General features: G+C 39.9%; 2 protein-coding genes, 1 long non-coding RNA gene and 1 other non-coding gene across 14 annotated transcripts; 2 read left to right on the top strand and 2 right to left on the bottom strand.

Moving 5' to 3' along the window:
- Window positions 1-6975: 6975 nt before the first annotated feature.
- LOC144254132 (uncharacterized) lies at window positions 6976-18074 on the bottom strand. 2 transcript variants are annotated; one of them, XR_013343420.1, is made up of 3 exons: window positions 17984-18074; window positions 11099-11167; window positions 6976-7156 (listed from the first exon to the last, which is right to left on the bottom strand). It is a non-coding gene; the product is annotated as an uncharacterized LOC144254132 (long non-coding RNA). The 2 variants fall into 2 exon arrangements; XR_013343421.1 differs by lacking the exon at window positions 6976-7156 and adding an exon at window positions 10236-10613.
- A 68-nt stretch (window positions 18075-18142) lies between these two features.
- Window positions 18143-26339, top strand: Arl14ep (ARF like GTPase 14 effector protein). Of its 3 annotated transcripts, none has more exons than XM_026404297.2 (4): window positions 18143-18246; window positions 20090-20589; window positions 21856-21983; window positions 23037-26339. In XM_026404297.2, exons 2-4 carry the CDS (start codon window positions 20164-20166, stop codon window positions 23263-23265), a joined length of 783 nt encoding a protein of 260 aa, XP_026260082.1. In that variant the 5' UTR covers window positions 18143-18246; window positions 20090-20163; the 3' UTR covers window positions 23266-26339. The 3 variants fall into 3 exon arrangements, with proteins under 3 accessions (XP_026260082.1, XP_026260093.1, XP_026260103.1); XM_026404308.2 differs by having other exon boundaries at window positions 18172-18275; XM_026404318.2 differs by having other exon boundaries at window positions 18185-18204.
- Window positions 26340-97493: 71154 nt separating this feature from the next.
- Window positions 97494-269048, bottom strand: Mpped2 (metallophosphoesterase domain containing 2). Of its 8 annotated transcripts, XM_026404366.2 has the most exons (8): window positions 262821-262903; window positions 251467-251525; window positions 250267-250289; window positions 221241-221422; window positions 182319-182544; window positions 104416-104531; window positions 101576-101689; window positions 97494-98908 (listed from the first exon to the last, which is right to left on the bottom strand). In XM_026404366.2, the coding sequence occupies exons 4-8, from the start codon at window positions 221326-221328 to the stop codon at window positions 98790-98792; spliced, it is 663 nt and encodes a 220-aa protein (XP_026260151.1). In that variant the 5' UTR covers window positions 221329-221422; window positions 250267-250289; window positions 251467-251525; window positions 262821-262903; the 3' UTR covers window positions 97494-98789. The 8 variants fall into 8 exon arrangements, with proteins under 8 accessions (XP_026260151.1, XP_026260117.1, XP_026260143.1 ...); XM_026404332.2 differs by lacking the exons at window positions 250267-250289; window positions 251467-251525 and adding an exon at window positions 268585-269048 and having other exon boundaries at window positions 262821-263069; XM_026404358.2 differs by lacking the exons at window positions 250267-250289; window positions 251467-251525 and adding an exon at window positions 267720-267748 and having other exon boundaries at window positions 262821-263069.
- Window positions 196177-196249, top strand: Trnaa-ugc (transfer RNA alanine (anticodon UGC)). The gene has a single exon. It is a non-coding gene; the product is annotated as a tRNA-Ala (tRNA).
- Window positions 269049-288358: the final 19310 nt, after the last annotated feature.

Genomic DNA, 288358 nt, shown 5'->3' with positions numbered 1-288358 from the left:
CTTGGGCTTTTGGGCAGTGCTGGAACTGTTAAGACTATGGTGACTCTTGAAAATAGACTAACCATATTTTGCATTGTGAGATGGACATGAGTTTTGAGAGGAAAGGGACAGAATATTATTAGGTTATGATAATCATAACCTAATCAGTGGATTAATCCACTAATATGGATTAACTAGGTGGTAACTATAGGCAGGTAGAGTGTGGCTGGAGGAAGTAGATCACTGGGGGTGTGCTTAAGTTTTCTATTTTGTACCTGATGAGCAGAGCTCATTCATGTTTTCTCTCCCCCTTCACCATCCCCTCAACTTCCTGGTTGCCATGTCCTGAGCTGCTTTTCTCTACCACACACCCTTCTGACACAGATCTTGGGCCCAGAGTTATGAAATCAGTCGACCATGAACTGAATCTCTGAAACCATGAACCTTCTTATTTATGTTAGGTATTTCAGTCACTGTGACCAAAAAAAAAAAACAGACTAAAACATTCATTACCCTGGTGATGACCATCTAGATTGCCTCTGAATTCTAACAGTGATGGACATCCTTATAGTTGCTTGTGTAGAAAATTTATTGTGTGATGCATCCCCAGAAATGGGATTGTTGCTTCATAGAGTATAGTCATACTTTGGCTTTGAGCTTAATTTTCTAGAAATCTTACACCAGGTTCTGTTGCCACAAGCAATGCATTGTGTATCTTAAACTTAAGCTTATTTAAAATGTACTCTAGCACTGTTGAAATATTAACTTCATTTTGTTTCTGCTTACTCCACACTCATAAGTAATATAGGGAAGACATTGTTCATCCCCACCACCTAGGAGGTCTGGAGGGCTTTGATTTCTAAGGCCTGGATTTTTCTTAAGGTCTAAGGAAGAGTATATTAAAAAAAAAAAAAAGAAATAAAGAAAAAAGAAACAAGCAATTGTAGTTCAGAATCTACAATTAAGCAAGTAGCTGAGGAAGAAGAGAAATTTCTAGGTCTTTTCTGCTTTTCATCAGTGGGGTCATGAAACTTTCTTCCAAGTCAGAAAGCAAAAGAAAAGATTCTACCTAATATCTTCTAGTTGGTTCAACATAGGATTCTGAGTTCAAAAGCTACTATCCAGAATAAATGTCATGGCATTGCTAATTTATTTAAGTGAAGAATCCTCATCTGTGATTTCCCATCCTTGCTTAGCCAGCTAAACTTTGCCTGAAGCAGAGAGCATGCTGGTAGTCACTAGACTATTACTAATAGTAGGGGGTTTAGCTCATTAAAATGATTTTAGAGCTTTTCAGTACAATAAACAGGGCATGATGTTGCTATTTCTACGTTTATTTCTTTGGGATATCAACTAAGAAGGCTAGATTAGATTATATAGTAAGTGACTGCAGCTAAGCTAATGGCAATGCGAAGAACCGTGCCCTCCTAAGCTTCTGCTACATTCTAAATAGGTGGGAAATGATGGAATTCTTTAGTCAGTCAGATTGCATTCTCCAAAGGAAAGATACTTATCCACTCTGAGTCTTGACTTTCTTGTCAGTAAAGTTAGAACAGTAATGCATATGCTATAGAATTATTGTTAATAATTAGAGGCAACGTATATCTAACATACAACGCATTTGAGAAGTGATTGATAAATGATATGTTAATATAGCTCTCAGAAGATTGAAATAAATAAAATCTCTAAGTAAAACACAAAATAGGGCTGGGGATGTGGCTCAGTGGTTGAGTGCCCCTGCCCCTGGGTTCAATCCTCCAAAAAAGTTAATAAGATAAAAATAAAACCTAGACGTAAACAGACACTCAATTTATCTTAAATCAGTGTTGTCAAATAGAACTTTTTATAACACTGGCAATGTTCTATATCTACAGTAGTTATTGCACATCTAGCTATTGACATTTAACTACTTGACATAGGAAATGAATTTCTATTATTTTATTTTAAATTTAAATTAAGTTCAAATTGAAATTTAAACAGCTACATATACCTAATGGCTACTGGAATAAATAGCAGTTCTAACCACTAATAGAATGCATAATTATTATGTTGATAAATATTTAACATATTAAATATAAATATATTACATATGAATATTTTATTACATTATTTGATTCATCCACCAAAGGAGGAGAAAAGCAACACAGAACAAATGAGAAAAAAAAAAAAAACAGATATCATAGTGGTCAGTCTATACTCAAATATATCAGAATGATGTTAATTACAAAAAAGAATTTAGAAAAATAAGGATTATCAGACTGAAAAAGGAAACAAGAACTCTATGCTGCTTAGAATCACTACACATTTAACTCTGGAAATTCTTTAAATACTGCCTCTCCTCTGCACTCTCTTTTATCATCCTCTAGAATACTCAAATATTAGATATATGTTCAACTCATTCAGCCCACCTCTATGTCTCAACCTTTTTGCTCTATTTTTCCATTTCTTTATATTTTTGCTGAATTTTAGATTTCCAACTTTGCTTTCCAGTTCAACAATGCTTATTTTAGATATGGCCTACTTACTGTTTGACCTACCCAATGAGGTTTTGATTTCAATGATTTCATTTCTAGGAGTTTTTTTTTTCAAATACTTTTCAAATTCATGTATCCTTATATCATAATATCCTATTTCTCTATAATTTTTATTTCTATTTTTTCACTTTAACTGTGCTAAGCACAGTAACTCTATAGTACTTTTGAGATTGTCACAGGTCCACAAACTCTTGAAGTTCTAATAGTCCTGTTTGCCATGTTTAATTGTGCTCTGTCATAGTCAATTATTTTCTTTTATGATTTACAAATTTCGATCATAAGCTCTACTTGAGAGTCCCCTATTGGATGGATTGCTGCAAGGGCAGTCACAGAAGGGTTTGCTTGTGATGAACACGTTAGTATTTCATTGATGTGAAAGATTAGTGTCCATGTTCAGATTCTAGGGAGATCATCAAATGGGACCTCACACTGGAATATGGAAAAGATTTGGAGCTTTGATTTTTCAGAAAAGATTTTCTTTCTTTTATTTTTTTTTAATTTTTTTTAGTTTTCTAGTTCCCCTGTCACTGAGAGACAGCAAGTCTTAAGATCCTGCCTTGATGCAAGAATATCAGCTCTGACTTCCTCACACAACTCAAAGCCTTGTCTTCTCCCCGGTGGGCTTTAAAAATACAGACCCTAATTCTTAGTGGCTATATCTGATCTAAAGCTCCCTCTAGGCCATGGCAGTATTGTTCATTTTGTTGTTCTGGCTTTAATTAGACTAGATACAGCCACACTACAATGAGATTCTCTTACTGCCATGGCAGTAACTCATTTTATTGTTCATTTTGTTGTTCTGGCTTTATTTTTCTCTTTCTTGCTACTAGTGACATCTCCCTTATAATAAATAATTTTTGTTAGTTATTTATCCATATTTTCTATGTGGCTGTAGGGTATGAGAAGCTTTGATTCTGCCCAGCAAGCTCCCAGAACTACCCTATGATCTCTACACCATGCTTCCTCCTTTTTCTGCCTCCACTCCTATTTGTTCAGGTCTGTTTGCCCATGCTGCCTTGGATCTAAAGGCCTCATTAGCATACACAAAATTTCCAATAATATGTATTATTTTTAATAGGCTTTCTAAAGTTCTTTGAAGCCACGGAGGTAAGAGTGATAGACCCAACCTTTCTTAAAATTGGGCATCTCGCCATAAAACCATGAAAAGATAATTTCGGCTTTACTACAAATTACTGCAAATTCTGAACCTACTTGGAATGCCTGCCCATGCCCTGAACTCACCCAGGTCAGGTTTTCCCTGACCAGATAACAACCCTTTCCTAAACCTTAGTGACGCCTCATAAATTCTGGCCTTCCCTGGCCGGACAATGACCCTCTCTGAGTCTCTAAGATCTCCATAAATTCTGATGCCGGGGCCAGCAAAAATGTAAACTTGTGTTATGCTCCTCAGAGTGTTGTTATCTGTAACCCCCCCTTTGTGTAACTTTTTGGGCTATAAAACTGGGCCACAAAGAAGCCTCGGGGCTGTCTTGTTCCCGCCGTTTTGGGAGGGAAAGGCAGCCCGGCCGGTCGAAATAATAAGCTTGCTTTAATTTGATTTTAATTGGAGTCAGTGGTCTTTTCTTGCGTCCTGATCTAACAAGAGAATCTCATTGTAGTATGTATTGCCATATGCATCTTGTTTGCACCAACCATCATCTTCATTCTTCTCAACAAGACTCCTTCATTCTCTGATTTTTCCAAAAGCCCATGTGCTCAGATGTCTCCTTCCTGAGCATGCACAGGAAGGCTGGTTCTCTTCGTTGAAAGATGACCTCACTAGCCCAAAGCAGATCTATTTTCCTACTCCATGGAAATTCTACGGGAATGATATTTTCTTGTCTCTCATCAATCATGCAGAAGAGGACAGAGGCAAGACTAAACAAAACCACATTACCAAAGTTTTTTTTTTTATTTAGAAAATTGCAATTAATCCATAAAAAAACAACTAAGAATCAACAGATTTAAGAATTGTTTTGACATTCATACACACAGACACACACACACACACTACATAATGTGTCTATTAGGTCAACAAATATTTATTAAGCACTTAATAAGCAATATTCTAGCTTATAGGAGTATAATTAGAAACAAAATACTTAACTTCATTTAATTGCCTCCCTTTCCTCCTAAACTATAAATTTTAGGAGGACAGAGCTGTATTTTGTTTATTCACTATTGGGCTCAAACACTTAGCTCTGTGCTGGCACTTAATATTTGTTGACTGAAATGACAGATCATATTAATACACATAGGAATGATGTTACAAGATAACAGCCTAAAGAGAGGCTGGGTATGTAGCTCAGCAGTAGACTACATACTTTGCATGTATGGGACCCTGAGTTCAATCTCTAGTACCAGAAATTTAAAACAAAACAAAATAACACCTAAAGGGTAAATCATAGGAAATTGTTCCTTCATACAGCACCTATTAAAAAATAATAAGACACAAATCCCTCTCCTGCTAGTTTACTCATGTGGACAACTTTTTCTATGGGCAAGATCTTAATAACCCCTATACACTTGTTTCTTTTACTTTCTCCCCATCACTCTCTTCTCCTGTGTTTCCTTGCCTGCTATGATGGTTTAGATATGAGGTGTCCCCAAAAGCTCATGTGAGACAAGGCAAGGATGTTCAGAGGTGAAATGGTTATATTATGAAAGATATAACCTAATTAGTGGATTAATCCACTGATGTGGATTAATGAAGTTAATAATTGTAGGTAGGGTGGGTGTGCATAGAGGAGATAGGCCACTGGGGGTATGCTTTGGGGATTTAAATTTTGTCCCTGGTGAGAGAATTCTGTCTGTCTCTAATTCCTGGTTTCCATGTCTTGAACTGCCTTCCTCTGCCACGGCCTTCTGCATGATGTTCTGCCTCAACTCAGGCCCAGGGCAATGGAGTCTGCTGACTGTGGACTGAAGCTCTGAAACCATGAGCCAAAATAAACTTTTCTTCCTTTATATTGCTGTTGTCAGGTCTTTTTAGTCACAGTGACTAAAGCTGATTAAAATACCTGCTCATCCTGGACCTTATGGCTACCTTTCTGAAATACTCTCTTGGTAATATAACCAGGACATTAGACAATCATGATAAAAGTCATGGCTTAGTTTTTCATATCTGGTTATTTAACTATTTCAGTATCACTCTGAGTTTGTTCACTCAGCTATAACAAAATAACATAAACTGGTGGTTTATGAACAATTCATATTATTTTCTTACAGATCTGAAGACAGAAGATCCAAGATCAAGGTGCTGGCAGATTCTGTTTAGTGAGCGCATACTTCCTGGTTCACAGACAGCATCTTCTCACTGTGTCCTCACATGTTGGAACAACTCCTGCCTCTTCAGTTTCTTAGAAGAGCATTAATCCCATTCATGAAGGTTTCCCCCTTCATGACCTAACCTCCTTCCAAAGGCTTCTCACTTCATAATATCACCACATTGGGGTCTAAAGAGTCAACATATGAATTTTGGGAGATGCTACATTCAATCTATAGCATCTCAACTCATTACTATATTGTGCAAATTATTAGATGATTGTTTCATATGGTTCAACCTAGTAGTCTTTTTAAGCTTCTTTTTCCCCATCTGTAATTTATGATCACATAAAAGATTGTTGTGAAGATGAAATAAAGTGATACATGCAAAGCACTCAGTCCTGTTTAACACATAAGTGCTCAATAAATGCAGGTATTTTATAAAACTCACCAAATTCTACTTACTTACAAAATACATATGGAATTTATGTCTTTATTTCATCACTATTTACTTATTCACTCTCTTAGCATAATAACTACATGTTCCAGGTACTAAGATAGATGTTGGAAATGCAATGATGAAGTATATGTGACTTCTGCTCCAATGGTACTTTCAGGACAGAGGAAAAGGAAGACTGCTGAATAGCTATTTAAATGGAAGTAGTAAAAGGTAATGACTCTAAGGCTTTGCTCTGGTTAGTGAGAGAATATATTTTCCATGTCCCATCTCTTTTCTCCAGGGTCCTGGGTAAGGAAACAAATGATAAATTCAGAGATAACAGCGAATTTCTGGAGAAATTCTTGCCACACTGATTTATCTAAACTACCTATGTGCCTTTGTCACTTGCTATCTAAACCACTCTACAGCTCTTAGTTGCCTTCAGGGTAAACACCTTAAATGACAGATTTCCCACCTCTCTCTTAGTACTCTTTTTCTCTCTCATTTTATGTTTCAACAAAACTGCACTATTTGTATTTCTCTAAACATGTCATGCTTCTTTATGTCTCTATGTTTTCTCATGCAGCCCATGAAATGTCCTTCACCCTCTGCCTTGGCAACTCCTCACACAACTGCAATTCTGTGGCTGCAAAGGAAAGAAAACTCAGACTAGTTGGAAAGAAAAGAAAATTTTATTATAAGGATACTGGGAAGTCTCACAAAAATAGAACAACAAAATGGCTGCACAACCACTACAGGTAAAAGCAGAACGTAATTTCTGGGAGATGCAGGGAGGATGCATTCCCTTCACAGTCATCTCTGCTTCTCTCCAGTTTCAGTATAACTCACATGGTTGTTGTTATTGATTTTCCTCTATCAAATGGCAAAAACAAAGCAGTTGTTAGTTTTCAAGCTTCTCTGAGTCCCATGTTGCAAAATCCTAGGGAGGGATAATGATTAGATAATGATTTATCCTCTTACAAGGAAAATCAAGCGACTGAAATCATTCCAAGCCTTCTTGTTACATTGCTACTTTCTCTTAGAAGTAATTATTAAAGGTAAGATAATCTATATAATTGGTTTGAATGTACATAACATTTACAATCAATTCATACAACATTACAGAGAAAAGATGTGAAAGCACATAAATAAGTTTCCACTATGCTTACAAACTTTTCAACCCAGCTCAGTTGATGGACAGTGGGTTTACTAAAACTCTAATTCAATAATGAAAACATTCCCTGACTTCCCTAAAAGTACAGGATAGGGTAGTGGTTTTCTCACAATTACCAAGAAATGTATTAAATAAGTGGGGAAAATAATCAAAATACACAACAGAATGAGGAAAAAGTCAGTGAAAATGAGTAAAACAATGTTTTGTTCTCCCTCTGCTGGCACCTAGGCAGCATAGCTCTTCAACGTTTTTCCCAAAGAATCAAAGGACTTTTTTTCATGAAATTCCGGAAACATTGGGAATTATTCACAGTATTCATCTGAATAAGACCCACCAAAGCCAAAGTTTCCCCACTAAGGCCATCAGTACTTTCTCTCCCTGTCACTAATTATGACTGATATAGAAAATAGAAAAGATAGATCACATAGAAACTAATGGCCTAACTGATTTTCCAAGGCAGCAGTTCAAAAGAAGATATAACACTATATATTACACATGTACTATATTATATTTTCTGATTTTCTAAGAATATAATCCCCACAAGTTGAGATGAAGTCTGACAGAACAGCAGAACACTATCTCTTGAGTTAGAAGCCCTGAGTGTGAGCCTGGACTCCTCCTTTTTCTTACTGTTTGTATAACCCTTATATATATGGTTGTCACTTACACATATTGGTTGTATAATTTTGCCATTTCTGGAATCGAGTTTCATCAACCTCTAAATGAAGATGCTGTGGAACAGAACTGTTGGCTCCATTTCTAGTTCTAATATTTTATAATTCTAAGTGCTGTTGAATTACAAATTTTAATGTTTTATTTATGCTTTTTCTTTATGCCATTTGGGTCATTCTAAGACATAAGCAAAATGGTTGAAACCTTTCCTGTAGACATCCACTTCCTTCCTTGATAGAATGCCAAACATACTGTGGACACCCAGATGAATCTTAATTGATACAATAATGATTATTATGGCAATGAAGGGCCCTGGGATTTTAATTTGAGCCAAATTCTCTCCTGGTTATATGGCTAGTATTTTGAGTAGCAGATGTGAGCAGATCTGTATTTCCTTCCCCACGCCACCCCCACAACAGTCTGAAATCTTCACTTTAAATGAGAAAAATCAGAAGCTTAAAATGCAGTTTCAATCTGTCCTACTATCCAATCATCAGTTAAGTTCCCTATGTCATATTTCTTTAAATCAACTGACTATTAAATATTGTTGTCAGGAAAGAGGGGACAAGATGGGTGAGAGGAAAGTCAGGAGTTAACAGGCTCAAAGAACAACTCTACTTTTTAGCTCAATATGATCTTTTAAGATTTAAACAGCATGTCATGAATGAGAGACATGTGTGAGCTGATCACCCAGTGTTACATAATTGGACATAATTGGAGGTCCATAAATGGTAGCAAGAATAATTATAGCTACAAGTTATCAACTGCTTGCTATGTGCCAAGCACTATGCTAAACCTTTTATACCTATCTTCATGTATGTTACTTTTACACCCATATACAAAAGCACACACTAATCTATTCCACACAAAAATCCTACAGGGTAGACGTGATTACCTTTATTTTACAAAGGAGAATTTGAAGCCTATAGAATTACAGTAATTTCCCTAGGTTATACCACTAACTAGTAGCAAAACAGATTTGAATCAGGCAGTCTGATTCTAGAGCTCACTTAGAGTCTTGTTTGTGTCACCAAATTGGAAAATGAAGCAACTTGGCTTTAGAAAACAATTAATTCTGTACTCTCTAGAATAACTAAAATGAAAACCAACAATAGCAACTGATGATCCCAAGGGTTTGTGAACATGCTTAGGAATGTAAACTAGTGCTGGAAAGTGTATGAATTTGGAAAACTCTTGGAAAAAATATAACTTTGGAAAATTCTTTGTCAGTATCTAATCAAACAGAACATCCATATTTCCTATGATTCAAGAGTTCTACAGCCACTATATACCGGATCAGAAGTATGAATTTATGTGCACCAAAAAACAGAATGTTCATAGAAACATTGTTTGCAAAAGCTTCAAAAGAACCCAATGTCTATCAACAGTAAAATGAACAGAATAAAATTTTAGCATCTTCATGTAAAAGAAATGCAATTGGCAACACCAAAGGACTATTACTATATACAACATGGATGAATGTCACATTGTATTGAGCACAAGTAGACACAGTAGACTACACATGGCACAATTCCAAATTCAAAGTTCAAAAAACTCCCAAAACTAATCTATGGTGAAAGAAGTGAGAATAGTAGTTTACCTTTGACAACATGTGTTAAAAACTGAGGTGCAGTGCAATTGAGGATTCTAGAATATTAGTAATTCTTTTCTGGGGGGAAGGGGGATATTAGGGATTAAACTCAGGGGCACTTGACCACTTGGCCACATTCCCAGCCCTATATTGTATTTTATTTAGAGACAAGGTCTCACTGAGTTGCTTAGCACCTCGTTTTTGCTGAGGCTGGCTTTGAACTCAGAATTCTCCTGCCTCAGCCTCCAGAGCTTCTGGGATTACAGGTGTGTACCAATGCACCCAGATAGAACATTAGTAATTTTTGACCTAGGAAATACATATATGAAAATTCATTAAGTAGACTTAAATACTTCTCTGTGGTGTATTAAAATTTAATATGAAAGTTTACAAAAAGAAAATAATTACTAAAAATTCATCCTCCTTCATTTCTCACATCACCCTTCAAAGTATCACACCATCACAACCCAAAGTTGGGCCCCTCTGCATGTTAATATTTCAAGTCTCCTATTTCTTGGTTCATTTCCACATCTATAAGCATCTTTCATGAGAAACTAAAACTTGTCACAGCTGATATCCTAAACTCCAGTTCTATTCTCTAACCACAACTATTTACTCCTCCAATTTAATCAATTTTTTTCACCTCTTTACCTTCTGTTTTGAGAGTTCCAGATCTTTTCATTCTCATAGTCATCAGAATTCTGTCTTGTTTGTTTGCAAAGATTTATCACTTCAACCATTCCATTCACTTAACTAATAATGCTAGGCTCTGGCAATGCTATAGTAAACTAAACAGACATTATCTTCTCTTGAAGAATTCTTGTCATGGAGTGACTTCCATGGTAAACCCTAAAACTCTTTGTTCGCTTGTTCTTCTTATGCATTTGACTGATAGTTCCTCTACCTTGAATTAATCCAGTTGTCTGCCTTCACTGGTAGCACCCAAAAAACACCCACATGCTAGAAGAGAAATTGAAATTTGCATATGTATTTGCATATTTATGGTCTCTAACTTCATATAGTCTCCAAATTCTGTTCTTATAATATGCCCATAGTTGCCTATCTATTTTTCCTTTTAGCTAAAATCTCTCATTTTATTTACTTGCAAATGTAAACAAATTACTTCTATCAGCAGTGCCCATTAGTACTGCTGCAGTACTGGTAACTTGGTCCATAGTGCCAACAACTTTGCCACCAATAGAAATCACAAATTCTTTATAATATATTAGAGTTGTTACAAATATTTTGGTACTCCTCAAAATATTTACAGTCATTGCTACTTTGAAATTTGGATAATTATTAGACTTACTAGATCAAGCTATTTTTGGCATTAATATAAGCACAGCAGCATTTTAAAAACATATCTATGAATTTTTTTTAACACTTCTCCCATCAAGAGAATAGAGGCTGGGCTGGGGCTGTGGCTCAAGCGGTAGCGCACTCACCTGGCATGCATGCGGCTGGGTTCAATCCTCAGCACCACATACAAACAAAGATGTTGGGTCCGCCGGAAACTAAAAAAAAAAAATAAATGAAAAGAGAGAGACAGAGAGAGACAGAGAGAGAGAGAGAGAGAGAGAGAGAGAGAGAGAGAGAGAGAGAGAATAGAGGCTATGCCCCTTCCCCCTATGAATCTGGGCCAAGCTAAATGAATCTCATATTAACCAATAGAATGTAGAGAAAGTGACACTACATGACTCCAGATGTTATCTTACAGGCTAAAGCAAATTTCACCCTGACTGCCAGCACTGGAAGCACTGAGCCATCCTGTAAGAATCCAACCACCCTGTGTATGTGAGAAACTGATGTGACTCCATTTTTGAAAACCCAGCTTTTACCTCAAGGTCTGTCCAAAGGGAGGGGGCGTGGCCCTTTTCCTTGGAAAAACCCACAGAGCACTCCTAGGCACATAGCCACCCTGCTGAGTTGTTTGTCTGCAAATAACAGGAGAGATCTATAGCACCAGGTGTCCCTGATTCAGTTAGGCTAGGTGAGGATCCATTGCAACCCCTTAGCAACCACCAATCAGCATGAGACAGAAAAAATACCTGGGATGCCGGATGACACCCCAGTAGTTTGGGTGGTTGATAACATGTTAGGAAACCATGTAGTTTAGCACATACACCCCTCACAGATTAAACCAATCAGTTCAAAGGAATCCTCCTCTTGTACTAACCAATCACCCCTACCCAACTTGTTCTGGCCAGTGAATGTGCTAATCAAATGTTAAGAGTTGTTGTTTGATTTCCCCATGGTGTGAAATGATTTGCTGTGTGATATTGTGATGCATAGAGTATCCCCCAAAAACCTATAAATCCTCACTGAACTAAGTTAGGTCAGGACTCACTCCTTGGGACAGCTGCGTCGGAAACAGTTGTGAGTCCAGGCTCGAGCTTGCAATGAAAACTTTTATATGACTGCATTGGATTCAGCTCCTGGAGGTCTATTGGGGTCCCAAGAATCTGGCATTACAGACGCCAGGTGGTAAAGAAGACCAATCTAGCAGAAGCAGCAAGACCACATGGAGAATGGGGGTTGGGATTAGGGACAGAGACAGGCACACCAACCAGGCCAGGCTCTGGCTGTTATTTTTATTGTAGAAACTAACAAATACTTATTACAAGGTCTCTCTTCTCCAGTTGATGGGAACACAAACTGTTTCCATCCCTGTTATAAGTACCAGAAATTGTTTGGTCTATTGCTTTGGGGGCTTTTTACTTCAGCCACATGGAATTTCACCCTTTTATTATGTAAATCAGTACTCAGCCAAAGATAGGAGGGAACACTTCTGCAGATGTCCAAGTCTCTGTGACACCTCTTCTTCCCTGCTACTCTGCTCCTTGGTCTCCCTGAATTCCTATTTGTCTCTTTCATTCAGCTAAACCACTGGCCTCTATATGAATCCCGTCCCTTCTCTAATCACTCCCTGGACATTGCCTCCTTCTCTAATCACTCCCTGGACATTGCCTCCATGTGGTAAGCTAGGATGACTATAAAACTCAACATTTGTTTCCCTTTGCTCAGGGATCACAATCCTACATAGCCTGGTGTCCAAGGTCTGAAAGCAATTATTTCTCATATTTTGTCCATGTTTCTAGTTGTTTCTAGTAAAAGAGCAATTTTATTGAAGCAAAAGTCCAAATGTAATTCTTAAATCTTAAAATTAAAAAAACTTGAATTGTGTTGTTTGATCTTAAAATTCATATACAAAGATACAAAAAATAAAGTTCTTTATACTTAATATAGTAAAACTTCTTGAAAATGTTCTCTAACTTCTCATTCTTTAACTGGGTATATGCTGGCTTCTACCCTCATCTTCACTTCCTTGAAAAAACTGCTTTCACACCCTTTATGGCCACCATATTATTATAGGTGAAAAATACATTTTATTATTTTTTTATTTCATTTCTTTGCAGTTCTTTTCAATTCTTTTTGATATAACTTTCTTCAGTTGTACTATCCAATATGGCAGCCACCAGCCACATGTGACTAATCCATACTGAGACATGCTGACGGTTTAAAACATATCAGATTTCCAAGACTTAATATGAAAAAATATATAACATACATGATTAATTTCTATGTTAATCACATGTTAAAATGTTAATGTTTTAGACATTTGGGTTAAATAATGTTTCTATAATTAATTTCATCTGCTCCTTTTTTTAACCTTTTTAATATTGCTTTCAGTAAATTTGCAATTCCACTTGTGATTTACATTATACTTCTAATGACCAGTACAGCCCTACAGCAACCTTGTCTACTGCCAGAACTCCGAAATCCTCTCCTTTATTAGTTTGTGGGATTCTGCTCTTCCCTAGTTTTCCTGCTACCTTATTGCTCCTTCTCCAACTTCTTCTCTTAAGAGTAAATCCATTGCTGTGAAATTTAATTGTGCTTCAAAATAACTCAGGGTTACCTGCAAACAGGACTGATTCTTGGACCTTATATGCAGAAATTCTGATCTGACAGACTGGCCTGGGGGACTGTTATAGTTTAGACATGAAATGTGCTCCAAAAGCTTATGTGTGAGACAATGTGAGAAAGTTCAAAGGTAAAATGATTCAGTTATAAAAGCCTTCACCTAATCAGTGCATTAATCCACTTGAATGGATTAACAGGGTGAGAACTATAGATAGGATGTGGTCACTGAAGGCATGCCTTTGGGGTATATATTTTGTCCCTGGTGAGTGGAGCTCTCTCAGCTTCCTGATTGCTAGGTCTTGCTGCTTTTCTCCTTCAAACCCATCCAACTTAATGTTCTGACCCACTTCAGGCCTAGAGCTATGAAGTTGATATTTATAGACTAGACCTACAAAACTGTGAGCGTCAAATAAACTTTTCCCCCTGTAAAACTGTTGTCAGGTCTTTTGGTCACAGTGTTGAAAAAGCTGACTAAAATAAGGACAGAGATTCTGATTCAGTAAAATGGAATGAAGGTGCAAAAACTTGGATTAATCTTCAGTCCTATTCTTTCTCATTTTACCCTATATATTCCTTGGTTAATTCATCTTCTTTACCCTATCTCATCCCCCAAAACAGAACTACTATTACTCATAGACCAATATTTGCCAGATTCCTCTTATCTCCCAATGCTTCCTTCTAACTGCCAACTGCACATCTTCACTTGGATGTCTTAAATTTAGTATATCCAACAGTTAAGTCTTTATCTCTATTCTCCCTAACTCATTTCTCTTTTTGTCCTCCCAGTTACCCAAACCAGAATCCTAAAATCATCCTCTCCTTCCTAATATTGATATCTAATCAGTTACAAAATCCTACTAATTCTTTTTGCTTAACTTCTATCTACTTCATGCCTGCTTAATTCCTTTAGTTTAGGGTTTCTCAACCTCAGAACTAAAGTATTGTTGTAGGGAGTTTATGTGGCATTGTGTGATGTCCAGCAGTTTCCCTGCTCTTACCCTCCTACATACTAGTAGCATCTCCCTGGTTAGTACAACCCAAAATGTCTCCAAATGTTACCAACTGTTGGGGGCAGGGAGTGGAGTGAAGGAAATCCCCTCTCGTCCTTAGAGCCACTACCTTAGTTAATTTAGTTCGCTGAAGCTCTCATTATCAGTCATGTACATTAGGATGAAAGGATTCTATGCCTTGTCCAGGACTGCATCTCTCCCCCATTCTCCATACTCCTTATGGTTTTATAATGCCCATCAGGATAAAATCCAGTATCTATAATAAAGCATAAAAAGGGCATTGCCTTCTACTTGTCTCTCCAGCCATACTGAATTCTTCTGCAGTTTAATTAGGAATGTATGAAATTCATAAAAAGTGTTAACTGTAGACAGTAAGTAAGCTACTAGCTTATGAGATAAATGCAAAACTCCCAGGGTGTTTTAAATATAGAATATGAGTAAGCATGTACTTTATGAAACATAGGCAGAGTTGTGTTAAATATGCATAGTAAGTTAGTAAACTATAAGGCATGCCAGAGTTAAAATACATAGAAAATATGATGGAACAGAGGGTCACTTATAGTCAAAGGGATGAAAAAAATAAGTTATGAATAATCATGACATCTCTAGACTGACAACTGTGTCACTCCTACATTGGCCACACATTGGTGAAACCCACAACAGTCTCATATGTTCTCTACCAAAGAAATGCAAACAAATGTTCAGCAGCCTAACTTGTAAGTTCTGGTTGTGGCCAGGCATACTTTCTACCCAAACAGCACATGCATGCCATCGGCCCAAAGCATTTTCCACCTGTGGGCCTCCTTGCTTATTTTAGTCAGCTTTCTTGCTGCTGTGACTTAAGACCCGGCCAGCAAAATTGTAGAGGAGACAAGGTTTATTTGGAGACTTACAGTTTTAGAGGTCTTAGTCCATAGAAGACCAGCTCCATTTCTCAGGGCTCAAGGTGAGACTGAACATTATGGTGGAAAAGTGTGGTAGAAGGAAGCAGTTCACATGATGATCAGAAAGCAGAGAAAGGAACTCCACTCTCCAGATACAAAATATATACTCCATAGCCATTCTCCTAATGAACCACTTCCTCCAGCCACACCCCACCTGCCTCCAGTTACTACTCAGTTAATCCATTTAGGGCTTTTTTCCCACTGATTAGGTTAAGGCTATAACCCAATCATTTCTTCTCCAAAACCTTCTTGCATTGTCTCACATGGTAAGCTTTTCGGGGACACCACATCTAAACGATAACATTGCTGAAACCTCACTTCTGGCTCTTATAAGCATAGCTTCAATGGAAAAGGCAAAGATGGCAGACCGGTCATATGAACATTGCTTAACCAGTGATGTAGATGGCTTCCATTCGCTTGTACCCTATCCTAACCATGTTAACTTACTACAATTCCTTCCTACTGTTTTCATTGGATACCTAAATTGATTCATTAAGCCATATCATTCACAAATCTTAATTTGGTCTCATGAGCCTGCTGTTTTACACCACTGGGTTAGCTATCCTAGTGTTCACCTAGAGGCCACCATTGCATCAAGTTCATTTCCCATATGACAATTCAATTCAAGCATTAATCCCTTCCCCCCACAGAATGTCCTTGCATATTAGTATCTCCTATTTTATCCTGTTCATATCCCTATGCTTTTATTATAGCACTTATCAAATCACACTGTAATTAACAATTTATTCCTCACTAATCTTTGAACTCCTTGGGAGCAGGAATACATTCTATTCATTTATAGTATTACTTACCAAAGTGCCAACCACAAAGTAACTAGCAAAAGAACTATCCAAATCAGTTAAGAGGATTAGCCATGGTTTTTGCCTTTCTCCCATCCCCTAATTCTAAGATTGGTATAATACAGTCAGTGTCAAAATCCTGCTTAGCTGAGGAGGAGTATGAAAGATGAAAATGTTGGAAAGAACTTTAAACTCACTTTAGAAAACAATTTACAGTAGATATATGAAATTACAAGCAAGCATGGGCTTTGGTGGACCTTATTTGCCTGTCCCATGTCATTCACTTGCAGATTAAAATACAATAGTTTTTGTTTTCTGTTGACCTCTTATGCCCACATCATTATGGTTAAAAGATCACAAACCTTCAGTGGAAAAGACATTAAGCCTTATGCATGGGTGTCTGATAACTATGAAAAGAGACTCTGCTAAAGTAAGTTTGCCCTAAGTTAATTTGTCTGATTTGACAGACATGCTTTTTTTTTGGGGGGGGGGGATCCAGATCCTGAGATGTATACAGGCAAATAAAAACTATTAAAGATTACCTGCATAGCCTCACCTGACCATAACTGCTATTAGAACCTCTGGTAACTATACTTCTGCTCCTATTGCTCAGCCCTTGCCTTTTTAATCTTCTAATAGAGTTTGTATCTTCCAGAATTACAAGAATACTATGTTAGGACGATGGCAACACAAGAATTCCAACTCATCCCACACTGAGACCAGTGTCTTTTTCTTTCAGATTAGTCAGGATGAGATCTTTGATCTCTAAGGAGGCAGGTTCATTACACATGCCCCCCCCCCCAAGCAATCACAGAAGATGGATCTTTCTCGCTCACCAACCCTTCAGATTAAGGGATCAATGTCTGGGGCTGCAGCGAATTAGGAATTTGGGATAGAGAGATATACTGAGTCTAGAAGCACCCAATGTTCAAGTGCAGAGAAAACTGGAGTGAAATTATGCCGCTCCACCCTGCCTCTACCTCTAGCCCAGCCCCTAACAACCAGCCCTCTATAGATGTTAGTACCCCCACACCACTGGGTTGCTGTCTGTCCCTCTAGAGAGAGCCAGCATGCTCTGCTTTCTTGAATGTGGATACTTCATTTTACCCCAAAGGCATCTCTCTTGAGATTGCCCCCATTCTCCCTTGAATATGTACCTACTTTCCTAAATAAACCTCCGTCTATGCCTTTGAAAAAGAAAGTGGGGGGGTGAGAGAGGAAGAAGAGAAGGGAGCATGGAGCACTAGATGAATGCAGGTGAATAAAGTCCGATTTAAAAACTAATGAGCGCCTACTTGTGGCAGACAATAGAGATACACGGAGACCATTTCTTCCCTCAGAAAATTTTATGGAGGCTAAATTTTACTCAAAATAATAGCTATTTCGTAGTTCATTATTTAAAAAAAAATAGAATATTTCGTTTGCCTGAAAGAAGCAAAATAAAATGTGTGACCTTAAATCAAAGGCTCGTCCTTGAGGTGCTTTTAACGCATTCACTCCCATCAGGGGTTAGGGGTATCTGGGAGCAAAAGTTTGGTATCGTGCACAGGCGGAGAGATTTGAAGGCAATTAAAATTAGCAGAACCTGTGTCTCGTAACAGTTGAACCCTAGAGATAGCCCAATTCCCTAACCGAGAGGAGACGGTAAATACCAGTCAGCGTCTGAAGCAACTATTGCCTCGCGTTGAGTCATTTACCAATTCCGGCCACAGAGTCCCTTTCACTCCCGGAGGCGACCAGGCGGGGTTCCACTCTAGGCTTCTCTCGGGCCTCTCTTGATGGTGGCGCTGGGCCTCTCTAGCCGGCGCGCACCGTCTTCTCTGTGGTAGCTCGAGGACGACCTGGAAGGCGGGCTACCGAGTGAGGCCTTCCTGTATGTGGTGCTGCCGGTACCCCGCGGAAAACTCCAGCTAAGGTGGACGGGAGCTGGGGGTGGCTCTGGAGGTGCGCGAACGTGGAGACCGGTCCCTAAGTGGGGAAGGAGCCCGAGGGCCTCCAGGTGTCTAAGGAGTTGGTAGCGGAGGCCCGCGCTGGTGAGGGGGTTTCCAGCTGCCGGCTGGGGTCTGCCCCAGCCTCCCATCCTGTGGTTCCCCCGAGCTCTACAGCAGCCTCTCGTCCTGTGGGTCCCCCCAGCTCTTCCCCGGGTTCATCTGCGACCCTTTGGGTAAAAGCCCAGCGCAGTTTCTGCCACTTGTGTCTCCTTTGCGACTGTCGCCTCTCTGGGGGAGGCCCGCAGCCCTCTAAGCTCTTAATTTAGGATCGAGCTACTTAGAATTTTTGTGGCCTCGAACCCTGTATGCAGTTTATGTCTTTCCTTGCTTGTATTTATTTTTAAATCAGAAATCTCTCACCCTTAACAGTTTGCTTGAAGCCAGAAACCAAGTAAAAATTTTTTTCTTTCCTCCTGGCACCATGAACGTAGTAGGTGGTCATTGGACGTATCTGCTTATTTGAATCATTTTGATATAACCATTAACGAGGGGCGTTTTGTATGGGACCGTTATAGGTTTAAGATGAGAATAATTGTAGGATCCTTGGACCTAGTATCATTGATTTAAGGGAGATTCAGCCTTCCTGATTTGAGATTCTGGGAGTTTCTGAACTCATTCTAAAGAGGTTGTTAAGTGTCTGTTAAGTCCCAGTGTTGTGCTAATTAGAGAAGCCACAACTCTGAAAAGGCCTCAGGGGATTTCTCGCCCTCACAGACCCAAATGTATAAAAGATTAACAAGTGACCAAAAAAAAAAAAAAAAGCATATGATATTGCTATGAAAAATGAAGTTCTTAAAGTTAATTTTTGATATTGGTTGATAGAGAAAATGACATCATCATGTTCTTGTCTGCCATCTGCAAGGTAGTAGAGAAAAAGTTTCAGTACAATGAAAGTGTTATGCAAACACAGGAAGGAAGCCTTTAACAATAGTATTTGAGTAAGGCTGCATGAGATAGAAGAGGCTGGTGATGTCTTGAAGGATAAATAATTATTGCATTGCGCAGAAAGTGCCAAAGATTTATAGTACCGCATGTTATACACCAAGCCCTCATCTATAACAGCTTTATAGTAAATCAATATCTTGTTTTATTTCCCTTTTGAACTTTTGGTCTTTCATATAGGTCAGCTAGCTTGCATCAGGTTATGGGTAGAAGAATATCTGATGGGATTTTGATTGGAAGAGCATTGAATTTATATATGGATTCTCAGAGAATTGGCATATTTTACTATAGTCAAGCTTCCCATGATTCATAGCTTTATTTAGTTATATTGTCTTTTTTGTCTTTCAGTTTGGATAATTTTCTCCATAAAGATCTTGCGTATCTTTTGCAAGATTTATATATTTTGGAAGGTATTTTGTAAGTGGTTTTGGTTTCCATCATCTCTACTAAATTCTCTTACTGGTTCTAATTGTTTGTCTGTTGAACCTCTTATATTTCCCATGTAGATATTTGTGTCATCTTCAAATAATACTTCTTGTATCTTTCATTTTAATCCTTATACCTTTTAATATTGTCTTACATAGAAGCTGTGATAGCAGATATTATGTGTAGTTTTGATCTTACAAGGAATGCTTCTGACATCTGATGATTAAAGATAGTACTGTTTATTGTAGGATTCTGGTAGAATACCTCCCAATTCTTAATTTGCTGAGAGATTTTCTTTTTTTGAAACAAATACTGAATTTTATCAAAAAATTTTTTTTTTTTTTGGTTTTCCAGGTAAAATAGTTTACAAAACAAATCTGTCTTTAATGTTTTTTCTAGGGTAATCAGCATATGACCTACTAAAGAAAGATATCTAGACAAAATAAAACAGAGAAAGTTTGCAAGAGTCAAGAATGATGGATCCATGTTCAGTTGGAGTACAGCTTCGTACCACAAATGAGTGCCATAAAACATACTATACTCGTCACACAGGTTTCAAGACTCTACAAGAATTATCATCAAATGATATGCTTTTACTTCAACTTAGAACTGGAATGACACTTTCTGGAAACAATACAATTTGCTTCCATCATGTAAAAATTTACATTGACAGATTTGAAGATTTGCAGAAGTCATGTTGTGATCCATTTAACATACACAAAAAGCTAGCCAAAAAAAATTTGCATGTAATTGACTTAGATGATGCCACTTTTCTGAGTGCAAAATTTGGAAGACAGCTTGTACCTGGTTGGAAACTTTGTCCAAAATGTACACAGATAATCAACGGAAGTGTGGATGTTGATTCTGAAGACCGCCAGAGAAGAAAACCTGAATCAGATGTATGTATAGTAATACTTTTTCTATCATGTGATGTGTTAGTCAGCTGTTTTGTCACTGTGACCAAAATACCTGACAAGGATACCGCAGAGGAGGAAAAGTTAATTTTGGATTCATATTTTTAGAAGTTTAATCCATAGGAAGTTGAGTCCGTTGCTATGGACCCAAGATGAGGCAGAATGTCATGGTGGAAGGAGATGGCAGAAGAAAGCTACTCCCCTCATGGCAGCCAGGAAGCAGAGAACAGGGTGGGACTGCAGGAAAGATTGACCCTTCCAAGGCAAGCCCCTGTGACCTAACTTCTCCAGCTACTTCCCACTGTCTAAAGTCGTCACTAGGATGAATTAATCATGTTATAGCTCTCATAATCTAATTATTTCACTTCTGGGCATTCCTGCATTAACACAGGAACTTTACAAGGGACATCTTATAGCCAAACCATAGCATGTGACAAGTATATTAAGAGTATGTCTCAAAATTTTTATTTACAGCCATTTTATAATTCTTGCTGCTGGAATTTTTGAATTTCCTCTTTTTCATTATGTTAATAAGACAAAAGATAACTAAATTTTTTAATTATATGAATTATGTATTATTTTCCTTTTGTTCTAAGGCATATCTCTACAACCCATTTTTATCTGCAGTTCATTATAGATACTTGTTGATAACTGTAACAGATGTCTTCATCTTATGTGTACATTGCTCTTGTGTTATTGTGTTATTCTTTTCCTAAATCCACTATCTTTATCACCCAAGGGTGATTCAGGGTAAATGCAAACGTTTTGAAAGACCATTTTCTTTCACCTCCTCAAATAACAAACATAAGCCCTTAGGCACCAAAATTTTGTTTTATCAAAACTATTTAAAAATATCATACTATTTCAGAACTTGAAACCATATTGCTTCTCATTTCTTAGTACTAGAAACTTTCCTAAGGACCCAAAGTTGTTATCAGGAAGCTCAGTTTTGTGCCATTGGGTTATAGCAGTTTTTCTGCCTTTGTTCCCATATACCAGCAGCCATTGCAGTTGTCACTATGCCAGCCCACCTCTACACCTAATTGCTGGAGACTAAAATCACATAATGGAAATGTTATTAATAAAAAAGTTTTAATATACTCAAGGACTAAGTAAGTTTTCTTGCACTTGGGTCCTAATCTTTTTTCTGTGTTCCAGGTTAAGAAATAAATCTGGGTCAATACTAAGGGAAGTATTTATTTATTTTCTAATGACAAAATTTTAATGGATAATTTGCTTGTCTTTATTCAGGGAAGAACTGCTAAAGCTTTGAGGTCACTACAGTTTACAAACCCAGGAAAGCAAACTGAATTTGCTCCAGAAACTGGTAAAAGAGAAAAAAGAAGGCTTACCAAAAATGCACCTGCTGGTTCAGACAGGTATTCTATGCATTTACTCATATTCTAACTTACTGCTTCACATCTGCATTGTTCCTTTATTTTCTATTAAATTTTGAGTTTTCTGAGTAGACATTTTAAGTTGAATAATGTGGAATTGGTAAAAAACCTCCAAGGACCTTGGGGTTTATTCATAGAAAATTAAAGCATCCCTTTCAACTCTAAAAGTTTGTTTCCAAGAAAGTAACAATGATGTGAAAAGGTAACATTTTGACATGAGGGTTAAGATATTGAAGCAGAATTAAAGTAATTCACTTTGTGAAAAGCCCTAATGATATTATCTTATTGGTATATCTCTCTCTATGAGTGACAGCTAAAAGGTAATTAAATTTTATGAGAATGCAAGATTGCTTTTTATTTTTTACCTGTTTTTCATGGGGCTGAAATAGAAACAGTTCTGATACAATGAACAGAAAGAATGGGAGAACTAAATTATTTAAAATATTATTTCACTATTTCTAAAATATAATCATTCAGAAATTTCACTATTTCTAAATATTCAGAATTAAATGCAATTAACATTTTTGTGTATTCCATTTATTCCATTTGTTAAAGTTTTACATTGACTAATTACAATATAAAAACTTATAGGGTGGTATACTGTAATAAAAACTATGTTCACAAAGTAGTGAAGAGATTGATAACCAATAAAGTAAACCACTATTAACTAGCCATTATTTTTTCTTTAAAGGAAAATAATTTTAGCAGAAATTTACATATGATCTGGACAAAGTTCTTGTCTGTTCCTTTGTTGAACTGACTTTTAAATGGACTTCAGGGAAATGGAGATATAGCTGAGTGGAAGAATGCTTGCCTAGTACACACAAGGTTCTAGATTCAATTCTTAGCACGTCCTCTCATTTACTGTTTGTAGAATTGGCTGTAAGCCTGATAAATTACATACTACTTTAGCAGGACCTTATCCCTAATTCAAAATACTTAATGTCCTTAAATTTTTTTCATTATCCTATTTTCAGTTAAATATTCAAAAGTAATATATTCATGAGGTATAATTCATTACATTTTATTTTACAGACAAGTGATACCAGCGAAGAGTAAGGTCTATGATAGCCAAGGGCTCTTGATTTTCAGTGGGATGGACCTCTGTGACTGCCTGGATGAAGATTGCTTAGGATGTTTCTATGCTTGTCCTGCCTGTGGTTCTACCAAGTGTGGAGCTGAATGTCGCTGTGATCGCAAGTGGCTATATGAGCAAATAGAAATTGAAGGAGGAGAAATAATTCATAATAAACATGCAGGATAATTTGCAATATCAAACCACTAGAGTCTGTAAAGTTCCTCGATTTCTAAAATTCTGTTACTCTTAAGATACATTTTAAGCATGATGGTCAAATAACAAAAATTTGAAAACTACCAAAGTGTATGTATGCTAATGTTTCATTTGGGTTTCTTTAAGTTCATTATTTGATGTAAATTTATATGAGTTGTTTCTCAGTAGTCACTTTTAAGCCTGTCTGGGTCAATGTTAAGAAGGGTGTGGGCAGTCCTCAGTTTGCGTGGTTCCCATAGGCACAAATTTCAGTGACCATAATTTAGTTAAATAACACCAGCCTCCTAAGAGCATGGTTCACATTCAGTTAGGGTAGCATATCAGCTGTTCATCTTGTGAAGTATTAGCACCTCTGTCCAGAAATTATTAAGTAACAAGTGTGACCAATTATGTTATCTTTTTTCAAATTCTGCTTGTGATTGGTCCTTGAATGTATGCATTTAGTTCATCTACAGCAAAGCTTATAGTTACATTGTCATCACCCAGTGTGATATTTTATAAAAGTGGATAATCAAAAAAATTGGCCATCTAAGATTGAAAATGAAGCAAAGAAGTGAACAATAATAGTGCTGAAAGTAATAATTTGAACATAAGTGGAGTTTTAAAAAAATGTCACTGATTCTGGGTGTTTAGATACAGTTGCTATACAGTGACTGAGTGTTGCTAAACAGACTTACCAACATAAGTGAGGAAAGCAGTTGTGATGGAGAAGTAATGGCAAAACTTTCACATTAAAGAATATTAATTGTTAACACAGGAGTAGGTCACAACAAACAATAATAAATGGTGGAAGCTGATCCCAACTGAAAAGGTACATAAGTTGCTGTAGTATAGGAGATGCTGACTCAGCATTATAAGTTAGAGAAGGCAAGCTGTGTTCAAACTACTCCTGATTAGTATTTTACAATAAAATAAAACTCTCACTCTGAATGTTTAAACTTTCATTTTTATCTACATTTATAACTGACAGTTGAGAGTGTTTAATACTCCTACAGGTTTTTAAAGATCATAGAATAATCGTAATTTTCTTTATTGATCATTGGGATTGCTTTGCTTGGACATCGTTATAGTCCCATACCACCATGTAAATGAGGACTGCCTATAGCTGGAAACAATGCCTCCTTCAGAGAAAACTGATTTTGATATACTGACACTATGAGCTATTTTGAAAATAATCTATATATCTAAGTACTAAAATATATTTATTTTCTCCCAACTTAAATAAAAATACATATTAGTACCATAAAACTTTCATTATTTATATGGAGTATTCTCTGTGGGAGAAAAATATTCTTTTTATGTATAAAACATGAATATACATAAACATACATTATATCTATTATTGAAATTGTATAAGATGACTGATGAGGATTAAGAGATCAAAAACTATTTCTTAAGGGAATGATAATGACAAAAAGGAGAAATAGTGGTTAGAACAGGATATAAATAAGATTTTTTGGAAATAGATTGAACTGTGGTATGGAATTTGTGCGGGTGCTGCTCAGAGGATGGGACAATGATACTTCTGCACTTTGTTTTTTTAAGACATTTACCCACCATTTTGTCTAAAGGCTCCTACCACCTAGAAAATTATAAGCTGAGTTTTTGTTTTCTCCAAATATGATACCTCAGTTAATTGAATGAACTTTTGGCAATTTGAAATATTTTGTAGCTGTTGAAACTAAATTTCTATAGCCAGTTTAAATTGTCCACTGGAGTGTTGTTTTTTTTTTTTTTTTTTTAAATGCTCTCTTAAATCACTGGTTTTACTTTGATGCAGTGTCATTTTCTACTTTGAAATTAAATGTCATTTTGAAGTTATAATTTTTCTTTGACCTAATTAAAAGTCAATTCCTTATCTATGTTTGAACTGAGCACTGGCAAAAGGAATAGTTTAACTTTATATATTTAAATCAGGTGTTAGATTGTTAACTTTTTCTGAATGAAGAAAATATTTTGTTATAGAGGATACAAACAGACTCCAATTAGGATCATTAGAACTTAGTTTTTTGTTTTGTTTTTTGGAGGGATTTCTAAGTATAAGTTAGATTGTACATTGCTTAGACTCTTCAGAGAGATAATCTTACACTTTCTCTTTGCTTCAAACAGGATATAGGGCTGGGATTGTTGCTCAGAGGTAGAGCTCTCACCTAGCACGCGTGAGACACTGAGTTCTATCCTCAGCACCACGTAAAATATAAAGATATTGTGTCCACCTATAACTAAAAAAAATGTTTAAAAAAATTATAAGGACTGGGGCTGTCATTCAGTGGTAGAACACCTGCCTCGAACATATCTGTGAGGCACTAGGTTCAATCCTCAGCACAACATAAAAATAAAGATATTGGGAAAAAAATTATAAACAGAATATATCTCTGGAATAAATGACTAAGTTTTAAATGGCTATATTTCAGCATTCATTCAAATAGATCTATTACTTTTCAAAGACAGTAATGATTAAGTTTTTCAAAAGCAAGTTACTTGGAACAATTTTGCTAGTATTCTGCATTCCTACTTAGGGGCCCAGATAAGAGTTGTATTTTTTTTTTAATAACATCACAGGTTCACTTACTATTTTTAATCCAGATTACAAATATAGAATACAATGAAATCTTCTAGATCCCTTTTATACTACAAAATGTTAAGCATTAAATTAGTATATATTCATCTAAAAAGCAAATAAAAGTTATATAAACTCTTATGCTTTATAAAGATTCTGTAGAGAATTTAATGTAAAGCCACTCAAACATTGGTCTTATAAAATGCTGGTCACAAATATTAAAGTAAAAGTGCTTGTATATATTTGAATAAAATGAATGTCATCCCTTGTGACCTTATTCCAACTTTTTACAATTACATGTAAGAATATAGCTATTAACCTTTGGGATATAATACATAGAATTTTTCTGTTTTTAAAATATGTCTAATTCTACATAACAACCTGTTCTACAACTTGACACTCTATTCTAAAAATGCTTTCTTGACCTAGAGTCCAGCAAGTAATTTTGAACAAGTGAATTTTGACACATACATAATGATTTGTTAATAAAAATATATCTATACATTTAATAAGTTTTAGCATCATTCTTTACAGAAGTCAGAGACCCATGGGGGAAGCTGATGAAATGTATGGACTATCTCCGCAGGAAAAAATAAATATTCATGTACTCACAAATTCTGTGTTCAGAATACCTGAACATGGAGTGTCTGGGTAGTATGAGATCTGATTTATTTGATTATATTTTAAGTGAAGTTGCCTGTCTAAAGTGTGGTTTGTTTTATTATATGGTGGTGATGTTTTAAATACAGTTCAGTCCTTAAAAAAGCTATTGCAGTCCTGAAAAATTAGATCCCACTATGGCCTCTCACACCACCACCTGCCCCACCTCCAGAAAGGTAATTACAAGTTGAGTTACAATGTAAAAAAAAAAGTGTCTTATCTGGACTGAACTTGGTTATTAGAGATTTCTACTTTCTTTATGGTTACCCTACTACAAATAGGTTAATGTTTTTGTGTAAAACTCATGTAACACCTTAGTTTTTGCTGACATCTGCTGGTATCTTCATGAAAATGAACTCTCCACTGCCGCTACATCTGCTTTATCTCTTCACTTCTAAATTAAACTATGAACACATAATTATATAATCCTCTGCCGACATGAGTATCAAAACAAAATCCTAAAAATAGTTTGTAGCATTCTTAAGTCTTGCTTAGCAGCAGTCAACTATATTAGATTTTATTTTTATAAGAATATAAGGATACACAAATACACATGGGCAATTCTGGGTTTCTTTTTATAAAGAGGGGGTACTTGGAGAAATAATGCTTTTACCTTTTTTAGAAATCACCCAACACCATTGAACACTTAGCTTGAAAGGTGAAATAAACTTCTGCACAGCATATGTCCCAACTTACAGATATTTTGTAATGATGTTGTATTGAAGCCAGATTTAAAGTTAGGTAATCAGTGTAGTTAGGTAAATCGGGTCTAATATCGAGTAAGATCCAAAATGGAGGCCACGTTGAGAATGAACTCTGGGAAAAGCAGAACAACTCTTGGAATGTTAATGAAGTCCCAGAAAAGCCCAAGGCCCAGAGCCCATCCCAAAGAAATGTTAATGAAGATTACTTCTTTGGCCCACCTGTGCCTCACCCTTCAGGCCTTCCCACCTACATTCCATCACTGAAAGAACTATAAAAAGGGGAAACAATTGCACTTTCACGGATTCCATCTCTTGGGTCCCCTTCCTCTGGAAGAAGCCTTTTCTGCTGTCCTTTAATAAACTTCTATTTTCCACTCTGACCTTACCTTGGGTTGCTTCTCTGGTGTTATACTTCAACATTGGGGAAGCAAGGACTAGTCACCGGTCAACAGCGGTAAATAAGTAACCAATCACCCCTACCCAACTTGTTCCCGCCAGTGAATGTGCTAATCATGTTTTAGAGTTGTTATTTGATTTCCCGCAGTGTGTGATGATTTGCTAAGAGATGCTGTGATATATGTGGGGGTCCCTGCCTTCTCCAAAGAATATATAAAACTGCAAACCCTGGGCTCGGGGCCTCTCAGCATCACCAGAACAGAGGACGGAGCTAGCTCGCAATAAACACCTCTTTGCTGCTTACATCGATCTTGGTCTCTGGTGGTCTTTTGGGGGTCCCGAATAAGATTGATCACTTTTTTCTAGAATAATTTGTATTGTAGCATTCTTAAGACTATCCTATAGAAAACGTTGAAATACTTCCTTAATTTTTCAGTAATAGCTTCCAGTTCATCCCTAAGAGGTATAATTGAACAAATGTTCTTCCCGATGTCTTTTTGGGTCAAAGAATTAAACATAGATTTAGGGGTCAGCGAATAGCTACACATCCCTATCAGACCTAGCTTCACACATATCCACACCCACATTAGGAGGTTCCTCAAACCTTTAAGGAAAATGGCGCTAGGAGAATCTTAACATTGTCCATTTTGTGTTTCCCTGGACCCAGCTGAAGGAGCTTGGTGCTCCCTGAGTCAAGGAAAGTCCATCTTTACTTTGGTCAGAAGTTTGGAAGTCAACCAAATGTTACAGAAACATGACCAGAATGATGAAAGTGATAAACTGAGCCAACCAGGTTCTGTCAGGAATTTATACAAAGGAGAAAGGAGAAAGAATTCAGCATCTAATGTAAGGAGAGATAAAATTGTAAAAGTGGTCCACTCCATGATCTGCCACTGCAACTTATTTTTAAAACAGATATGTTTCTTTCTCTTCCTCTCTCCCTGTTCCTCTCTAATTTCCTCCTCTCTAATCTCAGGGGAAACAGGATTACCTTTCTTCCCCATTTTAGGCAGATTTATCTGTCCTTGAGACACCACCTTAGGAAGGAAATAATACTTTGGGGATGGTAGCAGAAGATCTCAGAAATGACTAATCTCCCAAATTAACAAGTGAATTTACACTCCAGCAGAGACACCTAGTATGTAGCCTTTGAATCACCTCTTGGAAAAGCTCAAATTCCCCCCCTGGGGAGAATCACAGCCTCTGGGACAGGAGTCCCCGGTGCTTCTTTTTTGCTAGCAAAGGAATAAAACGTCTTTTTCCTTTTTCTCAAAACTTTCCTTGTTATTAGATTGGCATTGGGGACAAGAGCCAAGATTTCGATAACAACCAGAGCTGCTATTAGAAAATACCCAAACTCAAGGAAGCCTGGCCATGAAGTCGAAGTCCTTCTTGCTTTCATATTATCCTGGAAACAAATACATCAGCTCCCTTAAGGAAAGCTGAGGGAAGAGTGGCTCTTACACCCAAATGCACTTGTCCATCTATCTAGTCTAGAGAAACAGACTGGAGGTAAAAAAAAAAAAAAAAAAAAAAAGTCATACTCCTGCATATTTTAGTATTGTATTCTTAAATAACTTTAAACCAGTGGTTCTCCAACTTGATCATGCATTAGAATCACCTGGAGGTCTTAAACCACTGGCAGCTAAGCCCCACTCCTGGAATTTCTAATTTAGTAGGCCTGGAATGGAGACAGGGAATTTATACTTCTAGAAAGTGCATGAGTGAGGTTGAGGTTTGGCTAGTCTAAGAACCATCCATGAAAATCAGGGTTTAACATCGGCCATCTCAGCCTTGGATGCATATTGGAATCATCTGTGCAACACCAAAAAAAAAAAAAAAAAAAAAAAACACTTTAAACTGGGCCTCATGCCCAGATATTTAATTTAATTGGTCTGAAGTTTGGTCTGAGCATTGGGAAGCCATCTCCATTCTGGCTTTAGTGTGGGGATCACTCACAATTCAAGTTGGTTACTGTGATGGTTAATTTCATGTGTCAACTTGGTTAGGCCATGATAACCATTTTTGACCAAATATTATTCTAGATGTTGCTTTTTGAGAAAATATTTTTTATTGAAGCTGTTATTAACACTTATGCCAGCAGACTTCAAGTAGAGCAGATCATAAACACACGTGCACAAACACCAAGACACACAGATACACACATCCAATTTAATCTGCTTCTCTGAAGAACCTTGACTAATACAGTAACCTAATTAACTTGTACTCCAAATTAGCTCCCAGAATCTAAAAGAGTTGAAACTCTACTAGATTTTTATGCTCTATATGATCTCAGATGAGTCAAGCAGTCATTTTGACCTCTTTTTTGTTTCATATTATAAATCCATTTGGTCCCTTTGGAAGATTCTTGAGTCTGTTTGGGGGTTTTTGTTTTGCTTTTTGTTTTGTTTTTGTTTGTTTTTTATTTTGTTTCTGTAACATCCAAGTTTAGTGGTGTTTTGTATGCCCCGTGTCAATTCCCTTTTTTGGTATTAATACTGCGATTTGCCTCTGAGAAACCACCCTTCTATTCTCCGCCCATGTAATTCAGATAAGGTTGGCCTCACTTTGTGCTTCCTGGTATGGGTGTATGACCAAGGCCTGGTCTTTGGGAGTGCAGCAGCTCCCTAGCCTTTGTGAATGCTCTAAGGGTGGACATTGTCCGGCCAAGCCAATCATGGCCAATAAACATTAATTTGATGATACTACAGAAAGAGTAATGCTCTTTTTTCTAGAGGGTTGCTAAGCTTACAAAAATAAGACTGGACCTCTCACTGTATAATCTTGGCACTACTTAAAGCAAATCTGCCTTAGAATAAAAACAATATAGATGAAAGCAGGAGCCAAAGTCCAGACAAACGTAGGACTTGAGTGTCTGGATTGAACTATGTCTAAAGTCAAACCTGGGTTTTTCAATTATATGAGTCAATCATTTTTTCCTTTTGTATATGATTGACCATGAAGTGTTTGAATACAAGGTGACCAGATGGAGAATTGAGGATTCCAACAAAGCTCTAGGGTAGAGTGGCCTGTTTAAAACTCATACCCTTGGGAACTTTTATATATTTTAAGAAAGGAGAGCAAACAGCTGTGACCCACAGCCACATCTTCAATCCTGCTCTAAATTCTTGCGGAATCTTCTCATAATAGTTCTCATGGACCTTAGCTGTACCTCCTTTACACAAATTACATGGCCTCAGTCATTTGCTAAGATGGTCTGAAATTCTATAAGCAAAATAAGATATTCACAATTAAGTTATCAATGTTTGGTATTTTTATTGGAGTTACTTGCTTTTTAAAGCATTTAGCATAGTTGAAATTGTTTGAATATTTGTAGCATGCTCTCTGTAATCCTATGCTTCAGAGCTAGAATTCAGCCCCAAGTCAAATGAATAGAATTTTATAATAGCTGAGTCTCCTGAGAATTAACTTCTCCGGCAATTAGAGGTATATCACTGACTCAAATTTGTGATTTATAATGTAACATAGCATAGTTAGCTGTAAGTATCAAAAGCTCTTCTTCCCTCTGTCCTTACAAGATGCCCTAGTCAGTGATGCTTAAGAGTGGAATGTGGTTCCTTTTGTGTGGTTCTCACCAAACAAAAGGGAATTCAGTGCAGCTCAATATTTTCTACAAGTCATTTCCATTAAAAATGGTGAAAAAAATCAAATGCATAATGACATTCTGTTTCTTGATAATAGTTTAGAAAGTTGGATAGTCTCAATAATTTGTGATAGGGATACTTAGGTGATTGTTTTGTTTTTTATATTCTAGTATATTGATGTATTTTTAAAACTTTTCTCAGTTTTAAAAATAGATAAAACAGAGCACAGATTATCTTTGGCATGGATTTCATAGGTTCACATATTTCCAAGGTTTCTCTTCCAAAATGTCTTTATAGGGATATCATTAATTTCCTTGGCAAGTATATAGCTCTAAAATTTGGATAAATTTAGAGAAGGAGTTGGTTTATTATCCTTGTGCTATAAGCCAAAACTTAGGTAAAAAAAATCAAATAGGACAATTCAGACAAAGAAACTACATTGGATATTTTAGTCCATTTCGGTTGCTATAAGAAAAAACCATAGACTGGGTGCTCATAAACAACAGAAATGTATTTTCCAAAGTTCAGGAGGCTAGTAAATCCAAGATCAAGGTGCTAGCAGATTCAGTGTAGGCCCCCAGATGCGTGGACCCATGTCTTTTTGCTATAGCTTCATGTAGTAGAAGGATTGGAGATCTCTGGGAAGCCTTTTTTACAAGGGCACTGATCCCGTGCATGAGGTTCCTACCCTCCTGACTAGCCACTTCCTGAAGGCCAACCTCCTAACACCATCACAACGAGGATGGGGTCTCAAATATAAATTTGTGGTGGATAAAAACTTCAGTTTATGGGACTTCTGCATTGTTGACTACTGTGCTTCAAAACTTAGTTGATTTTACAGTTAATAATTGTGAAGGACATCATTTTTAAATACCATTGAGTCTAACCCTTAGCAACATGCTTCGATAGGTAATGTCTTGGTTCATTTTTGGTCTTCTATGACAAAATGCCTTAAATACCTCAGGCTGGGTGGCTTAAAAACAGCAGAAGTTTATTTCTCACTGTTCTGGAGGTTGGGCAGTCTGTACCAGCAGATTCTATGTCTGGTAAGGGCCTGCTTTCTCACAGACAATCCTCTCTCACCTCATGTAGTGAGCTGAAGGGGTGAGGAATCTTTCTGAGACCTCTTGTATGATGGCGCTAACCCCACTTATATGTGCTCTACCCCCATGACCTAGTCACTTCCCATAGGTCCTGCCTCCTAAGGTCACCTGTGTAGAGTAAGGCTTTCAATACGGATTTTGGAGATATGCAAACATAAAGACCACAGCAGGCACTATGGTATTTCACTTTTCCACTGTCCTACTCAGTGACTGCTTTTATAATCACCACTTTACAGAAAACTAAGGCTTAAGGAATGTAGAGAACTCCAATGCCATCTATTTGACTCCAGAGTGCCGATGTGACCCATGTTCAAGATGTTCTTTTTTTCTCCATGCATCTCATCTGTGTGGAGCTCTTCCTATTCGGGGTTCATTGGAGCTATTTGATTCTGATGACTTAGGTATTATCACAGTGTGATCGATCACTCAGGGTTATGTCCTGCAGCTAAAGACTTCCATCCCCTCCACTGAGCCACCTCCACAAAAAATGGATGAGAAGTTATTGCTTGCTCCATTCTAAATGTGTTTCTGTTTCCATTCTGAGAACTCACACGGAAGACAAAGTGATTACTGCCGCTGTTCATCCTGTGAATGGACACATAATTGAATTGTACTTTTGTTCTTACTTGTAAAAATCCTTTGTATCCATCTCTGGTGTATGATTCTCATCTTTCCAGAAGAGGGCGATGTTTCACTACAAACTCCTAGTGCAATGGCTGCCCTGCTTTGGAGAAGCCTTGACAGAGAAAATGAGGTCTCCTAAGGTTAGTAGAGTATCATTTGCATAAGGGCTTTTGGGGGAAAGATGTTTCTTCTAAACATGTGGAGAAAAGAAAAATCTCCTATTTCTCATCCCCTCTCTTTTATATAAGTTGTTCTTTCAACTGGAAAATCAAATATGCTACTGAAGTAGAGTTGAAGTGGAATATTCCAGAACCAGTCCATAGTGCAATTAAAAGTATTTATGATCCAGAGGAAAAAAACATGGGCCTGGATGTCAGAATATTGATTTTGTGACTTTAGACAAGTTTTTGTTTTAGAAAGGCTTCAAATTCCTTGCATGTAATAGCAACACCTAGCCTGTAGAGATATTATTAGGATTCAGTGTGTTAGGCTAATAGAGATGCTCAATAAATGGCAGTTTTTCTTGTTCAATAGAAATAGTGTTACCAGGTTAAAACACAGGATTCTGGAATTTGAATTTTCAATAAACAATAAATAAATTTTTGGCATGTCTCATGAAATATTTGGGACACACATAAAACTATTACATGGAATATGATAAAGGGTATTTGTTTATCTGAAATTCAAATTTAACAGAATGTCCTGTGTTTGGGGTTAAGTTTGAAAATCTTAAACAGAAAATAAAATAAAAATGGCTAGAGACTTTTGCCTGGGATGTTTAGAATGCTATTAGTGTAGGCCTTAATGTTTCTAGTATCTAGGAAAATTAATGTCAGCAATATTCTAAAGTTTTGACTGAGCAACCAACCTAAGCAGAGTTGGATGAAATTTTCCTTTAAATTAAGCTTAGGTCATTTGCATTACCTATTGCACTAAATATAACGATTGCTTCCTAGTACATATCTAATATATTTTGTTGAGCAAAATATTTAAAATTGTGAAAAAAAAAGCATGAAACCAAAGATCAAACTCAGAGGTACAGTCTAATCACTGTATCTATACATTTTCCCCTTTTCTTTCGACTCCCTGTGCCCCCCAAAAGAAAGCAATCCTCTCCCTTAGGGAAAGTGAGTTTGACCAAGAATAAATAAGGTTTTGGGAATCAAAGAAGAGCATTTGGGTCAGCTTTTTCACTGCTGTGACTAAAAGACCTGAGAAGAACAACTTCAGGGGAAGAAAAGTTTCAGATATCCCAGTCCATAGACAGCTGGCCCCACTCCTCATGGCTGGAGATGAGTCCAAACGTCATGGTGGAAGAGAGTGGCGGAGGGAAGTGGATCACATGATGATGAGACAGCAGAGAGAGCCCCACTGGCCAGGTACATAATATATACCCCCAAAACACGTCCCCAGGGACCCACTCCTCCAGCCGTGCCCTACCTGCCTTCAATTTCCATTCAGTTAATCCCGTCAGGGGATTGATTCAATGATTGGGTTAAAGCTTCATAACCCAATCATTTCTCCTCGAGACCTTGCATGGTCTCACACATGTGCTTTTGGGGACACCTCACATCCAAACCTTAATAAAGGCAAAAAGAGATCAAAGGAAGTGTTTTTCTTGCTGTCTTTTGTTTTCTCTTCACTGGGTAGGAAATCTACCACAGAAGGAAGCCAAGCAGTCTGTGTCCCCACTTAGGTCCCACCAGGTGACAGCCAAGGGTGCTCAGGTAGGCACGAAGGTGGCTTGCCCTACGACAGCCAGTAGAGAGTGCTCAGGCCAGAGGTTCAGGGTAGCACCTTAGTGCCCCTCACTGCTTGGTCACCTCTGTATCCTCTGAAAAATTACCACCCAGCACCATATATAAATAAATGAATAAAAATAAAGGTCCATCAACAACTAAAAAAAAAAAAAAGTGATTTGTCTCTCATAGGACATGCCATCATCTACATTTCCTGGTTGTCTGCTCACAGGGACCTCCATGGTACGATGGGTGGGGGAGATTTCCCCCACCAAGGAAATCTGAGGAATCCTCACCCTGCACCAGGTGGGTGGTGGGGGGAATGACTGCCAGCCCTCTCACTTTGCTGGTTTGGTCTTTGGTCTGGATGCTGACATCCAGGCCCAGCTCTGGAACCTCCCAATAAGTATGAAGTATCAGCTCCTCCACCTACCATGCCATGGAGGTCACTGTGAGCAGATGACCAGGAAATGTAGATGGTGGCACGTCCTGTGAAAGACAAATCACTTTTTTTTTTAAATGTTTTTAGTTTTTGATGGACCTTTATTTTTATTCACTTATTTCTATACAGTGCAGAGAATCGAACCCAGTGCGTCACACATGTGAGGTAAGTGCTCTACCACTGAGCCACAACCCTAGCCCCGACAAATCGCTCCTCCATGACAACATGGAGGCCACTGGCATGGTAAGTGGAGATTTATACAATGATGTTCATCATATTTATAAGAGCAAAACTTGAAAACTACCTGAGTTTTCATCAAGAGAAAAAAAATGGTTGAAATAGTAATGGTATATAATATGTATGTATTAATATAATTTATCCAAAGAACGTTTGGAGAATTTTTAGTGACATGGAGCAAGCTTCATGACGATATATTAATTATCTTTTTAGAGTACAAAACAAGTAAAGGGAATAATTTCAAATTTGTTAAAAAGGAAAATAAAACAGAAAAACAGTGAGAACAACTAAAATGTTAATAGAATTCATCTTTGACTTGTGATTTTTTTTTAATTTCTTGCATCCTATATGTTTTTATAGTGTTGCAAAAAAAGTGGTAGCATTGTCAGTGCTAATCATTTGTATTTCTTTCTTCTCATAGAGCAGATGGGGCACGGCTTTTGTGGTTAAATGTTGAACAACCTTCAGCTGTTCTCTTAACTCTTATCCTCAGTTTCGCATCCATAAAATGGGAATAATTTAAGGGGGAAGGAGAATTTCATGTGATTGTGATGGTTAAATGAGATGATGTGTGTAAACTTTGCAAAGTCCAGTGCTTTGTACCTAGGAAGCAAGGACGCATCCAGTAAATTACAATATTATTAAGAAGCAGAATGTATCCATAATTATCTGATTCTAGCTTTCTCAAGAACCTTTTCTCCCTTCCTCCCTCCCTTTCTTTCAATTTTTTTTTTTTGGTGTATACATATGCCAATATGCATACACATATACCATATGTGTGTGGGTAATATTAAGGACTGAACCCAGGGGTGCTCTACCACTGATCTACATCCCCAGCCCTTAGTTTGAGACAGGATCTCACTAAGTTGCTGAGTCCGGCCTTGAAATCCTCCTGCCTCGTGCTTTTGAGTAGTTTCGATTACAGGTGTGCACCACCATGGCCAGTTCTTCCTTTTTTCTTATTTATTTATTTATTTTTGCTTCCTTCCTTCCTTACTGGATTCCTTTCTTTCAGTCAGAGATAGTTAATATGAGCGATTCCATAAGGTTTAACTTTGCTTCTAATTTTACATCCATTTCAAACATTGGGGACAAAGAAATCAATACCAGACCCTATTGGGAAATGGTCTCTCCAGAATACAAAGGAAAAGGAAGAGATAAAGATGGCACACATTATACCCTAGAAGTGGAAGAAGAGGATAGCCTGCTGTCTGCCCATCACATTCTGCTAGCCTGCTGTCTGCCCATCACATTCTGCTGTGTTCCAGGAAGGAGGGCCCGCACACCATCCTGGACTCCAAAGCATTACAGAGGCCGGAGGAGCAGCCCAGGTACCAGGCCTGGGAGAAGTGGGCTTCTCTTATTTAGTTCTTCCAACTCAACCCCCCACCACTGAGACCTGGAGGGCAAGATGAAAGGAAATGAGTTTGAGCCACAACATCAGAGATTTAGGTTAAATGCTTCATTTGACACTCTTTAATAGTGTTCTTGACAGACAGAAACTCCAGAGGGAAAGTAGTACAGGCAGAATCTTTTCAGAGTAATGCTGAAAATGCAGCGTGCCTGTGACTATCTATACAACTATCTATACCGGAGCCGATCCGGACCATGACTCAGTTTACCAAATGTATGTAGATGTTGTGTCTGCCAAGAACTAAAAAATAAATATTAAAAATTCTCTCTCTCTCTCTCTCTCTCTCTCTCTCTCTAAAAAAAATACATTGCAGTAGTAAGTATATGTCAATTACCATAATCCTTATATAGCCCATAAGTTAGGTACTACAATTGTTCTCAATTTTCAAATAGAAGCTCCTTGAAGCAGTTTTTTTTCTGTTCACTGCTTTGTCTTGAGTATTTACAACACCAGCTGGCACTTAGTAGGTGCTCAGGAAATATTTTGAGTCACTAAATGAAGTTAAGTGATGTGCATCGACCACCCCAAGTGTAGTATATATACGTACACCCAGATCCAGACGGGCATATACAGGTCACACCTAGGTCCCCGTAATTCCACAGTCTGAATTCTTAACTTCTGCCTCCACTTACCTCTTTACACAGACTGCATAATTCTGAGAGAGAATACCAGAGTCTGTTGGCAGAGGCACTTTCCTGCGTGAAACCTAGCGGTGGCATATCCTTAAAAATGAATGGGATGTGGAGTGACTTCCCTCAGAAGTCAGTATTTAGATGTCACTCACAGTCCAAGGCATTACTGGTTAGCACCGTGGTTACATATCAACTATGAAAGCTGAATATTTCTTTGTAATATAATTCTCCAGGCTTTCTGTTATACCGAGTGATAAATTATAGGCTATTACCAAAAATCTCTAGATACAGGCAAATGTATTTCTAGTATCACTTTACCAATTGCTGGAGGGTTTTGAAAGACTCTTGAAGACAGGCAGGTGAAGAAGTTTGCCCTAAGAAATTATCAAGATGAGGGCTTCAGAAGTTAAATGCAATTTCTGTCCCTTTCAGGCTCTGTGTTTTCAAAGGTGAACAAATTGAGCATGCATTTCTCTGTGTGATTAACATCAAGCATCCTGTGTTTGCTGAAAAGGTTCATTAGCTTGAGAAGAACTTAAAAGGCAGGATGGACAACTTCAATTCAGGTAATTGTTGGGAGGGATGGAGTGCTACAAAGATGCCCAGGGTGAGGCGGAGGCAGGGAGGAGCACCATCTATGAGCCTGGAGAGGCTCACAGAATCCTCAGGCAGCAAGTCTGGTGTGGAGGCTGCAAGGCATCTGGACCAGAGGCCCCGAGTTCCAGCTCTGGCCCTGTCACTTATAGCCAGGTGCTAGGTGGCCTCAGGCAAAATCAGTCTCTTTCAAGCAGCCCATCAACTTTAAAAGTGGCAAGGGCCATGCAAAACGTCCATGCCATTATAAAGATCAAGGAAGATAGCTGAGCCAGCCGAGTGTACCTTGCTGATGTTCTGGACAAGAGTTGTGAGGATCAGCAGCACCATCATAGTGATCATTATTACTAAACAGGGTTTAAGAGGCTTCAAAAGTGAACAGGAACTTCCAGAACAATTTTATAGGACCTGAAGTTAATACAATTGTTAAGTCCTCTTAAAGAAAAAAGTATACAAAATTATAAGTTACTGCCCTGAAAAGGGCTTTGCTGGCCTCGAAGTATATGCTTCTCTGCCTCCATGGAAAGTAGTGTATTAGTGATGAGGAGCATGGATTTGGGGAGGTAGATCATGTGGTCCAAAGCCTGGCTTAGCTGTGTGACCTTGGGCAAGTTACTGAACCTGTTTCAATGTTCATCTGTAAAAAAGCATTGCTAAGAAGATTAAATAACTTGAAATATGGAGCAGTGCCAGCACAGAGCAAGAAATATGTTTTTACCATCACTTAAAAACATCCTCTTAAGAATCATTTCACCTGAAACAACGGAATAAAACAAGTACAAACCATGCTCAATATAAAACATGGTAAGCATTGTAGGGACGTACAGCTAGGTGGGGGTGGAAGGAAGAAGTGGTATCTACTTGGGGAAATCAGGAAAAGCTTCATAAAGGATGGAAGGAGTAGCTTTCAAAAGGGAGCACATTCCAGGAAGAAAAAAAAAATAGCCCAGGCTCAGGCTTGGAGATGGAACTTGGTTTGGCATATTTGCAGGCAACAGAAGTCTATATAGACTCAAGGGGGGAGTGAGAGATGAACCCAGAAAGGCAGACTGGGGCCATGGCATGCACACTTTTGAGTGCACGGCTGAGGAACTGGACTGGCAAGCAGTGGGCAGGGTCAGGATGCCAGCTGGGGCTGGAGGAGAGAGAACCACAGGCAGTGACCAGGAGGGACGGGGTGGGTTCAGGGCTGCCTGGTCCTCCAGGCAGCAGGTGACAAAGGTGACAGAAGTGCCTCCACATAAGCAACACAAACAATGTGGAATATGCTGCCAACAATATTGAGAAGGGCAATCGCTCTTTTGAATACTGGAGAAGGAACTGTCAGTTCATAGTGCCCCTTTCTTTTGTTTCTGTCAGTGGCTGAGTTGAATTTGCCCGATGCAACCTATCACTACGAAGGGCAGAGGAATCTATGCCCGGGAACCTACTCCTAGAATGATGTGGTTGTTGTTGTTGTTTTGGTTTGGGTTTTTTTTTTTTTTTTTTTTTTGGTACCAGGGATTGAATTCAGGGGCCCTTAACCACTGAGCCACATCCCCAGCCCTATTTTGTATTTTATTTAGAGACAGGGTCTCACTGAGTTGCTGAATACCTTGCTTTTGGCTGAGGCTGGCTTTTGTGATCCTCCTGCCTCAGCCTCCTGAGCTGAGCCGCTAGGATTACAGGTGGGCAGCACTGTGCCCAGCTTAGAATGATGTTTTTACAGGTGCCAGCAGTACACTTTCTTGCACAGACTGAGTAGGGCTTCTCCAACACATCTTTTTCTTCCAGTGGGAACTTCTCCCCACCTGCTCTCACAAGGACTGACATTTTGCAAAACTTCTTTCTCCGCCCTTTTGGGGTGCCTTCCCCAGGAGGACTGAAGGGTTTCTATGTCCCTGCCTGGCATGTCAATCTTCTCTCCAGCCAGGGGAGCCCACTGTCTAAAGCACATCCCACATGTGAAAGCTCTCTGCTGAGTCCCCACTTCTTTGGAAAGGAAGTTGCTGTGTCCCCCTGAGAGTTCTGCCTTTCTGGTCTCAGTTGGTCCAGAAATGGGCCTCTGACCTCAGTCACGGCCATCGGCATCCTTCCCTGGAACACTCAAAATTGAAACTAAAGAGATCAAGGTCCCCTGAGAGGTAGGAGCAACAGAATTTGCAAATTGGGTTCCCACAGCAGCCAGGTCTCAGAGCATGGAAGAAGATGGTCTGCAGAGCAGGAAGCTCTCCTGTGAAAAAAGAAAAGGAAGTCCTATTTGAATTGGAATCCCTTCTCTAATTTTCCCTGAAGACCCACCCGGCCCTTATTCTAGTCCTTCTTTCTCCTAAACATTCAAATTGGATTTTTCTCCCTTTAATGGAAGGGGCCTGATTCATACATGATGCTCTCACCTGTGCCCATCAATCAAAACTTCCTCAATCTGTTTTCCCTCTCTTCAGGGCCCTAGTGTTGGACAGAAAACCTCATCTCTGCTACAATCACTCTTAATAATCAATCATCACAGTAAGCACCTAGGTACTCCTCTTCAAATTCAAAATAGTTTTTCAATTGATAGTCCACCTGACCCACAGAAACATGGAAAAAGGAAGGCACATATAATCTCCCTCATTTGACAAAATAGAAAAGTTAGGTCTAGATAAATTAATTGACTTGCACACATTTCCTCTGTTATTTTCTGCCAGAGCTTGAATTTTAACCCCAGATCTTTTGCTTCCAAAATCCTGTGTGCTTTTTTCCATTGTCTTCTTTCTTGCTCTGGGAAGAGACCCAGTGTTTAGACTTTGGGGTATTGATGAAGGACGGTAAGGGCTAAGGCAGTGTGGTCAAGGGACCTTCATAGGATCCTTGGAACTCCTGGGTTAAGCAGCTGTCCACTCTGCCTGTGAGGAAGGCCAGTCCTGTTGCTTATGCATGATGAGACCAATGGAAATAACATAAAGCCTGGCTAACATGAACAAGGGAGATTCTAAGGGTGAAAGAATCAGAGACTGCTCTTTGGGAATCTGGGCTGTGCAGGGGCTGGCCTGGGCCCTGTCATAGGATTAAGGTGATAGCTGCAACATTTGGACTCCAGGGGTTTGTGAGATACTTCCTGAGTGAAGCCACCTCTTCTAGGCTCAGTGGGAGGTATGTCAGGTAGAAGAATCCGATGACCAGAAATAGGCCCTGTTGGTCAACTCAGTTGTGCCTGGAACCTGGATGTCATGGTTCTCAAACCTTTGCTTTGGTGCCTTCACGTAAAATGGATTCACCTGACTAGCCATGCTCTTAAGAAACATATTCCAGCACTCACTCTGACAGCAAAATGCCCTTAAAAGCAGATTCTTGGGTGAAAGAAAATTACAATCATTCTTTTGGGAAACCTAGTAAAGGCTAAACAAATACAAGAAGAAAAAAAGACAAAGGGAAAAAAAAATCAGCATTTTGAAACCTAAAGGAGATCCTGGAGATAATCTATTTCATGTTGAATTTCTGTCAGTTTTGACCAAAGAGTCCCAATTCCTGTACCCTTACACCCAGGCTGTTCTCATCCATCAGAACTGACCAGTCCTGTTTCCCTTCCTTTCAGTGTCTAAAGGTTCATCAGATCAGAAAATGAAAGCTGATAGAATATTAAGTGTTTTTCAAGGTCATCCAGCTCATTAGTAAGAAAGTGTGGATTAGAACCCAGTCCTTACTGATAGAGAGTGTTCATTCTACCATACTGCAAAATTCCTACACGCCATATTGGACTAAGAGAGTTTTTGTCCCAACTATGAAAAAATTTCAAAACTAATCATTTCGTATATGTGAATGTTTCAGGGTATTTTTGCATCTACTATTTTGTTTTTAATTATACCCATGATTCAGATAAGAAAACTGAGGCACAGAAAGATCCTGTGTCATACCTAAGGAAGCACAGAGGTGACAGCATAGCTGTTGTTTTCCTCCACCATTTCCTCCATGGTTTCTGTTTTTCCTGCCAATCTAATGACAGGTCAGACATACCTAGAACTCTTTGTTTAAAATCCACTCTCTCTTGGGCTGGGGATGTGGCTCAAGTGGTAATGTGCTTGCAGGGCGCTGGGTTCGATCCTCAGTACCACATAAAATAAAGATGTTGTGTCCACCGAAAACTGAAAAAATAAATAAATAAATATTTTAAAATTCTCTCTCTTTAAAAAAAAAAATAAAAAATAAATAAAATCCACTTTCTTTTGTCCTGTATTCATTACCTATTGCTATATAACAGATGACCTCTCAAACTTAGTCGTTTTAAACAAAAGATTATCACCTCATAGTTTCTGTGGGTCAGAAATCCAGGTGTACTTAACTGGTGTCTCTGGCTTACAGTCACTCTGTCAGCTGGGGCTGTGGGCTCATCTGATGACTTAGCTGAGGAATGGTTCCATTCCACAATGTTGGCAGGCTTTGGTTCCTCATGGGATATTGGGCCAGCAGCCTTACTTCTTTGCTAGTTGTGGGTCAGAGAGCTCCCTGTTACCACGTGGCCTCTCCACCCGCCGGCTTACAACATGGCAGCTGGCTTCCCTCTGAGTGAGCCTGTGAGGGAGCCCGGCAGGGAAGCCCATGGCAGAAGCCACAGGACTTTGTGTAACCTAATCTTGGAAGTGACATGCCATTACTTTTGCCATGTTCTATTCATTAGAAGCGAGTCAAAAGGTCCAGTCCACAATCAAAGGGAAGGGATTACAAAAGGGTGTGAGTATCAGAAGGCAGAAATCATTTGAGCTATCCCCAAGGCTGCCTCACACATGCTCCAAATTAAAATCACACCTTCAAGATGCCTAAGGTGAAAGAGAGTTAAGTTTATGATCCTTCCGTTTTTTTTTAAGGGAAAACATTTTTTTTTTATTGTAAGCAAAAAAGGATTATTCATTCCAAAAATTACAGCCGGCAGCCTCTTGGATATTTTGAAGCCATTGTGCAAAGTGGACACGTATCCCAAAGGGATAGATCTGTGATTCTGCCATCCATCTCTCCCTTCCTCAGAGCATGCTAATTTCATAGTTTGATTTTTTTTTTCTGTCTGAACAGAAAGTCTTGCCTTCCAGACAGTACCCGTGAATGACGCTGCCTCCATGTCAGAAATTGCTACTGACATTTCAATTTTGCTTAATTTTTTTCTTTCTTTGATAGTATTACGGAGAAAATTTACATTTGAATAAAAAGCAAATAGTGCATGTCAGAGTAAGCATCAGGGAATGTCAAATTGTTTTTTTCCAATTACAACTCTATTTCAAATAGGGTAATGCAATTAAAGGATAATTACTAGAAGCACAAAGCCAAGGTTACGATCAGAAATGGTTACCCTTTCACTTTAAGTCCTGTCTTGCTAAATAAAATATTCCTGAGGGGCAAGTTACTGTTTGAAAATAGAATACACTCATCCGGGAACAACCAAACACTTGGCAGTGTTGACCAAAACACATATTTGTGCATAAATACAAGTGTTTAAAAGAGATGAAGAGATACTAAAGGTGAGCTGTATTTTCCTTGCCTTTATGACTCTGATTAATAATGTGATAAATTAGCTGTAGGATACAATATTAATTAACAGGATATTAGTTGCATTTTATGGCCAATAACATAACAAGCTCTGAAATAGTAGTCAGACTAAACTGCTGACACGGGCTTTTCTGAAAACTGAGCTGTAGTTTGATTTCTCATTTGTCCAAGTGAAGCATCAGCAACTGAGTAAAACCAATTACCTTCAAACCCACCAAGCCCTCGGCAGCAACTTAGTGCATCTGAGCTTTGCCCAAATGTTATTACTTTCAAATTAGAGGCTGGTCTGAGATGGGGCATCAAAGAATTTCTACTGCTGAAAATAATGCAAGATGGCAGTCCAGTTGTATAACACTTCGAGGGGCCAAATAGAAAGCAAAAGCTCCTTCCAAGTCTGAGACATCTTGAATCCATGGCCATCCACTTCTGGAAAGCAAATCCAGAGGCACAGAAGTGAGACACAAAGAGGGAGGTGTTTTTGAAGTGAAGTCCTTGGTTTGGGGTGGGAAATACTTTAGGAAAAAGGGCACAAAATCAAGCATGGAGGAGACTAAAGAGACTCACCTGATGGAAACTAGCTCACCTCATCATGTCATGAGAAACTCCATAGCACAAGAGTTCCTCAGTTCGAGAGAGAAGAAGGCATTGAGTGAACACGTGATCAGAGGAATTAAAACAAGCAGGGAAGGGGTGTTATAGGTACTGGAAGAAATCTCCATTCATGTATTTATTTATTTATCTCTTTCACAAATCTTCACTTTCTAGCTTCTCTCTCTCTCTCTCTCTCTCTCTCTCTCTCTCTCTCTCTCTCTCTCTTTTTCCCCCCATTCCCTCCACCCACAAGCCCATACGTGTGTGCGCACACACACACACACACACACACCCTGTTATTTTCTATCTTCCTTTTTTGCCTAATTTCTTTCATAGCACTCATTGCTATCCAAATTACATTTCAGATAGTTTAATAGTTTACTCTTTTTTACTTGTTTGTTACCTGTGTCTCTTATAAACTCCTTGAAGTCAGGTATGCGTCTGTTCTGTCTACTGCAAACCAGTTCCTGGAGTATAATAGTCACAAATTCGTCAAATCAAAGAAAGACCCCCTTCAAAGAGCTTCCATGTATCAAATACCTCTTATGTCAATGCAAAGAATTCAATTGTAATGCCAGTCATAACTACCAGTCACCAAGAGGGGGAACACATTGATCTAAAAGTTTTGCATATAGTACTTTATTTAGAGTTCTCAGCAACCCTGTGAAACATGTATTTTTATTTCCTTTTTTTTTTTTTTTCAAAATGAGGGTGTAGAGGCTTAGAGAGACTGACTTGATGCCACGAAGCTGGAAAGAAGTAAAGCCGTGAATGAAATGGGATTTGTCTGACTCTGACTCTAGGCATTGTCACGTTCAAAGATGAATAAGATACACACAGCCTCCCTGAGAACCTCAAGGCCCCATGGTTTGGCTTGGAAGCAGCATGGTCTGTGAAGGTCTCCTTTGTCTTCTGTGGCCAGAAAAAGATTCTGGCAACGAATCTCAGAGAACTGGAGATGCACCATTTGCCATCCTGGGAACTTCAAGAATGTGCTCCCTCATGGCAAGATCTGGTATTTCATGCTGTTTCGCCTTTGGGTGAGGTCGGATTCTGCGGTAGAGGTTTGCCAAGCAACATATATTCTCACATCTCCCGTTCCCTGACTGCGTGTGAGTCCAACAGCTGTCAGGGATCCTATTTACTTTTAATAAATCTAACAAATGAACAATAAATAAGTGATGAGTCTTCGGCCTCAGAGGATCCAGCAAGGGCAGGACCCAGCCAGGTGCATGGGAAACTGAACTCTTTTTCAGCATTCATCACCGGATTCTAAACAGCAAGCACCAAACTCCAAAGTCAGTCAGGCCACCGTTTCTACGTATTTTACAGATCACAAAACTATTCCTTCCTCTGGTCTTCTGGAATAAAAGGAAATTCCTCAGCCTATTCATCCCATGAATTAAAAAAGAAAGAGAGAGAGAGATTTAAGAAAAAAAAATAAAAGGTCTCCCCGGTTACAATGCTGTTCATGTCCTTTGACCAGAAAGAGTTAGAGAAAAACTTCAGGATTGATCTGAGGGACACAGAGCCCAGGTTCCATTAAAGTGCATTAATGCCAAGGTCTGTGTAATTAGTGAAAAGTCAATTCCCATTACTAGTTAACACTATTGAATATCTGCTTTCTTTAATAAAAAGCCATGTCCAGTACAAAGAGAATAAATCAATAGGTTGGCTGCATTTAGATCTATTCGGCCTTCTAAAATGCACAGAGAAACTCCCTGTCAGAGCTGCACTGTCTGTCTGCCAAGCTCCGTCTGTGAGCTGGCAGCTGGCCCTGACTTCTTTGCCTGGAATCTTTCATTAGCACTCTCTCGCCTTCGCTCTCATTTCTCTAATCAGGAAAGTTGAGTTTTGCCCTATGCCTAAAAATCTTCTATTTGAGCTTAATCTTGATCCCCCTCTAATTTGGACTTGTTCAGAAAACAAGCTTCAAAGCCACTCTGTCCATACTTCTGAATCCCAGCATTTGCCGCACACCAGCCCTCCTTCAAGCCAGGACAGTGTGAGGTAGACGCAATCACTTACAAGAGACCAAAGAATCCCCAGGGCCTGAAAGAGTTTTCCCCTCCAGATCTACTCTCTGCACTTTTACAGCTGGCCAGCCTACTTGCTGCCAATTTTGGAGGCAGCTGGAATGTTCCAGATTCTCAATTGTGTAAAGCAAAAAATAAATTAAAGAAAAAATACACCTGTCCTAGTAATGTATATAAGTCCCAATCCTCAGCACCATGTGCAGAAGAACACATTCATCTCCTTACTTTGGGTCTCCCTCTTTGCAGCCAAGCGGGGCTCTTCTTTCTTCAATGGTTAGACATGACCTTCATTATAAGGCTTGGTTGATGAAAGAATACTTTAAACCCCTCTGCCTTTTAAGGATGTGTAAGTTACTCTGAAGTTGGAAAAGTGTATTTCCACTTAAGTGAATTACTTATCTCAAATCATTTCATTTTTATTTACATTTTCATTTACCACCATGCTCAGTCAGTCTTTGACTAAAAGAGAATCAATATAATTTTGCTTCAGGTTAAGTTTACTGTACAGTATTCTTTGACATTCTTTTTGATCCTTGGTCCTTCTTTTTATCTGTTGGTTCTCCTTCTGGACCTCCTTCCTTTCTAAAGTGAGTGTTTTGTGGATTGGGAGGGCTTAGTAGTGATATTGGTCTGGGTCACCGTTTCAGTGGGAGGAAGTATTTGAATTTCATTCCTTTCAGGATTTAGCAAATTGGTAGAGTGTGCTGGGTTTTCCAGTGGGTTCAAGCCTAACATTTCTCCTCTCAAGCAGGAGGACATGTCAGATGAAACAGGAGTTGCTAAAGCCACAGCTACATTTTGTATGCCGCTTTCCATGACCCCCATCCCTGGTCCCAAAACCTGGTCTGCCATTAGAGATGATCAAAACCAAGACCCTACACTGTGAAACCAACCAGTGACCACCCTCCCCCCCCCACACACTCCATAGTTTTGTGAATATTCCTAAAGCCATTTAAATCATCTGCTGGTCAGAGAACTGTGACAATGCAGTAGCAGGGTCACAGTAACCAAGACAGATAATAAAAATGAATGCTGTCCTAACTGAGAGTGGGAAGTGACGGGTTGTGAGGAGACATTCATGTCCTCAAAAATGACCAGTTTTTCCTCTTTCCAGGTTATAGATTTTGAAAAGGTAGGTTTATTAAGTGACCAGAAGAGTCTTAAAAGTCATCAGACAGGTTGGCCAAGGGTACTCGAATAGCTTGGATGACTCTGCCAAAGGGAAACTAACTGGAGAACTCGTGGTGAATGAAGGGATCCCAGATCATTGTTATCCTGAGTCAATGAAACTTTCCACTGGGCCAAGGCAGTGACTGAATTTCCATTCGGAAATGGAGCTCACAAAGCAATGAGCTGGCAGAGCCAAGAAATGAATCCAAGATGAAGTTGGGGTGGGGGGGGGAAATATTGGGGAATAAATGAGTGCAGCCTCGAGCAATCTGCCCAGGTGTCTTTTACACAGAAAAACTGTCTTTGAGGAGGTTGGCAGTTGTCTTTGATCCTTTAGTAAATCCAGCCCTGAAAACTCTGAAATGAATAGCAGGAGGCAGACTCAGATTAAACATTTTCACAAAACATATAGATCTGTTTTAGAACCGTACAATTCAGAAAATCACCTCAAATACTGTAAACCTTATGAAACACCAGACAACCAATTCCTCTTGCCTTCAAGTTCAGGAAGAGATTTTCCCTACCCTGTAAGAGCTCTTGAGAACTTGACCTTGGGAGAAGAGTCAGGTTGCCACACCGGAGCTGGTAGAAGAGTTGCTCTGTGCGATGAGAGCTGATGGAATGCACTCTCTCTTTCAAGTTCAAGTGTATATTGAGATTTTTATCTGAAATTAATTCTGATTAATATCAAGTTGGACTAAAGGAGAAAAACATTTCAAGCATGAGTTTATACTTGTTGACATGCTTATAGGATACACCTTAAATCTGAGTCATAAAACTGGAATAAAAGACTACTGAGAAATGCATACCACTGATCCGGTCTCACCAAGAAAGTCGTCATTCCACATTCCCCAAGGGCAGGAGACATTTGTTTCAAGGTGTTGTCCAATCACTCTCTAGCCATCAGAGCAACCTATGGCTGAAAGCCCTCAAGTCTGTTTACACCACTTTCATTCATTTTAGTTTATTGTCTAAGTTTCTCCCTCTAATGCTTCATTCTTCAATAATTTTAAGTAGAAAGAGAAATGGGCACACCATTCATGGGTGCTTCAAAAGCCTCATTGCTGATACAGAGGAAGAAGAGAGGGTTAAGTTCCTAGTTCTCAGGAGAACATTGCATCCATCACGATGGCTGTCACACAAATAAGAGAACAAAGCAAGCCCACCCACTCAGATGACAATTAGGCACATCCCTGAAGTCAGCTCTCCTCACTGAACCTGAACCTTTGCCTCCAGCTAAATCAGATTGTTCAGTGGAGGTAGAATGGAATTCCCAGATTAGCAAGATTTGGAACAAGGCTGGTAAGCCCTATCTATCCCAAGTAGAAGCAGGTTTATATACCCTAGAGATTAATGCTCTATCTGATGTGGGAGGGATGAAAATTTGTTCTCAAGATGTAGGCTTTCTATTCACCTCACTGATTGTTTCTTTTGCTGAGAAGAAACTTTTTAGTTTGAAGACATCCCATTTATTGATTCTTGCTTTTAATTCTTGTGCTATAGGAGTCTTATTAAGGAAGTTGGGGCCTAATCTCACATGATGAAGATTAGGGCCTACTTTTTCTTCTATTAGACACAGAATCTCAGGTTTAATTCCTAGGTCCTTGATCTACTTTGAGTTGAGTTTTGTGCAGGGTGAGAGATAGGGGTTTAATTTCATTTTGTTGCATATGGATTTCCAGTTTTCCCAGCACCACTTGTTGACGAAACTATCTTTTCTCCAGTGCATGTTTTTTGGCAACTTTGTTTAATATAAGATAATTGTAATTTTGTGGGTTAGTCTCTGTGTCCTCTATTCTGTACCATTGGTCTACCAGTCTATTTTGGTGCCAATACCATGCTGGTTTTGTTACTATTGCTCTGTAGTATAGTTTAAGGTCTGTTATAGTGATGCCACCTGCTTCACTCTTCTTGCTAAGGATTGCTTTAGCTCTTCTGGATCTCTTATTTTTCCAGATGAATTTCATGATTGCTTTTTCTATTTCTATGAGGAATGCCATTGGGATTTTGATCAAAATTGCATTGAAGCTGTATAGGGCTTTTGGTAGTATGGTCATTTGGATAATATTAATTCTGCCTACCCAAGAGCAAGACAAGTAAAAGCAGGTTTAGAGAGTGAAAATATAAACTCTTGGATAGTCAACCCTTACACTCCTTATTCCATCTGCATGATTTCTCAGCAAAAATTGAAGTGTATGAAATAGTTTTATTAAATGCCTGCCCACCTCACACAGAGTAAAAACAAAGTCTTTACCAGGCCTTCATCATCAGGCCACCAGCCAACCACTCACCCACTCCCCAATTCCTTCTCCAGTCTCTTCCAGGCCCACGAACCTACTTATTAGTCCGTAAGTATTCTAGACACATTCTTCTTTTAAGGTCCTTGAACTTGCTCTTCCCTCTGTCTGGATTATTTCTTCCACCATTGCCACATGGAAAAACTGGGTCTTGAATATCACTTTCTCAGTAGAGATTGATGAGCTACCAGCCTACCTAAAGTTCTAACTTCCCCTACCTCCCAAACACCTCCTTTGCTAACAAATCATATGGTTCATGTTTTCGATCATATTTATAATTTATACTCCTCACTCAGATGTAAGCTCCATGAAGACAGTGTTTGCTGTATCCCCAGTGCCTAGAACAATGCCTGATGCATAGTAATGACTTAATAAATACTAGTTGAATGAATGAATGAATGTCAACGATTTACCAAACCCATCCTTTCATTCACAAAAACCCAATCTTTTTTTTTTGTTTGTTTGTTTTGAGAGAGAGAATTTTTTTTTTAATATTTATTTTTTAGTTCTCGGCGGACACAACATCTTTGTTGGTATGTGATGCTGAGGATCGAACCCGGGCCGCACGCATGCCAGGCGAGCGCGCTACCGCTGAGCCACATCTCCAGCCCCCACAAAAACCCAATCTTTATATGGTCACTAGAAGCATTACCACCATGGTCTTCATTACAAATGGCCATGAGCTCTCACCATGTGCTAAGTATTGAATGGAACACCATATGTGCACTATCCTATTTAAGCTTACGATGAATAGATAGATGAGAAGCCAGGAACAGTCAAGTAATCTGTCCATGTTGCCTTACTAGTATGTGGCAGAGTTGAAATACAAGTTGAAGTTCGTCTCACACAGTGGGTCTCAATGAGGGGCAGTTTTGCCCTCCAAGGAACACTTGGCAATGTCTGAAAACACAATTCCCTTGTTACACTGAGGTTTGCTGTTGGACTCTGAGTAGATATTGATGCTGCTAAACGTCCAACGGTGCACAGGACAGCTCTCATAACAAAGAATCACCCAGCCCAGAAGGTCAATTGTGCTGAGGTTGAGAAACCCTGGTCTAACACCATAAATGTTTTGAGTTGCTTTGCAGTTTTGCTCGATTAGTCGCTAGTGGCGGTGCAAACTGCCTCCACCCTTCTGTAAAGGAACATGCAATATTTCTTGAGAGTGTTGCATGTTTTCATACCTTTTTGACCTTCCAATCCTACTTCTGTAAATCTGGCTTAAGGAAATAACCTAAAATGTGGAAAATGTCCCCAAATATTTCTCAGAACATTATTTGTAATAATAAAAAAACTGAAAACTACCTAATGTCTGATAATAAAAGAATCATTAAGTAAACTCTGGAATACCCACTTGTTGGAACATTAAACAGCCATTAAGATGTTATTTATTGAGAGTTTCTAACAACATGGGAAAGTGCTTACATAGAAATGTTAAATTTTAAAAATTAGGTTTCAGGCTTACGTAAGCAGTGTGACTATTAACTGACAGAAATTACACACACTAAAGAGGTCAAGCAGAAATAACATGAAATACTGATAATGTGGCAGAACTATGGCTGGTTAATTTCTTTCTTTTATATTCCAGTACTTCTGAAATGTTCTGTAATAATTGTATTCATTTTCCAATGGGAAAAATATCATTTAAGAAATCAGTTTTTTTTTTTCTTATAAAAAGAAGGAAGAAACTTAAAAAAAAAATAGCAACTGACTGTCTCTCAAGTGAATTTCAGATCTGTGGGGGTAGATTTGACTTTTATTTACATTTATTAGCTAATTTAATTAGAGATTATTATTATTTTCAAGCAACTATCTTTGTTATAGGAAGCAAAGAATGTGTAGTGAGTAGTTGCTGGAACTAGCTCCATCTTTGACAGAAAATATTTTCCTCACTCATCTTCTACCTTTTTTTCTAATGTTTTAGAAACATTTGATTCCATAAGAGAAAAACAGGCATGTACTTGGAACAAGCCCTGCTGTCCGCTCAGTTGCTTAATTGGGGCCCAGAGGGACACAGGGAAGGTGCCCTGGTGAATTGTCACATGGCCCACCCAAACGGGGAGCCATAAATCTAACACCTAGGACCATGGGCTCTGGAATTGAAGAGGCCCTGGTTCACCTCACAGCTCCCACCCACCACTGTGCCCTTGAGTGAGTCCTTAGGCTCTTTGTGCCCTCTCTGAATCCCAAGCCTAATTTTAAAACCACCGTGGAATGCTGTTAATGCCATCAGATGCTGTATGTGTTGGTCTCCATGACTTAGGACTGCCCATTTGAGGTAACCTGCCCACAATTCCCCAATATTCATCCTTCACACCACTTTGAGAGCTCTTTGTCTCAACACAACTTGAGGCCTAGCTATGGAAGTGACGATGCCATCCACAAGAGCTTCATGTGAGGTCCCCTATCGTCTGACTTGGTTTTCAACTGAAACTGAGTGTTGGCTTTCTGGTCAACCTCAGGCTGCAGCCTAGAATGAGGAGCACACAAAGCAGCCAAGAGAGAGAGAGAGAGCCTCCTCACTCACTCAGCCACTACTGGGGAAATGAAAGAACAAGAGAACTTGGTTATTTAATTAACCCTCAGAGTCTCTGGAATGTAAACGTTTTCTTTGTAAAGCTCGGAGACCTCTCTTGTGTCCAACCCACAGGCTTTTATTTCCGCCTCTCCTTCTGTTTCTCTGCTCTTGACCCCCCTGTAATACATTATTACATGACTTGTTTGCACAGAGGGACAAGCTCCCCCCCCCCCTCCCAATTCTTGAGGTGTTAGAAATTTTCTCCCTTATCAATTTTCCAAGGACTGGCCCTTTATTCCCTAATGGCGCTAGATTGGTACACACTGCAGACACTGGCTCAGAAACAAAAGGAAAGGCAAGAAGATAGAGATACACACAGCCAGCCTCCCCGTCTATTCCCAGTGTGTCCGACTGACAATGCTGTGTGGAAGGGAAATTGTTCTATCAGCGACTGTGTTAGATTCATGACCCCACCACAACCTTGAATTGGCCTTTAGTTGTCGCTGATGGGAACTGAAGAACAGCGCCTGTCGACATGATTGCTACTCTCCAATGAATCAGAACATACAGGGCGAGGAGCAGCACATTAAAGTAGCAACAGAAATATATCACTGTACTTTTATATAGATGTATTGCTTTTGCCCAGGCATATAAATGATTGGGCCAGCCACTTATTTTTTTTTCCAAGGACTATAAATTAAAAATAAGCTAAAGGTTTTTAAATTATGTTCTTTTTTAAAAAAAATCAGGGTAGCTATTTTAAGGCAACAGTCAAATATTTAAAGATCATCTTATATGGATATTTCAGCCACTGTCATTGGGAGGAACATCAGCTCTTGCCACCTGCACTCAGGTTACTTAACACATGGATTTATCACGGGTTGGCATCTGCTAATTGATCTTTTTTAAATGTCTGTGTTTCCTTGTTTTTGTTTCTTTGCCTGCTTATCAAAGAAAGTACCATTCAGAAAATTAAGTTGTGATTTAAATGGACGGCATGCATATTCACCAGCCCGAACAAGATGCTGTAATTGTTCAGAGAAAGCTGATCAACAATTCTTAAATTTGGGAGGTCATAGGGCCCCATGGAGAAGGTACTGAAGTGAACCCCTCCTTCAGAACATGCATGCATGCTTGCACTTACAAGCAAAAATTTTCATTTCGCTTCAAGGACTCACAAGTTCTCTGAAGCCCTTCCTTGAAGCCCAGGTTAAGATCCCCTGTTTTTAAGAGTCTCCTATAAAACTATCTAGTTGTGACTCACTGGGATGTGGTATCAACTTTGAAGCATATAGATCAAGTAAATGGTTTCTAGTGATAGGTCAAGTATAGAGGTCTACAAATAATTTATTCTTTATAAATATGCACAGGTGAGAAGATTCACGTTCTTTTATGGCATCACTTCCATTTAATCGCCAGCTGATAAGATCTTATGTGGTCTGGCCCCTGACTACCTCCCTGACATGGCTCTCACTGATTTTCTCCTCACCCTAAAGGCACCAGCCACACAGCCTTCTTTCTGATCTCCAGCCTAGTGAGTTATTTCCTGCCTTGGGCTATTTGCCTCACTGGGTGATGTTCTAGGCACAGTTTGAGCAAGACCACAAGATCTATTTTTTATTTATTTTTTTGTGTGTGGATCATATTATATTCAATGAAGAGAAACAAGCAATAGGGACATAAACAAATCCGTAAGTTTGAGATAAAATTCTATGAAGAGTGATGATGGGATGACGGGCTAGGAGATGTGTGGCCAGGTAAGGCCTCTCTGGGGAAATTTTAACAAAGATTTCAGCTAAGATGGAAAAAAGGTGTCCCTTTGCTGCATTTAAATGTCAGACTGTACTTCATAAGTATATACAATTATTACATGCTGATCAAAAAAATTCTTTTAAAAAATGCTGCAAAACACAGTGGCACAAGCCTGTAATCTCCGCTATTTAGGAGACTGAGGCAGAAGGATCACAAGTTGGAGGATCCCTTGGACAACTTAGGGAGACCCTGTCTAAAAATTTTTTAAAAGATTGGAGATGTAGCTCAGTAATAGAGCACCCCTAGGTTCCATCACAGTACTACACACACACACACACACACACACACACACACACACACAAAATACACACATACACACACATGAAAATAGAAGTACTAACTACTCTGATTTCATCATTACAATTTATATGTGTATAGAATTATGACAGTGTGACCCACAAATATGTACAATTAAAATAATAATTAACTTAAAAAGAAAATAAATAGCTGCAGGTCAAAGGAAACATTTTCAGGCAAATGCAGCAACTAGAGCAAATGCCTTGAGGTTGGAAAGAATTTAATGGATCGGTTAGAAATTTGGAATGTAAGCTCTGTGGCACATGATATCTCCTCTCAGAGAGAAACTTAAATTATCCATTCTGCTGCCCAACTTATTGATAGGCACGTGGTGGAGATAACAAATCAAGTGCTTTATTTAAGTGCTGCAATGATTTTGACTTTTCATCAAAATCTGGGCAAGTGAATCAAGGTAATTTAAGACCTAATTTGAAATGGTAGTCCAGAGAGGTTAAGTAAATTACCCAAGGTCCCATAGCTTGTTAATAAGTTAACTTAGTGGAGAGATCAAAGAAAAGCCCTGGCTTCTGCCTTTGTAGGGTGATATTCTTGCACTACTCTGCCTGCCTGTACTCTTTATGTCATTAGGAAAGGTCAAGTTGCCTTGAAAACTAGTGTCTGGCTTCATATGGAATTATGGTCTAGAGCCTCACCATCTGTGTCAGTCAGCTTTTCACTGACCAGAATACCTGAGGGGGTAAAGTTTATTTTGAGCTCATGATTTTAGAGGTCTCAGTCCATAGTCTGCTAACTCCATTGCTCTGGACAGAACATCATGGCGGAAGGGCATGGCAGAGGAAGGCAGCTCAGCTCACGACAGTCAGAAAGTTGAGAAAGAGAGAAGGGAGACGAGATATAATCCAGGCCATGCACCCAGTGACCTACTCCTTCCAGCTGTGCCCTACCTGCCTCCAGTAAGAGTCCTTTAAAGGATTAACTTATCAAATGGATGAATCCACCAATGATGTCACAGCTCCCATAATCTAATCATTTCACTTCTGAACATTACTACATTAACACATGAGCTGTTCAGGGGACATTAAAGATCCAGATCATAACACCATCATTACATGGTTTTCAACTTTTATGAACTTTTATTGAAACTTCAGCTCAGGGCTGCTGACTTCTTCCAAGATGGATGTAACCATGGGTGAGCTAAAAATCTCTCACCCCTGGAGGAAACAAAACACTGAGCCAAGCATTAAGATTCAGGGGACTACGATAATTTCTGGATCTTCACCTGTACCTAGTGGTTCTGGCATTTGGAATCCAAACAGCAACTGAATGGACAGCAGTTTGGATTCCTAATTTAAGTGTGGGGATTTCTTGATCTAATGGAATCAAGTATTTTTAAAATATCAGGAAAAATATAACACACACACTGTTTTAATGACAGGATTGTGCCATTGATCATCAAATAAGTTTGGGACCCACATAGTATATCCTTCTTTTTCAGAATCAGAAAGCTTATTAACAAGAATCCTGTCAGAAAAAAAAATCTGCAATAAAGAAAAGATTTAGTCACGCTTAACTCAGTGTTTCTCAAATTTATTTGGCCACAGAAACCCTGCATTATAAAATCCTTCCTAATATACTCCAGAACAAGTGATCTGTAAAATATACTTCAGGAAATACTGGGTTAAATAAACTTATATGTCTGTATCCTGGAATGCTTTGCTGCTATTTAAAACAATTTTTTAAAATATTGATTCCCCGGGATAAGTGCTGAGGATATAATGTTAAGTGGGAAAAAAAGCAGGTTATATAACAATGAATATTTTATTAGCCTAATGTTGGAAACAGAATAAATATGTCTGCAATTATACCAAAATGAAAACAGGTTTGATCTCTTGGTTTTGGAATTACTTGATTATTTTTTCTTTGTGCTATTCTGAACTTTACCAATTATTGATATTAGCCAGTCATTGATTTTATGAGGAAAACATTATATTGTTTTTTAAATATTTTTTTAGTTGTAGATGAACACAATACCTTTATTTTATTTGTTTATTTTTATGTGGTACAAACCCAGTGCTTCACCCATGCTAGGCAAATGCTCTGCCACTGAGCCACAACCCTGGCCCAGCACTATGTTTTTAACTTTTTGTTTTGAACTAGGTTTAGAGTTGTAGAAAAGTTGCAAAATGTAGTAAAGTTTTCACACACCATTTACCCACATGCTTCTTGCAAAAACCATACAAGTGTTGAAACCTAGAAATGAACATTGATAGAATATTCATTTGAATTTCACCAGTTTTCCCACTAATGTCTTCTTTCTGGTTCAAGATCCCACACTGTGGTTAGTAGTCATGTCTGCTTAGTTCTTGCAATCTAGGCCAGTTTCTCAGTCTTATCTTCAATGACCTTGACCCTGTTTAAGAGTTATAGTTATCTGTAGTTATAGTTATAGTTATCTGTCCCTCCACTTTAGTTTGTCTGCAGTGTTTTCAACTTAAATTCATGCAGTTTTTAACATTTTGTTCCCTTCCCAGTGTATCCTATCAGGAATTGTTAATTTGAATTGGTAGATTGTAGTAAAGTCTACCCAATAGGGTGCACCCTATGCAATCCCTTGAAGGTCTGACTAGCATAAGACAGCGTAAGGAAGTATGCTGACTGTGCCATCAGTCTTTGGCACTTGGACTTACATCATTGGTTCTCAGGGTTGGGACTCACACTGGCATGATATCATCACTGACTCTCCTGAGTCTTCAGCTTAAAGATGGTATATTATGGAGTTCTTAGCCTCCAGAGTAGCATGATCAAATTCCCCATGACAAACCTCTTTATAAATACAAATAAAGATAAAACAACATATACATACATATATAAAACAATAGAATATACATATACATATATACATGAAGTAATAAGATTCATATTCTTTTGGAGAACACAGATACATAAATAATAGAATGATAGATATATAGTAGACGTAAAAATAAAGATATTTTTATATGAGTAGGTAAGAACTTTGTATATTATCTAATTTTGCACACTAAAGGCTTAGAATGATAACACGCTAATAGCAAAGAGCACACCTAGTGCCTAGATATTGGTGAAGATTAATCAGTGGACAACATATTTTTTTGGCAAGAGTGTAGAAAAACAAGCATTATCCTGCACTGCAGGTAAGAATGTAAACTGCTACACCATTTGTAGGACAATTCGGACATGCCTAACAAAACTATACATACACACTTACTTTTCAACCCAGGAATTTCACTTTTAGAAATATACCCTGAAGACTTATGTCCAACAATATGCAAATAACATATACAAAAGGTTATTGCACCATCAGTTGTAATTGCAAAATATCAGAAAAAACTTAAAGGCTTGCACATAGGGGAGTAGTTGAATAGACTATGGCACATTCACTCAATGCAATACTAAGCAAGTATAAAGAAAAAAGCTGGCCTGGATGTCTAATATATTCTGTTAGATACAAAAAAAACAATGCAAAGTATATTCATCATATGCTAACTTTCATGTAAGAAAAGGAGATCAAAGGAAACAGTGATATATGTTCATTTGCAGGAAAGGTAAATGGTAAGTATAAACTAGAAGCTAAAGGGAATAGTTACTGAAAGGTGGTGGGTAGGAACAGAATATAAAGAATGGGGAATGGAAATGGGATAGAAGGATTAAGGAAGAGTGATACTCTGAGTATAACTTTTTAATGTATAACTCTGGCAAATATTATCATATCCCCAAAATAAATTTTAAGAGTTAATACTGACCAGGATGTGAGGAGATCCTTAATGGAATACAAACAATAAAAATGAAACTAACTACCTGACAAATCAATAATATAAATACACCAAAAGGAGAGGAAAAGCCCAAATAACTTGGGAAGAAAATATTTTGACTGTATGTTATTAAGCTAAAGACAAAAATAAGAATACACGAATATTTTACTCATGTTGGCAGATAAGATTCTTTTCTACAAGGGTATGGCCTAACAAATCTGAAACTCTTTACATGTGTTCTAGGATTGAAGCGATAAGTAAATATATTACATTGTGAATAATAGAAATTCAGGTCTCTCATTGTCAAAGAAAGGTGTTAAAAGTACGAAACGGAGGGGTTGAGTGGACAGGTAACTAGATGGGTGGATGATGGAGTGATGGATATCTGTTACACAAAAATGGTCAATTTTATGTGTCCACTTGCCTGTGCCACAGGGTGCCCAGATATTTGGCTAAACAATATTTAGAGTATGTCTTTAAGGGTTTTTCTGGATGAGGTATGTAACTTAAGTGTTGGTTTAATTTTCATTTTTCTAATAATGATTTATGGGTTTGAACATTAAATCTTTTCTGTGTGCCATTCATAAATTTTTTATTTTTATATCATGTTTTTGATCAATTCTTTATGTGTGGCTTATATTGCAAATATTTCCCCTCAGTTCTGATTACCTCTTGACATTTTTTAAATGGTGTTTCTTATCCTGCAAAATTTTTATTTAATTTTATATAGTCAAAATAAAAATTTCCGTCTAAGTTTTATTTATGTTTTTGAAAATGTGCTTGACCCTAAACCCTAAAAAGATTTAGGCACTGCTTTGGCAAAAAAGGAGGAAGGAATTTGCTTTTAGGATACTTAAACCAGAAGAAGTAGAGAAATGGCTTCTCGAGGATTCTGAAGTGAGTTGGATTCTACTCTCACCAATTTCAGTTTCTTCTTTTTATCTGTGAGAACTTTGGCAGGGCTTTTAACCTCCTGGAACCTAGTTTTTCTCACCTATAAAATGGAATGATAAAATCTATAGTGTGCTATTCCAAGGATTTGAAATGGTTGTTTCAATGCTTGGAATTAAGGAGTTATTATTATTATTATTATTATTATTATCATCATCATCATTATCATCATCATCAACATCATCATCATAATATTCATAATACACAACTTCTAAGTGATTATTTATTTTTCACAGCATGGATTTAAATTTTTTTTTCTAATTAGTTATACATAACAGCAGAATGCATTTTGTTTCTTTGTACACAAATGGAGCCACTTTTCATTTTTCTGGTTGTACACAATACAGAGTCGCACCATTTATGCAATCATACATGTACCCAGGGTAATGATGTCTGTCTCATTCTACCATCTTACCTACCCCAATGCCCCCTCCTCTCCTGCCTCCTCTTTGCCCAATCCAAAATTCCTTCATTCTTCCCGTGCCCTCTCCCCACATTACAGATCAGCATCCACTTATCAGAGAGAACATTTGGCCTTTGGTTTGGGGGGATTGGCTTACTTCAGCTAAGTGATAATTTGATGGATGTACTTGAGCCATGAGATGTACCTGGTCTTTTTTTCTGAACATTGTTTCCTCAAGACACTACTATTTTTTTTGTGTGTGTGTGGTGGTGGGGATTGAACCCAGGGCCTTATGTATTTGAGGCAAGCACTTGACCAACTGAGTTATACCCTTAGCCCCATGACACTACCACTTTTTTAAAAACAAAAAATCTGAGAGATTTAACCCATTCACCTGTATGTTTATCAAAATTGTTCTCTTTACCCTCTGAAATACTTCACCTTTTGAAATACTGTCGTGTCCCTGTTCTATAGTGAATTCAAGAAAAGTCATGAGAATAAAGGTGGTACCGTCCATAGTGTACAAAGTACTGGCTGGTGAGAACACTAATTCCAGAAAGAATTTGAGTGGACCAAATTTATTATCACCCTACCTTTCCTAGGCCCCTTTCTGCCCTCAGCCCCAAGTTCAAAGTTTTGGGGTCATTTCCAAAGGACATACTTCCTTAGAACCAGAACTCTGCAGTTGACACTGGTTCTTGTCACTACCACAAAGGTGCTCTCCAGAGTTCCTGTTGCCAAATGAATTCTTCCCTCCACAGATTTCCCTATGAAAGAAAACAGATGCCCACAGCAAGTCTGATGTCACCTTTGTTTTCAAAATCCTTCAAAGCAAATACAACCAAGACTATTCCTTTAGTCCTTTGGCAGCTGCTTCTAAATTATTTGAACATGATGAAGTTCCCATCTACCACTAAGTTAATTGAGTGTGTGTCCTCATAGAGTACAGATGTCTGCACACCATTAAAAAAAACTCCCATGGATGTGAATAGATTTTCTTTTTCGAGTTAACTGGTGTTTGTTTTTCTCATTGCCTTCTCTCCAAGACAGGCAAATGGAAATACAGGTGCTCTTTGCCTCACAAGGGAGTTATGTTCCCATAAAACCATTGCAAGTTGAAAGTGTAATAAGTTGAAACTGCATTTAATACACTTAAACCACTGAACTTCCAGCTTAGCGACACCGAATATTATGGGGTATCAGTTGTTTACTCTTGTGATTGCATGGCTGACTGGGAGCCAGGACTTGCTGACACTGCCCAGCATCAGGAGAGTATACTATTGCATATTGCTAGCCTAGGAAAAGACCAAATTTCAAAATTCCAAGTACTGTTTCTCCTTAATGCATGACTTTCAAACCATCAGAATTTTTTTTTTTTTAATTATAGGTTGAACCATTTTAAGTTGGGGTCATGTGATCTAACAGTTGTCCTCTTCTCCCTTTTGAAATTCCTCAGAGCTTCAGGTCACATGGTCTTTTAAAAATGTATGGAGCTACGTTTTGGTTGTCAAAAAAAAATTGAACATGGGCTGGGGCTGTAGCTCAGTGGTAGAGTGCTTGCCTAGCATGTGTGGGGTGCTGGATTCAATCCTCAGCACTATATAAAAATAAGTGAAACAGTGGTATTGTGTTCATCTACAACTAAAAACATCTGAAAAAAAATTGAACATAATTGACATTTATGGAGTGGTATTATGTACTAAAAAATAAGCTAGATGCAGTGGCACATATCTGTAACCCCAGCAGCTCAGAAGCCTGAGGCAGGAGGATGGCAAGTTCAAAGCCAGCCTCAGAAACTAAGTGAGGCCTTAAGCAACTAAGAGAGACCCTGTCTCTAGATAATTTATATATATAAAGGCTGGGGATGTGGTTCAGTGGTTAAGTACCCTGGGTTCAATTCCTAGTACCAAATATATATATATAAAATAAAAAATTAATAGTCTTTGTCCCAAATTCCTGGCATAGAGCATCTAAAACTCCCAGAATTTCATGAATGATAAGTAACTTCTGTAAGCTAATGAGATGACTCAAGGGAGTGGGCACTAGAGAGTTTCAGGAGCGGGGCTGATGGCATGAAAGAACAAGCCATGCTTAAAGAGATGGAACTTTCAGCCCATTCCTACCACTACCCCAGGCCTGCCTCGCCTCTGAATGAAACCTCCACCCAAATCCCTATGCTATGGGGTTTGGAGAGCTTCCTGGTGGGTGAACACATCAGTGCCCTAGGAGGGAAGCATGACCTGGCCAGAGAGGGGATGGAAGTTCCACATGACCTACCTCTTTCTTCCATGGAGCTCTTTCTGCATTGTATCTTTTATGGTAAATTTGTAATAATTGCACTTTCTTGACCTCTTGTGAGTTGTTTTAGTCAGTTATCAAATCTTAGGTGTGGGGATGGCAACCTTAAATTTATATTTGGTTGGACAATAGTGTGGGTAGCATGGAAACCCACTTGCCACTGGCATGTAAAGTAGGGGCAATCTCGTGGGGCTAATTCCTGAATGTATGGAGTTACTGTCAGAATTGAATGGATTGTTGTACAATCAGCTGATGTTGTTAAAATCATATAGGTGGGACCCAAGGATGCATGGTACTAGACATCTTTCAACGCTTGGAAAAGTTCTACCTAAGAAAGTATTGTCCTATGTCCTACTTGACTTTTCAAAGGGCCTGTTGGGACCAACAAGGAAGTAAAAAGTTGCTTATAGTTACCTAAGCCTAGAATCTAACTTAATTTTATTTATGAATTATGTTTTGCATAGTTCTTACAGATATGTAACTTTCCATGATTGCAACTATTTTGTAAACCTAGGGAAGATGGTGCTTTGTTTCATGCTCCGTGGTACTTGAGTTGACGATGCAACACAACAGTGTTGGCCTACATTTGTGCCTGTCGCATATGTGGTGAAAAATGTAGGAGCACGCATCAGACCCTTCATTATGGCATCGAGTATACTTGTGCCTGAGTATTTATAAATTATTTTATTGTAAATTGCTTTCCTTTTATATATTCTTTAAATCACACATAGGCATTATATTGATTTTTTTATTAGATGTGATTACAGGTTATGTTATTTATGAATTTTACTTCAGGATAGTAAAGGAGGTATTTGCAATAAAATTGAAGCATTTGTCTCCAAAGGGTTGAGACTCACTGTATTATTTCATCAGCTTCTCAAAACAGTTTTGAAGGGATCTCTTATTAGTCCCATGTTATGAATGCAGGAACTGTAGCTCATCTCTTGCTCAAAATCATATAGTCAGTAAGTAAGAAAGTCAGGCTTCAAACTGTTCCTGTTTCTGAAGCCCAAAACTTCATGGGAAAAAAGAGGATAAAAGATAGAATAGTGGATAAAGGAAGAAGGATAGAGAAAGCACAAAAGAGAAATGGAAGAGAGAAGAAAAGTGTGAGAGAAAGAAAAAATGTAAATCAAAATTTTTTTTCAATTTTTAAGCAGTTGAATAATCTAAATACTATATATGTAAAAGGATCTCAAGAATAATGTTGTTTGATGCATGTTTCAGGGTATACTAAAATGCTAAAGATGCAAAAATAATTTTAAAATATGACACAATCCTATCCTGAGAAATTTGAAGTCTAGATGAAAGATAGAATACTTTTACTTTTTAAAAATAAATAAACAATATTCTTCAGGATACAATAGGTCCAAAGGGAGAGGCAGCATCATTTATTTATCTAAATGTGAAGCCTAGCTTCTAGATGGCCCTTCCTTTCTCATGCCATAGTCAAAGAACAAGAAACTAATGCTGTAGGCTCAATGAAAACTTTTCCTGATTGGAAGACAACATTTTCCTTCCTAAGAAAAGCTAGCTCTTGAAACCAGAGTTAATTCTGGCTTTATAAGATACAACCTCAGCTTCCACTTTTCACAGGCAATACTTTGAGGATAAATGGACTTTTACTGAAAGAAAATACTATAGACCCCACAGTAAGAATCAGTTGGTTTGCTGGTAAATGCACGTCATGTTTTGGGCCATGTTCCAAAGCCACAGCCAATACAGGGAGGAAGAGTGGCTCTCTTCCTGATTCTATCTGATACCACTGGTTTTTCCCACTCCTCACTGGACTCTAGGTCAGATCTTAAGAGGAACCAGAGACTCTGTGTCCCAGGCAAGTTGTTTTTTTGGAGAATTCATGTACCAAGCTGAAAACGCTGGGTGTCTCATTTTCACAGAACCCTTCTGAGACCTGGCACAAGGCTGGTAATATGAGCATCTGGTCATCAGTTTAATAAGACTTGCAACTACAATTGGTTAAGGGGAAAGGGTCTCTTTGCCCTCTGCTCTCCAGCTTTTCCCCCCTCACACATCCTTCTATGTCAGAGGGCAATAGAGAGGCCACATGTGTTTCAACTCCTGCTAAAGGAGTCTGAGTGTAGTGGGGATATATTTTTTGTGGCTTGCACTCACAGTCAAGTCAAGCTGTCCTGGGGTCAACTCAGCTTCCAGGAACATTTTCTTCACTGACTGTCCTGGCCGACCACTCACAGATTATGTCAAGAAGCTACAAGACCAAGAGCTGTGCACACTAAGTGTCAGGTAGCACCTGGCATCAGATGTTCAGGGATAGTAGAGAGAAGCAAGGTACAAAAGGTCTAGAACCAGAAGTTGGCCTATGGAAAATTCTTCTGAATCTTAGAACTCATTTATATATAAAAACACTTAACTTTCCTAAATTTAACAACAATCCTAAAAAAAAATATATTGATATTACCTATCAAAGCTGGTGTAGCTGCAAAATATTTTTTTCTAAATTATTACAAGTAAAAAACAAAGATTATCACCTTTCTATTGTTTCTTTAGAAAATAATACTACAAAGTTAGTGTCAAATAAAAGAGTTGGTCCAAAAAATGAAAAAGTAATAAACAGGTCTGCTGGGCTGTTAATTTTAAAAAATATATATATTTTTTTCTAGGTTTTCTAAGTTTTGTGGTTTGGATTGTTGTCTTTTAAAATGTTTATTATGATTTATTTTGAAATAGTTTATTTTCAAATTTAACTGTGTTATAGTCATTACATGTCATTTTTCTTAAACAGGGCCTCTCAAATTGTAGACTTCATCTCTAACAAAACTTGGTCTCAGCTCAGCTCAGGAGGCCTGGGTTAGCGATGTTCAGGGCACTGTTTTGGCTCCTTTGGTTTCATATTGTATCAGAGGGTTACATCTATAATGGTGGGTAGGAGTTACAGGAGGACAAAATTTCTTCTGTTCAAGAATACTATTTTAATATCCAAAGCCATTCAAAGTAGAAGAGGGAAGTTGGGAGGAGCATGAGAGCTTGCCACTGGAGCTATTTAAGCAGAAGCTGCACAATCATCGGCACCACCATAATCATGTGGGCCCATGCTTGGAGGCTGATTGAGTGTAATGAGCTTTCAAATATATCATGTTGCAGAGTCTCTGCTTCTACCTATTATGCTCTCACACCCCTGCTTTTGCCTCCAACTTGGCTCTTGCAGTTTAATCTCTGGGAGGGGGTTGAAAGGGGCGGGAATAATGAAGACAGAAAACAAGAAACAACCATCCTTTTATGAGGAGACACCGAGGGCTCAGAAGTGAGATTAATAGCATGGCATGCCCTGTACTTGCGAAGGAATCTACAGCAGACAGTGTCTAGAAACACCTCTACATGCTTCCCAAAGACCTAATCACGTCCTGAGGGAAAGGCTTAGCTTCCGCTAACAGCAGAGGCAGTGGCTTTGACATTAACCTTTTCAAGGGGTCACTTCCACACCATGAGCCCAACATGCCACCCAGAAAATGTAACTGAACATCAGTTTTGCTTTTCCTCTTGCTTAACTGTTTTAAATGTCCTTGAACTGCATTTCTCCACCAGGCTTAATTTTATGGATTGTGGATTACATTTACTGCTCAGCACTTCTTGCTTAACCCCGGACAATCGTAGACCTACTGAGTTGTTAACTCACATGGTCAGCATTAATGTCTGAGACTAGTTATACCAAATGACTGCAGCACAGTGCGATTAACACCTGGCCTTATAGCATCCCAATGAAATCAGCACTTTGGTTCTTGTTTTTCACCCAACAAAACCCCAGGAGGAATGTACAAGTAATGACTTGGGTTAACTGTGCTTGTCTTCTGAAGAGTTCAAATTTCTATCCCAATCTTACTATCTCTCTTATCTTGGAAAATTGTGTTTGAGAGCTGTAGGATGGCTTCTTTTCTCCATCTTACAGATAGGTTATAGAAACACAGAAAGACTGACTTCCTTCAAGTTCACACTGAAAGTCAGTAGGTTAACATGGTCCCCCTCCCCCACACTAACTCAAATCACTTGGTAATAAGAACTAAAAAAAAATAAATTTATTGTAGAAAGTATAGAAAACTTGAGAATCATAAGAATCTTGAAGTTGTAAGGACTTTAAAAGTCTTTTACTATTTGCATTTCTATGCTTTGAGTATTTTCTCAAATAAAGTTGGCCACAACCAGTCACGTGCATGACCTCTGACTAAAGTTACCTTCTCTACTGATTGGCATAAAACATCCATGTATGTTAGATGAACAAACTCACAAAAGTGGAGCAAAGGGAGCGTAACTGGTCTCTGAAAGGCATTTATATCATTACAAAAGGGTGTCCAGTCCAGTATTAATAGCTTCATCAACTTTGCTTACTGTGTCAGCCCCATTCAGTGTAGATTGTACTGTGAAAGCCTGACATGGGTTGGAATGCCCAGGTTAAGAATGTCAGCAATTCCATTTTGGAGGAGGACTATCTGTAGCTGCTGAGAGTGGGCAGAAAATTTGCAATGTCCTCACCTGACTCACTCAACCATTCCTCCCACTGCTCCCATCCAGGGGAGGTTGACAAATTCCCTGGTATCAAAACGAGCTGTCAGAACAACATAGGGTAATAGCTGTCCTTGTCAAATACACCAATTAATTCACCTGACTGTCAATGCTGGGATAATTGATAGACTCTACAATCTAGCTGAGTAATGAAATTTGAAGGCATTACTAAGTCCACTTCACCTCCTAACATGTCTTATAGTAGAACTGGGGTTGTCAGCACTGGACAATATCAATAAATCTCTGCAAAAATTAAAGCTGGAGTCTTAAATATATGTGTGTAGACAGGAGGAGGGAACCTCTCTAATTAACTGTATCTTTTCCTGTGTGTCCAGTTCCCAAGAATACTATCAGAAAATGCTCAAAGGAAAATGGTGGATAAACAATCACTCTAGTGGTTTATTCTGAGGTTTGTGTGCATGCAAACCTCCCTGTTTGGGGATGCCACTTAAGATTGCAATATCCTGCTGGGCGCAGTGTAATCCCAGCGACTTGGGAGGCTAACAGGAGGATTGCAAGTTCAAAGCCAGCCTCAGCAAAAGTAAGGGCTAAACAACTGCGTGAGATCCTGTATTTCCTTAGACTCTCTAAAGAAAAATGCAAAATAGGGCTGGAAATGTGCCTCAGTGGTCGAGTGCTCTTAAATAGTTCAATCCCTGGTACCCGACCCCCCCCCAAAAAAAAAAATAGATTGCAATATCTTGGAATTTTCTGCATTACTTCCTTAGCTGGGAGTGGAAACTAGAAGTCTGGTTTGACAGAAATGTAGCCAAAAGATTTAGTGGGAAGTGTTCCTTATTCCCATAACAGGATAACCCAATGACTGCCAGGCAATGAGAATACTTTCATGGCTAGAGTTCTTCACTAGCATCTGGTGATATAATACAAACATTGAAAAGTTCCACAATGAGAATCATAAGTAGAAAGCATTAGCAGGAAGTACCAGGGCAGTTATAGGCCTAGATTCTCTAGGGAAATAAGGGGTCATTTCCAAGGTAAGCTGAGACAGAAGGGGCAAGTAGGTACACTATGTCCAGGCAGACAGGAAGGATGTCAACTATAAAGGTTTGTAAGATTGATATTGATAAGCAAGGTTGGACTCTAGTCTCTGTATTCTAAGTTTGCTGATTACTTCTTCAACTAATTTATTTACTTGGCTGAGCATGGTCCATCATCTTCAGCCCAAAGGTAATAGTAAGAATAATAACACAATTTGTTGAGCACTTAATATGTTCAAGTGCTCTGCTTAAATTTTATACGATGCCATCTCATTTAATTTTCACAATCACCTCATGAGGCATATGTAAGGGAATAAATATTTTTAATGTTCACAGATTTCTAGTCCAACAGAGACACACCTGTAAATAGCCAACTCAGTTGGCAAGAGGAAGGACTCTTCTTGCTGGTAGAGGGGCTGAATACTGATGTAATTAATAAACTACAAATAGACAGGAGAAAGGGGAGAAGGATAGAAGAACACCATGGGGATAGTGGAGTGGAATCAGTTGAGGTTTCCAGGAGCATTTGAGGAGAGAAGCTTTGAAGTTATATGGGGAATAAATGAAGTGAGTGGGGAAAGGGCAAAGATTGAATAAATATTGCTGTGAACCAAGTATTTAAATCCTCTATAATGTCATTTGAGGAATGCCAGCAAAAACTGGGATATCATTTCAGCTACTTTTGGGCTGTTGGAATCCGTGCTTATTATATGTGTCATTATTCTAAGATGGAGCTACGTGATCTCTGAGTTCATTAGGATTAGAGTAGAAATATTATCCATTTAAAGACAAGAATATTGGGACTCAGAGCAATTACATCAATTACCCAAAGCTTTCAGCCCATTTATGGAACTGTGATTTGGCATCAGGGAGGAAACTACCCATTTTTCTATTCCCATGTCATTCTGGAACAGTCCTGTGTTCCAGGATTTTCCTTGGTCAATTACACCAATTTCCCTCAGAATCTAAATTCAACCCACTTCTCTCTCAAAATAATAAGCCAAACACTTGACTTGCAATTTCTCACTTAATTTCCACATAATCACCAGATAGGTATTACAATCTCCAGTATCCATAAGCAAAAACTGAGGTGTCGGAGAGGAAGTAATGTGCCCAAGGTTAGTGTGCATGGATGGTCCATGGGCAGATAGCACAGGGCCAGGTCAGAAATTAAACCCAGCTCTGCTGAGCACTAAGCCTCTGCCTTCCTTCCGCACCCCACCCCCCACCGCCATTAGGGCCACTTTTATGCTCTAGGTAAATGCAAGATCCTACTAGAGGATCTTGAATTTTGCTCGGAGACACTGTAGGCATCCTTTTCTCACTTTGCCTGTTTTCTTTCTGGTTGTTCGGGTTGGCTGTTGGTCTAAAATAGCCAAACGATTTGAATGACTTAGATGTTCAGAGAAGAGAAATATAGAGCGAAAGAGTGAATGGGGCAAGCTGGGGGTGCAGGGGTCTGGTACTAGCATTGGTTTGCTTCCAGCTGCCTGAGTGATAAGCTGGGATTTGTCTAGGCAGACAGTCTTCAATTTGGATTTGTCAGGATCAGGAAGGTTTATTTTCTTCTGTAGTAATGTGAGGCTTGGGGTGAGCTCAGTGTATGGTTTGTTCACCTTTTCATGATCTTAAAATCTGACCATATATCATCAAGCCACCACCTAAGAAACTACAGACATGGATCTGTGAAGTGCCATCCAATGGAATTGTTTTCTCTAAAAGGAGAATCTTTTCCTCCTTTCTACACTTCAGCATGAAGTTATTTTACAATGATGATAATTTTGTTGTTGTTGTTGTACTGGGGATTGAACCCAGGGGCGCTCTACTGAGCTCCATCTTCAGCTTTATTGATTGATTGATTGATTGAGACAGGGACTCTCACTAAGTTGTTCAGGCTGGCCTCAAACTTGGGATCCTTTGGCCTCAGCCTCCCAAGTAGCTGGGATTACAGGTGTGAGCCACCATGCCTGGCACGAGGATGATTTTTTTAAAATATACAAAGAAAGAAGGGAAAAGAAATGAAGAAAAACCAAGAGATCCTACCCTGAATTTTGCCCAGAGAATTATGACTGTGAGATCTCCTAATTGGACCAAGGTCCTGGTGTCAACAAAAAATAGATACATGGTGCCCAGTGAAGTCATCCTTCTTCTTCTCCTCAAACACCTCAATTCAGGAGGCTTTTGTTTCATTTTATTTTATTTCATTTTGTTTTTACGTTGGCTGCCTGAAACTGTCATGTTCAGGAGCTAAATGTGTTGTCCTGCGTGGGCATCATATCCATCAATTAATGCTTCTGCCTTCTGTGCTAAAGGAATTATCTCCAAGTTCATCTTGATGAATTTTTCTCTCTACCTCATTACCCAAGCTGGATGCAGCAGAGATTTGTCGTGTTTAATGGCAACCATCTTACACACATTCTGATTCTTTTGAATGCACACGTGCCTATTTATAGAGTCCCATAACATCCCGATGACTATTTTTGCACTAAAAACACAAATCACTACAGCGATGCAAGCCCCTTGTAAAATAAAATCAAACATTTTCAAAGACAAAAGTCTTTGAATAGATTTTCAATACACCATTCAAGAGTGGAATCACACATAAACAACACAAATGCACACACACACACACACACACACACAGAGTATCTACTGCTGTAATTTGATTTTTTCACTTTTTTTCTAAATCTGTTTACATAGTAATAAGATTTACATTAATAACTAAGTTTTATTTATGTCTCTTACTATTTAGTAAAACCCTTCCAGTTTTAGGGTGCATTTAATCTTAAAAGCACTGTTGTGTTTAATTTCTTAATTGTTTCTCATATGGACTTATGAGGTTGTATTAAAGGAGACTCTCAGTTACTAAGAGCCCAGAGGTATATTCATATGTTTCTTTTGCTTGCATATTTCAGCCTATCCCAAATAAATGCAGACTTTATGAGGCAAGGAGACTCCGTATCATGCCTGTCCACCTGGATAATAGTATGTGGTCAGTAGATATTTATGTACAAATTAGTAATAAATAATTTATTCTAACTGCTTTATTTTCTGGAAAATTGATGGCTTACCACAACTTAGATTTTTTTAAATCTGAACTAATTTATTGCTGAGTTATCTATAAGGCTTTCTTGCTTCTTAAATAGAGCATATTGTCCGTGGTCCAGCTCTTTCTTGAGATATAAAATCATCAGTGTGTCATTGTCTATTAATTTGTTGTGCATTTTGCAACCATAATTTTGGGAATCAAGACAAATCAGGTTCTTTGGTCCAAACCTAACCGCTCCAGACATCCATTTAATTCTCTTTGAATCTTTTGCCTTTAAGGAAAATTAGTGGAAAGGCAGTAGAATAAATCTGACATAACTTTCCTATGTACATATATGAATATACCACATTGAATCTCAACATCATGTACATCCATAAGACTGGGATCCTAATTAGAATAAGATATAGCCATGTTTGTATAAATATGTAAAAATGTATAACTAAAAAGAACAAATTTTTTAAAAAAGAAAAATTAGTGACAATTGAGAACAACTTAAATTTCAGCAAACATCTCTATGGAGTGCTTATTATGTGCTAGATGTCATAATGATACAAACATCAAGGATAGTCCCAGTTTATAGGGACCATGAAAACTTATTTCCTTGACATTGGTACACAGGAATGTTTTTTCACTCTGAATCTTCTTCTATAATATTATGGAAGAGTTTATAAATCAACAATAAAGTTTGTGTGTATGAAGTATAAGAAAGCTTTTCCTATTTGTACTGTTAGGAGGTTTTTTCATGTGGACTGAACAATATTCAACTTGTGTATGGAGAATATTTTTTAAATTGTACTTGATTCTCAAGCACATGTAGGAAGTCTACTGTTAGTCTATAAACAAGTCTGGATGGCACCTGGCATTTTGCCAGAGGGAGTGGTTTGTGAAGTAACACCAGCGAGCCATTAAGTGTGGAGATTTCTTATTGGTTGACTGCTGTATCTGGTTTATGTTAATTAAGATAAGCTGTGTGGAATGTATAAATACCTCTGTTGTCCTACAATAAACTGGCTCCCACTCCTGCTGTATCAATGTACACAAGTTGCTCATCCCCTCCCTGGTTAGTTTGCTGCAGCCGGACTGCGGCAGTCTACATTCTTTTTAGAGGAGTTATTACTCTATGTTAATATGACAAAATGGAATTTAGTCCTGAAAGAATATATATCTCGTCAAGTTTGTATTTCTAGTTGGAAATGGAGCCACAATCAAACTTCACATTTCTTTTTTTAAAACTTTTTAAATTTTATTTATTCTTTTTAGTTATATATGACAGCAGAATTTTTCGCAATTCAATTCATTTTATACAAATAGTGCACAATTTTTCACATCTGTGAAACTTCACATTTCTTGTGAAAGTAGGGGTGCAAGTCCCTTACCTTTTTCCTATTAAGCAGAAGCCCCATGGGAATGTGTTAAAATCAAATCCTAGAACATAAAGAACTAAAGCAAAATTTTATAATTTGTGTGAGAGACAGAGAAAAAACAGCAACTGACATGGTGACCAATTCCAAGGATAATCAGGTGCAATCTCTTGCTATTCTCAAATCCTAAGCTTTTATAGCTGTCCTAGGTATTATTGTAGATGAAACAAAAGCCCCAACCTGGCAGAGAATGCAATATCAAAATAGCTTCTTTAAATGTAAATTCATGATTTTCTTGGGCTTCTTGCTCATATTACAGGGGTTTCTAGAGCCTGGTCTTCTGTGGCTCAGGTCTCTATTTTCTTGGCTTTCTAAATGTTCATTCTGAATCTTCATACAAGTGAGGACTCTTCATACAAGTGCACCATTGCTGAACACAGCAGCTGGTGGAACCTCCCAACATAGAAGTCCAGTTTTGTCTTTTAACTGCTCAAAACCTGCTGTCTCCCTAGTGCAATGGTAATGAAATCCGAAGTCTTACCAGGGCCTGCAAGGACTTTGCCCGCCTCTCCCCTCAGAGGTCATACTCTGTCCACACTGTCCTATCTGCTGTGTATCCTTTACTGGAAGCTCTGCACTAACTGTTCCTTTCACCTGAACACTTTTCTCCAAGGTCTTCCTGTGGACACCTCATCCTACCACGTAGGGTAAGCCTCTTTCTTTAGCCACCCTCCTTACTGTCACCCCACTGACACTCCACCCTTCCAGTCAACTTCTAATCCCTTTACTGGAATTGTTTTCTTAAAGATTGTCAAAGTTTGAAATTGTGCCTTTTTTTGGTCCTCCTCCTCCTCCTCCTCCTCCTCCTCCTCCTCCTCTTCTTCTTCTTCTTCTTCTGTAACTGGGAGTTAAACCTAGGGCTTTTCAAATGTGGGGTAGGTGCTTCACCACTGAGCTATATCCCAGTCTGAAATCATGCTTTTTAAAATTCTATTTATTTGTTTTAATCAGCTATACATGACAGTAGAAAGCTCTTCAATTCATTGTACACAAATGGAGCAGAATTTTTCACTTCTCTGGTTGTCCATGAGATAGAGTCACACCATTCATGCAATCATACATGTATCTAGAGTAATGATGTCCATCTCATTCCATAGTCTTTCCTACCCTTTTGTCCCTTCCCCCCTTGCACCCTTCCCCTTTGCCCCATTCAAATGTCCTCCACTCATCTTACCCCCCCCCTCCCCAATATGGATTAGCATCCACTTCTCAGAGAAAACATTCGGCCCCTGGTTTTAGAGATTAGTTTATTTCGCTTAGCATGATATTCTCCAACTCCATCCTTTTACTTATAAATGCCATAATTTTATTCTCTTAATGTTGAGTAATATTCCATTGTGTATATGTACCACAACATCTTATTCATTCATCTGTTGGAGGGCATCTTGGTTGCTTCCACAGTTTAGCAATCGTGAATTGTGCTGCTATAAACATTGAAGTGGCTGCATCACTGTAGCATGCTATTTTTTTTTCACAATACCTTCATTTTATTTATTTATTTTTATGTGGTGCTGAGGATTAAACCCAGCACCTCGCACATGTTAGGTGAGTACTCTACCCCTGAGCCACAACCCCAGTCCCCCTGTAGTATGTTATTTTTAAGTCTTTAGGGTATAGACCGAGGAGTGGGATAGCTGAGTCAAATGGTGGTTCCATTCCAAGTTTTCCAAGGATTCTCCATGCTGCTTTCCATATTGGCTGCATCAACTTGCAGTCCCACCAGCACTGTGTGAGTGTGCCTTTTCCCTACATCCTCACCAACACTTATGGTTGCTTGTAGTCTTGATAGCTGCCATTCTGACTGGAGTGAAATGAAATCTTAGAGTAGTTTTGATTTGCATTTCTCTAATTACTAGAGATGTTGAACATTTTTTCATATATTTCTTGTTTGGAAATCATGCTTTTTTATTTACTGACTTTCATTTCATTTTTTTCTCCTCTCCAGCAGAATATGAGTTCCAGAGAAACTATGACTTTTAATTTCTCATATGCTGTTGTTTTGATAGCATCTATGTGCTTAGCACATAGTTGAGGTAAGAGTTGGTTTGTTGAATAAAGGACTAGATGGTGCTGAAATCAAATGAACTTCTGATCTTATTAACTGCTAAAGCACTTAGCCCTACCCTCAAGTTCATTTACAATTGTCAAGCTCTTCTGATCGAATGCTAGATTTATGGTCCACAATTCTTGCCCTGCCTCACAGCAGCAGGGTTATTATATAGGCAGTACTAATAAATGTGTATACAGGACACTTATGCTAACAATAGCAAAAGCAATAATAGTAATGGTGATAATAAAAACCAACACTCGTTGAGCACATACCAAATATGCATTCACTTGTCTCATGTTTATTTCTACCCCTCACCACAGTCCTGCAAAGTGATCAAATGCACATATTATTTTGGATTCACGAAACAAGCCCACACAGCTTGTAGTGAAGGAAGCAAACTGGAACCCCAGTATGTCTAACTCCCCTGCTTGCACATATATAAGCACAGTTGGATTTCAAAGTCACCTTCATCTCTGTACAGGTTGAGTATCCCCTTATCCAAAATGCTTGGAGCCAGAAGTTTTTCAGATTTTAGATTTAGTAGTATTTGCATAAACAGGAATATCTGCATCTACATCAAAATATTATCTTGGGGAAAGGGACTCAAGTCTAAACATGAAATTCATTTGTTTCATATACAACTTATACACATAGACTGAAGGGTAATTTTATGCAATATTTTTAATAATTTTGTACATTTTTATAGCCAACACTCACTTGAAGTCAGGTGTGGAATTTTCCACTTGTGGCATATGCTGATGCTCAAAAACTTTTGGATTTTAGAGCATTTCAGATTCCATGTTTTTATACTAGGGAAGCTTAAGCTGTACTATGGTTAATTACTCAGAACACTGAAGCCACACCGTCTACTGAATGGCACAGATACAGACACAAAGACCAACTTGGACAGGGATGACCACTCCCAACAGGTCTCAGACACACCAGGACAGTGGTTGAAATGGAAACTCTGGAGCAAGTCTATGATGAAATTTTCCTAGAATCCATAATCAGGTGCTATGTGCTTGTTAGAGTCCACCAAAGTCCAATGTTCAGAGCATTTCATTGGAAACATTCATTGTGTCTCAAACATATTCACCAATTCCCAGATTCCTCTCAGCCTGCTTATTAATAAACTCCTCCTTCAAAAAGGTCATCTGCCAGGGACTGGGGATAAAACAGGCTCTCAGGGAGGGAGAGGAGATAGAGTGGCCTCTGTGCTGCTGACCACATGTGGCTGGGGAAACACTCACTGCTCAGAAAAGGAACTGGGCTAAGGAATCAGGGAGTGGGTAAGAGTGACCCCATAACACCCAAGTGTTAAGGAAACTCCCTGTCTGGGGAAAAATACACAGGAGCTTGCTAAACATGCCAGCTTCTTTGGGGTTCTGCCGTCCACAATTTTTCCCCCTTTCTTGTTTATAATGAACAGCTTTACCAAAGTCCCAAAGAAATTTCCACAGTGCCCCCACAGCCCAGTGCATTCCGCACAGTGACAGTGACAGCCTTAAGAGCAAGTAAATAAATACTCAGACCTGGCCCTAAAGTTCAGAGGTGGGGACCAGCAGGGGAGGGGCAGCCACATCGTGTCCTTGGCAGATGCCTGACAGTGATGCCGCCTGGCTCTGTGGGAGGAAGGTGGGAGCTGGGGTGTGCCCAGCTGGAAGCCGCCCGTAATATAACACTCGCAGATGGAGACTGAGGGTGATGTGATACCCCCAGCTGTCTACCACGGCCGCCTTCGAGGCCCCCCTTCCACTGCCTGGGACTTGGGATGCTTTGGGAAGGGCCTGGTGCGGGCGGGGGCGGCCTAATAAAGCAGCTGGTCTATTAGAAGATAAGCTTTTGTGGAGAATCACACAATCATCCCGAATCCCCCTAATCCCAAACTTTATTGCCCTAGATAATAAGCTTTGGTGGCAACGCTCCATTGAAATATGGAATTGTCTGCAGGCTGGAAGCACCTGCTGTGTCACTCAGCTCTGGGCCGTCAACTGCGGCATACAATTCAGGGGCAGGTGGACAGCGCCCGGCTCAGCTCCCAGAGGGAAGCCGGACAGCCAAAGGGGCCAGCCGCTCTCCCACGGAAAGTTCCCAACTCAGGGCTGACAAGGTCCAGCTCATGCCTGAACATGTTCTCTGCGGTTGGTGTGTGAACAGAGGGAGCAGGAGAGAAGTCAGTAGGGGATGCTGAGGTTTAGAAAGGGGAAGGGCTCTGTCTGCATATTTTGCCCCAGACAGAGAGTTCCTTAACACTTGGGTGTTTCGGGGTCACCCTTACTCACTCTCTGGCTGATGGGCACAGGCCAGTGTCTTCTTTAAGCAGAGAGTCCTTCTTTGCTTGCTTACCTGCCTGTCTACCTGGGGAGCTTCCACGTCCTCTCCTCTTGATGCCTTCTCTGTCCCCACCAAGGAGAGGTATCTTCCTTCCCTCCTGGGTGCCTCTCTGGTTCTTGATTCACATCAGGATTGTAGTTCACCAGGTACTAATTGATCAAATCATCAGTTGATGGCTTCTATGCCGGTCTTCTCCATTAGAATAGGAGGTCTTCAAGGGCAGGGACCATACCTGATTCATCTTTTTTTGTTTGTTTGTTTGTTTGTTTAATACTTTAGAGATACTCAAGAGATTTACCAAAACTAAAAAAGAAAGAAAGAAAGAAAGAGAAAGAAAGGAAGAAAGAAAAAAAGAAAGAAAGAAACCCCATACCAAATATAATCCTATGTAGCACTGAAAACAATAAGGCAGACCTACACATACTCACAGGGAATGAGTTCCAAAACACATTATTATGTGAAAATAATGCAAGGCATCAAACAATGCCAAGAACCCTGTGTTAAACAATAATGCTGGAAATAAATAATTGCTTTTGGGAAGGACGCTTGGAAAAGGGTTACCCTGGGTGGAAGGGAGACTTATTTTGCAAAACTAAAATTTTTAGTCATGCCAATATTACCTTTATAAAAGGTAGAAACAATCACACTTGCACACATACATATTCGCTGAAACACAAGTAAATGAACTGTTCATGCTGAATTCAATCTTACTCCTCTCATTTATCGCTCAAACATGACCTAGAATATTGAGATGTGTCTGCTCAAAGGCATTTACCATAGATAAAGCAAATGTATAGCATGAGCATTTTAGGCTGGAATAGGAATTTGTTAGTTGCTGCGGTTGAACTGAGAAACTTGAAGGGGCAATGCCTACTCCGTATGAATGGCTGTGAATGGCAAGAAACCTAAATGGCAACTGATGACCCTCTATTTTAAGGAATGGTAAATCTGGAAGGAAACAGCTTTTTTAGAAAATGATCAGTGATCTTTTCCTTATTGGCATGTGTAGGACAAAAATGTTCAAATTCCACTTCCATTATTCTTTATTTTTTGAATTTTTTATTTGCTCTTTTTAGATATACATGACAGTAGAATGTATTTTGACATATTATGCATACATGGAGTAGAACTTATTCAATAGTCTTTCTTTCCTCCCTCCTTCTCTCTGTACTTAGTGCCCTTTCTAGAAGATCTGCCCTCCTTCAGATGAACATGACTTAAATTATTTGGTTCCCTCACTGATAGTGTATTGATTACTTCCCCATTCCCATAAACAACCCCTCGGCACCTCTCTGGAGGACTGACTGCACTAGATTAAATTAAGAGCAATCTTGGCTCTTAACAGGGCCCTTCCACCAAGCAGTAGCCTTGCAGAAATGATTCATGAGTTTAGTTGATGATCCTAGTGGCCTCTAATAAGGAAAGTGGACCGTTTCTCCAAGATAGCCTTGAGGCTACATAGGTGGAATTTGGGGAAACTTAATTAAGGTTGGGTATATTCCTAGATACAAAAGATAGACTCTGAGAACAAACGTACTCTGTGGGCATACACAGAGCCATGCACAGAGCCACACGGAGAGCTCCACTCAAGCAGAAGTGAGCAATCCTCAGATTTGAAAATGGTGCCCTGGGAATTGCCTGTTCTCTGAGGGCTAATGTTGAATAAGATTCTTTGTGGTCCTCTGCTAAGTTAACATGCCAGTTTGACTTTTACGTTTTTTATCAAACGTTTGGCTGTGCTTGCAATTCTAATGGGCAGAAATGAAGGAACTGCCCGTTTTCTTTCCTCAGGTGGGATTTAAGTTTAAAATAATTAGTCAGTAAAGACTTCAGTAAATCTTTAATGTCCTCGTTTACATATCCCATCATGCACTGCTTATGTAGAACATATAACACTGCCTTTCTATGGCTTCTTTGCTGAATTTAGTGTCTTGGACGATGGCTCATGGAGCCTCTGAAAAGTTGAGGCGAATGTTTATCTATTTAGACACTGACTGAGGTAGGGAAGGCTCTTTTAGCTTTAGGAACTTACAATCTTCTTCCCAAAGACAGGATAATAGAATAGTAAGAATTTGAGACATTAGAGTATAACTTAATGGCCAGATAACAGAGTTCCCAAGTCCAACAGCACCCAGAAGGCCCAGAGGTATTCAATATCTCCATGGGGTCCAGATCACCTTCCTTTTTGAGAAAAATCTTCTGTATCATTGATTCAACTATAATGGTCCATATGAAGTATATTTTGTATACAAATGCTGAAATACAGGCAACTAGTTAGCATATTCATTACATTTCATAGATGATCAACTAAATGTTTATTAATTTCAACTTTTAGCCCTCTTTAAATTTTTTCTTAAAAGACCTCGTCAATAGTTTTCCCAGGTGCCAAATACTGTTGACCTAATCTTCTGGATGCCTGCCTATCTATGTTAATCAGAAGAGAGCCCGAAACCATCCTTTGGCCTCTGGAGGAGTTTATGGTAACAGAGGCAGGATTCTGGAGGACATTATTGCCACTGATTGCACTATGGCGGCCTCTGAAGTGTGTCAAGCCTTAAGGGTTCACCATTACACTGCTCTGAACTTCAAAGGAATAGTGTTTTAGTTAGCTTCTACCATGTAGCAATCCTTCCCCCCCAAAAAAATAGTGGCTTAAAACAACAATATATAATGGTTCACAATTCTGTGTTTTGCCTCTGAGGCTGCTCTGCTAGTTTTGCCTGGGTTCATCTGAGCAGCTGCCTTTAGCTGGAAGGTCAGCGGGACTCACAGGTAGAGATGGCCGCCTGCTCACATGTTTGGCAGTGAGGCTGGCTGCTGGCTGGGGTCCCTGAGGTCTCTTCCATGTGGGTTCTCATCTTCTAGAAGAGATTGATTCACTTGTATGGTGGTCTCAGAGCAGCATGCACTGCATAGAATTTGATTGGTCAAAGAAAGTCACACCACCAGCCCAGATTCGGGTGGGTAGCGAAATAGACTCTAGCCCTGGACTGTAAGTTTGCTCCTTACACTACAAAGGGCCTGGACAGTGAAATGGAAGGAATTTGCAGCCATTTAACCGCATACCACAACCAAGCCACAGATAGATTGCAGGACCCAGAAGCAAGGGGAGAAGGGAATGACTACAGCCTTGAAAAAAGCTAGAGGACTGGGCCTGAACCACAGCTCAGCTCAACAGAGGGTATCTTAGCAGCCTTTTGGCTGAGTGGCCTTGGAGACTAAGGCAAGAAGGGAACTGGACCTGGTGTGGTGATCTCACCCTTCATCTTGCCCTGTGCATGCTCAGTGCATTTTGGAAGTGACTGTAGATCAGTAATTAGGTTCTACACGAAGAAAATCTGGGACAGGTGCCTAACTTTGTCAGTCAGCAGTGTGGAGCCATGAGCCCTGAATGAAATGGTGGGCAGGACTGTGGGTTCCCAATCAAAACGTCTGGGTATGAATCCTGGCTCTACCACATACTATGATAAATGAGTGAGAGCTTGCTAAGCCTTAGCATCCTTCTCTTTAAGATGGGATGATTATTGTGTCTGTGAAAACTTTTAATCATGCGTGCATGCGTGTTTAGTGTAGATTCAACAACATTATGCCATTTTGCTCCAATGTCTGGCCTTTCTTAAGTCTTAAAATTAATTTCTCATTATTCTTTAATCAACACAGAGCCAAACCAGAAAGAGATATCTGAAATAAATTTCATAATCTGTATTTAGAAGTGTTTATAGACTTTCATACAGGCATATAGAGACAAACTGAAAAATTCAACTCCCTTGGTTGTCCTGACTTTTAAAGTCCCACGGTTTTGTTTTAAGTGCGTGTGGTCCAGGGACTATATGAAAAGTGTCTGATCTTGTAGTCAGGATGACTTGAGTTGTAATCATGGCTTTACTAGTTATGTGTATAATCTGAGCAAATCATTTACCTCCTTGATTTCAGTTTCTATATCTGCAAAGGACATCCAATCATAGTACCTATAGCAACTTCAAAGACATAAGTGGAAAAGAATTCAGGTAACTTTTGTGAAACTCTTGATGTCTAGCAGGTGTTCAAAGTACACTTACTGGTTCACTTCCCTCCACTTTTGGAATTTCTAATTTCCCACTGGGGTTCAAAAAACAAATTCAACATTTTTTTGAGTGCTGGCATGTAGAAAACAATAATTGATTTCCATCTAAGTTTGTTTGTTTGTTGTTTGATCCTTTGCCAGAAGCCACAGAAGGAATAGGCCTCCTCGGTCTTGAAATGTCAAATGTATTTTTGTCCTTTCTTGACTGTTCTCAACTGGCCTGTCCCTTTAAGGAAAAGACCCTGAACAGGCTGCTCACCCCATTAATACTAAAGGCTGTGAGTTTTTCAGTTCTACTGAACTCTGCGTGACCCTTGCAGACAATAATTGCTTTAACATAGGGTTAGGCAACAGCAACAAACTTGTCTAAAAATAAGCCAGGGCTTAAAATACAACTTAACCTGGGAGATTTAAGTAGGTAAAGAAGATGGCTTCTCTGTGGAATTGCCTCTTGATTAATCACCCCATCTGAGGTCGTTGGAAAAATGACAGTTTTCAAACAGGGCTTTAAATGTCTCCTGCTCTACTTTTCTACACTGGCAGGAAGCCAGTCCCTGCAAGCCATGGGTTCTTAAAGGGGAAACATTCCTTTGGATTTTCTGAGCGGAAACCCAAGCAAGAGCTTGGGATAAGAATGGACAGGCAGATGAGGGGAAGTTTTCATGCACTTAAGATCTGACCACCTTCAAGACAATTCCAGGAGCAGCCATGGAGGCGGAGGAGAGAACAGTGTCTGGGGAGAAGAGTGCATTATCAGTCCGCTCAGGGCTGAAGTCAAACAGACTGCAATGTGTCCACTCGCTTCAGTCGCACTGTCCAGTCTCCTGCCATCTACACGTGGGGTCTAGCATCTCATTGCTCAAGGCCTTGTCTGCCCTTGGCCCCTCCGGCTGCCCTCTGTCAGCCCGATAGTTCTTCCCAGCCACTGTTCTCTCGGTATCTGCTCCTGCTCCTTTAATTTGGGAACCTTCCATCTTCAGCCAATCTAGGAATCATTCCTCTTCTACAGACCTTCCCCCCCCACCTCCTCCACCCCCCCTCCCCAACCCCGCTCAAATAAACTATTGGCTTTATCATCTAGGCCTCCGACTCATGGGATTTTTAGAACAGTTTATTCCTGGCCTTAGGCAAGAGACTTTTCATAGAAAAACCCAGTGACTGTGCAGGATGGTTTTTGGCTGAGTGGTTGTGATGGTTAATTTTGGTTGTCAGTTAACTGGATTGGGGAATGTCTAGAACATTGGTAAACGACACTCCTGGATGTGTCATTGAGGATGTTTCCAGAAAAGATGATGAACTGAGTGGGGAAGACCGACCTTGAATGTGGGTGGCACCATCCATGAGGCTGTGGACCCAATGGAACCAAAAACATTAGGAGGAGGAGGAAGCTCACCCTCACTCACTCTGGAGGTTTCTTGAGTGGGTGTGTCTTCTCAGCTGTCACCTGTGGATATCAGACTCCAGGTTCTTCAGCCTTGGAATGAGGACTTGGGTCAGTCACTCTACAGGGGGGTTTGCCTCATGGACCTTCTCTTGTGCTGAGGCTTCTGACGTGGACTGAGCAACTACAGGCTTCACTGCCTCTCCGGCTTGCAGACAGCTATTGTGGGACTCTGCAGTCTCTTATTGTATGAGCCAATGTAATAAATACCCTCGTATAATTACTTCTCTTCTATTGGTTTGGTTTCTCTAGAGTACTCTAACACAGTGGTTTTCATATTGTCTTCCTAACAAAATCCTGGGGGTCTGAGAGGGTTCTCTGGGATCTAATATCAGGTTTGAGGTGAGGGTGGTTCTACTTAACTCAGTCACAAGACTTTGTGTACTGTACTGGGGTTCTACCTGGACTGGGGTCCCCCTGGTCTGCAATGTCCATCTGCATAGCTTGCCTCTTTTCCTTTGAGTCTATGGTTCAACTGTTCTCCATAAGCACCCTATATAATATAGCCTCCCTCGATTTCCTATCCTGTTTATCACAGTACTTAGAGCATCTGACATACTATATAATTCTCATTTATAATAATGCAACTCCCATGAGTTTTTATTATGTTTTAAGACTTAATCCCCAGACCTAAAACAATGTGGGCACATAGGAAGTACTCAATAAATATTGTCCAATAGATAATAAATGAGTAAATTATACTTAAAGAGTCCTGGAATTCTACCGTGTTCTATCTTTATAGCTCATCACAGTTCTAATAGCTTCTTGGTGGAATCATTTTTAACCCCATTTCTTTTTAATTTTATCCTATATTTGAAACAACCTACAGCCAACTTAACATTTGTGGCAGGTGGTTCTGAGTTTAAAGAACTTTTGTGGATGCATTATGATTATAATTGTGGGATTATATTATAATCCTGGGACTCATTGTCACATATTCATGCATACACACAATAGAACAATATAATTTGGTCAGTTTCACTCCCTTGTACTTTCCCTTTCCCTTGCTTTCTCCATCCCCCTGATCCCTTTCTTCTACTCTACTGGTCTCCCTTCTATACTCATGAATTGTAACACATGCATGGATTTGTGTAACCACTAGAGTAATCAGAGCAAAAAGCAGTCCTATCACCCCCCAAAAACTCTCTAGCTCCTGGGCTGCCCCTTTGTAGTCACATTTTCTCCCATCCCAATCCCTGGCAACCATTGATCACAATAGTTTCGTTCTTCTGAGAATATCGTAGAAGTGGAATCAAACAATATGTAAACAAAAGGTTACATTCTTCTTTCACTCAGAATAATGCCTTTGGTGTTCATTCATGTTATTTGTGTGCTTTTCCTTTTGATTGCCAGGTAGTATTCCATTATATGGATATACCACTGTTTATTCATTCACCTGCTGAAGGATATTTGAGTTATTTATGGATTTGCATGGTTATGAATAAATTTTCTCTAAGTGCTTGTGTATATAGGTTTTTTATTTGAACAAAAATTATCTTTTCTCTTGAGTAGTCTGAGGAGTGAGATTGTTAAGCCATATGGTAATTATGTTTAAACTGTTAAGAAACAGTAAACTGTTTTCCAAGTGGCTGCAACATTTTTTCAATCCCATCAGTAAAGCATAGAATTCTAGTTTCTCTGCATGCTCACCAGCATTTGGTGTTGTCAAGAGTTTCATAATTTGTATCTTGTGTGTTTGTTTTAGCTATTCAAACAGGCATGTGGTAGATTCTCAGTGTGGTTTTACTTTGCATTTCCCTAGTAGCTAATGGTGTTAAAAGTTGTGTTTTCATTTTTTATCTATCTATGCTCTTTGGTAAAGTGTTTAAGTTTTTGACCCATTTTTATTTTATTGAATTTAAGACTTATTTATATATTCTAACTACAATATATTTGTTTGATATTTGATTTGCTAATCTTTTCTCCAAGTTCATAGCTTGTCTTTTCATTTCTTAGATAGTATCTTCGGTATAGCAAGTTTTTAATTTCAATAAAGTCCAATTTACCATTTTTTTTCTTTTATGAATTGTGTTTTGGTGTCATATATAATAACTTTTTCCCTCATTCCTGGTTATGAATATTTTCTCCTACATTTTCTTCTGAATGCTTTCTACATTTTTTGACATTTAATTGATGATCCCTTTCAAGTTAAATTTTGCATAAAGTAGTGGTTTAGTTCTAAATTTATTTTTTTATGAAGTGCAATCATTCTAATACAATTTTCTGAAAATACTAGCCTCTCTTCAGTGAATTGTCTTTGTATTTTTTTTCCCAAAGACCAAAGTCATGCTTGTGTGGCTCTATTTCTGGGCTTTCTGTTCCATTCCATTTTAGTATGTGTCTATCCACCAATTCCACAATAACTTGATCAATGCATCTTTACAGTAACTGCTAAAAACAGGTAGTGTGAATCTTTTAACTTTGTTCTGCGATGATATTGTAACCATTACAATCCTGTGCTACACAAGCAGAAGAAAGTTAAGAGAAAAGAAATTTTATTGAGCACTATGTGGTAGGCAACAGACCATGGGAATTTACATTATTTAATTTGTAAAATAAAGCCTTCTAGGCGGGTATTGTTTTCTTGTTTCTGAAGATAAGAGATCTGAACTTCAGGTCATTTTAATAATATGCCCAAGGCTAACATGGGTCAAATAAGCCAGAGTTAGGACTGTGGGTTCAAGTCAGGCTGACCCTCAAGCTCATTTCTACTACACAATGGCTCCAATCAAGTCTTCTGGGTTCTGGATGCATGAAGAAGGCTGGAGAATACCTTGGATGCTCTGTTGGATTTGATTTTTAAATACCACTTCTATTTTTTTTTTAAAAATATCTTGTGGTTTCTCCAAAGGATATCTTGTTCCCATGGTCGAGATGTATATTGGTAAGGTCTGAAAGGACGATTTAGCTTGGCTTTCTAAAAAAAAAAAAAGCAGTCCTGAGTTAATAATCTAAGAGTAGATTGTCACATTGGCTACAAGAAAGATAAATAATCAAGGATTATAAGTCTTTAATTTAATAGAACTTATTCTCATTAATTAAATGCCAATTACCTGCTTGTCTTTCCTGGGAACTGGCCTTTGCAATCAATCTTTTCAGAGACGTTGTACACACACACTCACAGAGGTATTAATATCTCTCTCAAGATTTACAGGCACTGGACTCTTTAGCTTAAACCATCCTCAAACACACTACACTGTAACCGCAGATAATCGTCATAAATTTTCTGATCTTTGACCTAACTGGTTCTTAAATTTCCATTCCCTAACGTGCTTGAGGAGTTCGTATTTATCATGCTGAGACGCTTACTTCTTAAAGATCCATGCATTCCGGCAAGGCTCTGGATTTCAGATCTCTGGCCCATCCTCCTACCTGGGGCTTTTGCTATTCACAGCAGATGAGAATCCTTGGGGAACTGAGTGAGTAACTCTGTCCTCGACTCCCCCATGCAGGGACATAAAGCAAAATCATTCATTCATGGACAATATAACCTTGCAAAATATCTGGAGCAACTTGACCCCCTCGGAAGGCTTTTGAATGCCCCACCTGCACTGATTTAAACATTCAATGGCAGCAAATATCCACTGCTGAGAATATTCCCATTCCAGCCTTTAGCAGCTGGCCATATGTATCTGTGATTTTTTTTTCTTAAATTTTCTATCCTCTGGACTGCTTATTCCTTATGCTCAGACATAGCTACACATTTTATGATTACTATAAATTTAAGCCTTGCAAATGGCTGGTGGTTTGCTTCACAGGAATGGTCTGGAATATGTGCCCTCTAATTCTGAATTTCAGCTCAAAGACCCAGGAGACAGAGGAGGAAACCAGATGTATTGAAGTAAAGTCCAGGTTTACTTATAAGCTCAGAATCATACCTTTTTACATCTGATGAGCTTACATTTTTTTAATGTCCTAACATTTTGATTTGAGTGCTCGGAATAGAATTATCCCCACTTTAACCATTGACTGAATGCTCTTTTCTGTTTTTAAAATTTAAATAAAAATAGTTAATTCATTAGGCTCTATTTCTTACCGGCTAATCTCTTTTTTATTTTGGATTCTATTACTGGTTTTCTGGAGCATCTGCTCTAGAACATTTCCCAAAATAGTAAGCCTTCAGTAGCTCTGACACAAAGACCTATTTATTTTGCTCTTACATTTTATTGATTTCCAGGTTTGTGGAATTTGTGGTATTAGGTCTCGCTTGCCTTATACTGGATGTAGACAATATTGTCTTAACTGTTCCATCACTGCAGTGTGTTCATCAGATTGTTGTGAGATTCAGGGAGATAAGTCTTTGTAAAAGAACCACTGACATTCACAAAAGGTGTTTATAAATGACTTCATGGTAGCTCACATGTGCCAGGTACCACACTACGCTCTGCATCCATTTTCTTACTGACTTCTTTCAACAGTCCTGTGAGATCAGTACTATTCACTGCTGTTTCAAGGATGAAGGAACCAAGGCTTGGAGAGATTAAGAAATTTGATTTAAAAACCTCACATCGAGTGAGTGGTGGAGTCCTGTCCTGAACCAAGCCTGCCTGCGACACCAAAGCCTATTTCAAACACGAATTTAAAAATGTGAGCTATTCACCACCCTTATCATGATCTCAGGTTCACCTTGTCAATCACATCCCCTGTGACCTGGGTTAACCATGAAATTAAAAATCAGTCTATTATGAGTCTTTAATGTGGGCAGGGCCAAACATCTTGTAAGGGCTGCTTTATAGCTTAGTTTGACCAATTTGTTTCTTGAGTTTGACTAATTCATTTCTCATCTGTATAGGAAACCAGGCTGGGATATTATTAAGTCATTATCCTTGCAGATAAACATGGCTCTAATTCCTGTCAGTGCCTCAATGAATATGAATTAATTGCAGCTGTTTTTAATTGTAGCAGAAATAGCTCTGCCTCAATTTACTCATATTCTTTTAACTAATCCCCATAGTCATGCTGATGAGTTATTAGATAGAAGAGCTGAAACTGGGGTGTGGACAAGAATAATGAATAATATTTGTGAAGTTCACACCCAAGACATTTCCTTTCATCGCATTCTTCCATTGCCTGGAGAATCTTGGCTCTTTCCCTTCCTAATCTGGTTCATTTTCTGCTATTTATTATATTTGGATCCTATTAAAAATTTATTCTTGGTTGAATTAGAGCATTGGTTGCTTGTAGTCAAACATCATCCAACCAAGAGAGATGTTTCAAGCTTTCTCTAATATCAGGAAGAACTCTTTGGAAGAACAGATGTGCAAAGGCACATTCTCTATAGAGCACACACACAAAAAAAGATATATATCAGAATAGAGAGTTAGCTTGCCAGAAAAAGAACTAATAAGGAGTTGACTTCTCTTCAGCAGGGCCCAGATTAATTTTGGTTGGTCCTAAATAATGTTTTCATTCTAGAGGATGGGGCACATGTGATCAATGTGAAGGTTATCATATTTTATGAAGAACTAGTTGTTGCTGAGTGCAATGGAGCAACACCTGTAATCCCAATAGCTTGGGAGGCTGAGGCAGGAGGATGGCGAGTTCAAAGCTAGCCTCAGCAACCATGAGGTGCTAAGCAACTCAATGAGACTCTGTCTCCAAATAAAATACAAAATAGGGCTGGGGATGTGGCTCAGTGGTCAAGTGCCCCTGAGTTCAATCCAGTTACCAAAAAAAAAAAAAGAAAGAAAGGAAAAAAAGAGAGCTAATTGTGAAAGAAACTCCATCAGTGACACACATGGCTGACATACTCCTGTGGCCAAATCTTCTATCATGATTTCATTAAACCATCAACCCTTATATCAAAACATAATATGACAAAGCAGAAATTGTTTTCTTTGACCTTGGCAGAATATAGGAACATTTGAAAAATCAAAATATTTCTTAAAAAAAAAACCAACTTTATGAAGACCTAGTCACCCTGCATATTAAATCCAAGCCCAGTACATAGAAGATGACCAGTTTCTCATTAACACTATTGTTAATTTCTCATGTGGTATCCAATTTTCTTCATGTCTCAGATAAACCACTTTCTCTAATTTATTAGCCTACGAGTTGCGGAATTACAAAGGAAAGAAGAAAATTATGTTTCGCCTTTCCTCCAGAATTAGACTCTCATCGTGAGGAACTGGAATTCCTTATCAAGGAATCATTTCTTCCCATCCTTTAAATTGGTATTTTATCAAATCTCTGGTCTCTGGAATGTTGGCAGGCATTACTCAGAGAAGAATGTAATGTACTCTTTTGAGTCTTTGTGAAAGTAATTTACATTTATCTTCAAAAATATTTTATCATTTTATGAATAGTTTAACATATTTACTCATGTTAAGTGGATAATGAATGAGGATTCAGGAGGTCTCATTTGCAGTGAAGTCTCTATGTAGAGTCTAAATAAATAGACTGGACCACCAGCTAAAGAGTATGAATTGTGGGTACCAACCACAAACATAATTGCTAACCTTTAAGATACTGCTTTTAAACAGGAGAAAAAAATTTATGAAAAAAGTGAGTGTTTATAGATATATTAAAATGTTGTGTATAATTAAAAAGGCACACATGCGTGCGCACACACACACACACAGGCACACACACACACACACACACCCCATTTATACCAATCTGAGAACAAAGACTTACCTGAAATTCTGTATTGTACCGCAGAAATATTTAAAGTCTTGAATTTACAGTTATGTCTTTCACTCTAATTACAGAGAGGTCTGTGAAGAGTTTTTTGACTACTTTATCAGGGGGGAAAAAAAGGGGCCACATCTTTCCAAAACTTTAAGATGGTAAAGGCTCTGACCTGCAGAAAATACATTCCATTCTTCATTATTTGGGCGTCTATTTCAACATTACTTTGCTGATGTCAATGTTAATGTTAGCCAGAGAAGTTCCAAATGTTCAAAGAAGAGACAGTGCACTCCTTAACCTGTGTTTATACATATCATCCAAATGATGAAATTCTAAAAAGGCTAAGATTTTAATTTCTGAGGTTTAGCATTAGCCAGACCTCCTGGCTTATAGATAGATATTCACTCCAAACTACATGATCCCCAAGGTCAAGTACCTCATATTCATTTCTCTTCAATAAAGCATATTTACCATCAGACATTCTTAGAGGAATATACTGATATTTCTTTTCTGTTTATAGCCACATCATGGCTAAAGCAAGAAAACAGTTATAAGGGGGATGTGTTGGGAAACGTCATTGGCCAAATAATATTGTTACAATGTGTGCATGTACAAATATGTAATAACAAATCTCATCATTATGTACAGCTATAATGTACCAATAAAAATGTGGAAAACAACAAAAACAACAACAAAAGAGTTATGAAAATAGAATCCATGGCCTGAAAAAAAAATCACTAGAGAAGACTGGGAATGTGTATTACAAGATAGCAGGGAGAAAAATGGAAAATAGAGGTGCGCTATTGAGTTTCATACTGGTTACTTGGAGGGAAAGAGGCCCATTTGCTCTAGGGCAGGTCATACCTCTGTGATTCAGGGTAGGGGTTAAGGCTTTAGTTGGATCCTTTCTTTGGCCTAACTCTGGGCTGGATCTTATGTTAAGAAGAGTGCTGGCTCAGGATGGACACACAAGAGGTCTTACTTACCTGTTCTGTTGCAGGGCTGTAGAAATACAGATTTGCATTGCCAACCCCAACTTCTCCTCTAGGTACACATCACTGACCATTAACCCCTGGAAAGATGTATGTGCCACCCCTACTTCCAAACTTCTACCCTAGAATGATTACAAAGACAGAATCTTTTTAATTTTATGTTTGTAGAAGCATTTTCGTTCCTTCTTTTTTGGTACCAGGGATTGAACTCAGGGGCACTTAACCATTGAGCAACATCCCTAGACCTTTTTTAGTTTTAGACGGGGACTCACTTAGTTGACTAGGACCTTGCTAAGTTGCAAGACTGGCCTCGAACTTGTAATCTTCCTGCCTCAGCCTCCCAAGTCACTGGGATTATAGGCGTACACTACCACACCCAGCTACAAAAGCATTTTCTAAGAAACTAAAAGAACTGTATACAAATTTAGCTGAATAAAGGCAATCGCACTTTTACAAAGTTTTCAGTTGAAATAGAATCATATAAAATGAAGATTGAACTTACTCCAGAATTGCTTCTAGGTCAGCAAAATAAATATTTATTTACAGGGTTATGAAAGGAGAATGTCTCTGTTGAATTGTTTTTAACATGGGTCCAAAGTAGTAGTGATGAGGGGGTTCTTCAAATAGTTTTGGGAATGCTGAGCTTTAAAAACAGTAGGCGATGTCCTCACCATCCCAGCCAAGTTATTTATTACAAATACCACCAACAAGCACAGCACTATGTCATGGATATAAATATTCATATCAATAAATGGTATACTGCTGAATCCACAAGTATTTCTGGAATAGCCTGCATACTGTCACTTCACTGGAGACATATCATTTATTTCTTGGGAAAAGTGTTTCAGAAGAACATTTTCATAAACCAGTCTCTAGGGCACCATTGTGTTGGAAAAGTCCATCACAGGTTGATTGTGATGAGAGGTCTAATTCTCCTGGTCCCCCGTATAGCCAGTGGAACTCATATTAATGAAACATCCAGGCTACTCACCTGTTCCCTTTGTTCAGGGGTGTCCTGACATCAGAGAAGATTAACTTATCAATTTATAGTTTAGAGAAAGAAAATGATCAAAAGACATGCACAAGTCATACGTCTTAGCCTGAGGAATGAAAAGGTTCATTCTGTTTTGGAACCTGGTTCCCTCACATCCACTCCTTCTTATTCACATCCTCCAACCCCCATTTCATCTTTTTATTGAGAAAATTGCTTTGCATGATCTTTGAACTCAAATACATTTTATTGTTATTCCTGAATGTCGTACCTATTAACACTACCCTCTCCCCTTTTTAAATAAGGATTATCAAGTAGACAAAAATGCAAGAGAGAAATGCAATGCCAATCTACTGTAGTTTCTGAATTTTCTCCGAAACAAAATATGAAACCACATAATTTCCTCACTGCAGCTAGTGGTCTCATGATTAGCTTTGGATTTTTAATTTTGGTTATTCAACTCTTCAGAAAAGAAAGTAAGAAAGTTCTTATCCTCTGTGTACCTTATTTCAGTTTCATTAGTACTCAGAAATACAGCCAAAGAAAAGGTTCATTTGTCACATATTAGACATACTATTCTTTTTTTTTAAGAGAGAGAGAGAGAGAGAGAGAGAGAGAGAGAGAGAGAGAGAGAGAGGAGAGAGACAGAGAGAGAGAATTTTTTTAATATTTATTTTTCAGTTTTTGGCAGACACAACATCTTTATTTTATGTGGTGCTGAGGATGGAACCTAGCACCCTGTGCATGCCAGGCGAGCGCGTTACCACTTGAGCCACATCCCCAGCCCAGACATAGTATTCTTGGAGTAAAAATGTAAACACACTCAACAAAAAATATTTAATGCAGAAATAATCTCTGATGAGTATTGTTATTTTTCTCCTTGCTAATTTCCACAAATTTTCTCAGGTGAAACCTTCCAAGTTATATTTTTCAGTTTTTTTTAAGACAAGAACTAAGAGGAAGGATATTTCAAATCTTTACATAATCTATTAATGCCACACATGGGAGTACTGTGTTTATTGTTCCAGGGTTTCTGTAGCATTGGATGTATCAAACCTTTTGTCCGCATCATCACCATCATCTAATGAGAAAAACTCTTATGGAGTGGTCCCTTCTGGTATTTGATTCAACACCAGGTTCTACTTAGAAATGCCATACTCTGACTTCACTCAAAGCACCTTTGGCAGGTGAGAATTGCCTTGATGTTCCTATTTTTTAGCTTCCATTTTTGATCTATTGATCTCTGTAAAACTCTGAAGGACAAGGAGTTAGATGTCCCAGGCATGGAGAGATGCAGTTCAAGGAAATGAGCTTAAGTTCACAGAGGGAATCTCATTGCTTGTTCAAATGTACACTCACAGCAACAAAGGCCAAGGCCCTGATTTCTATACCCTATAATTCCATGCTACCCTAATGTTTTTTCACACCCACAGGAAAACCGGCTCTCACAACTCGGAAGTTCCAGACCACAGTGGACGCCTGGACCAGCTCTCCAGGAAATGCAAGGGTCATCCAAGCACAGCCCAAGCCAAAGTTGCCCTTCGATGCAAGTTCAGAGCAGCATAAAGACGTAAGTGCTCAGGGCAGTATTTCTCCAGAGAGCTATTTCAGATTCCACATAAGACTAACTGGTGGCCTTGGATAAATCATTCCTCTCATTTATGTGCCGAATGGGAGAAAACAAGTCAACAACTGATGCATGCAAAAGCATTTGGAGGTGATGGATGGCGACATTACAGTGCATTTCGTCAATGGCATGCCATTAGAGAAAACCATTTCATAGAGTAAATTAAGAAAACAAACCAGCTACGTGACACACTTGGAATTGCCAGTGGCCATACAGGTTTTTCTCCTCCTGGAATGACACTATATATGGATTGACATTATCATTTTCGCACAGACTCCCTTTCCTAGATTAGCTGCCTGCGCTTGTCTGGGACTCATACCTTCTCTTTGTACTTCCCCAAAACTACGGTCACTCACATAACGGGAACCAGCTCTTGTTTCGCACACCCCAATGTTTTATCATTGATGTCTTGACCTGTAATTTACATCTCTTCTTGCCATTTACCTTGATGCATCAATATCTTGTTTTCTGCACCTAGTTCAAAGGCCCTTTCATGGCAAAGGAAAGATCTTTTCTTACAAATGAAATTTACTAGCACAGCATGAGGATTATGGGGTCTAGTAAATATTTGCTGATTCCACCTGTGATTAATTTTGCCTATCTCTCCTTCTTATTTTCACTAGTTAAGGGCAAGCATTTGTTTGGACTCAAGATGCTTAGAAGGCATGATCACTGGCCTCAGGGAGCTCACAGGTAGACCAGCAACAATTATGTGACACAGAGAGGAGAATGTGTGGGCAGCTATAGCAGCACCGCAGGCGAGTGTTCTGAGTGGGGATAGTGGATCCAGGAAGGGCTTCTAGAAAATATGAATCCCTGTAAGAATTAAGTGGTTGTCACCTAAGCATCGTAGCTGACTTGTGCAAAGGCAAGTGCTGGTGAACGTAAGCATGGAAGGAGCACTTGGGTTCCAAGTCATTTGCTACTTCAGGAGCTTTTGCTTAGAAGCTCAACCTAATCCCAAGGTCATCCACTAAGGTCAGGGCAGAAATGGGCCATGAAATCACAGGCCCTTTGCCTTGGTAAGCAAGCTCTGAGTGTTCAGACGCACCTCATGGTAACGGTGGCTTCATAAAAATCAAAGCTGATGGATGGGAGGAGGCTCTCTGCCCTCGTGTGTTTAGTCTGCTTGTGCTTTTAGTCCCGCAGTGGCTGGGCTTCCGAATGGAAATGCATCCCACTCCCTCACCATTACCTAGATATAGACGCTCTCAGATGTAAAAGAAGCTTTTTTGCCCTTGGATTTTTGTCTTGTAAGGCATCCCTAATTCAGGAAGGAAATGAGGAGGAGTCAGGGAGAACCCACCACAAATGTTTTGTCAGGTAATTCAGACAGAGAGACAAGAATTTAAAGAGCTCAATTTCTGTACAACTGGGCTTGGCAGCACCATTCCTCTGACTCAGTCCAGCTCAAGCAATTCGCTTTTTCTTCCGAAGGGTTGTGACTCACCAAAAATAAGGTCAATTTTTTTTTTGTCTTTAAAAAAAAAAAAAACGCTTTAAGAAATTATGACTGGCAGAACAATACAATTTTCTTCCCAGGGCTCTGTGGATATTACTGTGTCAAGTCTGACAAATTCATTGTGAGGCAATAGTTATCCCCATTATACAGGGTGGAATGGGAGGCTAACAGATATAAAATAGCACATCTGAGGTCACTCAACATGTCTTCTTCCACGGGTGGGGAAGCTTACCAACTCCTAGTGCCTTCCAGACATGACACATGTATGCATGTCAAAACCCCATGAAGAAGAGCTATGAGGTTCTGAGGTAGGAAAGGCAGAAACTGTGCCCATGTCCCTTGCAGGAGAACAAATGAGGGGCCCATCAGAGTTGTTGCAGGCAGACTCGTTAAAGGGAGAGAGAGCAAACTTGGCAGAAGATTCTGAGGTTTCCTTCACAGATTGGTGGCTCGTTCTCTACTACAAAATCATATGACATCCGGCCCAGACTGAACTTTCCATCTTGATTCTTCCTGAAGGTCAAGCTGAAAAATAGTCATGCTCCCAATTGAGAATCCAAATGACAATGTGGGATTCTGTCTCCTGATGTGCTATGTGACTGTGGTGGTGCCACCGACCCTCTCCGAACCTCTCGTGACCGTCAGAGACTGATCATTGTGTGGGTACCAGGGAAGAGTGGGGCTTCTCCAGGAACCTTTGGAATCTGTTTTTCTCTTCCTGGAAAAGCAGGGTAGGCCAGTTTAGAGGAAGTGGGTATTTAGAAAAGGAAAGAAAGCAGCAGCTTGAACATTCTGGAAGAGCCATGCCAGGGAGATGACAGACATTCAGCAGCCCTGCTACTTCACTACAGGAAGGGGGAGACACATTTTTGTATTAAGAGGAGGTTTCTAGAAGTTTTCAAGGAGGTTTCCTGAAGCTTTCCATGAAACCCATGGTTAAGACTCTCCAATCCTAAAACACTTCCTACATCTGTGTTTTTTTTAAATACCTTTATTTTGTTTATTAATTTTTATGTGGTGCTGAGGATCGAACCCAGTGCCTAACAATTCGAGGCAAGCATTCTACTGCTGAGCCACCACCCCAGCCCCCCTACATCTGTTTTAACCAGCTTTTTCGCTGCTATGACTAAAGGATCTGACCAGCCAAACTGTAGAGGAGGTTAGAGTTTATTTGAGGACTCGTGGTTTCAGAGGTCTTAGTCCATAGAAGGATAACTCCATTCCTCAGAGCTCAAGGTGAGGATGAACATCATGGAGGGATAAAGTGGTAGAGGGAAGCAGCTCATATCATAATGGTCCAGAAACAGAGAGAGAGAGAGAGAGAGAGAGAGAGAGAGAGAGAGAGAGAGAGACTCCACTTTCCAGATACAAATATATACCCAAAGCCACGCCCCAATTCCCACCTCCTCCAGCCACATCCTACCACTTCTATTACCACTCAATCCCTATCAGGGGATTAAATCACTGATTGGGTTAAGACTCTCACAACCCAATCATTTCTCCTCTGAACCTTCTTGCATTGTCTCACACGTGTGGGGGATACCTCACATACAAACCATAACAACATCCAACTGCTTCCTACCCATATCCAACAGTGTTTCCATATGCTTCAGCTTATGGTCAAATTCTTAAAGTAGAGCTCAGTTCACTCTTGTTTTAAACAAAAAGTTCCTAAAAACTTTTAGGAAAATGACAACAGAACATTAAATGATACTGGAAAATCAAAACAATATAAGGATGTTAAAAGCCTCCACTAAAGGTGCACATCCTTGCAGGGTGAGAATGGGGGATGAGGGCATGATTCTGGGGCACAGCAAGTGTTTCATCTGCAATCAACAAATCCAAAATCCTCCCAGCTTCCGATTCTTCCTACTTAAGGAGTCACAGTATTTATTTCCTTCAGCGATGGAGACAAGACAGGCTTAACATTGACCACCTGTCAGAATAACAGCAACTTGTCTCTTAAAGGGATTTCAGGATCCCCCTAATATCTTTATAAAACAAAAGGAGATTACAAGAAAATATACAGGAAAAAACTTCACTAATTGAAGTAGAAGGATGTGGTGGGATGGAGAGGGAAAATTCCAAGGGGAGAAAGATGCTTCAGGAAAGATCTGTGGGTGCCACTTTAAGCAACTTGAAAGAGTTGGGACCCCTTCCTATTTGGAGATTAAAAGGGATTTTGCAAAATATAATACCCAAACTCGGAAGTCAGTTTTCCTTATCTGCCGCTTAGAAATGCCCTTGGGATTCTTCATATTTCTAGGGCGGGAAGTGTGTTACAGATCCTAAGAATGCACACAAGCATGCTGTCTCTGACACAGTGCCACCTGGTGCTCTCCAGGGTGAGAAGTCAACAGACAGAATCTTGCCTGGAGAATCTCAAGACACAGCAGGGGTAACTGCTGACTATATGCCAGGCAGTGATCTCCATGTATGAACTCATATGACACAACTTCCTCCTCATTCTCACCGCCCTATTTATGGAGAAATCGAGCACCCAGGTGTAGGAAGCCATACTAATCCATGGTGGAGGTGGGATGTGGGCTGGCCCACTGGCCCTAGGGTCTCTGCTCTTATCCAAGGCCGGATCTCAAGCAGAGAGGAAGAGATCCAGCTTGGTATTGTTGGAAAGCTGCTTGCAAGGTACTCCAGTGGGTTCCTATGAGAGGGACAGGAAATGCCCCGGCCGAACCAGTTTATATTAGCCCTCGAAGGCATTCACTTAACCCATGGAAGCAGGGGTGATGGAAAGGGTATGTGCTATGGAGTCAGACAGACCAGATTTTGAACCTTACATTTTCCTAAGGGAAATTATTTGGTTGGGGGAGGGATACTTTCCTATCTATAAAGTGGGGCTTATGTGACTTCCCCCAGGATTTTGTGAAGATTAGAAATAAAATCTGAAACCTGCTCAGCAGAGTGCCTGGTGATAGAAGGGATAGAAAGGGCCTGATTTATAAGAGCTATTTTGAATGTTTCCTTGTTAACAGGTCCAATGGAGAGAACTTTAGGTTTTTGAACAGTCTTCTATGGATTTCCTGGAGGCAGTTCACGCACATGGAATTGTGGCCTGGCCAAAGGAATCTCTGTCTATGAGCCAGGCTACCCTATGGATTTAGTAGACTGTATTGCTTCCTGTTCCCACACAATGGAAAGCAATTTTAGTAAGTGTTCAGCTTAATTAGTTTGTGTCCAGACGGGTTTGCACACTTGTCACGGTGATCATCCACCTATTTCTAGAGAGCTTGCTTTTTGAGACATCTGAGCCTACCTCCTGGTACAAGAGCCAGGTGAAATTTCCATCCAGCAGTCTAGTTCTTCCAGCCTTGCAGAAAGGGGCTTGAAGTCAATACTCTCTTTTACTGAGGTAGCAGGTCAAAGGAAGGATGTAAATTTCTTTCAGAACCTACATTGACCCATTATAGCTACCACACGATCATGGACCTCTTCTCCTTGGTAAGCTTGAACATCTTCTCTGCAAGCTTAGACTAATGTCCACCACAGGCTCTGAGTGGCATCCAAGATGCTTAATAAATGTTAACAACTACAACGGATCATGATGATTAAATGTGAATCTGAGCTGAAATTCAGGCCTAGTACTTTCTCTCTGCTGGGAGTGACACGGAGAATTCCTTCTAGGAATTGCACCAAAGGATCCACGCGTACGTAGGAAGATGTATCCAAATGCAATCCAAAAGGCATTGACTGAGAAGTAGACTTTGGAGATACACTGCAGATATACTGCCTTTCTTCAATGGTCCTTCCAGAAAAAAATAAAAAGACAGGCATTATCCTACCCCACTGCCTGCCCCTTCCTGGATGCCAAAGCATTTTGTTGTTGGATATCATTTCAAGAAAACAACAGTGATGGGGAGATGGGGTCTGCTGATGGGGACAAATGAGAATGTGCAATGATTACTCTATCATTAACAGCTTCCGCATACAATACACCTGAAATAGCATCCACATACGCAGTCACCCTATTCCCTCAAACCTTACAATGGCCAAAGATGAAATCTGTACCCTCTGAAATCTACAGCAAGATAGATGACAGCACAATGGAAGGAAAGACTACACCCAAGGTCTTACTGACCTACCTGCCAGCCTGCGCATGGTGGGTAATAAAAGTTTATTGAAAATTAGGGAAAAAATCATGTATTTTAATTATTCTAAAAGGGATTATGATGTAGCATATGAAGAACCTCCCCCCTTCTCCACAGGACAAAACTACGACCCTTCCACCAGCCAACTCTCCAAACAGCACAGATTTAAAAATCTTGCAATTTTATTTGCATATAAAGGCCGCTAGATATAGAATATCACAATAAATTTAAAGAAACAACAGCTTTCCTAAATTTCAAGGTAACATAAAATAGAATAAAGCTCAACAGCATTTACAATGGGAAAACAGAAATGACTATTAGCGACAATATTTTGTGCTAGCGAAGATTGCATCGACACACAGTGCAAAATGGGAGAGGGGGGAGAGGAAGTAAGAAGACAATTCAGGGCATTTAAATAGAAAGGACAACTAAGCCTTATTTTAGTTAGCTTCCATTGCATCCATTTAATTCTATACACGCTTGTAACTGTACCTAGATTTAACTCAAGCTCTTTAAGACCTTGAGTTCTGAGAATACGTGTCAGTTCCTTCGGACTTCTGAGGTGCAGCCACACAGCATCCCACCACAGTTGTACTGTCCTTGGCAATGTTAAACTCCTAACTTAGAGTACACACACAAAAAAAATACTTATATATATAAACCCATACTGAAAAGGAGTCTGCACACTCATTTTTTTTTTACTGCATGAAATACCTGCTGTTTACAGGTTCCATTTCCATATTTTTAAAGCTAAAATAATTTAAAAGAAACAAACAAACAATGAGACCTTGTAAAACCACGATATGGATCTCACTAGCTAAGCCATCCTTTAAATGAGGGCTGTTGTCTTCCCTTGACACATGTCTTCTTTCCAGCAAGAATGTGACGAGAAGGCTTTTTCCATACCTACTTCAGTTGAGAAGATTGTTTAAAATCAGGGCCACATCTGCAAAAATGAAGCATTACCAAGAATACGACAACAACAAAACATTACAAAATAAAATACTTAAAAACAATACTCTTAAACAGTTGTGCAAATCTGGGTGGTTTTTAAAACACTGTCTACCTGTTTCCATTTTTTTTTCTTTTTCTTCCAGCTTAAAGCATATTAAAATAAGACTTCTTTTCACTTTTTAAAAGAAAGCTTGGCTGTCCTTTGGCGAACACTTAACAATTTACAATGGCGTGGCCTTTGAAAAATCAGAAGTCATTTTACAAATTCACAATGCTCCTTTGATTTCCAATGGGTGCCCCATTTAGAAATAATAATAATAATAATAATATAATAATAATAATAATAATAAAGAAGAAGCACAACCTCTAGCATCAGTTTTTTTTGTTGTTGTTTGTTTCGACAAATTTACAAAAAGAACTCACAGCATTTGGAAATAAACAAGTAAGAGAATGTAAGTTTATAATTAGAAAAATGGCAGTTTGTAGACCTTCCCTCATATTCCAATAAGATAGTTAGAGCTTCAGGAACCTTGTGGGTTCGGAAGGTCAAATATAATCGGAGGGTTGGTCGGTTGAAAGCTGACTGTACATGTTGAGGCATTGATGTACGTCGTGTAGCCATCGGTCATGATGCCGTAACCTGTGGGGAGATGGTGTCACAGTTACTGTAATGTATACAAATGATGGTGGCTGAACGGGGGGCCATCAGGCAAGGAGAACAAGAAAGCCTTTGTCAGTGGGGCAGCGAGTTGAAATTCAGTTGAGCCTGCCTGCCCAGATCTAACAACTTTCAGGAGCTGATGTCTGATTTTATCCTATTTTCTTTAAAGGGTGGTGGTGGGGGGGAAATTCTCCACTTCAACAAAGAGTGATTCTTTTTTTTTTTTTTTTTTTCTTATTTAAACACTAGACTTGTCAGGGAATGACTGTGATTTCTTTAGTAGGGAGAATAAAGAAAAATATTGACCCCCCTCTCTTTTAAAAATAGCATTTTCACTTCAAAGCCCTGGTATGAACTATTGAGTTCTAGGGAAGGAAGTGAGTAATGTAGGAGTAACTCCTCAGGGGACAAACAGACCAAATTCCAAGTGGGCTTCAGGGCAGGTGAAGGAAAAGAACTCTGGGAGTTGGGAGATGTGGATACTGGGCTTCCATTTCTATGAGATAAACTGTCTCTGTGAGAGTTAACCATACGTAATTTTACCTTGAGTTCTGTGGCTTGGATGCGGAGTTGCATTTCAAAGTTTCATTCAAAAGCATCTACTAATCAACTGTCCAAGTGATGTACAGAAACATCACCATAGGCCACTGTTTCCTGAGCTTACCTGAGCACTTGATCAAGCAAAATCAATCCCTGCCTGCAGTAGAAACCTCTTGGAAATGACCTATTGGAAGAAAGCTAAGAAAACTTCCCTGGAACTCTGGCATGTATGCTTCTTTTATAATTTTATATGCTTAATTTTAGGACGTTTGGAAGTTTGCATATTTCCCTGGATACCATCTATTTGCTCTCCAGCTTCTGCAACTAAGTTTGCAATTCTATATCGATATCAAGCTCTTAAGGCATGTAAAAATATAGCCATGAAGAAATAAAATCACCAGGATTTAAAGAAATCACTGATAAGGTTCTTTTTTTCCATTTGCTAAAATTTCTGCAAGTAAGCCTGTGGAGAGCTTAATGAGGGTCAATGGAAAAATCTCTTAAGAAAAGAAAAGAGGCATTTAAAATGTGCACTGTTTAGTTCTGGGGTCATAAAGTCTTGTTATCTCTCTCCATCAAGAGGTTGGTATTTGCCCTCTCTCTGCCCTCTTCAGCTGTCTTAAGTGAATAAAGGCCAGACAAGTTTATTTGAATATGATCTCCTCCCTTTTAAGCTAGTTTATTATTTTGAGACTTTAGTGGAATTCCCCAATTGTCTGGTTAGTTTAAAGCTAATTAATGATTTAAATTTTAAAAAGTGTGTGTGTGGGGGTGGAATGCAAACTCAAAGGAATGCTGCAGGAATTCAAACCAGTTTTCAAGACAATGGTCCCCCTGAAATGCAATTGGGATATGAGGTCCCATCTCTGGTCTCCCCTCCCTGCATCATATCATAGAGAAGTACCCTCCTTTGTGGAGTCAGAGGAGTTGATACCTGCTGCTGCCTGCTTTGGGGGAGCTGCCTCCCTCCTTCCAGTCACTCAGCTGGTGCCTGCACTTGGAGCCAGCTGAATTTTCTCTGGCCTCAGTAGGATGATTTTTCAATATGCTCTTTATTACCTGCATAACCAGGAAGCCACTGGATTTGTGGACTTTGAAAAGCAAACTTTGTTTTTTGCTTCATCAGGCACATAGCCTTATACACCCCAACTTGACTGCAGTTTCATAAATTATTGCAGGGAGCAGCTGCAAGCAGGATCCGGGGAGAATATGGCGGCTGCCCACATAAACGCACCAATTGCACACAAACATGTGTGCCTGGCAGAGCCAGTGAGCTCAGAAAACCTAAGGCTTGCTGAAGGAGGGCTTTGTGTCTGCACAAAAGTCCAGTTACCTCTGGTTTGAAAAAGGCAAGAGAAGCAAACAAAACCTAGAGACAGCCCTGAAACCTCCCGTGAAGCTTCAGCTCTGTGATCCTGACTCAGTTTACCTTGAAAGGCAGAAAATGGCAACTGGACCAGTTCCCTAATACTTAGGGGAGATTTAATTGCTATGTTTAATCTCAGCCTGAGCTCACTGTGCCGCTGATTTCTGAGAAGTCTGAAACAGTTTTCTGAGGTTAGCAAGGGAAACATCCATCTTCAAATGTGCTGGTTCCTTCTGCTTCTGTTGTATATCCTTCACTGCAGGGCCACAGTTATTTTTCAGAGAATGCCTTGTCTTCCTGGGTCTTTTTTATGCATTTCATATGAAACATAATATTTATAGGTAGGCATGAACTATAAAAGCTTTAAATAGCTTCTAATATCCAGGGCACTTCTTCTAACTCTCTTAAAGAGAAAATTTGTCTTTACGTACCTCAGGCTTGCATTGCCGCAGTGATTATCAAATATTCCTCATTACAGCCCTGAGATTCTAAGCTGCCTGGGGGAATGCTGGGTTTGTGGTAAGGTGGGCCAGACAGGGTTCCTATGCTCTACTCTCTGTAAAAGAGAGCAAGCAGTTCCATATGAAATATTTATCAGCTTTATGTGCAGATTTTTCTCATAAGATTTCATCTTTATTAAAGGATTCCACTGCCAAAATGTTTAAAAACCACTGCTCTAGTTATTCCCAGTCTAGCTAAGGTCTTCCTTTGCAGTGAGTCATGAATCCCTTTTTGCTTACCTTCATGAATTCCACCAAACACATGGAGCTTGGGTCGGACTCGCCTCTGGACCGTGTTTAACAGCTCTACGCAGCCCACCCTTTGAAGCTCCTTTGGAACCCAGTCTCGAAAACCTAAGGATGAAATGCAATCAATACTCTTAATTTTCTCTCTTCAGGTAAGGTTTCATTTAGACTTTCAGGAAGCCATAACTCACAGAAGGATTATTACATTATCTGTAATCCCAGCCTCTCCATTAAAGCTCACAATGGCTTTTAAGAAACTTTTCACTCGTCGCTTTGTCTTCTTTAGGTTCTTGATTTTTTTTCCACCCCCCCCCGTTAATTAACATTTTTTTTTCCTGTAAAGAATTTGATTTATTCAGCCATGGGTTTCAAATCTTCTTCATGGGGCTCAAATGACATTTATTCATTTATTCCCGGCAGCCCCATAATATCTCTTTCTCCCTCGATTCAGTTACTTTCTTTTTAAAATTTTATCTTTCTTATACTTTCTGAGAGCAGTTTACTTACAAAATGGTTCAGAGACAGAACAGGGAGGGACTCTCTGTGAACTGGACACAAGATCCCTTGCTCTCTTTGAAGACATCAGCTCTTAACCCTTGGTGGTTCCCGTGACCAGTGCTTTGGAATGCCCATTGCTTCTCCACTCTACGGCAACAGGCAACAATATGACCTCATGGTGGCATCCAGCAAGTTGGGGCTAATTGACTACTTTTAAAGTAAAAGCCACTTAGTGCTACGCTTAATGCAGGAAATCTATAAAAACGGACATCAATTATAGCAAAAGTCAGCTATCTGGATGATTATGGTCTGAAATGAAATCTATACACCCCAGAAGGATGGAGCATGAGGAAGGCAGGTGAGATGAAAGGCTAAATCATAATCTGTGGGAATCCATTTTCATGGTTCCATTAGGTTATTCCTACTGTTTAGAAATGATTGGGCAGAAAGAGGCAGCTTTCTGCTTCCTTTGGTCAAACTGCAGACATGAATATTTAGTGTCTCTGTAAAGACAGGTTAGCTGGGTGCGGGAAGTGACCAGAGAATCTGGGAAGAACATCAGATGAAAGTGGAGGTTCCTGATAAAAAATCAAACCAGGATGTTGAAAACTTTTTAACAAGAGGGGAAAATCCTAAATCCACAGTGACTGGCATATTATCTCATGGATGTGTTTTTCTTGAATGGTTTGATAAAGTTTGTGAATTAACTTTTCAATTCAAAGTCACATTCTAAGTAATACGTATAGTCCAGTAAATGTCTCTATACTGAAGATGCCCAAAGCCCTGAAAATAAATAGCCAAAGGAACATCATGACCGAATCCCATCAGATTAGGCTGCTCAGGCAGATGGATAAAGTTGGATGGGATAGCAGCTCTGTAAGGTTGGTTACTCAGGTACCTTCACTAGGTAACGAACACTGATAAGAGTATTTAGCTAGCAAATTAACAATTTAGCAAGTGTAAGTGGTTGTCAAATGGGAAATTAATTGATTATGGCTTGATAAAGGCTGTCACCAAGTAAAACCTTTGAAAACATGGTTGGGGTAATATGCAGAAGGGATATGCTTCAGGACAGTGATTCCGCCTGTAACACTTCCATGTCTGCAACTGGCTCCTCTTCCCTCGCTTCTCCATCATTGAAATGAGCCACCATGGCCTATGTTCTCGTCCTCCCTTTCCCTCTTTGCAAACCATGGAATGCTCCCCTCCTAAAGGAGAGACAGCAGCACCAAATGGCTTGGAGGAGATCTACAAAGATCAAATTTGCATTGGGGATGAATATGAGAAAGTTTTATTTTTTAGGCTGACAGAGGAGGGAGGGAACATGGATAACCATCCCACACCAAGAAATGTCGTGAGGATCATTTATATCCGCATGACTCCCTGCTCTCAAAACAAGATTATCAAGAAAACTCTTTTAGTACTGTACAATCAAAAATAGATAACAAGAGTAGATTTCCTGTCATGTTTCTTTTACCACAATAATAATAATGATTAAAAAGACACCCCCCACCCCCATTTAAAGTGAAGCATCTGAGTTTTCTGAGTGCACTTTAGATGGACAACAGGGTCCTTGCACAAGGGGTACTGAGTAGATGGGGGACCAGGTGGTAGGTCCTGGCTGAAAAATATTCTATGGCTTAGTCAAACCATAATAAGCTCATGAATAGTTAAGGATAATTATATAAATCAATAATCATCTTCTGTCTCATAATCTGGGTCCCTAGGGGATGGCTTTGAAGCACACAGACAATATAAACCTGGCTGCAGCCCCAAGGTACCTATAGAATGAGTATCCTTAAGTAACTTTCAACATAAGTCCTTACTGAACACTTTAACTTAAAAAAAAAAGTCTTTTCTCATATAATCAGCTCAAATGTTAAACTTTAAAGATCCCCCAGGTTCCAGCATTATGTGGAAAAGTAAAATGAGCTCCTTTGAACAAAAGTTTCCATCATTTCATTGCCATTCAAAAGCCCTGCGATTGGTAGGTCCATGTCTTCTTTCCGTTCCCCACTCCCCCTTAACTCCAAAGTGAATACAGTTCTTAAAATAAATTATCAAGCTCAAAAGACTGTGGGGCTCCATACTCATTTGATTTTTCCCTGACTCGACTAAATCAAAAAATTTAATTTCACGAACACCTGTAAGCCTTGCAGAACTGCTGAGTTTAATTATCATACTGGGTTTCTTTAAAGACATTGACTTTTTCTTTTTGTATTCACTATTTTTTTTTTTTTTTGGAGGAAAATGATCATGTCCCTAAAGCATTATTCATTATGCTTGGGGAAAAAAGTCATCTCCTATGACAAAAGGAGAACCTTTACTTTACTCACCTAGAGGAGGTCCATGTGTCATGAGGATGTCGATGCCCTCAGGGATGAGGTTCCACTTGTCCAGTAGAGACTGACCTCTGGGGAGGTTAAAGCCCCATCCATTAAACCACGGGGTCCTTTGGGGGAGATAATGCACATGGTATCAGGCCAGAACAGCCACATCCCCATTCTACAAGATTTCTCTTTCGCACACACATTCCCCCACGGTTTGCATTGCTCTCTTTTCTCTTTTTGATGGTTGGCCCTGGCAGCAGGATGCTTTTTTGTTGACTGCTTCAAAACCAATCCATTTGAAAGCAAGCGTGGAGCCTACGAATTGTTCCACTAGAAAGGGGCACAGGAGCCTTTGCAGTGGAGACTTTCCCAGCAGGCCTCTATCAAAATCTTGACAATGCTTTGTCTTCCCCCAAATCTCAGTGCTTCCTAAGATACCCGGCCCTGATCCAAAGCATTTTCCAGCTTTCCTGTAGTGCCTCAGAGCTAAGAAATTCCGTCAGTACTCCTTGACCCTCCCCATCACTAAAGAAGTACTTCACCAGAAAGATTCTTACTAAAGTCTTCCGAGAAAAAGGACAAGGGATTTGAGGCACATTCTGTGTCCACTGAGATGTCAAGAATACTCAGGACTGAAACTACTGAAAAAAAATATGGGGACATTCCAAAGTAAAAAAAAAAAAAAAAAAAGGTTACAGTGAACAAAAGACAAATAAGGAACTGGGGAACAAACCTGACCAAATTACACTGTTATACTGTGTGCACGTACAAATATGTCACGACAAATTCCACCATTATGTATAATTCTAGGGCATAAGAAAAAAAGTGAGTGAGGAATTTTCTTCCTGCCACCAAAGGGAAGATTTGGGTACATCACTGGTCACTCTGGAATCCACTCCCCTGACAGTGATTGTGAGCTCTATACTGGAACTTCTGTTCCAGGAATGAGTTTTTCAACAGGGAATAGGATGAGAGTCTCTGTCCATCTGATGAATGTTCTAATTAGGACCAAGAATGTCTCATTTATAAATGTGCCATTTATAATTATGGGAGAATGATCATTTTTTTTTCTCCTCTATGAAGACTATAACATTAGTATAACACACTTCCTAGTTATGTCCTATTCCCAAATGTCTACATATAACCAGTACTTTTTTTGACACAAGTTTCTTGTTTTGTAGGGGAATTCCCATTTGCTAGGGCATGCATTTAAAAGACACTTTTCTGGCTAAGCCAAACTTCCTCTTTTGGCTTAACCTGCCCTTCCATGCCTACTGAAAGAGGTGACCTAAAGGGCTAAGGGAAATATTAAAGATCTTCCCTGTCCATGTGCTTGCTGTGACCTTTGTGTGTCCTTGATGGGACATCTGAAGCATGCTGACTTCTGCTGGGTTTGGCTCACTCAGGAGAACTCAGACTCACTGGCTTATCTCAAGGCCATCAGTCCCTCCCCAGGGGATCTGGCCTGTCCTAGGGGATGAAGTGTCCTTGAGGGGACCACAGGTCCTGCAGGTTGTTAGAAGGGAACTTTCTTTGTTCTCACTTTATTAAAGGAGCTCCATCGGGAATAAGAGTTTGGAGTCTCACCAAGGAGAGGACACTCTGCCTGGGACTCCCCAGTGGGGACCCTGCAAAGCTGCCTTGGGAGTCCCCAGCTACATGACTTCAGGTGCTAGTGTTTCCCTGATCTGGTGATGTGTTTTCTTTTCTTTCTCTCTTACCTATCACTTTTGCTTTTGTTCTTGCTTCCATATTATCACTCAAATAAATGCCAGCTTGTATAAAGAGAGTGCTATTGTCTATCAGATCTGACTTGCCAAATTCAGCAGCTACACACATACCTAACGCTTCAGTGTTACACAACCCTAACGTGGCTCTTCTCAGCTAATTGAACAGGTGGTGCCCTCTCATGTAAAGACAATCACTGGCCAGATTAATGGAATTCTCTCAAGAATCTGGATTCAGAAACAGTGGCCGAGAATTCATTTGGTGATGGACATATGTAGTTGAGGCCAGAGACAGAAGGTCAGCTACAGGAAGTTATGTCAAAATCTACATTCCAGGTGAGAACCTCCATTCCTGCAGAGATGGTGGAGAAAGTTCCAGAAAGAGGAGACTGTGTGGCCCCAGGTAGTGAGAGAAATCAAGGAAGTATCTGACTTATTTCCTAACTACTTTCGAAACCCCTGTGCCATGCTCAGGGAGTTTACTTGTAATAACAAATGCTAATCATGATGGTGACAGCTGTCCTTTATTGTGTCAAGGCACTATTCTAAGTATTTCATTTGTATTAACACATTTAAACCTTGCAACAAACTCCAGCTGGGTACCTTTATAATACCCATATTATAGATGAGAAAACGGATGCACAGAGAGGTCAAGTAAATACAACCAATAACTTGGTTCCGAATCCCATACTCTGACCCATTACACGCCTCTTCTTAGATACTACCTGAATTAACTTACTACTTGTCCTGGATGAGCCTCTTCTAACTCAAGTTCGAAAGTCTTGTGGCTTGGAGCCAAGTAATATGCCAACTTCATGGTTCTGAAGTCCAGCAATAACATGGTGGAGTAGACACCTGCTGTTTCTATAGACTGAGATCTTTTCTCCTTCTTTTGGTGACAACATCTGAATTTCCTTTGGGAGCCACCTCCTCCCTAACTCAGTACATGAGCTTCTGGCAAGGCTGACTCCATTCCTGCCCTTGGAGATGAAGCAAGTATTGTATCTGTCTAAACATAATTTGTTTAGGGATGTACATGTGACTAAGCTGGGCCAAAGAGAGTCATCCTCAGCATTTTATTGGTGCTGGCTAAGAAAAAAAAAAATCCTGGTTTCTTCTCTGGCATTTTCAGTCTCAAGAACTATGTAAGCCTGGAACTGCCCGGGAGCTGTCTTAGCCTTTGCTTGAGAATCAAACCCAAGAAAGAGAGGACTCGGATGACCTGGCTGGACATATGGATCTAGCTATGTCGGATGATGCCAGTGGAACTTTCCCAAGTACCCGAGACAATAAAATCCTTTCCTTTTTATTAGCTTGTGTTAGGTCTTATTTCCTGCAACTGAAGAGTCTTACTACATATACTTATTGTATGGGGTATAAAAGTGGCCTAGGTACTTGTGGTAGGCCATAGTTTCTCTTACCCTAACAAAGAGGTCCATTTGTGACCCCTGGAGTATTCAGTTGGGCCCGGTGAAACCCACAAAGGTGCCTAATAGTGGAACAGGGAGGGCAGAAGAGATCAGAGTGAAGCAATGTGACAAGATTCAACCCACTTTCACTACTGGTGAGGATGGTGGGAGACGACCAGTAGCCACGGAAAGTGGGGGGCCTCTAGCTGCTGAAAAAGCTAAGGATAAAAAACTCTCTCTCTCTCACAGAGAGCCTCCAGAAAGGAACACGACCCTGTCAACGCCTGGATTTTTGTCCAGTCAGAACAGCACCAGATTGCTGACCGTCACTTTTTCTAAGGTAAATATGTGTTCTGTGAAGCTACTGCGTTTGAGTTGATTTGTTACGGTGGAAACAGAAACGAATACAGTCAGTGCCTACCACGTTTCTGAGGCTGTACTGTACAGGGGCTGTGAGTGGCACTGGCCGCCCCCCCTTGGCACATGCTCAATCCACGCAGTCCATCCACAGCCGCCTGCCGTGTGCCACTACCTGCACTGCTCCTGGAATCCTTAGAAAGCAATGCTCCTTTTGGAATCCCGGCCTGCTGGGGCAGCCCCAGCCTCGCAGGCCTGGGGAGAATGCCAGGAGACCCTTTCAGAACTGCATTCATCATCGTGCTGTGCTCGCTCCAGTCTTCCAGCACTTCCTGCCTTCAGCTTCTCAAACATTTTCATTAGAGTCTAAAATACAGCTTTCTCAGTTTGGATGCCCATCCTCCAATTTACAGTGACTCCCTTCCAAGATTTGTCTTAAAAGTAAAAGCAAAACAAAACAGAATAACAACTTCAGAACCTAATGAAAATCCAGTAAGCATTTTGGCAGGGGAAAGACAGAGAGAAAAACAAGCAAAAACATCTGCTTTTCTAAATTTTGAAAAACAAGCTTCTGGGACTATGGTTCTTATTTGGATGGCAAATAAAGACGTGTTTGAAAGCACACCCAAGTTGTCGCTGCAAAGAGGGGCTCTGATGTTATTTTATTTGAGGGGGGTTGAACCCAGGTGTGCTATACCACAGAGCTACATCCCTAGCCCTTTTTATTTTTTATTTTCAGACAGGGTCTTGCTAAGTTGCTGAGAGCCTCGCTGAGTTGTTCAGGCTAGCCCCAAACTTGTGATCCTCCCTCCTCATCCTCCTAAGTTGCTGGGATTTTAGGAGTGCACCACTGTGCCCAATGTAGGGCTTTGATTTTGCTGAAGACAGGCAGCTCTGGGGTCCCAGGACAGGAGGTCCTTCCAGAGTCACAGCAAAAGACAAACTTTTTTTTTCCCCCCCAGTTTTCCCTTGTAGGATTTTCTCTCAGAAGTCCATAGTCATATTCTCCCAGAAGATGTTCAGTTTTATAAGTTCTCAGTAAAAGATTAAGACAAACTTGTGGTTTATAGATAACCCAAATTTCACTTTGTTAATGTTAACCCTTGTGGCAACATCCAGACGTTTCTAAGTTCAGGATCACATTTTAAAATGTTTGGTTTTTATTTCAACTCAAACTTGTATATGTGTGAGAGTGAGAGTAGTTAAGTTATAAGAAAAGGAACATGTACCAAGTCCCTGATATGCTTTACACAGAGATTTTACATAGACTATTGAATTCAGTTCCTCATCACAACCCTTAAGCCATGTTTTATCACTCTATGTTTAGATAAAAACCTAAAATCAGTGATACCATGTAACTTGTCCAGTGAGGAAGATCTGAACCCAGACCGGCTGTTTACAAAGCCTATTCTTGTCTTGCACAAAGCCAACAAGAATCTTTTAACCCAATGTCAGTTTGGCTCTTAATATATAAAGTAAAAACATGGCTGTTCTATAGTCTCCTAGGCTGATTACTATTCACAAGGTGCCATGGGATTGTACAACCAAAGTAGCCTTAAATAAAAACAGTGTGCCAGGCCTGTCTGGGGTGTGGGGGCTTGATATTTATATAGAGGTAAGTCTTTTCATAGAGAGTGGCACTGGGAAAAGCAGCCCAGTGATGGGTTCCAGAGTGATCCCACATTGATTTAATAAATGGGGCATACAGAAGTGGAAAGACCTTTATTCTCCTTCTGGCCTCATTTCATGAACCCACTTGCACCTTAGATGAGAGAAAGACTTTCTTTGGGCTAGTTTCCTCATCGGAGAAATGAACAAATTGGTGGCCTCAATTATGGGATTTCAAGATTGCCTTTAGGTTGTGCAAATCTTATGAGAAGCCCAATATGCAAATCAGGGAAAAGGAGAGGCCCTGGTGCCAGGGATGGGAGGAAGGAACTCAGAGCCTGCTCATTCAACCCCACCCTTGCACCCTCCCCCTCCGGGGCCCAACATATGCGTCTTGACCAGAGAAGCTGGCCAAACCTGGAACTTGATGATCTTTCTATGATCTCAAAATTCTAACATTTTATCCTTCTGTGCAGATGATCGGGGTTGTGAGCAAGGACTGTGGATTGCTCTCAGTGAATTACCCAAATTGCCTGAGAGGGACCGAGTCCAGTGAGGGAGAAATATCTGAACAGAGCAGAGACTGAATGTGTCGGCGTCAATGAATAATGCTTTATCCAGTTCAGTTTCAACCTGAAACATGAAACCCCAGCAGAGAGCCCATCAGGGGTTCACTGGAAAATATGTGCACAGCCAACCTCCAGAGCCCCACAATGGGTTTTGTTCTGTAGCAATGGGGGGTGAGGGGGAAAAGGAGGGGAGAGGAATCCAAGGGAACAATGTCTATTGCCTGGGCCAAGCACTTAATAATTAGCTGTGACTAACAAACACCACATGGGAACCAACTTGTAAGAAAATGTCCCACAAAAGCACCTTATTGCCAGTGGGCCAATCTGAGCCTGCAGCCCAGCCCCTCCTATGGAGGAGGGATGAAAAAACCCTAGAAAGAAGGGGAGCAGCTCCATCTGCCCGAAGTCACTGGACTCAGCCACTCAGAGAGATGCAAGCTGGGGATGCTTTCAAGGTACCCGCCCCCTGGCTCTTGAAATCACAGGCACTTGGCCTCTGGAATTCCAAGGGCTGGGGCTAAGGGAGTTCACACAGGCAGAACTTGTTCTAAATAATGCCAATACAAAACAGGTTTTCTATATGGAAGCAAGTTGAAATGAAATCTCTGCAAAGGTCATCTGTGTTTGCAGTACACAGTACATAATGCAGGCAGAGGAGAGCTGTCAGGCCATAAATCCAGGGAGGCTTGGACAGGCGAACGGTTGTTTACTCCTCCACAAACTTCAGAGGGGACTGGCCATGGCCTGGGAAAGCAGATTAGGAAGCAAGACACTGGTGCTTGCTGTGCTCAGGTGTGCTACTCAGGGTTCCCAAGCGTGGTGCTGGTCAGTGTGCACAAATTTTTGATGGTGAGACAGGTCCTGCCTGGGCTGTCTGTACCACAAAGATTTGACTTCTCGGTAATATAGTCTCCTGGGTGCCTCTTGCAGGGATTAAGGCTTGGAAGCCCTGGGGCAGCTCCACTGGGGTTCTGCACAGTAGCTATGAAGGGTCAAGTCAAGGGCTCCCATAACATCCAGACTTCGGACCTAACAGGCTAGCTGTGCCACTTAGAGCAATGAGAATCTGGAGGCTCTATAAAAGTTACCCATTCTTACTTTAGAGACCAAGGTTAAGAGCTTGGATTATGGAGCCAAACAGACTCATGTTCAAGTTCCAGACCTGCTGATTACGGACTTCTCTGAACTTCAGTTTCCTTGTCTTAAGAAAAAAAGAAAAGGACAGGAAAAAAGAAGAAATAAAAAGAAACCACTAATGATCAGAATTTTTCCTATGTCTAAAGAAATTAACTTATACAGAACTTTTGGCAGAGTACTGACTAGGAGTGTTAATGTACAACTTTTTAATTTGTATATGATATAGGTTAGCAAGGTACATGTGCATGCATACACACACACACACACACACACACACACACACATGCACGCACACACACACAGTTGTTCATGTTTTTAATTCTTGAATTTTCCATGCAGGAACTCATCAAGCCATAGACCCTCCAGCTGCAGGATTTTTTTAAAAAATTGCCAATGAACAGGCAGGTATTACTGGATGGCTGGACTGAGCCTGATTTCTTCTGGCTGATGACTTATTAAAAGGCACTTCCTCAGTTCACTTTTGAGTGGAAGTTTTCCAGAGAGGCACTGGCTCATTCAGCCTCTCATCCGCTCAGTGGCGCATAGACAATCCCGCGGAACACCAGAGCACAGGGCAAAGCGGTTAGTCAAGGCTGCTTAGCCGGCTGGTACAGGTGGTTAGATTCTGACAAGATCTTAAATTGGGGAAGTTCAAGAAGAGGTTATTTTTGGGTCCCCGGAATATTTATAATAGGGGGCTCAGAGAGGTTCACTGGAGAAATTGACAAGCTACTAATTAATGCTCTCACTGCTGCCTGGCACCTCCATTAAGCCAAACTCAGAAACCGGGAGCCAATTTTCACATACACTTTCTCTCCTACATCCTGGCCCTTCAAGAATGGCAACCTTCTTCACGCCTGGCACTCCCAGCCACCACCGGCCCCTCTCCGACTGCACATCACACCGGGTCCAGGAGAACTAATTTAACCACCGCTGGTTAAAATCGTCCCGCACTTCACAGAGCCTTTCACATGCCATGAAGCTGTCATGATAATTCTTGATCTCTAGCTCACCTGACAGCTCAGCCCTCCCTTGACTGCAAAGCTTCCCCGTCAGTTAGAAACAGCGGTTTCCTTGGCACCAGATGTGTCATCCTGAATATCCAGATGAAAGGCAGACGCCTGCCCCTCCCTCCTTCCTTCCCTCCCTCCCTCCCTCCCTTGTTTTCCCTTCTTAGCTCTGGATTTGAAGAAGCCAGCCTTCTCCCTCCACCTGTACCCAAGTCTCTCCCCTTGGCAGCCTGCAAGTTACTCCTCCATGCAATTAAAAGGATGTCTTGCATGAGCCCAAAGAGCAACTTCACACCCCGCACATCAAGGAGACACATGCACCAATTGACATCACCGGGAGAGGGAGGGAAAATGTAACTCCAGGGCAGGATTTCCACCCCACTCAGCTGCCTGGGAAGCCTGTCTCACCACAGCAGCACTCAGCTGCCCCCAAAAGCAGTGCTGCCTCCCTCTCACCAGCTGTCTTGTCTCATCTCACCACTAGGACTTGGGAGCCTGGTCTTCTGCTATGAGGTCCTTGGGATGCAATGAGATGCGGTTTTGATAAAGGGCAGGCCTGGGTGGCTAATGTGGTCTGTGTGCTGTGGACAGGAAAGGAAAAGATGGCACCTGAGATGATTCCCATGAGCCTCGTGAGCTACACACAGGGTTTCCCAAACCAAGGGAACACACTGCAGTGTTTACGAACAGGCCAACTTTGTCCCCCCTCTTGTAACTAATAAGGAATAAGTGTGAGAATTAAGTCTCTGTTGCCCGTTTTCCTTGCTCTACTGCACAGGAGGTGGTATGATCAGAGCTTGCTTGAGGAACCAAGAAAGAACAAGGGCATCATGACCTGTTTTCAAACATGGCGTTGCTCTGAATTGTTAGAAAAAAAATGTCATAGTATCTGCCCAGCCCTCTCAGGCATACTGGCCTTTGATCTTGTAAACAAATTCATAGAAGAAAGAGGAATCTTTTCAATCTATTTCCTTCCCTATGACTGGGTGAAAGACTGTGCCCATCCATCACTCTGAGAGCCTAACAGGGCCAAGGAAGGATCGTGGCAGGACTTGTACTAAAGTCTAGACAACCTCAGTTAGAACAAGGGTGGGCCCTGTTCAGACAAGGAAGTGGGAAGAAGGCCCTGGACTGAGCAGCCCCAATGGGACTTGTGTTGAGATCTGACCCCAGATAGGGAAGATTCTTCAAACAGGGACCTGACAACATCCATCCTCCAGATTTGAAAGAGAAGGGGAGGGTGACTAGATGAAGAGAAATAAAGAAAACAGTCATTCCATCCTCCAGATTTGAAAGAGAAGGGGAGGGTGACTAGATGAAGAGAAATAAAGAAAACAGTCACTGTGGTGAAATATCCATAATATAAAAATTATCATTTTAAGTGTATAATTCAGTTGCATTAAGTATATTCACCATGGTGTGCAACCATCACCACTATCCATCTCCACATTACTTCAGCACCCCAAATAGAAATTCAGCACCCATTAAACCACAACGCCCCATTCGGATTTCCCCAGGCCCTGGTAACCATTATGTTACTCTCTGTCTCTATGACTTTGACTATTCTTGGTACCTCACAGAAGTGGGGTCAGATAATAGTCTTTTGGTGTCCAGCTTACTTCACTTAGCATATTTTCAAGGCCATACTATATCATGTATCAGCAATTCACTCCTTTTTGTGGCTGAATAATATTCTGTTGTTTGGTGTGCAGCATTCATTTTTTTTTTTTTTTCATCTAAGGTTTTGAATGCTCAGTAGCGTCAGGTGCTAAACTTGGCCACAGGGAGACCCACGGTAATAATCTCCAGTCCCTTTCTCTGTGAAGTGCCACACTTGCTGGGTTGAAAGCCCAGTGAGGATAGGTTCAGTGAAGAACTTCCGGGGCATCTACTTATTCAACAGACTTCAGGTGGATCTCTGTTCAGAGCCAGGTTCTGGAAAGACAGGCACTAGAAATACCAATTTCAATCCAGTTTTTACAACCAACCTACAGCTCGCTGTAATGCTGCCCTGGTCAGAAGTCTTTAAACTATGGCCTTCATTTCTAAGCAACCTAATTTGAGAGGGAGATCAGAATGATCTGAGAAATAATCTAGCAGTTCCAAGTCAACTGGCCCCTACCCAAGAGGTGAGTTGGAGCAGGACTGTGGTGGGGAGGTCTCTGTTCCTTTCCTCCTGTGTGCTCCCTAATAAGGTTCTGCAATCAAAATCAGGGCCACAATGCACAAGAACCACACCCTGCTAGAGAAGGAGGCTGTGAGGACAGCACAGGTCACATGCCTGGCTGGCTGTAAAGCACAGGACCAACAGGACAAGAGAGGCGGCAGGAAGACACTCAAGTACTTGGGAACTGGGCAGAGAACATCTGTGCCTCCCCTTCGTCCTTTCTTACCCGGGGACATGTCTCTGGAACCAAGCAGATAGAGAATGCTTGTCTAACTTGGATTTCCCAAAAGAGTAATAAGAAAAAGAGGAAAGGTGGGTTTTCAGGATTAGCTGAATTTTGTCTTCTTACATGGAAAAATCTCAAGATCTGATTTTAAGGGATAGAGACAAACTATCCCTCCACATAGAGGGTAGTGCATTTTACTATGTTTGGTTTAGTTTAGAATGTGTTTGTGTGTGCATAATATATTAATGCCACTAATGCTGGTTTCTTTTGCATACTATGGACTATTTGGGGGTATCACAGGGACATGGCTGGAGAGAATTTTGCTGGTAAGAAATAATGTCTCTCAAAAAGTAGACCCAAATAGAATAAATGATAAGTAGACAATAAAATCATAAAATATAAAAAGGTAGAGTGGAAGTTCAGTGACCTCAGTCTGGTTCATCACTATGTTCCCAGCCCCCAGCATGAACAGATGCATAAGTATTTATCAATTGAACGGAGATAAGAACAAGTGTTCATGAAGAGCTACAAACTGCATAAGGAAATGTATACACCTTGATGTTCAGTAGAAAAGCCAAGTATTTTCTTCACTAGTATTATCTTCAGTGCCAATTCAAGTATGAAAAAAGATGCTTAGAAAATAAAAAGAAACAAACCAATATGCTAAGTAGTTATCTTGGGGAGAAGAGTTATGGATTTTTTCCCCTCCCCCTTTCTATTATTTCTTACTTTCTAAAGTAATGACCATATATCATTTAGAGAAAAAAAACAGTGTAAAAATCATCATATTATTAAATGTAAGTGAACTGTGGATGGAATAATTTGGAGAACTGAATATCTACATAGACTCTATTATTGGCAGTTACTCCAGGGGTTGGAAAAATTGGTGGATTTGGGAGACTTTTGCTCAGAACACCAACATAGGGTCTGCCTTCTTTTTGTCTACTCACTATTTTCATTGGTGGGATCAGAAAGGCATCTTTGACAGCAGAAGTCATTTATTCATTCAAGTACTTCAATACATATTTACTAAGCACCTATTTAGTGACAGGAACCACTTTGTTGGGTGAACATCTTACATCCAACTGAGAAATTTCAGTGTAAATATCTGTACACATACTACAAATTGTTCTCAAATTTATTAGTTCACAAAAACTCTGAGAGGGTATTAATTAATACCTTGCTCACTTGAGAGCTTATTTGGGCAAGGTATTAATTATCTTAGAGAAAATAAGGTACAGAAATAGGAATTATAGTGACTTGTCTAAGATCACCTATTCTAATGTAGCATGAGCAGAACTCTGTAGCACAAAGTATGGTTAACCTCATAAGCAGTGTTCTGAGTTAGATATGGGTTCAAATTAGTGCTTTCTACTCAGAAAAACGGCATTGGGCAAGTTCATCCATGTGATCTCAGTTTTCAAATCTATAAAATATGGAGATAATAATAATAGTGACCATACAGGTTTGTCATGAGCACTAACTGTGATAATATATGCAGTGCATTTAGCAGACAGTCTGGCCTATATCAGGAATCAAATGGTAGCTCTTGTCATCATCTTGATGAATGCTAACATCATTTTAAGGATTAACGCCACCAACCCCTTAGTTTTTGATTGGTAATTTATCTTCTTCATATAACCACAAAGTTTGCCTTCTCTCTACTTCTCAAGATTGAGGAGATACAACACAAAGCAAGGGATGATGGCCTTAGACATGGGTGGAGCAGCTTTGGGTAATGACAAGTGACTTGGGAATTAGAAGACAGGGGTTCCACTGATGGCTATCCCTACTCACCTGCTGTGTAACCTTGAGCAAGGGTCCTCCCTGAATTCCCGTGTCAGGAGTTGTAAAACGGGGTTAACGATTCCTATGAAACCTGCAAGTCTGTCAAACAGGTTCCAGGGGAAAGGAAAGCTCCTTCTGATGAAGCGTATTCTAATTCCCAGGTCGCTGCATGTCTGCCTGGCCTGTTTGTGCTATTTGAAAGCTCAGAGGAATTGGAGTAAGTGACAAGTGGGTCAGATGTAAGTTAAAGTGTTGGCCTCCATTTATGTACCATTTTGGCTCTAAACGACTAGTTTCGGTCCAGACTGATTTAGTAAATTGAGAAAACTGTGACTGCACACTGGCAGCACACCCAATCAGAGGAACGAGTGAACAGCCTAAGCTGCCCCTTCAATTCAGAGGTTAAGGCAAGCACACAGGCCCGGTGTCTCCCTCACGGAGTGCCAGCCAGCCATATATTATTAATTGGGCTCAGCAAACATTATGAGCACCTTCTACTGCAAAACTCTGGCAAGGCGCTCTGGGGAGATCTAAATACGATGCGAGGCGATGGCCCACCCTTCACCAACCTGCCATCTGGTTGGGATAACAAGATAGTCACAAGCAAAACTGTTCTCCCCTATCTCTGCCCATTAAAATTTTACTGTGCCCTCAAGGCCTAACTCGTAATTACAGTTTCCCCTAGAAGCTTCCCCCAGCCCCCTCAGCCTTTTGTTTAATCGTCATTTGTGGAGTTTATCATATTTTGAATTATCACTGGTATGTGTGTGTGTGTGTGTGTGTGTGTGTGTGTGTGTGTGTGTGTGAAAGAGAGAGAGAGAATTTTCTCTTTTATTCTAACAAGCATTTGAGTCAAAGTCTTACTATGGTCATGTCTATCTTCCCCAATGGCCCGAGATCTGATGTTAAAAAAATATTCCTACCTTAGGCACATGTACGATTGCATGAATGGTGTGACTCTACTATTCTGCTCCATTTGTGTACAATGAACTGAAGAGCTTTCTGCTGTCATGCATAACTGATTAGAACTAATAAAAAGAGAAAATATTCCCAATAATGAAAAACTAGGTCAGTTTAGAATAAGTGTGCAAGGAAGTGATCCAGATAATATATGTGACTGGAGACTAGTTTAGGGCAAAACAGGTTAATGTTGGTCTTTTAAAAAGCAAAAGATGTTTATAAATACCAGGCTTTATATAGATATTATATATGTATATAAATATCACAGGACAGTCCTGTCCAATATGATAGCCACTCTGTGATGACTGAGCACCAGAGATGGGGCTAGTTTTGACACATATGTACTATTAAGTGTGAAAGACACACCACTTTATAAAAAAAAAAAAGTGAAAATGCCCTAATAATTTTATATTGAATACATGGATAAATGTTCAAATGATAATATTTTAGATAACTGTGTCAAATGAACTATATTATTAAAATGAATTTGACTCTTTTATTTTACTTCTTAATACAGCTGACAAGAAATTTTAAATTACATACGTGATTCATGTTATGTCTGTATTGAACAATGCTGTCACAGACCATATAAATGCTTACAAAACTATGATTTAGTAATCCCTGCTTACACATTATATACTAACAAAATAATCCAAAAGCAAACAGAAATTCTATGCAGATTTGTCTACTGCAAGTGCTATTTATAAGAGCAAAACAATGGAAACAATTGCATCCTGCGTTCTGCTTTAAAAAGGAATGGTTAAGAAAATCATTTGGGTGTGGTGGCACACTCCTGTAATCTCAGCTGCTTGGAAGGCTGAAGCAGGAAGATGGCAAATTTGAGATCCTGTCTCAAAATAATAAATAAAATAAAAAGGGCTGGGTAGGTAGTTTGGAGGTGAAAAGAACACTCTGGGTTCTCACCCCAGAACAGTGGGGAAAAAAACAGAATACCCATAAAATGTATACTATGCAAATATCACTTGTGAAGACTAGGTAGCAACACAGAAAATTCTTTAAAAAAATATTTAAAACCAGGCACGGTGACGCATGCCCATAATCCCAGCTTCTTGGGAGGCTGAGGAGGAGGATCATGAGTTTAAAGCCAGCCTCAGGAACTTAGCGAGGCACTAAGCAACTCAGTGAGATTTGTCTCTAAATAAAATACAAAGTAGGGCTGGGGATGTGGCTCAGGGGTTGAGTGCCCCCGAGTTCAATTCCTGGTAACTTCCTCAAATTTTTTTTTTAATTTTTTTTTTCTTTGCAGTTATACAGGAAAGCATACATGGAGTATAATTTCCCATTCTTGTGGTTGTAATGATGTGACGTTACACTGGTCATGTATTCATATATGAACACAGAAAAGTTTTATGTCCAATTCATTTTAAGGTCTTTCCCATTCCCATTCCTCCTTTCCCCCCTACTCTGTCCTGTCTAATCCAGTGAATCTCCCCTCCTCCCACTCACCCAGTGCAGAAAATTCTTAAGACAAAGTAGTGCTTGAAAAAAATCCACCCACAACATACACTGGACAAGGTGTGTGAGTCTACATGCATTTGCATGTAGGCCTGTTCCTCATCTGTCATGCTTACTGAATCATTCCTACACACCAGGCTCTGTCCTAAGGGAAGATTAGAATATGAAGCGAAAGAGGATAGAGGCACAGCCCAGTAGAGGGACAAAAGTGAGTAAAATGGTAATGTACATAAGGTGAGATGGCCACCAGAAGGAGGTCATACTCAGCTGTCCCAGGCTAAGAAGTGCCTGGGGAAAGTGAAGGGAAATAAAAGCTATTCTTTTAGTTGCAGTGTGGTGGTGGTGGTGGGGGGGGGGTGGCAGCGGTGATACCAGTTTTTTTCTTGGATCCCCAGCTTTCTTGGATTTTTACCATAAAAGGGCCGACTGAACTTGAACATGTGACTTCACGTTAAGCCTCTGGCACCAAGCAGGTGTTTGTGGTTGGCTCATGTCCGCTCCATGAGACAGGGAGCCCCTGAAGGGAGGCACTGGAGTCGGGCCTCGGTCTGAGTGAGCTACTGCACTTCTGTAAGTGTGAACTTTGGCAAGTTCCTGCACTTCCAGAATCTCAGTTTCCCCATCTCTACGGGAAAAAATTATAATATCCACTTCATTAATACCTTGTCTAGAAAATTAAATAAAATAACCCACCAAAAGCTCCTGGCAGAGTGCATAATAAGCACTCCATAGAGTGGCTTTATTATTGTTATTATTAATGTATAGTTTAGGAAATAGCATGATACATTCTTGATCACCATGACCAAGCAGAGGGCCAGACCCACATGCTCCCTACACCCCTGCCTAGTTGCACTGGGCTACTTAACTTCAGTTTCTAGAATGTTTTATAACCATTGAATTTACTCCACCAAGGTTTTCTTTCCATTTTTTAATACTTTGAGAGATGATGAAAATATAAATGTTCTATATGATGTGATATTGGAATAACTTACCAATTATTTGCTGTTTTTGACTTAGCAGCATAACTTTATAAAGTCAAACTGCACCCTCATTTCAAACTTGACTTTTTTTTTTTTAGGTGGTAATCATTTGGTTCCAATCTACTCAGAATATTAAGCATGATTTATCATTATCTGGGTAACCTCTCATCATGGCAAAAACGGGACCAAGTCAATTGCTTCCTTGTTTCTTCAAAAGATGCTGATGAATTTAAGAAAAACAGAAAGCAGGAACATTTCATTTTTCTGACACTCAGTTCTGCTCTCTCTAGGTAAGTTTGCATGAAAACAAACTCTTTGTTTTGTAAATAGGACATTGTTTAAGGTTTTCTAGAGGTGTCTGATGAAAACAAAGAGGGCTATAGTTTACTTCTTCATAGCTTTCAAAACAAAAACAAAACAAAAACAGCAGAATTTAACTAAATGGGCTATCTTGTATTTTTTTTAAAGATATCCTTATGTGAGTCAGTTCTGATTTCTTGAAATGAAATTCCCCAGAAATTAGTTTTCTATGTTTACAGAAGTAATGATATCACAATGTTTTTTTTCCCTTTTTATCTTTTTCAAAAAATGTGCCCCAGAATGAATACTACATAGTGATGTAGTATTTTGCCATATAAAATATTTTTATACTTTTACCCTATAAAATATTCAAACAATTTCTTCTTGGAAACTATTTACTCTCAGGAGTATAATAATCATCAGATGCATAAGTTCTTGGCTATTTACTCACAAAATTGAAGATGAACCCACTGGTCCCCAATTTGTGAACTATACACTGAACTATATCTAGATTGCCTGGTTGGAACTTAAGTATTGTCTATAGAAATAATGCCAGGTTCCCATTCTAGCTCCCAGGAGTGGGTAATTCATATGACAACTAATATACAATGACAAGGATCATGTTGGAACAGTGTGAACATGGATAAGACGCCTCTGATTTTCAGCTCTAGTTACCAGGGACATATGTCTCCTTGCCTTGGTAGGATGAGGTTCCCCAACCTCCAATTTTGTGGTAGCCCTAGGGGCTGGGCACGGACAATGACTTAGAGACAGCTGAAGAGAGGCTTCCTGGTGTCACTTTCTAGGGTAGTGTTTTCCACATTATGCCTGATAGATCTGATCTGCTAGGATTGTTCTGGATAAAATCAGGTTCTGTGGTTAAATAAGTCTAGAGTTGAATAAGTGCATTTCTCCTCCAGCTTGGAGGGATTAAGTGAACTTTACCATAGTAAAGTCTGGGAGAAGCCCTGTGGGAAAGAAACCTGTTTAACTTGATGTAACTGAACATGTTTCAAACATATTAGGCCACTATAAACCTTGTCCCACCTTTTAAAACAACATCGATGAATAATAGTGAACCTTTATATACAGCTTGGGATGTGGCAGGTACTGTGGTAAGCACTTTCTGCATATGAACTCATTTAATATGCATGGCGTCTCTCCCAGGTAGATGCTATGACTAATCTTAGTTTATAGATGAGAAAACTAGGGCAATGAGAGGTTAAAGATTTTTCAAGGTCATAGAGAGGTCCCTGCTTATTCCCAATACCAAAATAAACCCTGGAAAACCAACCTCTTTGAACACCACTTTAGGACACAGTGTCCAATGGGCAGATCCAGGCCTATTCCAGATGGCCCCTGTCACCATTCCTTCTCCTATGCTGGCCTCACTCTCATGTCCCCAGCCCATGAGTCTTTTGAGACTGAATTTAGATATTTTTCAGAGGGACAAAAGTGTTTATGTTTTGCAATGAAAAATGACAAAGTCTAAGGATGGGTCCTTTTTCACAGAAGAAAGATTCATCCACACTGTTTTCAGAGAAAATCCAGGTTTCCTGGATGCTGTTGTATTAGTTTTCTATTGCTGCTTTAACACATTTACACAAGCTAGTGACTTCACACAAATTTAGTATTTTACAGTTCTTGAAAGTCCCAGGTCCAAAATCAGTCACAGGAATTCTCTCTTCCTTAACAGCACCTTTGTAATCACCATCTCAGCTAACACTGCCCTGAACTGCAGAGTCAGACAAAATTGGAGGACTGGACTGTACTCTTCAAACCATGGTGTGCTTACCCTCCAAGGGTATGGTTCTCTGCTGGGAACGCCTGAATCTGTACATCATCCTGATTCGTCATCCTGAAGAAAACTTTTCTTAAAGATAGTGAAAATTTTTAAATTTTAAATCACTATTTTTGTATGGATATAAGCTCATTTATTTCTGATTCTGTTTTAAAACAATATTTAAAAAATCTTCCTGGTTGCCAGAGTGTATGGAGATAACACAATCACTTCTAATAGTAACAGATATTTAAAAAAAAATACTTATCAAAAAGTATCCATCACACAGGAGGTTCTCAATGAGCTTTATTTTCCTGTTACGCATCGTGATTATACAATCATCTGCTAAAAAGCATCACAACAACTCTAGGGGATAGGAACTGCTATTTTCTCAGTTTTACAGACAATCGGATGAGACAAGGTCTACCGCGTTTAAATCACATGGTTGGGTCAAGCATATGACAGTCAAAGCTAGTTTCCAAACTCAGATCTGTTTGTCTCCAGAGCCTCTGGTTTCAGTGTTTCTATTTCTCCTTCAAATTTGCTATCCAGGTTCCTCTGGGGCTAGCAGAGCATGTCAGAATCTTGAGTTAAATCAGAGCGAGCATAGTTTCTGAGTGAGCTCCTTAGGGGCTTTGGAGTTATTAATTCTGCAGAGAACAAAGTCCTGCTTACTTCCTTGTTGGTGCTGGTGTGTGGAACAAGGGGATGAAATTTGGGTTCTATGGAAAATGGGTTATTACTGCCTGGTGTCTTCTGCTCTTCCTTGTCACCTTTATTCTAGGGTGACTCATCATCTCTTTTGTGTGAAATGGCCACAGCCTCTATGTAGTCAAATACTTTCTTCTTGAAGCCCTTTAATGAACAAAATTCAAAAACTAGTATTGTCTGACTTTTTCAACACACAGAAATTTCTCCAAGTCAGATTTTTGCTGACTCTCCCTGAAACTGAAAACTTTGAACCAGTGGGAGGGACACTTAATCACAGCAGCTATACATTTGGAAGACTATCTAATGTGGTCTTCCTCAAATCTAGGCTGATTCTGAGGATTTTGGTTAACCACATCACACTGAGAAAGAGAAAACCCTCACAAAGGTAAAAAATAGGAAGCTGTGTAGTTTATATACAGTGACAGACACTTGGCCAACAAAATCTGATCACCCATCAATCACATCTCTTCCCTAGCCTGTAGTCCCTTTGGGGTTTGTGAGCTGGCACTATCTGGGGATTAGATTTTCTTTCTTTTTTTCTTTTTCTTTTTTAATTTCTTTTGGTAGTTGTAGATGGATATAATACCTTTATTTTATTTATTTATCTATATGTGGTGCTGAGGATCAAAACCAGGGCCTCACACGTGCTAGGCAAGCGCTCTACCACTGAGTTACCACCTCAGCCTCGAGATTGGATTTTCTAGCTCTGCTTCTACCAACTCCCAGCCAATGTTAATATGTGTGGGATGAACTAGTAAGTAACAGAACTAGGATCTGGTCTCAGATCAGCCTGTCCATGAACCTCATGTATTTTTATCCTTAACAAGGGGTAGGGGTATAGGAGGACAAGAAAGCATGCTCTGGAACCAAGAGAACTGGGTTTAACCTTTAGTCCTATCTAGGAGGTAAGTTAACTAAACTCCTTGTGCAGCTGTCCCTTCATCTGCCTATCAGAGTGGAGAACACAGAGGTTTATCATATATATTTGTTTAATTAACAATAACATACTCTGCCAACCTGAGTTAACAGAGCTCAGTATACAAAATGTTTAATCTCACTTTCTAACCCGTAAGATCCAGGAGGGGAGGCATTTTTGTCGTTGCTGTATCTACAACAGTGCCTGCCATATATTAGGTATTTGATAAATATTTATAGAACATTAAGAACAAATTCTGGAGAAGTAGCATCACATGGTAAGGTGGTTTTCAAACTTTAGGCTCATCAGAATCACCTAAAGGCCTACTCCAAGGCTCACAGGTAGAGGTTTGGGGCCTGAGAATTTGCATTTCTAAGCCAGTCCAAGATGATTCTGATGCTGTGGGTTTTGAGAAGCATTGTTGTTTTGGTTATGAGCTGGCATCTGAGGCAGGCTTCCCTAATTCAAATCCTGGCTGTTAGCATACTTTATCTGTGAATATCAGCTTCCATATATATATATATATATATATATATATATATATATATATATATGAGAGAGAGAGAGAGAGAACACCAATATCTACTTTACAAATTTTGTGATGTAAGACACTTTGAACAGCCAGATACATCACTGGCCTTGCTGGTATTATTATTGTGGGATTTTTCTCTTCTGCTTTGTTTTTTCAGCTTTTATTTATGTTAGTTCTTCAAGCAACAAAACAAGTGTGTGTAATTAAAAAATCCTGGACCTCGTCCTAATAGTTACTGGGACACTGAAGGGGCTCACATTTTTTCCCATTAAGGCCTATTTGGATTTGGGACTTAGCTGAGTGACAGAAGGAGACCTCTCATTTAATAAGTCTTTTAAGGTGAGCACCTATATTTTCCAAATCAGGCAACATCTAGGTTCCAACGATAAATAAAGGCATCACCTCCTGCCTACAGAGCAGAGCTGAGATGGTCATTCTCTGGTTGGTCAAGGCCCTGATGGATGTCACCTCTCTGAAATTGCTTGGGCTGGCCATGGGTGGTGCAGAGAGCTTCCTTTATTTAAGCTGAAGGAAATTAGCAGTGAAACAAATTAAAACAACAATCAGATTTAAGTGGCCTCTACCAGGAAATTAACTTTAATGGATATTGTCATCACCAGGCCTACCCCGGAGTTGCTGGGCTCACAGCGTTGGGAATGCAATAAAAAAAAAAAAAAAAAACTAGGGCCTAAACACTAAGTTACCCACCCACAACTCAGAATGGATTTTCCTTTTACTACCTTATGTTTGCTTTAATATGTCCCTTCCCCTGACCATTCAGGCTTTCCTATGATTCGTTTAAACTGATTACACAATTTTGCAAGTATATAAACCTACCTTGCTGGAGAATCTCAGAGACTGGGAGAAGGTTCAGACGCTTGAGACCTAAAAGCTTCTCTTTTTCCCATCAAATTCCAATTCTAGGATGGCAAGAAAGCTTGGAAGAGCTACTCTCTGTTTCTAAGCAAGCCCTTTCCTTGAAGAACAGCACAGGCATGGCAATGTAAACGGGGCTCTGCTGGGTCAACCCTTACTTGCCTACTAGCCTGGGTCCAGTTTCTAGATTTCTTCCACCCAGTTGACTTGCCTGCTGCCTCCCCTCTTCTTTTTAAACACCTGTCAATGCTGCTTTGAAATTGAGGCCAGGGATTCAGCTGTCATCTTGCTAACTCAGGAAGCTCAAGAGCAGTTCAAGGGAGGCAGCCAGAGGGAATCTGACCTCACTGGAGAATCCCTGACTTGTTAACACAACGACCCTCCAAGGCTAAGAAGTAGGACTCTTGGGGGAAATGAAGTTCATGGGGCCTGGTCGGCCTCATCCAGTCCAACTGATGGCAGCACTGGATGGGTAAGGGCACAGACTCTGGAACCAGACAGTTGGGTCTTTATTCTACCTTCCACTAGCTGCATGAACTGTGGCAAACCTCCTTGTGCCTCTGTCTCCTAATCTGTATGGAGGGGGTAATAGAGTTCTTCTACTTCAATGGATTGTCCTGAAGTTAAGTTCAAATATTCAAAACATTTAGAACACATGTTTGACACATAGTACGTGCTAGGTGTTTGTTACATGAATAAATTGTAGTGAGACCTACTATGTGTTGGAGATGATCAAGAAATGGCTCGATTTTCAAGAAGTTCATGGTCCAGTTAAAGGGGACAGACTTGAGAAGTAATAGGACAAGTGTATCATATTATATGTTTTCACATTTGTCCTCTATTTTAATCCCTTTTAAGCATCCTAAAAAGACAGATAAGTATAGTCCCAAGTTACCCATGAAAAATATGGCTGAGAGAGTGAAAGTCACTGACTTAAGGGTCAAAGCCAAGTGGCTGAGCTGGAATTTGATTGCAGAGTGCCTGACTTCAAAGTTCAAATTCTTTCCCTTGACAAGGCATAGGAGTGAGATGCTTAGGGAAACCACAGGCCATGTGCCTGCACATCCCAGTACACACAGGTGAGGCCAGAGGGCAGGAGATCTGTTTTGTTGTTTTGCTGTCAAACCCACAGATAATTGCATGGCCTTAGAGAAATTACCAATTCCCCTGTGCCTCAGTTTATTTAGATGAAAGATGGTACTAATTGGTGTCCCACCTGCATGACTCCCAGAATTATTTTGAGATCAACCAAGATAACCAGGACTGCACTGAAAAGCATTTAAAGTACTGGAGAAAACAGGATGCTCCAACTGTCAGCCTCTGAGTGCAGCATTCCTGAGTGAGTGACCTGCCTCCTATCCCTTCCTGAGCTGCATCCCGCCATCCTATCTCCTTAACTGGGCTGTATGTACCAGAGGACAGATACCATCTCCTCCTCCATATCCCTGTAGCATTTTGCCTGATGTTAGATGCAGAGAAGGAACAATGCTAAATGTTGTTAAAAAGAACAAGAGTCTGGACAGGGGTAAGTACAGATGTATAAAAAGACAAAATATGCCTAAGGTACTCATTGAAGGATATGGAATTCGGTGAAGCAAGACAGAAGAACTAAAACCAATGAACAGGGAAAGGAAGAGTGTCAAGATCTAAAGTGTCCTGCGTTCAGTTAAACTCAGGTTAGGCCCTTGTACTTCCAGATTTAGAGGAGAACAAAACCTCCAAGCCTCTGAAGATTTGCCAATCACTAATTATATGGCAATTATTCTATTTTGGGCTTTTGCTAATGAGATCTGGGAAGTGTTTTAATTACCCAAAATTATGAAAATAATTTCAAACTTGACTCTAGGGCTAGTATTACTCCACTTAGGAAGAAAAACATAAGTAAATGTACACGGGGTTATTTTTTATTAAGAAATCGTCTGCGTTTGCTGGAACTCGGCTGAGGCGTTTCCTATTAAACTCAAGTCTACAGCATCCTGGCACTTGAATGTTTGAAGTTTCAGGCACATTTGCAGTGTCACTACTATGTTCAATAGACTGCAGATAGATTGGGGTAATTTTCAGAATAAAAGTGATTTCTTTGGATTATGATGCATTAAAAATCCAACCATTGCTATGGTGTAGAAGTGTGGCAGAGCTGGCTAGAAGAGAGGTGTGTGTTTATATATTACACACTTTTCCTTATGGATTGCGTCCAATAACCCAAGTGAAAGGGAAAGTCCTTAGATGACACTACAACCTAGTTGAGTATACTGCTGTAATTTATAATCTGTTTTTTTTTAATTTTTTTTGGAGTTGTAGATGGACAGAAAGCTTTTTTATTTTACTTGTTTATTTTTATGTGGTGCTGAGGATTGAACCCAGTGCCTCACACATGCTAGGCAAGCACTCTGTCGCTGAGATACAGCCCCAGTCCTATAATCTGTTTTTGTGATATCACAAGAGACTGTAGTTTAGCATGGTAAGAGCATAGTTCTTGGTTTTACTTATTAATTATATTGCCTTAAGCAAGTTGCTCAACATCTCTGTGCCCTTGATTTCCTCGGGTAAAAATCAAAACACTAACTGTATTACTCTTACAGGGTTAGATGTCACATACATATAAAGCCTTTGACATACCTTAGATCAGAAATTGGCAAACTATAGCCCATGGTCAAATCTGGAGTCCTGATTTTGTAAATAAAGTTTTATTAGGACACAGCTATGCCTATATGTGTATGTATTGTCTATGGCTGCTGCTTCCACATTGCAACAACAGAAGGGATCATCCCTAGCAGAGATCCTATGGCCTGCAAAGCCTAAGCTACGTACTGTTTGGTCCTTCACAGAAAAACTTTGCTGACTCCTGTTCTAGACTCTAAGCACTGATAGTTATCAGGGCAGTCATAGACAAGTACCACATTAGCATTAGCCATTTTACAAATGAGAGAAGACAAGCTTAGAGGGGTTAACTCCTTACACAAGGGAGCAAAGCTGGTGTGCTAGGCCAGGGATCGGCCCTAACCATCTGATTTCAGGTCCACCATTATTTCCATTATAGTCCACTGACATATCACTTCGTTCTGTAAGCAGGGCTGAGTTGGCACCATCAGCAAATCAGCAGCTGAGGCCTCATTTCTGATTTCTATATGAGGTAGCTCTGCTTGTAATTCCTTTCACCACAATGATGCATGTAGAGGCGCAGAAATCCCACCACTACCAAGTTTCCCAAAGTGCATTCTGTAGAATGGTAATATATCTTGCGTAAAGACAGGGTGCCGTAGTCAAACATATTTGTGAATAGCTGAGTCAAAGAGGTTTCTTGACTGTAGGACTTCTCAGAGCCTTTAGTGCATAACCGTGTTTGTGAATCTCATTACCATGTTTGTGAATCTCCAAGAGGACAGAACAAGCAGCACTTCCTAAACCAATCTCTCTACAAGTTATCCAGCAGGACTGGTGGTCTTCCGAAGACTCCTTGGAAAACACTATTTTCTGGCCTCAAGAATGGGATTTTCTCATTTCTAGGAAGGGACTATACCTTCCCATACCCAGATGACATATTTTTTAATTAATTAAAAGAAATTAAAACTAAGGAAATGCCCTTTTAATTACAGCTGAAACATTTACTGACCAAATAGTTCCCAGGAGTTATTACCAGCAACACATGCTTTCCAATGCTGCAGAGAAAAGATTTAAGTAGCAGTTTATTCTCCTTCTAATCTTCCCAGACTTTCATAATTCTGGGCTGACCATGAGACAATTAAGATCATCTGTTCCATGTGGAAAATCAGAAATGGAACAAGTGAGAGATCGTATTTTTATACAACATTTGCCACAATCTCCTTCCATGAAACCAATTGCTCTTAGAAACATCTGTAATGTATAAAAAAAACTTACAATTGACTACAATCTTGTGGTCACAGCTTAATCATGCCTCCAAAAGATGCCCTCCTATTCCAGGAGCCTGGCAACAGATCTGTGATTCTGTGGTCCAGGCTCCTATTTCTCTCCCACTGTGTCCTTTAATTCAATCCCAATTATAAAAGTGGGAAACATCTCTAAAGCTTTGGTCCTCAAATGGTTTTCCAGCACCGTGGCCTTCATCCTCTTGTTTTCTTTCTTTTTCACTTAGGTTTCCCCATTCCTGAGACCCAACAAGAACAAGTGCTGAGGCCCAGCAGTCCTCAGAGCCCCGGCCCTGGGCCACCTTAGGCTGCTTTCCTGTTCCCTCTTTACTGCTCTGAAACACTGACCTTGAAATGGCTTCCTTGCTGGAGTAAGTTCCATGAGCCCCAGCCCTGCCTTGTTTCGTGCAGTATCCTGACTGCCTAATTTAGTGTTTGGCACCTGGATGTGAACTAAATAGTTTTGTTTGTCGATCTCTAGCTCATTGGGCAATTGGCTTTGAACTGGCAGGACAGGGTGTTTCATATATTTTCCAGACACGTGGTTTAAGTAGAAGTGGAGGGCTTGCTGGAAACTCATGAAAAGAAGTGAAAAGACTCTTTGGAAGAATAGAGAAGACCCTTCCAAGGATGGCAGTTGAAATTCTGAGACTTCTTTGGAAGGAGAAAAACACGGAAGAATTGTCTCCAGGGTGAAATAGGGTGTTTTAGAGCAAACAGAAATAGAGTCCAACTCATGAAAATCCACAAAGTGAGTACTTAGTCAAATGAAACCGTATCTGCAGAATTGCTTCTGATAGGGAAAGAGGAAAAAAAAAAAAAACAATAAACTTGTGCCAAACACCTACTATGTGTGAAGCAGCACAGGCAGCAGGGAAAACAGGTAGAGACTAAAAACCTCTCCAGATCCCACCCATCTCATGGCCCAGTAAGAGAACAAGATGTACGTGTCATTCATTCACCACTCCCTTCCTTTAGCCACAGGACAGACATTACAATGTTTACCACACAGAGGCTAAAATGGACAGTCCCGGAAAATGTCACATGCAAGGTGACATTTCAGCTGACTCTCCACTGGAGCTCTTTTTATTTTTCAAACATTACCAACACTAGTTTTGATCCTGATATGCAACAGATCAATCACAAGAGAATTTCTTCAGATGCAATATTAATACATCTCTTCTCTACTTATAGGCACAGACCCCTGAAACCAATCCTCCTCCACTCCTGTTTCCCCATCTTCTCTGCTGGGGATCTAGTGGGAAGTGATGCCTTACAAAAGTCATAAAATAAAAAAAAGCATTTATGATGACAAGATGGGAACTAAGAGCAGTCAGCACCAAAGGGGCAGCTTCAAACATATCAGATGCACTTGCCCTTCTGAAGGAGTTATCAAGCCCCAGACAGTGCGTTAGGTGCTGGGTGCATCATCAAGACGAGGCATTAGTAGCTGCTCTGTTCTTGGTGGAGGCGTTCAAGGCTCTGGGAAGGTGGATAACTTATCCAAGGCCACCTAGCACAGGAGGGAGTCAAGCTCTGGTCTGTCTGACTGCGGTTCTGTCTCACTGTGCTTCTTAAATATTACTTCTCCACTGTGGGACAGGAAGACGGACACAGAGAAGGCAGGGAGGGACAAGGTGAAGGCAGACAGAAAGACAGGCTAAATAGCGGGTAAGTCTGGAAAAGTCTGGAAAAGTCCGGAAAGCATCCTGACAGATGTGGGTTCAGATATTGACTCTACAGAATGAAGTTAGGGAAGAAGCGATGCTTTGTACCCAGTTGGGGGTAATAAGCAGGAGACTCCTCCTCCAATGATCTTTCTCAAGAGAATGACCTGTCCCTAGTGTGATGGATTTCTCTGCCTACTTGAAGACAGTATGAGTCACTGACATTTCTTACCACAAGGATGACTGCATAACTGAACAGTAAACCCATCTTAGGCAGGGATGGGCCCACCTTATGCTTCCCCCTAGCGCCCAGATGCTCAGAACAGTGTGTTGTCCTCAATCCACATTTGATAAATGGATGAACACACTTTGCTGAGGGATACGAGATCTTTTGGAAAAAGCACTGGTTTCAAAGCAGAGTGAATTTCTTGTTTCCGTCTGCTATTGCCATCTTGTGAGAGTTAAAGCAAAAAAAAAAAAAAAGACAAAAATTTATTTTGGAAGAAAATTAACCAAAACTTATTGCAATGAGTTAAAAAACATGACTATTCACCGGAAAAGGCGAAAAGCAATCAAGCAGGACTGAACTGTCATGGTAAGTGAAAAGTCTGCTCTTAACATGCAGAAAGCATTAGTGAAATGGAGAGAGAGAGAGAGAGAGAGGAGAGAGAGAGAGAGAGAGAGAGAGAGAGAGAATGAATTGGCCTGGCATGATCTACATTCCACCTGCATTATAAAGAAATGAAAATAAAGCCGTGTTCTGGAGTCAGAGTTGTCATTTCAATGCTCCAGATTGCTTTGCTTGTCTCACAAAGTGCTTCAAACATATCAGATGCACTTGCCTTTCTGAAGGAGTCCATAAGAGGACTGTAAGTTAGCAGTCGTTTCTGAATTACTCTCAACCACGGAAAACATTATTCTCTTTTTTTAAGAATGGACACATTTTTCCCCAAGACGGTCTCATTCCATGATGGCTATAACCCATTTAAAAAGAACATTCCAAATGAACACACCTCAGTGCTGAGGCAAGAAAAGAAAAGGTACATTTAGTGCAGATCTAAATAATATTACAGGTTGAGACGTAAAAGGAATACATTCATTTCGCTCAATTAAAAAAGACGTTTGTTGTCATCTTGCTTCAATCTATGTTTTCTTTTGCCTTTTTTTTCTCTGTACTTTTTGGGTTGTGCTGTTCAGAAGGGGATGATATTTTCCACTTGTTTAATTTATTCTAGTTAAAAATGCAGCAACATATTAAAAAAAATTTTCAAATGCACTCCTGGTAGTATTCTTTTCTTAAATCCCCATAACTGTGTATGACACAGAAGCAGCCCCAGCACTACCTCGACTAAACAGATTTCAGAACGTCCTCTGACTTATTTGTCAGGGATTTTCTGGGAGTCTGTGATCAGCCACACTGGGATGAAAGAACAGGACACAGGGCAATTTCTTAACAGCAACTACATTAATTTCTTTTCCTCTTTGGGAATTGTGAAATTAAGTTTGGGGGAGATGAGTTAGTCCCTTTACAGTTTCTATCTTCTCTTCCCCTCTTTCCTCTTGACAATGCCTCGTCTAGGTATTTAGTCTCTGTCTGAATGACCTGTGACAAGGAAAATATAAAGAGAGCAAAACCCAGGCTGACCTCATTAAGATGTTGAGTAGAGAACTCACTGGCAGAGAAATGGCACTGGGGTGGGGGGAAGACTGGCATAGTTGGAATACGATTCAACCCTCTCACCACGGATTCAAAGGGCTGAAATGATTTATCAAAGACCTTCCCCTAGTGAAGGAAACTAGATGCCACACTTGCCGACGACCATACGGAAGGTCTTTCTGTCCTGCCATTGGACTAGGATGCAAGAAAACTAAGTTGTAATCCTATCTATCACTGGTCAGTATAACTTCTTTTTCAATTGTGGTAAAATATACATAACAATTTACCATTTAATCACTTTTAAGTACAGGGTTCAGTGACATTAAGTACATACACATTACTGAAAAACCAATTGCCACCACCCATGTCACAAATTTTTTTCATCTTCCCAGAGTGAAACTCTATACCCTTCCCGTAATTACTCTCATCACTCAGCCCCTGGCGACCACCATTCTACTTTCCATCTCTACGAATTTGACTACTAAGTACTTCCTATGAGCAGAAACATACCAGAACCTGTCCTCTTGTGCTTGGTGTGTTTTTATTTCAGTGGACATAAGTTTTCAAGGTTCATCCATACTGCAGCATGTGTTACAATCCCCTACCTTTTAAAGGCAGAATAATATCCCATAGTAGGTATATATGCTTTGTTTATTCATTCATATGTCAGTGGACACTTGGGTAGTCTCTACCTTTTGGCTATTATGAATAACGCTGCTGTGAAAATGGGTATACAAACACCTGTTCAAGTTCATGAAACTTTTAATCAATTGCTTCCTTCCCCAGCATCACTAATATCATGTTTGAAGTAATGGCAAAGAGGGTGTGCCCCTTCTTGAGGTCCGGGTTTTCTAACGACACCATCATTTCTCTACAGACTACCTCGTACTTCACTTAGATGGTTGCAGAAAGCTGCAACACTAGCCCCCCAGTTAGACTACTACAAATTGAAGAGCTCTGCAGTCAAGGTCAAAGGTTGGGAGTCCCATTCTTTCCTAGGAATTACAACTGCGTACAGCAAATAGAATATGTTCCAGGAGACTGGCAAGTCTCTCCTCTTAGCATTTCAAGGACTTAATTCAGCTCAACCTGATAACCATTTATTGAGCACCTAGTGAGCACTAAGCTCTGTGCCAGGAGTTCCCAGGCTTGATCTCAGCCTCACTCAAAGTACTTTTCTTTGGAAGACGCTATGATGGGATGACATGTTTTAAAAGGTGTTAGTTGTTAGGAGGTGTGATTTAAAAAGAATACATTAACTCGATGGGAGAGGAAAAAAATAAATAAAAACCAATAGAAGTAAGCGGAAGAAACAAACAACCCTCCATCTCTTGGCACCTTTGTCCATGTTTGTTTCCCTGCTGCAGTTTCCATGCTCTGCCAGGCTGTTTCATTCTTCCTTGCAGGCAGGATTTTAAATATCTACAGAGCCTGCTCGGCAAAGCAATTAGAGAGGCCCTTGTATATTTCAATCTGGCTAATGGCTTCCCAAGCCATTCCCTCGCTAAAGCGGAGCATAACAGCAAAGGCAGCCAATGAGCACCCCTCCGATCCCACACTCCCGTAATGGAAAACAAGCCGTTCCATTTGTCTGCCAAGACTGTCAGCGTCCCCCCCACCACCACTCCCACCACTCCCACCCCTCTGATGCCGAGTTCGAGTCTAAAATGACTTTTTACGTCCAAGTTACTGATTTCCCTGAAAACGGTGACTTTTAATGAAAATGTGGACATTTAACTCAAGTGCTCTTTTGTAATGGTTTTGCATTAGCGTTTGGAGAGGCAAAGCAACCACAAAGTTAACATGTGTTTTCGAGTTAAGGAGGGAGGGATGGAGGGAAAGAAAAGCTGTGGAAAACAAAAGGTCACCTTATTTGATAATGTTTAAAGAACATTAGATCTGTACTGTATAAACTGGGCTGCATGAACGAAGGGTCACTTGAGGCAGACAGGCTGCTGTTTGGCAGGTGGGATCTCCCTGCCCTGCATGCCTTGCATGCAAGTCCTATCTACATGTGACAGAGTCCACTGGACCAGAAGCTGTCCTTATGGGTGGTGGTGGCTGCTGCTGCTGCTGCTGCTGCGCGCGATGCATTTCATACAACTTCGTAACTTCTGACAGTCCGATTTGATAAAAATCCCAAACCCACAGTAGCCCATTATGTGGGCAAACTATTCATTTTATATTCACCTCCTTGTCGTGTCAGTGCGGAGGTCATCTAAAGAGGAGGCCTAATTAATCAATCTGTCAGAGGCAATGAGGAGGAGCATGTTAATAGGACTTTTATTTCACCCAGGAAAGCAGCGGCCTGACAGGGACCGGAAAATATGGCCTTGGTGTTGCTGTTTATTAGCAATGCTGAGATCAGTGGTAATAGGAGCCAAGCAGTGTGTGGTTGATAAAGTGCGGAGTGTCAAGAAGCAGCAGCAACCAGAAATTAGACTGACAAGAGCCAGCACTCGCTGGATACTGACAGCTGATAAATAGGAAGCTCGGCACAAAGAGGCATATAAAAGAGGGTGGCACAGTCAAAAAGGGTTTGTGCAGTTAGGCAGGGATGAGGAGGCAAAGGCAGAGCTCGGGTTTTGTCCTTTGCTGACAGCTGACGGAGTCGGCTTCATCCGGTGTATGAATGCATCTTTCATTCATTCTGTGTTTCCTGAGGGGCTGCTATTCTTCACTGGTCCCTACCCTAAGTGTGGGTGGCACACGATGCCACCGCTACCATCCAGCACTGTGCTTATGGCTTTAGGGAGCAGATCCCTTGAAAAAGGTGAAGAAACCTATAGATCTCAAATGAGAGAAAATACATGTGTACACCAAAGGCACAGCGTTTACATACTGAGTGTTAGAGAACTGAATCCCCCATCAGGAATGTTTTCAGGGGGAATCTCTGGTTTGCCATGAGGGAATTCCTTGTCTCTTGCCAACACCCACTATCCAGGGCGTGTTTTCTCAGAGGTCAATGAGCATCATTTGTGATAATAGAAGGAGTCAAATCAAAAAGGCTTTATTTTTATAAGAGGGGTAGGAGTTCCCATCAGAACTCTAAAGCATATTTTGATATCATTCATACAGAATCCTACCCATCTCATGCCTTCTGCAGCAAGGTCCCCCTGGTGGGGGAGGGAGCTATGATGTTCAGAAGTCATCCAGCAAGGGAATCTTAGCTCCCAGAATGAGCTAGGCTCTCGGACTTGAGCCCCTGGAGGCACCGCAGGCAAACCCGAGGAGTCCAAAGAACTCAGATGCCAGGCCACCACCTGGCAGCCTCATTCTCCAAGCTTGGGTTGGGACCCAGGCTTCTGACCACGGCATGGGTTCCACAGAACATCGTGGTGGTGGCACTAAAGTTATAGTGCTCGTTCACATTTATTCTTACAGCAGCCGTTATTCTTATGATAGAAGGTAACTGCTATGAGTTCAATTTGACCTACAAGGAAATGAAATTTTTAGGCACTTTTCTTCAACAAGGATAAAATGCAAAGATTTTTTTTTTAACTTTTTAGAAGCCATCCCTTAGTAATGCAGAGGAACACACTCCATTATTTTTAACCCCTGCTTTCTGAGTCCTTCATGATATAATTCATAACTTTGGATTGTTTTGTTCTAGTCATCTGCATCTGTTTATTTGCTTGTTTTTCAGTCTCCCCAACTAGGTTTTAAGGTTCTTATTGTCCCCAATAGGGACAGTGTCAATTTTATTCTGGACATGTGACACATGGTAGGTATTCCATGACCATTAGTGGGAGAAATGAATGAGTACCCCTAAGTACAAGTGAAAATTAAATTAACCAGAATGTCATGAATCTTACAGTCCTGATGTGTTTATAGACTGAAGGAGTCCAGAACATGTCAAGTCCAGAATATGCCACTTTGGTATAAGGGTAATTTTGAGCTGAAGGCAACTGGGAATCAATCGATGCAAAAAAAGTTCTCTGCTCTTCCCTTTTCTGCCTAAAAGCAGGGCAGGCATTTCCCTTTGTCAAGGAGGTGCTAAGAAGAGGAGAGAAACTATTATCACCAGATATGGAGACTTGGCACTGAAAGGAGTCTACATTACAGGCCTTACTAAAATAACTCTTCTCTTCTCTTAGCTCCCCTGTATGTTTCCTAGTCATGTTCCTACAATTTGTCAATCCTAAAGGCCCAAACCTCCCTGCATTTGTCTAATCTCTTCGCCACAATTTATTGTTCTTTGTTAAAATGGGATATAATCCATTTGGTCTAACCATTTCTTTGGGTTTTCACTTCTTTTCTGAAGTCCTTGTGTGTAAAATGAAAAATACTAATAAAACTTGTCTGCTTTTTCTCCTGTTAATCAGTTACCAATCATACCATGTAGAGAAAGTTTTTTTTAAAAAAAATTCTTCTAAGGTATGAATTCATCACCTCATTCCAAAATAAGAAATGAGCATCTATTTCATCTAATTCTGCCAGGTCACGCCAGACTTAAAGATACAGAGGTTAACAAAAGAGCCTTTGGCTCTATCCTTATTAACTCTATAGTTTCACTTCTAATTTAGACCACAATAAATAACTATAATGCCTGAAGTAACATTAGTAATAAAAGGTATTATTTATAAGTTGTTCTTTTATTTCAAGCACCATACAAGGTAGTTTTTTGCCCTTATCATCTCACTGATTCTCACAACTGTCTTGTAAATTAGTTGTGATTACTGGCGCCACTTTATAGATGAAGACGTGAACTCTGGGGAAATAAATGAACCTGCTAGTGGTCAAAACTGAGTGAAAAGGGAGCTGGGATTTGAGAATAGCTTGGTTCCAAAACCTAAATTCAGAGAATAAGCCATAAGGTCACTCCCAAGGGCTTTTGCAGTACCCAATAAATAGAAAAATAATAACTACACAAATGAAATTCCTGTTCTGCACCCAGGTTTTTGTAGTCAACAGGTTCATAGTTTTCTAATTTGCAATGCATTGTTACATAAAACAATGCACTTTTGGCCCAGGAGAAACTCTATAAGAGGGAAGAGGTAGAGTATTAGCCCCTTTTTCGAGAAGAAGTAACAGGCTCAGGGGAGGTCTGGCTCAGGGCCTAAGCAGTTGAGCTGAGACCTGAGCCTAGGCTCCTAGGTCTGTCCAGCTTCCCAGCATCATTTTAATTTTTGCTTTTAAAACTATCCCAGAGGATCCTTGGAAAATAATCTGTGGGCAGCACAAAACAATGGGACTTGAGAGCAGCAGCTTGGTGTGACAGCAAGAGTCATTCTTGTAGGTTTTCATGCCACCATCACCACTAACTGAAGGTGGGGGTCTGAGCAAATCACGTTCCCTCTCTGGACCTAAGCTTCTTCCTCTGTAAACAAGGTGATGGCAACTTTGACTACATGATCGATGAGTCCTTTTCCAGCTCTGAAACTCATTGTGGAGCTACATCTCACCCTGCTTTTCTAGAAAGGAGAAACTTTTGGGAACTGATTCATGTTTTTAGCTGCTTTCATGATATTCGAGGATTGCGGTGACAAAGCTCAGGCCCCTCGTGACTAAGGACCTTAGCTGTCAGGCCTCAGGAACACAATGCTCACTGCTAACCTGACCCACATAGAGTTTGAAGCAGGCGCTTAGAATGAGGGAGGTGGTCTTTTATTATGATGGATAACGGAGTCCAAATGCCCAATGTCCTCTTATTTATCATAAAAACCTAGCTGGTTGAGGGATTTTGCTACTCATGGCCCAAAATATAGTTTATTTAAAATCTTACTAAGTAACTCCACCATTACCCCCACTCCTACCACCACTCCATGGGAGATGCTATTTGAATATTTAAAGAAGCTGGTACTACAAATGTCCATGTAGCTTTCTCTATTTCATGTCTATTCATGAAATAAATATCCTTTCAACTCTAAAGAGAATACAGTTGCTTCATGCTATAGGACTCCTTATCACGCAACTTAAAGGGATGGGGCAGGAACATTTTTCAAGTGCCTAATGTTTGCAGACAGGCTGCAGTGGAGAATCCAGTCGGAGATTTGGAGGCAGCAGACCTGTGTCCTAGTTCTGGCTCTTCACACACGGCAGTGCAATTGTACATAAGTCTTTAACCCTGATTTCTTAAATTGGGAATGGAACCACACCAATTAAATCTGCCCCAAAGGAACGTGAGGAGAGAAAGGAGTCATAGACAGTTCAATTTCCTGCCTCATCTCATTCCTCTATGGTCATTTAGTGCTGCCTAAAACTACCTCAACTTTACTTCTGGTCACTATGGAAAGAAAACAGAAATCTGATGATTATATTCCTCTACAAGCCTATCAATGAACTCCAAATTCTTGAGCTCAGAGTGAAGGAGGATGCATCCAGCATCCTGGCTGCGCCCATTCCTATATGCCTTTACCCTCCATGCCCAGGGTCTGATTTCCTCTTCAGAAAGTCTTCCTTCTAGCACTGCCAAGCAGTTAAATCAAAATCTGGCTTAAACACTACCTGTCTTTGGGCCCTGCTCTTGTCCATCCCCTTGCATAAATGCCTTCTCTGTTTCTATAGCAGCACTCTGTGACCTTCATTTAGGTAGTTCTTGCAAATTATAATTCATGATGTTTCTGGGTCCCCTTCCTCCTCTATATCAGTATTTTCTCTTATGGTCCTTGCATAAGAATCACCTGCAGTGCTTGTCAGAAATGAAGATAGGTGAGTCCTACTCAAACTGAGTAAATCACAACCCCCAGAGGTGGGGCACGTCTTGTGCACACTAAAGTTTGAGAATCATTGTATCTACAGTGGCAGGAATCCTTATTCACTGTTGTGTCTCCAGATCCAGATTCTTTGCTTGTAGGTGAACTGTCTTAGAAAGTGTCTAGAAACACACATGTCCAGGAGTGTGGGGCTATGCAAACCACTGTAGGGATTAATAAGCTAAGAATCATCACCAAGTTTTTATGTCAGCATCATTCCATGAGACTCCAAGAAAAGGAGGTTGAAAACTCAACCCCAAGAAAGGGCTATGGAAGACGGAGACATCGCAGAGGAGACCCTCCTGGCTGAGATGCTTGGTGCACCTGCACCTTGTCCAAATATGACCTCCTGGTAGAGTTAAGCAGACATCCCCAGCAAGGATGGGCAATGGGATTGTGTGTGCTATGGGCCAAAAATTCAGATCTCTGAAGTTTTTTTCCTACTCAGAACATTAAATAAACATAAAAGGTTAAACTATCAATAGCTTAAGTCAGGCCTCTGGAGACCACCAAAATAGAAGCAGTGGATTCCCTCAGACTTCTTCATTGGGAAGGGAAGTTAGGGCCTGAGCAGAAGGGCATATGCTACCACATCAAGCTGCAAGCTCAGTCTAAGAAGCCTCTAAAGTTTCAAGGTCCAGAAAGACAACTGGGGAAACTGCAGAGGTGTTCCAGCCAGCTGTCTCTGTCATCAACTGACTCTCAAGGCATCCTTTAATTTAGTACTTTTCAAAACCGATCTCTTTGAATTGAGGCTTTGCAGGGGCCCTAGCAAAATAAAGATGGAGGCCACTTTATTTTATTTCTGGAACAATCAAATTTCTCTCCAATAGGGCAATTTCAAGACTGGCTATTTTTGTAAATGGTGTACTGCAACCCCAATGGTAGCAACTGAACCCCACGTACCTACCTCTGGCTGCATATGGTGACACGCTCACTGAATTCGATTTCTTACACATTAGGAAAATAACTGATTTTTCCTTCCCATGGGGAAAATTGAGTGCACTAAAAATTTCTGATCATCTCCTACAGTTTCCTCTGTGATTTTGAAATGGCAGATTTCAATGGATACTGATAAGGCCAAGAAGAGAAGATGGTTTCTTCTATCCTACCTTCCCCATTTGGCTGGGAAGGCAAATACCCTCTTGCTACGTCTAACTTGATTACTCCCTACAGAGGCTGGCCGGGAATCTCAGATTTGGTCTCTCTGGGGCTGGCTCCCCCACCCCACCCCACCTACCCCCTCCCAGGGGATCATATTTGAATGGCATTTGCATGCAGCCAGAGTCAACAAGAGGACTTGTGAGGCTCTCTGTGCTGCTGGGGAACACAAAGGAGTTCTGGAAAATGTCATTTCTTTCCCAAGAGGTCATCCCTGATCTTGTCATCTCTGTGCCACACACCTTTGTTTCAACCTTTTTTTTTTTTTTCCGAGGAAGCAACAGCTTCTTCAAAAGGCTCCTTTAAAACAGAGGGGGCTTCTTTTACCTTGGCAGGAGATGTCTGTTGCTCAAAAACAAAAGAAATCTGCACCTTAATCCCGATGACATTGCTATAGGAACCTTATTTACAGTATGACAAAAACCTGCTCCATTCTTACAGCCTCATTAAATCTAAGCCTCATTTAACTAGTAGGACATTTTTACAATGGGTTTACTGGCGTACTGTGATAAATGGCTGTCTAACATCCTTCAACAATAGCCGGGCTACAGCCATAACCACCATGTGTATAAACACTGCATCAGTTTAACAATGCACAGGGCTGAATAGCAGGAAGTGAGGGCAAGCATTTTCCCTGAGCAGTTTTGTATGGAGTGGAGGGGGTTGCTGCAAGGAAAAATTTTAAAAATCTTTACAAGTTTAATGTTTCTGCTGAGGACAATAAAGGTGGCCTTTGAAACTCACGACCAAGGTTTTTTTTTTTTTTTAATGAATTCCTAAAATTGGATAATTTGATCTCTGAAAGACAAAAAGAGTTGGCAACAGGATGAAAATGATCCTGTTCTCTTTCCTTTATTAAAAAATCCCACATCTGAAAAAAGGAACTGAGTGTTTTGTGAATATATGCATCTCATCTTCCTAAAGGCTGAAGAACTCTTATTGCTTATGCAAGAATTTGGGTTAGGTTGCTGGACAAATCAAAACAATCAGTGCTTAGCTAGATCCTGAAGACCAAAACACTTAAGTCAGGGTGTCCATAAACCCTGAATTTCTTTATGTGATAGAGACTCTTTTAACTATCATATTTCTAGTTAAGACTCCTGGACCCTCTTGCAGGTACTTGTGAGTGCTGACGAGTGAAGAAGCATAAGGTTTCCTAAATTAGGGGAGAAAATGAAATGTACTCAACACATTTAAATCCTATCTGGATTTTCACTAGCCTCTGATTTAATTTCACACCAAATGCTATTGCATAACCGGACAGAGCAAAGCCTCTAGTATTTACACTGGAGACTAAGGTCTGACATTTTGTCTAAATGAAATTTCCCAGTTGTCCCAAGCAGTTTTTACCTTGTTTCCATGCTAGCTGTTTGAAATGTCACTACATATTGCTGCAATGACAGGTGAGCAAAAGCCAAACCTGACTTGGCTGGTGCTCAGAGCAAACAGGCCTGGGAGCCAGCCCAGTGTCCCTGCCCCAACCCCCTTGGGGATGCTGGCCCCTGCTCCATCCCACCAAGCAGCACTGCCAAAGGGGGCCCCAGAACTCTGCAGAGAGCCTCTCAAAAGGCAATTAGGAAGGACTGCTGAAAAGAAAAGACACTTGATCTCTCTCTTGCCCTCTCTCTCTCTCTGTGTGCTTAAAGAATAAAAGGCTTCCTTTTGGAGTTTTGACAATAGCTCTATTTTTTATCATTAAAATGTACATTTAAAACTTAAAACTCGTTTTTCATTCATAGTGTTAAAAAAGCTACATACATGTGTACATGTCCTTAAGTTACTTTAGCATCTTGTCTTTTTTTTTTTTTTTTTTTTTTTAATGTCAAGAGGCAGCTTCTACAACCTACGCCTTTCTCCCCATATGGGATGGTAGGTAATTAGAAGATGCGTCTGTGTTCTTCGTCAACAGTGTAAATCAATTAAGCACTGCTATTCCCCCCAGAAAGCCATCCCTTTGCAGATCAGCCTGGCTGAACACGATGAGATATGGGAGCTCCCCACTCCCAAAGATTCCTCACCTGACAGTCCTGCCAAGCCCAGATCCGCTTTTGGGCACACCCAGCCCTGCTTATGTGCCAGCCATTCTGCTCTGTGAGACTGACATACTGATGCTTTGACCAAGAGGCTCAGTGTCTCAGCTTCCCCATTCTAACACAGATAGGGCACTGGCCTGGGCATTGTAGCACCACATCTCAAACAGAAAAGCCTTGAGGTCTTGCATTTAAAATAGTGTCATTTCTAAGAACTTAAAACTCTCTCCAGGCATAACTTTAGTAGTCCTTTGTCAATATTGTTTATCTATGGTAGACTTGCAGTAGTAGGCATGGAGGAAACGTATAGCAATTCATTTAGTTGTGCTCCAGTAAAAGAAAAGCCCGGGGACAAGTACCTGAAGAAGAGAGGACTAAGAACATTGCCAAGTTCCTTTTGACTATTCAAGGAGCTGCCATGTGGGCAAGGGCTTGGATGATATGGCTTCAGTTGAAGGATATTTGAGCAGAAATATACAACCTTGCCTGATAAATGATTCTCATCTGAGAAACAAACACAGGATAGTGCAAGAGGAAGGGAGTAGGCTGGTACCCCACCAGCAAAATCAGTCTGAACAGAGATAGGATAACAGGTGTTCTGGCCACACTCCATACACCACAGGCACAGTACAGCAAACAGTGGATGAATTCATTCATTCTCATTGTCTCTTTGTCTTGGTGTGTGTGTGTGTGTGTGTGTGTGTGTGTGTGTGTGTAGGAGGAGGAGTATGTTTACTGGCTGTCTAGATCAACTTTAAGGAATGTTATAATCCTGAGATTCTGTAGTGCCAAAAATCAAACAGAAAATAAAAATGAAAATAAGTGGCCTAAGTCCCCCCTCCTACCTTTTTAGCCTACTTTTTCTTTTATCATCTCAGAATATCTAATCTGGGCCTTTCAATTTCTTAAACAGCACCAGAATAGTTTCCTATAAGAAAAGCAGTCTTTCCAGGAAGATAAGGCTTGTCAACACTTGGTGAGCACCAATTATTCAGGTAACCATACAGCTATCAATATGAACACAATAGTAGGACAGAGCTGGATACACAGGCGCAAGCCTATAGTCTCCGCTTGTTGGGAGGCCTTGGTATTATAGATTGTATTGTATTGAGGCAGGGGGATTGCTTGAACCCAGGAGTTCAAGGCCAACCTGGGCAACATGGCAAGACCCCATCTCAAAAAAAAAAAAAAAAATGAAATAAAAAAGTTAGGACTGACAAATACTTAGCAATAGGAAAACTCATTGACACCTATAAAAAAGTGATCTATATTTCTGTTTAAAAAATGAATACTTCATCAAAAGGAACAAGTTGTTGAAAGAAAATTCATTTTCTGGAAAGGATCAATCTTCTTACTCTTTGTGCCACAAACTTTATTCGCTGTCCTTCAGTGGAAGGATATTCGCTCACAGGACTTCTTGGGTCTGTGAAAACACTTGCCAGCATTTACGGAGTAAGTCACCAGGCTTTGGGACTGTGCTTCTAATACTGCTCCCAGACTTGTTAAAGGGCTGCTGAGAGCAAGAAAAAGTGGGGACAAGATGAAGAAGAGGTTTTCTTCCCCAGTCTGTAACACTGAAAACACTCCAGTAGAGTTCCATGTCCATACAGGAGTCTGGCATTTTAGCCCTAATTTTTCAAAACAGTCTGCTAAGATTTGTATGCTTCAAAAAGTGCATAGGTTGGAAATTCAATCCCCAAATTCATATGCTACAGGCATGTAGAGGTGGAGCTTTTGGGAAGTCATTAGATGAAGCTGTGAAGGGTGAGGCCTCCATGATGGTATTAGTGGCTTTACAAGGAGAGGAAGAGAGATCTGAACTGGCATTTTTGCTGTGGCTCACCATGAGACACCCTCCGCCACGTCACCGACAGCAAAAAGGCGTTCACCAAATGCTGGCACCCTGCACCTGAACTTCCCAAATGTTCAGGGACAGCAACGAAAACAGATATGACAGAGTCCTAGACCTTTTTTTAAAAAAAATTCCTGAAAGCTGATCTTCCCAAGAAGCTTAAAATGACCCCTTAACATTTATTTGCAAATTGTTGATAAGTGCTTTAAGATTATAAGGTTTCAACCCTAACAATCCCAAAAAATAAAGGACCATGAAAGAAAAATAGTATTTACTCCGTGCCCACTAAATTCTAGGAATCTTTGTAATGATCTCATTTAATCAGCAAACTATCTGGTTGCAACCTTTATGTTGATTAAAGAGGTAAAATAACCTGCTCAGAGAGGTAAAATAACCTGCTCAGGGTACCAGTTAGCAGCTGCCCCATGTTGTGAACACAGATCTAAGTCCAAAGGCCACATTCTTTCCAAGACACCAGAGCATCACAATGGAGTTTGTAATTTATGTTGTCTTGGTATTCTTAAAATAGTAGCAAGAGTCATCAGGGATTTACTTGTGGACTGCCATAGTCATATTCTGAGGTCCCTAGAATCTCTGACCCCAGAGTAAAGATATAGTTTGATGACACAAATACACCACTCGGCATTCAGTTCCTAATTATCAAACGTCCAGGGCAACATCTGTTGCTACAGAATCTAACGATTATGGGGTACTCCCAGAATAAATGAAATGGAGCCCCTTGTGTGACATGCAATTAATGCCACAGTGGGAGGGGCCCCGACTTGAGAGCTCAAGCCCTGGGGTCTCTTTTAGGCTCCTCCAAAGCAGCACCTCCTGCCTGCTCTTCAGACTATTTTCTCTTGTGCTAAATGAGAGATTAAGAATAAATAATCTCAAAGGTATTTTCCAGTTCTGTGCATGAGAAAATGTTTTGAGGGTAGAAGAGAAAAAGTTAAGAGAATAAGGTAGAGAAACAAAAAATGTTAGGGATGGAAAGAAACTCAGAGATTTATTAGTACAACACTCCCATTATATATGTGAAGAAAGTAAAGACCAGAGACAAGATGATATCCAAAATTACACCACTAGGAAGTGAACCGTATATATAATTGGTGTCTTCTGAATTTTATGCCAACCCTCCTTCCACAACACAGAACAGTGAGTTTGAAATGAAACAAATAAGGAAAACTATTTTTAGAATTCATCAAAAAAAATCACAATTATTCATATTCCAACCAATCTAACTCCTGTGTTAAGTGAATGTGAAGTTAGTTTGACATCCGCTTTTATAGCAAAGAGGCAGGAAGATGTCCTCCATCAGGAGTCAATTTATAAGAAGCAATTCTAAGAATAAGTTCACAGCCAACCCAAACACCTTGCTCAAGTAAAATTCTCACACATTACTGGGCATAAAAATCACCCCGGGTGCTAACGTGCAGATTTCCTGCCCCACCACCAAATGTTCTGACTCATGTTCAGGGGAGGTCCAGGCACTGGCTTAACAAGTACTCAGGTCAGAACTGAGACCTGCAGACAGCCGACACATATTCTAAATATGGATGAGCTAGACCAGTACAATTATCCCAACTATGGTCACCTGGAGACACTAGAAGACTCTCACTTAAAGGTCTTAAGATAATTTTTGAACAGTTATCAGGATAAAGAAGTTTTCAGTTTAATCCTCAGACATTTAAACTGATCCAAACACTCCATCCACCAAAGATGCCTACTCACTCATGTTGAGCTGCTTTCTGTGCACAGAACTAATACATTCAGAAATAGACCCAATTTCCTAATAGGAGACTTTTCTGGGACCACAGAATATCTGGTTTGAAAGAGATGTCACTATGACAACTTTAATTTTATAATAAGAAAGCCCACAAACACTATCCCAGCATAGAAAATAAAACCTAAAGTATGGCTTTTGAAATGCCGAGTCTCTTGAGGTTTTTCTACAACTGTAAATGTTCAAGTCTTCATAAAAAAGAAGTCACGGCAGTGCCTCTAGGTCACGTTATAAGGAGAGGCCTTGACAAGAAGATCATAAAATATTCAGCGTAGCAGTTTTCAAATCCACAAAGTTGAACACAGCAGCGCTCTCTCTGGTGTCGTATAATTTCAAGAAGTGAAGTAACACAAGTTAACAAAGTTACCTGAAATCAGAAATAATGTCCTCCTGCCCCTTCCTTCCTCTTCTCCCCAAACCAGGCATAGGTAACATGTACCAGAATCAAACATTTCTTTCTCTTTGGAAATTCTGAACAGAACATGTGGATTGGGATAATTAGTTTTGCCCAAAGGTGGCAAGTGTTTTCCAAATTCCAAACTGACACTCTTTTTTTTCAGAAATAAAAGGACATGGATTGAACTATCTGGAGGTGAATAGCAGAAAGGAGGCATATGTATCTGAGAGTTTGCCCGGCATCTGTTCCACTTTGTAGGCCACATAGACACTGGTGTAGGGAAGAGAGGACACTGGGAGCTGGGCTCTTACAAAGGCACACAAGGCATTTTGTACTTGACACCACAGGACCAGGTGCCCTAAATGAGGCAGGGGCAGACAGATGGGAGCATTACACCCTGCTTACAGCATTTTCTGTTTAATGCTATATACTTTGTGAACACTGTCTTTTCTACTCTGTTATGCCTTAATTTTTGCTTTTTGTTTTTCATATCCTCTTTTAGTACATTTCTGCTTTCCTTGGCCCCAAGTCAGTACCTTCACATTTCACAACCTTTTCCAACAAGAATCAGGATTTGCCCGGTGTGGTGGGAATAGGGTGAGGTGGGAATTACAGTTCCTTGAAAACAACCTGACAGATTGCTGGAAGGAATATAAAGTGGGGCAGCCACTGTAGAAAATGACATGGCAGGTCCTCAAAAAGTTAAATATGGAAATATCATGTAATCAAGCACTTCTGAGTAAATTCCCAAAATAACTAAAAGCAGGGACTTGGACAAGTACTGATACCCATGTTCATAGCAGCATTATTCACACATGGTTAATAGGTTGAAGCAACCCAAGTGTCCATGGCAGATGAGTGGATGAACAAAATGTGTGTGTACATACAAGGGACATAGTCAGTCTTAAAAAGGAAGAGAATTCTGACACATGCTACTGCACAAACCTTGAAGACACTTGGCTAAGTGAAATATACCAAATACAAAAGGACAAAAATTGCATTGTTGACTGAAATAAATTTGGCCTCCATACAAAGTCTGGTCCAAAGTGGCTGACATAGATAATGAACTACAACCTTATTTGATGGGCAAGCAATTTGTAATCTAACCAGTTTGTAGCTCAGCCTCAGCCAGTCACAGCAGGTGACCCCTGAGACAATCCCTGCCAAATTATGGCCAAAGTAGACAATGGCAAACTTCACTAACCAGGTGATCTCTGTATGCCACTTCCTGCTTTTCTAGTCGTAAAAATATCTCACCAAATTGTAAGAAGGTGGCATTCTGAATCATCTTCCGTCTAGAAGGTTGTCAGGTTCTAGAAAGTTTTTCTTGCTTGAGTAAAATTTTAAAAATTTCAATGGCCTTAGTCTTTCTTTTAACAGTATAATTCCACTTATACGAGGTACTCGTATAAACGGAGTTGTCATATAGACAGCAAGTAAGATGGCAGTTGCCAGAGGCTGGTGGGGGAGGGGAAATAAGAGCAAATATCTAATGGGTACAGAAAGTCAATTTGAGATGAGTTCTGGAGATAAATTTGACTAGTGCCCAATGATGTGAATGCAGTTAATGCCACTGAACTAACTGCTTAAAAATGGCTAAAATATCTGTTAGATCGGTTTGAGGTGGCTAAGGGAACAAAGCACCGGGCAACCCATCAGGCTCCCACAGACCAGCAGTGAGCCACCTGTCAATCAGTGGGGTCTCCTGACCAATCCTGGAAGGACATGGATCTCAGCAAGATCCCCCGACCAACCCCGGGAAGACAAGGGACTCTAAAAACCTCTCTTTCCTGTCCCAAGCCCTCCTTTCCTGCCCTAAGACCAGTAAAATTCCAATCCAGCTTACATTCAGGCTTTTTGAGGTTCGCTCCAGTCCTACCCTCTGCTCCACCAGTTCTACTGCTCAAGTCTTCCTTGCTAGGGAAAATCCCAAACTCCTTTTCCATTGTTCTTCTACATCTTCTTTTCATTCTCAGATCCGCCCAAGCTGCTCTCAGCCCCACCTTCCTGTCTTCCCCCTCCCTACCCAGGCCAATCCTCCCCCTCCTCTCCTCCCACACCTGCACCCTTCCCTTCCCCTCCTCCTGCTACCACAGCTCTTCCTTCCCTGCTCCAGGACCCTCCCCCTCCATCCAACTTCCCCTCCTCCCCCTCCTCCTCTCCTGCAGTTAGGATTCCTCCACCCACCTCTTCTACTGATACAACCCTTCCCCCTCCACCCTCAATGGATCCCTCCACCCACTCACTCCTCTCTTCTCCTGTTAGTCCCACACCCAGTCCCACCAGGCCCACTTACCAGCTAACTCAAAGCTTCTTTGTCCCCCCCCCAGGGAAGTGACTGGAGCCGAAGGAATTGTCTGAGTACACATTCCATTCTCATTTCAAGATCTTTCCCAGACTGAAAAGCACCTTGAGTCCTTCTCTGCTGACTCTTCTACTTAAATTAAGGAATTCCAATACCTCCCTCAGACTTACGATCTTAACCTGGCATGATGTTTATGTCGATCTCTCCTCCACCCTTACCCTGGATGAGCGAATCTGCATCCAGCAGCCTGCACGAGATCATGCTGATCAAATTCATCTAACAGATATAACTCTCCCCACAGGTCAAGCAGCCATTCCCCTAACTGAACCCAACTAGGACTACCAAGATGGCCAACAAGGTCACCGTCACTTACATGGTCCAATATCTTTTAGCAGGAGGCAGGTGGTTTCCAATAAGGTGGTTAATTTTGATAAGCTGAGAGAAATCACCCAGGATCCAGATGAGAATCCAGCCTTGTTTCTCAGCCACCTTACAGAGGCCCTCAACAAATATACTAAGCTGGATCCTGAGTCTTCCTCTGGGGCTACAGTGTGAGCAACCCATTTCATGACTCAATCGAACCACGATATTAGAAAAAAGCTCCATCTAGCTAAGGAGGACCCGCAGACCCCTTATCTAAGATCTGGTGAAAATGGCCTGTAAAGTATCTATAATGCCCTTGAAGAATCAGCTGAACTAGCCAGGCAGGCTCAATTGCAGAAAAAGGTAACACTCCAAACCCAGGCCTTGGCAGCAACCCTGAGGCCTATGACTCAAGAGAGAGCTTCACAGGGGAACCAGCTTTCCTCTCTGTCAAGGGCTTGCTTCAAATGTGGATGTGAAGGTCACAGGGCTCACCAATGCCCAAACCCCAGTACCCTGCTCCGGGCTGTGCCCACCTGTAAACAGACAGGACATTGGAAGAGTGACTGCCCCATGGCAGTCATGTGCCCTTCCTCAGCACATGGGGGTATGACCAGCCAGGTGGTCCCTTCTCTTGCACTATTGGAGTTTGCAAAAGACTGAAGAAGCCCAGACTCGAGGATGCCCACCACCCTCGCTGAGCCCAGGGTGATGCTCCATGTAGCAGGTAAGTCCATAATCTTCCTATGGACCCGGGGGCTACCTATTCTGTCTTGCCTGCCCACTCTGGGCTTCTGTTTTCTTCCCAGGTCTCAGTTATGGGGATTGACTGCAAACCCTCCTTCCCAAACCGAACTGCTAAGCTGGCCTGTGCCCTGGAGGGACACCCTTTCACACACTCTTTTCTGGTCATTCCATTCTATCTGGTTCGTCTCCCGGGCAGAGATGTTCTCCAATTATTAGGAGCCACCCTCCAACTACACCCCAAGAATACTACCACCCATTTTCTTCTACCTCTAATTCTTACTTTCTCTAGTAATCTAACAGTACCTATTGTGCCACTGTCCCCTGACCTAGATGATCCCCAGGTCTGGGACACCTCCAAGCCAGTCATAGCCTCCCACCACAAGTCAGTCCATATCCAGCTGAAACCTCAAACTAAATTTCCTTTGTGTCCCCGATTTCCCATCTCCAAAACCCACAGGGAGGGACTTAAACCCATAATAGACTGGTTACTTGGCCAGGGACTCCCTGTTGACTCCTCCTGCAACATTCCCACATTGCCGATAGGCAAACCCTGAGGAGCCTATCACTTAGTCCAGGACCTTCGCCTAATTAATGAGGCAGTTATTCCCATCCACCCAGTGGTTCCCAACCTTTACACTCTTCTTTCTCACACTTTACTGTCCTGGATCTTAAAGATGCCTTCTTTACAGTGCCTCTCTATCCTGGCTCTAATTACCTATTTGCCTTCACATGGGAAGATCCTACATCCTTTAGGTCTCAACAGATGACATGGACAATCCTACCCCAAGGCTTCAGGGACACTCCCCACCACTTTGGGCAAGCCTTGGCACAGGATCTAACTGCTTGTGACTTGGGAACAGAAGTCTCTTACAGTATGTGGATGACCTTCTCCTATGCAGTTCATCCCTCAAGACTTCCCAAACTTACACTGCTCAGCTCCTCAATTTCCTGGGGTCCCGGGGCTATCGAGTCTCTCCAGCCAAAGCCCAGCTTACTACCTCTTCAGTCATCTATTAAGGTAAACTCCTCACTCCAGCCTCCAAAAATCTGACAACAGACAGAATTCAAGCTCTCTGTGACCTTGTATATTTCTATATACAAAGGCCCAAAAGTTTCAACTGTTCCAATTAAGAGTACTATAAATAACATATTTCTTTTTACTAAAATGAAATAATTTGCCTACATTCATAATATTACAAAGATTGTTTCAGAATGTTAACAGAAAAGGGGGTTAACAGATGAGAAAGAGAAATTAGAAGGTTCTAGGTATGGAAACCATATTTAATAGAAGGAAAATAAAGTGTCTCTGGATAAGAAAGTCTTTATATGATGAAGGAAATATGAGGGTTTAAGTAAGTGATAAAGAATGTCTGTGTAAGTTTGTTTTTATAATCAGTCAAGTGCTAAAAGGACAAAGATTTCTTAAAACATCTATTGCCTAAGTTTCATTACAGAACCATTGAGCCTAGATCTCATGACAGCAGACAAAGGAGGAACATGTCTATTCCTGAAAGAAGAATGCTACTACACCCCTACAGTTGCCTCCATACCAGACACCCGAGCCATCCCCATCCCCCCAGTACCCCTAGCCAGCAGGAAGTAGCCAGATGTAATTTGGCACCCTATATCATGAAAAAGGCTGGGATGTTAGGTCGGTTTGAGGTGGCTAAGGGAACAAAGCACCAGGCAACCCACTCATGTAAAAGAAAAACCAATCAGCGTCCAACAGACAAGCAGTGAACCACCTGTCAATCAGCAGGGTCTCCTGACCAATCTTGGAAGGACACGGATCTCAGCAAGATCCCTAGACCAACCCAAGGAGGACAAGGGAGTCTAAAAACCTCTCTTATCTGTTCCAAGCCCTCCCTTCCTGCCCTAAACCCAATTAAATTCCAATCTGGCTGAGCGTGGGTGTGATTCCCCCAGATCTGCTCTGTTGGATTGGAGGGTCTGGCCTGGGAGCGAATCTCAATAAAGCCTTGTTCAGCTGCTTTTAATTTGCCTCCTTTTGATCACCTGCGCCTGACCTTATAATATCCAATTTAGGTTATCTATATTTTACTACAGTTAAAAAATTATCCATAATAAAAGAACCTGACAAAAAATGGTGATGTCTACCACCTTTGCTATTGAATGGAGCTCAGAGAGCATTTCACTGTGCCACAGTAAAGTTGTTCCTGCTGGTGTGGAAAGGCCACTCTGGCTTCTGCAACTCACGCTACAACTTTTAATCCCAGGAGAAGAAGCCTCTGGAACTACTAGGGCTGTTAGACGATAAAAATATGGAAACCTAGCTGACCTGCAGTCCAAAGTCCAGCACCTTGAAGCTGGCCTATGATGAAAGGACCTTAAAAAATAGAGATGGTTCATGCAAAAAGATGTTGACTACAGTAACTAAATCTTCTTTATGAAGACTCAATGTTCTTCAGGCTCTCACGTATTTAAAAAAAAAAGCATCCTGACAATTTAATCTCTAGAGTTTTTTCCTAACCTTTGTTTCAGATTCTGAAGATCAGCAGCATATATTTCCTATCACAAATGGAAACTTAACTATGTTCCAAGAGATTATCCTGTGTAAACATTTGGGCAGAGGTGCTGGGCACTCGATATCTTGCATAAATTCATTTGATCAATTTATCAATTGTATGACAGCAAGTTGTTACACCTCCTTCAAGTGCTGTTAGGCTCAGGAGTCTGGGATGTGAGGCCTGGAGGGAGACCAGGGGAAACATTACAGATCTCAAACACGATGATCTGCATGAAAGGACCTGGGAAGCTTTCCCTGGGCTCTGGTACATTTTGAGAAAAGAAAACTTCTCCTGCTTTCCAAGGTAAAAAGGCCCCAATTACCAAAGAGGAATCAAAGATATAAGCATTCATTTAACTTAAACTGAAAACTGTAAAAAGCAAATAACATGAAAACTGCAAGCACCAATGGACTCATTCACGTCATTCTACAACACATCTAGAACAGGCAAAACTGTAGACTCCAAACCGTGAGGTCCACTTGGGCATGAGATTTCAGTATTAATAACAAGACTGCATAAAAACGACTATACCATTTTAAAATAATAGGAAGATATAGAGAGTCTTTTAACAATACGTTCAGAAATACTTTTAAAAAGGAAGGGAACAATTAGGCTCTTTTAAGACTTTTAAGTATTACTTTAAACAATGACTTCCTTCATTTAGGGAAAAAAAAAAAGAATCCTGTTTCTATTTTGGGCCAGCAATCTATTTTCCTGGACTGGATCTCTAAGAAAAGTTTACTAACGTCCAAGTACTTGCAAACAGGGAGCCTTATTCCCATCCCCTCCAACTTCCATGTAACTGATGAAATAAAAAGCCACTGTAGTATTTTTTAATTGATGGAAACTGAAGTAAATAGATGTATTTATTACCCACATGGCAAAAGTGCGGAAAAGGGTGCAGTTTCTATCATCCGGCATTCATATGATGGATGGAAAGTTTAATGAGAAGTCTAAAAAGCCTCATATGAAGAGACTTTACATCTGGAAAGGAAAGTGTCTACCGAAAGGGGCTGGCTATGGAGAAAGAGTATCAACTGTTAGGGGGAGAGAAGATTGACTTTTCTAAAGAACATGGTTTTAAGAAAATAGAGCATTCAGCAACAGCTGAATAATGTAGGATCAGATCTGATCATTTTTTTTTAATTCAAATAGTAAACTTATTTACAGGAGGAAAAGAAGTTAGAAGTCATTGGTACCCTTCTTTGTACAGATTTATGTCTCTAAAGAGAGATTTTTTCTGCCATCCAACACATAATGTCAACTGTTTAAAGGAAACAAGTTGCAAAGAGGAGCTGTCCACGTCCTGTCTCCAGTACACAGCTCCTAGTGGGCATCTACTGGTTGCTTTTCCGTGTTCTTCCATTTCCTCTTGCCAACAGCAGTGACTTCCACAGGGACTTAGGGTAAGCTGGCTGCACGTCAGGTCCAGTAAGGCAGAACTCATGTCCTAGGCTAAGGTCAGGAGTGCATTCTATCCCTTCCACCCTGGGGATGATTGCAGGGTTGGGCACAGGACCCAAGTTGGCTACAGGATCAGTCTCAGGATTTTGCTGAGTCTCTCCTCCCTCAGAGCCACTGTCAGCCAGCCACTGTAGAAGCCTGAGGAGACAGTATGCCTAAGAAGGAGGCCAATCTGTAAGAATATTGAAACTACTAGACTATGAGTTGGTATATAGTAAGCATTCAGTAAAAACTGATTATTTATATTAATATATCCAAGGTATCTTTAAAAATTATATAAATGCTCATTGCAAATAATTCATGTGATTAACACATAACAGCCTCAATGAATTGATTTTTTTTTTTTTTGTACCAGGGATTGACCCAGGGGCACTTAACCACTGAGCCACATTCCCACCCCCGCCCTTTTTTTTAATATTTTTTGCCTCGTTAAATTGATGAGGCTGGCTTTGAACTTGTGATCCTCCTGCCTCAGCCTCCCAAATTGCTGGGATTACCACAGAGTTGATCTTTTATCAGGGCCAGAGGTTACTAGCTTTTCAGATCTCATGAACTAATAACATTTTAAGAAATGCTTTATGTACTAATAAGCCTTAATAACTAATTTGGCATGAAAGGACACTAAAGCACAAACATGCACACATACCTACACTCTCAAACATACACCACGCTTGACTATCATCTACTATATTTCATTGAAAAAAATTTTCAAACCTGAAACACAGGATAGACATAATTTCAGAAACAGGGATAGTCTTTCCAAGGAAAAAGAAGTCAATAACACTATAATGAAAACACAACCCATATGGGCATATTGTCCTTTTTTCCTCACTTTGCCCAAAATTCCCCTTTAGTTTCTTAATGACTTGATTTTAATAAACATTTTGAAACTTAGGACTTCACTAATTCATACTGGCTCTTAATCAATCATCTGGATAAACAGTTGGCATTTCACGTGTCTGCTTTATGCCAATGGGCAGAAATCTGACTAAGCAACTTTGCTTCTCAGAAGAGGCTTTGGTCAAATTCAGAGAAAAATCTGGAAATAAAGAAAGCTAAGGCTCATTGTTCATCTTTTGTCAATTTACATGTACGATTTAGAATCTTATAAAATGATAGTTTTTTATATTTATTTTATGTTTAGTTTCTATTTTGAGGGTGCAAGGAATTGGATGGATAACTACAAATTTATTAGGTTGAATAGACAATACTGACACCCATGGACAGCAATCACCAGTTATAGTCCAATTCTACTCTATTAAGAAGTCAGTGGTGGGATTGCACAAACTGAGTTTGAGTCCCGTTTCTACTAATCATTAGCTACATGACTTTAGGCAAGTAACCTGTTAGGTGTATGGTTTGTAAAATGAGAATTAGTACACTTTCCTTCCAAGGTTGTAAAGATGAAATGTTTGGCCTGGTGTCTAACACCTGGCAACTTCTCCAACAGGGAAAGTGACACTCCACAAATTAAAATGATCTTGAGCAGTTCAAGCAGGAATTGCATTTAAAGTTCATGTAGATCGGTGAAGTGGTGATATTAAAACAACTGGAAATAATGATGGAGACTACGGGACATTAGGGAGTACCTGTCTCACATCAAGACCTTTAAATTTATTTTTCTTTCCATAAGCAAAATACAGTATGTGAAAAACAATGCACTTGGGAGGACAAGGTAACCCTAATTTGTAGCCTTGAAGGAATCTGTGGCAGGTGGAACGGAGGATTTCCGTGAATGGAGTGTCTTTGTAAGCTAAACCCAGGCTGGTGTGATTACAAGCCTTTCTCTAAAGTAACCACTTTCTAAAACATCACCCTATTTTATTCCCATGGCCAGCCCTTGTCAGTGTCTAAAATTCTTTTATGTTATCCTTTTTGTTGGTGTATCTGTTCCTGGTTAGAAGGTAAGCTCCATGAGAGCAATGGCTTTTCTCTGAACCTGGCAAAAGGTGATAACCATGAAAGGCAGTGACCCTTATTATTTGTTCCTGTGCTTTCTATACACTACTTTCAAATTAGGAATTTTAGCCTCTTCATTCATCTTTTTTTTTTTTTAAGAGAGAGAGAAAAAAAATTTTTTTTTAATATTTATTTTTTTAGTTCTCGGCGGACACAACATCTTTGTTGGTATGTGGTGCTGAGGATGGAACCCGGGCCGCACGCATGCCAGGCGAGCGCGCTACCGCTGAGCCACATCTCCAGCCCTCATCTTTCCTTTTGAATTGAGACCCAGCTAGGGCAGCGGAGTACGACAGTCAAGTTGTTCAATCAAGGAATGAATATGGACTATTAATTTCAAAGGTGTTAGAAAAGGAATTTGGATTTATTAACTGAAAGATGTCACTCCTAGCAATAGGGCTGGAGTGACAGAGGGAGGAGGTGCTACTGCTGGAGGCCAGGGTCACCCCAACATCCGATACTAATGGCCTGTCCGACAGAAGCTGGGTCCACTGGAGAAAGGGCTCTCCAGGGAAGGCAGACTCCGGAGCCGGTGCGGGTGGCCAGCTGGCAAAGGAGCCTGGGAATCTTAGTTGGCAGAGCTCAGTCCGCCCTAAGCTGCGGAGGGAGCAGGGCGGGCCAAGGGTCTGAATGCAAAGTACAACGGATCAGTGTTTTAGTCCGCTTTTTTGATGCTGTGGCTAAAAGACTGACAGAACAATTTTAGAGGAGGAGGAATTTATTTGGGGGCTCATGGTTTCAAAGTCTTAATCCATAGACAGCCAGCTTCATTCCTTAGGGCTCAAGATGATGCAGAACATCATGGTGGAAGAGTGGCAGAGGGAAGCGGCTTACATGATGATCAGGCAGCAGAGAGAGACTCCACTGGCCAGATACCCAAAGGCATGCCTTTAATGACCCACCTCCTCTTCCAGCCACACCCTACCTGTCTCCAGTTACCACTCAGTCAATCCCATCAGGGGATTCATTCACTAATGGGGTTGACTCTCATAACCCAATCATTTCACCTCTAAACCTTTCATTGTTTCACACATGAGCATTTGGGGGACACGTCAGATGCAAACCATAACAATCAGCATTGTCTTGGAGTTTTAAAACATTGGTATTAATGGGACATTAAGGCAAGTGGATCTAAGGTCAGGCCACTGAACTCTGTATTATCTTCTCTTTCTTTAAATGTTTCAGCAAATTCAACAATAAAAGTGCTTTTCAGCCTCAACTACCTTATGAGTTTTTGGATAAAATGCATTTGATAGAGATAATCATTAAGGCCTAAGAAACATAGCATTCAGATTCTCTAATTCTGCACAGACTCTAATTCTGCACAGACTCTATTTAGTAAGATAGGGAAACTATGTTTATACCTATATGTGCTATACCTATGTACTATACCTATGTGAACACACTTCTGAATCTAGGGAGTTGAGTGTGTATGTGTAACATTATAACATATTATTTTATGTATATACATGCATTTCAAATTTTTATTTCACATGTGACAGAAAAGTTATGAAAATATTAACTTGTATTTGGTTTTCTTGTTTTCACTTCCTTATTCCGAGAAAGTCTTTGTGTTCCTTTGCCTCAGGGGTGTTTATGTACGATGGTGTAAACAGAGGTTGTCAGAATCACCGCCCTCACACCCTTCCTAGTTTTTGTTTTCACTAAGAGCATGAAGTTAGGTCAAGAGGGGGGCTGGGGGTGTGGGGGTGAGGGGATATGAAGAGTGCCTCTAGGGACTTGTGAAAGTAAAGGACTTACAGAGAGCAGGCAGGAAAGCAGAAGGGAGACCCCCACACACCCTCCACCCCCACCCCCTGCCAAAGAGAATAAGCAAGGACTCTGTGGAAGGGTGAGGACACAGATGGGGTTCCCAGCAAAGGAGCAGGGTGGGTTGGGAGCCCTCAGTAGAACAGTCATGTGATCTACTCTGGGAAGTTAAATCATGTCCTCACTCCCAGCTGGAGCAGAAATCCCCAAACCCAAGTCGGGGAAAACACAGCCATTTCTTGCTCTCAAAAGTCCATGAAATGCTAATAAGGGGACCATTGGCAGTGGATGGTGTGGAGCAAAGTCCGCGTATGGTCCCTACCACATGGCCTGGATGTCCTCAAGGCTCTGGACTGGGAACCAGGGTACAAGGAACCTCCATCTCAAGCAGTATCTATTCCTTTTCACACAAAGAAGCAAGGGCTCAAATTTAGATTTGCTTCAACTCTAACAACAAACAAAAAGACGGATGTGAAATTACTTGCATCTGCATATCATAGTGGAATAATACTCACACCTGCTACACATGTTTAAATGTTTAAAAACTCAAGTTGCTGGTGCAGAGTTATTGCTCACGCCTTGGGCTTTCGTCAAGCAATGCAGCTGTGGAATTTTGGCAGATGGGAGGGGGTTGGTTGAATTCAGAATCCTTACCTCTGAGAGAGACTCACCAATGCTACAACTGAACCCAGGCATGATGGCATGGGCACTCTTTCGAGATCACTTGGAGTGGACCAATGCCTACCTTCTATAGAGCTCCCCAGGGGTGACCAATTCAAGTAAAAAATGCCATGTATTATAACAGTGTGCCCAAGTTTCAGTCCTGATGTGCAAGAGTCATGATTCATTTGCCACATCTGGGTACCACCTGTACTAATATTTACTAAATATTTCTCTACATATGGACTCACTTTTATTACTTGAATAAATTTATCCTCAGCCTAAACAACAATATCCACGAAATCACAGGGGTGGTGTGCTACACGTACACATACACTTTTCAATATGCATGCAATAAATACAAAATTACTAGAGAACAAACGTGCATCTGTGCACTGCCTGAGATGATGTCACGCTTCACTAATGGCATGACTTACCACAGTTTGGGAGCCCTACATAACACACACCTCTGTAGCAAGACAAGGCTCTGGTTATTCTGATCTCATTTTCTTTTTCCTTCCATCTCAGATTCTAAACTTTAATAACTTTCTAACAATGATTAGTTTGAGCATAAAGTAGTACTAAGAGACAGTCAAAGACAGGTAGAGGGAGGAAAGGAGGGTAGAAGGATAAAGAGGTGATATAATGAGAAAAACAGAAAGGAGAAAAGATGCCTAGACAAGATATCCATGCAAAAACATTAATGGCACAGAAATCTCTGTATTTTGTATGTGTGTACAAAAACCACAACTGCACCAGGAAGTTTGTTCATCAAAAATATGATTGCCTCGTGGAGGGTGGTATTATCCTTGACAATGACACTGCACTGACCCTGAGCATAAACCTGAGAATAGGAAGCATTTATGATCTGCTCCTCCAGATTGTTCCAGGGCTCCGTGTCACCCTGCTGCTTGATCTGTGCCTTTTGCTCTATGCAGATGTACAGCAAGCTGCACAGCCAGCCCTCCCTCACCTTCCCCACTTACCTTCCTTATCAGCTCAGAATTTTCTGCAAAACTCTTCCTCTGGTCACTGATATCTCTGGGAACCAAATCCATTAAGATATTTTTGATCCTTACTCATGCTATTTTGAATGTCTGGTGCACAGGAAGGAACCGATAAAAATAGAATTACAATGCCCTTACCGCCAAAGTAGCAAAGGAGCTGATTAAGATTGATGTCTGAATAAATATACAATAGCAGGCCCTACATTTTAATAGCTTTTGATGGAAGCAGAAAAGAAGTCACAGTTTTCACTGACTGTATGTGTGCATTTGTTTCATTACTGTGTACTTTTCCCTTAAAATATGGCCCCTCTTCTTTTAAATATTAAAAGTAAGATAGAGGGCTGAAGATGTAGCTCAGTGGTAGAGCGCTTGCCTGGCACGTGTAAGGCACTGGGTTTGATCCTCAGGACACATAAAATAAATAAAAACAAAACAAAGGTATTGTGTATATCTACAACTAAAAATTTTTTTAAAGTAATATGGAATCTGATGATAATATAAAATGATATCTAACATTCATTGAACACTTACTAGATGACAGGTTTGGTTCTAGAAAATTCATATACATTAATTCATCTAGTACCCAGAATAATCAACCTAATAAGAATGCATGAAGACTGTCATTCCTTTTTAATAGATGAAGAAACTCAGAAACAGAGGTGTAGCAGTAGCATGGTAGAGAGATCCATGTCTAGTTCTGCTTCTCCAAATATGTATATTAGCAAGGAACTTAACTTCATTTCTCTTGAACCTGGCCTCTTCCTGCATATAAGGGATACCTAAGCAGCAGGTTGCTAAGAGGACTAAATGAGAGGATCTATGAAGTCCTTCAGTGAGTGCCTGCCACGATGTAAGTCCTCAAACACATGCATTATACTTATCACTACTATCACTATCATTATCAATCATTATCATGATCATGACTGGTCCTACTTGCATGTCCTCCATTGATTAGGAGGCAAATTTCATTTCTCTCTCCGTATCCATGAATGTGCACATATAAAAACAACTAAATTTCTATGAAAGCACCATGACCTAATCTCTAGAATTTCTCCAGGGGCTCACTCTCACTGTGTCTGGGAAAGTATGTAGACAACTCCATGGGGAGTGCCTTCAGCCCAGCTAGAACCAGGTCTTTCAACGGCAGCATCAAATTTATGATATGCAGCCACCTCAATCCAAACAGCCTAGTTTGCTTGTGAGTGACCACACTTATGCTTGGTGTCTGAAATCTTCTAGCTGTCCACTGTCATCATTTTATCCACTTTTATTTTAGTGTGTTTATTTTATCTGATTTTATTATTTAACTTTCCTTTTAAAGTATAAATAGGATATTCCATCAAGAAGTGCACAGCACATGGATTTTCTTTTTGAAAACTTGCTCTTATCCTACTGTTATTTCATATGATACAGGTGTACTGGTGGGGGACACCTGATGTCCTGTCTGATTCAGGAAAGAGTACATGGCTGGGCCTAGCCAACCAGAGCATTCCATGCTTCTTCACATTGATTGGTTCTGAAAAGGGCACGTAAATCAAGCTGAGATAAATAGAGTCTCCTGATTGGACACAAAAACTGGGTATTTTAAACTGCCAGCAGCTATCACAAGGGAGTTTACAGACAAAGCCGATACCTAAAGACTCTGCCAAAAAATAGAGGTAGATTCTGATTATAACACATGGTCATCTGGATCAAGCCATGTCTGATGTCAGTCATTCCCATGGACTTCTAAGTTATGTGAGCCAGTAACTTCCCATGCTTGCTTGAGTCATTTTGAGTTAGATTTCTGATAGTTGCAACCAAAAGATTTTTTTTTAAGTTGTTGATAGATTTATTTTATTTACTTATATACAGTGCTGAGAATCGAACCAGCACCTCACACATGCCAGGCAAGTCCGCTACCCCTGAGCCACAACCCTAGCTCCCCAAAAACTTTTAATTAATATGCTCACTCTGTTACGCTGCTCCAAGATCTAAAACAAAACAAGCTGCAAAACTTGATAGATTACAGAATGTTACTAAATACAAACTGAAATTTTTCTTGATTATTAAAAGCAGTAATAGTCTTGACTAAAAGTCACAGTGAGACTGGCTCTAAAAAGGTCATTCTCTGATAGCTGAAGGGAGACAGACATGGAACACAGAATCGGGCTTGTTTTGCTAAAGATGACTTGGATACCTTTCCACTCTTTTTCCCAGCCTATGAAATAACTGACATAAATTTCCTTCTTTCCTGGCTTCCTCACTCCCTCCCTTCTTCTTCCCCACTCTGCCCTGATAAATCACAGTGATAAATGTTGAATGAAGAAAGCAAGTCCCAGGAGATGACATTCAGTTAAATGTCCTTTTAAAAATTAATTTTATTGTGATAAAATGTATATGCAATAAGCTGTTTCCAAAATGTACAATTTAATGGAATTTTGCACATGTACACATATCTACAATGATGAAACATTGCTATAATCAAGGTACCAAATATTTCCATCACCCTCAAAATATGCCTCAAATCATCTGTAGTCCATGGTTCCCTATGCCCCTAGTCCAAGCAACCACTGATCTTTTTATGACTTAAATTCAAAATTTCATACAAATAAACTCCTGCTTTATGTACTCTTTTGCATCTGACTTCTTTCATTTGGTTTTAATAATTTCAAGACTAATTAATTTGTTGGGTCTATCAGCAGTTCATTCTGTTTCATTGCTGAGTAGTACTCCGATGTACGGCTATTTTGTAATTGTTCATCCATTCATATGTTGATGGACAAGTGGGCTGTTCCCTGATTTTTGCTGCCACGAACATTCATGTGCATGTCTTTATGTGGACATATATTTTCAGTTGTCTTGGGTGGATATTTCGGGGCTAGGTATAGATATACAGGATGGCTACGTTGTATGGTAGATGTGGATTTAGCACAGTGTGGAAGAACTATTACTGCATACATTTGTCACACTTGCCAGACTTTAAGCTTTAGTCATCTAATGGTTGTGTAGCACTGTCTCCTCTTGGTTTTCACTTGCACTGAAGCCATGACTCACAATGTTTAATATCTTTCCTATTTCTTTGTTAGAGATGGGGTCCCATTCTGTTGCTCAGGCTGGCCTGGAACTCTTATTTCTCCTGTCTTGCCTCTCAAGTAAACAGGTAATGTCTTTTCATATGCTTCTTGCCCATCTGTATATATCCCTTATGAGGAGTCAATTCAAACTTTGCCCATTTTTTAAAAAATTGGGATGTTGGTCTTCTTTATTGAGCTGTAACATTCCTGAGTGCATAGTTCAGATAGTTATATAATTTCCAGATTTATATATTTTGAATATGTTCCCAGACTGAGGGCTGTCTCTCTAATTTTGAAATGGTATCATTCAAACAGAAAAAAGGTCTCAATTTTGGCAGAGTCCTGTTGTCACAGTTTAATTTTATGGCTCATTCTTTTTCTGTTTCCTATCTAAGAAATCTTTGCCTATCCCATCAGCACTGTATATAAGTAAATATGAGTAGGATGTACACCTTTGTTTTGTTTTTTCCTTTCTCTGTTCTCCCCTGAATTCTTTCATTATTATTTAAAAAATGTTAAATAAAAAAATAAAATAATTATCTTAAGCTCATTTCTAGAGTTTTATAGATGTAGGGTTTTTTGGTAGTTATCATGTATATTTAATTTCTGAATATGGTGAGAGGTAATGGTTAAAATTTTATGTGGCTATATTTATCTGCCAAAATATCATTTATTAAAGACTACTATTTCCCCCCTTAATTGTCCTGTCATAGTGCTAAATTCATTTGATGATGTTTTTGTGGACTTTCTTTTTCCATTAGCCCAGGTCTACTTTTTACTAAGAGTGCTGTTTAATTTCTAAAAGCTTTATAATAAATCTATAAATCAGGTAGGATAAGTCCTTCAACTTTTATTCTAAAGTGGCTTTTGGTGCTGGGCATGGTGGCACACACCTGTAATCCCAGTGGGTTGGGAGGCTGAGGCAGGAGAATTGCAAGTTGAAAGCCAGCTTCAGCAACTTAGCAAGACCCTGCTTGTAAATAAATAAATAAACAAACAAACAAATAGATGATAAATGGCCTGGGAATGTACTTCAGTGGTTAAACACCTGTGGGTTAAATTCTCAGTACCCGCCCCCCCAAAAAATGTTTTTGGTGATCGTATACCATTTTAATTTTCAAACAAACATGAGTAACAACTTGTTTGTTGCAAAAAAGTTTTTTTTAAAAAAGCCTGCTATTAATCCGTCAAATGATGAAACCATCAATTAAGTTAGAGCTATCATAATCTAATCATCTCAGCTCTGAACATTCCTGCAGTAACACAGGAGCTTTGGGGGACACCTCATATTCAAATCACAACAAATGCTAAACATGTACACATTTATGATTGTTGTGTCTTTCTTTACAACTGTCTCTTTTTATTATATTTAGTGATACTCTTCTTCTGGAAAGTTTATTTTACCTGACGTCAACATAGCCATCCAGGTCTTCTTACGCTAACCACTTGCATTTACACCCTTATGGTTTAGGTATACCCCAAAAACGAATGTGTGAGACAATGCAAAAAGGTTTAGAGGTTTATGAGAGCCTTAACCTAATCAGGACATGAATACCACTGGTAGGGATTAACTGGTTGTAACTGTAGGCAGGTAGGGTGTGGCTAGAGGAGATGGGCCCTTGGGGACATGCCTCTGGGGTATATATTTTGTCAGTGGTGAAGGGAGCTGCGCTCTCTCTCTCTCTCTCTCTCTCTCTCTCTCTCTCTCTGTCTCTCTCTCTCTCTCTCTCTCTTTCCTGGTGTGATGTACAGAGCCACTCTTCTCTGTCCCACCTTTCCATATAACTTTCTGCCTCTCCTCAAACCCCAAGGAAAAGAGTTAGCTGTCTATGAACCAAGACCTCTGAAACTGTGAGCCTCCAAATAAACTTTTCCTCCTGAAATTGTTCTTGTCAGGCCTTTTAGTCACAGCAGCGAAAAAAGCTAAAACATACAGCAAGTTATGCAATTCCATCCATTTACATCAACCTATTTATGTATTATATTTAAAGTATGTCTTTATGTCTTTTTTAGGTAATATTGAGTTGTTGGATATCTCTGATAAATTGAATGATCTCTGCCTTTTAAGTCCACGCAATGTGATTATTAATGTGAGTAGATGTACACCTTTGTTTTGTTTTGTTTTCCTTTCTCTGTTCTCCCCTGAATTCTTTCATTATTTAAAAATTGTTAAATAAATAAATAAAATAAAGATATTGTGTCCAACTACAACTAAAAAATAAACATTAAAAAAGAATTACATTTTATTAACTGATTTTTAAACTATACCTCTTTGTATTGTATTTTTAGTGGTTGTTCTAAGGGTTCCATAATACATTCTTAACATTTTAGAGTCTAGAGTTAATATTATACCATTTCACATAAAATATAAAATTTGCATTCATGTCAGTCTCCGTACCATACTTTATGATGCGGTTGTCACATATATTATATCCATATGTGTGACAAACACAAGATACTATGAGGCTCTCCTTCTGAAATGCTTGAGATAAAAAATGTGTCAGATTTCAGAATCTTTCAAATGTTTGGATATCTGAATAGAGTTTACCAGTTGAGGGGTGAGTACTGTTTACATGAAACTGCAAAATCCCATATGCCCCAAATCTGAAACTTTTTGCACAAAATGTCAACACTCAAGAAGTTTCAGACTTTGGAGCATTTCAAATTCAGATTTTGGGATTCAAGGATATACAACCTATATAATGTTTGCCTTAAACAGTCATATAATTATTTATTCAGTGGGAAATGGGTTTTTATATTCATTCAGATACTATTTCTAATGTTCTTCATTCAATCCTGAAGATCCAGTTCACCTCTAATATCATTTTGCCTTAACATGAACAATTTCCTTTAGCATTTCTTGTGGTGTAAGTCTGGTAGCAATACAGTTCTTAAAATTTTATTTGTCTGAAAGGATGTTATTTTGATTTTATTATTTAAGTATGTTTTCATTAGATGTAGAATTCCAGGATTCTACCCCCCACTGCCTATTCAGCTCTTTGAAGTTATTTCATTATTTTTTGACTGCTATGGTTTCTGATGAGACATCTAAAACCATTTTAATCATTATCCCCTTATATGTGATTGTTTTAAGCTAGCTACTTCAACTATTTTCTCTGATCATCAGAAGCTTGACTATGGTATGCCTAAAAACAGTTTTCTATATCTTTTTTTTTTTTCCTGTTTGGCATTAGCTATGTTTCTTAATCTGTAAATTTGTGTCTTTCATCAAATTGGAGGACTAACAGGGCATTACTTCTTCAAATTCTTTCCTTTTATTCTGAGTCTCAAATCACCTGTATACTAAACCTTTGGATATCATCTCCTGAGGTGTTCATTTGTAAAATAAGTTTTCTTTCTCTCCTTCAGATTGCAAGATTTCTATTAATTACCTTTAGGTTTACTCATTATTTCTCTATTAGTTAATCTGCTTATTAAGCCTACTTGGCAAATAATATATTCAAATATTACATCCTTTCAGTTGCAAATTTTTCAGTTGGTTATTTTTTTTATTTCACTTCTGACATTGCCTAAGTTTTTATTCATTACAAATGTATTTTCTTTATCCTTGGTGTAATTATAATAACTACGTACAAATTCTTGTATGATAATGGTAACGTATGATTCATTTCAAGGTTGGCTTCTGTCTGTCGACTGTTTCTCCCCTTGGCAATCAGTCACTTTATCCTGGGTCTTCATATGTCAAATAATACCAGATATTTTGAATGTTATGTTGTGGTAACTCAGGACTCTGTTATATTTCTTGGAAGAGTGCTGATAATTCGTTTTAGCGCAAAATTTAACTTGGTTAGAATCAAATGCTAAACTCAGTCTTATCTGCGGTACCCCGTAGCTCATATTTCAGTTCAGATTGCTCTCAGTCTGCCCTTGCATGCATGGATCAGGGTCTAGAGACTTCACTGAGTTTATAGGTCTGATGTTCCTCTTTTGGGCATTCCTTCCCTTCTCCTTTACTCTCTTGTGACTCTGGTCACTGAGCTTCTTCAAATGGTTCCTCTGCCAAAAAGAAGAGTCTTTCTGCCAGAATTTTAGTTACCTCATGCCACAACTCTACTCAGCTATGATAGTCCTGAGAGTAAAACCACAGAAATGCAAAATTCTATGGCTGCTGCTTCCTCTAAGGTTCAACTTCTCTCCAAAAGTCTGTCCACTTCTGTGCTTTCTCCAAAGCTCCCAATAGTTCTTTATGTATTTATTTATTTATTTTTCCTGAAGTTATAATTATTTGTGAAAGCTTTAATCTGTTAAGAGTTTACTCCTTCATAACAGAGAACCCCACAGCGTCATTTTTTTATAAAATTCAAAACCAGGAACTATATGTTATTTAGGTGTGGGTGCATATGTATGTGTACACAGTGTGTTACGTGGAGCATCTAAATAAGCAAAAGAACAATAAAGACAAAATTCAGATTAATGTGCATCTGGAGAAGGAAGGTAGGGGAGAAGGGAGGAGAATGTAACTGATAAGTACAAGTCAGTGTTCCAGTTCTCTGGTTGTGTAAGGGGTAATGGATACATGGATAAATAATATGATATTAATAAGGGTTAGATATGGGCCAATGATGATCATATGTCATCAACCAAGGACTTTGATTAGTTTAATTCTGTCCCTCTGAAAACAAATATTTAAGGAATCCTCTTCTGGTTCCTGGACTCTTGAGAAGTCTCAAAACCAATAAAGTTCTGAGAAGTTGTAGTCACAGGCTCTAAGAAATGAGATTCATTTATAAATAAAATTTATGGGCCATTCCAATTTAGGCATGTCTTTGATACATGGTTAATAGTGAGGAAATGCCCTAAGTAATGTTGTCGTTTTGAATGGGAAGAATATGAAAAGAAAACCATACATGTTGTGTGTGTTTCTTTGTTCACAACGCAGGCTGTTTGGGGGGGGGAATGTTCCTGAAGGTTTAGAAGCAAGGAATAACAAGCAAAGAGATGAATGTAAGAATGCTGAAGCATTCTCAAAGCAGGAGAAAACTTCAGCTTGCATGCCTAAGAGCATATCCACATGTCAAGAACCGTGGGACATTTTCCCAGAGGAGACTGGACCAGAAGCCTCCTTGGTCTTATTATCTTAAACTAGGCTGAATGGAACACCAGGGAATATGCCAAGAGGGAGGAAGATCACACTGGCCAAGGGGGTGGAAAAAGTGATGTAATCATAGAGTTCTTTCCCATCTCTAATTTTATGACTCTTTCTAAAAAGGCAGGAGAATTCAAACTCTTTCAAAATAAGATCACTCCAGACCTGATTTAGAAGATGGATCTGAGTAGAAAAAAACTTGATCAAAATTTCAATTCTCTAATTGGATAATTACATACAATGCCAAACAAAATTTATTCTCTAACTGATAATTACATACAATGCCAAAAGATATCTCCTCTGCCTACACTTACTGTTTCATAGCAAATAGCAGGTAGATTCTACATGAAAGCAGGATAGTGTTTCTGAAAATTGGGAACAACAGGGGGAGGATACAAGGACGACGGTATAAATGTAAAAGAAAAGCTTTCCTTTCCAGCAACCCAAAGCTTGACAAAACAGGCCCAACCTTACATTTCTCAGGAATAAATAAAAGACCACAGCAAACAGAAAGCTCCCTTCCACCTCCTTGCTACATGGTTTAATTTTAAGAATGTACTCTGGAGCATAACTCTCTAAAGAAAAAAAAAAAAACATCGAATTTTAGTTTCTGTTTTCTTATTTAATGTCATTAAGAATTAAGAATAAATCCTATGTATGTTTCTAGAGGGGTTAGTTGGTGACTGTTCCTTTCACTGAGACAGCCATAAAAACACATTTTAAAAGCTATGCCTTCCAAAAAAAATTTTTTTTAAAAAAAAGAGGATCAAGAAATTTGCTAATTGCCTGAAAATTCAAATCTCCAATCAACTGAACACCCCCACGGGTGTAAGTAAATAGGGCCTCTTTGGGGGGAAGGTAATCCTAATTATGTGGCAAGCCACAGGGACATCCAAGTTTATGTCAGTAGCAGATTCTGATAAGATATGCGCCAAAGGAATTGTGTCTGGACTGTTTCAAGTGGGAGGTGCTGGTGTAATGTTGGTATTTAGTTGTGATCCCTGGGCAAGCAAAGGTCAGACTGGGCAAAGGAGCGTCTAATGAAGCTGCTAGTGTCTGGGGTGAAAGAGCCACAAAGCCTTTCAAATTAGCAGCTGAATCCTGACACTCATTAGTGATTATATATGCAGGGGCTGCATCTTAAGCCCCGGCCAGTAAAACAGCCTAGACGCTTGGCATACACACAAAGGAAATAATGTACAGACATGAAGAAGTGGAATCATTTAAATGTGCTTCCTGTCACATTTTGACATTTCTTTTTCTTTTCTGTCTTTATTTTTAAATTCGTGACAGGACTGCAGTGTGCTTACCTTCCAATTTAGTCCTAAAATAATTACCACCGTCATGAAAATGAGACTTTCGTTTTTTGGTTTTTTTTTAAACTTTAATCAGGGAAGATCTAGTCAGAAATTGCTCCTAAGTTCTGTACAAGACACAATACACTCGTGTTAACTAACAAAACCAATAAATCACATTGAAATACTTATTAAAGTGTCTTCCAGGACTAAATTTATCACTGATGACAAATTTAATTTGAGACTCTGAGAATTTGCTCCTTGCATATACTTCAACAGATCTGGAGGTGGGGTGCGAACAGTTATGAAATAAGTAACGGATGTTAAATGCTCAAGATTTTTAGAGATGTAAAAGACAACTTCCACTAGAAAAGTGCATTTTTCCTAGAGTCACACTGTCAGTGGGAAAAGTCATGCATTAAAAGCCTTTTCCAGTCACGATACCCTTTGCACACTGGGGTTGGGAAAATTTTTAAAATGGTGATAATGAGCATTTTACGAAGCAATTTATAATCATCACTCAGTTAACCTACACCATCTCCATAGGTAGGTCAGTTCTTGTCCCTTGATAATGAAGATAAGAAAATTGAGATAGAGGGTTTTTCCTGTGTAACAGGTAAAATAATTTTAATCTGTGGCAAGGTCGTTTGGCACAAGGGACAGTGGAAAGAAAAAAAAAAGTAAGGAAATTCACAGAATTGTATTGAGTCTTCTTATAATTACCGCATACATAGCTAAATTGGGATGATATTCTCACTTTAAGTATCAAAAGAGAATTACATTTCAGATACACATAAAAGTATTAAAATAGGCAACCTTTGCTTGACACCATACTTCTAGACCATATGATTAATGCCTTATTTTCTGCCCCAGTCAACTGCACTGTGTAGTTTATTATACATCACAACCAGGTTACAGAAGGTATATTTTCTATAAACTTTTCCTCCCCTTAAAAACAGCTCTACAATTCTACATTAGCATTTTCCTGTTGTCTTTTCAAACAGTATTTTCTTTCTTGACAATGCAATTGGCATATAAAAAGCAAATTTCACCGCCTGGTACTGTTTAAGGCAAACCAAGCAGTCTGAACCACAGCCTGACAAGGAGAACGCATTAAGCTCTTGAACAAAAGCATCCAAGTCGACCTGTTTTGCAGACTGATTAATAGAAACAAGCTCCAAGGACTAATCACAAGTCGAGCCCTGTTTTGCAGATTAATAGAACAAAGACACACGAGAGGAGGAGAGGTTACAGCACTGGAATACAAATAAGCAAAGGTAGGCATCAGGCTTTCCTTGGCTGAAGTCACATCCTGTGAAGCCAGACCCAGAGACATGGTCCCAGGGCATTGCATGCAGGTATGAATTGAACTGCAGCACCAGAGAGGTCTGGGGTTTATTAGTGGACCCAGCAGCAGGTGGGCCATCTAGGTTGTACCTTCCTTGAAAATTCTGATTTGGAAGAGGAAACACAGTTTTTCGGCAAAATGATGCATGATGCGAGGTGTTTCAAGGGAATCTTTCCTTTCAGCCCAGCAAACCACAGCACTTGTGAATGAGGACAAGTACTTCCAACTAACTCCCCATCTTTTGCAACAGCCTGTCACACAAGTGACTGGTGAAGTGTATGTATGTGTGCAGATCCACAAATAAACATTGACTATATACATGACAAGAACATAAAGCTGGAAAAAAAGAGTTCATTTCCAAATTACCCGCAGACAGACACTCATTTTACAACTACAGAATGTGGCTTTTTTTTTTTCCTGACTATAAAAATAAAACTATGTCCTATAAGAATATTCAAAATCCCAGGAAAAGCAGAATGAGAAAAAGAAAAAACACAAGGAAAAATCTCTAGTGTCCTTGTGGTCTTGGCTTTTGTTCTTTGTATACATTTATATAATTATTATAAGGTTAGGATTCATCTGTATATTTTTGGTGAGGAATATAGCTTTTTAAATGCTTACTGCTAATTAAAAGAAGAAAACCTGTCATTGCTTCCTGATAAATGATGCTAATTCTTCAATGGCTAAAACCCTTCAAGGTCCCTGTGAATGGTGTTACTTGAATTGTAAAATCTTCATACTTGTGAGTATCTGGCTACCTGGTAAGAGTTTACACAGCTTGGGAAACCAAATCCTTAATTATTGGGATGTTTTTTTATTGGTTTGTTTGGTTTTATTGCATGATTTCTATCTTGGATGATTTTCTAATTTAACTATTTTTTCCCTTCATCTTTTTTTTTTTTCTCATGTGTAGACAAAAGCTTTGTTTGGTCTCATTGAGAAAAAGATGTGATTCACTATTTCAGCGTGAACCAAACAGAATGGATATTCTTTGCCCTATCTCTAGTCTTCTTTATCAATAACTCCATTATTCTGTTTACCCTAACATCAAAGCCCAAACCCATTCATAATGCATATTCGTGAGTTACAGAGCCAGAGATTGAATTCAGAGCACTGGTGGGCCTGTGGTTCACAGGAGAGCCAAACTTCAGAATTTCCTAAGAAGTGATCCTGTTTTCTCCCAGGCTTTTTGGAACAAGAGTTCAAACTCCGTAAAAGGTGATTCCTACAGCAAATAACCTTAAAAACCACTACCCTCATTGGTAGCAAATTTTCCCTTTAGTAGTAATACGGAGCAGCGCATACAGCGTGAATGCAGGCAGACACTCAGTGCTCTGAAAATTCCCTCGCCTTTCATGGGCCTCCTCTGATGCTGCTCTGCCAGCCGGCAACCACACAGAATTCGCCTCCGGAAAGAGCTATTTAAAAGCACAAAGGTCAGATTCAACATTAAACACACACGCTTGGGTTTCCCACGTTTCCTACTCATTCTGCTGCCCCGATAGGTAAGTACCTCTTCTCTCATAATTATCTTTTTAAGAGAGAGGCTGAATTTGGATAAGAAAGGGAATGAGTCTGGCTGCTTCATCTCAAAGAACCCACATTAAGGAATAAATGTTCAGTAACACAGGCAGCGTGGGCACAGCCCAAAATCCTCATTGCCAAAAGCTGCCTATGTGTTACTCCTCAAAACAACATAAAACGGTAAAATCCACAAATAAGCCCTATGAGGGTTTTTGTTTTGTTTTGTTTTTTGGGGTACTGGGGATTGATCACAGGGGCGCTTAGCTACTGAGCTACATCCCCAGCCCATTATTTATTGATTTATTTTCGATTTGGAGACTGGGTCTTGCTAAGTTGCTTAGGGCCTCCCTAAATCACTGATGCTGACTTAACCCTGCAAATTTTTAAAGCGAACTTGTTTTCCCTTAAATATTAACACCAAAGGAAACGGAGACGAGTAGAGAGGTGGCTTACAAAACCCAACAGCACATTTCTGACTACTTTTGCCATCAACAATTTCAGATATGGATTTAATCTAGCAACTAGACTAAAGCCAGAGAGTTTTCTTATTGATCTTGGATTCAAAATAAAAAAATAGAGGCCCCAATAATGAGAGTGATTTAGAGGTTGGTATTGTAAATGATTAAGGCAATTGAAAAAAAAAAAATTTCCCCTAGTTTCTGTCTTCGACAATCTTTCTAGAACCATGGTGACCCAAGCTACTTCTCATGACTCGTGAAGCCTTGCGTGACGTGGAAAGTCTGAATACCATATCACATTCAGCTTCAAGATGGATATATCCCAGAATTTCAATACATACAGTAGCTTGAAATGCAGTGAGAAAAACAGTAGCCTCCATTTTTTAAGCCAGGCAGCCATCAGAAGCACTTACGTTTATGTGCAATCTTGCACATAATGTATGAAAGAAATGCATAACCAATTTTAGAAAAGAATGGAAAATCAGTGTGTCAATTCTGACCTTTCTTTTCCTTTGCAAACATAGCACTGGTTTTCCTTTATCTTTGATGTTGATTTACCATGGATTCATATGAAATTCTAGCACCAATTTTTATTTATGTGATCTATCCATACCCATCAGGCCAAGACACTCGGCCTAAATTTATCTAAATGAACCAATAAATATCATCATCACCAGCACTTTCTAATACTGTTTTGGGAAATTTCATCCTGGGAAGAATCTTATTTAGGCTAAGGCTTAATCACTTCCTCTCATTTGCCCTTATTTATATACCAGGTGCTTCTCTTCTCATTTCCTTTTTTATTTCCTTTTGTGGCTGCAAATTTCACACTGAACATTATTAGTCATAATAACCATATCTGCACTTTAACCAAGTTGATCCCTTCTAATATTTGAGCAAAACAGTCTTCTTCTATCTTCTCCTGAATGAACACAGATTGGCAGCTCACCTTTTTTGCTCTTTGTAGAATGCACACACATTCTGCTAACCCAGAGGCTTTCAAATTTGCCACCAACTTCGTGCTGGAAAAGCCCTCATGGAACATTCACATTCAATTTATAGTCACCATCCAACATTACCTTTATTTTTCCTGGGTGAAAACGCACTGCCAAGCGTTACTCATACATTGAATATGATACTCCGTGTAAGTGACCTTAAAAATGTCCCATATGTCTTCATTTAACAGACATCTATTCACTCTTCCACGCCTTCGGACCAAAGGCAGCCAATACACAGGGTGCCTTTCCTAAAGGGTTTCCACTTACCCAGATCACAAGCAACTTGTCATGCAAAGAAACTGTAAATACTCACTTCTTAAAACTCTCTCTCTCACTCACGTGGGGCAGCCATTTTTCTAGGCTCTTGGCTATGTACTTTATTTCTGCCCCTTCTGCCCTGATATATCACCAGAGAGACAAAACAAAAACATTACAGCCAGCAGAAAACCAAATATTTTTGCTTTTCAGGGAAGAAAATATTTTATGTAACATTTATTGAGTCCCAGAAACTTGTCATACGTGATCTCATTTTCATCCTATGAAAAACATGAGTGGTGAAAAAAATAAAGACTTTGGAGCCAAATAGAGTTCAGTTTGATATATAAAATATTTTTTTAGTTCTTTGCAAAGTGAGTGTCCTGGGGTGAACTGCTTATCTTACCTTAATTTTCTCATCTCTCAAATGGGGATAGTAATACTTCTCTTATACGGTTTTTGTGAGCCTTACAAACAACATTACATATGGTGACTGTATTGGGGTGATCCTCAAGATGGAGTAGCAATTGTTATTTGCATACCCATTGGACAGATGAAACAGTAGTTCAGAGAGATTAAATAGCATATGTAAGTGTTTAACAAGATAAATAAGTTCTCAAGGATAAAACTGAGATTCAAGCTAGCTGGGAACACTCTGTTTCCAAGACCAAAGCCCGCAGAACTTTACACCATGCTGCCTCAGTACGTAGAAAGAGTATCTAACATGGAAGCAAAGTTCTCAGTGTGGGCCTTCCTGCTGAGAAGATCCTATTGGAAGTTCCTAAGCCAAAGACACTGATGGTTTCAGGACAGAGGGAATAAGCAAGAAGAGTTTAGCCCAGTTTCAACAAATCCTTGATCATGAGAGGAGGTATCCCTGAGCACACCGTAGTTCAGCCTGTCCTCCATCAAGCCTCCCATGGCCTTAACAGAGGAATCCAGGAGGGGATGAGTGACATCATGCCTTGACAGCCCTCTCACAGAGCTGCACAGAGGGTGAGTGCTTCTCCCCTGTCAAGCACAGAGCACAACATGGTTTTGATTATTGAGACCTATTGTGGAAGAGCCCCGGCAGCACACAGGCTCATCAGAAAGAGTGGGAGGGATGTCCTGCATCCTGCAGATGCATTGGTGCTGGCCAAAGGGGAGCTCTAGGCAGAAGGGCAACCTCTCATCTGTGTGCGAAAGCTCATGGAAGGTCATCTGGAGGATTTAAAAACCGTGTATAGTTACCTGGACTAACACATTTAAGCTACAGGGGAGAAGTGCAGCATAGGAAGGCTGAACAACAGCCATGACTAAACCCAGACAAACATGGGTTAAGACTGTCTTGGGACCCCAGTGGGCTTACAGTCTGGTGGGATCTGGAAAAGTTCACCCTACACTTACAGCATACAAAATAAAAAAAAAAATGTATGTCTGTCAAACAGCTTAAAAATCAATGGGACAGAATCTACATGACTCTGACTTGAAGAATTCAGCCAACCATTGAGAAAAAGGAACATGACATAATTGATAATCGGTTTATAAAATCCAGAAGGTGCTCCGAGAGCCCACCTCAACCTGTGTGCTGCCCGCTTGACTGCAGCGGAAAAGAAACAGTCTCCAAACCTACCAGCCACTTCTCCAGCTGCTCACAGAGTGGGGATAAGGTATCTGAGGCAAGGAAAAAATACACTAAAGAACCTAAAAATGGGGCTGGGGTTGTAGCTCAGTGGTTGAGTGCTCACCTCTCACGTGTGTGGTACTGAGTCTGATCCTCAGAACCACATAAGAAAGAAAGAAATAAATAAAACAAAGATTTTTTTTTTTTTTTAAAAAGAACCTAAAATTACTGGTGGAACCTGTCTTTGAAAACTCTCACTGTCTTCAAGTCAGGTTAGTCCTGCTCCTTTCATCATTTTATGAAACCATGCTTGCCTAGAGAAAAGCTATGCTCTCTATACTTCTGAATGTTCAGGAAGGAAGTGGGCATGTTCTTGAAACCCTTGGACATAGTTCAGGGCTTTGTTTGGTTCCATTTTCCTCTACCATCTCTAGCCCTCCATTCTGTAGATTCATAGCTTCCTGGCCTTGTATTGGAAATACTGTCTTTCCTTTTATAATACTCTCTCATCTGTACAAACTTTCAGTCCATCAGCCATCGATATGTCTCCATCACCACCACCATCATTCATTCATTCATCAGATAAAGGACTGCACGTTGACTATGTGCTGGACATTGGGCTAGAAGGCATGGAGAAGAAAATCAACAGGCCCCTGTCCTCATGGAACTTATAGCCACTTTATAATCTCCTTTTATCCACCAGTTGCAACTCTGGATTAAAAGAAGGAGATGGTGAATGAAACATGAGAAAATGAAATGACACCCAGTGACCTGCCAGCCATGCCTCAGAAGATCCAGGTCTTCTCTGGAGCCCAGTGTACAGGACCCTGCCAGCCCGGCATGCCAACACTTCCCTTTTGGTGCATATGCCCAGGGATGCTACCTCTCTCAACTGCTGCATGGTGCTTCAGCAGGGAAAGCCACACACAACAGATACTTGACCCCTGATGTGTGCTGAGTGTAAAGTTGTCTTTGTGACGCAAAAGGACTAGAAGGAGCTGACCCATGTCTTACAACACCCCGGGATGTAGAGTTTTCTGTTTTGAAACCCTACTCTCTGGAGTACATCATGCAAAAGATGCTGGAATATTCCCTTCTGCTCCATACTCATTCTCTCCCTGTAAGTTCAGCTCCCCACTTAATCCCGAGAGTCCCCAATGAGTAGTGGCCTGCATTTTTGTGCATCCTTTTTGCTGTTAAGTGGAAACAGACTAGTTTTCTATGATGAGAAGTGGCCCCTTCCTGAGTTTCTTCAGGTCAAGAAGTAGACTAGGAAATCCTAGTTTAGTCTAGAGAACTTGGCAAAGAAACTTTGGATTCTGGTCCTATTTCTCCCCGAACCAGCTCTGTGACTTTGGGCAAGTGACATTCTCTGTCAAAAACTCCCTAACTTGTTCTCTCTGTCCAAAGGAAGCAATACTGAGCAACCCCTGATGCACAAGCACTTGTAAATGCTGGTTATTGTTGATTATTATTACTACTAAGTGTCCTTATTTTAAAGAATTGTTGTGGGGCCCAAGTGAGGTAACACGTATCAGAGTTCTCTGGGTGAAAAACACCATCCAATGGTAAATTTATCCTTGTTTGCTGAGTTGCTCTCTCATCATGTGCAGGCAAAAATTTACACGATGCCAGCTGCTGATAGGAAGCTCAACTGAATGCCCAGGAACCTTTCTTTAACCCCCTCCACATTTCTCCATGCAAACGCCTCCATGCATCAGATAAAGTCAGATAAAGGTAACCAGACAGGCTGCAGGCATGAAGGTCTGAGTGGGATCCAACACAACAGGCTCTGCAAAAAACTGCTTTGGCCGTGGACGTGGTATTTACTGTACCCTCTTGGATATCAATGGGAGGTAGGAAGCCAACTGATCGGTTTTGCTTTCTCCTTTTTCAAATAAACAGGGCAGTTGTTAAACTAGAAGTGAATCTGATCCCGTGCGGCTTTAAGAGCAGTCAGCTGCATTCTGAAACAGGCAAAAATGTAAACAGAGCCCTGTAACTCTAGACCAGGGCAGAGCAGCCATAGGTTTCATAATGGGAGAGTCTATGGGCCCCGTGCCAAGAAAAATGAAATGTTAGCCCAGGCCTTTAAACAGAATCATGTAAAAGCAGAGTGCATATTTGTTTAACACATACACACAAGACCTCTTTCTGTGCCAATACCTTTCGGAACCCTCCCGAATAAAAGCCGGGGATCCCTGCAAATGTGGTACAGAACAAATACTGCTTGCATAGTTTTATTCTTTAGTTCCCAAATACTTTTCTGCTGAGTATGTTTCTTTCTTTTCTTTCTTCTTCTTCTCCTTCCTTTTTTTTTTTTTTTGCCCAAGTTAATTACAAAGTAGGACTGTGAAAATAAAATAAATGAGCCCATTCCACCCATCCCCATATCAGAATTCTATCACATGAGTTGCCAATTGGTTTTCTAATCCTCTCACTCAATATCTGCTGTTAATTTGTTCGCTATTTCAAGAACTTAAAGACTGTCAGCAAAATACATGATGCATTACAAAACTTATAATTGGAAATAAAAACATCTGAGGCTTTTCTGACAGGGTAAACATAAAGTACTACCGCACTGATCAGAACAAGGAAACGTGAGCAACCTTGTAGCTGTTTGTGTGCAAACACAATTAGAAATGCTGCAGAGAGTGGAATCAACACTTAACTCCCACTTTGAAAAATGCTGAGAAAATTACATCTAAATGAACGAATGAACTCAACCTGTTGGTGATATGAAATGAGGGGAAGAAAGGGGGGTAGGGAATCCTGTTCCAGCCTCCTTTGAAAATGCAACTCAATGGGTTTTCTCTTCCTCTTTCAGCCATTTCAGAATTATGCTGCCTAGGCCTGATCTAATTTTCCTGCTGTAGAAGTTAAAGCACTTCCTCCACAGTTACTAAATCTGACAAATTACACCTGGGTCCACTCTAACGTGAAAAAAAATGTGCTCTTTGTTCCTGACCCTTTGGTCAGCCTAGAGATCAAATTCCTGGACATCGGAAAGCCCCACTCATATTCATTAAACACCACAGGAGACCACCTCTGTATTTCTGTTCAAGAGAACAAGGTGCAGGCTATAGCTGAACAGTACAGCTGCTCAGCTCCAGTCAGTGCAATAAGGACTTTTCACTTTTTGCAGCTCTATTACTGATCAATTCGTATGTGGATTTTTTTTTTCTACATAGCATCACAGTGTCAAAAGAACAAATGAAATCAGAAAAAGTAGAGGCCAGTTGATTTTTTAAAATATATTTTTTAGTTGTAAATGGACCTTTATTTAATTTATTTATATGAAGTGCTGGGTGTAGAACCCAGTGCTTCGCACATGCTAGGCAAGTGCTCTACCACTGAGCCCCAACCCCAGCGCTGAGGGAAGTTGATGTTTAACTCCCAAGTCCCATGAGTAATTTGACTGAAATCTGTTTATGCTAAACTCAACTGACAGTAACCAAAAATTTTAAAAAACTATTTTAAAATTCTACCTCCCCCTACCCCAGCCAGACAAGCAATTCATTACCACAGTGGCTAATATCTGACAGGTGAGATGTTTTGTCTCTTTCTAACCATACTGAGCCTTTGGAAAAGACATTCCAGAGCTGAGAGAGAATCTGAAAGAGGAAATCATGAGGCATCTTGGAGGCAGAGAATCAACAGTAGAGGCATGAGAAATCCCTGAGCTTTCAAAGTTCAAGGCTGACCTAACTGTATGGCAACACAAGACCCTCTTCTCCTCTTCTCCCCAAAAGAGAGAGAAGAAAACAACAACAGGAAGTTAAGTGAATCTGTGACCAAACTCTTCAAAGAAGATTCCTCAAGATTCCTGGAAGAAGGAAATGATAAGAGGACACATACAGAAGCCACAGAACCTGCCTTATGGCCTCCGGAGGTAGGGGTGACCCAGAAACTCATGGACACTTTGCTCTCCCTCCAAGGGAGCCCATCTCCTTTCCTGGACATGTAACATCACTCACAACTTCATCAGGTTAAAACATTAAACTTCCCCAGACCCACTAAACCACATTCGAATCCTCTTGCTTGGGGATCTAATAAGTACCACAGAATATTCTGGTTGGAAGCGCTCTGATATGTTCTAAGTTATTTTCTACATGCCTGTCAAATTGTAAATCAGGAAACTGAATTCTTTAGGAAGCTTTTAGCTGAGACACAAGTTACAAACATGCGATGTAGATGTATACAGATGAATATTTTTTGAAGCTAAACTAAATCTCAATCCATATTATTTATTTATTTGTTGTTCATTTTTTGGATGCTGGCGGTCAAATCCAGGGTCTTGTGCATGCTAAGCAGTTACTCTACCACTGAGATATACTTTAACCCCATATTTTCAAACAAACAAACAAACATGAGTCATAGTTATTTGCTTGGTCTAATGGCAATTGTTTTTGAGAGACTTCTGAAAGGATAGAAATCGTGTCAGAGTTCTTATTTTGTTTCTGCTTTTAAATTCAAACTGTTAGCCATATTAGCAATTCAGAACTTAATATTTCCTCAGAACATTCATTGGAAATGCATGGAAATCAATATTAATCAGTTTACATGATGAGAGGGGGTGAAATATCTATTGGGTTATTAAGCAGGCATTTATCTACAAGAGAATCTCAGGGATGGCACCAAACTTTTGAAAGTAGAAAAATAGTACCTACAATATTAAGTTCTCCCAAATTTTGCTTCTTGTCAAATTTTTAATGGTGAAAGATGTTAAAAAGTGTCCATACCCACAAATATGTACTTTTTTCTTTTTATAAAAGATTCTAACTGTGGTAAACATTCCATGGCGGGGGGCGGGGGGGCATCTATGAAAAAGACTAAGGTAGACTTCATTTCCCTGTTTTATAACCCAAATAAATTTAAGTGGTTTGCTTAGTGTCACCCAGTCCGCAAAGGCTAACCCAGGGCTAGAACTCACCCATCTGACTCCAAGTACATCAATGTCCTTATGAAGGCTGACAAAGGAGTTAAGCAGATTGGAAACATCAGTGCCCTACTGGTTGTAGTAGCTACACTTATCAAATGCTTACTCCATGCCTGGAAGTCTAGTTGCTGCAGAGGCATGAACTCTGTCTTCATATCAACCACTTAAGAGAAATAATGTCTTTTCCCATTTTAAAGGTGAAAAAAACAGAGGCAGAGAGATAGATGTTAAGAAACTCATCCAGGGTCCCACAGTTGAATAAGTAGTAGAAATGGAAAACACTGTCCTCCTTCTACAGAAATGTGGACATTCCTGGGATTAATGCTCAGATTATCATAGAAATATTCATTTTAACAAAATATCCTCACAGTGCAATCCAAACAACTCATGTCTCCAAAGATAGGATGAAACTGAAATTTCCATTTGATCAACCTTTGTATTTTTGTTCAAAATACAAAACACCAACAATTAGGGTGGAGAAAATCCCATTTAGAGACCTCCCTCACTGTAAAGAAGTGCTCAGCAGGAAATAATTCAAAATCTATGAAAATCCCAATACATATTACAGTAGCAACAACTTTAGGATAACACCTCAGAAGACTAATTAACGCTGCCTATCTTCTTAACTTTACCACCCTCCTCAATATTAAAATTAAAAAATCTTAAATGGTTCAATCTCGTCTAGAGATAACTGGATTGTCTGCAGTTTGTATCATCACCAAAGACAGCTCATGCCCATTACATTGCATATTTGAAGTACTTTTGAGATGCTGCTGCAAGGTCCTTTGCCCAGGACCAAAAACCATTGCCTCATCCATCACCGCTGTAATCTGGTTTAGCTGACCTCTATCCTAAACAGATTTGCATCAGCTCAGATAATGGAGGAAGTTAGTTGCTGTCATCATTTCAGCAACTATCAATCCAGGAATCTCTGAAAGTTCTGTTTATTCGGGTATAGCCTAAAATGCTCTGCGCCTCTTGAAGATTTTTCAAAAATCATGTTTGGTTATTGAAGAAATGATTTTAACTTATATGTGAGCTTCTCTGACAATCACAAGTCATTTGTCAACTACTGCATTGTTATTAAGAACTGGACTGTGAAGGGAGAAATGCTCTGGATGCATCCTGCCCTATACAGAAATGCTAATACCAACATCCTGTGTTACCCCGAGATCAGTTTCTAGATTGCAGGTTGACAGGACTAATTTCTGTTGTTTGTTCTCTTGCCCTTTTCCACCTTCTCATGCATAAAAATAATTAAAAAAATTGATGGACATTAATAAAACAGAATATGAACTGGATCTGCCAATTATAATCTCTAATCATCATACCACACCTACCACTACCACCCCTCAGCCATTCTATATTCCCTGAAGTCAGACCTGCTGGGCTCAAATCAGGATGCTACCACTCACTCTCTGTGGTGTTTCTGAGCAGTTACTTAACCTTTCTTTGCCTGAGTTTTCTTATCTGCCAAATGAGGATCATAATAGTGTCTATCTTCTAAAGGTACTGTGAGGATGGAATGAGATAACAGTTAGAATGGGCTTAGAATAGTGCCTGGCAGATAGTATTTAATTAAGAGTTCACAATCATTGTCAGGTTGGTTTTTAAAGAGAAATGAACTTCCTGTACCCATTTATCAGTCCTTCTGGGTACCAACCAGTAAAGGTAGGAAAACAATTACAGAAAATATCTCAACTTTTTATCTCCACAGAAGACAAAGCAAACTGTTATGTGAAAAAAGCAATCTTAATTCACTGCCTGCCCTCTTCTAGCCCTATCCACTGCTAGGGAGAGATTAGGGCACTTTTCCAGATAGGGTATGTAAAGTTTAGTTCTGCTCAATATATACACAGAACCTTCAGGGGAAAAAAAGATGGGGGGGGCCTAGAATTTTGAATTCTCCAATACTGAAGATCAGCTGATCCAACACTCCCATTTCAAACATGGAAACACTGGCTCTGCGGCCAAGTGACTTGTCCAAGTTCACGTATGTACTTAGTGGAAGAGCTAAGGGCAGAAAAATAGTAACTATTATCCTAAGCAAATTACCAGTCACTCTCCTAAGTCCATTGCAAATGCTACTATTTAGTCTTTGTGATCAACCTCTAAAGTAGGTATTATTTTTGAATCTTTAAGAATCAAAAACTAAGGTTTAGCCACCATGAAGTAATTTCAAGACCTGGCAACTGTCAACCAATAGTGCCAAGATCCACAGTGCTTCCTGTCTGGCCCGTAGGCTAAGTATCTGCTTCAAGTTTTCTAGGGCACAGTTTGAGAATTCTGGTACCAAGTTCTCAACCAGTAATTTCCAAACTGCCTGTGCATCAGCCTCACTTGGGGAACTTTAAAAAATACAGATTTCTGGGCTTCATCGAAGGAAGGTGAATCATAGCCTGATTTGTGGGTTTCAAAATCTGTTTCAACAGAGCTGGTCATTCTGACATGTAGAGAGCTTTGAGAAACCCTAATCTATGCCAGGTATTTTATGACTGCTTCCAGTATAAAATAAGAGGGAAAGGAGCTACCAAAGATCGCTGAAATGTTCAGAGGAGCCAAACATGTGTGAAGGGTAGCATGGAACCTTCCCCAGGTCCCCCCATGTCATGCAGACACACGTGCATCCCCAATCCCATACATATGTACATATCTAGCAAAGCCCTACTCCCATTGATCTTACCTAAAGGAATCTTTTTCAAAATGAAAATAATACATACTGTGTTTGCCACAGTACCAGAGTATGTGTTTTGTTGGAAAGACAGCTTTCTTTCCATCCTGATCATTTTCATTTAAAAGATCTAAATTCAAATCATGCTTTCCTGGTGTGTAAGGAAAACTGTTCGAATCAACACTTACCAAGGTGCACCATATATCCTGAATCCTTTCACTGTTACCTCTGAATCTTGCAAGTAAATACTGTTTGTCAGGAGGGACTGAACATTGTCAAAGTCCTCTGGTTTCAATTTGGACACAGAGGGGAAACGGTAGTAGTCCTGTTTAACAAGGTCTGCCATGAATTCCTTATCAAATGTCAGTTCATGATTCCCAGCAATCACTATTTTATATTCATATGGCAGGTTTCCTGAAATAAGAAAAAAAAAGAGCACCAATTAGCACGTTCATTTCCCATCACAAAGTACAGCAGCCAAGATTGTGTGATTAGCAGACGCTTCACCCAAATGAAATAGCTCACACATTCCTTTATATTTCCGTGTGAACCAAAATTTATGATTATTCCTTGATGCTAACAAAAATAAACAGGAGATAGGAAGCTGCTAAGAATCTAAAAAGCTACTAAGAAAACATTAAACTTTCTAGTTCCATTTCCCTCTTCTGTATTCTACAGATTCACTGTGATGGGATCTACACAGTCATGAATCTACACTTCATAATTATCCCGTCAAAAGCTTTTTAGTCATGATACCTAAGAGAAGGCCTGAGGTTGGTTTGGTCCTCAAAAAATATGCCAACCAACTATTCTTAACAACTCAGATAAATGCTATATTTTTAGTATATCCTTCACAGAAAAGACATGGCATAACCAAGCATTCCGAAATTTACATATACGAAAGGAACCACATCTTACAGTTTCATAATGCAAGTATAATTTCAAGTGTACCTTTTGGCTTGTGAATAAATAGAACATTATTAAGGGGCCCCTGATTGGAAGGCTAACTTTCCCCCCGTTGGGATGGGAGAAGAAACTGTAACGCTTAACCCCCTTTTAATATTTATGGTATGGAAATGTGAGTTCTCGGTGTGTGCTTTTTATGCAAAAGTTTCCCGATTGAAATGAGATAATTCTGGGAAGAAGAATGAAAGCTATAAAGGAAAACCCAAACACCAGACTTCTGCATAGATTTATAATGTTTGAATAAAGTACAGATCATACATATTAATAACTCACCGTGATGCTATAGGAACCCAAATCCAAAGGCAGATAGTACCGGGCAGCTGTCCCCATTCTGAGATTAATGCCCTTTTCTCTACTCTGTCACTACCCATCTCTCAAGCCTCACTGTTGGGCTGCTGCTTATTTTATTTCATTTTGGAGGAAGAAAAGGACAACAGCGCCTATGATTCTAGCTTCCTGAGACTCCTGGATCCTATGCAAAATTAATGTTTCCTGCTATTCCAGGAAGAATTAAAGTTACTACTCTCAGGAAATTGGATACACTTGTTGTAAGAATTGGTCCTTACCAGCAAGCCAGGGTCAATGATCTAATTAAGAAAGCTTAGTAGGGAAGAGAATTTGGGGCGGAGATTGGGGAGGGGACCAAGTTCTGTCATGGGTCCACTTGGATTTCAGCAACGAAAACCACAAAGGTTACACTGTGAAGTCCTTCCTTGCAATCTCAGCCGCACACTGCAAACATGCTAATGTACAGTGGTTTTAAAGATGGAGATTTGCAATGTTTTGCAATGTTACTATTTTTCTTTGGCTTTTAATTTTCAGTTTCTAATGGTAACAGAATTACATATATAGGGGGTGCATTAATGGGGAGGATAAGAGAGAGATGAAAGCAGTCTGATGGAAAATGACACCACAGAGAGATGAAACCAGAAATGCTGAGGCCAAGAGTCAATGCATATCCTTGATAACTAGCCCACATAACCATGCCTTTGGCCTCAGTTATTTGCAAGGCTGTGCTGAGGAGTACATCCAAAATAAGAAGCCTCCCTCAAATTCATGTTTATGCAAGTTTGGCAATTATTAGTGTGATGTATGTTGCAAGCTACTTAGATTGAATGGTGATGACACTTTGCACAACCCCTGCACTTGAAGCACAGATGAAGGATAGTATTATTAATAGGGCAACAAATTCCCAGCACGGAACATGCTGGAAATTCATAGGCCCTTCTACTCTAATATCATGGCTTTGTGAATCCTCCAATGGCTTGATTTTGTACCCCCAGTTTCACCTGTGCTCCCAAAGCTAAAACAGACTAAAATGTTTTCCTGGACAGTAAGGCATCCCAAGACAGGTCCTGCCTGTGCGAATCTTTGAGCAGCTCTACTTGTACACATTGTACTGTGGCTGTCCAGCTCCACTTTATAATCTTTTCATGAAGATGGAGTCCCTGAAAACCCTTTTATTATGCACAAATGCTCTTGCAAGAGGACTTGGCTTCTCCATTTGTCCTCATTTTAGAGCTTTGGTTCCGAACAGGTAAGACCAGGACACAGGGTGAAGGATGTACCATTTTTCCCTTTCAGACCAGTTTCTAAAAAAATAAAATAAAATAAAAACTGCTGCAAAGTAAATCTTCCTCAGGACGACAGGCATCCTTGGTGTCTTTTAAATCAAATTTTGGAGACTCAGCATAAAGAAGTAGCCACCGCGAAATGAACACCCGCAGAAACTGTGATGATATTTACACATCACCAACAAACTCATCTCTTTCTGGGAATCCAATAGTAGTTTCCAACTTCCATCCTCTGTTACCTGTGTTATGAGATTGTCTGACATATTTTCTTTTTTGCTGAACTGACCTTTCATCTATAATCTGCCAACCTTTATGTTTTATATGAAAAGTGTAAGCAGGGCAGCTGACAAATCTCCTGTTACTTGATGGCATTTTAATTTTTTTCCAGACTAGATTAATTTGGAAGCCTCTGCAGTCAAGCTTCAAACTTCTTGGTATTCAAATGGCATCACTTTCAAATTGTCAGACAAAGAGTTGCCTGCCTTCATCCATTTTATTCATATTAGCCCATTTAAGCCAACCTGTTTGAAAAAAAAATTTAAAAAAAAACCCAAGTCCACATATAGATATTCTAACATAGAAAAAAATCTTTGCTCTGAATGACGTAAAGAACTCTACCAAGTAACCATTTCCATCGTTCCCAAGATATGGTGTATGTTCCACTAATGACAGCCAAAATTATTTTAGGTGGAGTGAAGATGAACCCTTGACAAAATGTCAAATAGTTCTGTGCATTTTAAAAATGCATATTTTGGAAAAAAAATACAATATAACATCATTAAATAATAATATACAGCCTTCATTTCTTAAAATTTTTACATGTAAAATAAGAGGTGACTAACTCACTCTAGTCAGAATGGCAATTATCAAGAATACAAGTCACAATAAATGTTGGTGAGGATGTGGGGAAAAGGGTACATTACACTCATACATTGCTGGTGGGACTGCATATTGCTGCCACCACTCTGGAAAGCAGTATGGAGATTCCTCTAAAAACTAGGAACAGAACTACCCTAGGACCCAGCTATCCCACTCCTTGGCATATATCTAAAATATCTAAAATCAGCATACTATAGGAATACAGCAACATCAATGTTTGTAGCAACACAATTCGCAACAGCCAGGCTACAGAACCAACCTAAGTGTCCTTCAACAGAAGAATAGATAAAGAAAATGTTTTGGGGTAAAATTGGGAGTTCATAACCCACTTCAATCTAATGTATGAAATATGATATGTCAAGAGCTTTGTAATGTTGTGAACAACCAATTAAAAAAAAAGAAAATGTTATACACACACACACACACACACACACACAATGGAATATAACTTAGCTATAAAGAAGAATGAAGTGGCATTTGCAGGTAAATGGATAGAACTGGAGACCATCATGCTAAGTGAAATAAGCCAGACCCAAAGAGTCAAAATTCAAATGTTTTCTCTGATATGGGAAAGTTAGTCCAAAATAAGGAAAAAAAAATAAAAGTGGCAGTGGGAGGGATTCCATCAAACAGAAAAATCAGTGGAGTAGAGAAAAGGGGTTGAGGGGAGAGGCAGGAGGGACAGGAAAAGGGAAGAACAGCGGAATGAATTTGACCTCAATTTCCTATGTGCATATATGAACACACCACAGTGAATCTTACCAACATGTATATCCACAGGCACTAATTTAAAAAAATGAAAAGAAAAATATAAGTAAATAGCATGAAGATCAGTAAAAGATGGGGATGGGGAAGAAGGAGGGCAGGGGAAGAGGAGGTACTGGGGACTGAATAAAACAAATTATGTCAAAATGAACCCTAATATTACGTACAACTGAAAAGAACTAATAAAGCAGAAAACTTTAAAAGATAAAAACAAGTAAGAGGTGACTTAAAGAAAACTTTGAGCCAATAAGAGCACAAGTAATTCACAGGCACAGCCAGGTGACGACGGCAGCCAGGGAATGAATGACGTGGACCACTAGCCCGTCAGTCCAGTGCAGAGCTACAGACTACAGATGAGGTGTGAGGGCTCGGAGGCTGCATCTGAGTTTCATTCTAGTCTGTATCTTCCGGGCTTCGAGTGTCCCATAAATAAATTCTCATGAAACAAAAGGCAGCAGGATCCTCACTGAGACCTGATAGTTTGAATTGCCCTACACTCTTGCCACTACCTATTCCCCAAAGCAGCCTGGTTCCTTTCCGGCTCCCAGGTTTCCTCTGGCCCTCCCACCAATAGGCAACATACCCTCAAAGCATGGGGATAAAGAGCAGGGCGGGTGGCACGGCTCCTCCCCTTCACATTCAGGTCCTTCCATAGGTGTCTTCTTTCTAATCTCTGGCCTCTTCTTCTCCTTCCTCAGACTCCCTCTGGCACCTTCCTCTCCAGATACCGCCTTATTTTGCCATTTTGCTCCTCTCTCTTTATCTGCAGAATCTCCCTCTACAATGCGTTCACACTTACCCATCCCTTGACCCGCACACAGCCACATGTGCCACACACACAACTCTAAACAGGACTTGACCTTGACCTTGTTGTTTGACATGCTTCCTCAAGTCACTTCTAACCTCTGGGAAGAGCACCTCAGATGTGTACAGCTGGTAGGCTGAATTCAGTCCACAGAGGTGTTATAGTGAGCCCCCAACTGAAATTTTACTTTTAAAAAAAGTGACCTATCAGGTGATAATACACACATACACACACACACACACACACACACACACACACACACTCGGGTATCCAGCCTCTTTGGGAAAATCAAAAGATCAGGAAACACTGACTTCCATCTTCCATCTTCTGAAGACCTTTCCCCTCCTGTTTCCACTCCTACTTACTGCATCTCGCTTGCCTGATGGGCCCCTGTATTATCAGGTCTAACAATTTGCAGAGAAATGGTTACTCTGGATTTATCCAATGCAACCTGGATTCTCTTTCTAAGAAATTCTCTTCCAAAAGCCTCCCTGGAATGTCACTGATGATGTCCTAATGGCCAAAGTCAAGGCTTTTTCTCTCTTCTCACCTCTGTTCACACCACAATGATATGTGGTCTCTGAGAGTCTCTCCCCTGGATCCCTGACTGCGCTCTCTAAATTCCCCCCTCCCCTTCTGTCTGGTATTTTCCTTCCTGTCTCTTTCTCCTCAGCTCACTTCCCATCCTCCCGGCTGCTTTGCAGCTGACACCCTGAGACTCTCCTCCTTCCTCTCCTTCTATGGCGATTATTCAAGGCACTCTTACTATAATTCCCATATTGCTATTCTTCATGGTTCAATTTTTAAACCTAAACTATGTGGGCAGTGTAGAGTTAAGCTGGGACTCTGCAGGGCTCACCGTGTATTAGCTGAATGACCCTGAACAGATTCCTGTGCTTTCCAAAGTCCACTAGCAAAAATGGAGAGAATAACGACACCTATCTGGTGGGTTGTGGCAAGGATAAAATGAGATGAAACGTCCAACGCATGGGCATGGGATAGAGTCAAGAACCAGTGCCTGCTAACTTTTATTATTTAATCTTTTAGTTTTACTTCTCACGTGTGACTCGTCTCTCCCTAGATCTGAAGACATGGATCATGGCTTCTAATTCCTTGTTTGATCCAATGTACCCAGTTCAGTACTTCCTAATGGCAGGCACACAGTTCATTTTTTTGTGAATAAGTGATGGAATGAATGAGTCTTTGCAAGATTCACCAGGAGTTTCCTAAGAATTCCAGAAATTGGGCTTGTCATTTTGGACTATGACAGAGTGAAAGCCAGTGTCCTGATTTCTTCCAAGTTTAAGCCCTTGTGATGTGTCCTATTCTGTTCCCTAACATATGGTCTAGTCAACTAACCTCCAATTAATGATTTTAAAACTACAGATTGGGGTGGAGAAAAAGGAATGCTTTTACACTGCAGGTGGGATTGTGAATTAGTACAACCACCATGGAAATCAGTATGGAGTTTTCTCCAAAGACTAGGCATGGAACCACCACTTGACCCAGCTATACCACTCCTTGGTATTTATCCTAAAGAATTAAAGTCATCACAGCATAGTGGTATAAGGGTCCTATGCTTCTCTCACATGTGGAAGCTAGAGAGGAAAAAGGAAAGGAAACGTGGGAGGTGTGTCTCATGAAGATCGAAGGGACATCAGTAGAGTAGAGGAAAGGGAAAATACTACGGGGGGAATGTTACTGGCCAAATTACGTTGTTAAATTGTGTGCATAGAAGAATACACAGCAACAAATCCCACCATTATGTCCACAGAAAGTAATAAGGCTACCTCTAAGGTTTGGTGAGGATTAAACAAGATGCTCCGCATAAAGAACCTCATGGTTTCCACACTTTGCATTCAGTCAGTGGACACGAGCTCCGTGGTTACTGTTCTGATGATGGGGATGATGAGCCCTCCCTATGGCTACCCCAGAAATCATCAGTTTATCCATAAATGGGATCACTCCCTGGTGCCAGGCACAATGGCATTTCTCTCCAAGTAAAGCATCCAAATATGGAAAATAAAAGTGAATTTTCTAATGATAGAGTCTGGCATGGTCCAGTGTGTCCTTCAAGCAATAGCAGTATTATTAAGGCTAATAAGGCATCAGGGGTTAGTGGGAAAGAGGAGTGGGCAGAGAGCCCTCTAGCCTGTACAAGTGTCGAGAATATCCTAACCTGGCAGAGCGAGTGCCCTAGACACGCCACCTTTTTCCTTCTTCTCTGCCTGGCTACCCATCTCTTTCAATATTTACAGAAGAGGGAAGATATGCCAGGACTGGCCTCTCATTCACAAATGAACAGTATATTCCGAAATCGATGGCCTCCAGGTGCCCTTTCTCTCAAAAGCTATTCCTCATCTGGAATGTCTCTGATTTCTTCATGCAGTCAGATGGGGGTGCTTTTCTAAAAGCATGTCACAAGAAATAGAATACCGAGAAAAGTTTAAGATCTTCAGCTCTGCATATGTCTCGTAAATCTTGAACAACTTCAAAGCAAACATACAGGGACTTGTGTCAAGGTCAGCTTCCCTGCCTTATAACACTCCGGACGCTGAATGTGTCATTCCAGTGGCTCCCATGAATCATAGCAGACGAACCAGGCGGGTCCTCCGAGACTACTGATGGTTGTTGGGAAGCTGCGCTCCATGAAGCTTCCCCAGGGCTGCAGCAAAGCAAAATGAGAAAAACCCGAGGGCTGAGGGGAGGGAGTTAGTTGACTCCATGTTCACCAGAGCCGCTCTGTGTTCCCTGATTTTACAATGTGTGGACAGGTTTCCTGAAGATAGACTCCTTGGCTTGACAAAAAATTAAATAAAAACAAAACAAACAAACAAACAAACAAAACCCAACCACTGATTCATCCAGCTCCGTTTTCTTGGTAAAGAAACTGAGTGCCAGAAAGGTGCTGCTACTTGCTATATAGTCACTGAGCTGGTGGCACAAATGCGACAACAATCTAACTTTTTTGCCTCCCAGGCCAATATTATTTCAGTTGAACCCAAATCTGTAACAGCACAATAAAGTCTGGCTCAGAGCCTACCTTTAACATGAGTCTTTTTTATGCTATTCCCTTATTTTTGGCCACCTCTTCTCTAGTTCTAGGCAGTGATGGCCTTTTTCATTTGTTCCAAGAAACAGAGCTGCACATTCTAGATGTTTCTCTGGCTATGTCATGGACTTCTCCATAAGACATGAGGGGCAGTGTCAGACTCACGCTATGACGTCATTCTGGCACAACTAAGGCATTCCCCAAATGCTACCGCAGCTATCGGTGTCATTTCTTACCCACCACCTCCCAGGAGGATCTGGGAGCCCATCCAAGGACAGGAGGGTCACAAAAAAAATTGGGTGCCTTCCCCAGGACAGGAAAGTGAACTTTAGGTAAGGTACCAGAATTCTAAACACTTGTCTATATTATAAAAACAAGAACAAAACTAGGATAAAGAATGGAAGTTTAAGGTAATAAACATAAACACCTACAGGGACCAGGGAGATAAGAGGAAAAAAAATTGAATTGGACTAGGTGGAAGATAATAGAAAACAGTGAGACCTGGGGCAAGGCGTGCTTCATTTTAAATAAACATATATAATCACTGCTCTAGCCAAACAAGATTCCCTTGCTAGCTTGCCCCTCTCCTCCAATAAAAATTAATGCCCCTCAAAATTAAGAATCATAAACCTGCAACCTATTTTTCTGCTATAAATCATTATGGAATGTATTTCCCTAGAAAATTCAAGTACAGGTCAAACCACATCCAAGGTCAATTTCAGTATCTTCACTTTTCCCAGGAATCTGCCTGCTACCTGCTAGAAAATGGCTCTTGCTTCATGCTCTTCACCAACTCATGAATGGGAAGCACAGGAAATATAGCAGGGGCTCATCAGGTTGTGGCTAAGGCCAAATATCACCTTCCCCACACCTCATTTTTTTTTTTAACCAGGGACTGGTAAACAAGGCTAATCAATTGCTATCTCCTCTTCACTTCTGCTAAAAACAAGAGAAACCTAACCTTCAGCAATAATTCTGAAAGAAAGCATCCCAAAGCCAACATGGTCTTCCAGGTTTTCTCAGTAAAAGAAAACCTAGTTCTATAAAAGTGACTTACTTTAAGATCTCAAGCCCTATGCCCGTCCCCCTCCATGCTCCTAAATTATGGATTTTGAAAATGTACGAGGAAATTAAAACGATCTGTAACACAGCACTCACAGTAAATAAAAGTCACCCTGTAGCAGGAAGAAAAACAATAGAGAGAGGACAGGACAGAAGAACTTGATATGGCTCAAAGGTGTGGGAAAATCAGAACTGCAAATACAAGCATCAGGCTGACCTTCCCTTGTCAATGTGCTGGAGAATCACCTCACTTTCTGAGCTAACAAAGAATGAAACAGACATATAGTTCTACTATCATGGGACTGTTTCTAAACAAAAGAGATACATTACAATTTGATCAGATTTCTCCACCTGCAGCTTGTGCGGGGCAGTGCCAGGGGACTGTTTTAAAATACTGGTCTCTGAGACCAGTGGTATAAAGGGACCTTGTGATACCCCAAAGGTAGATAGAAGGAAGAAATTTTTCCTGTTTAAAATTATAATTATATTTTTAATATCATGACTCCAGCAGGAACAGGAAAAATGTTCAAACTCCTAAAGTCTCTCTATTCCACTGAGGACCGAGCAAGAATAACCTGGGCCCGAGAACTGGCCAAGCAGAAAATTCTGCAGGATGATGGAAGGGGAAAGTAGCACCCGTGGCTCTGAAGACAGAAGAACTGGGAGGCTCAGGGTCGGGCTAGGGAGACGTTTCATCTCAATTCCCTGGTTGGTGATGAATGGGGACTGATATCAGAGCCAAGCCCACCTGGAAAAAGGGAGGGGTTCTGTCAGATAAGAGGAGGCAGAGGCCACTTTTCACTGCTGTACCTCTAGCACCTAGGAAAATGCTTGGCACTTGGTGCCCACTGCCTACTTGTTAAATGAATGAACAGACCTCCAGGAATCCCTCCTGGCTCCAGATTTGCACTCACTTGCCTCAGCTGCAAAACCACCAGAAACATTCAGTTGGGGTAAGCTCCATCTCTGACCTCAGTCTGTCCCCCGTCAGGCTCCATTAATTTTCACAAGTCCTGACAGCTCTCACGTTAATACTCACACTTGCTGATGGAGCCACACGGCAGGTTCAGACTGCTACCTTCTCCTCTGAAACTCATGCATTAGGGTTTCTTCCATGCTTGCAATGGAAAACCAAGTCTAAGAAATATTAAACACAGAAAACTATATTACAATAATGTCAAGGCTGAGCCAGAAACCCAGGAGAATGTAAGGAATGCTCAGCGGAAGCCTGACCGTCCACTGGAGGAATTAAGTTGAGCATAAGAAATTATAGCTGAAAGGCTCCCTCCTCTTCTTCAGCCTCCTCCATAAAAAGAATCCCAAGACACCAGAAATGTTATAAGTCTTAATCCACACAAAGGAGATAAGAGCGCACTCCTCTTCCCCCCAGGAAGGTAGACTCCCTCTGGACCTAAGTGGTCACCAGTATTCTGCACTGATGTCAGGTAACACAGCTAAGAAGTGCAAACCATGAGGGAGCAGCTGGTAGGACCACATTGTTAGGGACCATGAAAACAGCTCAGAGATTTGAATGTCACCTAGCAGCTCCTTGTTTGTATGCATTCCTGTCTCGGCCGTAACCTTATTCCAACATAACTTATTATGACTTACATGCATGCACACACATTCCTTCATAGTCACATTATATGTATGTAAAGGCAACCACAACTTAGTAAAAAAGGGATGAAAATATCCTCCTTGTTTCCCAATAGAGTGTCTCTATTGCCACCCAGACCAACAGGGCGTGTTCTAAATGGGCAGCTGTGGTGGTAACTGTCCACTGAAGGTCAACTTCAATTAGACTCATCACAGCCATCTGTCTACACAACTGAATCATAAGGTAGACTCTTCCACTGTTTATTTTACCCAACCTTTTCCTTATAAATGAGAACCTGGGCTTCTTGTGAAAAGACGTATACCATGTACAACAAATTTGTTCTGAACAGGCTATCTCTCAAAGACTATTCAATCTACTTCCTCCAACTTCAGAAAACTGAATCCAAACGAGGGTTTCACCAGAAAGCCCCAAGAAAAACTGGTAAAGACATTGTCGGGTCTCATCTTGATCATCTGGGTACATGTTCACAGCACTCAAACTTATAGAAATGTTTGAATACATAAAGGAAAGGGCATAGGATTTTTGTCAGGATCTAGTTTCTAGTCCTGTTGTTTATTTCCTCTGAGACTCAAATTCAAAATATACTATTTAACCTTCATATTATCCAACAGGAATAAAAAAAAAAGTAGACTAACTGGACAATCTGCCTTACAAAGTAGATATGAAAATTAAGTCAGACAGGAGAAGGACCTAATACAACATCTGACACACAATGGACGATGATGATTATTTTTATTTTGTTCTTCTTTCTCATTGCAACTTCATTCAGGATAAAAAGGACCATCTCCTATTTTTTTCCTATCACCTTAAGAAAGTATTCAGTAAATATCTTTAATAAATTAGAAGTATTGACTGACAAAGTCTATGGTGAGCTGAAAAAAAAATAATGCATTGGGTTAATCCCCCACAAAGCCTTTAAAAAGCAACTTGAGAGGTGTTCCTTCCAGCAATAATTATAAAATAAGTGGCAATTATTCCACTGAATAATTAGAGGAACAAATGCAAATCCTATGGGTTTGCATTTTGCACCATTAAGTATGGTGAAGATCAAATTAAATAAAAATAACACAAGGTATAAAGGCCACATCTTTTAAAAGAAATAACAATTTTAGAGGCTTTTTGGATTTCCCCCTCCTTAACCTTGCAAATAGGAATTTAAAAAAATCTTTTTTTGTAATGATTACTATTATTTTTGCGTGCTGAAATAACGTTTGGGCAGATGAATGCAGGATTTCAGCATGCAGTGACTCTGAGGGGCTGGGCTGCAGAAAGCAGACTGCAGGGTTGACAGTGGAAATAAAATCTCTGCCTTAACAGCACCACTGGGGCCAGATGAAAATGGTCTTCTAGAACTTGATTAAAACTAAATTGAAAAAGAACATATTTGGCTAATATTACATTAGACTAAAATATAGAAATGAACCCTAATACTCTTGAAATCTAATAAGAAAAAGCCATCTCAATTTCCAAACTTTCAAAGCATCTTCTTTAAATGCATCACAGATCAATTTACATGGTACTTTTGCCAATAAGCAAAACCAAATCACAGGTTCCAATTGGCTTATATTGGAAAGTGTGAGAGCAAATGCTAGAAAATGCAATTACTGCAAACAAACTCCATTTTCTCCCCTCTGAAGGGAATTTCAGGGAATATTTTATTGCCATCAAATAATATTTCTGAAGGCATCAATACACAATTCTATTTTCTTTTCAGAGTCCCCACTCACTGTATAATCTAATCCACTCTTACAGACTATCTTGAAATTTAGAAAAGTGCCTACGAAGGGAGATATTACCTTGCACACACGTCCTCTGTCAATTTTAATAATTTGCACCCTGGACAGGAAGCTGTATAGAGTAAAATTTAGGATCCAATGAAATTGACTTTTCTTATTTTATACCTCAAAATTTTAATGAAGCATTTCAAGGATGAAGTTTATAAAGAAATCTTACAGGGAAGGTTATTTTGATCAATAGTGACAATGATGAGACAGGGAGAATGGAGACCACATTTATTTCTGTTTTCATTTTTTTGCTTTTTCTCACCCCTGAACTGGGAACAACTTCCATTAATAAGAACTCCACTTAAATCAGAGCCGCCAAGAAAACTTCTTAGAAGGCGTGAGATGGTGTAGTTCCTTCAGTTAAGATTTGGTGCCACGGGAACACCAGTTCCAACACTCTCCTTGGTCATAGCTTGTGACTTCAGGCCACATCCTCCCTCCTGGATGAAGAGTACAGAGTACATAATGTAATTCTTTAGGCAGAAAGAACTTTTGAAAGGAAATCTTAATCCTTGGGGCCCAGGGCTCCAGGAAGTGGAGCAGGAGATCTATGTCACTGTCCACATTTTCCCTTCCTTGCCTACAGCTTTCCAGTTTCTAGACACCTAGCCTCCAGCATCTTAAAGTTACCTACAGCTCAGGAGAAGAATGTCTACTATGTCTTCCTAAATTCATGTTTTCTTTTAGTAAGATGCATAAGGCAAATGGTATTCTTTAAAGCTCTCCTTTAAATAATTCAATGAAATATTTTAAGGAATCCAGGTAATAAGAACACAGTTGAAGAACAGTTTCTGCTGTTCCCAGTAAACAGTAAAATGAAGGTTAAAAAAAAAAAAAAAAAAAAAGCAGAGGTTGCCATGGAACCGTACCATGGTACTGTAAGCTCCCTGTTCCTGGGCATTTGGGTCAGGTGTATGCATTCTACCTTTGCCTTAAATTGTTTATTACAAAACATGTCAACTTCTGTCCCTCATTGTACATATCTATACCCACTGCCAAGGCAGGGGTTTCCCCCAATCTTTTTGTCCACTTCTGTGATGACTGTGTCCCTCTGCAAAAAAAAAAAAAAGAAAAAAAGAAAAAAGAAAAAAAAGAAAAGAAAAGAAAAAAAAATCCTATTAAGAGGCCTGCCCTCAGTACTTCATAATGTGCCTAAAGTTAGAGATAGGACCTTTAAAGAGGTGATTAAGCTAAAATGAGGCCATGAGGGTGGGCCCTATTCCAGTGCCTTATAAGAAGAAATATGGACCTACAGACACCAGGGAATCACATGCACAGAGGAAAGGCCACGTGAGGACACAGCAAGAAGACAGCCCATATGCAAAGCCCAGGCGAGAAGCCTCAGGAAAAACCAACTTGCCTTGATCTTGGACATCTATCCTCTACAACTTGAGAAAAGAAATGTCTGTTGTTTAAGCCACCCAATTTGGTATTTTGTTATGACAGTCTGGTGAGCTAACCCACCTTTCTAGAAGGCAGTCTTTGCCTACTGCTTCCTACATTAAAACTGAAACCATCTATCAAAATACAAATCTGGGGGCTGGGGTTGTGGCTCAGCGGTAGAGCGCTCACCTTGCACGTGAGAGGCCCTGGGTTCGATTCTCAGCACCACATAAATAAATAAAACAGAGATATTGTGTTCAATTACAACTAAAAAAAATATTTAAAAATTACAAATCTGGTCATATTTACTCTCTCCACACACTTCAAATTCTCACCCACTTTAACTTTAAAATCCTCCCAGGTTCTCCAGCATTGCCTACAGGAAAAATAAATAATTTATACATAAAACGGCTAACCTTGCTGGTGTGATGTGCAGAATTCTTTGAGACCCAGCCCCAGCCAGTTGCTCCTTCACCCACACCCTGAACACTGAGCTTCACAAAGTGCTTACAGTTCATACAGTGAGAATTTGTCTACATAGCTCTTTCTCTCCCACTTAACTATGGATCTTGGGAGGGTTCAGACTACATTCACTTTTGTATTCCCAGCAGGCTTCAATAATTATTTAGCAAATGAATGAATAAAAAAATAATTCTATCCCAGATGAGAATCATGTGGATATGAGTAACTTGTACTCAAATTCTGGGTTCAACATGGCCTGAAAGTGTTATAGATCAAATTCCAAGATGTCATCAATTACATATATCCTGAATTATACCATTCATTTGCTATTAAGAAACTAACTCTGATTTTAAAAACCTGTCATGGGGAGGACTATTTTTCTGGGAAAGGCATAGGGGCCAAAGAGATTAGCCTTCTCATAATAAGGATTCAAGGTTGTTGAATAAGTGAACAAATAAATGAATGCATTATCACACAAATAATAATGCACCACCATTTCAAAAGAGAAGGAAATTATTGCTGCATGTTTAACATTACTCACTTAAAGATTTTTTTCCAGTCTTTGTTATTAGGATTTGGAATCAATAGATGCAGTTAATGGAATGGTCATTCATTATGCAAAAAAGGTGCTTGTATTTCTTCCTGGTTGTATCCCTTCATCTGTTAGTTTTCATCCCTAGGCCTCTCGGGCAAATCATTGCTGTTTTGACAGCTGGCTTTGTAGAGGCCCCTCTTCATAAATGAGCCTACTGCCCAGGCCCAGACAGGACATGTGTGTGCATCTTCTCAGGCCCCCAAGTCACTGGGTCAGATCAAAGAATCCATGCTAATTTATGTGCAGGGCCAGCTCTTTCCTTTTGCTTCCAACAGAAAAATCAAGGGGCAGTAGGGTGCTCCTGACCTCTTATCCTCTAATTCCAGGCTTACTGAAATTCCTACCTAGCAGCGTCCTCAGAGTTCACAGTCATTCCTTCTATAGAATGGGAAGCTGAGACCAAGCCAGGACACATAACTCCTCTAAGGTCACCCAGTGGCTTGGGTACAACACAGAATGCCTGAGATCACAAACCAATCCTCTCTGTTCCACCATATCACAGGATGACATGGTCAGGTTCTGAGTCAGAGATAATTTATGTGCTTTGCTTTACAGATCAGAAAATTTTAGTTCAGAGAAACTGAGAGGTCCTTCTGAACCCATACCCATGAACTCTGATTTCTAAAACCCTTCTACCACTACCTGAAAGAGTCTTCCAGTTAACACCCAGGACATTTAGTCATTCATTTCTTTATATCTCACAGACACTAAAGATTGCTGAGGTTTCATTCTTGAGAAACTCTCTTCTATTCTTTTTAAACCTTTACTCGTCTGGTTTAAGAGATTTTCTTTCATTTGACTTGTGAAAGGCATCTACTAGTTATCTTAACTGTGAGCTTAAATAAAAGAGTAAGTTAAGGTGAGAGAAATGTCCTCTCTGGATTCAGCCACTGTTCTTCCAAATATTTCTTCTGTTTCTGATACTATTACTAAGGCACTCTTTAATAGAAAAAAAATCTTCCATCAGGCCAATATCCTAAATTTCCTTACTTATTTTTCTTTTTTCTTTTTTTTTAATATTTATTTTTTAGTTCTAGATGGACACAATATCTTTATTTTATTTTTATGTGGTGTTGAGAATCGAACCCAGTGCCTCACGCATGCTAGGTGAGCGCGCTACTACTTGAGCCACATCCCCAGCCCCTTACTTATTTTTCAATGTATAGCTAAGGGGCTGCATTTGCTTAAGACAGTGTGGCATCCCTTCTTCCTTTCAAATACTTAGATAGTTCCTCGAGGTTTGGAGCAAAAGATTTTCCAGACTGATATCTTCTGAACCACAGTATTTCATTTCTATGTGTCTCTGAAATAACCAGCTTCCATTTTTCACTAGGATTATTCTCTTCAGAGTAGGAGCTGAAGCCAAGATCATTGACTATTAAATGCTAGAAATGGAGGCCAAGTTTCTTTGTAAAAAGGCTACTTTTATTTATTTTTTTAAATTGAATTCCTTTTGGAGTGTTTTTTTCCGGAAACTGTAGATTAGATACACTAGTAAGAAGAGAAGGTTATTATTGCAGAGTTTCATATAATTCTCTAGAAACAAGAATTCCAAACACTTCTATTCAAACCCATCCAAAGATTGTAAAGTTGATCCCTTACTGGGAAGGTCTGGCCAGATTTCAATTCTTTGGGTTAAATTGTCCTTACTTTTCCAATCTGTCATGTGACATTTCACTTTCAACTCCATGTTCTCAGATTCACCCACTTTGTGATTTCACTCTCTTTTCCCTGACTTTGATTTCCATTTGTATCATTTCAAGGATATTGCAAAGTCAGGTCTCAACCTAAATTTTCTAATGCAGCAGGTTTGTGGAACAGAAATCCTCCAAGATCCCATTAAACCTCATTATATTTCTGACCCTCTCAAAAGTCAGAATGAGATTTGATAATGAAACAGGGTTCTAGAATGCCCATGGAATGATCATGTCTTTCTACAACAAAAGATCTCTCTAAAAAATAAAAATAAAAACCACTTTCCTTTCATAAATTCCTTAGGTTCCTAGCATTTTGACAGGCAGAATGTTTGGTGGGGGCTGAGACTAATGATGCACAAAACGGCAAATGGTACCCACCTTTATGGGGCTTATACTGAGCTGGCACCCACAGTCAATAAAGAAGTAAATACCTATTAACATAACTCAGATTATGGTAGGTGCTAGGGAGAATGGGGATTAGCAGATTCTGTGAAAGACAGTAACACAGGATAAACATGGCAACCAAGGAGGTGTCTTTGAGGGATATCAGTCAACATTTTCTGCCTGCCCACTCCTTTATCAATAATCAATAGATGTGTCAGAAATAGACTTTCCTCATTATGTGTAACATAACACAGTGAGGCAAGAAGCATACACATGCACACACTGGAGAGATTCATGACAGGTGTCAAGCATATGGTTCTTTGAAAAATCTCAATTTTTTTTTTCATTTAAAAAATCATCTATAGCAATCTGCTATGGTCAATTTTTTTTAAATTTTAATCTATTCTTGTGTTCAAAAATCTTTCTAAATGTGTTTATTCAATTTTCTGCCCTAGTAAGAAAAGCATAATAAGGAAGCAACCAAGAGGAAGTAAATTGTACAAGATGGGGCAGACCATGTGCAAGCCCTGAGTCATTACTGTTGTTGTTGCCTAGGGGTGGCATGGAGCAGTTCAACAAAGCTAACTATAAACAAAGTTTTCCCTAATTTGGGGGGTTCTCTCCTTCAGGTTTGTCAGAAAACACTGGATTAACTGAGGGAATATCACACAGGCAGTAACAGAATGTCACGTGGGGACTGTGCCGACTGGCATCTGGCCCTCAAGTACCCTAGGGGAGAGGATGTCCTCATGACTAGGGCTCTGCCCTTTGGTTCCAAAGCCCCCCCCCCCGCCTGCCGCGCACGCGCACACACACACACACACATACACACACACACACACACACACACACACGGTCATTCTACTCAGCTACAGCTGACTTTCCATATTCTGTTCACAAAAGCTCAGACATTCAGGTCTTGATGGGATTCTTCTCCCAACATGCTAAAGATGGCATGGGTGATGACATACAGGAAGATCCTATGTCTCCGGTCCAGAGGCAGATCAATTTTGTTTGTTAGGTGGGGTAAAGGGGGAGGGCGGTTTACAGGGAACACCACATTCAAAGAAAAGTTCATAAAGAAGTTCATATTAGAGAAAAAAAATTTAAAAAGTATAGATTTCTGCCCTGCATTACCCATTCCTAGCCCCTCAGGGCCCTTGGAATACAGTTGAGAAATACCACTGCCCTAGAAGTTGAATTGTACAAACTCTATAATTATTATAAGGTCTGAGATAGTCACTCTAGGCTAATTGCTCCCAAACTTATTGGTCTTCTGAATTATATAGGGAGTTTTCTGGGTTGTGTTGTTGTTTTGTTTTTTAATCAGATTCCAGTCTCCATTTGGGGAATTCAGATTCTCTGGGTCTTAAGGAAAAAATAAAACAATTCTCTTTCTGCACTTCTACCTTTTCTTTGAATCTTCTAACAATTAAATAAGATCTCAGAGGCCAATATTACCCTAACAAGGAGGGGACAGGAGCCCTTTTGCCCTACTTTTATTCAAGTCTGGAAGTAGAAGGAATCTACCCACCTACCCACCTATAATAGAACTGGGCTGATTTGGGGATTGATTGATTGATTGATTGATGGCCAAGACTTTACCTCTGTGCATGTCACTGAGATTCTCGCTTCTCTGTTTTGGTGGGTTCAGCTTTCCACCAACTGTCTTGACATCTCCTGATGACCAATTGATGGTGACAACCAGCTAATTAATTTGGATGTCAGCCTCAGGAATCTCAATGTGCCAACTGCAGATGGGTAAGCACAGAAGGCCAAGCTGCTCCCAACGGACACCCATCAGACACAATGGACAGCGATGGGTTCAGCCTCTCAGACCTTTGGAATCTGACCACATAACAGAATCTTTAATCTCCCCCTTGGCATCGTTTCTGCTGGAAAAGACACAAGGGCTCAAAACCTCTCCTCCTTTAGACAGGAGGAGAGGTTTTGAGCCCTTGTGTCTGGCGGCTGCTCCATGGCATGGAGCAAGAGCAGAAACAAAAAATAGAAAAGAGGGAAAAAAAGAGAAAGAAAAGGAAAAGGAAAAGAGCAAAAACTTCCAAGACGAAAATAGGTGACAAGCATGGTATTTTAAACTGTTGTCCATGGCTGTCCTAGTCACTGGCCAGCCATGCCACAGGGTTGCTCCCTGAATTACAGAAAGTCACACAAAATGGGCTTCATTTTAGGAAGAGGGCAGGCTGCTGTCTTCAAGGTGTCCTCCAAAGACATTTGATTACAGGATTCATAAAGCAGACAGATGCCGGTAAGGAGCTACTCCAATCCTACCCCCAGTCCCTCTCCACAGCAGAACCTCGGTTTCGTTCTTAGGTCACCTTCCCCAGGGAAGCGAGGTGCTCAAGAAAGGTGGGTTGTTCTTCAATCCAAGCTGGTGGATCTCAATTAGTCTAAGTCAACTCCTTTCCAGCAGTTGGTTTAAGGAATGCGTGGCATCCAGTACTGGACCAGGAGGCAAGCTGAAGGGCTTCCAGGAAATGGTCATTACCTACACAAAGAGACATGCTAGAGGGAAGGGCCCTCTTTTTTCTACCAAACATTGTCATAGCATCACACTCTACCTGGAACTTTGGGGTAGACACTCTCCAACCTTTGGGACAAGATTAATACACACGAATAGGGGGAAGGAATAATGAAAGAACCCCAGTTCCTAACATTATTCCTGATTCTGAAAAATGCTTTACTACCAGATTTTTATGTACACATAAATATGCATACATATATATATATATATATATATATATATATACATACATATATATATTTACGTCTTCATATATATATGAGAATAAATCCTTTGTTGCTTGAACCATTTCATTTGTTGCAGCCAAAGGGCTTCTAACTGATTCAACTCACTAGTTTACACTTCCACAAGCTCAATTCATGTTTCAAACAAACCCATCTCTTTGTCTCTCTTCTATTCTTCATTATAAAATTGTGGTAAGAGATCCTGAGTTGATTTTGCCACCCCAAGAATACTCAAGAGTCCTTGTGAACAAAATGAGGATAATGATTATGAGGTTTGGAACCAACCAACGTATATGACACCTTCTGACAGGCACTGTATACGGTAAAGAACTGTATACATGAACTAACTGAATGTCTACAACCCTATAAGGTAAAAATTATCATCCCCTTTTACAGACAAAGTAAGTGAAGTCCACAGAGGTCAGGATGAACAGAGAGTAGAAGAGAGGAGCCTGATTGAGGATAGTCAGAGTTTGCAGATTGTATTGCGAAACTCAGAGGACCACAGGATGAAAAGCAAGAAGGTGGCAGTGAACTGGCTCTCCCAGGTCATCAAAGCTGCAATTGTTAAGACTCATCAATAGAGAATCCAATTCAATAGAACTGAACTAGGTTCCGGGAATCTAAGATTGAGAGAAGCAGGAAGTTCAGGAAATAGAAACTGAGAGCTTGAGAAAACTGAGCTACCCAAGATTTGAGGAATATAATAGGATAAACTGAATTGCCTCGTTTCTTCTGATCTATTAATTCCTGTCTAAACAGGAATTCAAAAAAGCTTCAAAAGTTAACTTCCATCTGAGTGGCTATATGACCTTAAATCTTTATGGATTTAGGATCACACACCAAAGTTCAATTTGCCTCCTCCTATAGGATATGAAAAGACATATTTTCTTGTCTTCCTGACAGTTTTATTGATACATAAGCCCCATCTTGCTTCACAGACATTTGGAGACCTCCTGTAACAGATTCAGGACAGCCTACAAGGTGAAGAAAACTTGAAAAAGATCCCACCAAGCCAAGGTCACAGTTATTTCAGGAACCTTCTAATAAAGAAACTGGAAAGTCCTGATGTGACCCTAAAGAGTTAAAACAGGCATATGATTTCACTATGACAATTTTCTGTCCACCACAGTCAGAGAGCATGAATAGGACCAAAGATGAATGACATCAAACCGGGAATAGTAAACACAGGGCATATGAATAACCACACCCCCTTCCACAGCCTGGCAACGTTGCTTATCAATCATAACGTTTCCCACCGAGTCTGGATGTGCATGAGGTTTCTTCTTTTCAAAGTGCATCAGAGAGCCACTTTCAAAATTGATCAGAGTTGGCAAATGTGACCACCTCTCTCTGCCACACGTGCATTGAAATCCTCTCAGAACACGAATAAAAATTAAGATATTAAGATATTTTCCTACTAGAAGAAAAACAAAATAGTGTGTGTTCATTTTCCAAACACTCTTCTGGTGCATCCAAGGCTCATTATTATTATTTCAGGAGCTCTTCAAGTCTTGAATGTTTAAAAAGGGCACTTGGATAAATGCTGAATTTCATTTAATTTTTTCCCTCTTAGTTTGGCCAAAGGGTTTAGCATTTCCCTAATATGAATATTAAACTGAGCAGAGCCCAAGAAGCACTGGAACCAAAACAGTTAATTAGCAAGTCACCAAGGCTGGTAGCAAGAAGCAGGAGGCACGGCTTAGGAAGCTGCCCATTTTTCTTGTAATAAAGAAAATAAAGACAGTAATTCTAAGAACATTTATTAACCCCCCAGTATGGGTAATTGCCATCAGATGTGGGTCTGTCAGTCTTGCATTAACATAAGCTACTGCGTTTTGGTTTTCAATGGCACAGTAATGCCCATGATACTGTAGATAAGTGCTAACGCTGGAATTTTGAGAACCAAGCCCTGTGTCCAGCAAATGCTTTTAAAAGAATTTCACTCTCAGTGGCTGCTTGCTCAGAAGAAATTCATTTTACGTTTTAAAAAAGGGGGGTGGGGGTGGATGGGGAGAAAACAACGAGGCATTCAATTGAGCAAGCATTTTCTTAACTCATTTTAAGATAATCTCTTACATTTCCCAACAATTTCTCCAAGGGGTGGAAATATGGGAAGAGACTTTGTATGGTTTGGCTGTGTGCTCCATTCTATATTGGTGTACGATATAAAATAATGGAATGATGATAAAAAAGAAAAAAAAAGAGAGAGAAAGGCTTTATAATAGTCAGGACACGCCGACCAATTTTAAATTGAATTACACAGCCTGCTAATCTTTATGATGGGATAAAATTTCTTTCAACATTATGCATTATACTAAAATTTGCTGTGCTTTCCCCTCCCACTTCTTGAGCTGTTGCCACCCCTCCTTACCCCCACACACGCACCTCCCCAGTGAGAAACCTTGTCTTCAACCCCAAAAGCATTGTTCCTGCTGACTGGGAAGGCAGGGCCCCGCTCTATGCAAGATTTCATTTTTATGGCTATTGTTAGTTGGTGTGTATCCTATATTTTACACCAGGGCATACAAAAACAGTATTATGAACACTGGGCCTATTTTCCTAATACCACAAGCACAAATTTCCTAAAAAGATAGATTCAAACATACACACATGGTAGAAGAAATTTTTAAAAACCGGCAGTACTAAGGAGCTTTGTTCACTTTTAAAGGTACACTGTATATTTGATGAAGCAGCTATGCCAGAAATTCCAAATTTTCCAAGTCTAGAAGTGGTAGTAACCCCGCAGGAGTACGGCTGTCTTGTTTTGTGTGCTTCATTCCTGGGCCCTGGAGCAGGATATTAATGAGAAGGGAAAGGCCTTGATCTGTGAGCATGGACAGTCCCAGACTTCAATCCCCTCTCCCCCTCAACAGCCCCAATAAAAAGGAATCAGAAAGGATGGCAAAACCATCCTTGACAAGTTTCTTGATCCTTCCCCCTCTTGTTACCTGATGGGGAATTTCCACACCTGCCTTGGTAAAACCATGAATGAACTATTACTAAAAGCTACCATAGCTTCTCCAGATGTAAGCTCCTCCCTGATGCCTTCCACTGTGGAATCTCACCCTGTGGTACATTTTGGCTTCTTTATAATAAAAAGGAGACACATGGCCCTGTATACTGACCATGAACAGCAAATCCACGCTCATCATTACAAAACTGAATCTAGATTTAAACAAACAAACAAACAAAAAATCCAACCATTTCCCAGGCAAACAAATAGATCATACATTAAGGGTAAAAACTTGTCTGAGAATTTCTCAAAGAGAGTACCGCAAGTTAGGAGTTACAGAACAGTACAAGAACACACACACGTTACTGTTCAAGTTCTTTCTGATATTCTCCACGCTGCTTTACTGAGTCTTCAGTCTCTCTGAGGCACACACACTCTGCTGCCTGAAGGGTACAGACTAATAACTCAGGGGCTGTCCCTAGCAGGTTGCCCCAGAGCCATCTGTGATGATCCCTAACCTGTTCGTGCCACTGTACTTTTTAGCATAAATGTCTAATACAATCGCGTAGTCCTTAAAAACCTCGAAGGATTCTGTACCCAGATTGTCCCACAAGGATCTTAACATTCCTACTCACCAATATGCAAGCCAAAATGGAAACGTGATAAATAGGATAACTTTCAAACAAAGGTGAGAAAATCCATGTGGGATTTGGACCAGAAAGGCAGTGCTGATCTCTAATCAGTGTGTCCATGCTCAAAGGAAAGGCCCAGGCGCTACCCAGGAAGGCAAGCCAAAGCTAAACCTCTGGGGGCTTCAAGGTAAAACCATTAAGCTAGGTGGCTACTATTTATATGCTTTACTGCTTTTGTTGACACTTTTGATTAATTAAGCAGTTTTCGGTCCTTGGGGAAGTAGGCTTTAACTCGAGTAGGTGCTGCTTATTCACTCCCATGAATATAGAAGTCAGGCCTTTACACCAACACCCACCCTCAGACTTTTCAAAGAACAAAATCTCCAGGAGCTAAAGCTATAGCTGCAGGACAAAAGTCATACTTGTAGCTTCATTTTCTACCTGTTTCTATAGGAGAATGATTACACAGAAATCACAGTACTAAATGAACAAGTTTAAGGACTCACCTTTTTAAATCATATATCAGAAACTTTTAGGCTTCGGGGTTACTTTCCAAGTTATGGATTTATCCCATGAAGAATATACCACGAAAATATTAAAATAGCAACTTGGTTTCCCAAGTCCACAACGACTCATAAATTATAGCTAACTAATTGAGCATTGCTATTGGTACTATTCTTATTATTGGTAAAACTACCACCACCCTAGCCACCACTAAAACAATTATTATATGATCTCGGTTGGCTATAGATTTCATATTGAAGGAACAAAGGGATATAATTCCACAGGGCTCGGTGGGCACTGATTCTTAAATAATTGAGTAGTATAATTTATTTAGAGTAAGAAAGTCAAGAATTAGGACACTGTCGTTCTTGACATTTTACAGAGGAATCAAAAACCCGAGGTTGTATATTTTGCTGTCCTCAGAGCCAAGTATAGTCTGCTCAAAATAAAAAGAAATTTTACCTACTGACCTTATTTCCAAACAAAGGAGAAACGGATAAAGCAGAGGACAAGGGAGAAGGGAGACAGCACAATTTAATTGCACAACTTTACCCAGAAATCAGGAGGAAAAAAATAAGTGCTGTTCCCTTCCTACTTGTGAATTTTGAGCAGAATGTTTTTAAAATAGTGGGAAATAAAGAGTTTGCTTCAATTTCATAATGCCCACAAAACTTATTATAAAAACATCTAAATCTGGTAGATCAATAATGCATGTGATAGTTAGCTGCTTAATTATTCATTTTGGATGTACCAAATGCAATTTTAAAACAAATTCCAGATGTGGAAAAAAAAAACTAGGAAATGCAGGCAATGTAACTAAAATTAATAGTCATTTTTTTTCCTCCTCTGATGTACTTCTTTTCTGGAACATTAAAAAAAAAAACTCCTCTAATTTCCAAAATTAGAAGGGACATTTTGATTAAGGAACATAATAATTTCTTTTATAATTATATATTTTATAGGTTGTTACAAATACTAAAATCAAATGACCTAAATAGCCCGTGTTTCCAAATACTGCATGTGAAAATGACATATAATACAATATCAAAAGGTTACAAGGTGTCAGAAACAAATACTAGCATAAGAACATTAACCATAGATAAGTGATTAAAAGTGGGAAAAAAAAGAATGCTCATTTGGAGACACATAAAAAAAAAAAAACTGAAGGCTGTAGTGTATGGTTGTGAAGGTTGTTGTCTAAACAAGAGGAGCATCCAGTGGGGTGAGTAAATCTGCCTGTCATTCACCTAGTATGTACCCTCCGCCTGCAGAGAATACCTCGTCACACTTTGTACTGAAGCACCTCATGGATAAGCAGCTGCCCTGACCAGGAGTAATGTATTAGGAAAATACTAATGTATTTAAAATGAAAATGCAAAATTATCCCCACTCCCTTCCCCTAAGTAATAAAATAGAAAGAAAAGAAAGAAAAAAAAGAGGAATGAACAAAAGCAGAGGAATGTGATTATGTGTTCTGAACTGAATTTCCCCTATTTTGGCTAAACTATGAATGCCTATAAATCATCTGTCTTTGCAGGAACTATTTGGATCCAAACTTTGGAAGGTACCTTCAGATTTCCACAGGGACTCACTCAGCCAGGCCAGAAACACACATAGGACCTAGAGCATCCAAGTTTCCAGTACCACAGACATGTTATCACAGCATTTAGGATTTTGTTCTTTAGCACACGCTGGTCTGCAGTCCAAAAACCTTTCATCAAATAAACTGTACTTATTTGACATGGTGTTACTAATTTCACTAAATTTTAAAATGAATTAAGATATTCAGGCCATATCTTTGGGATCCCCGAAAATGTATTAGCGTAAATGTATTCTTCATCTTTGACAATACAATATAAGAATTAGAAACAAAACAAATACATAACATCAGTCCCCTCCACTGGCCCCTAGTCCCTGAGATCCTAGTGTGCCACCCTTCCCATCTGCCAAGGAAGAGCTCTGGACTGGGAGCACAGACACTGCACTTAGAGCCACGTGGCCCCAGGTGTGGTCAGCCCTCTAAGAACTGCAGGATCCAGCACTATAGATCAAGACCTACTTCCTTGTATATTTGCTGGGAGGAGGAGGCTAAATGAAATAACAAGTGCATTTAAAAAACACCCACCTAGCACAGTACCTTGGCATTTAATATATAGTGATTCTTATAACTATTTATTCAGAAATATAAGTTAAAAAATTATTTAGGGGCTGGAGCTGAGGCTCAGTGGTAGAGTGCTTGCCTGGCATGTGTGGGGCACTGGGTTTGATCCTCAGCACCACATAAAAGCAAAATAAAGGTATTGTGTCCAACTACAACTAAAACAATACATATAAAAAATTATTTAGGGCTGGGGTTGTGACTCAGCGGTCGAGCACACATGAGGCCCTGAGTTTGATCCTCTGCACCATATAAAAAATAAATAAAGGTTAAAAATTATTTAGAAATATAAGTAAAAATACTAATTACCTAGGACCAAGAGTCCATTATAACCCCCTCCCTCCTTAAGGTAGGAAAGGGAAGCTATTTTGATTTAGTTGGATTTGGATTTTTGAAACTCATTGCAATGTATGATGCTGGATTGGATTCTAGGATAGGACAGAGGGAAAAAAAATTCGTAGATAGCAAATTTGCTTATAGCATTATTAGCAAAATGAATGGCCAAATTTAAAGATGATCTGTAGAAAATATAATTGTATTGATTCATAGTTCTTGGATTTGATAATTGTGGTGAGTTAATATAAACGAGTCTGTATTCTTAGGGAAGACACATTGAAGTATTTAGGGTAAATGTGTGCAACTTACTCTCAAATGCTTCAGCAAAAAAAAAAAATAGAAAATGGTAAAGAAAATGTTACAAAACATTAGCAACTGGAGAATAACCTGTGCCAAGGGCATACAGAAGTTCAATGTATTATTCTTGCAACTTTCCTGAAACCTGAAATTATTTCAAAATAAGACATAGAAAAATGCTAATTAAAAACCCATGAATTCACCAGAGTGGGAGAAGGGCGGTCTCCACATTCATGATGGGCCCTTCTGCCCCAGCACCTGGGACTCCACTCCACTTTCACTCCCCAGGCTGGTGGCCTGGCCTGTGTGCAGAAATGGCCGTATTGAATTTCAGAGACAGTGCTGTAATTATGTCCTCTTCCCTTTCATCTTTCTTGCCGGACTCCAAGTGAGAATGTGCAGGGTGAGCTAATGATTTGCCACATCTCTCTGATGGCTACTATATTATTTGCATCATAATATTTTCATTTCTTTCCCCTGCATATAATGCCATGTTGACAGCAAGGTCAGTTAAGTTACTATAAGGGATTTTTAATGAAAACAATTATAAATTTAAAATAACTGTGTTTAAAGCATTTAACAGTCACTAGGGTCAAGTGATTATAGCAGTTACAAGCCCCATGGGACATGTTCACACCAAAACAAAGTGAATAAATTACCTCAGCTGGCGCATGTAATCACTAAGTGACCACAGGGGTCAGGCAGAGTGGAACCCTGAAGACGTTCACGCAAAACCAATAATGAAAATTTATCAGTCAAAGGTGGGGAGGGGGGGAAACATCAAGAATTAGTGAGTCGAGTGATAGACTGGAAGCAGGACTGACTCTTCATGCAGCTTGAAAGGCCAGGGAAATGTCATTCAAAAACCCAAGGGACAGCTGGAATTAAGATTCCTGGAAACAACATGCAGGCAGGCTGGGGGAGGTGGGGAATTAAAATGGAAGCGATCTATGCAGTATTAGCCAAGTTCAAAGCTAAGTCAAAGGGTGTAAGGATGCCTGTTCTCATCCAGAAACCTACAGCAGGGCCTGGAAATGCACTTGGATTTCTCCAGTGCAGGCAATGATGAGAAGGGATGTTAACAATAAGCTGACAACCGTGAAATTTACATGGCATTTGACATCTTCCAAGGATGTTCCTTAAACTTCATGCTCCCAATTCTGATAACTTCCCCTTGTTACAGAAGTGGCTGAAGCTCTTGGAAGCAACAGACTTTGCTCAGGGAAACACACAAGGAAGCGAGGAAAACCAAACATTTACTGGAGAGTTACTGCATGCTAGAGCATCTGCTGAGAGTATGATTTCAGGCGAGATCCAGGAGGAATGTGTGCCAGTGGTCTGGACATAGGATGGAGGGAAAGAAGGGATAAGGACCAACAGGAAAGATCAGGGCCAGCTCCATAACAGCGGTGGCTTTTGAACAGGGCTTTAAAGAATGAACAAGAGTTCTCAGAAAAGAAAAAAAAGGAAACAAGATTTGAGGCAGGCAACGAGACCAACATGATGAAATATCCATTACTCTGCAAAACTTTCGAGTGCTTACTATGTGTGCACAAGGCATGGTGCTTGCAACCCCAATAACAATAAGGAGTTAGAGAGACACCATCTCTCTTACTTCTTATGTGCTTGCTTTTATCCATCCAATCACTCAAGACACATTTTTTGAGCAGCTCCTATGTCCCAGGTGCTCTTATAGTTACGGAGGACACAGTGATGGACAAGACAAATCCAGACCATCACAGAGTGGCATTTAGTGGAGAAAGACTGACCGTAAATAAGAATCTCCAGGAAATAGGCAAATAACACCTCACCAAGGAAGAGGTGTTTGAGTAGACTGAGGAAAATGGTGATGTACAAAAGTTCAAAGTGGGAACAAACTTGGACCAGAAAGTTTCCGTAGTCAAGAAGAGGCAGCAAGGGAGAAAATGGTGAGACACAAGCCTAAAGAGCCAAGGAGAAGCCAGAGAGATTGGTGGGAAGTGAAGCTGGAAGGGCAAACCGGACCAGCTGGATCGACTCATGAAAAACATTGAGTGTCACAACAGTGCCTTGACGCTATCGGTTAGCAGTTTCCAAAATGCATTCCACAAAATATCAGTCTGACGGGAGGTCCCATGTGAAAAAGTTCCCCTGCCTCCAAGTCAGTAAAACTAGTGATAACATCATCAAGCTATCAAGTGAGTTAATGAATGGAATGGGTCTGGCAACTGTGGTTGCTTCGTGTTGAGTTATTATTATTAAAGGATTCCAGGAAAGATGAGTGGCAGGCTGGACCCAGCCCCTTCAAAGGCAGGAGAGAGGCCTAGAAGATCCTCAGGAGGTAAACCCGACAAAACACAGCCTCAGATAGAGAATGCAGTCTCTGGGTCAGTGATAATGTAAATCAGAGGGGAATTTAGGAGGATGAGTAGTATCTGGAAGTAATTCAATTTGAGATATGTGTGTCTTGAGGTATCTGCACATCTTTGCCATCTATGTCAAAGTATCTAGATTCCAGTTCCATGCAAGTATGAGAGAGAGAGAGAGAGAGAGAGAGAGAGAGAGAGAGAGAGAGAGAGAGAAGATAAAAATTAGCATTCTCCCCCATATACAAAACCTCAGAGGGAATAATTTTGCAGGTGTTGATATGCAGAACTAGCTCAGGATGAGAAATGGCATCACTCAGAAGACAGAGTCTCTCTGGTCCAAGGCCTTCCACTGACAAGTAGGTGCAAATTTGGGTGAGATGGTGAAGTCCTCTGAGATCCACTTGCCTCATTTATAAGATGGGGAGATGATTCTAGTGATGAAGATCTGGATGCGAAATGCAATGACATCTTGTTCCCTTCTGCATTCTCAGCACCTACCATAGCAGGGCCTGGCCTTAGAGGACAAGTGGAATATAGGCAAATAACTTGAAGATGATGTCTCTTCATGTTCTTGATACAAGGATCCTTCTCTACTGCTTAGGATGGCACATTTGGGGCCTTCAGCTTTCCCTCACGGACTAAAGGGTTTGAAAAAAGTTACAGTGACATCATTTAATACAGTAAAATGGGGAAAAAGGAAAGAAAAAGTGCTCTTTTTTTTTTTAAAGAAAGTGTTTACCTGACCTTTTCTGTTAAGCTGCTGAAGTAATGATTATATGTGTCTTGCCCCCAACTGTTTCTCTTTACAATATGGGAAGATTTCAAAAAAAGGAGGCAGCTTTAGAATTGAAGGCTGGAGCAGTGGAGTCAACAGCCAGTGACTTTAGATGCCTCTCATCTCCTGTGTTGGTTCCCAATGTGACCCCAGGCTGACCTTCCACCTTTCCAGATCTCCATCCATCCATCAGTAAGACAGGGCTAATACTGTCTGCCCATATCCACTTCCCTGGACCATTATAAGCATTAATGATCTCATATACTCAAAGGTACTTAAGTCCTTTGGAGGCAAGATGTCATATAAATTAGAGGCATCATAATTAATGTAATTTGAGGAAATAGCTGCCCATCAAACCAAAGATTAGGTTCACGTGGATCACAAAAGACCTAGTCATCATGTTCTCAGGTCACCAACAATTCCTTCTAATGGAACAAAATCCAGTCTTACATATTTGTGCATATTCAACTACTCTGTGTTTAGGTTCATTTTCTTCCCCCAAGTATTTTAACCTAATTCCATGCCAAAACTGAATTCTACTTGTAAAGTTAGCTTTGTCCTTATTGACAAGATGTACTTATATATGAATTAGAATATGGAGGAATTTACATCAGGAGAAAAGATTCTTCATGAAAAGAAGGACAAGCAGGTAATGATGAATAAACCATTATTTGGAGCAAATGAATAGTCTTATCTAATTACAGATAAGTAAGTGGGGTGCATGGTATTCACATGATAGAATATATAGGCTCCTATTGAAATTCTGGAATTATGCTCTAAGAAGGAGGAGAGGAGGAGGAGGAAGAGGAGGAGAAGGAAGAGGAGGAGGAGGGGGAGGAAGGGGAGGAGGAGGAAGGGAAAGAGCAGGAGGAGTTGAAGTGGAGAGGAAAACTCTAAATTGCTTGAAATAGAGAAGGAAAAAAACTTAAATTCTAAACCTAGAAAGGAACTTGGGGAAATCAAACTATGAAAATCGAAAAGTACAGCACATCAGGTATTGTTTTGTGAGCAAACCAAAGATGAAGAAACTCTCTGGGTATTAAACATTCAAAAACAGGAATCAGGGAATTCTGGGCTTTGGGGAACTCTCGGGTATAGTTTCTTCTGTAAATTGTGGGAAAAGTCATCTCATTTGCCCTTCTTGACGCCTCCTACCTTTACCTTTTTATTAGACATGATATTGAGTGATCATACAGTTCCAGTATGCTGCCCCTGCTCACTTCATTTCTGAAACTACTCTCTGGAACGTGCTAGGCACCCCACTAGTGGCCGTTGTCACGGCATCACATCATCATCGTCGTTGTTGTTGTTTTAATGGCATATCCTAACTTTCCCAGTTCTCCAGCTTGAGTTCCTAATAATTTTGATTGTTAAAAAAAACAAACAAACAAACAAACAGAAGCCTTAAACATGCAGACCATGCCTGGTAAACACGTGAAAGAGTCTTAAACATGAACAGGAAACTGCCCTTGATATCCCTCCTGAAGACAGAAGCTGGGGGGCAGGGCTGGCCCAGGAGGGAGGAGTGGTGACCCTGGAGGGCAGAGGGAGTGGTCAGAATGTAGAGGGGAGACCAGGAGAGATGACAGGAGACTGAGACAAGGCACGGGGAGAGGACAGACTCAGCCCCCTCATGGCTGGTTCAGAGGCTAATCAGAGTCTAAGAGCAAGGGCTTGTATGTCTGTTCCAAGGTCCTTAGAAAGGGGACAGTGTCAGATTTCCGGTGGCCAGGCAGGACCACCATGCTGATGCTTTGCTCTATAAATTCACAGTGGCACAAGAAACTACAAAGGCACCTTCCCCAAAGTTCTCTCTTCCCTGTGTCCCTTGGTCTTCTCTGTCCTGAGGTGAAGAGAAACCCAGCAACAGAGCAGGAAGCAGGAATGAGGGCAGCTCTGACATCACGCCAGATTCCGACTCCTGACCATTTGCCACCTGCACGCATCAGGTGTCCTTTGTCCTATTTAACCTCTCAACAGTCCTTGAAAATCAGACAAGCTGAGCACTAATGCTTCTTTTTACATAAGCTGAAGATGAGAATGAACAATGCTGAAACCAGGATTTTAACACAGCCAGACTAAATCCAGCACTCACACTCTTAACCTGATATTGTATGGCCCTTGTACACATCAATACCCACATGCACATATACCACACCACAGTATGCACACAAGCTGTTAAATGTAGTTATTATGTGAATTGACAATCTCATTTATTCACCTGTGTTATTATTTACTTTTTTTTTTACAATGATCATATTAGTTTCACAAGCAGCAAAAAAAAAAAAAGTCTGTGGTCATTTTTTTAAAGCTCTTAAAGATTTGCTGCCAATGAAGATGTTCAAAGACACGTGACACAAACCCTCAACTACTACAAGAACATTAAGGAGAAATTACAATCTTTACAGAGGGAAACCTGATAACATATAATAAAAATGTCTTTTTAAAAAATACATATCATTTGAAGCAAAATTTTATTTCTAGGAAGATAGCCTATAAATATATTTAAAGATGTTTGCAAAGAGAGAGAAAGAATGTTCATCACACCAGTGCATACCATAGTAAAAGAATGGCAACATCTCAGGTGTCCAGTAATAGAGATGAAACTAAATAAATTAGAGTACATCCATATGACAGAATCCTACACCAACGCAAAGCATGGCGGACCAATTTTTTAAAGTTAGTTATAAGATAATATGCACTGCTCCATTCTTTTTTAAAAGTAGCCATTAAACTAGAGCCCCCAAAATTGAATATTTCCTGCTACTGAGTATATTCAAAATAGAAATGAAAGTAAAAATGTTTCTCAAAGACTGCACACCAAATAGCAATTGTTTTTAGAAATAGAATTACAAAGGAATGTGTATTTTCTACTTTGCACATTTTATATATTTATATTTTTATAATATATGCAATAAAAGTATTAATAAATTATAAATTATTAATTAATAAATTATAAACAATAAAAGTATTCTTTTGGGGGAAAGTATTTTAGCCATATTTATTAAAGTGGAAAATTGTTCGTGATATATTGTTTTGATGAAAAGCAGACTATGAAATGGTATTACTATTTTTCATAAAAGATATTTGTGAGCATGTGTATAGGGGCATGCATGCATCTACAGAAAACATTTAATAAGGACTCATACTAAAATGAGTGATTATATCTGTCCATGGATCATTTGGTTTTCTTCTTTTCACTTACTGCTATTTTCTAAGTTACCAGGAATGAGCATATATAATACAGGTATATTATAAGAATAAAACAAACAGCTCAGCCAGAGAAGGCTATTTCTTAAAGGCCAGTTCTGAAACTCTGGGCCGGTAGCAGGACCACTGAAAGGAACACAGTCTTCAGAAAGGGGTAAAATTGATTTGTATATCTGAAATCTGAAATGCTGGTTGCAGTCACACTCTATTATAACCATGCCTAATACAATGCTCCTAACAAATATATATAACCTTCTTCTTGAGATTTTCCTTGGAAACATTTTCATTCTCCTCTTTTGGCCTGGGGAAAACTGCAGCTCTGAGCTTTTAAAAGACAATCCAGACCAAAGAAAGCCATAATTAAAAGTTCATGGCACTGGTGCTGTGTTAAAAGGGATTTCTGACTGAGTAGACTGTTATGTATAAACTTTCAGCTGAATGAAGACCACCCAAGAACCCTGTCTTTCTAATTATCATATAAGAAACTAAACAGCAGCAACAACAAACTCTTCTTAAGTATTTCTGCACAGTATATAGGAATCATTAACAACAGCCAACTAGATGTTATAAATTCTTTGAGGATAAAAGGAATGGGAAGGGAAGGGCCTGTATAGACAGTACTGTGTAATTTTAAAGTTTGGGCCAAAACTGCAAACAGAAAAAAAGTCTTGCACCTTTATGTTCATTGGTTCACTCAGTGATTCAATAAATATTTGTGTACACCGACTATGTTCCAGGTCCTATACTTAGAACCCGGGTTATGAAGGGCACCCATTAGGTCCACAGAGCTATCTGGGAGGGAGAAAGACAAGTGTGATTGCATAACAAGGGGGACAATGTCTGACCAACATGTTCAAGGAAGTGACTAACTATGACAAAGAATCTGTCACAGAGGATGAGAGCGTTCTGGAGGAGAAGGCCACCCCAGGAAACAGGAACAGGATTTGCAAAGGCAAGGATGTGGAAAAGGACACACTGCATTGGGGGAATGGGAAGAAATGGGATGTGGGTGTAATTGAAAGCTGGAAATAAGAAGTGGATATGCAATCAGAGGATAAGACCTCCTAAAGCCCCCTTGTGCAACATCCCACAGCCTATGTGGGATAATCAGGAAGAAGGCTGACAAAGTATTCTGAAAATGAGAGGACAGTGGAGATGAAGTCAAGTGAACAGTAAAGAATACCAAAGAGGCACAGGCAGGAAGAACACAGGGCCAAAGTGAACACGGTAAAATGCTTACAAAATGCGCCTTCAGGCAAAGTGAGAGGAGAAGCCACTGATGTTCAGGGTTTTTTTTTTTTTTTTTAAAAAAAAAAAACCAATAAAAATAATCACACTTTAAAAGGCAGGTACTTTACAGATAACAAGTGTACATTTAAGTCAAGCCTATGATCAGGAGAAATTTTTGCCAAGATTAAAAAATAAAAAGAAAGAAAAAAATAAACTGCTATAATGGTTGGGTGGCCAGGCCTCATTCAGCTCACCCAAGACTATTTGTGACGTACCCACAGGACAGCTGTGTTAGTTAGGCACAGTAGTGCACGCCTGTAATCCCAGAGGCTCAGGATGCTGAAGCAGGAGGATCGCAGGCTCAAAGCCAGACTCGGCAACTTAGTGTGGCCATAAGCAACCTAGTGAGACCCTGTCTCAAAATTCAAAAAAATAAGTAAAACGCGCTGGTAGATGTGGTCCTTGGGTTCAACCCCTGGTACAAAAAAAAAAAAAAAAAAAGCAGAGTTGAGCTAAAATACTAATGGGACTATGGGATATAGCATTTAACTCTCATTCTTAAAAGAATTTTGGGGAAAACATTTATGAATGTCGTCTATTTTCCACATTTCTGCAGTCTCTGGCCATAAGAAGCCACCTACCTCTCTCTCTGACCCTGGACTGGTTCCCTTAAAGACAGCAGCAGAGAGAGGCAGATCGTTTGTGAGGAGGAACTATTGGGATATCCATCCCATCCGCCAAACTAGGGTTTGGGGTCTGTCTGATGGACCTAAAATCAGACCCTGAGGTCACCTCCTTGTGGTATTACCTTAAGGAAGTTACGTTCACCAGGGCTGTTTCCTCGGGAGTAAAAAGGAATCCCGTAATAGCAACTTTGTAAATTATTAAGATTGCATGAAATGATGCATGTGACAGGGGAGGGGACCCTACCACCCACAGACAATGTGTGTTAGTGTTCCCCTTCCCTGCCCCATTCAAATTCCAGTCTCAACTTGATCATTCATCAACAGTGACCCAGGGCAATTCATTCAATCCCTCCGGCCTCAGTTTCCACTGCTATTAAATTAGGAAGCAGAATTCAAGGACCCCAAGGCCTCTTCCAGTTGTAATCTCCCATCCAGTTAGTGTCACTGTCTAGGAGGGAAGTGTGTTTCCAGCCTCTAATTTTAGATATTTTGGTGCTCCCTCTTACAACCCTAAGTCCCTCTTGAAATCCCCAGGGTCAGCCCCTTTTAGCTTCTGCCCATCAGAGTGTATGATGCTGGCTTTATTGTTACCATTTGTACGATTGGTTGAAAGTTGTCACAGATCAAGAATTGTTTTAAGAATGGTGCAATCTTTAGCACAGAGTATATCCTCACAACAACCTTGGGGCACATTCTTACTACAATGCCCATTTTACAGATTAGAACATCAAAGCTCAGGAGTTCAAACAACTTACCAAAGTTAATGAATTCAAGGCTGAACTTTCCCAACTGCTCATAACCCCAACACGCTATTCTACGTTCCTGTCCTTTGTCTGTAGCTGGCTTGAGTTCCATCTTCTTATGGCCCTGAGCTGTGTGTGCTAGTTTATACCATAAAGTACCTTACATTAATAATTTTACATGTTATACCTGCCAGGTATGACAGGGAGCTCATGGCAGGATTCTCAGGCCTTACAGCTGGAAGGTCAAGAAAGCATCAAGATGGGCAGGACCTAAATACATCTTTCAAACCTATGCGCTATTAGCACATTACCAAATAGCTATGCAACTTCTGCATGAAGCTCCCAGGAGCTGCATCAGTTCTTTTAATTCAAACTCAGTCAGAATATCACAGAATAATAAAAGAAGAGGACTCACATTTTAGAGTTAAGAGCTCAGGGTTTACTGCCTGAGTGACCCTGGATAGAATTCTTAGCTTCTCTGCACTTCTTATCTATTAAATGACCTTGGGTAAGTTAACCTTGCTGAACTCGGGCTCCTCATCCATAAAATGGGACTGACATTAGCAACTTAGAGGAATGTTATAGGTGAAGAAGGAGCGCCTGGCCTGTAATAGAAACATTTATCCAGTGGGAAAGTAGGGGAGCTTGGGTTATGACCAGGTTGTTTTCAATGATCAGAGTCATCTAGATGGTAGAAAGATGGAAATCAATCAGAAGTGTAAGTGCCTGCCTGATCTGTGAGACCTCTGCTGCTGAGAGCTGAATGTACCATTGTGGTAAGGCCCTAGGATGATCTGACCTGACTCTGCTCTGCCAGGCTACCTGGCAGCTCTTGTTGGCAGCACCCCTTCCTAGGGAGAGGTTCCTGATTGGGCCAAGTGGCAGAGTGTAATCACACACCATTTCTCACCCTCTGAGCACCATGAGGTTGCCCTGGTAACAGTGAGCTATTCTCAGCCTTCTCGATGGGATCCCAACTTCTCTACCCATATCCCATGGGCTCCCTTTGGTTTCTCATTCTGCACCCCATGCTGAAGTCTCTTCTCCCTGCCTCACAAGATCAGAGGAGACGTAAGAAAAGGAGGAACTGACTGTGCAGCTGGCCTTTAGCATTTTATTTCCTTATCATTTTATTTCCTTAGTTACGGCACATTTCCATTTATGGAGTACTTTTGCCTTATAAAATCTCCCAGTGTTTACTTCTAATCTACTAAATAATTCCTCTGACCTCTTCTTGTTTTTATCCTTTAAATATCTGTTGATGGTTCACTCACCACATTCTCCATTCAGTTATTAATGGCCCACAAAAACTCACTAGCAGCAATCATTTACTGATTAATCTGCACAACAATCCAGAAAGACAGGTAGTATTAATCCTTAGTTCTGCAGAGGGAAACCAAGGGGAAAAGAGGTGCATTCAGTTGCCCAAGGTCAGTGTCTAAACAAGATTATAACCAGGATCTGACCTGTCTCTTGTCTCCTGTTTCTGTGAACACTCCACAATGCAGCTCCCTTCCTCCAGAAAAAGAACTGTCCACTAAGCTCCTGAGTATCTGTGTTGAGATTCAGATGTCATAGAATAGCTTAAAATGCCCAAAATTCACCCCCAAATAATTTTAACTATGAAGAGTTCACAAACTTGGCTAAAATAATGAGGCGATTGTCCTTGAAAGCAAATTTAACAGAGGCAAAAAAAAAAAAAAAGTGAAAAGATAGAAATTAGAGACCCAAACCTGCTACAATGGTATTGAGAAAGTCATTTAACTTCTCTAAATTTCTGCCCCACCTAAAAAAGGAGGTGATTATGCCAGATGGTATTTAAAATGTTACTGTTTTAAATAAGATTGAGCATAAAAGAGCACAAAATAGAAAAGCCCCCAACATCCAGCACTGCTAAGATCCTGGTAAAACCGTTACATTCGTTTTACTGCAGGGAAACAGCCATGGTGCTGTTGGAAAGCAAAATGCCATAAGCAGCAAGAACCACAGGAATTTCACATCCTTTGACCTAGAAATTTAACTCAGACATAATGTTTTATCCTAAGAAATAAGTCAATGGAAGCAAAAAGACATACGCATGGAAATGCACACTTCAATGCCAGTTACCAGAGAAAAAACTGATATCAAAGTAAATGTTCATTTTTGTAGAAAAGTCATACAAAGTTAAGAAACAGAAAACAAGATGAACGTCACATTGCTATTAAAAAGGATAAATAAGAAAATTACATAAAACCATTTAAAATCTTACCAACACTATTAAATGAAAATAGCCAAAAGTAAGGTGTATGTATTCTGACTCAACTGCTTATAAGTTGGATTGATTTGTAACATCACATTTAAAACCAAAATTGTTACGTTATTAATTAGGCTTGTTTATTTTTTTAAATATTTTAACCATGTTTAAAGAATATTATTTCTCTTTAACACATACATTCTTATCATTTAACCAATCATTTAAAAATTTCTCAAACCTTACTCTAGTTTGATGGGAAACATTTTAGTGTTTTTGCCTGAATCTCCTTAATACTTTTTTGCCTGACATTAATCTTCTGTTCTTCATGTTATAATTCCATAGTGTCTTTAGAGTTTCTAAGCTCTCAGAATGCTATACTTCTTTACTTCTTTCTCCCACCTAAGACAATTCTTATAAATATCCCCCCCTTTTTTTTTCTCTTTTTAATGGATCAGGGATTGGACCCAGGCTCTGATGCATGCTAAGCACATGCTCTATCACTGAGCAACACCCCAGCTCCAGATCCATCTTCTCATAAAGATATGAATAATCCCCAGACTGCTTTGCAATACTACTTGCAAACTACCTGACTTAGGACCCAATATTTTTCAGAACCCACAACCCATGGGTGCCTTTCCACAGTTCCAGGGCAGTTTCGTATTTTAGATTTGGTGAGTTTTACAGCAGGATGTGATTTTTTTCAGGGATCGTAGGCACCCTCGAGAACACTTAGAAAAGCTGCTCCTAAACAGCACTGTGCTAGAGCAACTTCACTTCATATAAGGACAGTTACATCCTCTTCCATTTCTTAGAAATGTTCTCTTACTACTAGGTCATTTGTACATCTTTGATCCTAATATCTGGGAAAGATTGCAGAGCCAGTGAATTAAAAATATGATTCTAGGTCTCCTGTGTGCCAACGCATACCCTCATTAAAGCAGAATGAGTGAGAGGAGATCGGTTTCAAAGCTTCCCATCCCTTTGCCCCAGAGCCGCCGAGGCCAGGCACTGAAAGGATGCACAGTAAAATTAAATATCTAAAAATTCATCTTTAATTAACAGAATTGGATTAAAGCTAGACATCACCGCATATCATACGAGAAATGGCTGAGCTGGCTTCCAAGTGCTCTAATTCAATTAGGACGCAGTGAGTGACACTCGGACGGGAAAGGTTAATTGGGGCCGCCAGAACGCAATCATTCCTTACCTAACCAGTCATTAAACTTCTTAACCTCTGAGGGCAGTCCCAGCTCGGTGAAATCGCCTGTGTGGAGAAGGATGTCCCCATAAGGCATCTGGATACCATCTGTTCTGGAGTGTGTGTCTGAGATGCAGACAAACCGCGTGTGGCCCGCTGGTTTTGGAGTGTCATATGGGATGGGGTCGACCCTAAAGTAGACATAACAGATCCCATAACAGTTAAACATATTAGAACCCTGGCAATTGTCATCGCACATACATATCGACTGTTACGTGAACACACCCAAACCAACCAATGCAGAGGCAAAAGGACCCACAGTAACAGGGGACATTTGGGAGTATGAAGCATCCCTCATCCACAACCCCACTGGACAAATTCAAAAAAAGTCTTACTTACCTGGTAGGAAAATTAAAAGGGAAGAATATCTTACCTGGAGAATCAGAAATAACCCAGGAAATTGATAGAGTGATTAATAGTGAAGTTTGGGGATATTGAACCCCAACTGAGGAAGCAAAATTATGCTATTTCTCTCTCATCATGCTTCAATTGATCCCACTACTCATTAGGAGATGGATAACTAATTTATTCCTTCTTAAACATGCATAACTTAAGCAATGAACTAATTTACAGAGAGCCGTCTGCACAGGCTCTGCCAACTGAGATGCGGAGAGACAGCACTTACATTTAATTTCCTTTCCACAACCATTCAACACCTGTATTTTTTCTGTTTTTGCTAAGAGATTCACAAATCAAATTGTGGAGAGGGAAATTGATGCCAAATAACAAGGCTTAAAAAAAAAAAAAACAAAACTGGATGTTAAAAGAACTTTGTCAAGCTCATCTTTATACCATGAATTTATCTGCTGTCCCAGTTACACCTCAGGTTACAAGGAATGCTCAGGAGCCTTGGGCGAAAGATTCTATTTCCTATAAAGTGCGCCTTTTAATGGGTATGTATGTGTCTACATATACATTAATATATGTATGGTTTTAGAGACCTAAGCACTGTGAAATTACACCAGGGCCTAAGAATCAAAAGGCAAAGTGATCAACCCGAAGCCAAGAAAATGAAACAGAACATTCTCATTTAATTGAGTGTAACAAAGTGTACTAAATAAACTTGGTAAAGAAATGCAAATGTGATTCTTGGAGCATACAGTTTTAATTATTTAAGAGGTTGGTAGCGGAGTTAAGGATGTTTTCACTATATTAACTCTCCACTGACAGCTTCCTTTAATTTCTCCGTAGGAATGTCTGCTTACTTTTGGATTATGGGCGAAAAGCAGCAGTTATAAATGCAAAGAGAAGGTCACAAGAGAAGCAAATATGCAATGCGTAGATTAGAGAGTAAAATGTTAAGTAAGGAACAATATTTCATATCACAGCCCCGCCCCGGATAGTTAGCATGCAGCAGAAAACACACTGAAAGCTCTAGATTCCAATACATATTGCCTGACAGGCTTTTTTGTTGTTATTGTTGTTGTTCTGTACTAGTAATAAAGCCCAGGACCTCACACACACTAGCTAGCACTCTGCTACTGAGCCATACCCCATCCCTTTTCATTTTATTTGGAGATGGGTCTTGCTAAGGTGCCCAAACTGCCCTTGAACTTGTAATCCTCCTGCCTCAGCCTCCTTCGTAGCGAGGATTACTGACATGCACCAGCATCCCTGGCCTCTTTTTTTTTTTTTTTTTTTAAGAAATAATCTGTTTTAAGAATGGCACTTTCAGTGAATAAATAAAGACACTGGTATAAAGCCCAGACAGTCTTGCATTTTTTCAATAGTTGATCTTTTAATTTGTTTTATTTTTGTAAGAGAAGAAGGAAATTAAAGAAGAAGGAAAGAACAAGGAAAAGAAGGGAGGGAGGAAGAAAATGTGAAGGGTTACTGGATGGGTCTAATCAGGATTTTAACGTCTACAAAAAAAATAATCCTTTTTTCTGTAAAGGTTATAAATTAATATGCTGCTACCACAGAGAAAGTTCACTAACCCTCGGAGACTTTGCTAGTAACCCAAAGGCCTTCCCAATTACATTCGATGCTGTTTTTTTTTTTTTTTTTTAATTTTTATTTTTTTTTTTTTTTTAGTTCTCGGCGGACACAACATCTTTGTTTGTATGTGGTGCTGAGGATCGAACCCGGGCCGCACGCATGCCAGGCGAGCGCGCTACCGCTTGAGCCACATCCCCAGCCCTCGATGCTGTTTTTATACGTAGCAATGTTTGGTGTCTTTCTCTGTCACGGAGACTAGAGTACACTCCATTTCAGTGGTTCCAGTCTCACCAACAATCATCGCCTGACTTGTAAAAGTACTTTCTCCAGAGAATAAATGATTCTTCTTTGCTGCCACCCTCAAAAAATAATAGGTAATGTCCCAGTACCAAAAGTTAAGATGTTCAATGGAATGGAATTGTCAGGATTTACACTTAATCCACAATATTTGAAAGGACGTTTAATAATCAATCACTGGACCATCAAATGTGAATAAATTCAATATGATGCATGTGTGTACATATGTGTCATAATTTTCCAGTTTTCCTCCTAATGGTAATCCACAGACACAACACCCAATTCTCCCCTTCTGCAATTGGGCTGAACTACGGGCATAGCGACTGCATCAAAGTCCTTGGGAGTCTATCCCAATTTATAGGGACAACACTGTCATCAATTTGAATTTATTAAATAAAAGGTGGCAGAGATGAAATCTTAGTTTTGATTTTCATTTCTCTAATTGCTAGAGATGTTGAACATTTTTTCATATATTTGTTGAATCGATTGTATTTCTTCTGTGAAGTGTCCATTCAGTTCCTTAGCCAATTTATTGATTGGGTTATTTGTTTTGTTTTGTTTTGTTTCTAATGCACTTATATGACTATACCACCAATGTGATTCTACAAAGAATGAGAAATTCTACTCCTTTTATGGATAATGTGTCAAAGTGCATTCTACTGTCATGTACAACTAATTAGGATAACCACCCCCCCACCCCAGTGGCAGATATGGAAAACCCCTCATGTGAACAGGCCCTTACTCTATGCCTCTACCCACATTAGAGCAGCCAGCCATCCCATGGTATAGGACTCATTTGCCACCTTGGCTCCATACTGAGCAGTCAACTTTCTGAGACTCTGGGGAACACCAGTCAGTTATTTAATCACTTCAACCTCCTTCCCCACCTTCCTACCTCCTCCAGAGAAACATTTAAACATCCAGCTGAATTAACAGTTAAATAAAGTCCAGACAACATAAAAGTAGGGGGCAGGTAAAAGGAGGCAAGTGATTCTTCTCAGCTTTGAGCTGGAATGACATGAAGAGTCCAGGGCAAGCTTTGGCTGCCCCATCCACACCACCAACATGATGTCATCCAAGCAAAGTTATATGCCTGGAAAATGTACAGAGGATTGATAGGGAACTGGGGGGAGTGGGGAGCATAAACATGCAAACCCAAATGTAGACAGAAGCCCTGAACCTGGAACACTGATGTACTTTGTTCCTCGAAGGACTAAGGACACAGGAAGAGACAGAGTTTCAGAAGGCAAGACGGACAGCATGCCAGAGCCTCACTGCAGGACTGCAAGGCACCTGGGGTCATAGGAAGAAAGGCATTTCTTCCCACAGACACTCAGAGCTGAAAATAAGACGTCTGGTGGAGTGGGCAAGTTGCAGTGGAGGTCATTAAAGTTGAGACAACCCTAGGGAAACAACTACTCCCAAAATGGGCATCTGATAAACATCTTGAAAAGACAGAGTCAAGACAGCCAGACATTTTCACTCTAAGAGCATGTCCAAGAGAGACCCTGACGCTGCAGGGAGATCCACCTTTTCACATTGTGGGCAGACCCTCACACTCCATTTTCCTCCTTAGTTAACAACTTTACCACTTCCTGTTTATGCCGCTGACTTTGCAGATGACCTAACATTTCCCCCAAGGCATCATGTCAAATATCCTAGCAAGTGAATATCTTACAGAGGCAATCTAACCCCCAGAGCCAGATTCAAATATCAGAGTGAGATTTGCACATCCGTTTGAGGACACCCAGGGGAAAACAAGATGACATGGGAAGATGAGACGAAAACACGGCGTTATAAAATCCCAGAGCAGAAGAAAAACCTCACAGGGCATCTGGTTCAACACTTTATATGATGCTTGAATTTCCTCTACCCCTTCCTTATCTAGTGCATATAAATTTTCATTCCAAGGTTTCCAGAAAAAGGGAGATCCCAAGCCCACGTCCTACCCACAGCAGGATCCGTTTGGGGTTCGGCTAGTTCTACTTGCTAGAAAGTTGCTGTTCTAGATTCTGCACCTCTAGGAAAGCTGAGCAAGGCCCAAAGACTTGGCCTGGAGCCTGAATTGTTGGGTAACTAGTTTGGCTGAGTCATTTGCTTTGGGCAAATTTATTAATTCCTTTGAGCTTCATTTTTTTTCTCATCTGTAAAATGGGAATAATAATTTGCTACACCACTATGAGGATATTAACTGTCAATATACAGGATCTGACATAGAATGCACATTCCAAAAAGAGAGATGCAGAAGAGCAAGGGCGAAATGTGTTCGACTGTTACAGCCAGACTGCGAGGCTCTGAATCCCACTCCACGCATTATTAACAAATCATATTAGTGATCCAGTATCAGGATTGGGTGTAGGGATCAGTGGTAGAAGGCTTGCCTAGCCTACTCAAGGGCCTGGGTTCAAATCCCCAGCACAGAAAAATGTGTGTGAGAGTGTTTATATATATCAGAGAAATAGAAAAATTTAATTTCTTTGATCTCTCTTTCTACAATAGAAGATAATAATAGCTACTCTCAAGAACTTTGCAAAAATTCATGAGAGGGCTGGGATCATAGCTCAGTGGAAGAGCACTTGCCTCACCTGCGAAGCACTGGGTTTGATCTTCAGCACCACATAAAAAATAAATAAAATAAAGGCATTGTGTCCATCTTCAACTAAAAATATTTTTTTAAAAATTAATGGGAGATCACATACACAATACCTAGCACAGTACTGGACCCATAATCCAGTCTTTAAATTCATTATGTTCTTCCCCTTACTACTTCTTTTTTTTTATCCCTTTATTTTATTTATTTTTATGTGGTGCTGAGAATCGAACCCAGGGCCTCATATGTGCTAGGCGAGTGCTCTACCACTGAGCCACAACCCCAGCACCCCCTAACTACTTCTTATTCCTACGTCTGCACTCTGAAATCGTCCCTTTTCCGTGTGACAGTTCTTCAAATATTTGAAAACACCTATAATGACCCCTTGAAATCTTCTCTACTCCGTTTAAGCAGTCACAGTTTGTTTTACCTTGTGTGGTGTGGTATCTGGTGCCCTCAGCAATCTGACAATCTCCTCCTAGATACAACCTCACCAGTCATAACCTTTCTATTTGCAGTGTCAGAATTCATGGCCTGTGTGAATTCATAGACCAATGATCCATTCATCAAAGACAAATGCTAAACCAGGCCATGGAGAGGTGACAGTGCTGGATTTGCTGGCAGATTTTCTTAGGGGAGGACTGAGTGACCATCTTAAACTGTTTTCTAATTAATTCTCCAAGTTTTGTGCCAAGCCTCGAATCTTGTTCTTGATGCTTGATCATCAGATGGTTATGTATCTCCTTGCATATTCAAACAAATAAACCACTCCCATTTATTCAGTCTTGACACATTACCCATAAAAATATATGATACATTACTGCTTCCATTATGGAGTTCTCTTCTGACCATGTCTGTTATTTTTTGCAATAACACATTCATTCAGTGTCATTGATAGATTTTCAGAGAAAAGTTATCATGTGGTTTCCTGCGTCATGGAGTTCTTCTTGAGACCATATGTTTAGTAAAACCCTTTGTGCACGCAATTAACCTGTATTTCCATGTGAGAAATAAAGCATTATCCTCACTGAACATTTAACAGGATTTCAATGTGTTTAGCATCTCATAGTCCTCTTTAAAACCCCAATGTTGTGCTTATGCGTTCCACTGACTTTATCTATAAAAGTCTTCCAGTGTAACATGAGAGCTTTCATTCTTATCACAAAATTTAGATAGCATAAAAGCTAAAAATTTTTTTGTGATGTTAAACCATCAAACCTAAACATACTCTGATAAGAAAAATGCAAAACCTGTAAGCACAACAATGAATAAATAAATACCAGGCTTACATTAACAGAATCACAGAATTTTTATAGTAGAAGGGACCTTATCTAATCCTCTGCTTAACTTTGTTGAATATCATCTTTGTGATCTTTGTCTTACTTGCTTGTAATATGACTTAATTTGGGTTAAGTGTGTTATAATTTTACACAAGTCATTTTTACTTTTGCCCTGAATAATATCATCTATGCAGTTATAATTTGGACATGTCGGTTTCATTTTTCAACTACACGTCAAAATAAATACATAACTATTAATATTTTGTTTAAGGTCTGTCTACTCTAAAGCATCCTGCCTAACACCAATAATATATATTCCACACTTTGGAAAACTGATCAGGTTTAAAAAGACTCACTTTAACAAAAGGAATCAGAGCTGGAAATAGAACTCAGGTTTCCTAACTTCTAATGTACTTCTCTTTCCATCCACTTAATTTTGAAAGCTAAAATGTTTCTGCACTTGGAGAATAAAAATGAGTTTAGCTATAACAAAGTGCCAGAAAATTGATCTCCTGAACTCTGGTGGGGGGGGGTCATTAATAACTACAGACACTGCTCAAAATTACTACAGTTCATTGACAAAATTTCCAAGGTTTAGTTTTTCCTGTCATGAACTAATTTGCCATGTTGGTTATTCAGTCAAATGGAGGCCTCTAAAATCTCAAAAAGAAATGCATATTTCGTTGAGGGAGGGAAAAATATATAAGTTTGATTTTTAGAACACTGGTGAAGATGTATGTATTTGTCATTTGTAGAGATGTCAAGTCACAAGTGAAAAACAACTATGTCCAAATTTTCTTTTCCTAACAGGTCTCTAAAGAGGGACAACTTTTACTGACAGATAAACTTTCTTATCTGGTTGTGGAGTCCAAGGACTTTTGCACTCTTCCTATATTTATTAGCAATCAGCAGTGTGCCCCTGGACAAGTAAGTTCCCTTACTTTAGCCTTTGTTCCTCAAATACTGAAAGAGGGACAAAACCAAGGATCCCAAGGTTCCATGGTTAGCCACCTGGCGTATACACTGCCCATTCACTGGTGAAAGATTTCAGAAACAATGCAGTCTGTGAAGTCTCTTAAAACATGTCTTTTTGCTTTGCAATTTTATTTCCTGCTTTCCCAGACAGTGCAAAGGTAAATGCATTCAGATCCATCCAAATATAATCAGAATTAGAATTCTTTTTATGATGAGAAGTGAAATTACAATTTAGGTCTGTACACGGAATTTTCAGATGTATGTAGTACCAAAGGAAACAAAAAATCCAGAATTCCAGATACCACACAAAACCAAAATGAAAGAATATGTTACTGAACTATAGTACATCAGAAATGGGGCTGTTCATATTTTCCTAAAACTACAAGCTGATGAAATTCTCCGAGCTTAGCTGTCATGCTCCAGAACATTCCCGGTGCTGAAACATAGTAAGCATAGCAGAACCAGATGTACAAATATACTCACATTTGTACCAAGGGCACTGCTTTCCTTTAACTGCTGAACTGCTGTATCAACACTGTTCTATCACCAACTAATTATAGCTAACAAAGCCCACTGCATGAAGTGTGTGTCTCCTCTATTTTTTCCGACTACAAAAGTACAGTGCTGACATTCAATGAATATTAAGTGGTAACAATTCAATTCTTTGAGCACTGCATGCAATATGAATTCACCATCCTCCCAGTGCCATTTGAGGTGTTTCCATAGCCATCAGGGTAGCGGTCTGTGTCAGCCACTAAAGCCCTCAGCTGCCATATTGTTGGGTTATAAATAACCCACTGGAGATACACCGTCCAGAGTTAAACGTTTCTCTCTTCTGTCTTGACAACCAAGTTAATCAGCTTAAAATTCTGGGTAATGGCCCTGAATTAGAGAAAAGAAGGCACACGCAGTCTTCGGAGCTCCCATTATTCCACACATCCAGTTGATCGGGTAGTTGATTAACAACCATTTCTTATGCACCTACCTATGGTAGGTTCTGGGAGGACAAAGAAGCTACAAGCATGACTCCTTCAAGTCTGTTAATTGAGTATGCAAAACATGCTTATTAACATAACCGGTAACAATTCAGTCATTCACAAGCATTTACGGAGCACCTTCTGTGGGCCATTGATGATGTTAGGTGCTGGGGAAAGAGGTATAGACAAGTCTGAGATGGTCCATGTGATACATAATGGATGATTTATTATTAAACAATGTGCAAAGTGTTGTAATCAATAATATTTGAGGTGCTGTGAGATATAGGAGAAAATACCTGGCATAGCCTGTGGGCCAAGAAAGGCAGGGAACACTGGGCACAGAACCCAGGGCAGCAGGTCAACTTCAAATGAGTGGGACAATGGATCAACACTCCTGGGGTCTCAGAAAGAAAGGGCAAGAGAAGGCATGAGTCTGGGACTTGGAAAGGAAACAAGCACGGGCCTTAGGAATCAGAAAAAAAAAGGTCTGTCCAGGCCATGACAAGAGTGGTGTGGAAGTATTTAGCCAGCGTGGAGACTTGCTGGGTGTGGCTGGAGCACAGTCCCTAGGAACAGAAGACTTGAAAGGCTGGTACAAACGGAAGCTAAACCTGGGAGAGCCAGACGGTGGGGCCTGAATCTGGAAGCCCCAGGAAACACCTTTCTCCCCTGCCCAACAAGAGGTGAGGAGGGTCACAACGACAGCTGACTTTCAGAAAAATGATTTGGCTCCATGTAGGATGGGGGTTCAGCAGAGAGCACTGGAGGAAAGGCTGGCTCAGAACTGACTGCAAAACCCCTAGGCATACAATGATGAAGCCATGGCTCAATCCCAAAGAAAAGAGAAATGAAAGAACTTGAAGGAAAGGCCCTGGAAAACCAAAGACACCATAATAATCGTGCAGATGTATACTGTAAAGGAGGACTAAAGGAACAGTCAGAAATGAACCACAACACCGACACTACGAAGTCTATTGTCACTCCAAATCATGCCCACTTTTGTCACCAATCTGAACACTAACGTGGAGTTGGGGTTTTTTTGTTTGTTTGTTTGTTTGTTTTTAAGAAAACAACAATAATGGTAATGATGAGGCAGCGGGTAGATCTCATCTTTTTCCCATCTTACACACAAGAACACTGAGGCTCAGGTTAAGCAATATGGCAAAGGCACCGGGCTAGCAAGTAGCTCCGTTCCATCTGATGGCTCAGCATAGGCTTTTATCTTCCATTTATACAACACACACATCTAAGAACAGACTCTGTCCTAAAGCAGGGCACACAGTTTCAAATCAACTTCAAGAACAAAGGGTAGATTGTTTCAGACACTGACCCACCTGAACTGTGTCCTCACCTAGCTCTATCCAGTAGAAAGAACCTCAAGGGACATCAAAAACACAAATAATTCTGTTTTTTTTAATTGTTGCAGGGGGAAGAGGGTACAGTTCACGAAGAATGTTAACTCTAATGACTTGTGCAAACAAGATTTTTTTGTACTCAAAGTCTGCAAAAATGGGACTAAATGCCATCTTTCTCTACCTTTCCAACTCATCAAAGCCAAATTTTCCAAGGCTTAATGGCTTACAAGTAGTTGTTAAGGGGCCTCATTGTTTAGTTAATTGCGCTCAGCACTAGGGCAGGTAAGCACCAATGCAGGTAACTTCATATTTGCATGGTTAATGGACCTTCTTTAAAGTGTGTGGTCATTTCAGTTGGTCTTAATGGTCTGAATATTTTCTTCCAACTTTGGATTGAGTTGATATACTCACTTTTACAGAATTGGTCATGATTAAAGAAAAAAAGACCATTTTATCCAAGTATGAAAAGTCATTTAAACATGTTTCAAGACAAATGCATATTTATAAGACCACTTAACATGGTTGCAACATTTGATGACCTTTCAAAAATCAATCCCAAACAATCAACTTTAGACAGTATTTGTCTCTCTGGATACTGTTTTGTGGTGATAAAAAATATATATACTTTATATTATCCTATCTCATCCTGTATCTTTATCCCTTTGCTGATCCACTAACTAGCCATAAAAGTTACATGGATCCCACACAACTGAAGAACCCATAGAATACTCTCTTCCCACTCTGGAAATAAATACTACTTTGGTAGAATAGTTCATAGCTTATGTTTCCCCGTGAGTATCACAGGGCTGGCATATCCAAGTTATAGACATGATGGATGACTTGCCCATGATCACTTAACTAGTATGTGGCTGACAAGAGAATGAAGCATAGATCTGACTGCAATTCCAGGAGTCACTTTACTTCTAACAATAGCACAGGGAAATAACACCTACCACATTGTGTTACAGCTTCTGGTTAGCACTGGCCAAACCCTGTCCAGAGTTTTCCTGGTAAGTGACATTGGCAAGGTCTACGGACAGGTGTGACTGGTAAATAGTCCTTCTCCCCAAGCTTTTGAATTAACGGTTCTATTCACTGAGTCCACCCATCACAAACCTTAGTCCAGAGGAAAAATCCCACCCAATGCCTGTTTGGTAACATTTCACTGGAATACAACCACACGGTTTGTTTAAATATTGTCTGTGACTGCTTTCAAGATACTAGAGCAGAGTTAAGAGTTGCAACAAACACCATATGGCCTGCAAAGCATGAAATATTTACTACCTAGACCTTTAGAATATAGGTCACAGGAAAAAAAAAAGTTGAACACTCCCAAAGTCAGTGAGATCTGGGAGTCTACATAAGGTCTTCAGAGGGGAAAGGGGAGGGGAATGTAGGAAACCAGGGGAGAGGGAATGATTTGTAGGAAAAGAGGAAGGGGCCCATGGGAAAACAGATGGGAGGCAGAGTAGCTTGTGACAAGTTTGTCTGCAGGTGTTGTTAACTTCTGGTCTCCTTTCCTGTGATAAGAGCTGATTTTCCCTGTTACTCAAACTCCAGGGGAGGGAACTGGTGACAACTGAGTGCCTTTTGCAGGACCTGTCTTTAGCCAGATAAGGGGAGCTCAGAGAGAGCCTCTCTCTGCATCTGACATTTTTTAAGTGCCTTAGCTCAAAATAATCGATATACCAAAGTGGCATATTTGGAGTTGGTACGTCCAGGACTCTTTCAAAGGGAAAAAGTGTGTTCACTCCTGATTTAGTTCCTCAAGGTACATGTATTAAACCACAACTTATGTCAAACACCTTGATAACTGCTCTGTTTGCCAATAATAATACCTAATATTTAGCAGTGTGTACCTACCAGGCGGGCTTTTCCTATATCATTATATTCAATTCTCTCAAAATCTCTGTGTAATATTTGTGTGAGTGTGTGTGTATGTGTGCACGTGCACATGGGTGTGGTATGTACACATGTGTGTGGACTTTTTTGTATTATTTTCCAAACTTTACTTAAGGTCACACAATAAGCTTGAGAGTTGGATGTGGATCTTGCCTGCCTAAACCATGAGCCTATATTCTTTGCTATACAATACTATTTCTTGGGGGTAGAGGGGGAAATTTGACTTTGGAGTAGGCAACCTTTGAATGCAGTGCTGAAACCTCTAGGGATTGTCTGATCCTGGGCCTTATTCGTAGGGCTACTTGACAACTTGTAACCTGTAGATAACGGAAAGCAATGGAAATTCTTGTCTATAGAGCAAACAAATTTTGTCCAGTGGAGGTTCAAGCGGCTTCCACCCTTGCTCTGCCTCTATTTGTAAATCTATTTCAACATTATTGTATTCCACATAAACTTATGGTTCTCCTGGGAACTTTTAACAACTTTCTTGCTTCTATCATTCCTCAAGAAGTTCAGTAAAATTCTGAACAAGTGCTCATTTTACATCTGTAGGAGAGTTGATTTTTAAAGATGATCATTTGACAGAGATCCCAAGATGTCTTTTTGACCATCTTGAATCTCACCTCTTCATTTGGGAGTGCATACATACCAAAGTGTGATCCATAGGACTAGAAAGTACACATGTGTATGTGCATGTGAGGGGAGGGAGAGTGAGAAGGAACTTAGTGATTAGGAGGTCCTCATTGATGGATCAAACGTCGCTACCACAGGGGTGGGCTTCTTATCTTGAGAAAGGATATGTCATAAAAACAAGTCTGGCCCTCTTTTATTTTCTCCCTTTCCCATCTGCTTGTCTTCAGCTTCATGATGATGACACAGCAAGAAGGCTCCCACCAGGTACAGACACCTTGATATTGGACTTCCTAGCCTCCATATCTGTAAGAAATATTTTTTTTCTTTATAAATAACCCAGTCTATGGTATTCTGATAGAGAAACACAAAATTGATCTAAGATAGGCATGTAAAGAGCCCAGTGCTCATCAAATGCTCTGTAAGTCTGAGACATCATTATTGAGGTTATTCTATGAGAAGTATCGATGAAAGGAATCAGTTCTATTTGGGGAAGTCCTCAAGAAAAGAGTGTATATTTTAACTGGGCCTTAAAAGTTTAGTAGTTCTCCAAGCAGAGAGAGTCAGAATAATGTCACTCCACATAAAAGGAACAGTGTTTAAATTTCAAGAGTGTGAGAGAGAGATAAAAAGGTCAGGGAAGGCGAGTCATAGTGCCAAATTTACAGAGAAGACAATTTCCCAGTGGGCACTGCATTGGTAAGGTGACCTGAATTTTCCTAAATTTGTTAAACCTTGTACCTCTCTACTTCCCTGCTGTACAAGGATTACCAAAGTCAAACAGGAATAATCCAGATAAAAATCTTCACAAAATCTGGACACCAAATCCATATAACTGCAGTTATAACTATTCACCTGGTTCAGAAACAAGTGGTTATTTTATCCCAAACTTTATGAACAACAAAAAAAAGTATTAACCAAGAATGACTGAGTCCAAAGTATGAAACATATTTTACACAGACAAAATTTTATACAACATACTTTAACGGTTAGCTTACTTTAAATCCATGTGTGTACTCATACGCGCGCGCGCGCGCACATACACACACACACACACACACACACACACACCCCTATACACCTATGAAAATAACACAAAAATCCAGTTATACCCCATTCTAATCCTGGACAGATCTGCTTTCTTTCTGGTTGTGTGTCCATTTCTACATTTTATTGATCCCACAAAGGTTCACATTGAAATTACCCCTCCTATTCTATTTCAAATCTGTCATTTTTCTAAATGCTTTGGATAATTCTTGGTTCTGTGTCAACATATGCTAAAGTTGACTAGAAATCTTCATCTACTTCTGTGCATGATTCCCACCATTCTTCTCTTCAGTCCTTCATACACTTATGCAAATGCTAAAGAGTGGAAGAGCCTCTATCTTCAAGTGTGCATCCTGCAAAAAACGCTTATTATAATAGAGACTTGCAAGTCTTCTAAGACTCAGAAACAGCTCTCTCCTACTCAAGCAATGATGGGTAAGATGAAAAGGGGGTTAATCTACTTCAGTGTTGTGGAAAGAACATAACTTCATCAAAAGAAACCTTGGGGGGAAAAAAAGAAAAAAAAAAAACACCCTTACTGGGTACTACCTGTGCCTTGGTATCAGATATCATCCCAGCCCCAGTCTCCAGAGATTCTGCCTTGTGGTCCTTTCAAGCTCTCTTCCTCATAAGAGGTGAGCACGTGACTGCAGTCATCCATAAAAGCTGAAGTGAGTGTACTTAGCTAAAGGGCATTGCAATAATTTTTCTCTTCCACGTGAGAAAGTTAGCCTTGAAAACTCTCTGGCTCCCTGCCTGTTTTTAAATCATCTTTTGGGGAAGGGTAGCTAAGGGGGCATGTTAAGTTCAAATCTGTCCCCTTCCCACTCCTATATCAACTGCTGTTTTAAAAAGTAATAATAAAAACATGGAAGTCCCCCATCAAGCCTTCAGATTAATTTTCAAAACAGTGTCAAAGACTCAACATTTTAATATGCAATACCCCCAAATGCCCACTGTAGGAAAGCAGTCCTAGCTGTTAGATTAAATCTGATTGACAATGGGGCTGGTGCAATAGTTTGGAGACAATGTGATCCTGTAGGAATCTAGGGTGACTAGACCTGAGAAACAGTCCTTGAAAAGATTCACAATCCCCAGGTACAAATCAGCCTCTGGTGGCATCTTTCTTGCCGTTGCTGTAGCATGGTGCCAATCCTAGGAAACCCCTGGAGAATGTTGAGTCCATTTCAATGAGTGCTGCAGGACTAATGTAATTTCACTTTGTTTGCCCTGACTCTTTATTTGCTTTAGAACCCAGAGCCAGTAAGTATTCCCATATGGTCCTGCAGAGTCGGCTGAGGCAAAACTTTGCCAAACCCTGATGGCAATTTAGATGCAGATGATTTTTATAAGCACATGGCTGGAGGGGTACCAATACACACACCTGCCCTTGATGCTTCCACAGCTTGCAAGGTTGAAGGAATTGGCTCTTTCCTCCACTCCTGAGTACAAGAGTAAACTTCAGCCAGGCCTGTCAAGAAGCGCCCTATTAACCAGAAGGCACAGCCTGCGAAAAGATGCAATAAGATCTCCTGCCAGGTCCAGTCAGAGCTCGCCCTTTCTTGATAAAAGGCCACAAATCAGACTGATTGGTGAACCGAACGGCTAGGTTTCTGGGTGGAATCTTTTTCTCACAGGGGATAAAGTATAACTCACTCAACTTGTTCTATGCAAACTGAACTCCTGTGGCAAAGCCTCAGTTATGACTTCAAGTAGACTTAATTACTCTGTCCCTCTGGCTTGTCTGCTGTTCCCTTCCACCTTTACTACGTATACTGGTGGAGCCCCTCATGCTTCTGGGGGAAAAAAACTGCCTCATCCATCATTTTGTTTCATCTTTACCTTATAGGAAACTGTAGTTATTCCCACTGGAGTCCCAGATCCAGAAGAGCTAAGTGACTTGCTCAGTGCCAATGTTAGCGGCAGAACTGGATCTTCTCAACTCCCAGTAATAAAATAATAGCTACCATCAATGAATGCTATAACCGTGCCTCAGGCGCTGTGCCAAACGCTTTATGAACGTTACATCATTTATTTCTTGCAAGAACTCTGTAAGGTAGGTACTATTAATCCCATTTTACAGATGAGAAATACTGGGCTATGAAGTTAAATTATTTCCCCAAGGTCAGAGACTCCATACAGGGCAAAGCCTCAATTACAAAGGGAGTCTGTCTGCCTCCTTGGCTTATTCAGCCGCCCAGGCCAGTCTTTTCTTCTAAGAAAATCCAATGCTAAGCTGAAAAAATACAAATGTTCTTCAAATTTCAAATAAATTACTTTTAAATATCTAATAAACTTCTGAAATTCTAGTTTTGACAACTTGGGTAATGTCAAACAGAAAACACTCACTAAAAAGTGCTATCTTTTTCAGGTGTTTTTACTGGGTCCAAATATCACTGGCTCCCAGCTCTTATTTCATTTAAAAGAAAAACAGATGGTTTAATATAAATTCCTGCATGAATTTTACTAGACTCCCCAGAAAACTTTATGAGCATAATAAGTTCTGGAGACAAATGACAGGGATTTAAATCCCAAATACACAAACTGACAACCTGTAGAATATGAGTAAGTGGCTCAACCTCCTCCTCCAGTTTTCTCACGTTGGTTTACATTAGGGGTAAGAATATGTATTTTGTGAGATGTTGTGAGAAAGTAATTGAATTCGCCGAGCACAAGGTAAAGGACCAGTAATTGTTGTAATGATTACAGTTTTGTTGTTGTTTCTGTGTCTGCAAAACTTCTCAGGATGGCTGTAATTTAACCAGGTGAATGAAACTAGAATATTCTCCCTGATGAAAGGTTCCAAATACATATCTCTTATAAACAGATAATAAAGCACCCCATGCCCTGACTGCAAAAGAACGTGCCATTTAGTGAGTCATAAGCCAATCCCATCTCTTAAAGTTATTATTCATCTGGTACCATTAAAACTGTCAAGTCTTCTATATCACCTCAGCGCCTGTGTCAAATGGGTGTTATTCTACACAATGGAATGTGTTAATTCAGTCCAAGAAGAGTCACCTGAGAAACCAGAACAGTGAGGCACAGTGAAGTTTTCTAATCCTCAAAGAGAAGTTTCCCAAAAAAATATGAGAATTTATATTTCTGCTGTGAAAAAGCTTTTTTTTCCCTTAATTACAAAATAGATGCTTACTAAAGTTAGGGATAATTAACTTTTGTATATTAAGAATGTGTATAAATAAAAAGCAAAGAAAGATGAACCAACCCATAATTCCGCTCCCCAGAAATAGCTCCTGGTAACATCTTAGTACCTTTCCATTTCCTCTTTCTGCTATGAATTTTTAAAAACATAACTGGGATCATTTTACACTCAAAATGTTATATCCTGGGTTTCATTTTTTTCTCCACTTAAACCATTTTAACACCAGTGAGTTCACTGTTAACTGCAGGCTCTTTATAAACATTTTCACTGGCTATGGGATATTAAATGGGTTAGTTTTGTCATCATTTTCTTAACCATTTCCCTTTGCCAAACTCCCCCAAAAGGCTTTTAAGCTGTCAAGTCCAGACAAGATCTCTAGACACACAGCCCTAACAGTGGGGGCTGCCTGTGGTCCTGAACTGGGCCATTTCGAGCATCAACTATGTAACTTCTCTCTGTGAGAAACACCGTGGGTCCTACTCTTCAAATGCCAACAGACCGTGAATCCAGTGATGTGTGAACCCCAAATGCCAGTAGTTCTGGTCAACAATTATAACAGCTCCTCTAAGATAAATAAAAGAACGTTCTGGACAGCCCTGGCCACCCACAGCAAGCACACGGAGAAGCACAAACACCTCCCACCTTTGCAGGAAGGCAGATGTAAGTGGCTTCTCTTCTCCTCTTCCCAAGCTCAGTTTATTTCCAAAAGCGCCATTCCATCAGCACTCAACACTGGTCGCCACCAACTGCACCATAAGATCTACTTCTTAAGTAATGTATCATGTTCATTGCATTTTCATTCGGGGGGGAAAAATAACAGCATAAGGACAAGGGTTAGGTCGAAAAAACAAAGCAGACTTTGCTTATCGTCACAGAATGGAACTCCGATGCTAGAAAACACCATTATCAGGGCTTGCTCAACAGTGTCATGATCATGCCTGACCATCTTAAGATCCCAAACTCCAGGCCAAGCCTTTCTACTGAGGACTGTGCTGTGATCACAAGAAACAACTCGTGAGTTCCATCTGCATTTCCCACAGTTAAAACAAATGTGGGTTTTGTTTTAAGCAGCTAAAGGTTGAGCAAAGAGAAGAGAGCATTTGCAGATTTTCAGGCACACTCGCTGAAATTTTGAAAACGCTTCATTGTTTGTGTTAAAACAAGAATGAGTCACAGAGTGCTTCAAGTCCCAAGTCAAGGTGGTCGAATGGAAAAGAATGGGCGCTGTCTCAGGAAGAGCCAGACCTGACTTCTGATTCAAGCCTCATGAAGGAGAGAGCTAGGCACCCATTAGAAGGGTTCTTTGTCAAATATGGCAGCTGTAACTCCAAGTGCCCTGTGAAGCACACGGCAGATGTGGCCTGCCGTGCAAGGATTTCAGGATAATTGAAGACAATAGGAAGAGCAATGCTGCAAGAAAAAGAAGGCAGTCAGGCTTTCTGCAATGACAACTCAGGGGTATAAATCATCATAAAAATAAGGTCAAGGATCTAGAGATTAAGAAATTAGGACTATTGCTTCTTTGTGTTCACTTTATGAAACAAACTAAGAACCAGGAAGAAAAAGCACACCCTACCTAGACTTCTTGGTTCATCTTAAGGCAGCCTGCCCAATTTAGGGTCCTCAGGCAACTTTGTGAATGTCCCAATAACTGCAAGCCCCAGTCTTTGCCTGATGTCAACGCCCTGTCTAGAGTCCTGACAGCTTTACACCTATCCTTCAGTCCATCCCAAGACCAGGCTCCCAAACTGATTAAACTGTGTTAGTTTAATCAGTCATGTCACTCAGGCACAAGTCATTCTCTCCCTTCCAGCCTAGAACATGAACTTCTGCCTCCTTCCTCTTGCTGCCTTGATGTCCTAACATGATTCCAAGGACTGCAGTCGACTTATCCTTGCCTGGTTCCTTTAAGGCTAAGCTCCTGTTTTTAAATGCCTATCCTGAAACTCTAGAATCTGTTTCCAGAATCTATCTGTTCAAACTCTGCTACCTGCTATCACATTTTCTTGGGTTAGGAGATCCCCTGCACTTCCTGTACTTGGACCTGACATCATGTGCTAGCCTTCCCCAGTTCATTTAGCACATAGCTCCCCAGGACCATGTGATCTCTAATCCCAGATGTGGATAGATGGTCTCTGGGATTCCACAGCAAGGCTGGTCTGTGTTGTCCCGCCTCCTCCATGGTTTCCTAGATGCCTTTGTATGACAGAAGAATTATCATCTGTCTACTCAACTCACCCCCACAAGACAACCTCTTCTTGCTCAACTGCAGATTATCTTTCTGATGGTGGACTTCTTTCTCCCCAAAGAAACTACTTCCAGTTCTCTGAAAGGCACGGCCATGATTCATGCCCCTTGAGACTCAATCACAAGGCGGTCACTCTTACTGTGGTGGTATGCAAAGGTAAAATCAACTTGCAGATTTTCAGCATCAGAAAAGAGTTTGGGGGGGGCTTTACATCTTAAGAGTTAAGAAAATGAGATTGAGACATTGATATCAAAGTGAGAGTCTGTGGACATGCTCAAATTAGAAGATCCCATACCTAGTCTCTCACTCCACCGTTCACATGGTTCTATGAAGAATGTGTCTATGAACCAATGAAAGAAATGAAACCTTGACAGGCTCCCCTGGAATCTCAATTTTTTCTTTCCAGTTAGTAAAGGGACAGCCTTTACATCTTTATTTAATAATTCTGTATCAGCAAGACTCCTTTTCTAGGCCCCCCAGTATGTAATCTGCAGGTTAAGAAAATCTGTTCCCTTAGGGCTGGGGATATAGCTCTGTTGGTAGAGTGCTTGCCTCACATGCACAAGGCCCTGGGTTTAATTTCCAGCGCGCGCGCGCACACACACACACACACACACACACACACACATTTAAAAAAAAGAAAGAAAAAAACTGTTCCTTTAAAAAAATTTTTTTAAACTCCATTTTGAGTGTTTTGCTGAGTAAGTTAATAGTCTCAAGTGTTCCCTCTGTCATTCCATGATCTATGAATGCACTGCTTCCACTTGTTCCCCCCCTTCCGAATTTGTGTCCAATCCCTGCAGTTTTTAAGTGGGAAGTCCAGCAACTAGTAGAAGGAATTCTAAATGTCTCTGGTCTAAAAGCTTAGAATGCTTGAAATGCAAGGATCCTTGGAGACCATCTGCTCTAACCAGCACAAGTCTCTTTTTACAAATGGGAGGAACTGAGGCCCACACCATTTGATACTAAACCCAAAGTCCCCCGCATTTCTCCAGGCCGTGCCTTGGACGCCTCATAATGAGTCCCTCCACACTGGTGTTTCTGAGTGAAGAAGTCATTCTAGGTCACGATTCTTTATGGAGCCTCAATCGGTGGAACCACTCCAAAAATATGTTTGTGGGTCTGGATTGTATTTACTTCATGCTTCTTCATGACTTCAGTTCCACATGGTTTTATCATGATCATTGTTTTGGAAAATAAAATAGTCAAAATTTGAATCTTTAATCCACGGGTCTGTCACAGCCTCCTTGACAGAGTAGCAAGATACAGAGTAGCAAGATACATAGGTTCGGGAAAACTTGAGTTTCAGTAAACTGTTATGAAATCTAGGTTACCCTCAGCAGGCCCTTTGAGCCTTGGGTTTCTCATCTGAAAAAATGGGAATAATATCCAGCTATGTGGTAAGAATTCAGTAAGATAATAAATTATCTTAATAAGGAAATCAGCACTTGGCAAAGTATACAATAAGCACTCAATAAATGGGAGCTGTTTCGTTAGTGGTATTGTATCATTCCCTCTGTGGATTTTGCCTTGTCTTATCTGGCTTGCCTCTTTTTAACTGGTCTCGTGGTTCTCACTTAGGCTGTGTGCTCTATAATCCAGATCTGAGATGTCTTAAAGGAGGGAGAGAAGGGGTTACACAAAAGCAGTATTTAACCAACATACGGCAGTATGATGAGGGCCAAGCCACTGGGATGGAAAAATCAAATAACCAAGGTTAGTTCCATACTCCAGGCTGTGACAAATTTTGTATCAAGACCGATACAAATCATTAGTGGGCACTATATTGAACTGTTCTCCCCCATAATGAATTTAAGCAATTTATCATTTCAACTTGTTTAATAGTTCCAGACTTGCAATTTGTTTGCCTGGCACATAGCAAGAATTCAATAAATATTTGAATGAGTGAATGAATAAAAGAATGACCGTGCCAACTAAGCAAATGCACATCAAAGCTGAAATAGTTGCATTCACGATTCCATTTATAAGGTTAAAGTATGTTTTTGAATATTTTTATACTAAAGGGGTCCATTCACACTTTTTGTTGGTGACTGCAATTTTGTAAACTATAAAACATGGATTCAAATATACTTTTGGAAATGTATGGATATTTTCCTTCATTTATAATTACTGTTGCCTAAAAGTGACAATTAGGTCAAAAACAAACTATTGGCTTCCACAATAGTAATACAAATAGAATGATAATTCACTTTGGAGGGGCTGTACCGGGAATCGAACTTAGGGGCACTTGACCACTGAGCCACATCCCAGACTTATTTTGTATTTTATTTAGAGACAGGGTCTCACTGTCACTTAGCACCTCGCCTTTGTTGAGGCTGGTTTTGAACTCAAGATCCTCCTGCCTCAGCCTCCTGAGCTGCTGGGGTTACAGGTGTGCGCCACCATGCACAATGATAATTCACTTTTATTTGGAAATGTCCTTCTCTAGTTATTATAAGGTTTAACTTACATACATAGCCAGATAATCTATTATGACTGTTAGTGTCTGGGGTTTGTTGTTGTTGTTGTTTTGTTTTGTTTTTTAAAGAATGGCTACATGTTAATTTTTAACCTATCAGCAAAGATCTCTAATCATCCATCTTGGTGCCTTTACCAAAAGAATGTGCAGTTATTTCAGCCTCCAAACTGATAGATCATATCTCCCATTTATGCAGAATCACTCGGACCAACTGTTGACTTAGCTTTCCAGTGCTCAGTCCAGTACTTTTGTGGGCAAGTGGGAAGCTGCTAGAACAATGTGCATATGAGAAATCTTCATGGCAATGACCACAAGGGATCCAGTGGGAGGCTTTTAGTCTGGTGAGTCTAAAGAGCCTTGTGGCCAGAGGGAGAGAGTCATATGTGAAAATTCATTAAGGAACTGTATTTCCTTAGGCGTATCAGACTGGAATTGTAAGGGCCTTGCCAGGAGGAGAGAAGTGCATATGAGTGAAGATGGTTTCAGCAGCTGGTAAACATGGAGAACTCTTTCCTTAGTGCCCATGAACTGGCTCCAAAGATAATTCTTAAAGAAGGTGGTTTGGAAATTTTCTCAGCAAGTATCCTAAGAATAGGTAATAACAATGCCCAAGAGCACCCCCACACACTCAGTCACACCCACGTATGTGCGTGTATGTATTTTATTATTACTTTACTTATACCAGTGAATTATTGAAAAGAGTAAAAATAATCTGACTCAGTGGTTTGGAGTCACACTTCAAGCCAACAGTCTTATCAGGTCCTCTAAAGGTGCAATTCAGGTACTGCCAGGTAAGAGCTGCCTTCCTTCTAAGTATTTTGAAAACAGCAGTTTTTCCACTTTTCTTTCTCTTTTCTTTGATTCCTTCCTTTCTTCTTCCCTCCCTCCTCCCTTCTCGCCTTTCTTCTGATTTCCTGGCTTGGGAACATACCAAAGTTTGAAGAGAAAAAAGAGAAAACATGAAATGCTTTATGGTCACAACCAATTCTTTTCAAATAGTTAGGGAACCTGGTCCTCCTCATTTGGACAATTACGGCCAAAAGAAGGATCTGGTTTCAAAGTGCAGCTGCTCATTTGAAGTGGGATAAGCATGGTTAATTTTTTCAATGAGAAAATGGTGATGAATGGAATAGAAAATAAAGATATCTTTAAAGCTAAACTTAAAAAAAAAAAAGATGTTTTAACTCAAGAAAGTCATCAATTTGGAAATATTATCCAGAGAATTTTTCAAATCACTGAAAGGAGCTTTCAGGAAATCTTATGTGACTTACAAATGAAAAGTGTGCCTTGGAGACCAGTTGAAATAAAAGTCGAAGTAGTTGCATAGGCAAGTCTATATGCTGGAACATCGGTGGGGAATCTATGGGAAGCCACAGGGGTCCCAATGTGTACAAATGTCTTCTTTGTAAATCACACAGCAATAATAACAAAGGTCTCTCTCGACCATTTGTATTAAGAAAATTAATTATAGATTGCAATTAACATTTAAATTCTTATGACTTTAAAATATTATTTTGCAAACTAAAACAAACAAAATGATCTTCAAAACTATACCCAATACTGTCTCACAAGTATTTTGCTTTGTAAAAATTTGCTGCTTAGAACACGCTTCTACACTTCTCTGTATGTTAGGCTTCAATTAAAAGTTTATAAATCAAAAAAAAAATTATACTCAATCTTCTTCCATATGAAATGTTTTCTCCAAATACATTTTTAAAAAATAATATAAAGACGCAGACTACAAATATCTTTTGAAGTCTTACTAAAAAAAAATGTAAGCCATTTCAGAAATTTAATTTTTCTTTTGGGTTTAAGATCCTTAGTTGTCTATTTTGACATGGGCGGGGGGATTATGCTCATATTTTAATTTTCCATTCATCACATTTAATTCTTCTCCTTTCTCTCTACTTTTTATTCCCCAAATCAAAGATCATCAACTGCTATCAAGCACCTACATTTTGCTGGGGTACAGTGAAACTGGCCTGTCTTTTCTTTTGAAAACAGTCTTCACTTTTAAGCAAAGGGTACAATCAGTACACTAGCCGCCTGCTGCCTTGTGGGGTTTTATCAATAATGTAGTTAATAAACAGAGGTTTTGTGGGCAACCACACTGTTACAGGTCATCTAAGAATTCATACCTTTCCTTTGACTTCCATCTTAAAAATTCATGAATTAAGACAACGTCCATGGGTGGGGGGGGGCAGGTGATTTATGAAACAGGACATTCTCATTTATCACTGAAATTACTGACTTTTAAAGTCAGCGATTATTATTGTTGTGTTAAATGATTTATTTTCACGGAAATAAGCAGAGAATCTCAAAAAGACTTTTGAATCATTTGCCTTAAGAATGCCTTTTAAAGAGTCAATTAAGATGTGTATTTTCTACTTGTCATTAAAAATTGGGTGACTAAGTTTATTTTATTTTTTTTAATTATGCCACCCATTTTCTGTAGCCAACTGACTGAAAACCTTCAGATTGTTTTATACTTCCAACACTGACTGGTATTTACTCTTAGTAAGCAAAAGTTGTCACCAACGACAGAAAGTGATTGGCCATCACTTGCAACCCGACACGAGATAGTCTTAAAACTCCCATTTACCCCCTACCGAACCAATATCTTAGCTCATTCTGGAGCACTCGAATGAGGATTTCTCTAGTAGCTAACATAAGTGAAAATATGAGCCCTTGCTCTGTAGAATGCAACAAATTTGGTCACAAAGGAAAATGAAAGCAAGCACCCTAATACTAACTCAAGACACTTTAGTTGGAGGAAAACAGCCTGCATCCCATAACATTTTATGATACCAAATGAGATGCAGGCAATGTAATTTCACTTATGTGATTCACTTACAAGCAATGCAAATGCAATCTTGCTGATTACATTTAAAACAAAGGACTGAATCTGCTTATTTATAGAGCAGACCCATAGTCATGCAAAATCATGCCACCCCCCAGCCCCGTGTAGAACAAAAAGAAAACAATCTGGCTGAGGACCTTTTCATCTCTGCAGAAAGAAAAATGATGTTAACGTGAACTCAGGGTTGACCCGATATGCTTAATAATGCAGCTTCTCCATAGAAAACAAGGTCAACTCTGAGAGTAATCCTGAGCTGAGGTGTTCAACCCATAAGCAGCCATGTCCGGTGTTTTATTTGTTTTTTAGATAGTTAACGTAAGGGTTCAGTGAGCACTTTCACCTAGGTTTATCTGAAACCATCATTTATCTGTAGGTGTGGGTGCATGTATATATTCGCCCGCCACACACACACAGTTTGCACACAGACAATACAAATAGATAATTTCCTAGTGAGATCTATTGCTACAACCAAGATATTCACCAGCTGAACTACTCACAACGCATATTTTATGAACTTCTCCACCTAGTAAGTTGGATCTTGAGCATTCCAGAGCTACTATTTTTAATCACTGCCCCAAACTAGAGTTTTTATTAGATAATTTTCCCATTCCGAAGTTCAACATTTGAAATGAATGTGAAGTTCAACAGCTTCAACTAAATACGAAAGTTCCTATGAAATGCCATCTCTGACCTTCCCGGAAAAACTATGAAGCCAAAAGATTTTTCCAACTTCTTGTGATGCTCAGGTTTTAAGATCTAACAGATACTACTGGATTACAACCAGCAACCACACCAATGCCAGCTGCCAGCCACTGCACCAACATCCTAAGCCTCTGTCTACAGTCTTACTGATAGCCAGATCTGCGACACCCTAGGCAAGGAGGATCATCACCAAAGCCAACTTGGGCCCAGCTGCAGTTTTAACATGAAAGGCTTAATATGCTACCTCCCACCTGCCACAGAGCATTTTTCAAGAGGGAAATTGCACATGGCTGAAAATGTTCCTTGTGGAGTGACTTGTGGCCACAGGGTTTCTCAATCTTAATGAGAGAGATACACGTGAGTGGTCTACCCAAGTGATGCCAGCACAGATCATGGATAACAGAAGCAGTTTTCTAGGTATTTGTGGCTCTTCTTTTTGGTCAGAGATAGCACTTCCAAAAAGTAACATCTGAGAACATCTCTAAGGTAAAGGTGCCTAGGAAGTTAACCTTGATCTTAAATATTTAAGTCCACAGGTAGGACTCAACACTATACTTCTACTGAACTTTGTAAAATGTACTGGGTTGAGGCATCCAATGTTCCCCCTTCGTGTCTCCAAACAGAAAAGACCCAGAAACATACAGGTTTGCTCACTTCCACGCTGTGCAAGCAGTGGGCCAGAAACCATCTAACTTGCTTGGAATGTAAGCCATTATTCAAGCCCACGGCATATGGCCACACACTTCTCAACTCCCACATCCCAACAAAAATGCAATTGCTGTCCAAGTGTGCACACTCAGTCAGTCTCTGAGTAGGAAATGGCAGTGGTTTCTGGAACCCATAGGGCCAAGAGATGCTGCCAGATCTCTTGAAAGGAACCAAGGGACACAAGAGTGGTGGGAGCAGGAGGCAATATTCTGAAATGAATGCCCAGTGTGTTCCGGGGCACATGGTAAAATAGCTGCTTCTGTTACTTTGAAGTTTTCATTTGCAGCTTGTCCTCTATGGGGAGCCTACCTTCTCTCAGGCATGGGAGAAGAATCAGGCCTGAAGCCCCTTTGACTATTCTGGTGCATATCCAGAGGGAAAAATTATGAAATAACATTGAAATATTGTAAAGCAACTTGGTAGAACCAATTCTGATCCCCAACAAGGTCTACTATAGACGTGTTCTTCCAGAACTTCTTCCTCACACCTCTTACCTAGCTAGCATTTATTGTCTACCCCAAAGTATAAGTTCCTTAGGTCCCTACATCACATTATAGGTCATAAAGAGTCACACTGTACTGAAAATCAGCAACCCTGTGTGATTCTGCGGGTCATTCAACCCCTCTGGGCTGCCAATAGGCCCTATGTAAAAATCTCTGCTTCTTTTCCCCTCACAGTAGACAGTACACAAGTATTTTTTAATGGTTTGATATCTGATTATTAATAATGCATACATGATTATTTTATTAAATATATTTAATACTGACGCATTTGGTTGTTTCCCTAACCGACAGGGACTGGGGAGTTGTCAGTTCTGTTTTTCTGAATGCTAAACCCAAGAAGACATTCTTTCATCCATCTGCTCATCAGTAACAGTTTCTGTGTTAGCACTGTGGCATTGCATTGGAGGTAAAAGGATAAGCAAGACAGCCATGCTCCCTCGCCCCACGCTACCTCCAAAAAGTATGATGGATTCACTGGCTGTAACATGTTCAGTGACACCCAACAAGGAGAGGCTCTGAACTTAAGCAAGGCGGGCAATAAACTAGTGCCTGAGTGAGCATATTAATAGGAGGGATGACTCTGAAGACGAAGTGGAGATTATGAGTTCAGAGAAAACTGACTGGGAGGACAAAACAACAGAGAAAATACACAGACCCTGAAGGCTGTTAATTGAGTTGGTGCAGATGTATCTAACGACTGAGCCCATGAACACCATGAAGGATTGAAGATGAGCAGCATCAATCCTGCCCTTACAGAGCTTCTAGTCTAGAAAGCAAAATATTGAAACCTGTGGCTAATCCCCTTTTATTTGCAACTGTGAATTTCAAAACAGCAGTAATTGGTGCCAATGTGTTTCTGCATAAGCCTGGTGACCCTGGTCTTTTGATCTTTCTCCCACGTGCTGCTCTGTTTGGGGACAAGACAACTGGGAAAAGGAGATGGACAAACGTCTTCCACTCTGGCCAGAGAAAAGCAGCCTCTCTCTTGCCATTTCTTTATATTTTCCTACATTTCCTGGTTTCTGGATCACATAGGCCAGAAAGAGATACTTTAAGTATTTTATACTTTTAGTGGCTTCTCCTCCCCAGGTAACTGTTCTCTGACTTTGCCTGCCCTCAGCCTGCATGTTTGAACATCCACTAAAGCCCAAGTAAGCTTGTAAACTTGAGCTCTGTGTATTCATACCTAGACATCCCAGCTGCACTGGAAGAACTTCTAGCTTCTGGTAATAATAACGATGACATTAGTAAGGACAAACATGAAATAAGACTTATTATATTCCAGGAAATGCTGTAGGTACACTACAGCATTAGGTACACTAATCTTTACCACAACCCTTTGAGGAACATCATTTTGCCCCCATTTACAGATGAGAGCCCAGAGAGGTGAAGAAACTGCCCAAAGTCACACAGGTAGTAAAACGCAGATGAAGACTCACGCTTTGGGACTATAATTCTAGAATCCATGTTCTGAAATAGTATACTCTCACTTCTCTGCTTCCCTGGGCAAGAGAGTTTGGGACTATATTTCTAGATCCTTAAAATTTATTCCACAATTGTTAAAAGTCCTATATGTTAATCTTTACTAGATTTTCTTAATTTACCGTGTATGCACACTTATTTTAAAAATCTAACCAAGAGACCAAAAAGGAGGAGAAAATGAGTTAAACCAATATGCCCAAGTCTGTGTGCCCCGAACACCTCTGCAGCACCCTAATCTGACTCCATATGTGAGCAAACAAGATATATAAATCTAAGTAGATTTGGCGATTTATATAAACAATTCAGGCCTTATCATGCCTCTGTGAACTGACTCCAATTCATCAAAAATGTAGGAGTAGGTTATATATGGCACCCTCCATTAACTGAAACACACCCATAAATTTCCAAAATGTAGGACTCAGCACCAAAAAAATAAAAAAGGTGGCGAAATCCCCACATATATTGTGGAACTCTGCGCAGCCTGTGTCTCCTCTGTGCAATCTTGAATCATGCATAATGCAACACGGCACTGCTAACAGCAGGCGCGCACCAGATAATTTACACTTGTTTTTATGGACACGAGGAACTGATCTTTGAAGCTGTCCCTAATGAGATTCCGCTTGGCCCTAACAGCATCCTGAGAGAGTGTTCCGGTTTTCTACTTGGCATCCGGTGCATATTTATAATGCAGAATACAGGCTCATTTAAATTGCGCATGTGGATTTTGGTGTCTTCCCTATTTTAAAGAAAGATTTTCATATACTATGGAGCACTGACTCCTCAATTACTACACCACACTCTACCTAAACAATGTCACCGCCAGTCACTACAGGTACTTATCAAAGAGGCAGGTCCATCAAAGGGCTTCTACCTGCAGGGCAAAAAGCTCCCCCAACTCTAACCCTGCACTCAAGTTCAGAGACTCAATTAGGTCTACAGCCAAAGGGCATCTCCAGAAAGCCTAATTACAAAACACCAACAGCAGCAGGTACAGCCAGGGGGGAAGAGAGGGATGGAAAAAAACCTCAAGTCACCTAAATGAAAAGCTTCCTGCCCCAGAAAGGGTTGCAATGCAAACTTCATTTTCTTATTATCTCACCTCTTTGAATTTCTGTTCCATGTAAAATTCATCCTTAAGCGTGGTACTTTGTACCAGGTGTTTTTTTTTGTTTTTTTTTTGTTTGTTTGTTTGTTTGTTTTTCTTTTTCTGATCATTTGATTTTCAAGGAGTTTGTAGTTTAGTCACCCATAATTAGAATGCCATCACATACTTCCTTGGAATTTAATTTGCTTTCCCTTTTAGTCAATTTTTAAAGAGTTTCAATTGCAACAACACCACTGTTGTTTCAATAATTTTATCTGTATTTAACCCAAATCACAGACTTCTGTCAAAACAGTTGTTTTATATAAAGAGCTTTTAAGAGTTTGTAAATCATAAGAGCACTGAACAAAACTGGTTTGCCTTATGCAAAATACATGATTCCTGTGCTGACAGATGACCTGCTTTCATTTCAAGTAAACTCAGAGCAATTGTCACTCAGACTCCTGGTAAGTGGGCTGAAATAAATCTCCATCCGTTTCATACTTTTATCCAATAATTGTTGACTCCCAATAGGATCTATAACAGAGCACTTTATAAGGAGTTAAAACAATATACTCTCTAATGCCCCAGTTTTTAAGGTATATAACTATATAGGAAACTCAAATGTTTAGGGTCAAGTCAAAAGTGAATCTTTGATATTTTTCCTATGTTAGAATGAGTTTACTACAATCAAATCAAGAGTCAACTGAAGGCAGAATAGATCACAGCATTAGTGTAGGAGTATCAGAAATACTCACTCTGAGTTTCATCCAGCTCCATCCTGAAAAAGACACGGGAGACTTATATAAGTTACCCTTTTTTTAAAGCCAAGAATACTGTCAAGTCTACATGCTCGTTCTCAAAATGAATGGATGACTGCAACAAGGGAGTACCATTTTTTTTTTTTTTTTTTTTAGGAAACACAGGTTAATCCTTTGAATCCTCGAAAACTCAACTTTCAGTCATTCATTCAACAAGTATTTGTGGAGTTTCTACAATAGTGCCTAGCACTGTGACACACGCTGAGGATGTAGACAACAAAATAAATGAATAAAAATAGAGGGAGTTGCTGTCTTCATAACTCTTACAGCCTAGTGAATGGTAGGTCTTTCACAAGCAATTTGAAGATATATTTAAAACAAGTAGAATCAAGGTAAAACAGTACTTGTAGGTACCCTGAACACATGGATATACAGTTTTTATAACTTCTCAAATGACTTCTTCTTTTTGTTTTTTTATTTATTTATTTTTAATGGTGAGTACATGTAAGAAACCACCTAATTCAGAGAGAGGGGCAGGGGCAGCCCTAAAAAAATAACAAAGGTGGACAAGAAAACAGCACACAGGAGAAGACCACCAAGGTCACTCAGAGCCTCCAAGTTGAAGATAGTGGCTCAGGCTGCTGCTACCCTGCACCTCTCAGTACCTTTCCACTTAATAAAAATAAAAATTCAGGAGGCATGCATGGAGAGCTGCACTTACAATGCATCTTTCCTTCAATGTCAGCACCGAATCCAGACGGTGTTGAAGACCTTGGGAAAAATCGGTGGACAGATCACCAAAGCTGGCACTAACTGTTGCCAAATGTCTGGCTGGCACCAATGAACAGCTAAATTGGCCATAAAAACCTCAATGTAGTCTTGCTCTTCTCAGAGGAAATAATTCTGTGATCAACAATGAGGCTCACCCAGAGGCCAGTTTTAGAGGGAGGCCTTGAATTTTGAGCTTAACTCAATTGCATGGTTTAGGACAGGAGTTTCATGTTTCAGATGTGCAGTCAAGTAACCTGATCCCATCAGACTTTTAATGGCTTCTAAAAAATCCAAAGTGTTAAATCCCTTTCCCAGCCTCCCCAAGAGCAATCAGAAGATCCCTTTTCCCCCAATTCCCACTATCCTTCCCTTCTTCTCTATCCTCATCACTTACTAAGTGGCTAACTTAACACATTCAATACTCACTTCTTAAAGTTTGATTGCCATCCGTGGTCTAAAACAGGGCACATGCACCGACCTTAGCACTTTTGAAAAACAGTGAGAGAGAAGAAATAAAAGGAATATCAAATTGTGTAGAAATGGTGCTTTTTTTTTTCAGGGATAACACTATTAGCTTGATTGCTTATGAATCTGGGAAGAACATCTTCACCAAGGCAAACTCCACAAGTCCAGCAAGAGACAGATCACTGAGAGTCACATGGTCCCAGGCAGCCTGCAGGGAGCTGAGGTAAGTGTTGACTAAGCCTGTGCCCCTGGCTATCAGTAGGTTAACAGGGACTCCCATCCGCCTCCAAGCACAGAATCCCATGGGAGACAGCACAACCCTAAAAACTACTTGACAAGAAGAAAACAGATGCACCAAACTTAATGGCATGAAAAAAAAAGTTCTGGTGATAACGGACCATATGCCACCCCTGAAAGTGCTGAAGCTCAAGTGTTAATGCTACAGAAGCAATCAAGATAAACAATATTATTGATAACAGTAGCTGCCATCCCTGATTTAAAGACCATGCGCTGTGCTTAACTCACAACCACACGGCTATCTTTCAAAGCATACCAAGATCCCCACTATAAAGATTAGTCATTAGTCACAGAGAAGATAAGTGAACATATGCAAGAAGGACAGGGGGCAAGGGGCAAAATAAATTCTGGATACACTGTTTTTATAACTTCTTAAATGATTTCATTTTTTTGTATTTTTAATTGTGCCCAGATTTCTGCTTAGCAACAATCACTGCACTCCCAAACTCTCCAGTCCAAAACACAAATGCTCATATTCTCTCCCTCACCCGTGTCTCTCTCTCTCTCTCTCTCTCTCTCTCTCTCTCTCTCTCTATTAAAATACCGAGTCCAGCAGGGGCTCCTGCAGCCTGGGGTACAGCGCCTTGCAAAACGGTACTATGTGTTTATCACATGCCACATGACCTCCCTGCAGAGTCTGAGAGCTCAACAAAAATACACTAATGGCCAAAAAAAACTCATTTTCATTCCACACTTGACAAAATCAACACCTCATGAAGGCAGGTAAGCAGAAGCCACTTTTCACTTTGGAGGGCTCTACCTTAATAACCTTCGAAAAGGAGGAGCCAGCCAGCTGAACTGACCCCAGCACACACAAACCACCATGACAGCATACAGAGTTCCCGTTAAAAAGCAAAGCCCCTAAATAGAGTTAGGCTGTTTTTCTCCTCCTACAGGGGTACCCCTCACCACAGCAGACCACTGCTGAATTTGCAAAGGTTCTTTCAGTGCAAATCCTGGCTGAATGAGTGGGATCTAACAGACCCTGTCTGAAAAACCCGGGGGGCATTTGATTGCTCTGAGTTCCTAAAAGGGTTCATTTCTTTTTCTATTTTTTTTCTCTCTCTGTTTTTGTCCACAGAAAATGAAGCTCCACTTACATGTTGAAAGAAATATTTCAAAACATTCCCTTTTTCCTCAAAGTACAGAATTTATGGTAACAGATAATTAACAACAAATGACAAACAATCTGAGCAGTAAGGGTCCCCATTTGGTTGCCAAGATGATGGTATCAAATTCCAAGATAAACAGTGAAGCGTGCCGACTGCCATTAACATCGTGGTGGGGTCGAGATGGGGAGACACAAACCAGAGGAGCCCTCCACCACCTCCCACAAGGTTATTCTTTCTCTTCCCAATCCTCAGGATGGGCTGGGAGCTAGTGTAGAACGAGGCCCACAGACTGGACCAAACCTTTATATTCCACATGGGGAAAATATTAGACTCTTCTTTGAACTGTAGTATAGAAGAATTAGGGACCAATATCCTTTAAGAGTTAACACCCAAAGTTTCACCCCTCCCCATTCTTCTTTAAGTTTGTTGAGTCAAAATAGGTTTCAGTGCTACCAGCTGTGCCCAAAATCTGGGGGTTAAGAACAAAGAGAAAACAAGTTAACCTGTAAAAGTCAGGATGTGAGCGGACATATGGTAAGTCTCCTAGACACGAACAGATGGCGAACCTTGGGAAACCACAACTTCAAATGTTCTTACATCTCTCAAGAGCCGGTTCATAGTTCACTGTTTGTCAAATGGATTTTTTTTTTTTTTAATATTGAAATCCAAACCTGAAGTTTTGAATTACCTAAAAAGAACTTAAAAAATGTTCCACCTCAGAGAGCAAAACAGGCCAACATGTCAAAAATGGCCATCCGAACCCTTTGGACTGCTAGATCCTTTGGCATGCTAAGCTGGGTGCTTACCAGGATTAGCCAAAGTAGGATTTTAACTCATCTCCCTGTCAAGCAAAGTTTATGGAAACTGACCCTCTTCTGGTGCCAAAGCCAAGGTCAGAAACATCACCATAGCCAAGAAAGAGTTATGATTTCACTAATATATCCACTCTATCACTGTATTCCCCTCTTTCTCTCTCTCCCGCCTTCACAAACGCCCCTATTTCTCCAATATTTTTCTTCGTACAAAATTCCCTCATCTTAATCCTTACCTGCCTGCCCTAGTATGTTCATGCTGCTGTAAGAAAATATTGGTTTTAAAAAAACTGTAATTTATAAACAATAGGAATTTTTATTTCCCATAATTCTGGAGACTAGGAAGTCCAACATCAAAGCTGATTCAATCTCTGGTGAGGTCCCATCTCCCTAGTTCACTGATAGTCATCTTTTCACTGTAACCTCATAGGGTGGAAGGTCAAGAGATCTCACCTGGGCCTCTCTTTAAGAATGCTAATCCCATTTTTTTTTGGGGGGGGGTCCACTGTCATAAACTAATTATCTACTAATACCACTGCCTTGGAGAATAGGGTTTCAGCATATGAATTTTGAAGCAATACAAAAATTTAGGCCATAATACTAAACAAGTAGGTCCAGGACACAAAAGTCCTAAAATTTTTAAAAGTAAAATATATTAAATATAAAATCATAAAAACAAAGAAAATCATTTTTGTGATTAAAAAACTCATACAGTTTGACAGGCTTCTATGGTTATCTCGGAAGTCTTAGAGCAAAGCAAAATGAATCAAAATGGGAAGAAAAAAAAAAATCCCTAACTCAAGACTTTAAATAGAGCTGGTAAAATGTCTATGTCATCGTGAAAGGCTAAACCTTTCAGGAAATTAGGGAAGCATGCTGAGGCTGCTTAGCTGGTGGAAGATTTAATTTTTTTCTTGATTTCCGCTTTAAGTCTGTTCAAAACACATTTTAAACTAAGTGTACAACATGCAAGAGGTTTGAAACTCGGTCTATGGCACAAATATCTCAAACCAAGTACAAAGAAGCCTCATTTTTTAGCCAATCAATATAAATGCCAAAAAAGCCCACAGCAAGATGGAAAAAGACATTTGTCTAATCCAAGAATTATCAAATCTTTGAGCTGGAAGGTTTCAGAGGCTGGCTGTACAAGAAATAAATGGGTTTGAGCAGAGTCCTGCAATCTTTTAAAGAAGCCACTGTGACCAAGGAATCTCACAAATGGTCTAATTCCCACTCAGAATTTTAAACCTCTACACTATCAAGTCCTAAAAATGCATCTGTTTTCTCTATTGAATGGCCATGTTAGTTTCTTTTTCTTTTTTAACAGTTTTGACAGCTTTAATGCAAAATAAAGACTGCAGCAAATAATTTAAACCAACTAGAGAAGCTTATTTTTTGATGGATGATAAGGAACAAAAAATGAAAAACTTGCAAAAATACATTTTATTATATACCAAAAATATTTTACCCTTTTACGGGGACAGAATTTGAAGAAAAAGAAAAAAAATAATGCAAAATACAACAATATGCAGATCCAAACAATGCGAGGGCCAACAAATCCAACCGTTTCCTCCATGCAGAATTAGTATTTCCACACAGAACCTCCAAGAGTACGTTTACATGTTGAAAAAAGAGAGAGAAAAGAAAAAGAGAGAGGAGAGAGAGAGAGAGAGAGAGAGAGAGAGAGAGAGAGAGACTGACTACCATGGTGGTCTAAAAATGTGTGGCAGTTTTTCCCATACTGATATTAAAATAATAGCCCATCAAGGCCAGGACAGCTACTGAAAAGTCTAGTTTCCAGTACACTATGAGAGTCTAAAGGGGAGAAATACACGAGGAGGAGAGAGCTAAGGAAATAGAGAAAAGAAAGAAAAACACACTGAACAATCCAAATCGCAGTGAGCTTTTTCTCCCCCCCCCCACCCCATTTTGGAAACAGATCAGAACTACCTAGAGTGTGTTGTGCAAGATGGGATAGGTTGAGGGTCATTAGCTTTGTTTTGACATCTTAAAATCTCTTTTTGGTAGGCTCTAAAATCTCAGAATTAAAATTGAATATGTCTCAAATGCACAATACCTAGTGTATTGCTTCCTGTTTAGGTTTTCTTGCCACTTTATCAAAACATCTCCATAAACGAAGTTTAAAACAAAAAGGTTATGTAAAGAAGGAGAAAGATTCAGTCCAAGGGAAGCAATCTTATGGTTCCCCAGTGTTAGACCTTGACCATCCACTGCTGTGGCCACACTTTCTCTATGATCTTTCTGTATCACTAGGAAGTAGGTAACCATTTCAGAATTTGAAATCCAGATATAACCTAGAAGACAAAGGATCCATTTTATGTGTCAAAATACTTTAACCTCCCTGAAAGTTGAGTAGCTAATAAACAAAACAAAACAACAAATCACTACCCACTGATCCACCATCCAGCTAGGAGTCTAAGAATAAATCCATATGGATACAAAAAACAAATCTAATTTTAGATTGCCTTTTTAATGCTTGAATGCAAACAAAGAAATCTACAGAAAAATAGGAGAAAAAGTCGGCTCTAAAACCAAGTCCAACTGTCACGGACCACAAGACGGTACCCTCAGGGAGTGTATGGGAAAAAGAACTTATTTTCAAAAAGAAATGAGAGAGGAAAAGAAAAATACCCTGTGTTTATATATGAATGCAAGCTAAAAGGGCCATTCAGTATCTCCAAGACAAATTTCAGACTGAAAACATTAAAAAAAATTATGGCCATGCTAATGTGCAGGCCAGTGATAAATTTGTAATGAGAATGAGAAAGTGGCTTACCAAGAGAGAAATGTGTGTTTAGAATTTTTTTTTTCCCAAACAGCTAATGCAGCCCAGCTCTGTAGCAAAGGATAAATTTCTACCTTGTTAGTGAAGTGCCATTTTATAGAGCCCCAGACCTTCATTCATTCGTTGCTATTACTCTTTCCTGTGTGAGAGATAGAGATCATTTCTCTTCTCCTAGACCACATCCCCATGATGTCTCACTAACATATTCTTTCCCTATGGAATCTCACTAAGGTTGTGGGGTTGTTATTCTTAATTTTGAGTAGAGAGAAGAAAAGAAGAGAAATAGAAAAAATTCTAGACAATCAGGAGAGAGGATGATGCTATAGGTGATGCTATAGGTCATTGGTAATGAACCCAAAATTCAGAGAGGCCCAACTCGCTCAGATTACAGAGCTAATTAACAGTGACCACCACAGGGCCAGAATCCGGGTTTCTCCAACACTGTCAGGAGTCCACTGCAGTTAGTTATCTGCTTCCTGACACCATACCCTTTGCTGGCTTCCAAAACTGGATTCAAAGATACTTCTTTAAAAACCTCCCTTTTGTTATAAGTCTAAGAAGTGAGCAAGTTGAATTCTATTGAACCAACAAACAGCCTGGATTTATTCCTTGGCTTTTGCTTTGTATATTATTTGTTATTGCTATTTTTCATTTTGATTTGGTTTGGTTTAGTTTGGAAGGTTTTTTTGTTCTTCTTGTTTGGGTTTTGAGCTGTACTCTATGTTGCCCAGGCTGATCTCAAACTCTTGAGCTCAATCACCTCCCTACTCAGTCTCCCGAGTAGCTGGGATTATAGGAATGTGCCACCATATCTCATATGGGTCTATTCTTTGATTGTATCATAAAACTGAAGATCCTTAATTCAAACCTTGCTGACAAAACAGAACTTGGACACTAGCTAAATTGTTATCATTATTTTTTTAAAGGGTTTTTTTTTAAGGTTATCACTTTGTTGTTATAAAAACAATTTAAATTATACAAAAATATATAAAATAAAAAGTGAAAGGTCATTACCCAACACTCCTTCCCTGAAACTTATTCCCAAATTTATTCCCTAAATATTCACCAATAATGTTGATATTAATCCTTCTTCATACTTTTACATATATAAGCATGCATTTTTTTTACCAAATGGCATTTTTCTATAATACTTTCCTGTAACTTTGTTTTTCAACTAAGGATATCTAATGCAGACCTGAAACAAACATTGACTTCCTACCACATTCTTGAACTGGATAAGAATGAAACCTCAGATCAGACAAACAAACAAAACCCTGTAAGAATTTGGCATGGAATGATCACTCAGCATCCCTGAAAGTTCATTTTTGATCAACGATGCTCAGCAAACACTGATGTCTGCTACACCGTGCAACAAGAACACACGTTGGACATGTCAGGTTTACACAGCCAAGCATTTTGGAAAGAAAAAATTAAAACTTATATCATGCTCACCAGCTAGTAAAACCTAGGATATTATCACAACATCAATTCATTAAGTGCCCTGTTTCATGATTATACGTCATATGCGTCATCTCATTTAATATTCACAACCGTCTTAAACCTCATTAAAAAAAAACTGAGATCCTGATTCTCCATCGTCACCTGACCAAGCCAGTAACGGCATGATCACACTTGTATACCAATGTCTGACTTCACGCCACATTCCCCCCTACCGTGTCTTCCTTCTTCAGCCTAAGCATTCCATCCTGACCATGACCATCAACTTTCTGAAACACAGATATCAGTGGGGAACCTGAGACACTGACCAGGCAAGGCACAGGGTTCCAAGGAGCCACCCCAGGAGGAGGAAGGCCACTGTCATTCATTCCACTGAGGCAAAAGGGAGCACTTGGCTGACAGAATTCCTTCCCCCCTTGGAACTGCTACTCTCAGGGAGTAATTGAAGTAAGTGAGACCCTCCTAGGCTGTGCATCAGGACACCTGCAGACCCCAACCACCCAAAAATCCCACCTAGAAAAGTCTCCATGGCATCTTCTGATAATGGCTCCTTGAGAAAGACAGGGCAAAACTCACCAGTGACTTTTATTTATTCCTTCATTAACAATCCCCGATTTTCAATATGGGTGGAGACAATTTGAATCAAAAGCTCAGAATTGAATAAAATAATGATTAATGATAACAGGTAAACCTGAGTCCACGGGGCACTCCTACGCTTTTATCCCCCCCGGCAACCTTTGGAGACAGGCATTACTTTCATCAATCCCATTTAACAGATGGAACAAGAAAGCTCAGGGAAGTGACTTTTCTCTGTGGTAGATGATAGAGCCAGTAGGTGGTGTAACCAGGTTTCACACCTGGCCAACTGATTCCACTAGGAAGGTGACCACTCTGTGACACTGCCTTCACAGACCCAGGGTAAAAGCAAGTGCTATTTAAGTTTCCAGGGCTGTCAGCAGTCAAAAACAGAGACAAGGAAAAGAAGCTAAAACTGAAAATAAAATTTACTTTGAACCTCCCCATGGCCAATCCTTAAAGAAAAAAAAAGAGCAATGATCCTCACTCGTAGGGTAAGTAGTCACCATGGTGTGTGGGGGACTGAAGGACTTCTCATAACATGGGACTTTCATGGGAAAACTGAGAGTGATTTTATTTTATTAGGCCTAACGTCATTAAAAACATGCAGAAAAAAAATCCTCATGGCATTTCCAGACTTCCATTGGCTCCTTCAGCATCTCCTCCCATCATCATTAAAAATACAAAATAATTTTCTCAACACTCTGCATTGAAAGACGAAGGGGTTGTAGAAAAACGAAGCCCTGCTAATTGTTAGGCTTCAACCATCACATCTATTAGTATGATCAAGAGTCTGAGTAAGAAGGGACACAAATTCTAGGCTAAATTTTGGTCTGTGAACTCCAGCTGTGCTTTGATTTTCTTTTCCAAAGTCATATAGGCTTGCTTTCTTAAGGGGGGGTGGGAATCCTACCCTATGTCACAAGCAGATTCAAGGCCAGGGTTCTCAGAAAGCCTGCTAACCATCTTGTCAGAACTGAAATAAAAACTGCATAAAAACTAAACCAGAACCTCTTCTAACCAGATGAAATGGCAGCTCTGAGATCGGCAACGTGGGGACCAAGTCTTCTTTAGCTTTGTTTCCTCACCCCAGCAACAACCTGCAAATAAGCCCTGTCTTAATTGCAATCTTAGTAAGTCAGAGCTAAAAAAAAAAAAAAAAAAAAGTTCCTTAACTGTTATTCAGTGCACGTGTTTACATGGGAGTAAACTGAGGCCTGGAGAAGGGAAGTAAATCAATTGCCCAGGGTCAGTCACAAAGCTGAGTAAGGACTAATTGAATTAATTGGGAAATGAGATATTCTTTAATTAAGATGAGACAACCCTACCTACCACCACGAACTTGTATAAAAGAAAACAAGGGGCCATTAAAGCAGCCAAGATTTTAACTCTACTCTAGGTCATCTGTCACAGGTCTTCGTAGACCTCAGGTGTTAAGTGAAAAAGAAAAGCAAATGTTTTAAGAATCCTGAGCAAAATAAATGAGCAATCACTCAAATGCACAAGACAAAATACATTTAGGGAAAGGAGCAAATTTCTGCCAAAACATGTTGAAATTTTCAAAAAAAAAAATTGAAGAAGTTTTTAGACTAAATATTTCATATGTATTTTCAAGCCACTTTAGTTCTATTTAGATTAAGAGCAATGCTCTTTAATATAGCACGTGCAGAAATATAACATGATTCTATCCAATGAAGATAACTGAACATCTACTATGGGCCCTCATAGTGCCAGGTCCTCAGGCCTGCAAAACAAGATCAAGCAGGCTCTTGCAAGGAAAAGGAAAGGCAATGAAAAGGTGAGTCAACTTCCTGACAAAACACACATACAAAGTCAAAAGGTCAAGACAGAAAAATTCCAATGAAAATCTCCAAGCATCAATCACAATTTCTCACCTCAATACATAATCCAATCAATTGATCGATCAGCGTATCTGAACATCTGTCACCTGCTCAGAAGTACAATCCCCACTTTAAGGATTAAATCATGTAGATGAGCCAATTAGAGAGAGAGAAAGAGATCTGAAGAAAAATAATGCAAGTCATATGAAATAAATGCCAAGTAATGGGGTGTCTTGTTGGGTAGGCACAGTCATTTTGGATTAGGAAGAAAGAGGAAGAAGAGGCTTCATGTAAGAGCAGGAGTCTACACTGGCTTTGAGGCATATGATAATCAGATAAAACACATTGTACCTATGAGAAGAGGTAGAGAACCCCAGGTGTGCTCAGGTGTCAGTGTGACAACTTGAGTGGCTTTAGCAGAGTGTAAGAAGGCAAACCCACTGGTAATAAAAGAGAAAAAAGGCATGTGGCAACCAGCCTCTGGAAGACGCCTCTCTTCCTAGGTTGGAAGTATGGTAAAAGGCTTACACAGCTATCTAAGTTGCCACTGCAAATCTCATTTCTCAGGCCTTTTATTTTTTTCCCCAAAAAAAGGAGTATAATTTGATCCTTCCAATTTTTCATGGCTAGATCTAAGCAGATCATTTCTAAGGTTACGTGATTTTAAAATAGCCCTGTGCGTTCATCGGTCATCAGTGGAATCTACAACCAAGAATAAGTGAGCAGATGTCTGCAGCCCCGAAGACCAAGATGAGCCTCCCTGTCAAGTCATTTCCCAGGAATCTGGGTAAATCATAGCTTCTCCTGCCAGATGGGAAACAGGATTCACCAAGTTCTTTGTGATTCCTTCATACACAATGTCACACCAGCAAAACCAAATTAAAAGTAAGTATCCAAAAATATGGGCTGTACAAATTTTAAAACACATGCATAGAAACAGAACAAAAACAAGAAAGACAAATGCATAGAAACAGAATAAAAAGAGTATCTGAAATGACCACATATGTATTGTTCAGAAAAGCCATCTGAACAAAGACAAATCTTATACACCTTAAAAACTCTTCCTTAAAATCACATTAGTAATCCTTCATAATCGTGAACCAATTCTAATTTAAAGTATAACATTCTTTTAAATAGTTTAGCACTAACCATTTGCAATGATTTTTCTTATTTTTCTTTTCTTTTTTCTTTATTATTCAGGCATGGTGTTTTAGTTTTCCAACTTTGCATAAATTTTATCATAGGCTACTGAGTGGCTCTTTAGCATAGCCTCACAAAGCAACATCCTAGTATTTATACTAATATCAAGGTAGTCAAGGGAAATGCCTTTATGTTTGGTTAGTGTTTCCGAATTTGAGAGGATTTGTGGTGGGGTGGGGGCAGTAGCAGTTCTACTCTCTTTGTAAATGCCCACATAAAAGAATTACTAAAGAAGGAGGTTGTGACTTGGACATGCTCAGAGTTCAATTCTGCCAGGAGTGGTAAAAACAGTCAACAGAGTCCTAACCTCCCTTCTATCTTGACTATACAATAGTTTTCAAAGAGGTTTAGTCCTACTATGAAAGACTCATGTTAGACATCGGAAGGGTCTCATAGAGAATGAGCACCAGGCCTTGAATAAACAAGGGAGATGGTGACCTTTGGCCCCCTTCTGCTGAAAGCCCAGCACATCCTGTGGCAGAAGACCAGAAAAGAGTTGGTGTGCAACCAGGTGCTGCGAAATCCTTGCCTCTGGGTTTCTCCCACACTTTACTTCTTAAACAGTTTAAACCTCAGCCAGGACTTAAGCAGTATTAGGGAGTGGGAGAAAAGTACAATTCCTGGAACCAACTGTTCCACTGTCCCTTAATCCTTTGTTACCCGGTATTGTTTGAGGCCTGCAGCATGCAGCACACGTTTCACTAGCAACAGGCAAGACAATGGATTTAGCAGTAGCTGGACAATTAGTTCCAATTAGGCCTATTTCCCAGCTGAATGTAAAGGGGTAGTGGGGTGAGGTGTGGGAAAAAAAAAAAAAACTACACAAATTTTAAAGAAATATTTCATTATGGAAGCAAATAATACAGGGCAAAACAAACTGAAATAGGGGTCAGGAGATGCTGCCAAAATTCCCTGTGCAACATTAAGAAAATACCTTAACCTCTCTGTTATCTACAAAATGCAGACAACCAAAGCCTTTGAATATCCAATGTCAAACTATGCTTGCAAGTGCTCTAAAATTTGAACTGTTACGCAGATGTAAGGGATTTCTCCTGGGTTGTATTTGGAACCACAGATACCCATCTGTTCTGTAAATCATTTACTTTTTAATTCTCCCTAGCAGAATGCTAGAAGAGAATGGTTTTCTTTCTTATTTTATTTCTATACTCTTGACTGCTAATTTTTTTTTTTTAAGTTCATGAGCAATACTTACATATGTACATGTGGCGGCTGGAATCTGCTCTGGTTGATGTTGTAGTGTGTGAATGCCTGGGTGGGGTTTGAGCTATACTCATCCACCGTTATGGTAACTTTGCCTTGAGAAGGAATCCCATGTGCCATCCTTCCTCCCTATGGGCATGAGCAATTCACAACTTTCTGGAGCAAAAGATGGAAGCAGGCATGGTTCGTTTCAGCCAACCTCTGAATCCAAGGATTTACTCATCAATACCGCTGTGTGTTTCTAGAAGAAAAAAATATATATATGTGTGTGTATATATATAATAAGAACAAAGAGAAATAAGATGCTCAGAGATATTAAATTTGACATCTAGACACAAAATTGGTTCAGGAAAAATGTGAATCAATGTTGTTGCCTTGTAGGTACCACGGATCCCAACTCTCTACCCTGCTCGTACTTCAGAGTGGACATTACACTGTATTTGACATTGCTGGATGCTACTAAATCATCTCAATGGAGTTCAACCTCAGATTTCCTCTTTAATTATAATTATGGCACTTAACGTGAATTACTGAAGGGGCAAATCCGCAGTTGCCATGGTGTCTAGCTATAAATGGTTTGTGCTTAAAGTGAAGACTCTTCCAAGCCTTCCCCACTAATTGGAATGTTTGGTCTTTACAAAGTTGGTGTCACATAATCACTTGAAATCTCCATGCTTCAAAGATCTATATACCACAATGACAAATGTAAATAAAAATCCTGTGCTTATAACAGACACCTGGGCATGACTATAATACTTATATTAACACTCACACGTTAACACGTGACTTTTCTTTCACTTGCAGTCCCAACATATATAATGCCTAGGATGCATAAGCATTTCTCTCTGGCCAAGAACTTGATGGTAAGGTAAATCCTTCTTGTTAAATGTAGTACGGTTTCTTTAAACACTCTGGTTCACTCAGGAAAAGGCCAAAGGCATCCATCGGGGCTGAACTACCACTTTGGATGCCATTCGTTACCTCCCCTCTCCCAGTCCTGATGGACCAGTGAGGGAGCTTAGTCCTGACTGCATCTTGGTGCTGCATAATTCTCACTAGTTGGTTTCATCTTTTTAAAAAATCCCATTAGTTCTCATTCTTTTCATAAATGTCCATGTATTAGTTGCCACATTGGATTGAGAAATGAAGACGTCTATTTTTACAGCAGGGTGCAAAGACAGAGGAAAGCAAATTCTTGCATGGAAGCTGCTAAAACTGATGAGTTCAGAAGAGAAGTGGGAAGCACTCCCTTTGGTAACCCTTGGGTAACTAGCACTCTTTCTTTAACTGCTCTGCATCAGAATACATTTGCCATGTGCACCATTAAGCTCCAGAAATCTTAGCTGCTATCTCGAATAAAAATATTTAGAATAATAGGATTAGATTTAAATTTGGCATGAAACACCTTAAATATCGAGCAAAAGGCAGATGGCCTGCCATAGGCCATTTATTTTATTATTTTACAACCCGGGGCTTGTGTAGTCCTCCATATGCTAGCTGGGCTAAGAAATTCCACAACGTTCTACTCAAATCACTGGCTTCTTCATATTAGCAAAGCCATCTAAATAAACCTTGTCTGTGTTCCTAACGTGCAACTGCACTGCCAAGAGATGAATCCCTGGTGCTCTGGCATTTTAAACAGTGTCACTTTGAGTTCTCTTTCTTCCTCCTGACTTCATGAGAGGTATGACTCCTTTAAGCACCAGTTGATAGACACCCAGGCCAGTGGGATTAACTAAATTAAAATCTTTGCCTGCTCCTCTGATGTAAGATATCTATAAGAACTGCTTACAAATCATAATGTAGCAGTTTTCATACCAAGTTTGCAGCTGTTTCCTTAATTTTCCTCACAATTATATTTTACTGTTATTTTGCATAACAGTAAAACACAACACCTGCTTCAAATTGCAGTCCTGTTCTAAGTACTGTAATTCTCTTTTGAGACACAAAGTACTGAGACACCACTGAAGCGCAGAGCTGCATAATTGCGTGGCGCTGAAAAGTAAATACAAATGAAAACATCTTCCTGTTATAGAAATGACTGTCATTAAAAAGAATGTTAGCCATCAAAGCACAGAGGGGAAAAAAATACACATTTTCAGACTACGAGAACTTAGTGTTTGCATAAATTAGAGAGTGGTATAAAAATTACTTGGCAATTCTTATGTTCTTTCCATCAATGTCTATTGTGTGAAATAGGGAACATTCAGAGGCAAAAGAAACCAAATTCATGTCTAGACCACTGTGACCCCAGAGGAACACTCAGTGCCAGAAAAAGTTTAAATGTTTCTGGAGTAAACTCATTAAACAGAATGTGGCCTACAAATAAAATATACAAACTTAACATTTAAATTTCTATGCAATGTCTTGAAGTGGGTAGCATGATACCCTCCCAAGTTCTCTTATTTGAAACCTAGAAGAGACAGAACTTAGAAAGCAATCAAGCCACATTCCTAAACAGTCTTCTCCATCCTAACATCAACCTACAGATTGCCTTTTCTGTCAGTGAATATCTGCCTCTTTGCACCTTTGCCCCAGCAAGACAAATAGAACATCTTTTCATCAGCAAGCACAGGCCCCTGGAACTCTGAAGGGCTAAATGGGTGGTTGGCACCTCATTTGAATTCATCTTTGCCATGTTCCCTTTCAAATGCTTTATCGAAACAGTGCACCTGCGGCGTCTATCTTCTTTAATCTGGAGTCCTTTGAAGAAAATGTCAGACTGAGGCAGAGAGCTTCAAAACTTTCATAGCACCTTTACAGACAAGTCAAGAAAAGACTTATTTTTTAAAAAATGCTATGTTCACCTCCACCCATATCTCAAAATGAACGTATCTTAAGAATATTAAGCACAAACACAAGGAAAAGATTGGATTTGGGGTTTTCTATTTATTTGCTTGCTTTTTGTTTTATATATTGTTTTTGTGAACTCTCTCAGACAAGGGAAAATCAGCAAAATCACCTTTCTTCATATGAAAATTGGGGGAAATCTTGCAAGAAGACTACTACCTAAAATTATCAAGAGGCTGCACCACCTTGCTTCATATATGTATGTAGCAAAACCTTCCAAATGACCATATTTTGGTGCAAGTCACCCTCTTCACGCTTACACCACCACAATATTCAGAGAAAGTATTTTCTTAATTTTCATTTTATATTTCAACACATTTGCTCCACAAAACAAAGGCACCCAGGACAAAATGCCAATTCGCCTAAAGAAAAACCTAAAAGGGACTGACACTGCCAAACATCCACACTGCTGTTAGTTTGATTTTCTTTTCTCAAAAAAATCATGTGAGCACATTTTGCATTTCCTAGACAGCAGTCACTTCTCCTGTCCCTGACGCTATACAACAAGGAATGTTCTTTTCCAGGAATCTACTTGGAAAATCTCTTAAAGTCTGCTGGCAGTGCAGGGATTAAAAACTGAAGAATTAAATAACTGTCTCCACCTCCTAGACACCAGAAGTCCAATTTACCGAAAGTTTCAAAGCAACGACTCCTGACCTCTCTACCCCTGCACAGCCTGGCAAAGCCTATGAGAAAGGAGCCCGCGGTTTCCTTGTTTAAACAAGGATGCTCATTTTAATCACTTGCCCCAAGAACATCGCCCGACAGCGTGAAGGGACTTTGGAACTCGCCAGTTCCAACTCCGCCAAATTTTGCTCTCTCCTCCCTCTGCCTCACAGATCCACAGATCCACTGCTTTCTTGACTCACGCCTCTACTCTTTTATGCCCACTTCCAGTTACTCATCCCTGCTTGCGGGAGGGATGCACACATGCCTTCTCCAAGGCTCCTCCGCCAGTCTGGAGGGGATGCTGACATAGAGTTCCACGTGCCTCTGTCCACAGAGCTCCCTCCCTCCCATTGCACTTACACCTGAACTTGTCTCCAGCACTGCGGACACCCGGCTGGCACATTCTTGAAGAGAGGGAGGGCGAGACTTTTCTCCCGCGCCTCTGACAACGCGTGGAGTCTATATATGGTGGGGCGGGTGGGCGCAGAATTCTCTACTTTGGATTGGTTTGTTTGTTTTAAATCGAGGGTGGGCAGTTGGAGAGGGGATTCAGCTACTGCACACACACACATGCACGCGCGCTCACACACACACACACACACTTGCCCTGCCCTCCCGGCTCCTGGCTGCCTGGTCCGGGCCACAGCTCCCCCTTCCTTCCTGAAGCACCAGCTCGCCTTACTCGCTCAGTCCCGGTTGCCACCGCGTCGTCTCCGCTGTTGCTGCCGCTGCTGGCACTACTGGCGCTAGCGCTCGCGGCCCCGGGGTCCGCTGGGCGCCTTTTTTCTCTCCCTCTTCCCCAGCCCCGGATTGATTGATGACCACCAGTGGCCAATGGTTCTGACACCGCGCCATCCTCGTTGGGGCATCACAGCCCCACGTCCCCGACGTCAGCCTCCCAGGCGCGTTGGCATCCCCGAACCCACAGAGCGGAGCCCGAGCCCCAAGTAGCCGCCGCCTCCCCGCTCTATGCCCGGGGGCTTCCAGGCTCCTTCCTCGAGCGACCGAGAAAGGAGGGAGCCAGAGAGCATTGGAAGGGGATGTGGAGGCCACCGATTTCCCCCCTCTTTGGAAATCTTTTCTTTTCAGTTAAAGTTTTGTTTGGTTTTTTTCCACCCTGACCTGTTTGTGTTTATTTGTTTGCAGCATCGCAAATCAATTACACATTTTTCATGACCCGCATTCGCACTTAATTTGGTGTGTGTGTGTATGGGGGGTGGGTGTAAACGTGCTTGCTATAAATCAACCCCACTGAGGCATCATTTATTTTCTTGCTGATGGATTCCAACCCCCCTCCCGAACCTTCAGAAAAATGCCCCCTTCACCTCCTAGGCCGCAAAACCCTGCAATTCAAAGGCTTTACAAAGATAACCTTGTTACGTGTAAATAGCAAAGAAACTCCAGCCTCGGTAGAGAAGAAATCGGGCGGCAACGGTTACTTTTTCTTGTCCCCCGCCGCCTAGCCCCAGCCCCAGCTCGGGTCGCCGGGTCGCTCCGCAGGCTACGATCATGAAGACCTGAGGCGGCGGCAGAGAGTGAGGTTGGGGCGCGGGGATAGGGTGAGAAAAAGCCCTGCTTGAGAGCAGAGCGCGCGCGGGCGGCCCCGGGGGGTGGCCGCGGGGCGCAGCCCGAGCACAAAGCTGCACGGCGCCTTCCCAGCCACTGCACCTGGCCTCTGAACGCCGCGGGCGCCTGGGGCTCGGGCCAACACAATGCACCCGGGCCTAGGCCGGGGCGGCTCGAACACATGAACCCCAGGACTTTCTAGTAAACAGCTCGCCGAACCCTCGTCCCCACCCCCATCCCCGCTGCCCGGCTTTCGCCCCTGTCCTTCGCAGACATCCACTCCTAAGAAATACGGGCGGAGGAGGGGGCAGTGAGGTGGGGACCCCAAGAGGTCGGGGGGCCGAGGGTTGGGGGGAGGGGACAAGAGAAAAGGGGCAAGATGGGAAGTAGGAGGGAAGACAGTTCCTAAAAAAGAATTCGCTTTCGCCTGGGGATTGAAAATAAGCCCTCCCAGGTTCTGAATTGCCCGCTCGGCCAATGTCAGGGGCACCGGGGCAGCCGCGGTCGGCAGCCTCCGATCCCCGCCGCACGCGCCTCTGACAAGGCACCTCTCACCCGGGCTCCGCTTTGTGTGTGCATTTTTTTTTCCCTTCCTCTCGCGCTCGGCACCGGGCGCCCGGCCGCCTCCTCCCCCTCCCCCGCCCTCCGCCTCCCTTCCCGGGGCGGATTACCTTTCCCGGGCTGCGCTCCGGGTCCCGGGGATGCCTTCAGCGCCCGGTGTGCAGGCGATCCATCGCCGAGCGGCCCGAGCTTGCTAGAAGAGCGCTGGGGGCGCTTGGGGGCGGCGAGGGGCGCGGGCGGGCCAGAACCTTCGACCCCGAAGGTCCCGCCGCGAGCTGGGGCGGGGGACCAGGGGGCGCGGCGCTAGAGGGAGGCGGGGGGAGAAAGGACCCGAGCAGCCTCGATCTGGGGCGAGAGCGAACGAGGGGGCGAGAAGAGGGAGCGAGGGCGCGGCGAGCCAGAGGGATCGCGAGCGGTGCAGTGACAGGGACTGCCACTGGGGTCAAAGGAGCACAGCTCCAGGAAGCAGGGCGGCCGAGGCGCAGCTCCGTGCGCGCTACCCGGCGGGACCCCGCGCCCCTGCACGCCCCTCCTGCAGTCCCGGCCCACTCGAACCCCCACCGGCGCCCCGAGGCCACCGGGTTTCGAGGGGGAGGAGGGAGCAGAGGGCGAGGCCGGCAGCCTGCTGGTGCTCCCGGGTCAAGCAGGCTGCAGGAAGCTGAGCTGCAAGTTCATCATCATGAGTGTGATCAGGGTAAAAAATGATAGGGGACGGGAAGGTGGGGCGGGCTACAGAGCGCCGGGAAAATAGGGAGTTATCCCCCCAGATGGGCGTCTTCTGCAAAAAGAACACCCGGGGCCCCCACCCATCGACCCGCCAGGCACTGTCAGAGGTCCTGGCACCGCTCCAAGATGCAGAACTCCCTGCGGGGGCAAGGGGAGTGGCTGGGGCACTTTGCTCAGACCAGGAAGGCGACCCGAGGTTCCCTACTATCTGCTAAGCTAAGGCTTTCCTGGAGATACAGTGTTCCCTTTCCCTAAACCTTTCATCATCATCATCATCAACACACACACACACACACACACACACACACACACACACACACACACACACCTTTCTCTCTGCATGTTGTTCCTGAGAAAGAAAAGGCCAACCCAACAGATCTTTTTTTTTTTTTTTCTCTCTCTCTCCTTTCACCTCCATGAATTAAGGCAGGTTCAGAATAGTAAGGTGAAGAGAGTCAAAGACCAATTGTTCCCATTTTTGTCTTTGGGGCACTTTGCCCCTCCCCAAAAGGTAAGCACTTAAAAAGCATTTTCAGACCTGTTACTCCAGTTTTCTCTACTACTTTGGAAAATGTAAGAGAAAATGTTCAGAATTTTATGTAAAGTCATAAGGGAAGGAAAACCGGCTGCAATGCTAAAGAAAACAAGGGAGAGAAGATTTTTAGAAAACTTGGTTGGCCGGGTTGTCTGTGAAAGATGTGGTTGCCTTGTGATGTTATGCCATTGTCAGAGCTAAAGGATTTGGATGGCAACCAGAGGTAATTCCCTTCCAGAAGTCAGACCCAGAGATCTCTGCATTCTCCAAAGATAAATCCAATGTATGTGTGTGAGAGAGAAGAGGGCCAAGTATACTATGTGACAACTGACTAGACCCTGGCTGAAATTATACTCCCTAAAAATAAAATGGAGCCATTTCAACCTGGTCTGTGGCTTCTGTGCTGAGACTAATTGGTTTCCAGGGCCTGGGGAGGAAGGGAGAGAGGCTGGAAGGAGCCCCTATAAAAAAAGATCAAACGGAATTCACTTGAAAATATTTCCCTTTTAAAATGGGCTTTCCTGGCACTTGAATTTTAAATAACCCATCTCTTATGCCTGGGCTGAAATGAAGGGGGAAATGGTCTTACTAATGTATTTATTTTATTGTACAGCATGCCCAGAGTGTCGGTACTTGTCAAATGTGCTGAGATGGAAAGGACACTGTCTTTCCTTGCCTAGCAGAAATCACAGCAAGTGACATTGATGTTAAAGGATGCCAAAGATGGGGTGAAGGGGCACTTTTATGTTTTGTTTTTCTTTTGTTTTGCAGCCCAACAGCAAACACTCACTAGAATCATATTTTTGAAGAAATGCTCTGTTTGTTTTCCTGACTCTCTGAGTTAACAGAACACTCCTTTAATCTAAATGGTTTGAATTTTTAGACTGATTTGATCAGTCAAAAAAAAAAAAAAATCGTCACCAGCCAAATAACTTTTGCGGTTTTCTTCTTCTTTTCAGACTAACTGGTAGTCAATCAAAGCCACCAAACTAGTTTAAACATGATTTGGAATCTAAATATGTGCACACAGACTGTGAATAATAATACCTTCTATTTTAGTGGCACATATTACAGGATATTTAATGCTATAAAAATCAAGTGTGTGATTTTACAAAAGTTGATGGGAAATTCACATATCATTTTACTGAGTGGGAAAAATTGAGGAAAAAAGGCTTACAATTGTCATTTGTAGTTCAGGAAAAAGTCAACCTTACTGTGTGTGTCCCTGCTAATAGATCAATTACCTGGTATTGACCAAGCTGTATTTGGTTATGAATTTTTATTTCCATTTGGCTACTAAAATAAAGAAGTTGGAGAAATGTAAGTGAATTCGAACAATAAATCAAGAACAAAAGGAAATCACTTTTCAAATAATTCTCATTATGTGGATTTGATCTTACTTCATTTTGTTAAATTATATTCTCCACAAATATAGCTATCTACACTCAAAGCTTGTTTTAAAATGATTGAATGTGAACAACATCCATCCCCTGATATAAACTGTGATATGTTGCCTCATTATATCAAGTTTTAAGTATTATAGGCTAAAGTTTGTTTTTTTGTTTTTATACTTTTAGAAAACCAAACCTATAAATTCAATTTTTGTTTTTTTACAATGAAAAACAAAGGGACAGAAATCAACTGTCAAGTTCCTGATGGGCTTTAAGTAGATATTACAAATATTTTTCTTTAATAGAATACAAAGCTGGGCCCTTTTTCCAGTGATTTCATCAATGAAACTGCTAAATATGCTTCCTGATAGTTCTCTGCAGTACCTTTTAAAATACCTTGTCAGAATGCATTTAGGGAAGGAAATAGAGAGAAAAGCATGAGAGAACTCTGGGTGGAATCTTGGAAAGGGAATGATATATCCCTTGAAAGTTCAGTACTTTGTTTGCAGTATTTTATTTCATCCTCCCTTTGAGAACAGGTTTTTCAACACTTCAGGGACATGTGTATAACTTAAAACTTGCTTCAATCCTGTGATTCTTCTTCAGAAAAAATAAAATAAAATTCCTTGAAATTACTGCATTTCGTTGAACAATTTTATTAAAATTATATAATTACTCTAACATCGTTTTTTTTTCCCTTTAAGTTTCTGCATTTTTTATCACTTTCCAGCAAAGGTTAAAATGTATGCCATCAGAAATGACAGTCTCTTAATAGGACTACTACTTGCATTTAATTAAGGGGAGAAAAAGCCTCAGCCAACAATTTCTTTATTCTGAATTCTCACAGTTCTTATGTTTTTTTTTTATTTATTTCAAATATTTTATTGTCACCCCCTCCCAAGTTGAAAAACTGTGCCCTCTATTTCTTTTCTGTCCTTCATCCTTGTGTACTATACATAGAGTGGAAAATGTGGAAATATTTATTAAATGGCTGCATGGGTTAATAAATGAGAAAGTGATGAAGAGAACACATCAGTAAGTGAGCCAAATACACAATGAAAGAAAATCCACGCCAGATCTACAATAAAGGAAGTGATGTCATGAGGCCAGTGTGGTAGGATCAGAGCTAAGAAGTTTCCCGAGGGTTAAAATAGCACATTTTAAAGGATTTATGGATATACTTAGAAACACAAAATAATATACAAGATCGTTTCAGAAATTAATTTTCTCAGAAAGAAACCAAAATTGTTATGTGTCACATCTGTTTAAAGATAGATACAGTAAGATGCCAAAATAAAAAGAATCTGGAGTTGTATTTGTGCCTTAAAATTTACAGAGATAATTCACCAAGATATATTTCTCAAAAGAAAGATGTTTAATCTTATTTTTTGATAGATCTCTTATTTTTTGATAGATAATCTTATTTTTTGAAGTCTTTAAAATAAATATATAAATAATGTTGGTGTCATTTGCATTTTAAATTTCCTTTTAGGTAAATATGGTTATGAAAGAGTCAGGAAATACTAGAATGGAGTTATTTTATGAAATTTTATTCCATACAGTAAAATTTTCTAGTCATTGTCTTAGGCTAAACAAAATTCAGCTTTTCTGGCAGCCGAAATATTTAACATGGAGGGAATAAAAAAAAAAAACTTAAAATTTTGCAAAACACTCACTAATTCTTCCCACATTTACTGACCAATGTCTAGCATGTATCAGTAAATCAGAAAAAAAAATAGCATTTATGCAATAATTTGTGTGTGTGTGTGTGTGGTGCTGGGGATCAAACCCAAGGCCTTCTACATGCTAGATGTGCACTCTACTACTGGACTGCATTTCCAGCCCGATTATAATGCATTTTAAAGTCTAAACAAGATACTGAACATGGTTAATGTGTTTTCAGTTTTAATGTTAATTCTAACAGACTTACATGATATCTGTTAACAATTAATGCTTACTTAATCTTTCCTTATGTCATGGTTCCAATTTTGGAAAAGTGGTAGAATTTAGTCATACTTGGGATAGGCTTGTCATGGTGAACGAGAGCATTCTCATTGAAGTAAAAGCCAAAGTAATATCTCTTGCAAGATGGGCAATGTGGAAAAATCCATAATAATCTGGTAAAAAAAATAGGTATGTGAGTATTTTAAGGTTAAGAATTCAGTTTGACAAGGTAGCATAAGAAACAACATTTTGAGACTATATAATGTAATTTTTTCCTCAGCAATAATTAAATTAATGTATACAGTTTTTCAAAACTGAGTTTGAGACCAGCAGAATCTAAAACCTATTTCACACTATCTTATTAATGTCATGGCTCAATTATTCAACAAATATTTTTTAAGCTGTACTCAGTTCCAGGCACAAATCTTAAGCCATGCTGATGATGTAATGATACAAAAAAGCAGAGAGTTCTTCTCTGCCTTATATAAAATTACAGTGGTTTCTCAGTATCCATGAGAAATTGGTTTCAGGACCTCCCCTTGTATACCAAAACATGCAGATTTTCAAGAGCTTTATAATAAATGGTGTAATATTTGCATATAACCTAGGCACATCCTCCCATATACTTTAAATCACCTCTAGGTTACATATAATACACAGTACAATGTAAATGCTATGTAAATAGTTGTTATACTGTATTGTTTAGGGAATAATGATAAGAAAATTGTATACATGTTCAGTATGGATGCAATTTTTTTAAACAAAATATTTTTGATCTACAGTTGGTTTGAGTCTGTGGAGGCACAAGCTGGAGATACTGAGAGATGACTATATATAATCTCATGGGTATAGGGAGATCCTGACTGAAATCATTATGTGAATGAATGCAAATTATGGTTGTGAAAAGGAGAGGCAGTTAGTACAAAGAAAACATAAAATAAGGAGGACTTTTCTCCTCTGAGGTTCAATGAAGTCTTCCCTGATGAGGGAAAAGAATATAAAGATACTACAGAAGAGAGAGAGAGAGAGAGAGAGAGAGAGAGAGAGAGAGAGAGAGAGAGAGAGAGAGAGAGAAAAGCCAGTGTGTCCAGGCACCAAGAATGATGGTTTACATGGTGTAAGAGTGTCCGGAATTGATGTGGAATTGTAAGTAGAGACCAGAACTGCAGGACCATGCTAAAGACATTTGAAGGTCATGGTTAAGGCCCTGTTCAAGATGTTTGACTTTATCCTGAGGGCAACTGGAAGCTGTTTAAAGATCTTAAGTAGAAAGGGCAACATGATTACATTAGTGTTTTGTAAAGGTCACTCTTCCCTCATGTGGAGAATGGATTTTAGGAAGCTAGAGTGAACACCGGAAGGCCATTTGGGAGTTCGTGTAATCACTGGTTGGAGGCCTTCTTGAGGACATTTTAGAGAAGATGAGACATGAAGAGACACGAATGGATTCAAGAGATGTGAGTTAATTTTACGTAATTAAAAATTACCCAAATCTCAGAATACTGACTGAAGGCACTGTACCAACCAGCCTGGGAGGCTGGGGCCACACTTACCAAGTGACTCCATTCACCTCAGTGCTTTCACACTGCAGTTATGCTCCGTCTCCAAGCCATCTTTATTCCATCTGGTGCATACTTTTTAGAATCCCATGTCTAAATGAAGAGCAACACTAGTATAAAATTTCATTCAACTAACTTTGTTCAAAATAAAGGTCCTGAAAAACATTTTTGTTCCACATGTGGACTTGTTCTTATTTCGTATGAAATAAAAACGCAGGAAGTCAATGTATTTCTGTTTTCCTTTAAAGTTTTTATATGCTACACCCATTCCATGTCTGATTTCATCAGAACTAGTTCACTTATATTCAATATTCAACACAGTATTCTAAGGGATTATAACTGGTGATTGTTCATTTATTAAGATCTTCAAAGAAACAGCTATGCTTTCAAGAGGACACATGGACACTGACTACAAATATTATTTTCTCAGTACTGGGATTATTCCATGTGGACCCCATCAGTCTTGAAAATCCATTGTAAGAATGATATTCCAGTGGCTGGGTTCCATATTGGTACAAGCTAAGTCATCATGGCCCTATTTAGCAACTTGAACTAAGAAAAGATGAGCATGAATAAATAAGAACATTTTAGGACTAACGTAATGACAACAATATTTTCTGAGTTTATTTCTTTCTTAGCATTACTACATTTTAAAATTTCCAACAGTTTCTTCTTTTCTTAGGATTCTCCGTAGTGACCAACTATAAACAAGTAAAATCTGTACCCAATAGAACAAACAGTTGGATAGCCAAGATCTAGGGCATGTGGTTTTACTGGATGCATAAAATCAGGAAGGTTTACTGGAAGGCAGTTCTTTAAAAAATAAAAATAAAATAAAAATCACAGTCCTACATCAAAATTCCCACTTTGCACTTAGTAAAGAAGGAACTTTAAAAAGACTTTTATTTTTTATTTTCAAATGTTCTATTGATTATTGTGTGAACAATTGGGAAATACAGACAAGCAAAATGAGAAATTTGAAATTCAATTAATTTCATCACTCAGAAAATTCACTGTTAATATTTGGTTGCATAGTTATTCAATCAATTGTATTTTACAAAAATGGGGGAAAATTGGGAACACAGAGGGCAGAACAAGGTCTGAATTTCATCTCTGCTCTTACTACCTGGGTGACTTGGATACATTGCTTAAACTTTTTGTGCCTTGCTTTCTTTTTTGTAAAAAGAAGATATTAAAAAACAAAAACAAAAACAACTCCTGCTTCATAGAGTTGTTACGAGTTGAATGAGTTAATATTTTTAAAGTGCTTAGAATAATGCCTCATACATATCAAACAATTATTGTATGGCTTTAAATTAATACTCAGTCATTAATACATTTAATACTCAATCATTGTAAATAAATACAGAAGTACATTAAGAAGCAAAATTTCCCTCTTTGTCTGTCATAGCCCATCACCTGTATAGCCTGTTCTTTTCACTGAGTAGTACACTGTACACATTTTTCTATGTCATTAAGCATCTTTCTGTGGAATATAACTTTCATTAGAAGAAGTGCTATGCTTGTTATAAGTTCAGAATACCCAAAAGTCCATATTGGATTTCAGGATGCTGCACACATATTATAATCAAAGAGATAATACTTTAAGAGATTCTCCCTTAAGAATCCAGTAGTCCTAAAACATATTAAGAAAACCCTTCTGATATTCATGTTTTTGGAGCAGACTAAATTTATGTTTGGAAGACCAAAAGATTTGCATTTAGTTTGTCAGTTTAGCACTGATTATATTAGTCCCCTGCTTTTAGTGGCATTAGCAATATTCTAAAAGGCAAATTAAGGGTTTAATGTTTTGCTTGCTACAGTAAGTTATCAGTTATTTATGCTGTTTAAATACATAAGCAAAACAAGTAAGCTTTGAAAATTCACTGAAAAGTCATGATTAACTAATATTTAAACGTTCTCACCGATTGTTGACATGACACTTTTGTGCATACGTCATAATTCTATAGAATACATAATGGGCCTTCAGTTGCCACATTTGTGTGACAAGAGGAAGTTCAAAATGTGATGGGTATAACATGGGGAAGTTGTAGAATTTAAGGGAGGAGAGATTTTAGGATTCTTTAAAAGTTGGCAGTTCTTTGGCAAATTGTGTGGCTGCTGCTTTTCCACCAGCCGAGATATGAAGTATATGGAAGTATATAGCCAGTGCCAGGATTTATCTTATCATAAAAATTAAATAGTCTGTAGTAATCTTTAACCTTCATTATGGACACAGATTAATCTAATTACAAAAGAATATGTTGTGTTTAGGTGTCAACGGGTTGGCCTGGTGAGTTCTAAACTTTTCATTTTCAAAAAAGCCTGTACTAGGAGAAAAATGGGTTCTACCTCATCTATTATCTGGTATCTGATCTGCTGTTGGCAAACTGGTCCTCGTGTGTCTTTGAGGCATATGGAAATTGATGATGAAAGTGTCTAGTGTAACTAGAATATAATTTGATGAAAACTGAAGCAGTGAACTGTGAGAAACTGTTACACCAGTGTCATCAAACAGTGCTTCAAAAATAATGAAACAGAAATACCAGTCCTGTATGAGTAATATTGGGTAAAAATGAGAAAAGCACATGGTATACCCAGAAAGCTTAAATATATGAGGTAATGCCCTTTTTAATTACTATTATTACAAAGACCACTCCAAAATTCTACACCCAGACTCCTTTCCATTTATCTCTAAGTAGACAATGACATCACGTCTCCTCTAAATTATTCAGACTCAGGGGATGGAATTGGCTCATTCAATAGGGAATGCCATATTTGGGGTTGGCACAGTACTTAAAGCTTCTCTCCACATTATCCCCAAACTGAAAAGCACATTTGATGGTGGCCAAATGATTAAAAAATTTTCCCTTTAGACGTTAAGCACTCAGAAAAAAAAAAAAAAACACGAGGAACAAAAATAGAACTGCACCATAAGGTATAATCATAAAACGTCATAGAAGGAGAAAACTGAAGAAGTTTAAAAAATGCTCCAGTCCTCTGAAGGCCAGCAGTTCATGAAGTCGTTAAAAGTCATGCAGGCTGAGTTTGAGGAAAAGTCAGGGGTTGCTTTGTTCTTACTCTGAGTGAAATCAAAACCTGCCCGAACTCTGCACAAAGGCAAGGCAGTCCGCCCTTTTCCTCGAACAGTCTATACCACTAAACACACATAAATGACTTATGTTCAGAAAAGTCTGTGATTCTGTTCATATTAATCCATGTCTCAGGCTGGCAACATGCCTAAACACAATCAAAGGGGGGTTAAAGCTGCCTTTTCAAACAGGCTAGAAAATTTGTACCAAAAGATCACAGGGCAACAGAGACAGCTGGAAAAATTGGAGCCGGGGCTCTGATTTTTGTGCCAGTGTTACACCTAATGCAGAGGGAATGCAGATGATAGATTGAAAGTTATGTATGTTGTTCAGTTCAGCACTGTACTTCCACAGAGGTGAAGATGTAACATATTTTAGGGTACTATTATGGTGTAACGTAACATTAAAAGCCTCTGCCATAGCAAAGAATTAATATATCAGAATCCAGGAACAAGTTGCAAATCAAATAAGACAAATGCAAGCAGAGTACAGAATAAAAGAATAACTCCCCAAATAGGTCAATAGGAAGTTGTTTCACCCATGACCTGTAGTAATAATTTCTTTGGGAAAAAAAATACTCCCTACAAGTGTTTTTACACAAGTAGGATTTTCTGCATTTCTGCTTAAAATGCTTAGGCCATAAGGGGTTTTCAAATAAAAGGTTTTAGGACATTTGTAATTCTTAAAAGAACATGCATGTTTTTTCTTGGGTTTTAATAGTGATTTTTATTCCAAATGGATAATAAAAGGCAGGGTGTTAGGTATGATTCTCTATAGCATTTCTCTGTTTGGATGGATCTTTTTATCTAAGGTGCTATTTAATATAACTTTTTTTTCAGATGAAGTGTATCAGTCATAACTGAAATACTGTGTATAAAAATCAATGGAAGTTTTATTGAGATGCTGTTGAGAGTCTCTTGGGTGCATGCAGATGCAGGCTGTGTTTTCAGCCTTCCACACTCTGTGGCCTTTGACAGGCATGAAGAAAAGCAAGACCACAACAGTTCTCAAAACACAGGCAGTGGTCACAAAGAACAGCTCATGGAATGTCTGTCACTGAAGAAGAGTAGCCTCTTCCGGAAGAGAAACAAGGAGAAAGAGAGGTCAAAATGGAGTAAGGGAAAGAGTCAGATAAAAAGTCGATGAAATACAATACCGGAACACCAAGAGGTGACAAATTAATCCTGAAAATTATCAGTGGCTAGCATCACTGGCATGTATTTTCTTCTCCAAGAGCTTCATTCATAAAAGAGTTTGGAAGTGTAGATGGTAAATCATACAATTACATTTTAAATTTTTTTTTCTTGAACCTTACAACCTCTTCAGGAACTTATTAAAGTTCCAGAAGTAAGAATGCAATATCCCTAGAAACAACAAACTTACTCTCTCACTCCTTTATTTAATTTTCATCTGTAGTAAAGCACTATTATACTCCATATATTATCTCATTTGCTATTTTTCAAATCTGTATTGTTGATATTCATGTGCTTTTACGTAAAAATTATTTTCTCTTTGGGGGATGTTTTGATGACTTCTTGTATTTATTAGAACATATTTTTATTTAATATATACTTTAAATACACACACACACACACACACACTGAAGCTTTTATGAAAAAGAATAAAGACACATACAAATACACAGTTAAACCCAAGCACCACTAATATGTAAATTATTCAAACAAGACTGGTTAAGATAAAATCATAAGCTAATATGTAGCTAGATTTCTATTCTGCCATTCTCTCACTACTTTTTTTTTGCTGGTTTTCCAAATAAACAGCAAGCCCTAAGGGCTCTTTGAACTCACTAGAGTGTTTAGTTTAGCAATCACTGGTTCATGTAGCTTATCTTTTCCTGGTATTTCTATGTGATTTAATAGTTTCAGCCTGGCCCAGGGAATGAAAACTTCTGGGTTTTTTTCTGGAAGCATTGCACTCCCCATTGCCATCTGTGATAAACCAAATAACCTTTCTCTGCCTCAGTTATTTTCTTATAATCATCTCTATTTTGTAGCAATGGAGTGAAGCTTGATAAAATAGTTCATCATCCAAGCAGAACCTTCTCTGAGTCATGCAGGTGTGCCTAGTAATTAATTAATGAATAAGTACCAACCTCTTGATGGTGATATTAGTTAAATATCCAGCATCAAAATGGCATTTGATTGCCAAGGGATTAATAAAACAGGTCTCTACCTATTAGGTTGAGATTCTTTACTTTTAAATAATAGAATCTGACCCTGGCTAAGGTCAGCAATAGGGAGTTTATTGAAAAGTAACAGGATTACATCAATCAAGAAAGCTTGGTGTGGTGGTTTAAATTTTCCCCAAATGATTGTACATAATTTATCTCACCTGTTCTTACAATGTGACATTGATGTTCTATTTGGATAGTAGGTGGGTCTATTTTATTTTTCTTTGAATCTAGGTGGACTTCTACAGAGTTTCAATCAAGAAAGCAGGGCTGGTTAATCCCAGCCACAAAGGAGGCTAAGGCAGGAGGAGAGCAAGTTTGAGGACAGCATCAGCAACTTAGCAAGACACTATATCAAAATAAAAAAGGCTAGGGATGTAGCTCAGGGGTAGAGATCCCTGGGTTCAATCTCCAGTCCCACACATGTGCAAATCTGACACAATATGATATCAGAGGCTAAAACATAAAAGAAGATGGAGTTTCTGTCTTAATCTCTCCTGGGACCCTTGAAAACAAATGAATTGCTTGTAAAATGCCTGGTCTGCTTATGTCATTAGTAAGTTATTGAAATAGTTTTCAAGATAAGACAATTCATTGGGTGTTAGAAGACATAGACTTCCTTCCTTCCTTCCTTCCTTCCTTCCTTCCTTCCTTCCTTCCTTCCTTCCTTCCTTCCTTCCTTCCTTCCTTCCTCCCTCTCTTCCTTCCTTCCTCTCCCCCCTTCCCTCCCTTCCTTCCTTCCTTTCCCTCCCCCTTCCCTCCCTCCCTTCCTTCCTTCCTTCCTTCCCCCCTTCCTCCCTTCCTTCCTTCCTTCCCCTTCCTCCCCCCTTCCTTCCTTTTGTCCTTTAAATGATCTTCAACATTTGAGTATTTAGCACCCAGTCTACGTATTATTCACAGACATAAGAGTCGGAGGATTATAAAATTACTCAGACCTGCCTTAAATCTCTGTTGGAACAAAATGGAGGAATAAATAAGTAATAAATTAAGAAAGTACTAAAAAATTTTCAGAAACATCATTTCTCAAACTCTAATCCTTTTTCACTTGCATTTAACCTGTATCAAATACTGTGGCCCAACACACACACATATAGTTGCCTCAATCGTTTTCAATCAAGTAAGCTGCTCAATTGTTTGAAAATAGCAAGACTCCCTGGTTGTTGGACTGGATCAGAAGTTTATCTGACTCAATTGAACAGCCACTGATCCAGTGACCCCATGGACTGGATGTAAGGATAATTTTTCTTTACTGTCAGTGTTCATTCAAATTTTAATTTGCTTTAGTTATTTAATAGGAGATATTGTTCCCTTCTTAATAATAGTGCAGGCTGCAGAAAAATAATTCTTTATCAATGAGATTTCTCTGTGATATTACACAGCAGAAATAAAGACTTTTTAAAAAACCAAGATGCCTTCTTTTCTGCAGGAAAGACATCTGCAGAAGACATGTAATTTTCCTAAAGGTTGCAATCAGTGTTCATATATTTAGACACAATATATACCAAAACAATACATCCTTACTAACAAAGTTCATTGTTATTTCCTTCGACATGTGTATGATACACTTGAGAATACAATAAAATGTGAAGAATTAATGCCAAAGTCGGGATTCTTATTTTATTTCAGACTTTGTTGGTTAAAAAAAAAAACAAACAGAAATACACTCACACACACACACACACACACACACACACGTACGCTTTATTTCAGAAATCAAGCATTCTGAAATTCTGCTCTAAGATTAATTGTCCCACCCCTCCCAGTTTTTTCTTTTTCTGCTCTGTCTGCTTCTTTTTAGCTTGATTTGGCTAGGGAAACTTGGCAAAATCCAGAAAGTGGCTTGAGAGTGGAAAAGCAGTGTAAAAGTACAAAGACCAATATCATTGCACAGTCTTTTAGCAAGATTTTTCAAACTTAGCATAACCGGAAATTTTTGTTGTAGGAACTGGCTTGGGCATTATTTTATTAGGCCGTGTAGGATATTTAGCAGCATCTCTGGCCCCTACACATTAGATGCTGCTAGCATATCCAGTCTTTTTATTAAATTGTAGTAAATATATAAGAAACATAAAAACTCCCATTTTAATTGCTTTTAAAGGAACAGCCCAGTAGATTAAGTACATCCACATTGCAGTTATTCCCACCATCCATCTCCAGAACTGCTTCATCTTCCCCAATAGGAAGTCCAAACCCAAACAATAACTCCCCATTCCTACCCTCAGCCCTGGTAGCCACCACTCTACTTTGGGTCTCTATGAATTTTGATAACTCTAGATTACTCATATAAATGGAAATCGTGCAAATTGATTATTCTGTGTCTGGCTTATTTCACTTAGCAAAACATCTTCAAGGTTCATCCTATGTTGTAGCATGTGTCAGAATTCCCTCCATTTTAAGATTGAATAATATTGCATTGTATGTATTTATCACAGTTTGTTTATCCATACATCTGCCAATGGACATTTAGGTTGTTTCCACTTTGGGGCTATTGTAATAACATGGCTATGAGCATGGATAAACAGATATCCATCCAAGGTCCTGCATTCAATTCTTTTGGGTACATACATAAAAGGACAATTATTAGGTCATATGGTAATTTCATGTCTCTTCTTTTGAAGAATGTAACTCCTGTCTTGATAACAAAAATTGTGTTCAAATATGTCCAAATATCCTCTGGGAGCAAAATAGTTCCCAATTAAGAACTAGTTGCCTAAAGTAGTAAGCTCCTTTGAAAAGTAGAATTTCCATGGAGCTGAATCATGGACTTTTTGGCTTAGAATGGAGATGATTTGTCATTTTTACCTTACCTCTTCCCTGACCAGAAAGAGTTCTCAGAAATTTAGTGATCCATAAGGCCACCTTGACCTTGTCTCATCAATTTTTTCTCTTTCATCTCTTTTAGTCCACTGTTTCCTTCCCATCTTATTACAAACATATTCGTGTCTCTGCATACTACATCTTCTGCCTTCCAGTCAACAGCAAATATCAAGTATCAGAAGGTGGTGATGATATGTTTTGGTAAATAATATGGCTAATACTGGGAAATATGCCAAACAAGTCACCCCACTGGGATGCAAGCCTCCTGAGGAATGTGTGTGTTTGTGTATATGTGTGTGAGTGATTTAAACGAGCTATCATAATTGGATTCATAATAGTGATGTATGGCATGAATTGAGTCAGGTGCTCTTTTGAGTAATTTCTGTGATTTATTTTAGTTAATATCAACAGCAACCCTGTGAGATGGTCATTATTAATTCATTTTAAATAAGAAAGGAGTGAGGTTAGATAGTTAGATTGCTACTTAAACCCAAGCAATATGGCTCTGGAGCCTTTTCAGCCAACCTGGTTCTAAAAAGCATGCCCCAGTCTGAGCATGCTATAGCAGCAGGTACGTTCCCTTCTCCGCTAGATGGGACGCTGTTCAAAGGCTCTGATACTGGATTTCCATGTATCCAGCCATGTGCTTCTGTAATCAGTCCTGACCTAAACATCCGGACTTGGGACTAGTGGAGCAGTTGGTGACATATAAGACCTTCTAGGAAATTTAGAAATATATTTGGGGAAGGAACGTCTTCAAAAAAACTGGACTTAATATTAGGCCTAGTTAAAGAGATTTGGATGTGGAGGAATATTGTGATACTAATTTCAACTCCTGGTTGATGAAGTCTGGAATATTCTAGTGGACCTATGATGTTTTCCAACTCATCCTTGACCTTCATTTTCCTAATGACATGAAAATAGCAGCTTCCCTCCTGACCCTTTGCATAAAAGTTGAAGCCATTCTCTTGATTGATTTAACTTCTCAGTTTGTATTAATCTGGTGTCAACCCTTTTCAAATTGAGCCTGCTGAATCTACTCAGTTATATTTCCCAAGATTCTCTAAAGTGTTCCTGTAGGATTAGGCATGCTAGTATTCTTCATTTTATTTTATTTTGTGTTACTGGGGATTGAACCCAGGGTTACTCTACCACTGAGCAACATCCCCATCCCTTTTTATTTATTTATTTTTAAATGTTGAGATAAAAATTAAATGGCCTCACTAAATTGCCAAGGCTGGCCTCCTCTTGTCTCAGCTTCCTGAGTGGCTGGGATTATAGGCATGTATCACTGCATCCAGCATGCTGATATTATTGCCCCTAAAACTCCTGTGTCTTTCCACTTCAGTGTACATGATGGTCCTTTGGCCAAAATAATCTTTTTCATTTTATTCTGCTTTTAAAGCCCATTTTTATATCCTTCCATGAAGATTTTCCCTTGAAACTCACTTCCTTTCTAGACCTGCTCTGTGTATGATTTACTTTTTGCACAAGGTTGTATTTGAACTTTCTTATATGCTGCTTTGTTTCCCCTAGTTGTTTGGTGTGGAGTTCCTGAAGGGTGTATCACAAACTCCTAGTGGGCCAAAGAAGTTTCAGGTGGTTCTACAGATATAGCAATGATTGGCATCAAATCACATCATGAGAAATGCATTCCCTTTTCAATTCTTTTTTTAATGACTAGGATTAGGACAAGTAAATGAATCTGTTTTGTACTAGTCTATGTTTAATAATGATATGACATACAAATCTCTCTATATAGAAATGAAAGTTCTTTAGTATATTGTAGAATATTTTTCTTTCATTGTATTTATTTTTATAAATTTAAGTATAAGGCAAGACATGGAGATATGTCATTTACTATAACAATATATATTTTTAAAATAGAAAAATATAAAAGTGAACACTTCTTTAAAACTAGGTACTAGTAAAATGTGTATGTAGATGAGCCAAAAAATTATGAAATGATACATGAATGCCTGAAGTTTGAAATACTGCCCTTTTGTGAAGTTAGTATTATATCACTGCTATAGTTTGCATCTGGAGAGCATCCCAAAGGCTCACATGTTAAAGTCTTGGTCCTCAGCTTGTTGCTATAAGAAGATGGTGGAAACCTTTAAGAGGTGAGGTCTAATGGGACATTTTAGGTCATTGAGGTGTGCTGTCATAGGGGATTGTTGAATGCCAGTCTCTTTTTTTCTCTCTTTGGCTTCCCAGCTACCATGAGGTAAGCAGCTTCCTCCACCACACACTCCACTCCCCACCATGCTGTACTGTCTCATTACAGGCCCAAAGTAAAGGACTAACCTCCAAAACTGAGCCAAAGTGAAAGTTTCCTCTTTGGAAGTCAATTATCTCAGGTATCTCATTACAGTAATGGAAAACTGACTAGCAGTCATCATGATGTGTGTCTTTCACCAAGGTAATCATATTCTTAGAAGGAAATTAGGTGATGGAAAGAACACTAATGGGAATACTGGGGCATCTTAGTTCTTAGTTCATGACAAGTTAGGGGTAAGGACTCCTACATTCCAGTCTTGGTTTTACCATGTGTTAGCTGTGTAAGTGTAAGGAATAACTTAAACTCTAAGGCAGCACTAACCGAATTTTCTGTGATAGTGTTCTGAGTTCTGTAATTTGAGAAGATCAGTACTATAGCTGCTATTGATCACTTGAAGTTTGGGCTGTGCAACTGAGACACTGAATTATAAATTATACTTACATTAAATTAAAAAGGAAAGAGCCACATGTGACTAGTAGCTACTCATTGGCCAGTGCAGCTCTAAAATCTTTAAAATAAAAATAATTTTGGCCTTTGGGGAAAGTTTGAGAATTAAACGAGATAATGCAGATAAAGTACTTGGCTTCGTACTTGACACAGGAAAAAATTTACACAAATATCAGCAATATATTTAGCTTTATAAGCAACTTGCATCATCTTTCTGAAACTGAGCTGTTGCTTTTGCTTTTTCCGTTAATGGTATCTAAGATCCTCTGATGCTAATGTACTTGGATTGGGTCTTTATGTCATGACATTCAAGGGCAGAGTGCATAGTAAGAGAAAAATAAGGAGAACTATTGGATGGCTTTTGTTGGAGGTGCACTTTCCCCACACAGCGCTAGGGATTTAGCACAGGGCCTGCTAGATAAGCACTCTACCAATGAGCCACATTCCCAGGCTGAGGGCTGGATTTTTAAAAAAATCTTATTTGGCCTCCATGTCAAATTTCTTGAAGTAAAGATTTAAATGTCTAAGAAAATAAAAGAAAATGTAGGGTGACTAAAAGAAACTTTTGAATTTAAAATATTACTTTATACCCAGAGCTTTATCATTCTGGTACCAACACAAATGCAAGTAAGGCTTCATTGAATCAATTCTATTACATTAAAATTCATATACTCTGGTCTGACTATATTAAATAGCCTGCCTTCCTCCCTAAAGAACAAGGGGAATTATCATTTATTGGGTGCAGATGGTATGCCTAGCACCCTTCTGGTTATCATTGCTTATTTAGACAATCTTGCAAGGTGTGTGTGTGTGTGTGGGTGTTGTTATCCCTATTGTAAAGGTCAGGAAACAGACTGGGGAAGGTCAAATGAGCAGTTGAAGGTCAAATTATTGAAGTATCATTTGGACCTACGTGACTCCAAAGCTTGACACTGCACCTCTGCATGTGGCTATAATGAAGCTATAATCACTGCTCAGTTATTATATGATGCAATTAATTCATTAGTCTGGTTTCATCTGAATTTAGAGTTCTTTTCCAGAGCTGTTACCAAGGAATATGATTTTCGTTTGCATTTTGAAACAATACCTACTTGTTTTAGTGAGTCCTTCTGTAAAGGCCAGGAAAGAAAGTTCTCAAGATATAGCTTTCACTTTTACAGTCAACTTTTGTTGGTAACTGATCAAAAACATCATCTAAGTGCTTTACCTGGAAGACCACATTTGATCCTCTTATCCAAATCCCATACACAACCATTTTTACATTTATTTCCTTGACAAGTAAACTTGAACAGAGAAATAAGCAACTTATCTAAGATCACCCAGCTCCAAACAGGATTTGCACCCAGGCAGTGTGACACCAGCATCCAGGCTCTCGCTGTCACTCAGGGTACCTGCTGGTGGCACTGGGCAGTGCTGACGTGTGTGCCCTGGGCATCGGGCTGCCTCTAGCAGCCTCTACCATAACCTGAGTCTTCTTGCCTCCCTCACAGTACTCCTTTTTCTTCCTGTCTTTTCTTCTCTAGTTATTTTTTTTTTCTCCAGTCTCCTTCTTACTCTGCTATTTTTGTCACTGGGATATGTAGGTAACATTAGTGTGTGGGTTTTCTGCCAGGAAAGAAAAGAAAAAAAAAATTCTTGAACAAAATAGTAAACCATTTAAGTACCTGGACTAGAACAGTGTTCCATGAATTCCGTAAGTAAACATGCCTAAATCTCAGCTATTTCTTCATTTTGTTTGACTGGTTGTAAAGTGGAAAAACAAAGAGCAGCTACATCGTATGGAAGGTCTAATATCTCAGTGTTCTGTTAACAAAGTTGGGTTCCAAAGGAAAATCTATGTAACTTGCTGCTTTTAGAAAAACTACAGTTCTCAGGGCTACAATATTTAGGGATGTTAACGAGAAATATTCAAGGGAAGCACTAATCATTTGAGGGGAAAATACATTTTCTATGTCAAGGAAAAGATATGCCAGCGTTGAAAAGGGGCCAAGTTATGAGAATTATTCACAGACTTTTTTTTTTAATATAGCACTTACCAGAGCAGTTAGGATAATCTATGCTCTATTGCATCATGTGGCACATCCAGGATTTGGCATTTGAGTATGATACATGCTAAATTGAAAATACCCGCTTGTTAAAAGAGAGAGTAAGAAATTCAATGGGTGGTTTTTCACCTGTCAGGGGTTATCGGGAAGCTGTAATTCAGGAAACAATGAAAGGAAAAGATACAGCGTGCCCAACAGATTAGGGCTACTTAGGGAACTTTCAACCTCCTCAGTGAGGCTTCCATTTGTCACGCAAAGAAGTGACACATTTTGGTGATGATAATCATGAGGATCCATGGTAAAGGCATCCAAATTGTTCCAGAATTTGTACAGGTCACCAAGATAAGACAAGAAAACAATCTGTGGACACACACACACACACACACACACACACACACACACCAGCTAGCACCAGACAGTAATTTCTATTCTTCCAACACTGCCAACCTAGAAATGATGTAACAAAATAATAATGAGTTGGATGCTACATGCTGAACTATATCGTTTTAAAATTTATATGGGAATTTACATTTATCTTACAACTGCTGTGGGCACATGCTCTGCACGCTCTGAGTCTGTAAATTGTAAGTCTCTCTGTTTCTGTAAGCTATGAGCTTTCATTAGGAGGAAATAATATACAACAAACAACATGAATCATATTTATCTAATGTCAACATTACAAGAAATGGGTTGATTTTAATAGGGTGGATTGTGTGAAACTGTCAATATTCAACTGTTTTTGATCTCCCAAGTTTCAATTTTATATAGTTAAATCTTATAGTTTAAGATGCAAATAAACCCACAAAGCAGAAAATGTTCCAACTGGAATTGCACTGGATTTTGTTCAGGTTTACAG

The sequence above is a fragment of the Urocitellus parryii genome, chromosome 4 (genome assembly GCF_045843805.1).
Source record: "Urocitellus parryii isolate mUroPar1 chromosome 4, mUroPar1.hap1, whole genome shotgun sequence".
Classification (NCBI taxonomy): domain Eukaryota; kingdom Metazoa; phylum Chordata; class Mammalia; order Rodentia; family Sciuridae; genus Urocitellus; species Urocitellus parryii.
Note: the sequence above shows the minus strand (reverse complement) of the source record. Positions and strands in the feature narration are given on the sequence as shown.

Coding starts and splice junctions, on each gene's coding strand:
- Mpped2 (XM_026404332.2), bottom strand. CDS start 262,948: ATGGCACATGGGATTCCTTCTCAAGGCAAAGTTACCATAACGGTGGAT. Junction 221,423..262,820: donor CAGCCGCCACATGTACATAT/GTAAGTATTGCT, acceptor TGTCTACTTTAG/GGTCGACCCCATCCCATATG. Junction 182,545..221,240: donor GAAGTTTAATGACTGGTTAG/GTAAGGAATGAT, acceptor TTCTTATTTCAG/GAAACCTGCCATATGAATAT.
- Arl14ep (XM_026404297.2), top strand. CDS start 20,164: ATGATGGATCCATGTTCAGTTGGAGTACAGCTTCGTACCACAAATGAG. Junction 20,590..21,855: donor GAAGAAAACCTGAATCAGAT/GTATGTATAGTA, acceptor GTCTTTATTCAG/GGAAGAACTGCTAAAGCTTT. Junction 21,984..23,036: donor GCACCTGCTGGTTCAGACAG/GTATTCTATGCA, acceptor TTTATTTTACAG/ACAAGTGATACCAGCGAAGA.